General features: G+C 45.7%; 1 protein-coding gene and 1 pseudogene across 1 annotated transcript; both read right to left on the minus strand.

Annotated features, from left to right (window-relative positions):
• Positions 1 to 20,555: 20,555 nt before the first annotated feature.
• Positions 20,556 to 209,685, minus strand: LOC144762907 (uncharacterized). The gene is made up of 5 exons (XM_078648204.1): positions 209,551 to 209,685; positions 192,570 to 192,659; positions 100,891 to 100,968; positions 99,774 to 99,923; positions 20,556 to 20,901 (listed from the first exon to the last, which is right to left on the minus strand). Exons 1-5 carry the CDS (start codon positions 209,683 to 209,685, stop codon positions 20,710 to 20,712), a joined length of 645 nt encoding a protein of 214 aa, XP_078504330.1. The 3' UTR covers positions 20,556 to 20,709.
• Positions 209,686 to 230,844: 21,159 nt separating this feature from the next.
• On the minus strand, positions 230,845 to 231,860 carry LOC144765644 (28S ribosomal RNA; annotated as a pseudogene).
• Positions 231,861 to 288,358: the final 56,498 nt, after the last annotated feature.

Below are 288,358 nucleotides of genomic sequence, written 5' to 3' on the forward strand. Positions count from 1 at the left end.
TTAGAAAAACATACTGATCTCCCCTATTAGGTCTTTATACTTAGCTGCCAACACAGACCCCTGAAACTGGGGGGAAGTTTTGTTCACAGATGCCAGGGCAGATGAAGCAGCCAAAACTAAAACCCTGATATTCTCGAGTGTCCCTTCATTACACCTAACCACATTCCATTTAATCCTGCGATTACAGTTAGAGGGGACTAGTTCTTTGGTATCTGCTCATTTGGGACATCTTCACCAATATTATCTCCCCAGAACATACCCATGCAAAGGGGATTGTGGTCACTATCGATCCTTTGGCTGACCTCCATATCAACGAGTTTGACCCATGACCATACATCCAAAAGGATGTAGTCAATCCGTGACGGGCAGCCTATTCGATTGAAGGTCATAGCGCCCATGCGGTCAGATGTGGTACGGCCGTTTAGGGCCCATAGATCATGGGCAGACACCAGGGCATTTAACTGAATGGCTCTAGCCGACCACTTCGTAATTGGGGCCAGAGATAAGGATGGGATGAGCTGGTTCCCTGGTTTATTATGAGAGCCCAAAAATTCGTCCTCATCAAGAGGCTCAAATGTACAATTAAAATCACCTCCGACTAGTACTGAGGATTTAGAGGGGAGGGCTGAAAGCCTATTGTCTAGCAGCTCTAGTATTGGTGAAGATTGGCCCCCTGGGAGCCCCCTGGCATAAATACAGAAAAGTTCGAAAACATTTCTGGCGGACTGCCTTTTAACAGTTATGTGAAGAATGTCATTGGAGGGGATATAGTTAACAGTAACCTCACAATTCAAATCTATCCTGATCCAAATGAGTAGTCCACCCGATGGGCGCCCCCTCCCAAGCTGTGTTGCAGGAACAAAGAATGTAGAATAGCCATGCTTGTGTTCTGGCTCTACACACCAGGTTTCCTGGAACATGCAGATATGGAAATCTTCTAAGAATTTATTCCATTCCGGATCGGGCAGGTTTTTCTTTAAGCCCGCTATGTTCCAGGACAGGATTTTAACAAGGGAAGGGGACAGCGAGGGTGTTTCCGGGGGGGCCTGAATATCAATGTCCCCTGTCAGGGGGTCTGGAATAATGCTATCCTGATCGGGTATTTCCTCCCTAGTAACAACGGTAGAACCACTATCTGCGGGAGTAATATCCTTTGTCAGGGGGTCTGGAATAATGCTATCCTGAACGGGTATTTCCTCCCTAGTAACAACGATAGAACCACTATCTACGGGAGTAAGTACCCCACTACCATTGGGATCTTCAATACACTGAGGTGATGGTCAGTCCACCTCTTCCAGCCCACTAAAACGATTGTAACAAGGGAATAAGGGGTAGTTGAGCTGTGGGCCCCATCCTTCTCCATTATACTGGGAATCGCCCTTCCATTGATGCCCCCTCCTCCTATGGACTAGGTTCCATCCTTCTTCTGCAGCCATTCCCCACTGTTGGGGGTTCTGATAGGTGGATGAAGGGTTCCCATTGCTACCTCTCCCCAGACCTTTCTTAGCCGGCCTCAACCAACTCCATCTAACATCCTCGTGGCCCTCTTGTGCATAGAAAAAAGACAGGGGTTTGACTGATACCACCGACTTGTTATCACATGGAGGGGAGGAACAGATAAATTCTACCAGTCGTGGGTCCTCAAACGTGATAACGACACAATCGCCCTTTATACTTTTCTTCTTCCCACCTACCCAAGGGGCTCGTTCAACCATAAGTATGTTCTTGTTTAGGCCAGGTGGTGGAGGGTAATTTTTGTCAAGCCAGTGGCATATTTTATTTTTAATCGCCCAGAAGGGTTCGGAGGTGGACATAGGCAGCTCGGGAATCCCCGTCAGAACAACCACATACGGACATGCATCAGGTGGTAGATTGATGTTACGTCGCGTAGTGGTTTTTCTGGGCTGTGTCTGGGGAATAATAGAAGCTGGGTTATTAGGTGCCTTTCTAATCGCTGCGCTGGGTACATTTCTATTTGCTGCACTCGGGCATGTGGAGGTGGAGGGTTTGATGTTATTCACTATGTTAGTTGCCGGCTGGGAAGTGGTGGATGAGCTGATTGTGGGAGCCGGAATACTCCCCATAGGTGGGTTGTGTTGACCGTCCCAATATTAGTAACAGGCGGTAAAACCACCGAAGTACAGGGGCCGGGGGTAATCAACCTAGGGTCTTGCAACGCAAGAATAGTGGCAAGTTGATTTTCTATATTAGAGAGCCTAGTCTCCAAAGGCGAGAGCAATGATTTTAACAAGGTAGACATAGAGTCCATTAGAGAGTCAAGCCCATCCCCTGAATTAATTGATGAGTCATTGCTTCCGCTGATATCCAAAATGCTGGCCAGGCTGCTATCGTGTGTTATATCGTCCGGAACCCCTAAAGATAATAAATGAGGAGTAGAATCTAAAGGGTCAGACTCGGGATGATCAATGGGGGCCTGGGAGGTCCCAACATCAGCCATCGCCACACCCAGATTATCCCCCCCCAGAGTTAGAGCCCATGCTCCCTTGTGAAGTTATGGCGGGGTTATCAGTTGGAGGGTTTGTTGAGTTCGAGACATTTGGAGCTGTCATAATAGTGTCTAACCCGCCCGCCTGAGAAGAGTCAGTGTCGCCATGATTAACTATCAAGGGTAGGTGGGGGATGTTAGAGGGTAATGTGCTCATAGCGTGGGCATTGATGGGTATTGATGATGAACAGATGGCAGGAGTGGAATCATTAATAGGCATCCCAGCAGGAGGAACAAGGTTAATTAGACCTTGGGGCGGGGAATGTATCAATGCTATGTTGCCCAATGAAGACCTTTTCGCTTGAGCAAGATCCAGCGAAACCCTCCTTTCCATTAGGGAAATACCCTGGTCTATCAGAGAGTTTGTCCGAGAGATGAAATTATCTAGGGTGCCAATTACTTTTTTAGTTTTGTCATTGCCAGCTCTCTGGCTCCTAGTTTTACGGGTGGACATATCTGGCAGGACAAATAGCAGCAGAAGATAATAAAATAATACTAACAGATGACCCCAAATTGACAATAAGCACAAAACAAGTGAATAAAATTGCACAGAAGATAAAATACCCAACAAAAATTGTCCGGATGGCTTCAAGCATAGAGTCAATGGGCAATCAAAATACGAAGCTAGGATGCAGGAGAGAATAGAGGTATTCCCAGGCCAGGCACTGCAGGCCACGGAGGGCCACAGAGGGCCCGCCCTTTGCCCGGGCTTAGCCCCGGGCGCTCCCGCGCGCTCCCGCGCAGCGTAAGGCTTACCAAATTTATAATCCTGGGACCAATAGGGCGGGGTGGGGCGGGGCGGTCAGGGAGAGCAGGGCCAGGTGACTCGGCCAGAGACACCGGGACTCCTGGGAAAGCGAGTCCCGGGTCGCGCTCGCAGCCCTGCTGCCTCGCGCACCCCACAGGAGCAGCTGAAATACAGGAGCAACAGGAACGTCAGGCAGGTGGGCAGCGAAGCGGGACCCGCGGAGCGGGTACCGCGAGGCGTGGGTGGGAGAGCCTGGTAGGAGCAGCAACGCCGGATTCAAAGTCAGCCAAGGAGTGTCCCCAATCCAGTTTGCGGATGCAGGTTAATCCTGCTGATTATGACTCTACCCCTGTAGGAGCTACCACCCATCAATGCTTATGATAATATGATAAGAAAATAAGATGAAGCGCCATCGCAGTTTCGGGGAGGCATTGTCCTCAAGAACATATGAGGAAATGTGCCCCACCATAGATTAGATCGTGAGTAAATCAAATAGCCTAATCAATTAAATAAGCCTTCTTGAGACAAGGTATTAGATTACCATATATATGTTTTATCTTACAATCTAATTTGCCAAGCACTTCGAGCAGAGGGATCTTAGCCAGAGATACCACCAGTCTACGTCTATTAAAGAACCCTTTTATTTGAAGATATTTAAAGTAAGACATGTCGGGAATGTCATAGTCTCTCTGTAGTTCAGAAAAGGAGTACAAGTGGTCTATTGAGTAAATATCCCCAATTGTTATAAGGCCAAGCTGCTCCCATTGTTTCCCCATCATATCATAGAAAGCTGAAAGGGAAAAGTGCAGAGCACAAGAGTGGTGTGTATCTGGAATATTTTTCAATCTTCATGAACTTTCGGATTCTCCCCCAGGATTTTCAGACATTAATGACCATTTTGAAATGCGCCTTCTTGAAGTAATTGGGTTCTAGTTGGCGACGTAGCAGTGCCCTTGCCACCTCTCCAACTGCAAGTTCATAAATAGTTGGGAGATCCCTGGTCCCTTCAAAGCGCTCGCTGTAGCCCCTTTAAAAAAAAGGATATTCATTTGTTGTAGTAATGCCGCCCAACAGCAGAACGTAAGGTTAGTGGCAGCACACCCACCTCGCCTTTGAGGGAGAGTAAGACATTTCAGGGATCTTCCGATCTTGCCATACTGCCAGATAAAATGTCTTCAATATAGATCCCTCAATGTTCACGGGCAGAGACCTAAACAAATATGGTACCTTAGGTAGCCTTACCATCTTAAGGACATTAATCCTGCCAATGATAGTCAGGTGTAGTGCATTCATACGCCTCAGATTGGATGTCATTTTGCTAATCAGCAGGTTCAAATTAATCTGGGTGATCATCTCTACATGTTGGGTTAATTTTTTACCCCCAGATATGTGGCAGTGACAACTCGCCGAATGTCCTGAAGGAAAATATTGTCTATACATAGTGTCTTCATTTTATTCATTAAGTATCCTGACTCACGGGCAGATATTTCAGCAATAATTTCTAATTCTTTTATAGCCATCTTGGGGTTAGTTGTTATAATGGCAATATCATCAGCGTATGCGAATACTTTGGTTCCATAGCCTCTGGTGATAGCCGGAGTTATTACTTGATTATGAAATATCTGCTTCATAAAGGGATCAATATAAAGAGCAAATAATATGGGGGAGCATGGGCGCCCCTGCCTTGTTCCTCTAGCCACTATGATACTTTGCCCATTAACTGAAGTCTGGCACAAGAATGGCTCTGCATACATTGCCTTATAGGCTGTTATCGCCATGGGGCCAGACCCTTTAGCAGCCAGGGGCTCCCCATAAATACTCCTGTGTCACTCGATCAAATGCTTTTCCAGCATCAAGGAGGGTCATAGCCAGCTGGTCACCGGTTTCTCTAGCGATGTCAACACAGTGCCACAGCTCGTCTTATGTGGTCAGTTGTGCCCCTTCCGGGTATGAAACCGTGCTGGCATGGCGTGAACAAATGGGCTCTCCCCAGTCGAATTGACAAGACTTTAGAATACATTTTTGCATCAGTATTTATTAGGGAGATATGTCAACAAGAGGTAGGTTTATCCAGAGGCTTATCTTTTTTAGGAAAGCTGATAATATTAGTGCCCTTCCAGGACTCAGGCAGGCGGCCGGTGTATTGTACTCCTGCTCTATTAATGTATCTCTTCTTAAGTTGAACCCAAACCTCTACCTCCATTAGAAGAAAAAAAATAGCAAACAGGTAAAGAAAGATAGGAAGAGGAAAATGAAAAGAAAACAAAGAAAAAGATTAGCTAAAAATATCCATAGTCTCCTACCTTTACTTAACACACTGTGATTTTTATGGGTCTAGCCCAGTCAGAAATTAATTGGCTTTTATTTTTGAGATAAAGAATTATGTCTCGCCCCGCCAGTCCACCTTCAGACACGCAGGGTTGTTTAGAAAAGCTTGGGCCCCTTTATCCTGAAAGGGTTTCATTAATAGACGTAATTGCCACCGCCTTTCGACTGTGACATGACAGATGTCCGGTCTAACAAAGAACAAGACATCTCCAACATTTTGCTTAGCCTCAGGTCTAGCTTTTTCAAATATTAGCTGCATTAGAAGGAAGTTCCCAAAGAAAACCAAGGCAGCCCTTGGTTTGGAACCTTATCTGACCGGCTGTCTCAAGGGTTAAAGGTGTCCTAAGGATTCGCTGAGTCTCTTGCTCCCAATTCCACTCAGTACGTTCTGATAAAGCTTGACGGAAAATATCTAACATATATGCTCCTTCCTTTCCTTTGGGAATTCCCAGGACCCTCAAGTTATCACGCTGCTGGCGAATTTCCTGTTCCTCCAATTTCCATTGAACGTCAACAAGCTGCTTCTCTTGTGCTTTAGTCTGTGTGAGATTGACTCTTGTTTCGAGCTCAGTCAGGTGCTCCCCTATACCACTACAGGTCTTATTCAGCTTTCTGACCTCACCCTGCACCTTTCTTGCTACATTTTATGCTTTGCGTGCATCTTGTCTTGTTTCTTCGCAGTGCAACATTATAGATTGGAAGATGGTATCTAATGTAGGCGGATTCACACCAGAGGTACCTTGGGGGTGGTTGTTTGAACTTTGATTAGCGAGTCTGTTAAGGAATAATCCCATTTCTGGTTTCCAACCCGTTGCCTACAGGGTGGGATCTTCGGCTGTATCAGGGTTGCTATCATTCTCACTTGACCCTAGTGAGGATCCTGATCCCTCTACTGACCACTCCACCCCATCTGAGAGCAAAAAAAAGCAGTCATTGGGGTCCAATTCTGTCTCTTGATTTAGGTGCATAGCATCCTGAATCAGGGTGCCTGATTGCTGAGCAGTTTTAGAGGTCGGGGGTCTGCCGCATTTGATTGACTCATTAAATCCTGGGAGGTGACATCTTCCCCTTCTAACTGTTGAGGCCCCACTATCGTGCTGTCAGCCTGCAAGCCCATTATCTCACTCCCATAAACCTTCTCATTACCAGACCCAATTGGTTTTTTAGCCAACAGTTTTTGTGAGCCTCTTTCTGGAGGCATACTTACAGCTCCTGACGAAGTTGGTAGCTCCTCATCTGGCCCCAATAGCTGTGCTGCTGTAGCCGGCCCTTCACCCCCCGACTTGCACTGCCTCCGGTCTTCTTGCCTCTGCACGTTTCTCTGCTGGAACGTGGAGCAGCTCCAGCACAATACTGCCAGGAGGGTGTCGAACAATGGATGCCCCGCCTCTTCCTCCCTTCTCCGGCACCGTCTCAAGTCCGGCAGCAGCCTTTGACGGCTGCGGTTTATGCCTGGTTCCCTGTCATGGCTTCATTCTTCCCTGGTAAAGTCAGAAGAACCCAGTGGGGGTGCACCAGACTTCCCCTTCAATATAGCTCCAACTGTCTTGGGATCCATCTTTCCTGCCGCCAAGTAACCTTGACACAGATCACAGTGGGAGTGAACGAGAGCTACTGCGATCAGTCGCTCGAGAGTGAACCAGCACTCCCTTATCCACGTTGCTCCAGGACAGTCTCCGACCGCCAGCCGACCCCCGCCGACCGCACACAAAGCATTTAAGGACATGCCATGCCATAAGTAGTTTACAGACCTGTTCTTTAACCCTTTAAAAAAAAATCTGCATTCATGGTTCAGACCAGTGCTTCTACACTCACCTCAGGTGGCCACCATCTTGCTTCTCATAAAATTAGAGTTCTTTTATAGGAAAACACACAGCAAAAACTTTCACAGTCAGCATGAGGACAGCAGAATGCTACATAGGCTCGGCAAATCACAATACAGAATGCAATGCAGCATTGGCTAAGGCCATCCTTATACTCCCCCCTACATCAATAATAATTAGTTACCTTTTGACCTAATGTCATCTGGTGTGATGTGAGAGTGCAAATTTAGTTCTAAACAAAACAATGACACACTTATGAAATGACTCGGCCACTCTAAAGGCAGGAAAGACCTTGAACAGTTACAGTTTAGCTAGGTTTCCATTTTGATGGAAACCTAGCCAATAAAGCATTTTATGTGTGCACATTTTGTTGCATGCAAAGAGAGAGAAATAAAAAGACAGTCCTAGTTAAATTTCAAGATGGAGTAGGGCCTAGTTTAAGTCTTGTTTGGGTAATCTTGGAAAAACATTCTTCTGTAATTTGCAGTGTCCTCATTTTTACTGCAAAACATGCATGACACTAAACAAACTGTATTTGTAAATCAGAAACATCTCTTACAACTCCTTCCTTTACCCAATGCTCAGTTTCCATCTGGGTGCACTCATGGGTTTTGGTTTCCCAGCAGTCTCTAGCAGACAACACATATTAGGCTCTGGTGTAAACAAATGTTGCCATAGGCTTAAATGTGTAATCAGTCACTTTGATTTGATCCTGTAGTGGTTGTGGGAAACGTCAGTTCCAAGTCCTTTACATGTTGCAGTTCTATGTCTCAGCTGCAGGCGGCGCAGCTGCAGGTGAGGACTTGCAGTACTTGTTCGTTGTCTCCTTCATGGACGAGTATCGCAGCAGGATAGATGAAATACAGTTCAGTGGCCGCTCGCTGAGATCTTCTGCAGGTATGACCCTCATCTGGGCTGATACAGGTGATCTTATGGCAGGGCACTTGTGACCTTCTGGGTTGACGCAGGCGACTCTCACAGTGAGGGAGTTGTACACCTCTTTGGGGGGTCAATGCAAGCGAATCCAACAGCAGCGGTTGCAGCCCATGCCATACAACCAGCTCTGGTTCAGCAGCATTGCGGCTTCTCATGCCGTCTGCAGTTCCAACGCCGAAACACAGCACACAGATGGTTGATCCTGAGCAGTCTTTCAGATGTAGTCTGTGATGGGAACCATGGAGGGGATCAGGGGACCCACTTGCAGCACAGGTCTCTCCGGGGCAATCTCTCAGACCATTCATGTTGCCTGGGTGTCCCACACTCTAGGAACATAGTGGGCTTCCCTTCCTGGACAGGCTCTTCTCCTGCAGGAACAGGCGTAGTCCTTCCTTCACCTCCCAGCAGGCAGGGTGACTTCTAGGCAATAGAAAGACTCTAAGCTCCTCCAGCCCAGCAGAAAGTAGAGACATCAGGTGGTGTCCTTTCATCTCAGGGTGACTTCTGTCACTCCAATTCTAGCCCTGGTTACACAGCAGTCCTTTGAATACTCGCCGGAGCACTTCCTAACTTGGTCATGAAGAACTTTAAACTGGATGGTTTGGATCCCACCCTTATACACATTTTCATACAGGGAGTGTGGATCCACCTACTCAAACCTCTGAACTGTGTTGGGACTGTTTCCTTTCAAGTGTCCTCCTCAGGTTGATCTATAGACACAACCTATGTATAAAATATAAATTAGTGATTCTCACAGCAAGTAGCACTGGAGCTGTCTCCAAGCTCAAGAAGCAACAACATGGAAAGACTGAAGTGTAACATTACTGCACCTCACTGTCTTCAGCATTCCTGGTCAGTCATCAGAGGCAGAAAAAAGAGCAGGCCTGGCCTACAAACGTTCTCACCTTTGCCAGCAGAAAATGCAGCCCATTCCTCGCCCATGCCATTAACCAAATCGCTGTGCTCTGGAAGAACTAATCAGCAGCCTCTTGCTAACAAACTCTTCACGTAATTTCTAAAGGTAGCCCTGTCTTTATTTTCCTCACTTCATTGTCTGGATCTCCACATTACAACCACAGGAATGCAGGCAATACACTTCGACGGTCTGGGAAGCTGTCCACATACCCTATCATATGCCATGGCAAACCAGGGGCATTCAAAATGGATCCCACTGCCTTCAGTACTCGTATTAAAAGAACATTATACATGCAAACTCTCTCAACATACACAGCTACAATTACAGCAACCAGTTGCTTCTCAGTAGAGGTGAGCTGTGTGTCGGACATTGATCTGACATAGTCTGTCCAGAGTGTTGCCTAGAATATGTGTCTCTTCTCTTTCTCTGTCTACGGCGGTGTTTTACATACACCCTACTCCGCAAGGGATGTATGACGTTACAACGCATGCTTTTACCACGCATGCTGTTACAACGCGGTTTTTACATTGCATACCATTACAACGCATAGCACTTTTGGGTGCTGGATAGTGAATAGTTTAATTTACTATTCCAACTCCAGTCCCCGTGGACACTAGGGAAGGTTATTGGATAGTAAATTAACCTATTCCCTATCCTAGAGCGCCCCCCAGCGCAATGCGTTGTAATGGTTTGCGTTGTAATGACCGCGTTGTAATGGTAGTGCGTTGTAAAAGTTTCGTTTTAAGTGATGTTTCCCCTCCGCAAGACATATCTGTATATTACACTGAAGTAGGGTGACCAGAATTTTAAAGCTAAAAACCGGGACATTTCACAAAAATAGAAGGACTACAACAACTTTACTTCAAGTGAGCACGCAGAATGACAGCGCTCCTCAGCAGAGAATTACAGAACGGGCAGTAAGAACGTACATAAAATGCGATTTTTAAACCCAGTAGCTTGCCTGTTAATTAAATTGCTTTCTTGAAAGAACTGCTAACTACCCCTGCTTTGTAAAACATAAAAAAGCACCTGTCGCCGTTTTCAGTTGAACATCTTCAAAAACAGGAACATGAGCTAAATTTCATGAAATCTGCCAGGACAGCTGGTAAAAAAACAGGGACCGTCCTGGCAAATCCGGGAAGCCTGGTAACCCTACACTGAAGTCAAAAGAGCCTGGCGACTACTGGGTAATGTTACTGAACATCTGCAAGATGGCCTCCAATGTTAACTCTCGCCCGTGACAATGCCAGTGGTCTAAGGATCACGAGTTCGAGACCTGGAAGGCAAACTGATGTTTACGCAGTCAAACTGGGAGTCATTTAAGTGGGTAAAAGTAAAAGCTGTGGGTTATTGTTATGCAGCCTTAACTTTCCCAACCTGCAGGCCCCGTGCAGTCCAGAAACTTTAGCACTCTAGCACCCCGCGCGGGGCAGCTCCAGGGTGTCCACCCCCTGCCAGTGGGACTCGATCTCCGTGATGTGCACCGCGCCCCGCCATCCAGGATATCGAAGAGGGTCTGCAGGAAGGCGCGGGCAGCCCGTCTGTGCCCTCCGGCGGCACCAGGGTCACGGGCCGGAGGGGGTCCGAGCTCAGAGCAGCAGCCATGGAGCCCCGGGCCAGGGGACTCGCCCCCTTCCGACCCCAGAGACGCCGCCTGCGTCTGGAGCAGGCGAGGGAGAGGAGGCGCTGCTACACGAAGCTCCAAGGAAGATGCACAGCCTTCCACCTGGGGCAACTTTCTTCCCACATGAAACTCTGTTTATCGCTCTGGTGAGAGGCCCCCTCCTCCTTCCCTTTAAACTTTGTTTTTGACTTTGCTGCCTCCCGTTCTGCGAACAGCTGCCTTGGCGGCTGTGGTCTTAATTCCCTGAACCCTGGTCTCCGGATCGAACTCCTCTGCCCCAGCTCCTCATGGACGATGAGGATGTGACTTTACTGCGGACTGCCTTTCTCCCCCCCGGACTTGCTGGCTATGGCAGAACCTCATCCTGGACTTTCGGACTTGGACCTTTGCGCTCCCCGCCATTTTATTTTTATGACTCGCTTCTTCTTCTACCTCTCTCCTACGCCATTTTAGTGTTCTCAGTCCTCCCCCCTCTGTCCTACCGACCTTTCTATTGTCTCTCCTGTTGCCTCTGAGACACTCCTCGCTGTCTTACTCGTTACTATCTGCTTCCCCCTCTCGTTTGTCTCGCTTTCCTGCCCTTCTCTGTCCCTCCCTTTGTGCTGTGACTGCATCCCCCCTCCGACTGCATCCCCCCTCCGACCCCACTTAATGGAACTCTGCTTTTCTGTATATAGAGATAACTCTAATCACTAGTATATGCAGTAGACCTTTGTACTCTCTACAATTCCTAGGTGACTCTTAGAGTATATCCATTCGTATCCCTTCCCTATGTAGATAGAGATAACTCTAATCACTAGTATATGCAGTAGACCTATATACTCTCTACCATTCCTATGTGACTCTTAGAGTATATCCATCCGTAGCCCTTCCCTAAGTATATAGAGATAATTCCAATCACCAGTCTCTTCTTTGTGTGACTTTACATCTTGTACATTTGCAATTTTTTCTGTTTGTATCTTTTATGTAACGCATGTAATCCTTCGTCCTTATGTTTTGAAACTGGTTCTTATGTAAAGCGCTCTGACACCTTCGGGTAAAGTTCGCGGTCTATAAAATCGCATTAAATAAATAAATAAATAAATACTAGCAAACAGCAGAAGCACACAGTGAAGTCCTCCATTAACAGATGAGTTTATTGTTATTACCCCTACCAAGGCGGGCCCGTGAGACTCAGCAGGGTGCCTGGGTTTCGTTTTACACTCACCTGCACCTTATCCTTGCGAGCCAAAGGTGCAGTAACTATCTGTGTACATTGCAGGACGAATCATAAAGTGGTCCCTCTGTAACATAGTTGTCAGTATTCGAAGCAGAACAAAAGACACACACAAGTGTAGGGGGGCAAGGGTCTTCTTGAACGCATCTTGAAGTTGAATACACTTTCCTGTATCATTTTACTTCCCTATCAGGAAGGAGGGAGCCTTACAAACTATTCATTTAATGGTTCGGTAATTAACATTTTTACTAGAATGTTAAAAGGACATTTGCCTCCTGTGAATAACAGGCTAGACTGAAAGAGTGGAGCGCCATCTACTGGATAGAAATGGTAATGATGAATTAGAATAGTCTACAGTGTTGAATGTTCTTGTACTCCGCTGAGGACGTCAAACGAATTAGATTCGACCAGGAAACTGCTTACACATTCTGACCAATGGGAAGCGCACAGTGGAAATTGTGCTAATATTTGTCAAGATTTAACATCATGAAGTAGCTGGAAGAGTATTAGAACATCGACACGTGACGTATTTGGTTTGGAAAAAAAAACATAAAGACACGAAAAGTGATTGCAGGAATGCTTGCAATAAGTCTAACCGCTGACAATGGCTGGTCTTTACCCTGCTCCAATAGACCCAGTCCAGCCCGTACTGCCAGGCCAGATTCTCCCTGCACTGGAACACAAGAAACCCAGGACTGGTTCAAGGAGGACCTGATCTGGCAGTTCAGGCTGGACTGTTCTCACTGCAGCAGGGTCAAGACTGATTTGCATATGGCTGGATCCAAACTGAGCTGTCACGGTGTGCAAAATAACAAGGGAGTGGGATGCGGACAGGCCCGGACTGGCAGTTGCGGGCACCGGGCAATCCCCCGGTGCGCCGCAAGGGTGGGGGCCGGTTTTGGGCCCTGTAAAAAAATCGGGCGAAAACCGGCCCTGGCAAAGAGCGCGGTCGCACAACCCCGGCCGAGCACTTTGCCAGGGCCGGTTTTGGTTCCCAGTCCGGCCCTGCATGTGGACAGTGGAATTACCAGCTGCAGAGATTAATTCAATCATTTCCTCCATCACTTTTTGTACAGTTCAGTTTGCAAAAAACATTGGCACAATTCATACACCAGTATGCGTTATGACATTCTGCCAAAGGGCACCTTCCTGCACAAAAACAATCCCATGAGGTATTTTCCTCTTTCGACAGCACACATAGAAAGAGAAAAAAACCAGGAGAAATAAAAAAAACTTCCCCTCGTTATGCCTTACCTGGGAAGGAGTAGCGTTTTGGTGTATTCCCAGGTCTACCACTTTTGGTAAATCTCGGAATGCATCAAAATCCATGGATGTTGTGTGGTAATACCCATGCTACATCCATGGAGCACCTCCCTGGCGCAGAGTAATGCAACGCAGCAATTTGTTTTGTATAGCGTTTCTCTAGATTTATAAAAACCAAGCATAATAATGCTTCATAAATCCCATTTTGGGCTTGTGTCATGCATGCAAAACGTTGCACGGTGAAAGCGCGACACAACCCCACTCATAAATATGCCGCTGATAGCTTTGCAGAACTTGGAAAGCAAGATCTTTGCCAGTCTTCTTCCAGAAAAAATGGAGGCCTCACCGAAAGCAAATGAGCGGTTGTATTTTATGCAGATTGGCTTCCAACCTAGTTCTACTACACTCAACAATATTCTTAGTCTAGCCTCTGAAAGAATAACCAGCTTTAGACGTAAGGTCTTTGTATTTTTCTTGGTCTGGTGAGCTGCATATGACCTAGAATATCAAGTGAGCCTCTGGATTAAATTTGGTTCAGGGCTTCTACCAAAACATGGGTTCTGGTGAAAATATCAACTAATGGTAGTGTGCTGCCCAAAATCCCTATATTTATTGGATTGAAATAGGGGTACACTTTAGTACTCTTGGTGGCTTGTTTACTTCTGGATGGATTGTTTCTAGATCTCTGACTTTCCAAGATTCTTTAAAAAATAATCAATTTGCTCTCAAATCAGACCTACATCAATTCTCAACTGCAGCTTATGCAGATGACCTAGTTCTCTTATCAACTATGCCTACTAGTTTACAGACTACCCACATACCTGGGTGCCTATAACGAGTTGACATTTGACCAAACTAAGATTATAGTCTTCTCGAAATCAAAAGTAAACTTCACATAGAAATTCAATACATCCAAAATTAACCAGATTGAACAATTAACTAGCTAGGCCTGGCGATTAACCACAGACTAAAGGAACACCCTCACCTAAAAGCATAGACAGCTAAATGTCAAAGCATGACTGATGGTTGTAACAGTGTCTTCGTTTACATGGCGGTTGTCCAATTAATGGGACACATAGGGCCCGATTAGGAGTTTGGCGGTGTGGGAGGGGGCCATCATGCCACCGCCCGCTCCCACGCTGCCAAACAGGGCTGGTGCCCGCCCACCAACTTATGATTATTGTCATGGTCTGGCAGGCTGGAGGCGTGGCAGTCCTGTGGCGATGCAGTTCAAACAGCCGCGGTCAGCAGTAGGAGTTCCTGCAGGGCGGTGACGTGGGGAGGGGGAGGGGCGAATTTCGTTGTGTGCACTGCATCGCATTGGTGATGCAGTGCGCGCAACGAAATTCGTTTTATTTATTTATATGTTTACTTACCTGTTAAACGCCGTAATCCATACATTACTACCCCCCACCCTGCCCCTCCCCCTCCCCACATCACCGCCCTGCAGGAACTCCTACTGCCGACCGCAGCTGAGTTCAAAGGCCCATATGAGAGCTTTAAAATGCACCACTGCGGAACTGCCAGTGCACGTTCCTACACGGCATAGACTGTGCAATCCATGCCATACAGGAATGAGGTGCATGCACACAGAGGGGCACAACATGTTCCCCCTTGCAGGCACCCCCGTACACAGGGCCAAGAGACTTTCTTCACTGCTAGCAGTTTCATAAAGTAATAACCTAAATGAGACCGCAGGCAGTGAGGAAAGTTGAAACATGCTTGGCAAAGCATATTGCGGCCCTCAGACCGCCACGCCACCACTAGGGATCTTTCAGCCTGATTCATGTACGGGCCGTTTTGCGTGGCCCTAATAGCGAATCATAGCGACTCGCTATTGAGGACACGCAAAACGGTATTCATGTAGGAATTGCTAAATAAATAGCGATTCCTACATGTTCTCTATTTGCGAGTAGAAAATTGCTACTCGCAAAAAAAGGAATAACTCCCCATGCATTCCTATGGGCCAAAAGGCCCATAGGAATGAATGGGGAGTATCCCTTATTTGCGAGTAGCAATTTACTACTCGCAAATAAGATAGCGATTTTAAGGGTGCCAGGGGTGTCCAAAGGACACCCTGTAGCACCCCTAAAATGCACATTTGAACAGGTGTTGCGCACACACATGTCCAAAGGACATGTGTGTGTGCAACATGCAACTTAGAAAAATGCTTTTAAAAGCATTTTTCTAAGTTTTTGCTATTTACCGAGAGGTCTGACCTCTCGGTAAATAGCGGCCCAAATTTGCAAAATCGCAATTTTTGAAAGTGTCATGAATAGCATTTAAGGAATCTCTAATAGAGATTCCTTAAATGCTAATCCTCGCATATTAGCTAATTCTTCATTAGCGATTTTTGCATTTGGGATTGTGAATCCCAAATGCCAAAATTGCACTCGCAAAAGGCAAGATTCTGAGAATCTTGCCCTTTGCGAGTGCAATTTAGCTTCATGAATCAGGCTGTAAGATTCCTGGTAGTTACTGCGGTGCCATGGTGGTCTGATTGCCCAAGCTGCAATCCGGCGGATGGACCGCCGGTGCAGCAGTGTCCGGACTAGCAGCACTGCACCACCATGAGGTTGGAGGTCCTTGGACCGCCAAACTCATAATTAGGTCCAAAGAGTGTTCTCAACCAAAATTGATTCAATAATGGCACACGGGATGCTCAGTATGTCACATTGCTAAATAACAGACTAGATACTGTCCATACGAATTAATTGCGGAAATTACTAAACCTCTGACAGTCTACTGTCCACCACAAAATTCTATTAGAACAAGATCTGGCAGCCACATCCATAATCCTTGAGAACATTTATTTAAGTTCCTTTGGGTCATGCGCCAGATCTGCACCAGACACTCTTTAATCATTTCCATATGAGTTCAGGATGCAGCCTGGCACCAGTCCTTCTATTCCCTTCACAGATCTGAGCTTGCTTCACTGCTGAAGAAGTATAAGCCAGGCCCCTGGGAATTATAGTTACACCTGTCTAATGCTGAGTGGAAACAGTTGCTTAGGAAACCCACTCAGCAATGGTCTTCTGATTTAATGAGAGCATCACAGAAATAGCAGGCACAGTGCCTAATATTGGTAGTATGTCAAAGTATCATATACAGATTTTATTAGCTCTAATTCATATCGGTTTTCAATAACTCGTTCACTGACCGTGAATGACATACTTACATTTTTGATCATATAATGATTTTTTATCTTTGAACATTTTTTGAAGTGGCTTGTGAGCTGATGCCCTGTCCTTACTTCCCTGGTAGAAGAAGTACTTGTACTCGTGTCGTTGGCAATGGAACAATAAAACAGCCCTGACTTACATCCTAGGCAAACAAAATAAAGTAATTAATGGTGCCAGGATGTAATCAGCACCAGTGAAGCTTCTGACAACTGCGTAAGGCACCATTAATCTGTATGGGGGGGCACAGCCCAGACAGGCGAAACTGGGCAACAACCATGGGGGTCGAGGTCCTTTGTACGGTGTCCCGGGCCTGGGCCTGGTATCGCTCTGCACACTGGGCCAGGTACACTCTTGTTTCATGTGTCTCTCAGGGTAGCCTGGGCGAGCAGTCAAAGGCTCCTCAGGTAGTGAGTGTGGGATGCAACAGTTTTAGAGCCTACCAATAGGCACAATAATATAAAATCCAGCTCAGTGCTTATCTTTAAGATAAAAGAAAGTCATGTATTCATGTAACAAAATGAAGTACTATGAACTCCGAAGGTGGCTTCAGGTGCTGGGTATCAATGTCCCCATTATGACTAATAACATGTTGATGCTCTCTAGGGCAGAGTTCTTCAATCTGCACGACACCATCCCAGGGGGGGGGAGGGGGGGGGGGGGCGCGCACTCCACTCCAATCTTACCTTTGTTTAGAGAACTCTGGGATGGCTGGAGGGGGGTGCGAGAGGAAATCGATGGGGCACTACGTACCCGTTCTTTTGTCTGGGTAACTCTCCCAGGAGGGGGTTAATTCACAGAGCTGACAGCTTCAGCTGCAGTGCTGGCAAGGAGTCTCCTCTGCTAAAAATGAAAGCAAACAAACAGACATGCTTTCGGTTTTAGCAGAGGAGACCCCTTGCCTCCCACTGCAGCTGAAGCATTTCAGCTCTATGAATTAACCCCCTCCTGGGAGAGTTAGCTCTTCCCAGAAAGGAAACGTTTCCAGAGAAGTTTTAAGGCAGCCCAGGGCCACAGCCTTTCAAAGGGGGTGGTAGTGAAGGTGGAGGGGGGGGGGGGGTGTGTGAAAGAGCCAGCTCTGTTCTACAGAGTCTTGCCCTCATGACCTTGAGTAATTTTTAAACACAATGTTGTAAATAGCGTTTTTCTATCATTCGTATTTAATGTGTAACAGTCTATTACAGACATTTTGCAGACAAAATGTGTTATACAAGGAAGCTATAGTTGATGCGTTTTTTCATTTTATGCAACTAACATCCATTGACAAAGCCTATTTTCATGGATTATTGTAGGTCTAATGTTACTGGATGCAATGATAGAAACAGAAAAATAGCAGTTGCTGCACATTATGCTCAGTACATATTTTTAGCTTCAGTGTTTTAAGACACACCCTTAATTACATCAGACAGGCTCCTTGGAGAGACCCTCATTTTTTTCATCCCACTTAAAGCCTTGGAAATAACACCATGTCACAGTCACCCGAGGTTCTGGCACTGTGCATCATGCATGACTCATGACTTCCAAGTTTTCAGATTGCCTATGTGCAGGGGCATAGTGAACCCTCCCCTGCCCCCAGCAAGGGTTGAGTTCTTGATGGGCCTCTTCTATCTGCAACTCTGCAGACAAAGGCTTAGCTCATAATTAATGTGAAAAGGGGGTGAGTGAATAAGTGAAGGAATGGGTGAATGGCTGGATGGATTAGTGAAAATATGAATGGATGAGGGAAGGGGTGAATGGAAGGATGAGAGAAAGGATGAATAGATGAGTGAATGAGTGGAAGGATGGATGAGAGAAAGGGTAAATAAATAGATGTATGGGTGGAATGGTGGCTGTATGGGTGGAATGGTGGATGTATGGGTGGAATGATGGATGTATGGGTAGAAAGGTGGATGGATGAGTGAAAGGATGGATAGATGAGTGAAAGGGTGGATGGATAATGAGTGAAAGCGTGGATGGATAATGAGAGAAAGGATGGATGGATGCATGAGTGGAAGGATGGATGAGGGTAACTAGATGTATGTATGGGTGGAAGGGTAGATGGATGGGTAAAAGGGTGGATGGATCAGTGAAATGGTGGATGGATCAATGAAAGGGTGGATGATGGACGAGTCAATGGGTGGATGGATGAGAGAAATGATGGATGGATTGATGTATTGATAAGTGAAAGGGTGAATGAATGAATAGATAGATGGATGGATGAGTGAAAGGGTGAATGTAAGGAAGGATGAGTGAGTGAGAGGAGGGTAGATGGACAAAAGGATGGAAGAGTGAAACGGTGGATGAGTGGTCAATGGATGGATTCCTGTGTGGATGAGTAAATGGATGAGTGAGTGGATGGGTGAAGGGTGGATAGAAGGATGGGTGGCTAAGTGAAAGGGGAATGGAGAGAAAAAGGGAGGATGGATAGATGGATGAGTAAAAACATGGATGAATGATTGGCAGAATGGATGGGCAAATGTGTGCATAGATGAGTGAAAAGAAGAACATAAAGATGGATAAGTCAAAGAATGCATACATTAGTGAAAGGGAGGGTGGAGAGCAGGAAGAAAGGATGGATGGATGGATGGATGAGTGAAAGGTTGAATGGGTGTACGGATGAGGGACTGGGTGGGTGGATGAGTAAGTGAAAGGATGGCTGGATGGGTGAAAGGGTAAATGGTTGGATGGATGAGTGAATGGATGGGTGGAAGAGTGGATGGATGAGTGAAAGGATAGCTTGGGTGAAAGGGTAAATGGTTGGATGGATGAGTGAATGGATGCATGGATGGAAGAGTGGATGGATTAGTGAAAGGATTGATTGGGTGAAAGAATGGATGGATGGATGGATGATGGATGGATGAGTGAAAGGGTGGATAGAGGGATGGATGAGTGAAATGATGGATGGAAGGATAGATGATGGATAGGTTTGTATACGGTTGAAAAGTTTGGATATGGATGGGACACAGATGGAAGGACTGACGGAATGGTGAAAGACTGAATGATGGATGAAAGAATTAATAGATGACAGAATGTACATGATAAATGGGGAGGGTTGTGATGACTTACTTTGCTTTCTTGGTGCCATAAGAGCTGTAGTTCAGAGTGGGAGGTATTTAACTTGTCTGGCTACTCCCTTGCCTATGTGTTACTATTCTGTATTCTATGTGTGCTCATGTGTGGGATCTATACATCATGCATATGACATTTTGCGTGGCATCCAACTGCTACTTGAATGGAAAGCCCCCATAAGCAAAGTCAGGTTCCATATTTCAAGTTCCACTTAATGAAACACCCATAATGTGTTCCCTATAGTGGGTTCATCACAGCATTCCTCCCTTTAGTTCACTTATGCATGGTGCTTTTCATCTTACAACGTATTTATTTATTTATTAAGGAGTTTGTGAGATTGGGTTCTCAGCACTTGCGGTATTAAAGACTAAGTACAGTTCAAGACTGGATGTGGAGCACAACCTGAGGATGGCAGTAGCAAAAATCCACCCACAGATTGATAGTCTAAATGTGGCTAAACACCGGCACACCCGTCACATTCATGTTGGTGGTGTTATTATTATTCTGTGTCCTGTGTAAAACAAAGCATCCTAGTAAAAAGAATTTGCGCACATTTTATCTTGGAAAATTATGTTTTGAGCTGTGTAATATGCCTCTGTCATTTCACCACACCCACTCACAAACCTGCAGTTTACTAAACACTCTTATTTTGTTGAACATTATTTGCCGGATATGGCCTGTGATGTGCGCGTGGCAGTCGATCATGTAGTGTACCAGATTCCAGAAATTTTTGTCAGGTGGTGGGGGGGCCCAACATCTAAAAAAGTTCAGCTGGGGGGGCTCAGCCTAAAAATGTTTGAAGACCTCTACTCTAGGGTGACTGCTTCCTCCTTTTCTCTCTGAGAAGGTCCCCATTTGGGGCATGTTTAGCAAAGATATAAATGTAGAGTAAACCACAGGTGCAGAACACTAGCAATTACCCCAAATGTTAGCTCGTCGCTCAATTCAGTAGTCTGTAGACCCAAGAGACTTATTTGGGGAAGTTTATTGTTCTAGCAGCTAAAATACTCTTTACAAGTATTAGGCACAGTCTCGCAGTACGAGCATGCGTAAGTCCAAGTTACCTGCTCAACAGTGGTAGGAGTTAGTGGCACAGCCTGGCGTGGTTAGAGACCTCACACACTAGGGCCTCACCACCAGCATCAGGGGGGTGGTCTGGACAGTGGTTGCGCCTCTCAGGACCACTGGAGTTGAACAGCGCATGCTCATCAGATGTCGCGGCCATGCAGATGGGCATTCATCTTTGGCACGTGCTCGCTCTGGGGGAGGTCGATGCAAGTGGAGGCTCACCTTTGACAGTTGTATCCCTGGGGGCTGAATCAAGTCAAGTCAAATTAACTTTATTCGGTCATTAGCAAATAGATAATAAAAGTTTATAAAACAGTACATCATATAATAAATTGTAGCAATTTAAAACAATGCTCCCTAATAGAAAATCAAGTTACACAGGATGAAAAACCACACAGTCAGTTTCGAGTGCAATTGTACATAGTTAAAAAATGTCATAAAATAATGATAATAAATGTGATTAACGATAATTCTACCCCAAAAGTCTTTACAGTTGTGGCCAAGACTTCAAATTAAAAAGGGGTGAGAAAATTGATCACAGATGGCAAAACACTAAAATGTTGTTCTTATTAACCGGGCTGGCCAAACCATTTCCTTGTCTTGAACACTAGTCTCAGGATATAGTACACAATAAAAGCAATCTCCTCAGCTCCCACAGATTGTGAAAAGTGCACGGCTTGTGTGCAGTGACGCAGGAAGTGCCTAATTGAGAGGTTTCAGAAGCATAGCTATTTGAGCAGCATAAAAAGTACACAAAAACGTAATATGTAAAGTGCTTTGGACTGGCACCTGATCACACGGGCCGGGCACTAGGCTACGCGGCCAGTCATTGCACTTAGGAAAGGTGTCCAGTCTGTGAAATATGTTGAGGTGAAACCTGAGGAGAATAAGGTGCATATAGTTCTGGGTATTAAATGTTAAAAAGGATTGCATATGCATAGAGGGATCAAGGTGCAGGTGTTGAATAACAGAAGGGAGTGCAGACACCCTGATCAGGCTTTCTCCCTCCTAGATTGTGTAGCATGTGCCCCTCAGTGTCTTCTTGGGTGTGGTTGGCATGGACTAGAGGGGTTCTTCAAGTAGATCCCGCCTGCCCAAGGCCAAGGTGAGGTCCCTAACGCCTCTCAACCAGGGAATGTCTACAGGCCAAGAGAGAGAGACAAACTATCCTTAATCATTGATCGGTTTAGGTAAAGAGCCTCATTCCCCCAAATCCTATGCCACAATAGCAGTGGGCGAGACCTTAGAATATTTTCAAGGTGTATAAGACCTAGGGCCAGATGTAGGTATCCAAATACCGGTCGGTAACGGCCGAAAATACAGATTTTCGGCCGTTACCGACCGGTATTTGGATACTGAGATGTAGGGCATGAAAAAATACAGATTCGGTAATTTTACCGAATCAGTAATTTTACCGATTCGGTAAAATTACAGAATCTGTATTTTGAAATGTAGTTAGCACTGTAAACAGTGCTACAGGGCTTTAAGGATTCGTTATTTACCACCAACTATTAGTTGGTGGTAAATAACGAATTCCTATGTAAATGCAAATATGTGCATTTACATCTATATGTGTAATTTACACAAGCACTAATCAGGGGTGCTACAGGGTGTCAAAGTGACACCCTGCCACCCTTGACTATTTCACGATTTTACTGAATCGGTATTTACCGATTCGGTAATTGACATTCATTCCTATGGGCCTCCAGGCCCATAGGAATGAGTGGCAATTACCGAATTGATAAATACTGATTTGGTAAAAATACCGAATAATTACCTACATAGGTTTTACCGATTCTAAAATATATCGAATCGGTAAAATTCGGTATTTTAGAATCAGTAAAAACCTTTTTACCTACATCTAGCCCCTAGTTCCCTGTGTGAAATAAATAAGGAGGTGGACGGTGGTAAGCCCAGAAGACTTCGTATGAATTTGTTTTCAGTAGTCTGTAGTGGCATTCGCGCCTGAATGCCCCACATCCCTGCACCGTGGGGGGCCAAATCAACACATTTAGCTGAAGAAATGACAAAAATGTGGGAGAAAGATGCTTTGCCCAGTTTTGCTGCAAAGGAGAAAACTGCATTAATACTCCTTGTAGGTTGATTATGTCTACCTGCGGGGACCGGGATCCACTGTTGTTAAAAATTACCCCCAGGTAGTTAAAATTGGCTACCTCTTTGACACGGGCTTCCTGGAGCTTAAAAAGCGACCTCAGGCCCGACCTGTGTGCACAGGACATTACAAAAGACCTGTTGGTAATAATTTTCATATCCAGCCCCTCCATGAAACAGCGGTGGTGTCCAGGAGGCGCTGCAGAGCTACTGGTGTACAACCCATGTTGATAGCATCGTCTGAGTACAATAAGGCTGGTATAGGACTGGTGCCAATCTGGGGTAAGTCCCGACACCTTAAGTCCTCTATATATGGTTTATTTATATGGAAGATAAAAACGGTGCAAGGACACATCCCTGTCTAACCCCACAGCTCACCGTGAATGATTCAGAGCACTCCCCGCCCAGCCCGAAGCTAACAGCAGCACTAGAATCACACTAGATTACTGTGATGGTATTAATGGTTGTCCTCTCTATACCCAAGCCTTTCATGATGCCCCACAGTTTTGAATGGGATACACAATCTAACGCATTGGATAAGTTCATAAAACCCAGGAACAAAGCGCTACACTTGGTGATTGTATATTTCCCCAGGAAAAAACACAGGTTAAGACACTGGACTTCTATCCTCATCCCTCTCCTAAAACCATGCTGGATTTCCAACAAAACGCCCCTCTCTTCCACCCAATTTTCCAGACAGGACAACAGGATGCGGCACAGTACCTTAATAGTGAAGTCCAAGAGGGAAATAGGGTGATAGCAGCCAGGGTCCTCCCGATTACCCTTCCCGAAGATCGGGACAATAAGAAAGGTAGACCAGGAAAATAGGTTGGTGGATACGCTCACTGCTCTAAGAACATTGGCAATGCGAGGGGCCCATAATTCCAGATCCAAAGGAACCCCATCCGGGCCGGGAGCTTTATAGCCCGTGTAGAAGAGTAGGGTCTGCTTCCTATGGTCACCCCCACTTTTTGCTCTGATCCACTGGTTTTTCGACTCTAGTGTGGCTGTGGGCCTGCTAATCAGACCCACATCCCAGCTGTTCTCTCTCTAAATTCATACCATGTAGTTTAGGTACATATCCAATTGGGTATTGGGTCACCTTTGTGTGCCCCGGTATAGTGTACCATAGGTACCGAGAGCATAGGTGCATCCAAGGCCTACCAGGGGCTGCAACATGTATTATGCCACCCCTGGCTGGTCATCCAAACTGACACAACTGGCTGATCACTCAGCTGGCAAAGTCGTGTAATCACCCCTTGCTTAGGTATAGTATTCCTATACCTACCATTATGTATAGACACATATATACCTATAAGTCACTCTTATGGCAGGCCTTGACAATCCTGGAGGCAGAGTGCTTGGTTTTATGTGAGATGGTGCTCTAGCATGAGCTGAGCCTGTCTGCAGCTTTCGGAACCATGTCCTTATAGCTGTTCTATGATATAGCCATACCATATACTCCATTGTGCGGAAATACGGGTTCATACCGGTTTCCTACGCTGATGACACTCAGCTTCTCTACCCTTTCAGCTCCCTTGACTCGAAAACCAAGGGGAATTTTGCTGAGGGTATGAGAGCGGTGTCACACTGGATGGCAAGGAATTGCCTCCAGTGCAATGTAACAAAGACCGAGGTCCTGCTCTTTGGCAAAGCAAATATCCTCTGGACCCCTGACTGGTGGCCACTCGACCTTGGCCCAGTACCGGTACCCAAAACACACGTTAAAAATCTTGGAGTGAAGTTTGATCAAAAACTTACCATGAAAGAACACACCAATTACATCGCGGGTTTGTGTTTTTACACCATTGGTTTACTCAGGCGTGTCTTTCCTTTTCTTCCTGCCACATGCAGAAAGACACTTGTACAGGCTTTGGTAACCAGCCGTCTGGACTACTGTAACGGCCTGCTGACATTAGCCAGTACGGATGCAGTAGGTCGTTTGCAGGTGGTCCAGAACACGGCAGCCAGATTGGTCATGGGTGTACCGGCCAGGACTCCTTCCAAGCCCTTGCTGAAAGAACTGCACTGGCTTCCCATACGACAGTGCATCCACTTTAAGATCTGCTGTACGGTACACAAATGTCTGTATGGAGTAGGCCCCAAATACCTAGCCCAGTCTCTTGAACTGTATCAGCCTAGCAGATCCTTGCGCTCCTGCAACCAAGCCCTGTTAAAACCCCCTATTATAAAGAAGACTAGACAGGGTGACCGGGCCTTCTCCGCTGTTGGTCCTGCCCTTTGGAACAACCTTCCCACTAACCTAAGAACCACCATAAACCACCTGTCCTTTAGAAGGGCATTAAAAACCCTCCTTTTCCAAGAAGCATTCCCACCCACATAAGCCACATAAACCTCAGGTTGCTCTACTCAATAGCTCTCTTAGCTGGCAAAGCGCGGAGATACCCCTCCGGGATTGATTCCTGCGCTCTATAAGAAATTAAATAAATAAATAAATAAATTAAGTGCATTATAATCCTCGCGGTTATTGCTAATTTTGGTTTGGCTTTAGCAAAACATGTTGCGCAAGGTGTCATACGCTTTGGAATACTATCCCCGGTGGGGGTAGCATTCCACCCTTCTAGAGGGAGAAGACATGTAGTTGTGGCTTTACCCGGTTAAAGTTAAACAGAGCCTCAGCATCACAAAATGGATGCTGCTGCCACAGACACGAGTCTGACCTACTGCTACTGGATGAAACTCCGGCAGGGGAGGCCTGGACAATAGGTTTCCTGTCTTGGGAGGTGCTAGCACCTCCCCAGACAGCCTGTAGTGTATTTGGGCAAGGTGGGTTGAATGAAATGAGACATGGCCTGGGGCACACAAGGTGCCCCATGCATAGCCCGGTTCAAACGCGTTGCTGGGGCACTCCAGCCCTAGCTCTGGCACGAAACTGGAAAAAGGGAAAGGGGTGTAACCACCCCCTTCCCAAGTTCCACCCATAGGAGGGACCTAGCAGGTAATCCAGCCCCTTAGATTGGTATAAAGCTAGGAGTTGAGTCTAGAGACTTTAGATTATTCTGAACTGAAACTCTGAAATGAAACTCTGGACCTTCGAGATTCTACTGCAACTAGAAGACTGAAGAATCTCCCTTGTGGTCAAGGAGTGACCACCCTGTGCAAACAGGCACCACCAGTAACTTGCCAGTTTGCTTCATCGACGCTCCAGCCGGATCCTGACAACCTAGCGACGCAGCCTCTAGACTTCCAGACTTCTCAGACTCCGACCCAAATCCACAGCAAAGCTAAGACCCGTGGCGGACACGAGAGACGTGGGATCAGACATCCTGCAGTACCTGCTTTTTGCCAATTGTGCAACTTCTGAGGCGTCCTTGAAGTTGTGCATTGGGGTTTGAGAAGCCCCAACCCCGAGCGGTAAGTGCACCGAAGCTCAGCCCTCCACACTCCACGAGTGCCGCGTGGGGCCTGTGCCTGCATTTCTCCTTGATGCGTCTTCATGGTTGCTAGCCCGTTGAATAGTGGCCCTCCTGAAGACATCACCTTGAATCAACACTGCTTGCCTGATTGCTCCGGGCTTGCTCCTGGTTTCCTGTAAAGGGGAAGCTGGTCTGAACAGAAGCCGATCTTCCTTTCCTGCCTGGGTTGCCTTTGCCAAGGCTTGTTGACTCCAGTCCAGAAACCGACACCGCCAACAGCGAGATCCTTTGTGGGACAGTCCTTATCCAGCTCCTGGTTGTCTTCAACGCCTCCTGGTCCACGTGGCTGCAGAGACAAGCTTTGCATCCTCACCTGATTGCATCTCAACATCGCCTGGTTCCTTCCTGGTTCCTTCCCGGTCACTGGCTAGTGACCCAGACTCTGTCCCCTCTACTTTCAGGTTCTTCTCGACTCCGATCCACCCTTGGATCCACCCGGCCATCTTACTCCTGGTCGCCTGCAGCATCTTCTTGCAGCTCTCCACAGGATTCGACGACAAAACCCGACACAAAAGAACACCTATGCACCCGGCTTCCCTGGGTGAGGTAACTCGAGTACTCCGATGCTCCCGTGGGTAACAACTATCCAAGTGTCCTAGTTTAACTGGGTTTTCCCGTAGTCCATACGGAAGTGTCCGAAATCAACTACTTTATAAACGTTACGTTCCCATTGAAAGTCTATGGTAACTCTCGTGTGTGTTTAGACACTGCACACGCATCCTGTGGGTCTCCTACTTTCGGTCCTTTGGTTGATCAGTGTAGCCCCAGCGATTTCCTAGGCCCTTGGCCTATTCACCTTTCCTGAAGTGGTTCTTATACCGCTTCTTTAGTATATGGTTCGTGAGGCCCCTAGGGCAGAATTGTATTTGTGCAACTTATAGTATGCTTATTGAGTAACTTGTGCTGTATCTCGAACTCTGACCTCATAAAGAGTGCAGAGGGGTTGTGTTAGTAATAAATACATATATATTTGATATATACCTTCTATGGTGTCCTTTCATTTGGTATTCAAGGGGTTATTATTGGTAAAACAATTGGCTTCACATGCTCTCTGAAGTGTTAGCCTAAGACTGCTTTGTCCATGCTACCACTAGGATAGCTGGTCTATAAGGTTGACTTTACAACCATCACCATAAGGGTTGTTTGGACTGGTGCAAGGTGCTCACTAGAATAGTGAACATCATATACCAGGCCAACTTCTCACATTGGTGTGCAGCGGTTGGGATAAGAGCTTGCTGATTGTTTTACCATAATATCTTCAGATATCATTTGAAAGATCACATTAAAGTACCTAGAGGTACATATAAATCATGTGATGCCTCCATATCTACCTTCCTATCCACCTTGAGGTTCATTCAAGCATGGATGGACCAAAACCATTTGAAGTTGAATCCAGGTAAAACGGAGCTGGTCCTCACAGGAGACAGTGCTAAATATTGGGGCCCGCACTACTGGCCGTCAGAAATGGGCCAAGCACCAATCCCCTCTACCTCTGCAAAAACATTGGGAGTCATTGTGAACAGTGACCTTTCTCTCAAAGCACAAGTAGGTCAGGTAGTCTCTAAAGGCTTCTTCCAACTCAGGAAAATTCGGAAGGTCCGCCGTCTTTTCACCCGGGAGGCCTTGATACAGGTGGTGATCGCCACTGTGATCTCCCATTTAGACTATGCGAACTCGATCTATCTGGGCCTGCCTCTGTACCTTCTGAAACGCCTTCAGATGGTGCAGAACCATGCGGCCAGACTGATTTTAAATCAGCCGAGATGGCAACCTGCCACCCCACTCCTGACAAAACTCCACTGGCTCCCTGTGGCTCAGCGCAGTACCTTCAAAGCTGGCTGCATGATTTTTAAAGCCCTACACTGTAAATGTCCCAAATTCATCGAGAGACTTATCATAAAGTATGCCCCTGTTAGACATCTGCGCTCGGTCAATTAAGGCTTACTTCAGATACCATCTTTTAAGCGCAAACGCACAGGTGGATGCAGATTCGGATCACTGGCCCCACGGCTGTGGAACACCTTCCCCTTGGACATCTGGCACTGCCCTGACCTTCTGTCATTTAGGAAAGCCTTAAAGACCTGGCTTTTCCAGCAAGCATTTCAATAAATCTCGGTCGCCTGTTTCCCTGGTCATATCCTCTATCACTGACAGCGCCAAGAAACCAATCGGTGTTAGTGCGCTTAAGAAATTTCTTTTAACATAACATAACATAACATGTGTTAAATACTTAAGTTCTACTGAACTTAGTTGTTGTGGAGTAAAGGGCCTAGCACACCCTGACTACAACTCCTAGAGAGGTTTAGTAGATAACACTTAGTGTAGGTAGGTGCACACATCACACCTCACTAGATCATGTCTCTGAGAGCAGAACCAAGTGGATCTCTTCCAGTGGAGGTAGATCCTTTAAGGATACCTTCCAGATACGATACCCTAACCTTCCATGATTTCATGGACTTGTGCACAACTAGGAGGTTAAAACAGGGTTCCAACCCTACCCTCAAGCACCTGATAGAACTCATGGAAGAATATGATGCTAAGAAAGCAGCTAACTCAGGTCCTACAGGCAATGCACAAGAGGGTCAGCCCTCAGCAGAGGATTCCCCTGATCACAATCTAGTTGATGAGAGTGAAGTAGAGGAGGACTCTGAGGAGGATGACAATAGCCAGGTCCAAGTGGGAGTACTTAGCCAGGCTAACCTAAGCCTACATGGGGGTGGAGAGGGCCTAGTACCTTACAGACCCCCAAGCAGGCTTAACTCTGAGGCCAGAAGGAGGAGATCCCTATCCAGGGAATCCCATCACTCTAGTGTCTCAATAGGGTCAGATGCTATCAGGAGCATGTCTTCCCCTGAGAGAAGAGAACATCAGGCCAGAATGAAAGAAATCAATCTGAGGATTGAGAGGCAAGAACTTGCCCTAGCCAAAGAGAGACTTGCTCTTGCAAGACAACAAACGTTAAGTGGGTTAGAACCCACTGGTGGCAGCATTATCCCTAAGGATAAGGATAGGCCCTATGATACTAGAAACCTAAGTAAGATTGTCCCACCCTACAAGATAGGAGATGACATCCACAAGCGGATAACTGCTTTGGAGAGGGCTTGCAAAGTACAGCAGGTACCCCAAAGCCAGTGGGCAGCAATCGTATGGCTCTCCTTCTCAGAAAAAGGTAGAGACAAGCTCCTCACAGTTAGTGATGAGGATTCTAACAACTACACAGTCCTGAAGAGTGCTCTGATTGATGGGTTTGACCTAACCACTGGACAGTATAGGTTGCTGTTCAGGGATACCCAGAAGACACAGACTCAAGACTGGACTGATTTTGTAGATTGTGCCACTAAGGCTCTGGAAGGCTCTGGTTGCTGGGCAGTAAAGTTAAGGACTATACAGGATTGTATAATTTGATCATAAGAGAACAATTACTTAATAATTGTCAGAACCAGTTGTTGCATCAGCACCTGATTGACTCTGATCTGACCTCTCCCCAAGAATTGGGAAAGAAGGCAGACAAATGGGTCAGAACCGGGGTGAAGCAGAAAAACCAGAACCAAGGTGGTGATCAGAAGAAGCCACACCAAAAGAGTGGGGATCAGAAAGTAAAAGACCAGAAGTCTTCAACAGGTCCCCAAAAAGCTTCTACTGAGGGGGGTTCCAAGAAATCCAAGAAGAAAGAAGTTCCAAAGAAAACCCTGGGGCAATGTCTGTAAAAGTAATACTCACTGGACCAGTGAATACACCAAAAAGGAGGCAGCTCCAACCACAATTGCCCCTAAGGCAACTGTTCCCCCTAGTACAGCTAATAGTGGTGGTTCTCAACAAAAGGGTGTAGTACAGTTAACCCTGGGAACTGAGATGGACTCTGGCCTAGTCAGAGTACCAACTCAAGCTGTCCTTGTCTGTGATGTGGACATGGCTATGTCCTCTACTGTGAGGCCCAGTAACCTGGGCAAGTACAGACAGACACCTTTAATCAATGATAAAGTGGCTCAGGCCTACAGGGACACATGTGCCAGTGTCACCATGGTGACGCCTAACTTTGTGGACCCTGGACAGATCATACAAGGTGATAATTACCTAGTGGCCAATGCTAGCAATGTCACTACCACCCATAGTATGGTAGTTGTTAATTTCTCCTGGGGAGGGGTAACTGGCCTCAAGAAGGTTGTTGTAAGTTCAGACCTCCCTGTAGAATGTTTGTTGGGCAATGATCTAGAATCTTCAATCTGGTCTGAAGTGGAGTATAGGACTCATGCAGAGATGCTGAGCATATCAGCACATGTCCTTGCTGTGACCAGGTCACAGGCCAAAAAGTGCCAAACTGAACAGGCCCTGGATCCTAAAACGATGGACCAGTTGCCTACCAAGAGAAAGAGCGGTAGGGTTAAGGCAGTGCCTTCCCCCCTGCCTCAGAGTGAAGATCAGCCTTCTGAGCAAGCTGATAGTGAGACCCAAGAAGGAACTGTCCTAGAAGAGCTTGAGTCTGATCAGGTTGAGTTTCTTGGGACAGGGGGACCTTCCAGTACAGAACTGAGGCAGGCACAGCTGGACTGCCCCTCTCTTGAACCCCTCAGACAGCAAGCTGCTGCTGAGGCTGCTGGGAATGCTAAAGGTACCCATAGAGTGTATTGGGATAAAGGGCTCCTTTATTCAGAGGCTTGAGACCCCAAGCCTGGTGCTTCCAGGAGGTTGGTCATACCTTTGACATTTAGGGGCTTCCTCCCTACCTTAGCCCATGATATTCCCCTAGCAGAACATCTTGGCCAGAACAAGACTTGGGACAGGCTTGTCCCTCACTTTCACTGGCCACACATGTCAGAAGATACCAAGGAGTTTTGTCGCTCCTGTGTCACCTGCCAAGCCAGTGGCAAATCAGGTGGCACCACAAAGGCCCCCCTTATACCACTACCTGTGGTGGGGGTTCCCTTTGAAAGAGTTGGGATTGACATTGTTGGTCCAATGGATCCCAAAACAGCATCTGAACACAGATTTATTCTGGTGGTAGTGGATCATGCCACCAGATACCCAGAAGCTATTCCCTTAAGGACCACAACAGCTCCTGTTGTGGCAAGAGCCCTCTTGGGAGTTTTCTCAAGAGTGGGCTTTCCGAAAGAGGTTGTCTCAGATAGGGGTGCAAACTTCATGTCTGGATATTTGACTGCTATGTGGAAAGAGTGTGGTGTAAACTATAAGTTCAACACACCCTATCATCCACAGTGCAATGGTCTAGTTGAAAGATTCAACAAGACCTTAAAGGGCATGATCTAGGGACTCCCTGAAAAGCTTAGGCGAAGATGGGATATCTTGCTGCCCTGCCTTTTATTCGCTTATAGAGAGGTCCCACAAAAGGGGGTTGGCTACAGCCCTTTTGAACTTTTGTTTGGGCATCCTGTAAGAGGACCCCTGTGTCTTGTGAAGGAAGGATGGGAGTTACCTCTCAAAAAGCCTAAGCATGACATAGTGGACTATGTACTTGGTCTACGCTCCAGGATGGCCGAATACATGAAAAAGGCTTCTAAAAACCTTGAGGCTAGCCAGGAACTTCAAAAAGCCTGGCATGACCAAAAGGCGGTGCTGACTGTGTACCAGCCAGGACAGAAAGTGTGGGTGTTGGAGCCAGTGGCCCCAGCAGCACTCCAAGACAAATGGTCTGGACCCCACACTATTGTTGAGCAAAAGGGAGAGGTAACCTACTTGGTTGATCTTGGGACTCCCAGAAGCCCCCACAGGGTGCTTCATGTCAACAGACTGAAGGCATATGTTGAGAGGGCAGACATGGGCTTGCTCATGGCTACAGATGAGGGACAGGAGGAGGAGAGTGACCCTCTCCCAGACCTGCTTTCTCAGAACCCTGATGATGGTTCAGTTGATGGAGTGGCCTTGCCAGGCAGCCTCACTGACCAGCAGCAACAGGACTGCAGACAAGTTCTACAGGCCTATAGGCATATGTTTTCCCTAACCCCAAGTCAGACAAACTGGTGCACCCATGAGGTGGACACTGATGACAGTCTGCCTGTGAAGAGTAAAATCTACAGGCAACCTGACCATGTCTGGGACTGTATCAGGACAGAGGTCCAAAAGATGTTGGAACTGGGAGTTATTGAGCCCTCAGAGAGCCCCTGGGCAAGCCCAGTAGTCCTTGTGCCAAAGCCTCATCCCCAAGATGGTAAGAGAGAGATGAGGTCTTGTTTGGACTACAGAGGTCTCAATGCTGTCCCTAGGACAGATACCCATCCAATATCTAGGGCAGATGAGCTTATTGACAGATTGACCCCTGCCAAGTTTTTGAGCACATTTGACCTGACAGCAGGCTACTGGCAAATCAGGCTAGCTGATGATGCAAAAGCCAAAACAGCATTTTCAACCCCAGGAGGTCATTACCAATTTGTGGTGATGCCCTTTGGCTTGAAGAATGCACCTGCCACTTTCCAAAGGTTGGTGAACCAAGTCATCTCAGGTCTGGATGACTTTTGTGCAGCTTATCTAGATGATATTGCTGTCTTCAGCACCACCTGGGAAGATCACCTGATCCACCTGAAGAAGGTTTTGGAGGCCCTGCAGAAGGCAGGCCTAACTATCAAGGCTACTAAGTGCCAGATAGGGCAGAATAAGGTTGTGTACCTGGGCTACCTTGTAGGTGGAGGTCAGGTTCAACCACTGGAGAGTAAGATCCAGACCATAAAGGACTGGGCTCCTCCAACCACCCAGACACAGGTCAGAGCTTTCTTGGGCCTGTCTGGTTATTACAGAACATTTTTAAAGAATTATCGGTCCATTTTGACACCACTTAATTACTCAACCTCAAAGAAAATGCCAAAGAAAGTTCAGTGGACAGTCAGCTGTCAGAAGGCATTTGATGACCTGAAGCAGGCCATGTGCTCTGCACCTATTCTGAAAAGTACAGATTACTCCAAGGAATTCATTGTCCAAACAGATGCTTCTGAGTTGGGTGTGGGAGCTGTTCTTTCACAATTGAATAAAGATGGTCAAGACCAGCCCATTGCTTTTATTAGCAGAAGGCTGACCCCTAGAGAGAAACGTTGGTCAGCTATTGAGAGGGAGGCCTTTGCTGTGGTTTGGGCCCTGAAGAAGCTGAGGCCATACTTGTTTGGTACTCACTTCAAGATTCAAACAGACCATAAGCCCCTCTTGTGGCTAAATCAGATGAAGGGTGAAAATCCCAAACTACTCAGGTGGTCCATTTCCCTACAGGGTATGGACTTTACAGTGGAACATAGACCTGGAACTGACCATGGCAATGCAGATGGACTCTCCAGATATTTCCACTTAGAACATGAAGACTCAACTGGTCAAGGTTAGTTTAATGTCCCTGCATTTGGGGGGGGGGGGGGGGGTTGTGTAGGAGAGTAGGGTCTGCTTCCTATGGTCACCCCCACTTTTTGCTCTGATCACTATTTTTTCAACTCTAGTGTGGCTGTGGGCCTGCTAATCAGACCCACAGCCCAGCTGTTCTCTCTCTAAATTCATACCATGTACTTTAGGTACATATCCAATTGGGTATTGGGTCACCTTTGTGAGCCCCAGTATGGTGTACCATAGGTACCCAGGGCATAGTTGCATCCAAGGCCTACCAGGGGCTGCAGCATGTATTATGCCACCCCTGGCTGACCATCCAAACTGACACAACTGGCTGATCACTCAGCTGGGGCAAGGTCGTGTAATCACCCCTTGCTTAGGTATAGTATTCCTATACCTACCATTATATATAGACACATACATGCCTATAAGGCACTCCTATGGCAGGTCTTGACAATCCTGGAGGCAGAGTGCTTGGTTTTATGTGAGATGGTGCTCTAGCATGAGCTGAGCCTGTCTGCAGCTTTCGGAACCATGTCCCTATAGCTGTTCTATGATATAGCCATACCATATACTCCTAAATGCATTATAATCTTCGGGGTTATTGCTAACTTTGGTTTGGCTTCATCAAAACATGTCGTGTAAGGTGTCATACGCTTTGGAATACTACCCCTCCCCCCGCCAGTTCTGGTGGCCGGGGTAGCATTCCACCCTTTTAGAGGGAGAAGACATGTAGTTGTGGCTTTACCCGGTTAAAGTTAAACAGAACCTCAGCATCACAAAATGGATGCTGCTGCCACAGACACGAGTCTGACCTCCTGCTGCTGGACGAAACTCCGACAGGGGAGGCCTGGACAATAGGTTTCCTGTCTTGGGAGGTGCTAGCACCTCCCCAGACAGCCTGTAGTGTATTGGGGCAGGGTGGGTTGAATGAAATGAGACACTGCCTGGGGCACACAAGGTGCCCCATGCATAGCCCGGTTCAAACCAGTTGCTGGGGCATTCCAGCCCCAGCTCTGGTGCGAAATTGGACAAAGGGAAAGGGGTGTAACCACCCCCTTCCCAGGTTCCACCCATAGGAGGGACCTAGCAGGTAATCCAGCCCCTTAGATTGGTATAAAGCTAGGAGCCGAGTCTAGAGACTTTAGATTATCCTGAACTGAAACTCTGAAACAAATCTCTGGACCTTCGACATTCTACTGCAACTAGAAGACTGAAGAATCTCCCTTGTGGTCAAGGAGTGACCACCCTGTGCAAACAGGCACCACCAGTAACTTGCCGGTTTGCTTCGTCGACGCTCCAGCCAGATCCCGACAACCTAGCGATGCAGCCTCTAGACTTCCAGACTTCTCTGACTCCGACCCACATCCACAGCAAAGCTGAGACCCGTGGCGGACACGAGAGACGTGGTACCGGACATCCTACAGTACCTGCTTTTTGCTAATTGTGCAGCTTCTGAGGCGTCCTCGAAGTTGTGCATTAGGGTTTGAGAAGCCCCAACCCAGAGCAGTAAGTGCACTGAAGCTCAGCCCTCCACGCACTAAACGCACTGATTTATTTACTGCAGCCCGCCCTGTTCCATCGCGGCTGGTGCCGTTTGCGTGGAGGGTGAGGCGAGCCGCCATCTTGGGTAGGGCTGGACCGGATCTAGCGGTCTAGTCCCCCCGAGACAGAGGCTACAAAACAACCCCCGGCACAGAGCTCGCCGAGAACGCTAGGCTGGTGGCAGCTGCCTGGCTCTCTTTGGAACCCTGTGCTATACATTAATAACGCGCAGTAAAGGACAGCAATTGTTGGTGCTCTGGTGCGATTGTGGCGCCAGCGCTTTGAAAATTTTAAAAACTGAATTTTTTATTGTGACATTTATTGTTTAGAATTTCTTACCTAAACGCACTGATTTATTTACTGCAGCCCGCCCTGTTCCATCGCGGCTGGTGCCGTTTGCGTGGAGGGTTAGGCGAGCCGCCATCTTGGGTAGGGCTGGACCGGATCTAGCGGTCTAGTCCCCCCGAGACAGAGGCTACAAAACAACCCCCGGCACAGAGCTCGCCGAGAACGCTAGGCTGGTGGCAGCTGCCTGGCTCTCTTTGGAACCCTGTGCTATACTTTAATAACGCGCAGTAAAGGACAGCAATTGTTGGTGCTCTGGCGCGATTGTGGCGCCAGCGCTTTGAAAATTTTAAAAACTGAATTTTTTATTGTGACATTTATTGTTTAGAATTTCTTACCTAAACGCACTGATTTATTTACTGCAGCCCGCCCTGTTCCATCGCGGCTGGTGCCGTTTGCGTGGAGGGTGAGGCGAGCCGCCATCTTGGGTAGGGCTGGACCGGATCTAGCGGTCTAGTTCCCCCGAGACAGAGGCTACAAAACCAATGTGTCTTCCGGAGCGCAGCGGGCGCGACGAATGCGCGCCGAAGTCGCGCACAAGTCAAGCCCGTCTGCGCCCGTCCGCGGCAGACCGGGGCCCGGGCCCAGAACCACTGGTCAAATACTCTCCTATTCCTCCCCTGATTTGCTACAACTCCGACCTATAGACAACACGGGGCCCGCCTTACCCGCGCATGTTCTAATGCGCGCCGCTACCCATGGCATTTTGATTCCTAAGTTTATGGCCGAAATTCCCACGCGTCCCAACCCTTCTACTGCTTTTGTACCCCCGCCTGGGGCTGAGACAATTTTCAAATGCTATTACCTAAACACCAGGTCCATGGTGAAACACCATATGGACATATTTCTCTTACTTCAGGCCGAGCAACCGGATATTCTACTCCTTACGGAGACCTGGTTGAACGCCGATCCCTACCCGACATCTTGGCAGCAGTTCCTTCCAACTATTACATTTTGCATGAGGATAGACCTGCTAACAAAAGGGGCGGAGGAGTTGCTGCGATCATTCTCAAAACCCATATCTTCTCCCTTCTTCCGTCCTTCGATCTTACAGGATCGGATAGTATGATTTTCAGGATGGATACAAACAGTGGATCTTTACTCATGGTCCTCATTTACCGTCCTCCCCAAAGTATGCCCATATTCGCTGTATCCTTAGCAGAACATCTGGCCCCTTTGATAATTACTCATAAGAAAATTGTGTTGCTGGGCGACTTTAATCTTTGGATGAACTCTACTGAGTTGGTTGGGCAGGCAGCTGTACTGAAGGAAACTCTTTCAGATATGAATCTCATCCAACAGATACACCTCCCTACCCACGAAAAAGGACATAGCCTTGACCAAATTTGGTCACAGAATATCCCTCTCACTATTAACTCCATCACCCCTTGCATCTGGTCGGACCATTTTCTGATTGATTTCTCTATTACTATCACCGAGAGCAGGAAACAGCCATTTCAGCAAGGAGGGAAAGTCAGATTTTGGAAGCATGCTGACCTCCCTGCCTTTATTGACACCTTAACTTCATCCCTTCCCCTTTTAGATCAGGATATTGAAGGGATTGAAGAAGCCTTTTCTAGCTGGCTACTTCAGGCAGCTGATGTTCACGCCCCCTGCTCCAACTTTCCCCGCTCCCGCACCCATGACGCTCACAGGTGGTTTACACCTCATCTGAAAGCTCTAAAGCTGCAAGTTCGTCAAAAGGAGCGGAAGTGGCGAACAGCGTACTCAGAACCTGATAAGGCCGATTACTGTAGGGCGCGAAGGGAGTACCAGAAACTCATTCAGAAACACAAAACCGACTACTTTTCTGAAAAAATCCTCCAATCACGCAACAAATCTAGAGATTTATTCAATATTGTGGAGAGTCTTAGTGGCAGCGACAGAACCTCCTTAGCTGTGATTCCCACCCAGGACCTCTGCAACACACTAAATACTTTTTTCTTTAATAAGATCTGCGCCATAAAGCAAAGTATTCCCGCCATTTCGCCTCCCCCTCTTCTGGCTGATATCTATTATAATCCCTCTACCCTGGAATTTCTCCCCCCCATTGACGTTGCCTGTTTATTTAAACTCCTTCTTAAAGTCAAAACCGGTTCCCCTGAGGACATCTGCCCCCCATACATTTTGCGAGAAGTGGGAACCGCCATCCCTGAGAGCATGCTCTCCATGATGAACGGATCTCTTACACAGGGTCTAGTCCCTGATAACTTTAAAAAAGCTCTTCTCATTCCTTTGTTAAAAAAAGCTGGGGCTAACCCACTGGACCCACTTAACTACAGGCCCATATCCCTGCTGCCGTACTGTGCCAAACTATTGGAGGCCCATGTCTGTGACAGCATCTCCCAATTCTTGGAAGAATCACAGTATCTTGCGCCTAATCAGGCTGGCTTCCGCCCTTGTCATTCTACTGAAGCAGTCACCGTCTCAGTTCAGAACACTCTGAGGCGGAATGCCGGTGAGGGGATCCATCAGGCTCTGGTGCTATTAGACCTATCGGCTGCATTCGACACGGTTGACTATACCATCTTGGTCAACCGTGTCGAACAGGCTGGTCTCAGGGGCTCTGCGCTGAGCTGGATTCGCTCATTTATTACTGGCCGCACCCAATCTGTGAGACTGGGTTCCTTTACTGCCCCCACCATTCCTACCACCTGCGGAGTCCCCCAGGGTTCATCCCTGTCACCTTTGCTTTTTAATTTATACCTTCGCCCCCTGCTGTACTCTCTCAGGAATGCCAGAGTAACCATCTTCAACTATGCAGATGACTTGCAGCTCATCTTTCCTTTAAACACCGAGGACTCAGTGGTAGAGTTTCAAAACACCATGTCTCACATCCTGAGTTGGATGAGCTGCAGTCACCTGAAACTCAACCCAGGCAAGACTGAGCTGGTCTTGCCTGGGCAGAGTGCACTTAGTTGGAACCCTGGTTTCTGGCCAGCCAGCATGGGAGCTCCACCATCTAAGTCATCCTCAGTCAAGAGCCTAGGAATTTTTCTTAGTGAAGATCTCTCTCTGAAAAGGCAGGTCGGCGCAGTGGTGTCCTCCAGCTTATTTCAGTTGAAGAAAATCAAGAAAATTGCTCGTTTTTTCTCCCTGGAGGCGCTCACACAGATTGTCATCTCCCTGGTTCTGTCCAGACTGGATTTTTCTAATAGTCTCTACCTTGGGCTCCAGGTCGGAGAGCTAAAACGTCTCCAGCTGATTCAGAACCAGGCAGCCAGACTTATTCTCAACTTACCTAATAGGCAGTCTGTTAGATTAGGCCTCAAACAGCTACACTGGCTGCCTGTTGAGCAACGGGTAGCTTTTAAAACCGGGTGTATTTTATTTAAGTCCTTACATCACTCTGGCCCTCTATTCATCAGAGACCTGTTTAAAAAATACGATCCCCCCGGAATCTCCGCTCTATGCACAAATTCCTCCTGATCGTCCCCCCTTATAAGAGGAAACGTCTCGGAGGTTGCTGCTTTGACCACCTTGCAGCCACCTTCTGGAACTCTCTTCCCCTTCATCTCAAAACTTGTGATAACATTTTCAGTTTCAGACACTCCCTCAAAACATGGCTCTTTTCCCAAGCGTTCTGATGAGTTCCTCTATGCTTCTCCTGATTGACGCGTTGCGTTTCTGTCTATAGCGCCATGAAGCCCCCGGGCGTACGAGCGCTCTATAAATACATTTCAATATCAATATCAATATCCACACTCACGAGTGCCGTGTGGGGCCTGTGCCTGCATTTCTCCTTGATGCGTCTTCCCGGTTGCTAGCCCGTTGGCTAGTGGCCCTCTTGAAGACATCACCTTAAATCAACACCACTTGCCTGGTTGCTCCGGGCTTGCTCCTGCTTTCCTGTAAAGGGGAAGCTCCACAGACCTTGCTGGTCTAAACAGAAGCCGATCTTCCTTTCCTGCGTCGGTTGCCTTTGCCAAGGCTTGTTGTCTCCTATCCGGAAGCCGACACCGCCAACAGCGAGATCCTTTGTGGGACAGTCGGTATCCAGCTCCTGGTTGTCGTCGACGCCTCCTGGTCCACGTGGCTGCAGAGACAAGCTTTGCATCCTCACCTGATTGCATCTTGACATCGCCTGGTTCCTTCCTGGTTCCTTCCCAGTCACTGGCTAGTGTCCCAGACTCTGTCCCCTCTGCTTTCAGGTTCTTCTCGACTCCGATCCACCCTTGGATCCACCCGGCCATCTTCCTCCTGGTCCCCTGCAGCATCTTCTTGCAGCTCTCCATAGGATTCGACGACGAAACCCGACACAAAATAACACCTATGCACCCGGCTTCCCTGGGGTTCAGTGGTAACTCGAGTACTCGGGTGCTCCCGTGGGTAACAACTATCCAAGTGTCCTAGTTTAACCGGGTTTTCCCGTAGTCCACCCGGAAGTGTCCGAAATCAACTACTTTATAAACTTTACGTTCCCATTGAAAGTCTATGGTAACTCACGTGTGTGTTTAGACACTGCACACGCATCCTGTGGGTCTCCTACTTCCAATCCTTTGGTTGATCAGTGTAGCCCCAGCGATTTCCTAGGCCCTAGGCCTATTCACCTTTCCTGAAGTGGTTCTTATACCGTTTCTTTAGTATATGGTTCGTGAGGCCCCTAGGGCAGAATTGTATTTGTGCAACTTATAGTATGCTTATTGAGTAACTTGTGCTGTATCTCGAACTCTGACCTCATAAAGAGTGCAGAGGGGTTGTGTTAGTAATAAATACATATATATTTGATATATACCTTCTATGGTGTCCTTTCATTTGGTATTCAAGGGGTTATTATTGGTAAAACAATTGGCTTCACATGCTCTCTGAAGTGTTAGCCTAGGACTGCTTTGTCCATGCTACCACTAGGATAGCTGGTCTATAAGGTTGACTTTACAACCATCACCATAAGGTTTGTTTGGACTGGTGCAAGGTGCTCACTAGAATAGTGAATATCATATACCAGGCCAACTTCTCACAGCCCGGACTGGCCTTAATGGCCATGGTCACCTGCACGAATGAAAGGCAATACTTAGGGTGGAGCCTCCCTCTGGAGCAGCAGGTGAGGCACCAACATGGCCAAATTCACTGGAATAAACTTCCCCAAAGAAATCGGCTATAATCAGTTATAGGAGAGTCAATCAAGGGAGCATCGTTATCTTTAAGAAATGGCTTGTTAATAATAGACCAAAAGGCCTTGTGATCATTCCTAGACGATAGGTCCTGGAGTGGTTCCCAAGCTTGTAATCTGAGGGTTTCTTTCCGGGCAGTGATCGCTTTCTTATATACCTTCCTGCAGCGTGCGGCCTCGACAGCAGGTCTAGGCTGAGTATGGGGTGCGACCCTCAACTCTCTATGATACTTTGAGCATGATGCATCAAGCCAACCTTTTGCCTTCCCAGAGCCCACTTGAGATACCTTGAGTAGTGCTCAAGAGACTGCTTCTGAGAGGGTGCAAAATGCATTTTTAATGCTATTTGTGCCAGCCTCACCTAGGCAGGTCTCCAGCAGGCACAGTTGTCTTTCACTAGCTGGGATGTAAAAATTCCGGGATTAACAAACTCCCATTGGATACGAGTGCCCTTACTCCTATTAGCAGTGATGCCAGTGATTCTTCTGGAGATACCCACCGGGCCTGCCAGCCACTAATAACAATGGCAAGGCTTTGGGAAAGATGAACGCTCATGGTAAGGTTATGTATAGACTGTCCCCCAACCCTAGCAACTAGACTAAAGGACAGCCAAAGAAAATCAGTTCCAAAACCCAGCCCTTACCCACAAAGGTCAGGAGAAATGAACCCTGAATGGAGCTATATTCATTTGCAAAGCACAAGTTACATTTCTGCCAAGTGCACCATGAGAAAAGTGGAAAGAATAATCCCCTTCACAATCAACTATACCACAGGCATCATTATGATCAGGGGGGCAAAGATGAAAATCAAAATTGCCTCCCCAGATAATACCCAGCTCCTAGCCTAATTTAGTATTAAAATAGCCCAGATCACAGTCCAATTTCATCAGGATACTACCTCTGTCTGTTGATGGGATATTACTGTAGAAATTCACCATGCCCATTCATAAGCCTGTTGTGAATTCCAGTTCCACAATTTGAAATAATTGGGTCTCTGGAGTTTAGTGGAAGGGTTTTGCATTAACCATAGCTGAAACGTAGATGGCCAAACCCCCTTTTGAGTGCCCAGATGGGGATGGAGGAGCTGGTAGATGAAATGTGCTGAACCTATTAACATGGGCAGGAAAAACAGACCATGTTTCCTGAAAGCATAGAATCGAGTGAGAGCACACAAATTCAGTCCATAACTGGTCCTTGATTTTGCCTTTAATTCCAGCCACATTCCACGTTAGCAAAGAAAATTTTGGGGTAAGGGTACTTCCAGCACTGCTACCAGGCCATGACTCGCAGTCCTATGATGTTGTCTCCAAGGCTGGATGGACAGGAAGTTGAATAGGCATGATGAGAGCTTCCAAGTCTCGCTTCCTATCTTTGAGCCTAATATCCTGAGGTGAAGAGGAGGATGTTGAAAACACAGATATCCAGTGGCCATGTTTAAGACGTGGCCAGGGGGTGCACCTGGCCCATTATTCATCAAAAGGAGCCTGTTTCAAGTTCCATCATTGATTCACTGGCCACTATATATTGGAGGTAGGCAGCAGTTTTCTATAGAATTATCTATGAATGTCTCACACTGTGAGGTACCATTCAGGAGTTGGCCCTTTGCATTGACACATATAGCTCATAATGACACCAGCAGCGACTTACAGAAATCAGAGCCGATTGCACCTCGTATGATTCCACCCGTCACTTGAGTTTGGAAGCACTGGACTAGGGTAACGCGGTGGAGGCACAAGTGTGAGTCTGATTCCCCTTGAGGAAAAATTATCCTTAACCTGCCAGTCAGCCAAGTCCGGGGTATTCCTTGTGGTGATGGTAATATCACTACCCTTTTCGATGGGATTTTCTCTAAATTCAATAGACTTCAGATGTGAAGAATTAAAATAGACTGTGCCAGCGGCCTTCCAAGCAGCTTCAGGATTGCATTCCTGTTGAGTACATCGCAATTGCCCCTAGAGACATACCCCCAGATTCATCATTGTCCCGTTTTGCGAGTCCTTAATAGCGATTATTAAGGAATCGCTAATAAAGACTCGCAAAACGGGATTCATGTAGAAATCGCAATTTTATTTGCGATTCCTACATCTTCCTTATTTGCGACTAGCAAATTTCTAATCGCAAATAAGGAATGACTCCCCATTCATTCCTATGGGCCTAAAGGCCCATAGGAATGAATGGGGAGTCATTCCTTATTTGCGATTAGCAATTTGCTAATCGCAAATAAGGATGCCATTTCAAGGCTGCCAGGGGTGTCCAAAGGACACCCTGTAGCACCCCTGAAATGTAAATGTAGACTGATGTTGCGCACACACATGTCCAAAGGACATGTGTGTGTGTAACATACAACTTAGAACAATGCACTAAAGTGCATTTTTCTAAGTTTTCGCTATTTACCACGAAGTCAGACTTCGCAGTAAATAGCGGCCAAAAATAGCAATTTCACAATTTTTAAAAGGTTCATGAATAGCATTTAAGGAATCTCTAATTGAGATTCCTTAAATGCGATCGCAATTTGATAAATCGCAATTCTTTGCGATTTTTTAAATTGCGAGTTCATGAACCATTGATGAATCTCTAATGCCATTTTTGCGGGCACATACGGGCGAATTTTGCGATTCGCACCGTTTGCGCTCGCAAAAATGCTTGATGAATCTACCTGATAGGACCTAATTTATGGGTATTTTGCCGTAGGGCAGTTCAGCAGGCGTTGCTGCGCATTCCTGTCCTTTTCCCCTGTGCCGGTGCACAATGGGCTGCCTTGCGCCATTGCCGGCACCTCTGCACCATGGCGCGTTGCGGGGATGATTATTTTTGCACAGGAAGGGAAGCCTTCCTGCACAAAAACAATCACAAAAGGCTTTTTCCTCCTTCTATGTGTGCTGTAGAATGCAGCACACAAAGAAAGAGGTAAACGAGGAGAAATAAAGATATTTCTCCTCATTGTGCCTCCCTCTTGCCTCCCCTGGGGAGGCATACGTTTTTGGTGCTGCCTCAGATTTATGATTTCTCCTAAATCTGGGGCAGCGTCAAAAAGCCATGGGTGTTGCTGGGAACGCCCCCAGCAACACAACACCCATGGAACGCCCCTTTAACTTAGAAAACTGCGTTAATGGAAACGTTATTTACAAGGCAGCATTAAACTAAAAAAAGTGGCTTAGTGCTGCCTCGTAAATATGGAGCAGGCTCCTGCGCCACCGGAGCATCACAAAAAGTGACGCACCGGCAGCGCAAGGGGCTTATAAATAAGCCTCGCTGTTTCTAATGCATCCTCCACACTGACAACCACACACTCTGTTAAATCACCTTCCACCATATGGGCTTCATCGTACTCCCACCTCATCTTCATTCTTGACAAACAGCCCACTTGTATATATTCAGTTTTCTCTTCAAATTTCTATATAGATTTCTATTAATACTCAATCATCCCACAAATGACAGTGGCTGGTCTTTAGCTAGGGACAATGGTGCCAATCTAATTCATTTTACCAGCTCTTCCTTGGGTTTTACCCCTCCCTCAGAACTAGTACATCCCAAGTATTCAATTTCTTGCAAGAGAACTTACCATTTGTCTTTTTGCAATATTAAACCAGCATCTTCCACAATGTTCTATGCTTCTTCCAAAGCCTGATTGTTTTGCTTCAAAGATTAGAATATCGTCTTGGCGTTTTTACCTTAAACAAATGGTCAGGGTGCCCAGTTTTTGTTTTCAACAATTTCAAACCGAAAAAACCCTGACCAAAAGCTGCCTTTCCAGTGTAAACCGAAAAGTACTGAATTGTTGCCACGAGATGACAGCATTGTCCCAGCCTTCGAATGATTCATACGTCAATTATAAATCACTGGACTCCATGAGACTTACATCTCCTTATTGCCCAAAATAAAAGCATCACTTGATTAAGCAAACATCAGGCAGATATATATCTTCAGACATAGCAATCTGCTTATTACCAAAGTTTTGCTCAAACAAATCCCCAAACAATGAGTATGTCCTTTATGACAACCCACCACGCGCCAACGTTAAAGCACAGTTTACATTTAAGTTTGGCATTAAATATTTTTTTATCTTTCAGTACTATTTAATTACCTCGAATTGTCTAGGCCTTTGTTATAGGTGCCCATCCTGCTCTGAAAGCTACCTACCGGAGAAATGGCAGAATGACCGTCTGGACTTGTGGGACTCTACTGTTTTGTTTCATCATTATGGGTAAAGGGTGGCCAGTGGATTCTCCCATCCTTCCAAGAAAGCACAGCATGGGAAATTAACATGCAAAGGGTTGTGTGTGGTATGTTTAGTAATAGACATTATCATCCTCTCTTCTCTCCATAATTATGTGTCACAGCAGAGGCACAGGAGGTCTCAAGCAACAAAAGCATCGGAAAACAACTATCACTGGTAGCTGCAATATATTTCCATGGGCAGGTCTGAAGTCTGCATAGGGCAACCAGGCAAAGATGACTGAGTCGGCGTGACATACAGGAAAACACTTTGGTGTAGCGAACAGCATCATGGGATTTATCCTTAAAAGTGACCATTTTTAAGAAAACCCAAGTTTATGCAAGACAACTGTGAACTTTGACTTTAACAAATCAGCGGTTCAATGCAGGATATTGCAAATGATAATTAAAGAGCCTACTGAGTAGGTGACAGTGTTCTGTATAAAGATGCTTTAGACAATAAACTTTTATTTTTTATTTTTTTAATGCATTTTTATAAAGCGCGGACTTTACCCGAAGGTGTCAGAGCACTGTACAATAGAACCAGTTACGTTACATGAGAAACGTTGCAGTAATGGAACAAACAAAAATAGTGTGCCATAGAATCGAAGCGACGCAGGCAAAAGGCACACAATCTCAAGCATATAATGAACAGACTGTACAAGCAAAAATAAGAATAAATATGACAAATATTACAATGACTAAAGAACTTTCTGGCGAAAAATAGCAAGCCATAAAATCAATCAACGCAGGCAAAAGGAACACAATATCAAACGTAGCAAGCACTGGATGTACAAACAAAAATATAAATATATGTGACAAATATACAATGACTAAAGAACTTCCTGGCGGGGTCTGAGAAGGAGGGAATTAGTTCTGAACATGGGCAAGGCAGCGCGATAGTGCCACTAGTCACAAGCACCAGCCGATGTGAGGGGGTGGGGGCGGAGAAAGGACAAGGCGGGCTCCCGGCCCCTCCCCGCGCTCACCGGACACAGGCCATAGGGGGTGGGCTTACCTGTTGGGGGCGTCCCCTCCCCTATTTAACCCAGCTTGCCCTTTGGTCGGCCTCTTTTGCCAGCAGTCCGCCCGCGGCCCACGCGCTGTTCGTCGTGTACGTCGGTGACCTCTACGGTATCAGGTATGTGCTGCTTTCTCACCTCCCCCCCGGCCTCGTCCCTGGGCATGACCAGGTTGCACGGGGCCCCAGTGGTTCGTGACCACGGGGGGGGGGTGAGTTGTAGCTGCAATGTTGAGTGCGGGCGGATTAATGAGTAATTTCGGGTCGTGTGGTGGAGTGCATACGGGCATTATATTCTCCGACGTGGCCGTAAGGCGGAAGGGCCACCAGGTCCGGTCGATAGTTTGCGCGGGTGGAAGAGCTTGATCCATCTAGCCCGGGGTCTTGGCTGCGTAAGGGGCTGGATCGGCCTTGTTTTCAACTTAAAAGGGCGGTGAATGCTGCCTGCCCGCGCTTCGGGAATCCTGGTTGTTCAGAGGTGGGGCTTGATAAAGCACGCAAACTGCCCCCACCCCCGCTTCGGGAATCCTGGTTGTTCAGAGGTAGGACTCGATAAAACACGCGACCTGCTCCCCCTCCCCCAGCAGCTGGCTGGCATGCGGCTGGCCGAAGAAGCGATCGGGTATCGGTGTCGCGCAAGGGGTGTACGCCCGGGTCGTGCTTCGAAGGTACGCTTTCTTTGGGCGATTATGATTGTCAAAATATTGTATGCCCCGGCACGTTAGGTTTGTGGCATATACGTCGAGAACGAGGCCCAACGTAGACGTAATGGGGAATAGGGAACGACATCTGCATACGATGCCTCACGGAGCCAGATGTGTAGGTGGCCCGTCCTTCCAGGTCCCTCCTTCCGGTGGCCAATAGGGTGCCCTGGGGCGGATGCTACCCTACGGGTTCAAAGTCAGAAGTTACGTTAGAATATCTTGCTTCTAGGCTGGTAAGTCATAATTGACCTGCATTTGTTGAGTGCACTGTTTCACTTGATTTGGTGGAGCTCACTTCTAGTACTTGTACGAGGCACGGACACCACCTCGAGTTAATAACCTCCTTACACATGGCGGGCTGCATAGAGGGATTGCTCAGGTTACCGCGTGTTTCCGAAACCGGTGAGGAGTTGGCCTAGCGTCCGGGGCGCGCGGTTGCGTGTTCGAGTTTGGTAAGGACGCCAAATATCTGGTGTTTCTAGACAAACGAATTGTACGGAAAGTTTGCTAGTTACGCTGAAATATCTTGCTGCTAGCAGCGGGTAGAACAGAAGGTGTTTGCCGCACGTAATGTAACTGGTGCGTTCAGGATGGCGAGGCACTCGATCGCGGGCATGTGTGCGAGCCTGGGTAGGGACACAAAAATGCCTGCGCTCGGTATCGCACCGGGCCGGTTAGTCCAAGCTGCCTAAGGCGCGCAGCGTTTGTTTACTGGGCGTGCAATTTGGCGACCGGGGCCTGGGACATAAATGCGGGCATGCTACCGGGTGCATGGGAAACGAAGGATGGGCTCGTGGACGAAAAGCGCCCACCCTCTACACCCCCCCACCCCTTTTTTATGAATGAGCAGCCAGCTAAGGTGGGGCCACGGGGTTGCAGAGGGGCGCCAGCTACGTGCGCAGCGCTCGTTCTATGTGCCTTGAGGGGGTGAGTCATGAGCTGCTGACACAATACACCAGTCACAGTATTGCCGGTTTAAAGATTGTCCTGGCTGGGGTGCGTGTGCCTTGCAGCTATGGGGCTATTTTCTAACTCGGCATTGTTTTTTTTCAGGTCTCGCTCCAAAAGATTAGGAAGGACCGGTTGGCCCCGTAACAAGCAGTTAGTGCAAGGCAAAACAGGTAAATGCAAGATGTACGATGTATCACCACGGGAGTGTTGGTTGTACATGCCCTGTGGCCCAGCCACGGGGAGTTGTCCTTAGGTGCCCCTTAATTGGTAGCACCACCTTATGTAAATTTTGCAGGTTTCTTTCGTCATGTCATTCCATATACTGGTGTTTTATTTGGAGGGAATCATCACGTCAGCTCTAAAGCACGTCCTTGTTTCTAGAAAGACGCTCTGCCGTCACTGGTTGCTAATTAACCCGTTCAATGGTAGCACCACCTCACGTAATTTTTTCGCCCATAGGAACCCGAGAGGGTAGACGCCACCGCTATGGACGCTCACGGCACCGCACCACAGCAGGAGGGCCTGTGGGCAGAGTTTTTGGCCTTGGCTCAGGCAAAAGGGCCGACATGGGCTCAGGGCTTTATCGAGGCTCGTAGGCAGGAGGAGTCCGGAGTAGCAATCACCTCAACCCCCGAGGACGCGGCGAGTACCTCAGTGGGAGCAACGCGGAGGTCCAATCGCAAGCGGAAATACACACGCAAGGATTTCCCGGCCGAGGCACCGTGTCCGTATCATAGACCGGCACCGCCGCCCCCCGCAGCACGGGCTCCAGAACCGATAGAGACACCTACCGTTGTGCATGATTCAGCCAGTAGCCTAACAGACATGGCCCAAATGGGTAAGGCAATGGACCAAATGATGGGGCTGATGGTACTTTTTCAAAAACGTTTAGATGATGTGGTGGCGGTTCAACAAGTATTGCCACCTGTCCCTGCACAACAAGTATTGCCACCTGCGCCTGCACCTGCGGTCTCAGCATCAGTGCTGCAAGTGTGGGCCCAGCAGGGGGCTCTGACTGCTCCGGCCCAAGGGCCTGGGCTTACTACAGTCAGTTTGCCGGTCCCCACAGCTGCCGTCACAGCAGCACCAGCGACAGGGCCGCCTGCCCTCCCTAGCATCATGTTGGCCCCCACAGCAACAGCAGTTACAGGGTCGGCGGCCCCCCTAGCGTCATGTCGCCCCCCCATAATATTCCTTCTACTGGCCTTTCTGTGGCCACGGGGTCTGCACCCGCCCTGCCCAGTGCAGTAGTATGTGCGACAACACCATCCACGAGTGGGGAGGCAGTCGCGGGCAGTTCAGCGGAAGGGGTACGGCCCAGCCCAGCTGCAGCGGTCCCGGTTCAGGTTAAGTTGCTACAACCAGCAGAGGGAGGGTTACCTAGACCAGCAGTCACCCAGGCCCCATTGGCCTCAGGCCGCTGTTCACTGGCATGGCAGGTACCCCAAGCGGCCAAGGAAGGTATATGGAGAAGGGAGTATATTGACATTTTGACTTTATTGATGCATAGCACCGCAGGAGCAGACACCAGAAAGATGGGGGGGGAAGAGGATGAGAAGAAGGTCAGGTACCAGCGATGGCCCGAGAAAACGATAGAGAATTGGACTGAGGCTTTTAACATCCTAGCAGCGGTAATAGTGCAGAAGGACCCGGCCCAGAGCGAGGCGCTGATGGAGTACGCTAACACCATCCAGCAAGAGGCGAGAGAGTCAGGAGGGATGGGATGGTTTTTGTATGATCAGGATTTCAGGAAGACAATGGCTGTTTGCCCCGAGTTAGGTTGGGATCAGAAGGAAATCCAACTCTGGATCAAGCACATGTGCAGAACAGTCAGCGAAAAGAAAGACATACCATACAAGGCGCAGGGTGAGTCAGACAACAGGAGATGGGAGCAGTTCCCTAGGCGTCCTTTCAAGCAGTCCTTTCGGGGGGGCAGGGGTAGGGGCCATAAGTTTGGACCGAGACGATTCAATTCAGGGACCTGTAGATTGTTTAACGGGGGGCATGCACCTGGGGAAGAGCGTGCAAGTTCGCCCATAGTTGTAGCAAATGTGGTGCTCAACATGCAGCCATCACCTGCACCACCAGCCAAAGTTTGCCTCCCGCTCAAGCCCAGAGAACAGACGGGGCACGCCAGTAGGGGTTTTAGTGGAGGACGGACCGCAAGTACAACAGATTTCAGTGCCCCACCGATTCCGGCTAGGCAGAGCCTGCCTCAGGGAGCCAGCAAGGGCCCCTCACCTATTGTGCTGCAGAATTTTCTTCTATTAGTCAGGTTGTATCCGCACTTGAAGGAGAGAGCGCTCCTGTCTGAGGGTTTTGTAGATGGTTTCAAGATACCATACAGGGGACCTCTGGGTTGCAGGGATGCGTTGAACCTCAAATCAGCGAGAGAACTCCCGCTAGTGGTCAGTGAGAAAATCAAGAAGGAGGTGGCCTTGGGGAGGGTCGCGGGTCCCTTTGCAGCCCCACCCCTTGAACACTTCTTAGTTTCACCTTTGGGAGTAGTGCCTAAAAAGCAGCCAGGAGCATATCGCTTGATACACCATCTATCCTACCCGGAGGGCAACTCTGTTAATCATTGGCTGGACGAAGGGGCCTGTTCTGTGTCTTATTGTTCACTGGACATGGCTATAGACATGATAAGGAGGACCGGGAAGGGGGCGTGGTTGGCCAAGGCCGACATTGTATCAGCGATCCGCCTCCTACCTGTTCATCCAGCGAGTCAACACCTGCTAGGTTTTAAGTGGGATGGCGCATATTTCTTTGATCGCTGCATGCCAATGGGTTGTGCCTTCTCATGTGCCTATTTCGAGGCCTTCAGTTCCTTCCTTCAGTGGGTTCTGACCACCAAACATGGCGTCTCTCAAGTGACACATTACCTGGATGATTTCCTCTTTTTCGGCAGGGTAGGGACCCAGGAGTGCGCAGAAGGTTTGCGTGCATTCGAAAGAATGGCAGCTGATATGGGGGTGCCCCTTGCCCCTGACAAGACAGAAGGTCCGGCACAGATACTGACTTTTTTGGGCATAGAACTGGACACCATCAGAGATGAATCCAGGCTCCCGGCTGACAAAGTTAGCGATTTGAGGCAGGACATTAGGTCATTGATTGGCAAGGATAAGGATACCTTAGAGGTAGTACAGAGTCTGTTAGGCAAGCTGAACTTTGCAGCGCGAGTCATACCGGCCGGCAAGGTTTTTTCCCGAAGGTTAGCGAAGGCTACAGCAAACATAGGTAGGAAACACCACCTGGTGCGCCTCGGTCCTGGTTTGAGAGCGGATCTGAAAATGTGGGCTGAATTTTTAGAGAACTTCAATGGTACAGTCATTTGGAGGGCACCATGGGAAAGCAGCCAGGAATTTTGCTTGTTTTCAGATGCATCTGGTAGGGAAGGTTTTGGTGTTATCTTTGGTGAAGAGTGGTGTGCGATGAGCTGGCCCAATGCGTGGCGAAAGAAAGGTGTGACAGCAAATATAACAATCCTTGAACTTTTTCCCATAGTGGCGGCAGTGCATTTGTGGCCAGGCGGGCTTAGCAACAGAAAGGTAGTCTTTTGTTCAGATAACATGGCGGTAGTTCAGGCCATCAATGGGCTATCAGCCACTTGTCCCTTGGTTCTGAGTTTGCTCAGGGAATTAGTGAGGGCAGGTCTGCGGAATAACACTGAGTTTAGGGCAAGACATATTGAGGGTGTTAAGAATGTGGCAGCTGACGCTCTCTCTCGCTTTCAGTGGCTCCGTTTCCGAGAGGCCTGGCCGCGGGCGAGGGCGGCGATGACACCATTCCCGGCACCGCTGTGGCGACTCCTTCGGTGGGGGAACGATTGAAGAGGATGGGCCAGCGATCCCTGGCACAGGCCACCCGGAGAAGATACGCAGCACAACTCATGACTTTCAGAGCAGTGATAGTGTCCCTAGGAGCAACAGCTGAGGGTCTACAAGAGCAGGTCGAGACTTTTGTAGTATGGGCCAGGGAGAATGGCAGGACACATTCATGGGTGTGCGGCCACTTGGCAGCCTTAAAGCACGACACCAGACTTAACAGGGGGGACAACCCCACTTGTTCCTTCAGGGTAAGGGCGGCACTCAAGGGGTGGGCGTGGGAATAGACAAGGCCAGCCGACAAGAGAGCTGCGATTGAATTCCCTGCACTGCAGCGCATGATAGATGCCCTGCCAACGGTCACCAGTTCCCCATTTGAAGCCCAGCTTTTCTCAACAGCCTTCTGCCTGGCGTTCTTTGGTGCCTTTATGGTGAGCGAGTTAGTGGCTAAAGCCAAGACGGATAGATCTGGTGCAGCGTTGGATATGCTGGACGTCTGTGCCAGAGACACCCTGGTGCTCTACACCAGCAAATCCAAGACTGATCAGTCCGGGAGGGGCTCAACGATAGTGCTCCAAGCGCTGGGGGATCCCAGATACTGCCCGGTTGCTACGGTCAGGGAATATTTGAAGATCAGGCCACTCTTAGCTGGGCACTTCTTCATGCATGCTGATAGGTCACCACTAACCAGGTTCCAGCTGGAGCGCATTATGGGGGCAGCCCTGGCCAAAGCTGGGCTCTCAGGGGCGGGTCAGAAATTCTCAAGTCACTCCTTTAGGATTGGGGCGGCCACGGCAGCATTCAAGGCAGGAATGGGGGTTGATGGAGTCAAGAGAGTAGGACGCTGGTCATCCACACCTGTTTCCAGCGTTACATTCGTCCTTAGGAATGGCAGCAGTAGAGGGTGGGAGTTCTGGATGTTTCCCAAGATGTGCACGACTTGTAATTATGCCGGTTGAGCCCTGCCATGCCTTCCTTGAGCAGCAGTGCATATCATTCAGCCACGCTTTTTTGCAGTGAACTTTGTGTAGTGCAAACCAATTAACTGTGTGTTCGTTTACAAATTTTCAGTAAACGGTGTGTAGTGTGAACTATTAAACCACGTGTGATGACAGTACGGCGTTCTTCTTCCCTTTATTTGAACGTAATTTGTTCTCTATACAGCTGATTGTTGCGTGTGGGTGATGGGACATTCATATGTTGCCAGATTGGAGCGTTGGGCAGCACTCAAGAAGTGGACCCGGGCTTTCGTACAAACGCAGATCGTATGGTTGGGCCTTCCGGGAATGAAATGGGGTAACTTGAGGTCCAAGCTTGAGCAGCACATTGCACTTAGGGGCGGTCCCCCCAATGTCCTCATCATCCACTTGGGAGGGAATGACCTAGTCACTCTTGGGAGAAGGGCCCTGATTCAGGTCATGCAGAGGGACTTAGTAGCAGTGAGCAACAGTTTAGGAGCTGCTGAGCTGCTGTGGTCAGAAATTGTCTCCCGCAGAGAATGGAGGGAAGCTAGATCTCCAGCAGCGATAGAACATTCCCGCAGGAGGGTCAACAGATCCATGCAGAAGTTCATGGAAAGGAGAGGCCTGGGTTTCATTAGGCATGCCCTCATACAAGAAAGGACCGAAGGGTACTTCGAGAGAGATGGGGTGCACTTATCTGGTTTGAGGATGGACATGTTCCTCCTAGATATACAAGAGGCACTAACAGCAGCAGGTTGTAAGTAGCGGAGTGGGTGGGGGGCTCTGTCATCGACGGGGGCCTCCCCCAGAGCTGTGGCGGAGTACAGGGTGATCTGGAGGCAGATGGGTACAGTAAGGGTACCTCTGCGGCAGAATGGTACAGTAAGGGTACCTCTGTGTCACAATTTAGGCCCTTGTTATGGGAACTGCATCTCCCAGAGTGCCTGGTGATTAGTCTGTTGTTTGTGTTTGCTGTTTGTCCTATCTTTTGCTATATCCTTCTTTCACCCCTTGCTTCCGGTGCTTGTCACTTGTGAGCCTATCTGCCCTGAATCTGAGCGCTTGGTTAGCCTTACGGGGCTTATGGTATTTTCCTTGTGAATGTTTAATTGCTCGGAGTAAGCGTAGACCGAGCATCGCCGTGCTGAAGACTTTTCCGCTTTACGGCTCGTTTATGCCCTTTGACCCTGGGAGCCGTGCTGAAAGAAGGAGCCGCGCTGTTCGCGCTAAGGGTGAGAGAAGACGCCTGCTGCCTTCGCTATAAAGTGAGCACCGTTTGGCATAAAGTATACACAGTCAGAGTGAAGGGACAATGATATTACCCGTGCCTCCTCCAGCATAAGAAAGAGAGGTGGGCGCCTGTAATAGTTTTCTGTCCTGGAGCACCGTGACTTTACTTTCTCGATCCCCGCTCCTATGTTTTGTGCTAGATAAATGTTTGGCTCAGTTTGAGTTAGTCACGCGACCCCCAGCATTACTCTCCTGTGGATTGGGAAAGGCATGAACTTGCAAAAGCCTATTCGCCACGGAGAATCGGAACAGGTTTCTTGAAGGTGAAGAGACTTCATTGAGAGAGCACATAGAGACTTCATTGAGAGAGCACATTAGCTTCATAGATGTGCATTGAGACTTTGGCCCACATGCATCAAGCATTTTTGTATTCGCAAACGGTGCGATTCCTTAAAATCGGCCGTTTGCGAATGCAAAAGTGCTTTTTGGGATGCATGAAGCAATTTTAGAATTCGTAACATGTGTGCGAATTCTAAAATTGCGGGTGCTTTTAAGAAGTCGCAGATGTGCGATTTCTTAAAAGCAATGCATCATTTTTTTAAAAAGTGAAAATTCGCAAATAGGGTGCCAAATTTACCGAGTGGTTGAACCACTCGGTAAATTTGGAAAAAGTGTGTAAAATGTGTAAAATGTTTTTTTTTCAACATTCATGTTACGGACACACATGTCTTTAGGACATGTGTGTGTGCAACATGATGCGAAAAATACATTTCAGGGGTGCATGGGGGGGTCCTTTGGACCCCCCCCTGCACCCATGAAATTTTCTAAGTGCCACTCGCAATTTCCATTGACTCCTATGGGCCTTTTGGCCCATAGGAATCAATGGGAATTGCGAAAATTAAGTTAAGAAATCGGTATTTCTTTGGGATTCGGTAAAAATTGCGATTTTTACCGAATCCCAAAAGAATACCGAAAATATTGATGCATATCATTTTGCATTTCTTAATTTGCGATTCCTTATTTTTCGCAAATTAAGAAATGCAAAAAGACACAATGATGCATGTGGGCCTAAGATTATTGCTTTCTCTCTGGAGTTGTCGCTCTTTCGAACTTTGATTTCTTTTTTCTTATTTTTCTTGGATATTTGCTTCTTGGATGTTTGTGGCAGCCCAGATAAGTGAGTACTTATCTTCTCTTTATACCTCTACTGCTTATGGTTCTAAGAAGGGGGAGGGGGTTAATATTTACAAGTGTCTTCTTGTGTATTCATGCAGACTCAGCAAGCAGACTTAAAGAGGGACCTCTAACCTGCCTTCGCCTGCTGTAGATGATTTCTGGCTGCCATCCTGTTATATTTTATTTCTCCATTTTTTCCCCTTCCCTGGGGGAGGTCTTCCTAGAAGAGTGTTGTATTTACGACTCGCCTGGGGGGCCGCTCCTAGGGAGGAAGGAATTACGCTACGACATCGCTCCTGCTGCATCTGACTCTTAAGGTTAGTCATACTGCCTGGTTTGTGACACTCTGCATGGCACAGTAAGGGTGTCAGAGCCAAGGACCAGGAGCCGCAGGAAGTTCCTGGAAACCGCGACGGTGCCCCGTTAGTCCTTCGGGCGGGCGGGGGGCCTGAACCGACCGGGGGTGTGCTACATCGCTCCGCCCTGACAGGGGGGGCGGGAGTATAACGAAGATGGCATTGTGCTGCACCGTCAGAGCATCAACTCACCGTGCAAGACGGCTCTTTGGGCATGCGGGTCAGCGAGGGGCTGCCTGCTTTGGATCGCCTGTAAGATGACCCACCTAAACGTCATACTTTTTTGTGAAGAAGTACATCCCAAGAGCAAGGTAGATAAAAGGTTGAACTTTATTCAAATCTCAGGAAGAAAAGGATCTCATCCACAGGATACACAGGCTGGCAGCAACTGACTGTCCCAGCATCATTTAGAATCTTTTCATGACTACATCATACATTCTAAGAATAACATTCTTAACTACTAACAACACATCAAAGAAGGATACCACACATCTTCCCCTGAAACATAAACATTAGTTACTTTAAAACAAAGTCACAAAGAGCTGCAGGAACATGGGTTCGACGTGTGCTTCTCCTGACAGAAACGTCAGGTTCGACGTTTCCCTTTTTATTAACTGACTTGCTGTTTGATAAAGAGTTACCAGCAGGAACATCACCACTAACCTTTGAGGGAGTATCTGAACAAGAAGCAACCCGATTCAGATTCCAAACCCTCCCATCATTTAGCTTAACAGCATTGCGAAATACTTTAGAAACATAAAAGGGAAAAGAGTATTTCGGTCCCGAGGATCTAAGTGGAAGACGTATCCTCACCCGATCCTCTACACATACATTGGAACGAGCAACCGCATGTCTGCAATCAAAGTTCTCCTTCCTCAACTTGGATTTTTTCTCCTGTCTCAATGAACTTAAGCCCCTGTTGTGATTCACTGTTTCCACACCTAAATTCCTCATCCAAGTTTGAAATATCGGGGTGTTTGGAGTGCGACCACGAAAGAGTTCGAAAGGAATCTCCCCCGTGGTGGAATGCGGCGTAATTCTATATACCGCAACTCTATCCATCACATTGTCCTTCCAATCCGAACCCTGATCCTTAGAAATCTGAATAGACTCCTTAAGCACACGGTTGAACCTCTCCACCATACCGTTACTTTCTGGATGATAAAGAGAACAACGCTTATGTTTGATACCTTTGTTCATTAAGAAGGCTTCCATCTCTTTTGATACCAGCTGTACGCCATTGTCAGTAAGAATCGTCTCTGGGAAACCTTCCCTAGCAAAAATATCACTCAAAAACTTGACCACATCTTTGGTCTCAATATTTTTGGTGATTTTTATCTCAGGCCAACGTGAGAACATGTCAATCAGAACTAACACATACCTCTGACCAGCCACAGAAGAAATCGGACCTAGGATGTCCATAGCTACATCCTGCCAACACTGTACGGGTACCTCCCTGATGACCATTGGTTGCGTCCTCGTCTTGCAAACTTTATCAGAAGAACAACATTCAACGCAATCACGAATCAATCGTTCCACAAAAATATCTATACCTGGCCACCAGAAATGTAAACGTATTCTCTCTTTAGTTTTTGATATGCCTTGGTGACCCTGGTGAGCTAAAAGGAGAATTCTTTCCCTCATCAGAGAAGGTGGGACTAGTCTAGTGCCTCTCCATAACAAGCCATCCTTTAAAGATAACTCGTCCCTAACGTTCCAGTACCTTTTGGCAGCAACGCTCAAACTCTTAAGACAAATCCATCCTTTAGTCACCAAATCACCAACTTCTTGCAATTCAGAATCTGTACCCATGGCATCTCTCCAATCACTCTCCTGAACGATTCCTTCTATAATCTCACATACCTTAAATTCATCTTCCTCCCATGAATCCTCTAAGGATAAAGAAGTTTGATCATTCTGTTCCACAACTAATCTCGATAGGCAGTCAGCAACTTTATTATTCACCCCTGGTAAGTACCTCACGTCGAATTCAAAGTCTTGAAGTGCAATAACCCATTTGCAAATACGTGAAGAAACAGCATCCAGACCTTTTTTGTGAAAGATTTCCTTCAACAGTTTATGGTCAGTGTGAACCACGAACGAATTACCCCAGAGAAACTTCTTCAACTTCCTAATTGCCCAATAAATACAAAGAGCCTCTTTTTCAAGTACGATAACTCAGGGCCCACTAAAGATCTAGACAGAAACAAGATAGTGATCTCCTTCCCATCCTTCATCTGCTTGAGCACAGCTCCTAGGCCTCTAGAACTAGCATCAGTGACCAAAATTGAATCATTAGTTACATCAAAACTTTGCAAGGAAGGAGCTAGACTTAAATCACGCTTAACACTTTCATACTCCTTCTGGCACACCTGAGACCAGGAAAATTTTATTCCCTTTTTTAATAGCTCTCTCATGTTAGATGTCTTGTTAGCAAAATGGGGCACGAACTTGTTATAATATTCCGCCATACCCAAAAAGGTAACTAATTCCTCCCTAGACTTTGGCGTAGGTAAACTGTGTATGGTCTTCACTAATTTGTCCTTCGGTTTCACACCGTCAGGAGTCAAGCGGTGACCTAAATAGTCAATCTCAGTCAAGTTAAATCTGCACTTATTTCCCCGCAAAGTCAATCCTCTGTTCTCAAAACGTTCCAGAACAGATTTAACTCTAAAATCATGTTCACTTTGTGATGAACCAAAAACAAGTACGTCATCTTGATAAATTTTGACTCCAGTAATACCCCTCAAAACATCTTCCATCACTCTCTGAAAGACCGAGGCTGCAGAGACTAGGCCAAAAGGTAGACGAGTAAACTTATAAGTGCCAAAGGGCGTGATAAAGGTTGTGAGACCCATGGAAATGTCACTAATCTTGACTTGATGGTATGCAGCCCTAAGGTCCAGTGTGGAAAACAAGCAAGCATCCCCAAGTTGAGTTAACATAGTATTGATATTGGGAAGAGGGTATCTATCTGCTACTACCTCTCTATTGAGACCCCTCAGGTCCACACAGAACCGGATTTCACCTGAGGGTTTGTGTGCTAAAACAACAGGCAAAACCCACTCACTTGCTTCAGATTTGACAATAATCCCATCACTCAAGAGTTTCTCCAATTCCTGTCGCATAGGTTCTTGCATAGCTAATGGAACATTACGTACTTTACATGCTACAGGAACTGCATTTCCTTTTAAAATAATATCATGAACGTACTCAGAAAGACAACCTAACTTGTCACTAAAAACATTTTTAAATTGACATCGCCAGTCAGGATGAGAAACATCATTTGTATGCAAATCAGTGCCTTTTTCCACACTTACAACGTTACAGTTAGTTGGACAAAGGGACATATCATTCGAAGCACCATCAACCCCTCCGGAGTGCGGTACTATGTCCCTTAGAACAATACAGGGGTTCTCACCAGGAACCAAGGCTACATGTAAGTCTGCCTGATGGAACCAACTCAGAATGCTGTCGCCCCTGCAGGAGATGTAAATTTTTCCCGCAGCAAGTCGTCCCTTGTAATCAATTTGACAATTGAAATAACCAACAATCTTAATAGGTTTCCTCCCATAGGCTAGTGGTCTTATGTCGGGCTTAAACACTTTTACTTTTCCAAAAAGCTTTTCTTCAAAGAATGCTTCGGGTATTAGAGTGATTTTTGCCCCAGAATCAAATAACATTTTGACTTCGCAATCGTCAATGCGTACAATGTCAACAGCACCTTTACATTTTTTTTTTTTCAGATAAGGAAATTTCACAACAAAGGACATCATCTGAATCACAATTGGAGTCTTCATCAAACAAGGAAATTTCCCCACAATGTAAATCATCTGAATCAGAATTTGAGTCTTCTTCTATCATCACTTCTTTTACTTGTTTTCTTTTTTTATTGGTTTGGGACCTGCAAGGCTTCGAAAAGTGCCCAACCTTCCCGCAATTATTGCATTTGGAAGATAAAGCCGGGCAGGACCTATCATTGGCCAGATGATCAGAGGCATTACAACGGAAGCATTTTAGTTTGGAATTTGCAGGGGGCTTATAAGATTTAAGAGAAGAAGAAGTGGAGCTGGATATTTTCCTAATGTTTCTAGTCGTAGCTTTCTGATCCATCTTTCCCAGGGACTTACTTTTACTAATAATAAGAACTTTTTCTTCAGACTTCTCTTTCTCCTTCTTTAAAACCTTTACGCATGCATCAGAATGTTCTAGTCTTTTGGCTATCGCAATGACTTCATCCAAGTTAGGATCATCTTTTTGCCACAACTCATCCTTAATTTTTTCTAAACAACATCCTAACATAAATTGATCACGTATTCTTTCTTCTAAAGTACCTTCAAATTTACAAGTGGCAGCCAATTTGCGCAAGGCAGTGACATAAGTCTCTATAGACTCTTCATCTTTCTGTTTACGCCTGCCAAAGTGGTACCTTTCTAAAATTGTACTCACCTTTGGCAAGTAATGTTTATCAAGCTTTTTAATGTTAACTTCAAACTCATTCAAGTTATTTGCCTCCTCGGTAGTCAAGTCAGGCAAATGTTCGAATACTTCTTGCCCTTCGGAACCTAAGCAGTGCATTAGAAGTGCAGACTTCCTTTCTGCTGAAAGAGAAGTGCCACAAACCCTCGCATAATTCATAAAAACTTTTTTCCATTTTGACCAGCGAATGGGAGGATCTCCTGGTTTTGATAAGAAAAAGGGAGCAGCAGTAACGTTTTGCATGACTCACTGGTAAAATAGAAAAGAACTGAGTTGAAATATAATCAAGCAATTAAGAGGTATGAGGATAGTACTAATGAATCTGTAAGGAAAGAATTAAATGACATGGGCTATCAGCACATAAGAAAACTTGTCATGAAATTATGCTAAAAGAAAACAAAACCTTATCATCAATACCAGATCAGTGTAAAACCTGTGAAGAAAATGATTAGGGAAGAACAATATAAGTGTACAAGTGTATTGCAATATAGCTGAGAGTGACAGCATAGAAAAGTAAAATCAAGCACACTAGAAAGCTGAGTATGTCAGCGTAGGAAAGTATTTGAAATCATACACACTAGAAAGCTGAGTGTGTCAGCGTAGGAAAGTACCTGAAATTATACACACTACAGAAGCTGAGTGTGTCAGCGTAGGAAATCAGAAAAAAAAAATGTGTGCAGCCTGCGTTTAAATTTTCTTCTTCTCTGACGAACGAAGGGTAGCGCCGCGATGAATCACAGCTCCTCGTCGTGGCGTTGTAGAGGGAGAGAGAGAGAGAGACGCCGCCGTGAAGGACAGTTCCGTCGAGACGTTGTTAAGGAAGCTGATGGTCGTTAAGAAGTGCGGCCACGTCAGCGTAGGACGCGCATGAAGCGTCATTGTCAGGGAAGCTGAAGTTGTCAAGATGTCTGCTCACGCTGAAGGATGACGTGCGTGAAGCGCAGCGTCAGAGATAACGGGCTTAGAGCGCGGCTTGGAGCGCGCGGTTTGGAGACAGGTAAATATTGTTTACATCCAAATAACGAGGCGTTGTTTACATCCAAACCATGCGCATAGTAGCCACACGGTCCAATTCAACCATATAGTGCTCAAAGTAAACGAAGAATCACCTTGCCATTAAAAAGCCAATAACGTTGTAATCTCGGCAGGCAGTGACTAGAAATCAAAATGTTCCTTAAGGTGAAACTTTAGTCACAAAGGTTGTGAAAGCTTCCAAAGTTAGTAAAAGAGGTAGATTCTGTTATAAACACGTGAGAAAGGAAAGCAGGCAGATTTTCCTTTTTAAACACGTGAGAAATGAGCACATGAGAAAAGAGTAGAAGTCTTCAAGCCTCAAGAGGAAATGTAAAAGCAGGGAAAATGAATGAAATTAAATATTTCTCTTTAGGTTGTAGGAGCTCAACAAGAGGAGAAATTTATAGTAAAAGTACCTTGAGTTGTTGAGGTTTAACGTGGAAGGTGAGGCTTGGTGTTGAGATCCTTTGAGAGTTTCCTCTTTCCTTTTTAAAAAAAAATTAGTTCTTCTTTTTAAATGGATGTTAGATGTTGGAAGAAGTCTTCATCCCGTCCTCGTCGCCAATGTGAAGAAGTACATCCCAAGAGCAAGGTAGATAAAAGGTTGAACTTTATTCAAATCTCAGGAAGAAAAGGATTTCATCCACAGGATACACAGGCTGGCAGCAACTGACTGTCCCAGCATCATTTAGAATCTTTTCATGACTACATCATACATTCTAAGAATAACATTCTTAACTACTAACAACACATCAAAGAAGGATACCACAGTGTTGTATGAAAATAAACCTGCAACAATTCTTTCCCACAACCACGTGTCATGAGTATCATTTGGGGGGAAGTGGGCGGTGAGTGGTCAGGCGGGAGCGGATGACGGTGTGGGCACTATGGAATAAAAGCATTTACATTCCTGGGCCTTAACACCCGCTAGAGCTGTTGAGCCTGTTTCGACTGTGTTAGAGAAGCATTACCCTCAAGGGAATGCTGACACTTTCAGCACTTATCCAGAGATTCTTATGTGCTGGAAGAACTCAGCAGTTTCTGCCAGCTCTCGATATACACAATGTGTGCATTTAGCTACAGTAAGCCTGCTCTCCGCCTTGCATCAGCACTCGTGCACATGGTTCTGAGCACATGATCTTCTGTGGTGGAAGACAGATAACAGAAGTATATTAACAATAAAATGTTTAAGCCCTGTATACATTACATGACAAGAAAATAAGCAAATGAAAAGCTCTATTCACATTACTTCGTGGTAGAGATAGTCCGGCTACAAAAAACGTAATCTAGGAAGGGGACATGCAGCAGTAAGTATTCTTTACTGCTTGATTAAGTAAAATCATTAAAATATACATAATTAAAAAATGTATAAGCCAAAAAAACAACAAGGGCTAATGGGGGCTGACGAGTAGATTCCGAATATAAGAGCGGTTGAAGCTAAAAGACGGTAAACCATGAGAAAGAAAAAAATAGCAATCCAATCCAAAACGTACAGTGCTGGTGCATAAAGTGTAGGCAGTCTTGAAAATCGTGATATTCCCACGTTTTGGGTTTTTCTACCAAGCTAAAATGCTTCAAGGTGGACTCATTCTGTCAATGAAGTGCAGGCGCAATTAGAACAGGAAATGAGAGTCCATGATGGCTTAAGAGGGGCTCACGGGCAGGCTCCATCTATGCGGATAAATTCCACTGTTAAACAGTAACCCCTTAAGTTGGAAAAGTAGCCATCCCAGCAAACAAAAAGTGCAAATGCGAGTAATAGAGTCGTGATCATCCCATGTTATGGGGTTCCTAAACTAAAGTGCTTAGAATTGGGCTTAAAAGATATGCAAGGGCAATAGGTCTAGGTGGGCCAAACCCACCTATCAAGCACCCCGCTGAGCGTCTTCCAACTGCTTGCCTCTGATATAACGAGCCCATAGGAGCCCCCTGAGCCCATGAATAGTAAAAACTTCACAAAGTACGTGTGTGTGTGTGTGTATATATATATATATATATATATATATATATATATATATATATATATATTTTTTTTATATATCCAAAAAACATCTCCTCCAAGGAAAAGAATGATATATACACACATACACACACTTGTGCACAGTAGGATTTTACCAGTTGGTTTTAACACTTGTTTATATATATATATATATATATATAAGCAAGAAAGTCGACACTACCGTATTGTAAGGACGACAGCGGACCCAAATCTTCAGTGCTATTAATCTTTTATTGTGCAAATCCCCCGCACCGCCGCCATGACGCGTTTCGAGCCCTCTTGGCCCTTGATCACATATATATATATATTCAAGGAACTCCGTTTCTATATCCTGTATCCTCCAGAGAAACGAAAACGGACCCAAACAGGTAATTTGCGATCTTCTTTATTTTGCGTGCATCACAATGACCGCCATGACGCGTTTCGGGCCCTATGAGCCCTTGTTCACATAACGTTGTTATAGCAAGCCCCACCCATATAAAATGCAAGTGCAAGTCATCTGACCACCAGGCCTACGGACATGGAAAACAGACTTCCGCAGCATTTCAATATAATTCTTTAGACAGTTCTATGCAATTACTTTTTATACACTTGATTTCTAAATGGATGTAATTAAAAAAAAAACAAAGCCCCACAATTTATTAAAATTCATACATCTAGCAGCATCAATGATGGAGTACAAAATGTTAGCGTGTGCAACATATCGCAAATAAATGCACATCAATATAAATAATTGTTTAAAATGTGCAAATTCGCTTTAGAGTGTGCAAAATGACGCTATCTTTGTGCAAAACATGCTGAATCCTAGGTAATTTTAACATCAGGCTTACTCCCACAGAACCATTACGCCTGTGCAAGATTTTACCTAGTTGTGTCCTCCTTTCAATGAGGTGCTAATCGGTTCTTTTACTACTAATGTCGTTTGACCCCCAACAGTATACTTGTTCCATCTCAGCTGCTTACTATAGATTAGATGTATGCCCCTGTATTCATGGAGTCCTGGTTATATATTCACTGAAAAAACCATAGGTTTCACACCAGTTATAGTTAGGTGGAAATTTTACTCGCATAAAAGCATTGAAATTCCCACGTTATAGTTAGTTGGACTCACTATAACTTGCGCGTGCAACGCACTGCTGATGACGTCACATATTACATCACTCATTTTTTGTTTGAATATGTTTATTGTAGTTTGTCATAGTACAGAATACACATATGCAGTCATTGCGACTAAACGGTGCTGTTACATAAGACAGGAAGTCCCAGGCTTCGCGAATCACCACCCCCCCGTGGAGGTATGACAGCAAAGGGGCAACTTAACAGGAGTACGGGTAAACAGCATGACAGATTCATATAGCTCCAGCACATGCACGATATATTAACACCCAGTAGTGGCAGTGTCTAACGTTGATGCAAAGAACCCCTGTGCAGTAGCAGCATAGCCCAGTCTCATTCCATATAGCACCCAAGGCATACCATGACCGGAAAAGTAGGTCAGTTGTTTACATTACCAAGTAATTGCACATTCAAAATTGTAATCGAAAACTATCAACCATAAGGAACAATCCTAAACATATAGGAAACCATTAACCAGGCGGCGCTTAACTGTGATCGCGTGTGTGTGTGTGGAGCTTGGGATACTGAGAGGAGTGTGACTAAGTATGACGTAGTGACGGGAACATAGTGAGCTCGGTAGACGTCTTATGTATAGCAGGGCATGTGGGAAATGCCGCGGTGAGAGAGGGGGGGGAAGGGAGCAAGGGGGGAGGCAGCATAGGGGGAGGGGGGGGCGGGCGCGAGAGCAATGACAACAATGGTGCTGGAGAGCATGGGGAAGTCACTCACGCAATCCCATTCTGCAAACACACTTTCATATTACATCACTCATGACATAGTCAGTGACATCACTCATGACATCACTGATGACATCTTAAATGACATCACTGATGACAACATCCTTGTGACAAAGTGGCAGACCTCCTATCAGCATAAAATAACCTTTGGCACACACATTCAAAAATAGAAACTAACATTTTCTTAAAAAAGGAGAAACCAATACCAATTACAACAACTTATTAGGTAATTCCAACATCTACATACACATCCACTCATTCACCAACAGTTCTATATAGTCACTTATGCATGTACTTACTCATCATATGTACTCATACACCTATACATCCTGTTACACACTAATACTCATCCATATAGTTACTCACACACAAATTCACACATGCAAATAAACTATCAAAAAAACATTTACTTGATTATATTGCTATATACACACCACTACACATACTTCTACAGAAACGGAAACATATTTACTCTCTTAAACAATCAATTATAAAAACACATACTCACTAACCCACCCATACACACAATCATCCACCCATACAGTCTTGCACACATGCTGTCTTCAAAATACATACAAATAGTGAGTCACTCATTCATGCATCTGTGCTCTAAGTAATATCCCCCACCGAACCATACAGACACTGATACTGATACTCAAAAAAACAACTAATAATCCATATACACACTCATGTAGCTACTCACCAACCCATGCAGCCACTTATACACAAAGTGAGACACAGATATAGATATTTAAATATTTAAACATTACTCGCTAATATATGTATTCACTAAGATACATTTAATAAGTCAGTTAACCAATCAATTTTACACAAAAAAAATCCATTTAGACATTTATTTACCCATTTATTCTTCCATCAACCTTTAGATATACATATATAAAAAATATTTATTTTTCAGAAAGATACACATTAACTGGATGATGTCATCAGTGATGTCATTTGAGATGTCATCAGTGATGTCATGAGTGATGTCACTGACCATGTCATGAGTAATGTAATATGTGACGTCATCAGCAGTGCTTTGCACGCGCAAGTTATAGTGAGTCCAACTAACTATAACGTGGGAATTTCAATGGTTTTATGCGAGTAAAATTTCCACCTAACTATAACTGGTGTGAAACCTATGGTTTTTTCTGTGAATTTAATAGGTTTTTTAAATGCTAATTCCTAACTATAACGGGTGTGAAACCTATGGTTTTTTCAGTGAATATATATATATAACACGTTTTGGGACCCCCCTTTTATCTCGGCCCCCGCTTGACGGACCCCGCCGAAACTTTCAGGGAGGGAGCGAAGCGCGGCGAGGCAAAGTTAAGGAAAATTACAGGCAGATCCCTCATTCAGCGCCAAAGTTATTCCCAATAGAATGTTGCAGATTTCCTACGGAAAACGATCCTAACTGTAACTACCTACTGGCGATCGCCAGTAGGTAATGTATGTATATGTATATGTATGTATATATATATATATATATATATATATATATATATATATATATATATATATATATATATATATATATATATTATATTATATATATATATATTATTATATATTATTATATATATATATATATGTATGTGTATATATATATATATATATATATATATATATATATATTACCTACTGGCGATAGCCAGTAGGTATATATAGTTAGGATTGTTTTCCATAGGGAAATCGCAACATTCTATTGGGAATAACTTTGGCGCCGGTTGAGGAATCTTCCTGAAATTTTCCTTAACTTTGCCTCGCGGCGCTCTGGTCCTTCCCTGGAAGTTTGGGGGGGATCCGTCAAGCGGGGGCCGAGATAAAAGGGGGTCCCAAAACGTGTTTTCCCCATGTTAATTTCCATAGGGCGGTTGGACTCACTTTTAGCCCGAACGGCTGAATGGTTTTCCACCAAACTTGGCAAAATTGTAGGGACTGGTAGCCCGGTGTGCCTTTGCTATGTCTCAAGATATATGCTCCAGTGGTTTTTACGAAAATTAACTTTGAAAAAATATATATTGGGCTACATTGGGCTATATATATGTTAGAGCCCAAATGTAGCCCAATGTAGCCCAATGTAGCCCAAAGATGGCCACCAGAGACAAAAAAAAACAAATGTAGCCCAAATATCAGCCAGATGTAGCCCAACTATAGCCCAATGACAGAATGTCCCAGAGTGTTCTAAAGAACAACTAGAGCGCTAACAGTCTTACTTATGACAAAAGTATGGCACACCTAAATTCACTTAAAAAAACATAGGTTTCAGGCCTTATATAGTTAGGAATTAGGCACAAGAAAGCAGAAAAACAAACGTGTAGAACACAAAAAGGGGGCAGGGTAGAAACACCCTGACCCCTTAGGGCTGCTCAGGTGGTCCCACTAGGATATTAATATATTTAAACGTTATCCGCTAATAGAATTTCATTTAAAAAACCTTTGAAATTCACTGAAAAAACCATAGGTTTCAGGCCTTATATAGTTAGGAATTAGCATTTAAAAAACCTTTGCAATTCACTGAAAAAACCATAGGTTTCAGGCCTTATGTAGTTAGGAATTAGCATTTAAAAAACCTTGCGAATTCACTGAAAAAACCATAGGTTTCAGGCCTTATATAGTTAGGAATTAGCATTTAAAAAACCTTGCGAATTCACTGAAAAAACCATAGGTTTCAGGCCTTATATAGTTAGGAATTAGCATTTAAAAAAACCTTTGAAATTCACTGAAAAAACCATAGGTTTCAGGAGTTATATAGTTAGGAATTAGCTTTTAAAAAACCTTTGAAATTCACTCAAAAAACTATAAGTTTTAGTGGTGTTATAGTTAGCTGGACATTTTACTCATACAAAACCATTGAAATTGCTCCTATATAGTTAGTTGTACTAACTATATTTCGCGCACCCGCAATCCACTGCTGATGATGTCACATATTAGATCATTCATGACATGGTCAGTGACATCACTGATGACATCTCAAATGACATCACTGATGACATCACTGATGACATCATCCACGTGACAATCACATACACCTTTTCATACACTATTACAACTTTTCATCACTCTTTGTAAAATACAGAGTATCATATTTAAATCCATTGTCACAGCAATACAAGTATCTAAAAATCCATTCAGTGATTCATAGATGTATACACACATCTAATCACTTACCTATGGATTCACTCATACATGCTGTCAATGAACAATAGAACACTATCAAAAATACTTATAAATCTATATCGACATTAAACAACAGCACGTATCCTATTCACATATGAAGTCATCCTACTCACTTATGCAAACCATGGATCATACTTACATATTTACTTAGCAAAACACTTATACAAACACCACTTCTTCTATTCATTTAGATAGTAAGTCATACTTAGTGAATTATAAAATCATTATTACAAGTATACAGTTATCCATACAGTCACTCACACAATCATTGTGTCTTATGTATACTGATTTATATACAACTGACACATACACTGCCTTTTATTTTTCTATTTTGTTGGACATGTACCATTGAGAAATATATTTGCTCATCACCACACCCATAAAGAGATTCACTCACCCAAACAACTGTTAGAACATGTAGTTTTAACTTCATATATCTACTGAATCAACTATTCACACATCTTTGGACAGTCACACCCCCCCCCACCGAACCACACACACTTTCACACTCCCATACAAAAACTGAGTTAACTAATCAATAACTAATATAGACTTTCACATAGCTAGTAACCAACTGTAGAATCAGTTTACACAACAACTGACAAAGTGATACAGATATTCACACAGTTTAGTCACTATCCACTATATTTAGTGAGACAATATAAATTGGTCAAGTAAACAGTCAATTACACTGCTGCTAAATCCTCCATCCAAATATTTATTTATATATATCCACTTATTCTTCAATGCAAATTGCTATATATATATAATGCATATTTAAATAACGAAGCAAACCACATTCACTGGATGATGTCATCAGTGATGTCATCAGTGATGTCATTTGAGATGTCATCAGTGATTTCACTGACCATGTCATAAATGATCTAATATGTGACATCATCAGCAGTGGATTGCGGGTGCGCGAAATATAGTTAGTACAACTAACTATATAGGAGCAATTTCAATGGTTTTGTATGAGTAAAATGTCCAGCTAACTCTGATAAAATCCCACTGTGCACAAGTTGATGGCAAATAGACAGACCGAACTGAATCATAAACTGCTGATGCATGTTTGATGGACAACAAAGCTTCTGGCGCCAAGCTGCTTCCAGTGGAAGCCCTACCACCCCTACCTCCGGCTTAATGATATCAATGCTCTTCCAACTGTTTAGATACTTGGGTAATGAACCTCACTGACTTATAAGACTATTGTACTGGGTTCCCACTTAGAAGTGAAATCACTGCTCAGCGGCATGACCTGACTTGGAGGATTCTTAAAGCTGGCCACTAGGAAATTTTACCTTTGGGGCAGACACAAAGCAGATGAAGCAGACTTTCCTGTTTGTATCCGGATAGGTGAAAATCGATGTTGGACGAATTCTGCTTCCAGGAGGAGACCAAGGGGCATATTAGCAACAACTTGCGAAATTATTGCAAACTGTGCGAGCGCGATTTTTTTTAATCGCCTCCTGTCGCTGGATTTTATCACAGTGATAACGCAGTATTTCCAACGTTTATCTCCACAGCGATAAAAAAATCCAGCGATAGCAGCGAATCCCATCTTTAACGTGAGATTTACAGCGATAAAAATCCTATCGCTAAGGAAAATCTAGCTAATAGGCAGGTGGGGACTTAGCCGTAGAATCCACCTCCCATTGACTATTATGGCTAAGTCAGGTTTTTACCAGGTGTACAATCCTGGCGCTAATCGCGGTTAGCGCGCGGTTTTTTATAGCGTCACAGGTATTGCTAATAGGCGATAGCTGTGTTAGCGAATGCTTTCAGTCGCTACCAGTTTGGGTACGCCCACTTTGCATGTCATTAGCGATAAATATCGCTGACATGCAAAGCGGGCCCAAACCGGTCGCTATCGCCTGGAAGCTGTCGCTAACTGCTGTTAGCGACAGCTTGATAATTGGGCGAAAAATAAATTGCCGCCTTATCAGCAAAAAGTGCCGATAAAGCGGCGATCTGACCCTTGCTAACATGCCCCCAAGTCCTTTGATGGAAAGATGCCAAGACGAATGAGAAACAGGGCTTGTTTCATGGCTGCATAAAGATGAGTGGTCAGGAATGTTTGTGGGCCACAGATGGCAAAACTGCCCACGCATGATGTTTGTGGTAAATTCTGCCTTATGCTTGGCTGCCCTGTTGGCGACCCACTTAAAGGCTGCATATTCCATGGGTGAATCCCAGGCATCCTCTAGCATCAAAGCTGTTTTTAAATTTCCTGCCAACACGTGTGCCAGTGTATCGGGCTGGGCGGATCTCAGCCTCCAACATAATTGTACTAAGGTCCCATTCCTTACTGGACCATGGTGGAGGAGGCCAAGCTCTAGTCTGACTTGGACTTGCGAGACATACTGTGGTAACGTAAACAACTTTGGAAAAGTTTCGATTGAAGTATATTCAAAGTGGCCGCATCTTTATCCTTGAGCAGTCTAGAGCCGTAAGTGATTGATGGCATTAATTTTGCACTAATGACCTGAAGTAAGTGATGAGTTGAGGTGTTGCGTGTCTTTTTATGTAGTGTTTTAAATGCAAATAGTTTGTTCGCTGTTGCTCTTCAGGATGCAATGTTGTTTTTTAATGTTAGACGGGAGTCTATACAGACACTGAGGTATTTATAAGATTTAGCCAGTTCTAACAATCGGCCATTTGCCCACCAGGTGAAAGTGCACTTTGATTTAACACAGGAGCTCGAGAAACAAAGCACCTTGGTTTTACTATGGTCGAGTTCCAAACAAAGGTTTTGAATGTATGAACCCAATGGATCAATTAGGTGTTGAAGGCCTATCGGCGTTTGGCTGAGCAGGACTATGTCATCTGCATATTGGAGACATCCTAGATGTTTCTGGGCAAACCTCGTGAGGTTCACTCACCACTTGGGCCTGAAGCCTATTGAGGTCAGATGTTAAATAGACAGGGGACCAGAACACATCCCTGTTTCAAGCCTATTTGGATACTGATCTAACATGTAGTTCTCCAACCATCTACGTCCTTGATTTGTACCCAGGAGTTTATATATAAGTTGATGATTGCATCCAATAGTTTAGGTGGCACCCTCCAGTGGGCCATATTTTCCCACTGCAGTCCCCTCGGGACTTTGATGAAACATGCAAAGAGCTTGTTCGGTTTTGCTTTTTCGATGAGAAGCGTGACTGCTAGAAAATGTGTAGTTGTATGTATGTCTGCTATAAAGATGGCCTGTGTTTTCGGAATTATATTTGCCTGATTGACCCAGTGCTCGAGGTCTAAGACCAATTTTGAGGCATACGGCTTTGCCTCTACATCAATTGGGGGATTAATCTGTAATTTTCAGTATTTGAGTGAGTGCCTGATTTATAAATTGGGTGGAGTATGCTACCACGTCAATAATCTGGGTGGCGTTTGTTAAAAATGCATGATCGAACATTGGTGTTAGATGAGGACCACCATCTTCGAGACCCATCTTGGGGTGTAGCTTTGAGCGACACATTTGATGGGCAGAATTCACACTCCTGTTTGGACTTGTTCTACATCAGGAATATGTAGAAACTGCTGTCCTACCTCCAGAGCAAGAGGCTACACATGACATTGTGCACTGCAATGGTACCAATCTTCTGCATTTGCTCATGAATATTAATGGGTGTGGACACTGTGGACTGGGCGCTGAGTCACAGTGACTTACCTTTGCTCAGTTCTAGAGGGAGACAATAGATGCAAGGCAACAATGTTTCAATTCGCTTTGTGCAGAATCTTTTTCTGCACTGTACTACAATTAGAAACTTTGATAGACCCAACCTAAAGTTGTATTAGTTTTTCTCTTTGTGCAATCAGATGCTCCTCATAATTAGCATGCCTCCCACATCAACAGCAAACATGACAAAAACATGCAGGGCCTGATTCACGAAAGGCCTCTGCACCTGTGGCTGTCGCCTCGTACTCGTGGGTGGGGGGGCCTGAACGCGTGACAAAACTTCCGCAATGGGTAACTGCAGTACAGTGGTCCCGTCACAAGTGCGAGACCCCTACCAGGAGTACGGTGGCCACGGGAGTGGAGGCCCTTTGTGAATCGGGCCCACAGTTTGTTGCTACCAAACACAATTCTGAACTCTGCTGAGTTCTAGGAGTTCAACGTTTCCCACATTTCTAATGGAGGAGAAATGTCCTAAGGCTGTTGTCCTGTCCAGGAACACTTGCAGCTATTACTGGGGATTCAAAGAAAGGTACAGTACAAGCAGTTCTAGAAAAGAAAGGTCAAGCAAGGTACATCCGAGCTTGCACAAACAAGTAATTCTCAGAAAATAAGAATACATGTTTCATTTTTTGTGATAAAAGATAAAAACAAATGAATTAGTCTTGGCCATTGATGCAGCTTCCATTGTGTTCTTATGGCTTACATCCAAACTAGACAGCCTGCAATTCATAGCCAGAAGGCAGCTGATGTTGGGTGAGGCTCAGCAACAACCTAGCAAGACCCATAGTGATTTATTTGTTTAGATAAGTATAATAGGAACTTACAGAGCACTGGTGCAGTGGGTTAGTTTGCGCAAAGTGCTTTATTTAATTTACTTTCCAATGCAGAACTTGTTTTGTGCTAGAAAGTTGCCTGAAAGTAACACGAAACAGCTCTTTTCGATGCTTTGCATTAATTTGCATCAGAGTGGTGATCCACGGTGATGTCTGTTCCATGCAACCATCAATGGGTAAGGATGCAAAGACCTACTTACTAACAATAGTAGACAGGGTTTTGCAGCAAAGAATAATGCCTTTTTTCAAAGTGGTGCTAACCTGGAGGAATGGTTTTATTTCTTCAAACGTTTCCAACTTTGCATGTGTGCTGCACTGTACAGCACAAGTCCAAAGTGGACAAGGTTTGTCTAGGCATAGTATTTTGTACCCAACGTGTATCCTTGTTGCAGTTCAAACCTCTGCTAGATATCGCACACACACCCTTGCACAACAAAGGTGTGTGTGTGATGACTCTAGGCGGATCTGATTGTGCACCACTGCTACGAAGAGAGCAATCCAGTACTATATCTTAGCAGATATAGAGCTTCCATGCTATCTCCCTCTCAGTGCAGAACTGCATCTTTCTTTCCTGCACTTCGATGCTTGACGTCTTTGCAGATCTGCTCCAATGTGTTATTCTGGACTTACTCCTCTTATAAAAGAGGAATTATTGTCACACTTTTTTAGACTCTTCTGAATGAATACATATAAGTGTATTGTCCTTAACTTGAGAATCATTTAATCATGAAAATAGTATGATCTTTAAGCAAAATTAACTACCAGGTGTAAGATGGCCGTAGAGAACGTACCACACACACCAATGTGAAATTAACCTTAAAGCCCTGTAGGGGACCCATTAGAAACCTAGGGGTATATTTACAAGAATGACTGCTAAGCAGTTTTGACGTTGCTTAGCAGCAATTTTTACAATACATTGTTACATGGCGCTAGGATCAGCTAGCGGCAGCAAAAATTGCCGCTAACTCTAGCGTCACAGCAATAGAAATCCTGACACTAGAGTGAAAAAAGTGATGGATGGCCAATTGGCGGCAAAAAAATTCACGTTAGTCAGCCCATCGTCACTTTTCAGCCTCTAGAGGCAAAAGAGCCTACAAATACACCTCTAAGGAAATAAAGGAAAATAAAAACACCAGAATGCAAAATGGAGCAGCCAGGACCAAGTTCATTACAGGTCAACAACCCCCCAAAGCCCCCAAAAGACAGGATGACCAGCCAGAGTCCATGGGGAAGAGAAAATGCAGAATCAGGGCCTCATTAATGAAAAGTGGCGCATCGCTGGGGAAAAATAGCGATGCAGCACTTTTCATTGCGCCATCCTTACGACGCCATGGTGGCCGATGCCTGGAAGTGTGGACAGTCTCCGGGGCCTGGAGGCCTCACTGGGCCTGCATCTGAGATCCGGAGTGGGAGGCACTGGTGCTGTGGAGTTATTGCAGCCTGATAGTGAAGGAGGGACGGTCCAGCCTGAGCCTGTGGTACGCAGCTGTAGACATTGGCGAGGCGACGATCGCCCTTACCTGGTGGGGAAGTATGGCAGGTCTCATGGTGACATATTGCTGACCTGTGTGAGAAGACCTCTTGGTGCCCCTTGGAGCTGTGATCAGTAGAGGCGCTCTTGCGCTCCAACCTTGGTAAGTCTACATTGCATAGTGGGGCGTGGCTTCGCCATTGCACAGAATAGCAGCATTGTAGTTGAGCTCTGCCGGCTTAGCCCACAATCCGGCATGTTCCAACGACAGTGGTGGCCACCTGACCCTACCGCCTGGGCCGTGACACGATGAAAGCTCCGAAACTGATGCTGCATCGGGTGCAACCATTGGTGCGAGGTGGCTGGGAGGCAGCTGAGGCCTAAGCCAGCCCTACAGCTGCCGAAGAAGATACGCGGACTGCAAGGCCGGATATTGGGGCTGAGGTGGACGGAGGAGCCGGAGCTTCTGGCGTAATGCCGAACATACCTACATTTTCCCTGTAGGGAGCGCTTGCTGCAACGCTGCGGAGCAGAGCGGGGGTGACACCCATGCCTGGCCTGCTGCCGGGCACCTGCGGGAGTTGGAGCCGAGCACACCGCTCGCGGAGCGCACGAAGAGTCACTGGACGAGCCCGGGAACAGGCGGGCGGTGAGTGGGTATTGCCCAGGGGGCTCAATGGGGCGGGGGCCCAGGCATGCTCTTCTCTCTCCCCCCCCCCGGTGCTTTGGTTGACTTCGCGCTGCGGTGCTCCGGCTAGTTGGGCGGCGGGCTGCCGGCAGGCCTTCAATACTCATCAAGCCCGGCGGCCCCATCTCATTGCTACTGCTGCTACCCTGTGTCCTGGCCAGGTCTGTGGGCCTGGTGGATGGTGATCCCCGAACAACATCCAAACTGGGGCTTGCCGCCTGTGACCGCTGCTTGCCTTGCTTCCTCAATTTCTGGCTGGAGGACCCCACATCCATCAAGGAACCCTTCGCTACCACAGCTTGGGCCTGTGGAGGAAACAGGGGAGCTGGATACTGGGTGGCCCCCATCCACCCTTAGTGAACACGGGCCGCGGGATCTGCTCCGTCTGGGTGTTGCCGGCCCGCCTGGCCACTGGTCCCCCACCTCCTGCAGACATGGGGGAGCCATATGGCAAGCAGTCTAAGCTCTCTTTTGAAGAACAAAAACGCAGCACCAAGCAAACTGATCCAGAGGCAGAAAAAAGAGCTGCCTCCCAACACCCAGACGATGATATCACTGAAGATCAAGATCTGAACCTGAAAGGAATACTACTAGAGGTAAAATCCAGCATAAAAAACATTGATGCCAACCTGGACCTGCTTACCTCTCGCCTGGACAAGGTTAAGAATAGGGTCGATACACACGAGTCCCGGCTTGACCACTTTGAATCCAGAGTATCCGAAACAGACAACGACCAAGCTGCTACTTCTGAACATCTCCTAAAAATGGACAAAGTGCTAGACCTCTTCAAACAAAAAACGAAGTCCTCAAAGCCCGTTCGAGGCGCAACAACCTCCACATAGTGGGAGTGCCTGAGTCTACGGCGATTTCCAGGATGGAGGACTTAATTGAAACTCTGCTGCTGGATCTCTTTGACTCAGAACTGTCGCCGGTCTTCATTGTTGAGAGAGCGCACAGTTCACAGGATCCAAGACCTCCCCCTGCTCCCACTGGGGGCCGCCATGCGCCCGATTGTGGCACATTTGCTGAACTATAAAGACTGTGACACGATCCTTCGGCTGGCCAGAGAAAGGGGCCAAATTCAATATAAAGGAAACATTGTATCCTTCTTCCCGGATTTCACCATGGCAGTGCAGGCGGCCCGCTGTGATTTTCCGCCAGCCAAATGTCTCCTACAGCAAGTCCACATTAAATACGCCATGCTATACCTCACTAAACTCAAGGTTACTCTGGTCGGTAAAACACTCCATTTCACAGATCCGAAACTAGCCCTTAAATTCGCCAAGCAACAGGCCAGGAAAGACCACCCTCGGGTGGACCGCGCAGGTTCCTCCTCATTAGAGGCGCAGCTTAGTGACAAGGATTAGCTGCTGCCCGTTGACACCCGCAGTAGAGCACAAGAACTTACATACTGATCCTCTGAGCAGATGCCGCTTTCCCTCTTCACAAGACTGATCTAAAACAAAGTCATTCAAAGATGCCAGGTCAAATTAACTACGGTGTTATTGCAGAGTGGCCCTGGGTGGTGTCAGACATGACCCCTTCTCCACACTCATCCTCAGCTACCCAGCCTCACGGCGGTTAGATCCCACGGAGATTCCGCTGTCCCCTGAGATGATTCCTGGAAGTTGGAGTTACGGGGAGGGAATACCTCAACCTAATTGGGGGGTTGGAGTGGGTGGGGGGAACATTGGGAGGGAAGAGATCATTAAGGATTAGTTATTTAAGTTTTGCTTATTGTATAAAAATGTTGGCACATTGGCACACACATGCACATTCCCTGCAACGGTTGGCAAAGACATACGGACACCCCACGCACCTTGACGCAACATTACAATCTTTTCTAATATAGGTGGATAAGGTTGCCTCGATTAAACTTCTCACATGGAACGTGAGGGGGGCTAAATGATAGCAGGAAAATATGCTTAGTACACGGCTATTTGAACAGACATGCCATAGACATCTACCTACTCCGGGAAACCCACCTTGTTAGCAACAATCTTCCACCCCTGCTCACCAGGGGTTGGAGATTAACATATTCCTCTACTTACTCCAATTACGCAAGGGGGCTCTGTGTCCTTATGCAAAGAGGTCTAGCCTGGACAACTTATCACTGCATTCACGACAACGATGGATGATATATCATTTTGACTGGTAAACTCCACAACCACCCCATGACATTAGCCACCGTCTATGATCCAAACATAGACGACCCTATTTTCTTCACCAAAGTTTGGCACTTGATTGCCAGTTCCAACCCACAGATGGTACTTTGGTGCGACGACTTCAATGTCCCACTGGTAGATGCAGTAGACAGGAATGGTAGTTCCAGATGTCCCCACCCACAAGATGCCAATACACTCGCTTCAATTATTACAGACAACTACCTCTTAGATGTTAGGCATGACACACATCTCAGCATGCGCAAGGGCACATGCTTCTTCGTGCAGCATAGGCCATGGTCCAGAATTGATTACTGGTTGGCATCCAGAGATGTGCTACCCATGCGGCGCAAGGCTTCACACCTGCTGCATACTCTCTCGGACCACACCCCAGTTCAACTGGTCATCCGGCCTCCCCATGCAATTTCCAGCGTGTTTTCTTGGCAACTACCCCCAAATGCACTCAGAGACCAAGCCTTTAGAGAAGAGGTGCGCGCAGCAATTCAGGAATACTTCGAACGCAACACCGGCTTTGTTAGTTCCTCTTCTGTACTCTAGGACACCTTCAAAGTGATCATCTGAGACGTCTGTATAGCCAAACAGCATGGTGTCCTAAAATCTATCTGAGGGATTCTCTCAGCACTTGAAGCAGACATCTCCACACTCGAAGCCCAGTTCCACCAGTTTAATGATACCGCTAGTCTAGCCAACATATGTAGCAAGATGATGACATATCAAGAGGAGGCAACTAGAGAAACCCACTTCTTAGCAAAAGAAATCCAGGCGCGTAAGTATGGTGAAGGAGAACGCTGCGACAGAACACTAGCTAGGATGCTCCAGAAGGGTAAACAACCTTTACAACGCAACTTTTACATCGCAGAGCCTTTACAACGCAACCATTACAACGCAAACTATTACAACGCATTGCTCTGGGTGGTGCTCTAGGATAGGGAATAGGTTAATTTACTATCCAATAACCTTCCCTAGTGTCCACGGGGACTGGAGTTGGAATAGTAAATTAAACTATTCACTATCCAGCACCCCAAAGCACTATGCATTGTAATGGACTGCGTTGTAATACTTGCGTTGTAAAGGCATGCGATGTAAAAGCATGCGTTGTAATGTCACACATCCCTCCAGAAGCCACGTGCCACTTCATATATTTCCAGGCTTGTCAACTTGGGGGGCCGACGCTATTCCTCCACTCCATACCTGCTAAATATCATGGTCAACTTCTTTGTCCACCTCTATTCCACCACCCAGCCAGCTCCCCCCCGGATCTACAGGCCAATTTTGACACCATTGAGTTGGTGTGGCTCTCGGACTCACACTGGGAATTCCTAGAGTCCCCCATCACTGCCGAAGAGGTACGTCAGGCAATAGCCGGCCTCTCTCCGAATAAGGCCCCCTGCACAGACGAGCTGATGGCGCCCTTTTATTAAGAATACTCTGGCATTTAAATTCCCCAACTGCTGGAGGTATACCAGGACGGACTGGAGGTGGGCTCGCTCCCCCTTCATTGTGGGAGGCTGTACCTTATACGCTTCTTAAGCCTGATAAGCCAGCTGACCAATGCGACTCTTACAGGCACCATTCACTCATCAAAATAGATAATAAAATATTCGCAATGGTACTAGCAAACAGGCTGCAACTTCTGCTACCTGTAATGAGCAGGCCCGATCAATCCGGTTTCATACCGGCCGCCCTACAGCACACAACCTCCGGACTATGTTTGCAGTTATGCACTATCTAGATCCTCACACCACAGCACTGGCAGCCCTGCTCGATGTGACCAAGGCCTTCGATACATTGGAATGGGGATTTTTATTCCCACTACTGAACAGAATGGGCCTCGGGTCCATCTTTCTTGCACAGATACGCCTCCTCTATACCTCGCCCACTGCCTGGGTGCCTTAATGGGCAGATATCAGAACCCTACCCGGTCAGCAGGGGCACGCGGCAGGGATGTCCGCTCTCGCCTCTGTTCTTTGCCATTGCGATGGAACCCCTTGCTGCACAAATTCACAAACATCATGTGAACCGAGGAGTAGGTTTTACAACCCGCTGGCCTCACCATATCCTTATATGCGGACAACATCACTCTTTATGTGTGCCAGCCGGGACACAACCTCTGTCTGCTAATTCGCGAAATCATACGCTTCGGAGGTCTATCCGGAGTCCAAATTAACTGGGCCAAATCCCTCCCATTAACTGAAACCACGATTCCATTCCCTATTGAATATCCGCTCCAGTGGGCCACCGGTCCCGTTAAATACTTAGGGATCCACGTCAGCAGAGACATAACAGAGTTATGGAAGGCCAATTTTGGCAGAGCGATGGCATGTTTTGAGGACCACATTCCCCTATGGTCCAGGCTCCCACTGTCACTGGCAGGCCGGATCGCCATCGCGAAGATGGTTGTATTGCCAAAGTTCCTTTATATATTTATGAATATCCCCGTCCCGATCACACAGACCTTCTTTAAGCGACTTTGTTCCAATTTTATTACGTTGGTCTGGGCAGGCCAACAACCTCGGGTTAAATATGAACTATTGACCTTGCTGCAAACTCAAGGTGGACTGGGTGCACCAGATTTACAACTTTACGTGCTGTGTGCCCAGGCACTATTGGACACACGCCACACCTTTCCTACCACACGTTGCAGTAGAGATGGATGCGGTTTTGCCATGGCCACTCTCGACAGCCCTGTTTCTTCCATATAAGCGCCGCACTTCCAAAATAGACACTTTGCCGTGCATGTGGTGACGTGGGCGAGGCTAGCGTGCTGCGCAGATCTCCCTCTCCTTTATGCCCTATCGATTCCGGTGGCGAGAGACCCCCAATTACCACCCCTGCATGATGGGAGCATGTGCGATCAAGCTAGCAGACTTAGCATTCACACCTTTGCAGACCTCTTCCCAGATGAACAATTTCGCGGCCCTCCGGCCCCGCAGTCTACCTCCAGCGCAACCCTGGACGCCCTGCTGTATTATCAGTTATGGGCAACGTGCCGAGAACTATTCAGCACATTCCCGGCCCCTCCGGCGACACTCAGAGCCTTAGATTACATATACACCACTACCTCACCCCGAAAATTAATCATGTCACTATACATACATATGCAGTGTGCCGCGCCTGCAATGTCCACGCCAGCCTGGGAGTCGTGGGGGAGGGATTTCGCCCAGCCCCTCAGGGATGAACAATGGGCATTCTGCTGTGGCCAACTTCAAGTGCTATCTCCAAGTTAAAGGCTACGACTCATTCATTTCAATTTCATACACCGTACATACCGCACCCCAGCGTTAATACACCAAATGGACCTATCCTCAGACTCCCACTGCTCACGTTGTCACGCCACTTCAGCAGACTTTATTCATCTTGCCTGGCAGTGCCCAGCCATTGCTGCATATTGGGAGGAGGTCTTTGAGGTAATAGAGAAAGTCATAAACACACCATTGTCCCCTTCTCCCCTGATCAGGCTGCTGGGCTATGTAGCCGAGGTGGCTAGCAGCTCCCGCAAACTTTCAGCTTTAATTCTCTTACTTGCAAAACGCAGAGTCGCAATGTGCTGGGGCAGCACGTCAGCACCAAAGGCACAAGACTGGATCAAAGACATTTTGTATTGTCATGAACACTTATCTAACTTTTGGGACCTAATGCCCCCAAGGTCCCGTCCTCTGGATATTTTATCAACTACATTCTCTAACAGGAACCCCCCTCACCCACGAGACACCTTGATGATTAGATCAAGAGCAACAGTTTTTCATATACTCTTAGTGCTGTTCACTATGATACGAAATACAAGTATGTCACTGCTACAATTGCTATGCCATTTGAAATTCATGTGTATTAATTGCCAACAGTTATAAATAAAACAGTAAAAAAAAAAAGTCCGCATTGCATAACACATGCCACCACTATACTGGGGTGCACAGAGGAGATTGCCGATGGTGGGCCGCGCCTTTCTGCATCACAGGCCGTAGGAGGTGGTGCTGCTCGGTTGCTTTGGAGGGTGAGGCCCCTGAGCTGCTCCGAACTTGTGTGGCAGGAGTGCCGCAACTTCGCAGCTAAGAGGGCCGTGCGGCATCACCTGCATCCAGAGGTTCCCCAGCGGACTCAGAGGGGACTGCAGTACCCAGGTTTGTGAAATCCAGCCTGGCTGAGGATCCTACTGGCTAAGTCACAGATTCAGAGAGAGCATGGCGGATTGAGTCCTGTTTTTGATGTCCAGTTGAGGAGAATGTGGGACAGGGAGCGGAAGAGGCCCGGAGGCGAGTCGGGCCCAGGCCTAGTGCCTGTCGATGGTGCACATCGTACTATGAACAATCCCTGTGCTGTATCAGACACACATTGCTGAGGACACCGTACAAGACTTGTGGGGGACTCTATTAACTGGCTCAAGTCGCTGATATCATCCGTTGCTGACAGCGGGGGCCAGGGGCACGGGGTTGGTTCAGGGCCAGGCCCCTGGGCGCGCAGCTTGATCTTGATCTTGACAATTACTCGCTGGGGCATTGGGAAATACGTAATCTGGTCACCACTATTAGAGAGGCGACAGAGTGGTGCTTCCTTTCCTCGCACCCTGTTAGTGTGCTTTTTGGGTGTACCGGGGACTATCCCTTAGTGAACGTGCTCCTTCCCCAGCGTTGCGCCGTCTGGTAGCTGCTGCTGCTGTTACCATCTACTGCTGCTGGTTCCTCTGCCCCGGAGGTCAGGAGTTCAAGGCCCTCCTCCACCTGTGTGGCTTCCTGAAATGTCAACTTCTACTAGATGCCAATTTAATAAGGTGCACCAGAAATACCTTTTACCTGACAGGAAGGGATAAAAAGAAGCATAAAAAAGAAAAAACAAGGCAACAGAGATTTTGTATCTATGCACCTAATATCGGGAACAACAACCGTGTATCAGGATCACCCAACGCTCTTCCAATTTAGGAAGGTGTTGAAGACACACCTCACAATGCATTACCCATCCACAACCCATCTCCCTCTCCTGTCATTTGTTGACTCTTTGCTTGCCTTTTAATCCAAACAGTGCCCCACTGCCTTTTGGCTAGGTTTGTGCTATAGTAATAGAAATACAACACATTTACATACATACCATATATATACAAGAAGGGATGAAAAGAAGCAGGAGGGAGGCCTCCTTCCAATGGCCAGTGAGGTGGAAGAGATGAAAGTGTAAAGAACCTACCTTATAAACCACACCCTAAACCAGAGTCACTCAAGACTGCCTATTCCACCAGGAAAAAATAGTAGCCATAACTTATATCCCGAACTTAAATATCCTCTGAGGAACCGAAGATGGTAGTGACATAATCAATCTCAGGGAAGAACTGTATGGGCTGACAAACATCTGGTGCCCACCACTAAAAAAACATGCTGTCTACCTGATGCACAATTCAGACGTCTTTGAAGCAATCCTCAGCTCATAAGCGAGAGCTTTGCTTTGAGGACATCCAATAATTATGTGATCATGCAAAAGGCAGAACCTAATTGTAGTGTCCTAGAGGGTCCCTCCAAGGATTACACGCCACTCAGTATCTTCGTTCAGGTACCTTTATTCGTTATCGTCATACAGCCTATTGCATCTGCGTCCTTCCCCTGTCCCCGCTCCCTGTGCTCTGGGTCCTACCCCCTGACCGGATGTGGTGTCCGGTGTCCTTTCCCCAGTGTCCTTTACCCGTGGGTCCTAGTGCCCAGCTGTCTGGTCATGAAATCTCCCCCTTTGTTGCAAAACAAACATTTTCCATGACGTAGTCTGCGGTCACTGCTAGTAAGTGCTGATAGAGAGAGGTAGTGATAGATAGATAAATAGAGAGAGAGAGAGAGAGAGAGAGAGAGAGAGAGAGAGAGAGAGAGAGAGAGAGAGAGAGAGAGACCTGGTCACATTATATCTCTTCAATCAGTCTCTGCAGTTTCTTGCACGTTCTTCTCGGTCTTATTTCATTTTCGTTCCCTTGTCCATTGTCTTCTTCCTTCACTGCTGTTGTAGTTGGTGTCAACGGTTCTTCTTCTTCGGTCTTTAATTCTCTGAAATGCGAACTGTTCCTTGTGATGTTATATCGCCCCGCCGCCGCGGTTATCATCGGTCCTTTCACTTCCATCACAGTCAGCGGGTCTTTCGAGAATGTGCTGTCTGATTTCCTCTGCTGTCGTTGCCGCACTACCACTGTGTCGCCTTCCTTTATTTTTGGTTTGGAGGCATGCCTCCGTTGATCAGCGTAGGCCTTCATCTTTGCCTTCGCTTCTCCATCTTTGACAGCTATGTCGCTTCGGTCTGCATTCATCGTTGCTTCCATTTGTGGCAACCTGGTCTTGCTCGAACGCCCTAGAACTAGTTCGGCCGGGCATCGGCCTGTGGAACTGTGAGGGCTTTTCCTGTAGTCCCTCAGTATCTGGCATAGTGCCTGTCCTATCGATATTTGTGTTAATTTCGCTCTTTGGATTGCCTTCTTGATGGTCCCCATGAACCGTTCCGCCATTCCATTTACTTGTGGCCACAGGGTTCGTTATCTTCCGGTGTCTGATTCCTAGGTATTCCATGAACTTTCGGAATTCTTCTCCCGAAAATGGTGGGCCATTGTCAATTTTTAGTGTTTGGGGCGAGCCCCATGCGGTGAACACATCATCCATTACTGGTAGGGTTGCATTTGCTGACGTTGATGCTACTTGTCTTACTATTGGGAAACGGGAGAACTCATCTATGATGACCAGTAGATAGTTTCCTGTCTCTAGTGGTCCATAGAAATCGGCCGCCAATTCAGTCCACACTGCCTTTGGTAGTTCAGACATTTCAAGTGGCTCTGGTTTTGGTGGTGGCCCCGTCACCTGGCAGACGTGGCAACGCATGACAATCGCTTCAACGATGCTATCTAGCCCCGGGAACCACACTTTTTCTCTCAGAATTTTCTTAGTTGCCACTATTCCTCGGTGTGACTTGTGTGCCAATTCAATTGTTTGCTTTCTCCGCGCGCGGAGCATCACTATCCTTGTTCCTCTCATCAGGATGCCATTTTCGGTCTCTGAGAGCTCTTCATTAATCTTCTTGAATGCTAGCAGTTCCTCCTTTAGCACCCCTTCATCCAGAAAGCTATTGTTGTTTATGTGCCTCCACCTTTGTTGTCTGGTCACTTTCTGGATGGCTTGCATGGTGGGGTCTCGTTTTGTCTCTTGTTCCAACTCTGACATTGTTATTGAGGCTGGCGTGTTGTGCTTCAAGATGAAATTCAGATATTCCTCTGCCATTGTCGTGGCTTCAGCTTTGAGTGGCAATGGATGTCTGGACACATAGTCAGCTGGGTTGTGTTCTTTGCCAGGCTTGTGTATTATTTTGAAGTTATAGTCCATTAGCCTTATTCCCCACCTCTCTATGCTTGGTGCTATCTTAGCGTTTGAATTTCCATAGATTGTAATTAGAGCTTGGTGGTCCGTTACTATCGCTTTTTCCAACGTGTCTACCTTTCTGCGATCTGGCTGCATTCCTTTTTTTGAAAAAATGTTTCCAAAGAACACCAGTTCATCTCGTCCCAGTTCACACTTGTCTTCATTTAGTGTGAGGCCAGCCTGTTCTAGCTGGGAGCATACTTCTCGCAACGCTTTGTCGTGTTCTTCATCTGTCTTGCCGAACACCAGGATGTCATCGCTATAGTTCAAACTGTTTTTCACTGGCCTCATCACTTGTCTGATAGTCTCTTGGAATATTTCGGCTGCTGACGATATCCCAAAGCTCAGACGTTTATAGCGGAACAAACCTAGGTGTGTGGAGAATGTTGTTATGTATCTTGATTGCGGATCCAGCTCTACCTGGTGATATCCCTTGCACAAGTCCAGTTTCGATAATTGTCTCATCCCTGTCAGGCAGCTGAACATGTCGTCAAGGTGCGGTCCAGGGTGTCTTTCTCTTTCAATTGCCATGTTCGGTATCCTCATGTTGACACAGCTCCTGGTCTTTGATGTGTTTTTCTTTGGTACGGCCACTATTGGCGACCCCCAGGGCGTTGGTCCTTCTGCCGGCTCTATGATGTCCTGTTTCAGTAATGATTCTATTTCTTTCTCTACCTGTGGTTGCAGGTGTATTGGTACTCGCCGGTGGTGCTGAGCTAACGTTTTTTTTGTTTCGTCGATATGTATCGTAATTTGTCGCCCTTTTAGCTTCCCTAGTCCTTTCAGTAGTTTTGGGTATTCTTTTAGGATGCTTCCTTTTTCTGACATGTTGTATGTCATCTCGAGCAGGCCCATCACTTGTGCTGTGATATTGCTCAGCAGGCATGGTGCTGGAATGTCCCCTCTCAACACATGAATCTCCTCTTTTATCTTTTGGTTTTTGTATGTTACTCTTGATGGTTGTAGCGCTGGTTTTATTTCCATCTTCTCATATTCTGATGCACACATGATGTTGCATGTGGAGCCGCTGTCAAGCACGAACCATGCCTTGTGTGGTCCGACGTCTATTGTCACAGATTCCGTCTTTTTAATTGTTTTCTTATCCACCAGGCGAATGCTTTCCTCACTTTTGCCTTCATCTGTGGATATGAGGTAAAGTCGCTCCACTTTTTCTTCTTCTTCCTCGTCTCCTGACTCTAATGATGAGCTTCTGTTTGCTGTTTCGATGTGCCTGACATGCCTGCTTGTCGCCATCCGTGGTCTTCCTGGTCTTCCTCTTTCATTTCTAAACTGCAAAGTGGTTGCTTCGGTTGCATTTTCTGCAAGTTTGACCAAACACTGGGCATGCGCCTCTATGTGGAAATTCCAAACCGCATCTGTAACACTGTGACTCTTGTTGTTTCTTTGTTGTATGTTCGTTTTGTCCCTTCTTCCAGTTGCCGGCGTGGCAGTTGTCTGTTATGTGGTGGGCCTGTTCAATTCGCCTTTCCATTTGCTTTGATTGTAGTTTTGTCCTTGCTTCTGCTCTTGCTAGTGATAGGATGTTTTCTAGCGATGTTGGTTCCTTCAAGACTCGTGTGTGGAACTCTGTGTCATGACACCCTTCGATGATGTGTAGGCGAATTGCTTGTTCGTTGTCATATTTGTCGAACTCGCAGTGCGTTACTAGCTTCCTTAGTCGCGTCGCAAAGTCATCCAACGACTCATCTGTCTGTTCGAAAGCTATGGTGAAGGTGTATCTTTCGAAATCAATGTTTCTTTGAGGGTCAAATTTGTCTGTCAGGCATTTGATGAGCTTTTTGTATGTTGATATCTCACTTGCTGGTAAGGTCATTAATAGTTCATCCACTTCACCACCCACTAAGTTTAGAAACAGGCCCAGTTTCTTGGCCTCTACTACATCAGTAGCCTCCATGTATCTTTCAAATCTTGCGATCCATCGCTCCCATCTTATTCCCACTTGTGGCTCTGATGTGTTAAATGGGAGGGGTCTGCGATATTGGGCGCTCTGTCTTGGCTCTGCCATATCTCCTCTCTTTGTTCTTTGTTCTTAGGTATTTCTCTTTGTTGCTTCCTTTCTTTGTTTTCACCTTTTGGTGCTCTTTATGGCACTTGTTTCTTTTAGGGCTCTTTCAGGCCCTTTTTGGTTCTTTCTCGTCATCTGGAGCTCTTCCTTGCTCTTTATTTTGTTCTTGGCTTTCTTTGCCACCTTTTCCTTTTCTTTTGGGGCTCTTTTCTGCCTTTTTTCAACCTTTTTTGCTCTTGCCTGACTTTAAAATGGCTGCAGGCTCTTTCTGCCTTCTGAATGGCTACTTCGCCTGACCTCAAAATGGCCGCTGAGATTCCCGTGAGATTTCGCGACAAATCGGGCTTTGCCTGACTTCAAGATGGCCGCCCGTCTTTCCTGCGCGCTGATTCGTTCATTTCGCCTGACTTTAAAATGGCCGCCGGGACTCTCGCGCCAATTTCTTTGACTACGCACTCTTTCACACAGCGCTTACCGGGCACAGGCGATCTTGCTCTTGCAGCGGTCGGGGTGGGCTCCCGCGTTGCTGCCCTTCATCAGGGTGCCAAATCTTCACCTTCTTGACTTTTGCACACGACGGATGCGATCCAGGGTGGGCTCCTGGTTTAAATCGCGATGCGGGCGATCCGATGCAGACGACACGCGTGGCCTCTTCAAACCTTCGTCGCCAGTTTTAGTGTCCTAGAGGGTCCCCCCAAGAATTACACGCCACTCAGTATCTTCGTTCAGGTACCTTTATTCGTTATCGTCATACAGCCTCTTGCATCTGCGTCCTTCCCCTGTCCCCGCTTCCTGTGCTCTGGGTCCTGCCCCCCTGACCGGATGTGGTGTCCGGTGTCCTTTCCCCAGTGTCCTTGACCCGTGGGTCCTAGTGCCCCACCTGTCTGGTCACGACATCAATGACCCTAGTAAGGAGAAGCTATAGTAAACAATAATATACTGAATGTACAGAGGCTCGTGTCCAACCCTTGGAACAACATGATCCTCAAAAATCAAATGCTGACGTGAAGGGCAAGAAGACATGGAACCAAATGCAAGAAACAGAATATTATTAGCAACATCTTTTAAGCTGAAACACTTAAACACTATGAGTAGCTTTGAAATAAAATTGTTTCTCTAAAACATGCAGAGGAGCCCCTGTAATTACTCTATTGCCTTGTCCAGGCACTCTGTGCAAGCACAGCAAATAACTTCGATTTGATTTAATCTGGTAGTGTTTCAGCACTATAGGTCTATCAAGCTGTGTCCTTGTCTATTCTGAAGCAAAATCAATGGCGTGCGACAGAAAGATTTTTAAACCCAACATAATTGTTTTGCTCTCCAAGACACTATTAATATTCCTTGTTTTATGCATCTGTGTATTCTTATTTTATTTTGCACACACACCTAATTCTTTAATTTTTTGCAACTGTGGTGTTTTGCTGTATTTACATACTTTTTGTCATCAACAAAACCTGAGGATTGCTTTCTTTTAAATTTTTTGTTGCTTTGGCTCTTTGGCTTTAATTTGATATTGTAAGAATGAGATTATTAATTGTTGGAGATGTAAGCCCTCGCCCAGTAACAAAGTTACAGATCCGTATCAGATCCAGTTAGCTCTCAATAAATTAAGCCTGATGCCAACCCTTTGTAGCTGCAGCACAGAGCAGACATGCATAATTTAGGAGAAATGTGAAAAGCATTTACAAGTACAACAACAGTTAAAAAGTAAAAATAACAACACAACAAAAATCCCATTCCAATTTATAAAAATAGAGTACATTTTAATGAACAATTAGACACCAAAATGACAAAAACTGGATAAAGGGAAACAAAGATATTATTTTTAGAAGTTTTAAGTCAAAATAGTGCCCAAAAGAGCAAAGGGACATCCATGTTATCTGGTCACTCTAGATGGGACCCGAGTCAAAATGTAAGGCTGACTGTGAGCTACTGCCAGTTGGATACAGGGACCAGGTGTGTCCTGGTGGAAAGTTTACCTTCTAACTTAGAAGTTTTTCTGGAGAAAAGTCCTCATCAATGGGTCGTTGGGGGGGTCGGGCTATAGTCTGGATCCGAAGGAGGGTTTCATGACGGCGGTCTGGTGAAGCCTGGGTCCTCGGTGGGAGCCTCGACTCCCACAGAAATGAACCCACAGAAACGAACCGTGGTCAGCATCAATAGTGGGAGCACTCCAAGTGGTAGAAGTCCAGAATCTGTACCCAGGAAGGTCTCTGCGGCGGTCAGATGCTGTTCACGTCACCTCGGTGAAGTCCCTCTATGTTTGGAATTAGACACAGTTCTGGAATTGAAATCTTTCCAGTGTGTGAAACCAACGGATGGAATTTGACCGCCTATTTGACATTGTTGGCTGTGGCTGCAGAGTAAATACCATTATTTGCTGGTTCTCTGGAGAAAATGTTCTGAAAGTTTTTAAGTGTCCAGTTTTGCAGGTTTTAGGGTCAGAGGAGGACATCTAACACCAAGTTAAAACTAAATCAGACTACTGAAATTTTGTAGAAACAATTTTGGGATGCAGTAGATGTACGCTACGAAACACCGTGCATTGTAGCCCACAATAAAGAATGCCAACAACCATAGAAAGGGATGCTGTGTCACAATGCAGTCAAATGCATTTAGCAGCTGTCCTATCTGACACCTGTTGTTCTATCTTAGTGGATTTTCTCAGGGGGTTTTGTTTTTATTTAACTAGGGTTTTCCAACTGTCATATGTGGGTGCTGCGGGCGGCGAATGCGTCCACCAAATGTGCTACCGCACCCAGGCTTCGACGCTGCCCCTCTCAGCCCTGGTTTTCGCCTGAGTTGAGGGACTTAAAACTGGGTTGTAAAAAATTGGAGCGAGTCTGGAGGCGGGAGTATAGGTTGGACGCAAAGGCCGCTCTGCGCACAGCCCAAAAAAACTATTATGACATTATTAAAACTGCTAAAGGGCTCTATTATGCAGGGAGAATCGCCAAAGCGGAAAATAACAGTAGATACATTTTCTCTATTGTTAAAAGCTTCGTGTCCCCTGTGGCAGAAACCACCACTCTTCCATCCTCTGGGGAATGGTGCGAAGTTCTGTCTAATTTCTTTGTAAACAAAATAGCAAGGATTCAGCAGGACTTCACCTCTGTGTCACCGGCTGAGAGCCTAGGGATGGACCTTTCTATTAGGCCACAGCTCTCTGATATCCAACAGCTCACTGACTTCGCGCTGGTATCAGAGTGTGATGTCTTGCCTCTTCTTGAGTCTATTAAATCAGGCTCTCCCTCCGATCTGTGCCCTGCCCGGGTACTATCAGAGGTGGCCAGTACTGTTTGTAGGGATGTCACCCAGATCGTGAACCTCTCTCTTTCCTCGGCAGTGGTTCCTGCTGAATGGAAACAGGCTAAGCTTTTGCCGCTTCTGAAGAAACCAGGCCTTGATGCCACTGTTCCCGGAAACTACCGGCCTATTTCTCTTTTGCCTGCACTGACTAAAATCTGTGAGAAAATAGTCTTTCGACAACTAGAAAGTTTTGTTGAGACTTCTAATGTTTTGCATCCAGCTCAATCAGGCTTCAGGGCAGCATATAGTACGGAGACGACATTGGTTGAGGTGACGGAGTCGATTAGGGAGTGTTTGGACGGAGGCGGTAGAGCGGTCTTGATTCTATTGGATCTCTCTGCCGCCTTCGATACCGTTCCCCATACGCTCCTCACTGCCAGGCTCTCTGCTATTGGCGTGAGTGGCAATGCCCTGGCCTGGCTGTCCTCATTTCTCTCGGGTAGGACACAACAGGTCTGGATGTCACCTCATGCCTCAGAACCAAAACCACTCCTTACGGGGGTTCCACAGGGATCTACTCTTAGCCCCCTGCTGTTCAACATTTACATTACCCCCCTGGTGTGTCTTGCGGAACAGTATGGGGATAAGATTATAGGGTATGCTGATGACACGCAGCTGCTCTTTACTTGGCCTGATGATCATCTGGACACTGCAAAGGTCCACCTCTGCCTATCCTTAGTGTTTCAATGGCTAACCATGGCCCAGTTAAAATGTAATAAGGATAAATCGGAGGTCCTCTTCTATGGTTCCTTCCCTCCTAGTTTTAAAAGCTCACTGTGGCCCCCGGATATCCCATGTCCTAAGGAGATGGGTGGTCCGGCAAATAATCTTGGGATTTGGTTTGGGGAGGATTTAAGATTTGAGGACCATATAAAAAAACTAACCGGGACCTGTTTTGCCACCCTGAGAATGCTCAGGAAATTTTACCCATTGCTCCCTAGGGAGGCTAGGGAGACTGTTGCCCGAGCACTCATTTTAGCAAGGCTGGACTATGCGAAGTCTCTGTTCAGCGGCATTCCGGCCTATTTGATTAAACGTCTGCTGGTCATTCAGAATGCCGCTGTTCGTCTTCTTTTTAACGTTCCTAGATGGAAGAGCGTTCGGTCTCATATGTCCAGCCTTCATTGGCTCCCAGTACCTCAACGTATTCTCTTCAAGGCTCTAGTACTTGCGTTCAGAGCCACCCATGACCAAGCCCGGTCTACTTAAAGAAGAGATTTACTCGCTAATCCCCCACAAGAGCTCTTAGGTCATCCTCGCTATTCAAAATGACCCTTCCTAGGTTCAAGCGAACCAGATTGGGTGGACAGTCCATTGTAGTGATAGCGGCTCGAGCCTGGAACGCTCTTCCCTTCCATCTGCGTTCCAGCCAATCGGTAGCCCAATTTAAGAAAAATCTAAAAACCTACCTGTTCAGTAGCAGGACATAAGATGATCCTTGTTAGTTCAGCTTTGCCTTTCCATCGCGCCAGGATACTCCCAAGTAACAGTGCGCGTTACAAAACAATTTATACATACATACATATACATATACATACATATATAGAAAGCGGATGACATTGTAAAACATGTGTCGGTGGGCCAGTTGTTTTATAGAAACATGTGCTCTTTGTGAACTAAGAAAAATAGATATTTTCATTAAACAATTAAACAATTAAGAAAAGTGAATGTATTGGGTCACTACTGTTTCTGGATACGATACCAACCTGGAGGCATATTATCAAGAAACAGCATTAAAATTATCGCCGCTTTGGTGGCAGGAAACTGCTGCTAAAGCGGCGATAATGGGCTTGATAATATGCCCTTGTGAATTCCCACGGAAGCCCATGTTCTAGTGAGAACATGGGCTTCTATTGGAATTCTCAAGGGTGTATTATCAAGCCCATTATCACCTCTTAAGCGGCAGTTTCCTTCAGCTTAAGCGGCGATAATTTTAACGCCGATCTTGATAATATGCCCCCAAGTTCTTTAGTTTATAATTACTGGAGTTTTGTGTCCATTTGTGCAGGCCTCACATCCATAAGAGCAGAGACATGTTAGAGAGTGTTCAGAGAGAGTTTTCAAAATGGATCATTAATTAATAAGAGACTCAAGAAGGTAAATATATAGCTTCATAGGATAAAAACATTCACATTCCCAAAAAGGAATAAACAGTATAATAGACAAGAATTTTCCAGCAAACGTACTTTAGAATGGATGGTCATCATCTGGGACAGGAGAGCGGAGGTTCAAGTATAATACTTGAACATACGTTTTCACGGAAAGAGTAGTGAGTTAATGGAACAGCCTTTCTGCAAACTCAAAGTAGAATGTACCACACAAAGATGGCCATATTAATGTGAAAACAAGGCAGAGCTCTAGACGTTTTGTAAATGTGAAGGAATTTGAAATTGAAGGCTAAACATTTACTGGCAGATGCATCAACGAAGCCTTTTGCTATTCCTAAATAGCAATTTTTAAGGAATCACTATTTAGGAATAGCAAAAGCCTATGCATGTAGGAATCGCTATTAAAATAGGGATTCCTAAACATTCCTTAATTGCTACTCGCAAATTGCTAGTCGCAATTAAGGAATGCTAATAGGAATGAAGTGGAGATTGCATGAGCAATTTGCGAGTACCAGTAGGTACTCGCAATTTGCTCATACGATTTCAAGGGTGCAAGGGTGTCAAAATGACACCCTGTTGCACCCCTGAAATTGATCTGTGCACATATGTTGCACACACACATGCCCTAAGGGCATGTGTGTGCGCAACATGAAACTTTGAAAAATGCACAAAAGTGCTTTTTTCAACGTTTTAGCAAATTACCATGAAATTCAACTTCATGGTAATTTGCTACTCCTATTAGCGAATTCGCTATTTTTTTGACTTTCATGCATTGCATTTAAGGAATCTCAATTTGGCATTCCTTAAATGCAATCGCAATTTAAGGAATCTCAATTTAGAGATTACTTAATTTGCGATTTTTGCATTTGGATTGATGCATCCCAAATGCAAAAATTCTGGTCCCAAAGGGGCAGATTCTGAGAATCTGCCCATTTGCGACCGGTATTTACTTTGATGCATATGCCTGTTAGTTGGTATCCTCAAACTTATTTGTGGGAGGAGTGCAAGTGTGGAAACCAGAATGTAATAAGGATGATTGGTAGCCTCAATTAAATTTATAAAAGCTCCAACCTTCTCATTAACATTTAAAAAAAATGTTTTGTCTTTTTTGTGAATTAAATAAAATATTTCACCATTTTTGTATTTGTTTGATGAATGCTTGTTTCCCTACTTTTGGGTATTATTTTATGGTTCAATTCATCGAAATTGCTTAGGCCGGGATCCCATAAGGACTCTGTGGAGGGTCCCTGGATTCCAACTTAGTGGGGGTCCCCAGGTTTCAATAATGATTCAGTTAGGGTTCCCAGATTCCGTTAATGGTTAGGTGGGGGTCCACAGAAGTCAAAAGGTTAAGAATCACTTCTCTAGACCACGAATATCCTGCAACATATATGTTCAAAGAGCACCCACCACCACCGCACTCGATAGGAGCCTGCTCCTTACCTGCTTATGGCAAACATCTTGCGTCACCCAGGGCGACCAGGCAAGCACATCGATTTGCCCTACATGGCTCTCTGGCTAGGTTTGCACTATAGAAATACATTGCATACGTGTCGAGCTCTGTAATCGGCACTAAACATGTTTAGAATAGCCGTACCCCTAAAAAAAGCGAGTTTATTAATGCACTTAAAGTGGAATGCATTGTAGTACGCACATGTCCTGAAGCTATAGGAGAGAGGGGTTGCAAGTTCATGGATGTTTTCTTGCAATTTGCTCTGAGCGCAAAGAGAGTGCACGAACCTCCCTGTGCACTGAGGCCGCCATCTCAGCTGTTACAGAGGTGGCCTCTTTGGCATGCACATCAGGAGCCGGCGGGACCATCCCTAAGGGCCAGAGGGAAACGAAACTTCTTACTCGGCACAATGGCTCTTTTGAGGAACGCGCTTCACATGATGCCCTCCTGAAGCCGTCAGATGCTCCCGTCATGGAGCATAAGGCGACCACGAGTGCGCCTCCTCCGGCTCGAGGGCCCCATGCACCGCGGCCAACAATGCGTGCATTCTGCAGCCGCGCGCACAGGTGGCGGCCTCCCTTGAACTCGGGTCTCAGAGCTGGGCGAGGAGAGGTCAGGAGCCTGCTTCTGAACAGACACTCCTGTCTCTGGAGTAGAAACACCGCTTTTATGAGGTTCACTCTGATCCCTGTCAGGACAGGATTGGATTTTCAATTCATCCCTATGGAATCATGGGACATTGGGCATTTGCAGAGTTAACAGTGTTCCATTGCGGTGTTCCATTCCCCTTGGAAGGCACTGCACGTTGTATTTTACAAAAGTACAGTAGACTGCATTTTCATAGTGGCAAAAAAGTACCTACATGTCTGACACGTGTGAGAACCTACAAGCAACGAGGGGGCAGATTTACAAGCCCCTTGCCCGACTTTTGCGTCACTTTTCCCATGGGAAAAGTGACGCAAAAGTCGGGCAAGGGGCTTGTAAATCTGCCCGAGGTTTTTGGGGCACTCTGGGCCTCATTTACGAGAAGTGATGCATCGCTGCGTGAAAGCAGCGATGCGCCACTTCTCAGTGCACCTTCCTTGCGACACCAATGATGCATCATATTTACAATATGACACATCATGTCGCAAGGAAGGACAGATATTTCAGTATAACTGACGTATCTGTCAGCATAAAAAGTGGCGCATTGCCAGAGTTGTGTCGGAAGCCTGACGCAACTCCAGCAATGTTCCTTTCACATGGGGCTTCACCCTTATGCCAGCCATGAAGCAGGCGTAAGGTTTTGACGCATTGGCGTCATAGAAGTGGCGCAGCGAAATCTCATAGATTTTTGTACGTCACTCCTACAACCCTTCTTGCGGGGGTACGCCAACACGGCATACATTATACATGGCGCAGGTATAATGTAGCGCAGGGGTTTACGAAGTGACGCATCTACCTAGATGCGTCACTTTGTAAATATGGCGCAACATGGCCCATTTTTTACGCCACTGGTGCGTCACAAGTGGTGCAAAAGTGACGCAGGGGCTCATAGATAAGCCCCTCTGTTTCTTCTGCGTGGTTTCCCTATCAAGAACTGCTCCCCGCCTCACCCTATACCGTAAGATTACAATAGTGAAAAAGCAGCAACATTAAGCAGATTTTGTACGGTTGGAATTGCCTATCTCATCATGAAATTGCATCATACATTTCCACCAATCCCGAGCCATGTTTTTGCAGAAGCTGAACCTTCCACCATCATATTTGTAGGTGCTCGTGTAGGCCCTGGCAGGATGCAGCAGCCTGCTGGGCCAGTGGTACCCTGTGTCTCTACCCACTGTGTAATTCTGGCAGGGGCGCCTTTGCCTACAGTGAATCAGCCAGTGAGGAGGAAGCAATGTATACAAAGCTTATTACCAAGTAGGCCACCATGCTGTTTTTACCTGCTCAGAAATGATTCGTTTTAAAAAAAAAAAGTGACACGCACACCTGAACAGAGTGTTGATTTGGGATTTACTTTAAAACTGTAAACAAACTAGCCTTAAAGTAAGGTAAAGTAGGATTTTATAATACTTTCACTACTTTGCATGAAGAGGGCATGCCATGGATGGTATATGGGCATTCACATCCACCCGCCCATGTTTTTTGATAAAAAGGCACATCTAGTAACATTGGTAGAGAGGAGTTTGCACCAAAGATTTACGCTTCCCTGAAGAAGGAACAAAGTTCTCTTGTCAAAATATTTCGGACTTGATATGTATGTTGTACTGTACAGTACACATATAAAGTAGGAAAAGATTCACACTATGGCATAGATGCATCAAGCTAAACACCGCTCGCAAAGGGGCAGATTCTCAGAATCTGACCCTTTGCGACCAGTATTTTTGCATTTGGGATGCATTATCCCAAATGCAAAAATCGCAAATAAAGAAATCGCAAAATTGCGATTACTTACCCCCAGATGCATCAAGCATCCATTTTGCGATTCCTTATTAGCGAAAAATAAGGAATCGCCAATAAGGAATAGCAAAATGGTATGCAAGAAGAAATCACTTTAAAAATAGCGATTTCTTAAAATTCCTTAATTGCGATTCGCAAATTGCGAGTCGCAATTAAGGAACACCTCCCCATTCATTCCTATGGGCCTAGAGGCCCATAGGAATGAATGGGAAGAATTTTCAATTTGCGAATCGCAAAATGAGATTGCGATCTCAAGGGTGCAGGGGTGTCAAAGGACACCCTGTTGCACCCCTGAAATTGATCTGTGCACATATGTTGCGCATACTCATGCCCTTGGGGCATGTGTGTGCGCAACATGAAACTTTGAAAAATGCACTTTAGTGCATTTTTAAAAGTTTTTGCAAATTACCATAAAGTTGTACTTCATGGTAATTTGCGAGCCCTATTAGCGAAATCGCTATTTTTAAAACTTTAATGCAATGCATTTAAGGAATCTCAATTTGAGATTCCTTAAATGCAAGTAATCGCAATTTAGCGATTTCTCAATTTGCGATTTTTGCATTTGGGATGATGCATCCCAAATGCAAAAATACCGGTCGCAAAGGGGCAGATTCTGAGAATTTGCCCCTTTGCGAGCGGTTTTTAGCTTCATGCATCTGGGCCTTAAATTGCTATTGCATTTAAGGAATCTCAAATTGAGATTCCTTAAATGCAATGCATTAAAGTTAAAAAATTAGCGATTTCGCTAATAGGGGGAGCAAATTACCATGAAGTTGAACTTCATGGTAATTTGCAAAAACTTTGAAAAATGCACTAAAGTGCATTTTTCAAAGTTCCATTTTACACACAAACATGCCCATAGGGCATGTGTGTGTGCAAGATGTACCCATATGCGGATTTCAGGGGTGCAACAGGGTGTCCTTTTGACACCCTGGCACCCTTGAAATTGCAATCTCAATTTGCGATTCTCTAATTGAGAATCGCAAATTGAGATTGTCTTCCCATTCATTCCTATGGGCCTCTAGGCCCATAGGAAAGAATGGGGAGGTATTCCTTAATTGCGACTCGCAATTTCCGAGTCGCAATTAAGGAATTTTAAGAAATCGCTATTCTTTAAGCGAGTTCTTCATGCATAGCATTTGCTATTCCTTATTAGCGAATCCTTATTTTTCGCTAATAAGGAATCGCAAAATGGAGGCTTGATGAATCTATGGGTATGTCCAAATATAGTATTTTGTACTGGAAGGCTATCTTTCCAGTACAAATCCTATACTACATTAAAGCAGACACATTTGTACTATGGTGCAAAGATGTGTGTGTGGTGCTGAGCAGCAAGGAAGTGTGCTAGAGCAGGGAATGACATTATTTAGGCTGGAACCAGTGCTTTGTCTCGACTACAGATAGTAATCTATTCTACTAACAACACAATACTAAGGGGCAGATTAAAGATAAAGGTAGATCACAATGCTCATGTGATGAACGAATATATATTTTTTGCATGCGTTTACAATGCATGCCATAACAACATGGTCGTTACAGCGACTGCGTTGTTATTTCGTATACCGTTACAACGCAAGTCGGAACCACGAATTGCTGTAGGGGGTGCTGGATGTTGGAATGGTATAATTTACTATTCCAACTCCAGTCTATGTGGACACTAGGGAAGGTGTTTGATTTTAAATCCAACACCTCCTTCTCCCTTAACGCAAGTTGTGGTTCCGACTTGCGTTGTAACAGTATGCAAAATAACAACGCGGTTGTTACAACAACCGCGTTGTTATGGCATGCGTTGTTCTGCTTGCAAACTAAAACCTGTTTACCATGATGAATGTCCCATATACCTTATTTCAAATGCCACAGGATATAATGCACTTGTAATAAGACGCACAGGACATCTGTCACGTTTGTATTGTGTTCAATGACAAAGATTTAGGTATCTACGCAATTTGTCACTGAGCTGGTACAATGACGGTGAGCTTCTAGAACACAGGTGGTCTTAGCACAAGTTCACAGCAGCAATATCCCCTTTCAATTTTAGATGCACCGGGCATAAGGATCTGCACAACTTGATCTATGGGAATCTACCGCACCTCAGCTTGGCATGCAGGAAGGATTCTGCATCTGTTTCACCCTGGACCGTGTGCTAGTGTGAGTCTGCTAATGGCTGCGGTAGCCCTGAAGGGTGTCTGCTGGTGTAGGCTGCTCTGTGCATGGTTCAGGATGTCAGGTTGTGAGTTCAGAGGAAGGAGTATAGTGGTATGGAGGATCAGAGAGGCCAGATGGATCAAGGGCAGGATCTCGGGCATTCAATTTCTCTGTTTTGCCTGCCATGCAAGGACAACGCCATTTTTTTGTTGCAATGGGTGTAGTTAGAGTTATATTTATTCCTAACCAAGATTGTTGTCTTCCCAGTATGTGCTTTCAGAGCTTCCCTGTCCAAGATGGTGTTTGACTATTTTCAAGTAAAGTAATTTCTTGTTCTGCTTATACATAAGGGAGCTTGGATCTTAGAAGGATGCATTTAAAAGCTCCTGATTCCCATATTTTGTGTCACATTCAGAGCCCACCGTAGAAATCTTTTGCCCTTGATTGTTGCTCCTTTTTCTGCATTTGTTTTCTGGATTCTTCAGTCTAGAAGATAATGCTAGACTCTCTACTCTGTTTCATGCAAGTTTTTTGTGTCTTGATTCCAAATTTTTGTAAAGCTCTTCATCCACAATCAAGAACTATTGATATTGCCAAAGAGGTCTTTTGTATCCATTGCGACTTTTTCCTCTTATCTTTATTGGGATTGCCCTTTACTTCAGGCAGTCATGAAGGAAACAGGAGAGAGCTTCACTGCATCCGGTTGCTGCAGACACAGGTGCGACCCTGACCCGAGAGGAGTCTGACTGCTCTTAGACCCCTTGCCTGGAACTCCGCCGATCTTCTCTAGTCCCCTTCTATTGATCCCCTGGAGACCAGTCAGTGGAACATTCTGAAACACTAATTTGGGGATGCCACACCACATTTACCATGCTAGGTGGCTAGAAATGTATATTCCACCAGTCTGTTCTGTAATGATTGCCTGGTTTAAGACAAGGGGAGTGTGTTTCTTCTCACACCTAGCTACTCAGCCACAGGTCACTGGCCTATACATTTTGCAGACAGGAGGATGGACATAGGTGTTACCTGACAAGAGCTTGCAAGAAAAAAGGCACAAAAGAAACTGGATTTAAGTCATTTAGCTGAAACACAAAAAACTGTCTGTGCTCAGCTCTAGGGAAGATTGGATCAGCAACAGAACAAAGAGTGCCCATACATTTCACCTGGGCTTCTGTCTCCCTACTTTCTGTCACAGAAAGGTCCACAACAATGACCAACTGCAGCATTCTAGGCACAACCCCTGTCTGGCAGGCTCTCTCCATCCTCTGTTTTGTGAACCACTCTTACTCGGGAGGCCTGAGGTGCATTCCTGTGTCCCTGTAGCCACACACAGGCACACCCTGGCCTCATCCTGCCACACAACACAATGCAACAAGCATTTACAATGCAATGGTCTAGGCATTATTAAAGGTAGAGCTATTGGCATTGCTCATGACATTTTTTTTTTAATCCTAAATAAATGGCATTGTCATTTACATTGCCAATAGCTTAATCGTTAAATAAATGGCATTGTCATTTACAATGCCAATAGCTTAATAGCTCGCAAATGCATGACCTATTGCATTTACACCCACAGGGCCACACACACAAAGCCACCCACACACACATACAGAGCCATCCACACACCCACAGAGCCACACACACAGCCCCACACACACAGCCCCACACACACACACACACAGAGCCACACACACAGCCCCCCACACACACACAGCCCCACACACACACACAGCACCCCCCCACACACACAGCCCCACACACACACAGCCCCACACACACACAGAGCCCCACACACACACAGAGCCCCACACACACAGAGAGCCCCACACACACACACTGAGCCCCACACACACACACACACAGAGCCCCACACACACACAGAGCCCCCCACACACACACAGAGCCCCCCCCACACACACACAGAGCCCCCCCACACACACACAGAGCCCCACACACACAGAGCCCCACACACACAGACACACAGAGCCCCCCCACACACACACTACCGTAACGTTAACACGGCCACCATTTTGAAAGTAATAACATTGAGCAGAGCCTCACACACACACACACACACACACAGAGCCCCCCCACACACACTACCGTAACGTTAACACGGCTACCATTTTGAAAATAATAACATTGAGCAGAAGTACTGTTCGCTACTAAAAAGGTTGGAGACAGTCAGTAACTTACGTAAACGCAATAGGATATGCAGCCTAAATCTGAGCCTTAAAATCGGGAGCACAGCAGACCCAGTAACATGCTGCCTTCTTGAAACAGCACTATGAACATTGTATTGGAGGCCATGAGTATATACAATTCTGCGGTTTGAATTTTTGTCTTGCTGCTTTCTTGAAACAGCACTATTAACATAGTTTTGGAGGCCATGAGTATATACAATTCTGCGGTTTGAATTTTTGTCTTGTTGGGGCAGGGCAGGAGAATCTTTGGTAGCTGAGTTTTTCAGCCTTGTAATATATGTTCCACGGCTCTTTTCTAGGACTGACAGTCTCCCTCTGAAGGCCCGCCCAACATTGGTAGCAGCAGTCTCTAGCCAGGATTCGACATGGGGTTTCACTCACCTCCTCTGCCGTCCAAAACGAGGCTTCGGCTTTTTTGTACATCTGCCAAATGTCGTGATAATGGATGGGGAAGATGACAAAACGATGAGGGTTCTCTCTAAGCAGAGGCTCATCTTGCACCCCCGACAGCCGGCTCACTTTACTCTCCACCTAAATGAGTACAACAAGTAAAAAAAAAAAATCAATACATATCTACGAGTCGATAACTGCTAAACTACCCCCTGAAGAAGAAGTCCAGGTACAAGTGACAAGAACCGATGACATAAATTGACACTCCCCCCCTGTCGGTTATCTAAATACTCCCGAACCCCTACATTCACCCAACGGCACAAAACTATCACTTTTCGCTCATCAAGATGAAGCACCCTTTACACCAGGGAGGCCACTGCCGTCAAGTATACCATTTATACAACCCATCCTTTCAAGCCTATGTACCCAGCAACACGACACGCATAGCATGCGTAATTCCAATGCTCAAACAAGCCGTTAGATGGGCTGCGCCATTTAACTACACTCGCTTGGCTCACCGATCCACCGGGTCACCTCACATTACCCCACAGACCGGGATACGGAACCGTACGCTTGTCTTAACCCCCTCCAAAAAGGCAACCCACTCACCGTTTCCTTCTCAGCTTCATTGAAGATGTTCCGTGCAGTCTTGGTAGCCAGTACTTTATACAACCCATCCTTTCAAGTCTATGTACTTGAATTCAGACATACTGTAGGAACAAATTCATTCACTCGACCTCACCCCACCCCGTCCTATGTAGGTGTTCTATTGGCGAAGGGTGAGATCGCACAAGATGGCGTGGATATTCAGGTTGCGGTCTGTCGATGTTACTCGGCAATATGCACTCTGGGGCACTTGGTACAGACAGAAAGGATTTAGGTTCTGGCGGCAAATACATTTAGCGCCAAACAACTGTAGGCTAATGCTGTACCCAGCAACACGACACGCATAGCATGCGTAATTCCAATGCTCAAACAAGCCGTTAGACGGGCTGCCGCCATTTAACTACACTCTCTTGGCTCACCGGGTCACCTCACATTACCCCACAGACCGGGATACGGAACCGTACGCTTGTCTTAACCCCCTCCAAAAAGGCAACCCACTCACTGTTTCCTTCTCAGCTTCATTGAAGATGTTCCGTGCAGTCTTGGTAGCCAGTACCCGGGTGCTGCTAAGTGTCGGCGGCTGTATGGGGGAAAGGAAAAAAAGGGAATGAGCGAGCAGGAACATATTAAAACAAGAAAAAAATAAAAACTTACTTGGAGTGGCAACGGGGCTGTTCCTGACAAAAAAAAAATGGCTGCCGCAAAGGTCTGAAATTTTCGCGATTCGGGGGCGTGTTTTTTGCTGAGTGATGGATGGCGTCACAGGTAGAAAGAATGCAAAAAACGTGCCCCCGAATCCGAAAAAGACGGGGCTTGAACCGAGTGATGCCCCTCTCCTCCAATGGCTGGCCTCCGTTTAGGAAGCCAGCCAATGGAGAAGAGGGGCGGGTTCAAGACCCCTAATTAAAAAACATAAAATCTTCAGACTCCGCCCACTGCTACGCAGTGCGACAGTCCTCGACCTAAAAATGCAGGCATCGCCCATTCTACACAGAGAGGGAGCAATGTCGGCCCCCGGGGGATTAGGGTCGCAGACCAGTCTTCCCCTGGGGACTTCGCGCAACCAAAAGGTGGGGTGGGAGTTGTTTGGGGTAAGATTAGGGGCGTACAGGTGGTGCTATAAAGGGGCTGGGGTGAGAGGTTCTGGCCTCTTTCTCAGCACCTCGCACCTCCGGGGTAGGGCCAGGCAGGGAAAGTTTTTTGGTAAACTAATAGTATCCCTTTGGGACGGTTAGGCTAGATAGGAGCAGGCTCACTAGGATCTAATGCCGCTGAGCATTTTTTACGCGGCGGCCTCTTATTTTATTTTGGCATGGCCGGCGCCGATGTGGACGGGGTGTGGGAGGCACTGAGCGTCATCGGGCAAGCGGGCCGGGTGGATCTCTTCCGTCCCGGCATTTTGGCAGTAGCGTGGGTCGGCATGGTCCGGCCCACGTGGTCCACATCAGCGGGCATAGCTGTGGCAGTCGCAGCATCCACAGAAGAGCCATCGACCGCAAAGAAACCCCCTGGGCCCAGGGGGCAAGGCCCATCACACGCGAAGCGCAACAGCAGGAGTCAGAGCCTGTCCGCATGTTTGTCAGCAGCAAGCGGTGCAGGTGAGGGGAGGCTGGGGTGGGGGGCGGAGCATCAAAGCGGCCCGGCCGTATTAATTGATTTGAGTGCCGGTGCAGGGGAGAGGAGGGGTGCCCTCAGATGACGATGGTATGCCGTTGGACCTTTCCGCTAGGCCCAAAACAGCTCTGGGGGGAAAGGGTGGAGCCCAACATGTGGGGTCCTGCCTTAAAAACGGCAAAGAAGTCTGGGCATCAGGGTGTGGGCCTCATAGTGGCTTCATGCTCCAAGGACCAGGGCAATGGGGTCACTGCTGCAAGGTGGAGAGGGGACCCACATCCCCCGATTCTGCCACGATGGGCAGGACTATCCCGGGAGGATAAAAATAAGGAACCAACGCGCCTGATCCAGGAGACAGAAGACAGGTGGGCGGCCATGTGCGATGCCAGCGAAAGGGCGGGCCTGGGAGACACTGAGTGGGAGGATGAGGTAGTGAGGGAACCTGGGGAGGGTGCTCCATTTAAGGAGCAGGACCAGAGCACGTCAGGGGGTCAGTGGGTGTGGGTCCCTGCCAAACGGCAGGTAGGTGAGGGGCCAGGGACGGCCTGCACGGCAGTGTGGCTCAGTGGTGCGGGGCCCTCCAGGTTGGAGCAGCCTGGGGGGGACTTGCCCGGCAGCGAAAGCCGGGAGAGGTAGGGGAGTGCCGGTGGGGCGCAACACGGCTCCGTCACGTCGGCCAGAAGTAACGGGGGTCCGCGACTCCCAACCTGCCACCGAGGGAGTGCGCAAAGAAGGTGGCTGGAGGAAGGGTGCCAAGAAGACTGATGGTGTGGTGCAAGAGCAAAACAGAAGGTTGCAGGAGAGAGTGAGCGAACAATGGGTGAATGAAGGAGAGTTGGTGTTGGACTATCAGGAGGAGAGTGATGAGTGGGAAGAAGGGGAGTTGCGTGATGAGGATGAAGGGTATAGGGTCCTTCCAGAGGCCTCAGGGGGGGGGGGAACTAGAAACTTGATGTTTTTCAGGAAAAAAGCTTTGAACAGGGGGAAGACAGTGCAGCAACAGAAGACCAGCGGCCGAGTCAGCGACAAAGGGACACAAGGAGTACCCTCAGGTATGGGGGGGTGGTATTCGGCCTGGGGGATGGGAATGTGGGCAGGAAGGGGAAATCTTACCGGTCGGTAGGTGTGGGAGAAGGGAAGGTGCGAGATGTGGGCTTCATTGTGGAGGCTACGCTGATACAGAATCCCTGCAAAGCAGGTGGGGGACAGCCACGCTTGGTGGGGACAGGGGCCCAGTCGGACAAGCTAGTGGTGGCCGGACAGACAAACTGGGGGGGCGGACGACAAAGAAGACAAGACAGAGGACAAACATCAGAAAAATCTCCCATATATGGAGTTGGTGATGCCATTGGGTTCCCATTTGTCAGATAAGACCCTTACCGGGATATGGAATCAGGAATGTGTAGATGTTTTCAAACTACTACACCGGAGATACAGTCTAAAGAGGGCTCAATGGAAGAGGAATGGGAACTGATGAGATGTCCGAGGGTGCCCATTACCATGGAGACTGGACCTTGGCGTTTTTGATTTTCGCTCGTATATACTGCGTAAAATACCTGGACAGGGTGATAGCTTTGCTGAAGTACATGGACCTAATCAGAAATGCTCAGATGCACTTTGGGGGCTCAGCGTGGCTGAGCTATGATGAGGACAACAACAGGGGCCTGCAGGAATTTCAACAAGGGGTCCTGTACAAGGCACCCTTGTAAATTTAAGCACAAATGCGGTAAGTGCGGGGGCAGACACCCACTTGTCCAGTGTTTTACCCTGGCCACACTAGGCGAGCAATGGCGGGCAACTAAGGGAAAGGGGCAAGCTGGCCCAAAAGGTCTGCCCCTACTCCAATTAAGCCGGAAGCCATAGGCCCATGGCTCTCAGTTTACCCCGATAGAGAGGCAGCTCTGCATTTGCAATGGGGGTTTCAAGAAGGGTTTCAGGTGGGTTATCAAGGTCCTAGAGTCAGGTGCTGGGTGGAGTCTAGAAATTGAGAAAGAAAGTGGAGGAAGGGAGGATGGCGGAACCCTTTATGGAGTGGCCATGTGAGGACTTGATCGTGTCGTCATTGGGGGTGGAGCCCAAAAAAGACCCGGGGGAGTTTCTAATGAGTCATCACCTCTCCTGGCTGGAGGGGGAATCAGTTAATGATTTCATTATGGAGGATGGCTCTAGGGTACTGTATGCATCAGTGGACTACGGGATCCGTCTGGTGATGGTTTGCGGGGGGGAGCAGAAATGGCAAAGTGTGATGTCAAGTCTGCTTTCCGCCTGTTGCCTCTTCATCCAATGGATTCCCCGCTGCTGGGGATGCAGGTGAATGGGGCCATCTACGTGGACAAGGTCTGGCCCATGGGATGTGCCATATCCTGTGCGTTGTTTTGAGATATTCAGTAAATTTTTACAATGGGTGTTCATCAAGAAGAGCGGTCGCAAGGAGGTGTCACATTAGCTGGACGAATTCTTGTTCATGGGTAAAGGGGGCTCAAGGAACTGTGGATGAGCGATACAGCAGTTTGAGGAGTTGGCACAGACTTTCGGGGTACCTTTAGCACCTGAGAAACCAGCTGGGCCCAGTTGTCGGCTAACATTCTTGGGCATTGAACTGGACTCTGTGCAATGGGTGGCACGTCTGCCCCAAGACAAAGTGACTGACATGCAAGAGTTCCTGGCAACAGTGATGGGGGAGAAGAAGATCAAATTAAGGGCAGTGGAGAAGTTGCAGGGCTTCCTGAACTTTGTGTGCAGGGTTGTGAGAGCTGGGAGGACGTTTTGCAGGCGCTTGGCATGGCCATGTCAGGCTTGGTGTTACCGCATCAGAGGGTGTGGATTTAAATGGGGGTCAGGGCGGACCTGGGGGGGGGGGGGGGGGTGGCAAATGTTTTTGGAGAATTTCAATGGTGTCTCGTTGAATTTTGTGGATGAAAAACACGGCCTGGCAGGTGCAGATATTTTCAGATGCTGAGGGTGCGTCCGGCTTTGGTCTGTTTTTGGAATGGACGTTGGTGTGGGGAAAAGTGGCCAGCACACTGGTTAACCCAAGGTTGGAGCATTGCCTTTCTGGAGTTCATTCTATTACTGGTGGCACTGGTGGTGTGGGGCAGGGAGCTGCAGATCCGGACGGTTCTATTTCCCGTGGATAACACCACAGTCGTGGAGTTGGTCAATTGGCAGAAGGCGAGGGATCTGAGAGTTTTGAAACTGTTGCGTAGGTTCATGTTGAATTGTTTACAGGTGAATATGGTTTTTCATACCAAGCACATGCCTGGGGCAATCAATGATGTGGCAGACACTTGGTCTCGTTTCCAGTGGCAGTGATTTTCGGACTTTGGCACCGAGAACAGGGCAGTGCAAGACACAGTTGCCGGATGACATGGGAATGAGGCTGATAGGTCTGGTTGAACAGTCATTGGCAGACTCGACGCGGCGCAGTTACAAGCTGGCTTGGGCTGAGCTTGGAGAATCTCTGGGTCCCGAAATGGCGTTGCTGAACATCACCCATCCAGAGGCGGAGCACGGAGTCCTACATTTTGTGTTGACTTGTATTGACAAGGACATATCAAGCAGGATGGAAGGAAAGCAAAGAAAGAAAGCACGGAGGAAGTAAATTGTATGCAAAAAGTTATTTTATATTGTGTCAAAGCATCTAATGGGGAGATACACAAAAAGTCAAATAAAGCAAAATAGTTATGAACAGAGGTACAGATTACATCAACTCATCAGATCACAACTAAAACATCAACTCCTGGTAGGTATCACAGACAACCAAATTCTATAATCAACAATGGTCGTGTGTTGGTGCCACGCAATGCTTCTGGAGATGATGGAAGTGTCACTTGATGTTTTAGTTGTGATCTTTCTTTCTTTGCTTTCCTTCCATCCTGCTTGATATGTTCTAGCTTTCAAGTGTGATATCATATTTTGATTCACTGGAGTACGATATATCTGTACTACTCCCAATTGAAATCCATCTTTGTTTGAATTAAGTCCCTTGTAGCACACATTGACCTCAAACGTCTAATGCCCAAGCCTACAAGGGTATATTGGGTTCCCCTGTTTATATTTTGTATTGACAAGGGACTTTCACAGACCACCATTGCTGGGAAGTTGGCAGGGATATCCTTCTACAGTAAATTGTATCTGGGTTTTGATCCTGCAAAAGATGAAATATTGAGTACAGTGGTGAAGGGTTTGGGGAGGGAGTGAGGGGAGCTGTGAGGGGGCCATTATTTTTTAATTGTTGAGGGACTCGTTGGGGTTTTACCGGTTTGTTGTTATGATACTGTTGAGGCGCATTTATTCAGGCTGTGCATGATATGAATGTTCTTTGGTGCCTTCCGAGTGTAGGAGCTGTGGGGTACCTCATGGCAGTCTGGTTTGTTACACGGTGAGAAGAATTTGGCTCACGGCACCCTGGGAATTAGGTTGAGGCAATCGAAGATGGATCAGGCGGGGAGGGGTAAATGGGTATGGTTGAAAGAAAGTGGGTCCAATGACGTGTGCCCGGTGCGTGAATGGCAAGGGAGCGCATTGCGGGGTCAGCGGGAGAGTGGGGAAATATTCCGACATGCCTCTGGGGAGAGAGTCACGCCTTTTAAATTGTTGTCGGTGTTGCGTAAGACTGTCCGTAGGGTGGGGAGGGAGCCGGCAGATTATGGGACACACTCCTTCAGGATAGGTGCAGCTACCTCTGTGTCACAACTGGGATAGTCATCGGGACAGATTCACTGAATAGGACGTTGGCGCTCACGCAGTTGAGAGAGGTATGTGAGGAAGTAAGGGAACAGGGAATGAAGGGCTCTGCATGGATGGCAAAGGAAAAGGGGTTGTTTGACGCAAGGTTGTTTTCTAGAAGTTAATTCTGCTTTCTTTATGTCATAAGATGCGTGGAAGGACCAGGGACCAGGATGTTCACCTGGATCGTGGGACATTCGTTTGTTCTCTGGGCAGCCAAGTATTCAGACCAGCAACTCTATGGACGAAATCTGGACCTGAGAAGCAGCCATCATGAAGTTAGCTGGTGGGATAAAGGGGGAATGCGATGGGGTGCGCTGCTGCCATGGCTTACCAAGATGGTAGCTCAGAGGGGCTGCCCAGACATGCTAGTGATCCATTTGGGGGTGAACGACTTGGTGCGGCTGTCAGGCCTGGCATTGCTGCATGACATACAAAGGGATTTGGAGGTTCTGAAGAAAAACCTTGTGGGGACATGTCTAGTGTGATCTGAGCTAGTGCCAAGGAGGGTTTGGAGAGGAGCTGCCAATCATGCAGCGATCGATAAGGCAAGGAGGAAACAGAACCGAGCAATGAGAGTTTTTTTCCTAACCACGGAACATTAAGTGATTGCTCATGCGGGTTTGAGGCTTGAAGAGCCGGTTCTATTCAGGGACGATGGGGTGCACCTTTCGAGGATGGGTAATGCTTATTACATGATGAAGATGCAGGATACGATCAGCAAGCTTTGGAATGAGGCCATCTGGTGTCATAGGGAAGAGTGAACGAAAGGTGTGACAGGTAACCAACCAGGTAACCCTCTGCGGGGGTTACCTGGTTGGCGGATCTTTGGAGGGGTGGTGAGCCATGGACGGGCGAAGCCACCCCTGGGGGGGTGCGTACACAGGTGAAGGAGGGCGGAGCGCAGGATGCAAGGTACAGCAGAGGGAAGGAAAGAGAGGATGCTTAAGAGGGCTGTGAAGGTGAAGAAGGGATGTATGGGGAAGTTTACAGCAGCAATCTGGGGTGAAAGCGGTGAGGCGGATGGAGAATGGATGAATGAGGGGAAGGGGTTGTTTATTGGTGATTAAAGTTATGGAGTTGAATTGTTATGTTAATAAATGTTGAAAGTTATGATAACCTTGTCCTAATAAAATGGCCTTTTATGCTGAAAAGCCAGCTTGGAGTGGAGTTATTGCGCGATGTTGGCCCCCAGAGGAAGCAGGGTCGCAGACCAGTCTTCCCCCGGGGATCTTCACGCAACCGGAAGGACAAGGTGGGGTGGCAGTTCATTGGGGTGTGATTAGGGGTGGACCGGCGGTGCTATAAAGCGACTGGGTGAGAGGTTCCGGCCTCTTTCTCAGCACCTCGCACCACCAGGATAGGGACAGGCAGGAAACGTTTTTTGGTAAACTGATCCACCCACCCACCCTGCAGGTAATAGGGCAAGGGGGTGCGACTGATGTGTGCCAGTTTAGGACAGGTTATACAGCTCCATAGGTTGCGGATCTTTGGAGGGGTGGTGAGTCATGGATGGGCGGAGCGACCACTTGGGGGGGAGGTACACAGGTGAAGGAGGGCGGAGCGCAGGATGCAAAGTGCAGCAGAGGGAAGGAAAGAGAGAATGAATTTAGAGCTGAGCTGTCTGCTTTATGCAGATGATGCCATAATAATGGATTTAACCCCAATTGGACTACAAAGACGACTTGCCGAGTTGATCAAGTATACAGAAGAGTATTATTTAAAAATAAATATTTTAAAGAGCAAAGTCATGATTTTTTTATCAAGGATGTAAGGTCAGAAAAAAACTTGCATTGGTTTTTGGGAAAAGAGAAACTGGAAGTAGTAAAATGTTATCCTTATCTAGGAAAAATATTTACAAACAGGTCCTCAGCTAGCAATCATATGGATCACTGCAAAGGCAAAGCAATTTCACAAGCCTTTGCAATGAACCGTTTGTACACACACTGTGGGAAAAGAAACTTCTCACATATCATATCAGTCTATAAAATAAATATCCCACCCACACTGAGCTATGCCAGCGAAACAATAGATGCACAAGAGTGGAACAAACTCGAAAAACTGGAAGGGCAAATCTGGCGCCAAATTTGAATTGTGCTGCACCTATTGCAGCGCTTAGGCTCGAATTTGGTTTACTCTCCACTTTATGTGCTATTGATGGCTGCGTGCTTAAGTTAGAGTAATGCATTGTTAAATAGCTCAGAGAATCCGCTACGGGTAGCACTGTACAGAAATTTTTCTGAAAATATGAAAGAGAAGAGTGCTCTTTCTAGGAATTATCTAAAAGCTCTAACAATGTTCGGCTTAGATGAGGATGGGGTGGCAGTTCTCTGTAAAAGGGCTTTGAAAATAAGAATTAAGAAGAAATTTATGGGGTTTCTCGTGAAAGAGGTATTAAAATGTGCACAGAGAATAGTAATAAGACTGTATTGGACCAGGGTCAAAACGAACTCGATAATTCCCGCCTCGATGCCTACTCTAACCAGGGAACACACTCGGCAACTCTGGGTATTAAGCTTGCCTCATCTCTACAACGGCCCCCCCACAGACGCCGGGGATGCCTGGTTTCACCTTGGAGATACCCAGAAAGGGACCATCTCGCAGGGAAAACCAGGACGGGTTCCCCAGCGGTCTTCAGTGCCAGGATACTCCATGGAGTCGCAGTGCGCTTTACAAGTACACCCACATTTACATTTACATGTATTGTGGGGAGTAGTATTGGCAAAAAAAAACAACCTTATGTTTTATCAAATCTTAAACATGGAGTACCTAGGGTGATTCTGCTGCTTAGACTGAATTTACTTCCCCTAAGAATTGTAACAGGGGCATGGGAGGGTATTGCTAGAGATGTAAGATATTGTCATTTATGTAATTCCTGTATACAAGACCTAAATCATGTCCTATTCGTTTGTCCCGCATTACAATCAATACGTCGCAGATACCTAAGGAATTGTTTTTTCTTCTTAATTCAAGGACATTTTATTGATTTTACTTATAACACAAAATACATAAAAGAGCGGGCGGAGTAATGTGTGTACATTACGTCATTCATGTGACCAATACTAGAAGACAACAAGTGGTGGAATGGACAGAACATTACAATCGGTTTAATGCAAAGGGAGACAAGAAATAGATTCAGGGATCAGGCACGCAGAAGGCCTTAGTTACCAAGAACTTGATGAGATAGCATGTACACTTGATGAACTTGGTAGGACCGTGTCTGGTCCATAAACTGAGTTGTTCTTTCCTCGGTAATGCTTCGCTGGGGTACAAACTGAATGTGACCGGACGTCATGCACAGCCTATTGTCCATGAATTAGCTGATAGACCAAGCTCTAGCAAGGGTCGAATTCTGAACTGTGAAAGGCTCGCAGAATAAAGTTAGAAAAAAGAGAAGGAAAGCAGAGAGTGCAGAGGTACAGAAGGAGGAGAAATAGAGAGGGGAGAGTCTAGGGCTTGGTGCCAAAGAACAAGAGGTAGTGTATTAAAGTCAAATCTAAAAGGGGGAAGCCTTCAATTAGTTCAAGTGGGAGGTCTACAAGGGCAGTGGGGGGTGTGAGGTGATATGGAGTTTGATCATTTTGGTCTAGCAGCTCAAGGGGGTTTAAAAACCTTAGTGTTAGCGTCAAGCGCCTTCCATAGTTTCCTGTGTTTGGGCTTCCAGGGGGGGGGGGGGTATTTAAGACAATATTATCTGCTCCTCTTAAAAAAATTACCATTCTTGCCATTTCTTAAATGCGATTTTCCCAAAGCTCTTCCAATTACAAAGGACTATTTTATACGCAAGTGTTAACATTAAGTCAAGCAGAAAGCATTCATCCTCCCCTGTCAAATCAGGGTCTAAAAAGCCAGCCAAAATATAAGAAGGTTCTTTAACCGGGCGGATGTTAAAAGTCACTGAAATGTATTTGAAAATTTGATCCCAAAACTTTTCTAGCATTGGGCATAACAGAAGCATGTGAGATAAATCACCTGTGTGAGTATTACAATTCCAGCAGAGTGGGGATTGGATTAGATTGAATCTAAATAGACTTTCGGTGGTCCAGTATGACCTGTTCATGATCATAAATTTGTTTGTGAGAGAGTAGGGGAGATTTTGTGTTTGAAGGGCATTGTGTGTATTTGCTTCCAGTCCAGTATAATTGTTTTGCTGTTAGGTTCTGTTTCCCACTTTGCCACATTATTCAAGTGTTGTTTGCCTGGCTCTCGGAACAGAAGTTTGTAAATCCTTGAGACTGTGTGACCTGCTCCTAGTAATTGGGTGAGTTTTGAGGGGAGTGAGGGGGGGTTAAAATTAGAGGTAAGTTTCGTGATCTGGACTTTCAATTTCAGGAAGTCATAAAAATCTAACTCGGTTAAACCCTTATCTTGTTTAAGTGTGGAGAATGGGATAGGACCAGACTCGTTGTATAGGTCTTTAAGGAAGTTGATCCCTTTGTGTGACCAATCTTTCCAGAATACAGTCTCTCTATTTATTTTTATTGCAGGGTTATTCCAGATCGCCTGTAAATTTGAGGCATCCATTTTTGTTGTGAGGACAGTCTCCAGACGTTTTAGGGCTTTTTTTTGTATTTGCTATGATGTATTTAGAGTGTTCTATTTTATTTGTCTGCATAGTCATAATCGCTTAGAGGGGGATTCCTTTAGTGAGTTCTAATTTCACTTCTACCCATTGTGGTTTGTAGTTAGGATTATCTATAAACCATGCCGCTCCCTGTTTGCAGAGGAATGCTATTTGATCATTTCTGAAATTAGGACGGCCAACTCCTCCCATGGTCTTCTCGAGCCTTAATTTACTTGTGGAGATCCTTGCTTTTTTTCCTTGCCATAGGAAGTTACTAATGGCCTTATCCAGCTTTTAAAAAAAGGTTTCTGATAGCAGCATGGGGAGCATACTAACAAGATAGTTTATGAGAGGAGCGATCATCATCTTAACCGTTTCGGCCCTTCCCCACCACAATAAGAATTTTGGAGACCACCCTTCTATAAGATTTGTGATTTTTTTTAAGATGATGGATTCGTTAAACTCTAGAGTGGAGATGAGGTCGTTTGTGAATTCTAGACCTAGATACTTTATTGGTCCAGGTTGCCAAGACAGTCCAGATTCGCCCAAGATTTCCCTGGAGCCACATAGATTGAGTAATTTAACTTCGGTCTTATCTCTATTGAGGGTGTACCCTGAAACCTCCGCATAAGCTTGGATCAACTTCATGAGGGCCGGTATAGCGTATGCCGCATCCTTGGTCACAACTAGAATTGCCTTTTAAAGTATAATATTGCCACAGCAGAAGAGGCCCGGAATTGTCTGCTGTCACCCCCATCTGAACTTATGTGTTTTACATTTTTTTCAGCTTTTTTAAACAATTATTAAATATATATCAGAGCAGTATTGATTGATTTAATATGTATGTTCTAAGCACTTGCACTTTCTCGATATTTCAGTCTTAAGGTTAAGAAACAGAAGAGGCTGATTTACTATGTACGCAACCGAGCACGTGCACTTTTACAAACTTTTTTGCAGCTAGTTACGTATCCTGTTTGATCTGCTGCACCTTACTAAACCCTTGTTTTGCTGCTAATTATCATAAGCTTCACACTGAAAATTGCCCTTTAAAGTATTTAAATATTCTTGCACTGCTATTATGTTGCTGGTTATATTGTACTGTTTAGTGAATAGACAAATTAGCGTTTTCACTACATAGTTACTTTGCTAGTTAGCTAGTACTGTGTAGCGAATTGTCAAATTCTCACATTTTATAATAAGGTTTTAATTTCAAATGTTTTATGTTAGTATTAGATTATACATTTTGTATAAGCCCGTAAGTATTCATCCATGAATCTTTATGGTTCACTACTCTTGGCACTCAAAAATGTATAGAATGGCCGCTACTGATATGTTCATTTGTGCTTTTATATGTTATGATGGATTTAGTATAGACAATTTGTATGGAGTGTAATGTTGCTCTTAAGATGTATTTTTATGTGGAATTCTTCGGAATTACAAATCATAATAAATAAATCGAATTGAATTGAGAATGCTTAATGTTTACTGCAGGAAAGGGGTGGAGTGAAAGTGGTGAGACGGATGGAGAATGGATGGATGAGGGCTATGGGTTGTTTATTGGTGATTAAAGTTATGGAGTTTAATTGTTATGTTAATAAATGTTGAGAGTTATGATAACATTTGTCCTAATAAAATGACCGTTTATGCTTCAAGCTATGGTAGAGTGTAGTTATTGCGCGAAGGACTTGGGTGGAGGAACTGGAAGGTCCGTCTTTTAGCAGGAGTGGCTGGTAGTCTACCCTCCCTATGCAGGTAACAGGAGAAAGGTCTGCACCTATAATTAGAATTATCTGCTGCCACCACTGCTACTACTTCCCAGTCCCTCGAGAGGACAGTAGTAACTCTTGATTAACAAGGGAGTGCATGATGTTCCCTTCCTGGACCACAGAAGCCCCGGTCTCTGTGTCACATGATATTGAGAGAGCGCCATTTACAGTGAAATTTTTAGGGGTGCATCATATGTACAAGTAGTCAGCACCCGCATATATAGAGGACTTTAATCATGTTGAAATGCAATGTGGGATGGAGAATTAGAGAAACTGTTATTGGAAATCAGAAGAGCTAGGGTTAAGAATACATCCACACTTCTGTATAACCTAGAAATGTCGTTAAAATGAAATCTTTCACTTATAAGAAGTGCGTTTAAACGAGCACTATTGTGCAGTTAGATCCGCTTATTGAGGTTAGCTGTGTCTTTTATATTTGACAATTAGCTTAAAGTTGAAAATGTATTTGCTGTTAAGGTTGGAGGCCTAGTGATGAATGTAAATTGTTGGGCCTTTAGATCAAGCCGAGGCCTAGTTCATGGAATTGATGCAGGCCAGTTCGAAAGTTTTGCTTAGCATTTAGATGTGGAAATATTTTTATAAAAGATGCCTATGTATTCCTTTGCAGGTGCACCATCAAGCCGATAGTAGAGTAGAAGGGTCCATTGTGTATGAGAGTTAGAAATGCTAGATTCAGACATGGAGGAGTAGACCAGGAATTTGAAGATACAACTTGAAGCGACAGAGAGTCTGAGACCCAAGGACGTTTAACGGACAAAGATGGAAGAATGCCATAGCGGAAAACTTCGTGTAACCGACACCTTCGAGAGGGCGTACCTGAAGGCGTGTCGTTCGCATCTTGGGGTTTCGTATTAGGGACAGCACCCCGAGGGTGGAGGTAGAGCAGATGTGCTGAGGAGCTAGAGAGAGCGGTTGGATGGTCAAGGAGCTTAGCTGTGAGGAAGGAGTCTCTAGTTAAGAGAGAATGTGGGCGAACTTCTTTGGGAGATCACCACGGCTGACACCTTTTGCTAGGATGGACTGTTGTTAAGTAGGGATGTCACCTAGTATAGAGCAGGGACAGACTAATTTGAACTTATGTCTATTATCCCAATGAGTACCAGAACTCAGGTTATAGCGATTCTGTTCAGCTTGATGATTCTGGAATTGATCCTCGTACTATTCATCAGTCGCTTGAGACTTTTCCGTAGGATTATGTTTGTATTAGTGCCCGTTTACCTTTTGAACCTCTTGCTGAGGTGTTTGTATCTGCAGCTATTTTTGGTTATGTAATAAATCTTTCAAACTTAGTTTTGGTCAGTGGTTCTTGGGGGAAGTTATTGGGATTTCTTAAATTGTTGTTGATTCTATAGACAGGATTGCCTAATTCACTCTATGACAGGTAAAAAGGTCTAGTCGACCTGTGACGGGATTCTGGAGAATGGTAAGCAGACTCTAGAGGTAAAATCCCGCCTTTCCAGTTGGTAGCAGAGTAGGATGGTTTACCTTCTGGAGTGAGGGTAATCTAGAATTAGGTTGAGATTTCCTCGAGGCCCATAGAGAAGCAATGAAGAGTGTCCAGAAAGCGGCGGACGGGTGGAGTTCCGTGGAAACTGACGAAAAGTGACGGTGCGGCAGAAAGCAGCAGGTCGGAGGAGAGTGAGTATGAAAAGGGTCATGCGTTGTTAGATTGCGGTTATGTTGTGTTGTATGTTGTATTGTCTTGCGGAGTTGAGTGCCTGTAGTGTGAAAAAGAACAGGTTGTGAGCGCGCGCAACCAGTGAAAATCTTAAGCTCGAGGGGAGTTTAAGTGGTTCGGGTGTATCGAACACTGTTAAGGGGGTCATGAGGTACCATTGATCGCCCGCAGGACCGAGAGAGGGGGGATGAATGTGTGAGTGCGTGGGTAACGGACGCTGGTCGGAAGTTGCCGTGAGTTTGTAACCTATCAGTTGAGGCGATTGTCCGGTCGTTCGCGGACAGACATTTGCCGGTTTGGTGACAATTACAGTTAGACTGTGGCCGTACAGTCAAGGAAGTGGTTGCTTGGTCTGAAGTAATCATTTTCAGTGTATGATTGGGACGCATGCGTGATCGAGAGACGAGCGGAGAAAGGAGGGGAACTGCTGCGAAACGGAGGCGAGTGATGTCAGAAAGAGCCGCGCTGGGATTGGTCGGCTAGCGTGAAGCCGCGCTGGGATAGGGCGGTTAGTGAGAAGCCGCGCTGGGATTGGTAGATTGTCATCAGGAAGTAAACGAGTGTTGTAAACAAGGAAACGTTGTGTATTTTCATCATGAAATGTTTTAAATTGTTGCGGAAATGTTTCAAGGGCGACAAGATAGAACCTCGGGGTGGGGAGGAGGCTCCGCCCGAAGATACTCCAGCTTATTATATGGCAACGAATGTTGGGTTACACACCATATTGTGGCTTAGTACCTGGTGTAGGATGACAGATGGAAACGAAGAACTGACATTTCCTAAATATGGAACGTTTAGACTAGAGGTGTTGTATCAGCTGAAAGCGATTATGGCTGCGTTGCGACCCTTGCCCAGACCAACACAGTTCGAAGCACTAAATGCATGGATCAGGGCAGCCCATGAACGGAACAGAGATAGGAGACAAGAGAGGGTGAAACGATCAGTTAGGGCGGTTCAAGATGCGAGATGGGATGCATTGGCCAAGAGGTGGAGGGTACAGACCATTGAAGGAGATAGGTTGTACCCGTTGTTGGTAAATACGGGAGATGCACAGAGGAAAAGTACGGAGGATGAAGACAGTGAGACAGACGACAGCCTGATAGAGAGGCTGTTGTCAGAGAGACCACCTCCATACAACCCCGAGTTGGAAGGAACGCAAACACCAGCAAAGGACTGGGGAGTCCCGGACGGGGATGGAGGGGGTAAAATGGTGAATTAGGGGACCAGTTTTGCCCAGAAGAAGGAAAAAGGGTACCTCCACCTTCCCCAGTGGCGAGAGTAGTGGGAAGGTTTACAGTACAAAAAGTTCGGGTAGAAGAGGGCGTCAACTCTCAGAAACTGCCAGATGCTCTTACGGTACCAGTTACCATAGGTCCCATAGTATCCGTGTACAATCCAGAACAGAAACAATGCGAGAGTTCACCACAAAGAGACAAAGAGAGATGTTCTAGTGAGGACAGGAGTAGCGTGGCAGATGGGTGGAAACAATTGCCAAAGCCCGTGGAAAGAAGCACTCCTTTGGCAGCATCAGCAGACTCCTCAGAGGAGCACATGGGTTGGAGAGGACCAATGGATCTGAGGGGACCGAGGCCGAGGTCGATGAGGGAATTAAGGCCAGATTTGAGAACTTGGGAGACCATTGTGGACACTCAGAGGGATAGATCGAGGAATGTGTTTGGGTCTGAGAACCAGGAAAGTAGGAGGGTGTCCCACTGCGCACCTGGTACAAGCAGACAGGAATGGGAACGCGGAAGTGTGGAGAATAAGGGGGCATCCCACCACACCTCCGTAGATAGCCGACAAGAGTGGGACCGTGAAGGCTGGGAAAATAGAAGGGTTCCCCCTAACACACCTGAAGAGAACAGACGAGAGAGTCAGGACTGTGGCGGGAGGGACTCTAATGGGACGTCTAGTCAAGGTACATTGAGGGCCGCAATTAAGGCAAGAAGGCTAGATGTGCTGAGGCTGAAATCAGAAGTGGAGGAAATAGTGGAAGGTACATTGCCACTAGAGAGAATAGAACTCTATGAACCAGACAAGCTCTTGTTTGTGGCTAAAGATGTTACCCGAAGAGCTAGGACAGCCCATGAGAAACTCTCTGAACTAGCGAATAGGTATGCTGTGGATTTAACAAAGACAAAAGTGCTGCAGGGTGGCCATAGGTTGCAGTACTTGGACCAAGATCTAGAAGAAAAGAGGGTGATCGGGTTAAAAACCCACATCAGGGAACTGATTATGGGAATCCGAACGTGGTCAAATTTGGAGAAGTGGGAAGAAAGGTGGTCAAAGAAGAAGACGGTTAGAAGAAGTGTTATTGAGACATCCCCGGGAGGAGGATTGATGCATACAGAAGCGTACCCCTTGCGGGAGGTGGCTCATGGGGGTTATGTACATGTACCCTGGAGTAGGGGAGATCTGGCTGCCTTTACGAACACATTTCCCAAGTTGCGTGAGAGTCCAGTGGAATGGTACAAGCAGGTAGAGAGGTTCGTTAAAATCTCAAAGGTGCTGTGGATTGATTTGAACACGCTGTTTGATATTGTGGTTCCAGGTGATTTGTGGATAGCATGCAAGGTCAGTGTTGAATGGCCCACAGCGGAGCCAGAGCGAGATGCTGCCACAAATGGACCGTCACCTAGGGTGATGGCAAAGTACGAGCAAGCGATCACGTGGCTAAAGACCAAAGTACCCCCACAGGACATTGATTGGGTGAAAATAGATTGGACTAGGCAGGAACCAAAGGAAACAGTGCATGAATATTACGAGAGGCTATTGCAGATTTTTAAGCAGTACAGTGGGTTAGATGTGATGGACCCAAAGGACATGGGACAGTTCGTATCCAAATTTGTTCTGGGACTGAGGCCTGATATTTGCCTTATGATTCAGCAACATTTAATCTGTTGGCAAAACAAACCTCTGGATGAGATCTTGAGATATGCGAGGTATTGCAGTGACGAGATAGAATCGAAGACAAGGAAGCTGAAGGACAAACTGATGTTAGTACAGATGCAATCGGGAGGACAGGGTCAGTCAGGCAATGGCACATTGGGGAGGAAGTCGGGGGGACAGAAGAGGGACAACGAGGAAGGTCCGAGACCAAGGATAGATATAGCCACCCTGAAAAAGACGACCAAGTGTCATCAATGTCATGAGGTCGGACATTGGAAACGCTAGTGTCCCCATAACCCAGACAATCAGGTACAGGAAGAGGAGGAGGAGGAAGTACAAGCCCCTCCGGTACGGAAGGTGACAGTGACCAAGTTCCAGACGACGAAATGGGGGACTTCAGCCCCTAGGGCTCCGGTTCCCCAGCCACCGAAGATTTCAGCAGGGAACAAGGTTTACAAGCAGATGCCTTTCATAGTGGAAGGGGACGAATGTTACCAATTTGACCCAGTGACCGGACGGTATGTGGATGGGGAGGAGGGCTGTACTCTTGGAGCAGTACTGGAGGTAGATGAGAGAGGACCGTTTGTAGAGGCAGACGTAGATGGACATCCCACCACCTTTCTGGTTGACACTGGTGCCTCTCGCTCCACGGTGCGGTCTGCGGTAGTCCCCAACTTACCCCTTTCAGGACAGACCATACAAGTTGTAGGAGTAGCAAACAGAAGAATGACAAACCCCCTGACTGAGCCAGTCCCTGTGAAGATCGGAAGTTTCAGAGATAGGCACCAGTTCGTAGTGTGCGATTCTAGTCCTGTGTGTCTGTTAGGAAGGGATCTTTTGTGTAAACTCAATTGCACCATCTACTGTACCCCCAAGGGAGTTGAGTTGCAGACAAACGATGACGATGCGGATTTTAAGGTTGCAAATACGCATGTGTGCATTAAACTGTACCCTGCTCTGACGGTGGAAGAACTCCCTTGGGACCTGAGAGATTCAGTCTCGCCACAGGTGTGGGACTTTACAGGGGAGGAAATCGGATTGATTAAAGGAGTAGAGCCAGTTAGAATACAAGTGAAGCCAAATGCTGAATTCCCAAGGACACCCCAGTACAAGTTGACTCCGGAAACAATTGCAGGGATAAGACCCGTGATTGAGTCCATGATTAGACAGGGAATCCTAAAGGAGGTTATGGGCAGTCCCTGTAACTCTCCGATAATGGGGTTGCAGAAGCCAAGTGGGAAGTTCAGGATTGTGCGGGATTTGCGAAAGGTTAAAAAACATAGTTGTCCCATGCTGTCCAGTGGTACCGAATCCATCAGTGATACTGTTCCAGATACCGTTCCAAGCTGAATGGTTTTCTGTGATTGATTTGTGTCAGGCTTTCTTTTCCATCCCACTGCACGAGGAGAGCCAATTTCTTTTCGCGTTCAAAATAGAGAGTCGCGTCTTAACATGGTGTCGTATCCCACAAGGGTATACAGAGAGCCCATCGATCTTTAATCAGTTGCTGAAAAGGAATCTTGAGAGTCTGGTACTGCCGCAGAACTCGGTTCTTGTGCAGTATATAGACGACCTCCTTGTTGCGTCAGACACAGAAGATGCTTGCAGGATTGACACCATTGCCTTGTTGAACCACTTGGGAGAGAATGGACATAAGGTGTCCCCCAACAAGTTACAGTACTGCCTATCTGAAGTGCAGTATCTGGGTCACAGAATAGAGAAGGGAAAGAGAAAAGTGTCCCCTGACAGGATTGAGACGATCATGAGAATGACGGTGCCTTCGACCCAGAGGGAGGTCAGGATGTTCCTAGGCATGGTTGGCTACTGCCGACAGTGGATTGCTAACTTTTCCCTGAAGGCGAAACCATCGCAGAAACTGACGCACAAGGACGTGAGTGATCCGGTACCATGGGACACAGACTGTATGATGGCCTTTCTCGAACTGAGAGAGGACCTGTGTCGCGCTCCAGCTCTGGGAATGCCCGATTACACCAAATCATTTGCATTGTTCTGCTGCGAGAGAGAGGGGTGTGCATTGGCAGTCTTGGTGCAAGACCATGGAGGAGTCCGTAGACCAGTTGCATACTTCTCGGCTACCTTAGATCCAGTAGCCTCAGCGTTGCCCGGATGTCTCAAATCCGTTGCTGCAACGGGTGTCAGCATTGAAAGATGTGAAAGTATCGTGATGGGATATCCACTGACAGTGCATGTACCTCATTCTGTGGAATTGTTGATGACCAGGACCAAGACGCCGCACTTGACCAACAACAGGCTCACACGCAACGAGCAGGTTATACTTGCTGCGGAGAATGTGACTCTCAGGAGGTGCTCTGTCTTGAATCCTGCTACCTTGTTGCCATTACCAAATGATATAGAAGATGATTGGGAAGACCATGATTGTCTTGACGTGACTGAGCTATGCACCAAACCTAGACCGGATATTGTTGATGAGCCATTGACTGACCCTGATGAAATTTACTTTGTGGATGGCTCATGTGTAAGAGACAATACTGGTCAGTTGAGAGCAGCGTTTGCTGTCTGTACTATTTCTGGAATAATTGAAGCAGCCTGCCTGGAAGGAGTACACTCTGCGCAGGTGGCTGAGATAATTGCGTTGATGCATGCCTGTCTGGCAGCCCACGGGATTCGGATCACCATATTCACTGACAGCCAATACGGGTTTGGGGTGGTTCATGATTTCGGTCAATTGTGGTCTCAGAGGGGCTATATGACATCATCGGGCTCCCCAATCAGGAATGGCGAATTTATCAGATTATTGCTGGAGGCCTTGCAAGGTCCTGCATAGATAGCAGTGGTAAAATGCACAGCTCATACCAAAGGTACAGATTTTGTGACAATGGGGAATCGTTATGCTGATGAAGTTGCACGATATTGTGCGGAGCAGGGATACTCCTTTACCGAACAAAATATTGAGGGGCCAAGGGAAAGAACCGAACTAGGCATGATGCTTGAGGTGGCAGACACATGGGAGGAGTTGAGAGACATGCAGGGACAAGCGTCAGATTACGAAAGAAGGGTGTGGGAATCGGCTGGCTGTGTCAAGGGAGAATTGGAGATGTGGGTTTCGGCTGATGGACGAGCTGTGTTACCAAATGTGCTGGTGAGTGCAATGGCACGACAGATACATGGTCCTGTGCATCTAGGAAGGGATGCGATGGTGCGTGTGTTCAGACAAACGTGGTACAATCCAAAATTTAGACAGGCTGCGGAAGCAGTATGTCAGAGATGTGTAACCTGTCAACAGCTGAATGTTGGGAAAAGAACACCTGTCACATTGAGTCACATTGGGAGGTCCGGCGGACCTTTCCATAGGATGCAGATAGATTTCATTGAGATGCCGAGGTGCAATCGCCTCAGGTATGTCTTAGTGATTGTGTGTGTGTTCTCTAGATGGGTTGAGGCATATCCCACTCGTAGGTGCGATACACTCACAGTAGCGAAACTATTGTTGAGGGAATTGGTGCCACGATTCGGGGTTCCGACCTCTTTGGAATCAGACAGAGGAAAGCACTTTAATAGCGATGTCGTGAAGATGCTCTGCTCTGCCTTGAACATAGACCAGAGACTGCATTGTAGCTACCGTCCAGAGGCTTCTGGCATAGTGGAGCAAATAAACGGAACGATAAAGGCCCGAATGGCAAAAGTGTGCGCATCTACATCCCTGAAGTGGCCCGACGCATTGCCGTTGGTACTAATGAGTATGCGTAGTACCCCAGACAGGAGGACAGGGCTTTCACCTCATGAAGTGCTGATGGGGAGGGCTATGAGGCTGCCATCTATTCCTACAACTGCTTTGCTGAATATCACAGATGACCTGATCCTTGATTACTGCAGGGGACTTTCTGACGTCATACGTTCTGTGTCTCTTCAGGTGCAGGCTGCTGAAATCCCGGCTTCTAGCGACCTTTGTCACGACCTGTGCCCTGGTGACTGGGTCCTGGTGCGGAAGCACGTGCGGAAGAGCTGCCTGGATGTACGTTGGAGAGGCCCTTTTCAAGTGATTCTAGTCACTACTACTGCTGTGAAGTGTGGCGGATTGCCAAATTGGGTCCATGCTTCGCACACCCGACGAGTCCCAGCACCCGTGGAGGGAACAGCTCCTGTCATAGATGAAAATAATAACGAAGAAGAGGATTCATCAGAGGGGGCTAGTCAAGCTGTGGGGGTGCCTGTAGAAGTTGGGGACTCCCCTGATCAGGCAGGAAACGGCCAAGACGAAAATGACACGGAATCTGCCTCAGAAGGAGGAAGTGGCGGAGAAGGTGATCTGAGCGCAGAAGAGGTCGACAGTGGAGACGAACAGGGTGTGCAACCAAGAAATAGAAGGGCAAGAAGTGCAGAGGATCATTGGCCCGAGAGACGGAGGCGAATGAATGTGAGATTGGCTTCCGAAATAGATCTTGCCCCTGTGTCCGAAGAATCAGATCAGGAAGAGGGAGAACAAGGAGCTGAGCAAAGGGGTCCGAGAAGGTCAAGGAGGGTGAGAGTACCTTGCCGAAGATACGCCACTCCAGAGTGGACCTACCCTTTCACAAATGCCAGGGGTACTGAGGTCCGGGAGGGTGAGGTCAGTGGCGGTGACCAGTACGATCCCAAATGTTAAGCTGGAAGTGATACTGTTAGTACCCGGACTGGAAATTGAAGGCGTACTAACACTCACTATTCCCAATCCCCATTACCTAAGCAAGATAAGTGATTTACTTCTGGATAGACTGATTTTTCCTACATTTGGTCCAGATATACCAGCTTATGACGCAGTTGTGCTCCGCATGGAACTTTTAGACTATGTGTTGCAGGCAATTGGATCAAGTATCATCATTGATTATTAAAGACTTGAAAAGAAGTTAAAAAGACTTTGTAAATAGCTGTTGAATTTAACCTAGAGCCGAGTGGAAGAAGAACAAATTTAGGGACTTTCCACAGAGGACGGAGAAGGGTTAGGGCTGTCTATTGTTGAAGCAAAAGAAGAACTGAAAACGGGGATTTCTGCTTTCCGAGGTGGTTCAAGAGACTCAAATAGCAAAGAAAGAGACTTTTGGGTACTTTCCGAGAACGAACTATTTTGTGCTGAGACCATGGCGCCTGGAAACCCGAATCGTAGAGCCAAGTGCATAGTAGTCACTCTTTTAGGAGGAGTGATACTCCTTATAGCTATAGTAGTTTTAGTTTCCTATTTTGCACCACACGAACAGGTAGAGAAGGCTGGGGGTACACCGACACCTACCACCCCTAGTCAGAAAGAAGACAGAGAGCGAAGAGAGAAAGCCCTGCTGGCTGCAGAAAGTCGCAGGCTACATACAGATCTGTCAAAGGGAAATTTTGGGCAGAATGCATATGCAAAGCTATTGTATGAATACATTGATGCGATGGATGCGAAGGACTGTTATGTGTGTATGCAATTGCCAGCTTCAGTAGATGAGGGCATTAGATACCATCACCTTCCCTTGACATATGGAATTTCATGTAGTTTGCTGATTAGTATACTTTATGGGCGAAATCATTTTGAATATTTATTTTTGAATTATGATGCTGTGTTACCAGAAGTCCCGAATTACAAGCATTTGAACAAGTGGGATTATTATAAGTCAGAGGACAGACTTGGATATTTTTTCATTCCCACCCAGGAGCTAGACACTCCGTATGCACACCGACACAACCTGACCTGCTTATTGTCTGAAACGGAGAAGAAGTTCATTGAGCAAGTGGAAGATAGGTACACGAAGCAAAAACAGTTGCGAGATTCAGGGCAAGGCAAGGTAGATTGGACGGAAGAAGAGAAGCAGCATAAGTCTAGAGGGAGTTATGGTCCAATAGCTCTAGATGAAGTGCAGAAGGGGAAGTTGTGTCTTCACAGACCACAGACGTATTATGAAAATGTCTATGTGAGTCATACTACGTGTGAACACACCTTCACATTGGAATACTACACCAAAGATTTCCTGAAGAGCGTGGTGCAAGTGATTCCTACTGTGTATTTTGTTTGTGGAAAGAATGCGTATGTGAGGTTGCCAGAGAAGTGGCATGGAACTTGCTATCTAGCAATTATCTTTCCCTAGATTTATCATACAGAAGATTTTGCACTCTTAGAGGGAGGGCCTCAAAGGAGGGGAAAGCGAGGGGAAAGTGCTGGAGCAATTGTGGGAGATGTGTTTGGAGCAGCGATACCTATGTTGGGTGTCATTTTGAATGACATAAAGATACGGCGGTTGGCAACTGTAGTGGATGAATTGTCAATGAATACAGCCAAGTCATTAGTGCTGGTTGAGGGTAAGATGTTGTCGATTAGGACAATGGTTTTACAGAACCGTCTTGCCCTAGAATACATTCTGGCAAAAGAGGGCGGGGTCTGTAAACGATTGAAGGTCCAAGAATGTTGCACTTATATACCAGACAATTCTAAGGATCTGGAGAAATATATAAGCAACATTACTGCAATCCATTATGAAATTGAGGACTTGACACAAGAGAATGCGTGGGAGACGGTTGGCAAAGGATTTGGGAAGGTTGGAAACTGGTTTGCCAATTTGGGGAAGAGTTTCCTTGGGTTTGTACTGAAACCCCTTATCATAGCAGTGGCATGTGTGATTGGGTTGTGGGGTTTGGTAAGATTGTACAAGTGGTACAAGTCCAATAGACTGGCGAGATCAATGAGAGCGCAAGAGATGCGAATGGAGAGGCTGCAGGACAGTCAAGACCGCAGCTTGAGAGCGTTGGAAATGCTCAAGCGAGGGAAAATGGCCACACGCTCGGTTTAGTTGGTTCTTATCCTGAGGATGATGTAAGGTGGTGATGACACGGGTCATCAAAGGGGGGAACTGAGAGAGCGCCATTTACAGTGAAATTTGTAGGGGTGTATCATATGTACAAGTAGTCAGCACCCGCATATATAGAGGACTTTAATCATGTTGAAATGCAATGTGGGATGGAGAATTAGAGAAACTGTTATTGGAAATCAGAAGAGCTAGGGTTAAGAATACATCCACACTTCTGTATAACCTAGAAATGTCGTTAAAATGAAATCTTTCACTTATAAGAAGTGCGTTTAAACTAGCACTATTGTGCAGTTAGATCCGCTTATTGAGGTTAGCTGTGTCTTTTATATTTGACAATTAGCTTAAAGTAGAAAATGTATTTGCTGTTAAGGTTGGAGGCCTAGTGATGAATGTAAATTGTTGGGCCTTTAGATCAAGCCGAGGCCTAGTTCATGGAATTGATGCAGGCCAGTTCGAAAGTTTTGCTTAGCATTTAGATGTGGAAATATTTTTATAAAAGATGCCTTTAGAAAACTTTGCAACATTTAATGAATGTGAGCTGAAATATGTATTCCTTTGCAGGTGCACCATCAAGCCGATAGTAGAGTAGAAGGGTCCATTGTGTATGAGAGTTAGAAATGCTAGATTCAGACATGGAGGAGTAGACCAGGAATTTGAAGATACAACTTGAAGCGACAGAGAGTCTGAGACCCAAGGACGTTTAACGGACAAAGATGGAAGAATGCCATAGCGGAAAACTTCGTGTAACCGACACCTTCGAGAGGGCGTACCTGAAGGCGTGTCGTTCGCATCTTGGGGTTTCGTATTAGGGACAGAACCCCGAGGATGGAGGCAGAGCAGATGGGCTGAGGAGCTAGAGAGAGCGGTTGGATGGTCAAGGAGCTTAGCTGTGAGGAAGCAGTCTCTAGTTAAGAGAGAATGTGGGCGAACTTCTTTGGGAGGTCACCACGGCTGACACCTTTTGCTAGGATGGACTGTTGTTAAGTAGGGATGTCACCTAGTATAGAGCAGGGACAGACTAATTTGAACTTATGTCTATTATCCCAATGAGTACCAGAACTCAGGTTATAGCGATTCTGTTCAGCTTGATGATTCTGGAATTGATCCTCGTACTATTCATCAGTCGCTTGAGACTTTTCCGTAGGATTATGTTTGTATTAGTGCCCGTTTACCTTTTGAACCTCTTGCTGAGGTGTTTGTATCTGCAGCTATTTTTGGTTATGTAATAAATCTTTCAAACTTAGTTTTGGTCAGTGGTTCTTGGGGGAAGTTATTGGGATTTCTTAAATTGTTGTTGATTCTATAGACAGGATTGCCTAATTCACTCTATGACAGGTAAAAAGGTCTAGTCGACCTGTGACGGGATTCTGGAGAATGGTAAGCAGACTCTAGAGGTAAAATCCCGCCTTTCCAATATCACAGACCTTCAACATGGATACATGGTTCTTGTGTTCACTGAACCAATACTAAGAGTACAAGGGTCCCAGGGACTTGCTAATGGGAACCTAGTGAAGGTAGCAAGTTTCAAGGAGCCATGCCTGTCACAGCTGCTGGTGACTCTGTGGCGGACTGAAAGAATAGTTGAAACACTGTTTTAAGCACGCCTTTCTTCATCCCAAAAAACTATTTTAGTTTGTATTCTTTGTGTGAAGTTGGGAGCGGCATCAGCCACTGCCTCATATGGAAATTCAAGAGAAAACTCGATGCACTTCAAAGAAAGCTAAAGAGTGCACAGCCATATAGCACAAGGGGATTACAGCGAGTGTGAAGTGAACGAAGTATAAAGAAATTGTAGTTTCCTTATCTTATGCAGCTTTATTTATAAGAATTGATTTCCCATTCCTGCACAAAATCCTTCATTAAATCAAAGAAATGTACACAATTTCCAAAATGTGTACTAAAGTACTCATTAAACCCAAGCACTAGATATAGCTTGGCCCTAAAACTTATTAAGCTAATTTACCAGTCACCGCCCTTTTATTGAAATATGTTTTCTAAGTTTTTGTTAAATTGGATCCCGACTTGTGGATCTGATTCACAGAAAGTTGGGAGTCTATGGATTTCAATATAATTCAAATGGGGTCCCCGGATTCCAATAATGATTACGTGGGGGTTCTCGGATGTCAATGGTTAGGAATCCCTGCTCAATTGCAAATGCCACAGTGTTCATAGAGCCAGTAATTACGTGGTTTGCCTTTGAATCCTTATGGACTTAGTGAGGGGATTGTCATAGTTTATCAACGCTCATCGCTGATTCTATGAAGCCTTGAGTGTCAAAGGCTGCAATCTTGAAAGGTTCATTAGTTGTGTCTTCTTCTGAAGAAAATACTGTCCAACCACATTTTGTTTCGAGAATTATTAAATGCTTTGAATTAAGCAACACTATTTTTGCTTTCCGCTGTCAGCATTTTAGTTCTGTGGTTTCAAGCAAGTCAACATCATCTTAAACACACTGTAGAAAGGGAACTGCAACAAAACCACAATGTTTCGGCCGGCTAGAGAGTTGTGGCCGAGCTCTGAAGGTTTCTCAGAAATGTTTGAATACTTACTGGAAATCATCAATATGCTGAATCTTTTTTTCTTTGTCTCAGTCATAAAGTGTGAAGGTATCCCACCCCCAGAGACAGTCATATGGTGATCGACAACAACAAACTTAGGGGCCCCCTCCAGGGAAGGGATGAAAGAAACCCCCTTCCTGAATAGAACAAGCAACAATGACTTCAATGGCAGCCACTCCCGCAGTAACGTAGCCTGGGTCGGCTCTTCCACATGGGAGGAGGAGCGTCACCCCACTGCTTTCTCGCAGTGTGAGAAGCAGAAACAAAACGGTATTATGAATACCATTTTCCGTTTGTGTTCTCGCACAGCGTGCAAGCAGAAGGGATTGGTTGTGGGCGGTGGATGGGTTGTCCTGCTCCAGGCAGGGGAGGAGTGGCTTGCCCAATGTTGTGGGCGCTGACTGTTTTGTTGGCCCCAGGGCCGACCAAACCAATCATACGCACTCTTCTGTTTTCTCCATGTAGGCTGCATGAAGCCTGCATGGACAAAAGGGCCTCCCCATAGACACCTGGGTGGTCGGCGTCTCAGCCAATCACAACACTGCCATTGCAGCGTTGTGATTGGCTTAGGGGAGGCTTCCTGTTTCTGTTGAGGTGCAGAGAGAGGAGACGCAATGCAGGACCGGAAGCAAAGGTAAGTTTATAAAAAAAAAAAAATTGATTAACCCCCCTCCCTGCGCAACTTGTGCGACATGCCGGCTGCGACTGGACGTAGCATTAGCCCCTTTGGCCCCCGTGGGGGGGGGGGGAAGATCTACAGGGGCTTCTTCTGGCACTGTGATTGGATTGCAGGCCCTTGGCCTGAGAGCTCCTGACTGAGTTCGGAGCGTTGGGTGGTCCCCTTCCATGTATTTTACAAGGGGCCCCCATCAAGTATAATTACGCCACTGCATGCCCGTGGAGGAAGGGAAGTAGGACTGGTGTGAAGAATTGAAGACTTGGCATAAAAAAGATTACTAATAATTTATCTGAGCATTACCACTTCCCTTCTCTTCCTCAAGCAACTCACAATTTGATGTGAAAGTCCAGGTAACTCATCTGACATAAAAATTGCAGTGCGTACCTATTGGATGAGGGTAGGAACGGACGTTTGTGACACCCTTCGCAAATACCTATCGTCACAAAGAAGCAGTTCAGCCAAAGGATAAAAACTCGGATGTCATTGTAAATATACCCAAACTGCTCTTCTTGTGGAGAAACCTCAACAGCTGAAGAGGAAGAAAGTCACAAAGACAGAAGAACAATGGGGCATTTTTACATGGATTTAACGCCACCATAGTGTCATTTTCTTTACGCTACGCCATTTTTTTTATTGCCATATGTACAAAGTGCAGCTAGACCCCTCTAGCATCACTGTTTCACAACTAGTGCCTATTTTAAACAATGCCAGTTCGACTAGCGTGACTTACCGAAAATGATATGCAAGGTAGGCGTTCCCACAGTAAAACAGCTGCAAAACACACAATACCATAAGTACAAGGATTTCCTTAAATGTTGCTAAAAATGAAAAACTGCTGCTAGGTCTCGATAGTGACAGATTTTTACTGCTAGGAAATACCTGGTCTTAAAAATGGTGCTAAAACACACACTTGTATAAGAGTAGAACAGACCCAAAACATCCTTGGCAAACTCAACTATGCCATGGATCTACTGCTATTGCAGCTAGGAGCACCAAGAAGCCCACTACCAGCACCACCACAGAGGCAACTCCGGAGAAGGGAGTACACATACCTTTAGAGGATTACCCTCATTGAACTCAGGCAAAAGCAGGTCATAGTTCATTATAGGCTCAAAAGGGGTCCATTGTACGCTTCCTGACCCAGATTGCGCCAAGGCTGCAGCCTATATCCCAGCACATCGCTTCGCAGGCCAAGCTACTTTCTGTCCTCCACATGCTGGTGTCGGGAACTTTCCAATCCACCACCACCAGAGTGGCAGGAGTATTCCAGGCATCCTTCTCTATGTTCCTCCCCACCGTCCTGGATGCCATCATAAGCCTCACGCCACAGTACCTCTACTTCCCCAACACTGCACAAGAACAACAGGACAACAAGCAAGGTTTTAATGCCATTGATGGATTCCTGCATGTGTTGGGGGCGTTGGACTGCACACATGTACAACTTGTGCCTCCTGCGGAAACCACACACATATACCGCAACAGGAAGCACACCTATTCAGTGAATATGCAGGCAATCGTGAACCATCTATGCTTATTCATAAATGTACTTGCAAAGTATCCTGGCAGTGTGCGCGACTCCTACATCTTCCGGCAATCTGCCATCAATCACCGTTTCAAAGATGGGACCTATGGGAATGGGCTGCTTGTTGGTAAATATGTCTCAAACACACCGCAGACCACAATGCACTCAATCATGTAGGAAACCATTGTCAAATTGCCCCTGTGCATAGATTGCTACTGTGGCCCCATTACTTTTCACACAGTAAATGTCAGCCCACCCTGCATTTGCGCCGCGTTGCAGAGAGTGGCCGCCACGCTGCCCTGGGCGCCTCGGTAGTCAGGCGGTGCCTTTCCTGATGTGGGGCGGGACTTCTGCCGTCCCGGAGGAAGCCCCGCGCCCACGAGAGCCCGAGAGAAGGATCCAGAAGGCGAAGGGAGCCCACCCCGCGCTCCGGTGCTGAGGAGGAGTGAGGCGGTACCGCGACCCAAGAGATCTGCCGGCGGGACCTCCGTACTACCCCATCTTACGCCCAAGCATTAGAGGAGCCAGTGTGCTCCAGGGGGACCTGATCTCTAGAGCCTAGAGAGCTCCAACGTTTGGCGCCATTTGTTTAAAGGGCGACTGAGAGCACTTGCCGCATTTTTGTCTTCCCTCCCCTCGGTTTGGGTTTTGGGGTACAGGGGTATTTTAGGGTTCAGGGGTAGGTTTGGGTTTTGGGGTACAGGGGTATTTTTAGGGTTCAGGGCTAGGTTTGGGTTTTGGGGTACAGGGGTATTTTTAGGGTTCTGGGGTAGGTTTGGGTTTTGAGGTACAGGGGTATCTATAGGGTTCAGGGCTAGGTTTGGGTTTTGGGGTACAGGGGTATTTTTAGGGTTTAGGGATAGGTTTGGGTTTTGGGGTACAGGGTATATTTATAGGGTTAAGATGGGTTAGTGCTTAAGGGTGTTGGGGTATTTTAAGGAGTAAGGGTGAGTTATGATTATGGGGTGCAAGGGTATTTAAAGGGAGCAGGGTGGACACCTGGAGCTGGAATGTACAGAACCTGGGAAGAAAAAACAATGAAATATTGGGCTCAACGCTCGCTTTTTTTTCCTCCGTAATTCCGCACACGCCCACGCCCCCAGCACACGCCCACAGCACACAATATGAGAAATGGCATGAAGGGCGGAACGTACCACACGCCCCCAGCGTTTGTCACGCCCCCAGCACACGCCCACAGCACAACGCAGACACGCCCACAAGGGACTACTTTGCTGGCACGGTTCTTTTACCTTTTAAATGTATATGGTGGGCGTCTGCATAGCCTATGTATTTCTGCTGCAACTGCCCTTTCCAACGCTGTATTGGGTGTTGTGATTGGTGCTGTGGTTCCTGAGATTACCTGCCTCAAAGGTTTGGGCTCTCTCTTTATTATATTAGTACTAGCAGCCCGTCCCGACCTTGTCCGGGAGCTTTCAGGCTTCCCCTACCCCCGCCTGCCCCGACATTGCCCAGCAGCCCGTGCCCCCGCCCGCCCCGTCCCCCGCCTGCCGCCTGGCCCGACCCTCGCGTGGCCTGAGTCAATGGAGGTGTTAGTCCCCGTCCCCTGCCTTCCCCGACCCCCGCCTGCCCCGACATTGCCTTTTGTAACTCCCCGTCCCCCGCCTGGCCCGACACCCGCCTGCTTACCTCAGCCGCCGCTCCTGAGTTGACAGTTCCTTGCCGCTCTGCTCCTCACCGCTTGTTCGCCGACGCTCCTCCCCCGCGCCATGTCCGCCTCTCCGCTGGTCGCACTGCCGCTGGCCTGTCCGCTGCTTCTCATGTGACCGCTCCTCCCCCGCGCCATGTCCGCCGCTTCTCTGATGCCGCTCTGACGCCGCTCCTCGACGTGAGCACGCACGTCGCGGCCGGCGCTACTTTAGGGGGGACTACTTTTTTTTTAATATACATTTTTTAAATAAGGTTTATTTTTAAACTTTATATAGCCTATAACCATCTACACACCCTGACGATTTCTACGGTGTATCGGGTGTGTAGATTGGCGCAGTGGTTCCGGAGTTTACCCGCCTCAAAGCCTGAAAGTTTCTCCTTTATTATAGTAGTATAGATAGATATATGGTGTTTTATTAATCATTTCAGATTGCATATTGATGCGAACTGACGGTCCGGCAAAATGGGGTATCTTTTAAATTTGGGACTGAACGATCCCTGCAGAGGACTCCGTTTACACACACCCAAGAGGGGTCCAAGGATGGTGTTTCATACATAGGTAACACCACCTTTCTGTCAGGAGATAAATAGAGATTTGGGATCTGCAAATGGGGAATATAACTCAAGCCCATTATTTTACAGATGGTTGCCGTTACAAGAGATCGGATCTTGAGGAATCGGGTAGAGTGACCTTTATTTGGCGTTCTTTGATATTTATGGTATGTTATGAAGATTTTATGACTGTGTGTAGGTATGCATGTGGCGGATGTGTGAAGGAGATCATCGGATATATGTAGATGCTGAAATTGTAGAGTTTCCAGTGGTTATTAAAACAACTACCTGAATACCAATGTTGCAACATGACAAATAAGGGAGGGTTTGCTATGTAGACTATAAGATATGGGGCATCTGGTTTTGATATAGGACCCCCTGTATTATTGTTATAATTGTATTACAATGATATTAGAATATAGTGTTTGCATTTAAAAAGATAGTGTCATGAAGAAAATAAGTGGAAAATTGTTCTAAATACAATGTGTAACATGGTTTTTATTGTTTTTATTGTTGTAGGTTTTTATTTAAATTCATAAGACAATATATTTGACTGTGAAAGAGACACATATTGAAAATAGTCGTGATAAAGGTGGTGCCTCCAGAGCAATTCACCGGAACGCGTCGACGCAATCACTCAAAGTTAAATTCAAGGAACTACTTTGTCAGCACGTGTTGATTTGACTCTGACCTAGTTGCAATGATTCTAATGAATTAACATCCTGATGAGTCAGGTTAACATCACGGGGTTTGGTCTCTTGTTATGTTTATTGTGTATATCCTGCATATGTTTTCATTAAATAGGATATGATTTAATGTATGAATTGTATTAATTATTGTTACTGTGTTTATTATATAGGAATAATACATTTATACTTTGAGCTAATTATGTTTTGAGATGACTTCATGACTAAGAGGTATTTGCATTTATAACCATTGGATTTTCTCTGTGATGCCTGTGAGTAGAACAATGTTGTAAAGTGTGAATGAGTGAACCTATTGGTGTGTTTTTGAGTTATTCCAAGGGATTTATACATTTTCACTATTTTTATATATAACCATGTGTGGAGTTTCTTTTTGTGGTGTGCCTAGTGTGTTTCTGCTGTGGGTGTGTGTTGCGCAAACGCTTTACACATTGCCTCCGGGATAAGCCTGTCTGTTCGTGTGAAGCTACCAAGGGGGTGAGCAGAGTTTATCTTTGCCGTGTAACTACCTTGCCCTGACTAGAGTGGTGGTTTCTGCCTGGCTTTGGCGCAAGCCTTAGCCAACCATAAATCCCATTTTTAACACGGTGTAAGAATTTTTATCCTATTTGCACATAACACTTGTGGCATACAATTTTTTATCCACTTATGTCTGTCACACAGACAAGTCATCTAGCAGAGTACATGACACAAAGTATAACATCATTCGGTACCATAACATATTATGTGCATGCTAAATACAAGACGAAGATGGGGCACCATTGGGACGAACTATTAACTTGTTGTCGTCACATAAATGGTGGGCCCCAACTGTGTGTGTGCCACTCCTGATGCTTGTCATGTCTTTGGTCTCATATTTGAGCTTACCACTTGATTCAACCTAATCCTAAGTATATTGCAGTATTCCACGTAGGATGTGCACAGAAATACATTCACACAGCTACAGTCAACATGTGCAAACCATAAACATTTTTCTACATTTCACAATCCAGATATTCAAGCAGTTATTAAGCTTCATGTACATTGACGAACTCTAACTATATAACGTAGCCTACGCCACAGTGTTGCATCTGTACTCCTAATGCAACGCACAAGGTCAACTGTCTTGTTGCATACTGTAGATACAGAGACATGTAAGTAGACAAACTGTCATCGAAAAGCACAAAAACTTACCAAGCCATGCATGGTGTCAAGCCATATCACAATCACCAATTACAATGGTCTTTCGGCCACATGCATCAACCTATTTAGGAAGTGCAAACGGTGCGAATCGGTAAATTCGGCCGTTTGCGCTTCCTAAATAAGTTTTTGGGATGCATGAAACAATTTTTGAAAATCCGCATTTTTTTGCAATTCCTAAAAATGCGAATGCATTTAAGGAATTGCATTTGTGCGATTCCATGCAATGCATGAATTTATAAAAAAATTTGAATTTTGAAATAGGAAGTGCAAATTAACACGAGGTTGACCCTCGTGGTAATTTGCGAAATTCTTTAAAAAAGCACAAAAATGCATTTTGGAAAGTGTCATGTTACACACACACATGTCCTTTGGACATGTGTGTGTGAAACTTGCACTAAAACAAACATTTCAAGGGTGCAGGGGGTGTCCTTTGGACCCCCCTCAGCACCCTTGCAATGCATCAACAAAATGTCATTGGCAAAAAAAAAATTCGCAAAAAGGCATTGATTCCTATGGGCCTCTAGGCCCATAGGAATCAATGTAATGCCATTCCTTAATTGCGATTCGCAATTAAGGAATCGCAATTTCCGAAAATTAAGAAATCCTAAAAACCTTTTGGATTTCTTGATGCATAGGATTTTGCAATTCCTAAATTGCGATTCCTTAATTTTCGCAATTTAGGAATTGCAAAATCCTACAATGATGCATGTGGCCGTTTGTGCCCACAAATGTCCACACTGTCACTGTTGTGTAGGATATGGGCTTTAGATACATATGGTACTCATGCAATAACTCACATAGGCCCATCCATACATCCCCTTGCATGTGTGTGCAGGCAAAAGCTCTGCACATACACCTCTGGACTACTACCTAGGGACTTCAATCTGCTACATGGGCCATTTTGCCCTTGCACAGAGCTTTTGTTCATGTATTACTGTAGGAGAGTAGGGTCTGCAATCCTATGATCACCCAGATTTTTGCTTTTTGCTGCACTGGTTTACGACTTTCCCTGGCTGTGGGCCTGCTAATCAGACCCACAGCCTAGCTGTTCTCTCTATCCAAATTGTACTTAGGTACTGAATTGGCACTGGGCCCTCTCCAAGTCCCTGTACCCAGGGCTGAGGTGCACCCAGAAGTCTCCCAGGGGCTGAAGCATGTATTATGCCACCCCTGGGCTGACTAACTAAACTGACACAACTGGCTGCACGACAGCTGGGGCAAGGTGGTGTACTCACCCTTTGCTTTAGATATAGTATACCTATATCTAACCCTAAAATGGACACACAGATCTCCTATCAGTCACTCCTATGGCAGGCCTTAACAATCCTGAAGGCAGAGTGCTTGGAATCGTGTGAGATGGTGCTCTGGCATGAGCTGAGCCTGTCTGCGGCTTTCGGGACCCATCCCTTAGCCGTTTCCATGATATCGCATACCATATACTCTTAAGTGCATTATAATCCTCGCGGTTATATGCCAACTCTGGTATCGCTTTATCAAAACATGTCGAGTAAGGTGTCATACGAATTGGAATACTAACCCCTCGCCAATTCTGGCGACGGGGTTAGCATTCCACCCTTCTAGAGGGACACGACATGCATGTAACCTATAACCCGGTTAAAAGTCAGACAGAGCCTTAGCATCCACAAAATGGATGCTGCCACCGAGACACAAGTCTGCCCTCCTGCTGCTGGGAGTCCTCCCAGAGCAGGAGATAAGGACAAAGGGTTTCCTGCCAGGGGCGGTGCCAGCACCGTCCCAGACAGGGTTTTGTGTATTGTAGGTAGGCAGGGCTTTAGAGGAAGGTGACTGCCAGTGGCACCCCGGTGCTCACTGTGCATAGGCCGGCTGAAACCAGTTCCAGGGGCACTCCAGCCCATGGCCTGGGGAAAGCCCGCCAAGGAAGTGGGTGTAACCACCCCCCTCCTGGTCCCACCCATAGGGCAGGACCTAGTCGCGTGCCAGCCCCCTTTTACAGGATAAAGGTAGGAACTGGCCCCCTTCCAAATGAGATCATCTTTGAATCCTGAAACTACTTTCCACGAAAGGAACTCAAGACTTCTTCCTAAGATTTCTCCCTTGTGACTAAGGAGTAGTCACCCTGCATCCGCAGGCACCATCTTAAGAACACTGCGGTCTGCTGCAAGTCTCTCCTCCGGATCAAGACTGCCCAGCTCGACGAGAACCGGCTTCCCTGGCACCTCTGACCTCTACCTGCATCATCAGTCACGCTGAGATTCGTGGGTGTGACGAGACCTCGAGGGACCGGCCATCTTCAAGACTGCACGACTTCTTTCCAGCAAGCCCGCCGAGTGAATTCCTGGTGAGTGCTTTGGGGTCCGAGAAGCCCCGACCCTGAGCAGCTCCAGCACCGAAGTGCAGCCCCCCAGCATCTCCACGATCTGCGTGGGGCCCTTCTGCTTTTGGCTGCTCACCGCGTTGTTTGGCTACTAGCCCGCTGGCTTGTGGCCTTCCCGACGACGCCCGACGACGTTTCTGCTGCTGGTCTGGTTGCTCCAGACTGGCCCTTGCTTCCCTCCATCGGAGAAGTACCCTGGACCCTCCTGGTCCACCCAAGACGCCATTTTAGGTCCACCGCGTGGGCCTTGCATTTGCCAAGACTTGTTGCCCAATCCTGGGTCCAGCGACGTCGACAGCAAGAACCTTCGTGGGACAGCTCGCACCTCCATCCTGGTCGCCGACAACGCCTCCTGGTCCGAGAGACTGCAGAGCCCAGCAGCGCCCACTCACCTGACTGCGGTGACTTCGCCCGGTGCCATCCTGGTGCCCACTTAATCACTGGCTAGTGATTCAAGAACTTGGTCCCCTCTGCTTTCAGGTTTTCTTCTTCCTTGATCCAGGCTTGGATCCATCGAACTTTTCTTCACTGGTCGCCTGCCAGCAACTTCCTTCTTCCAGGCTCCTGGTCCGGCAACGAGATCCCCGACGTCTTTTCAGACCTATGCAGCTGCAGTCCCTGGGCTAGGTAACTTCGGCACTTCGGTGTCCCAGCATAGCCTCACTATCCTAGGGTCAGGATCCACTGTCGTTTTCTTCCTACCAGGTCGGGTTCGCCCGTGAACACTAACTTTGCCTTTACTAGCTTCCATAGACTTTGTCCCGCATCCCGCGTGAGAGTGCACACTCTGCACCCGAGTCCCCTAGGTCTCCTAGAAGTAATCTAACGATTCCCTAGTCAAGTCCTAGCGATTCCAAAGCCTATTAGAGCTGTTACTTACCTGCTAGTAATTCGCATTCCACTTTTAAAGTATATGGTTTTTCGTGCCCCTCGGGCATTTGTGTATAACGTGCTAACTTAAGTATTTTCGTAAGAGTTTTGTTGTGTGCCTAGCACCCTGTCCTCATAAAGAGTACAGGGTTGTTGTGATTCTAATAAATACACTGTTTATTTTCATAACACTTGTGTGGTGTCCTTTCACTGGGTGTTCAAGGGGTAATGTGATGGTAAAACAGCTGGCTTAACACGCCCTCTAGAGTCTTAGCCTTAGACTGCTCGTATCCATGCTACTAGGATAGCTGGTCTATAAGGTTGACTTACAACCAATCATCAATAAGGGTTGTTTGGACTGATATATAGTGATCACTAGAATAGTGAACACTGCACATCAGGCCAACTTCTCACATTGGTGAGCAGCGGTTGGGATTTGAGCTTGCTGTTGTTTTACCACACATGCCCTAAGAATATCTTGTGAAAGATCACATAAGTACTAAAGGTACATATAACTTAGCTTAGAATACTCTGAGTTCTACTGAACCAGCTGTTGTAGCTCCTAGGGCTTAGCACACCCTAAACTACAACTCTAGCAAGGGATCAGTAGGCAAACATATAGTGTAGGTAAGTGCACCACTTACACCTCACTAGAAAAGCATGTCTACCCAGGGAGATTCTACTGAGACTCCCCTGGTCAGTGTTGACCCTCCACAGGTCACTTCAAGATATGCAGCTCTCAGTTTCCAGGAGATGAGACAAATCTGTGTCTCCAGAAAACTGAAGCAGGGGTCTAACCCCACCATTCCCTTTCTGATAGGTCTCTTAGAGACCTATGATGCCAGAAAGCTTTCTCAGTTACATGAGAACATGCCAGCCTTAGAGGGAACCTCTGGGGATCCAGATCTCCCCAACATTGCTACTGCAGTTGAGGAGGAGGATCAAGAGGAACTCTCTGGGGATGAGGTAGACAAAGGTCTTGAGGTAGTCAGAAGGCTAACCAGGGCCAACTTAGACTTACTTGGGCTAGGATCTGGGGGACCCCCAGTACTAACCCGAAGTGGGCCTAACCTTGGAGTTAGGAGAGATAGATCTCTTTCTAGGGACTCTAATAGATCTCTGCACTCTAATGCCTCTTCTCAGGGGAGAAGGAATCCTCCACAGAGGAGATTTACTTCCCCTCAGAGAAGGGAGCATGAAGCTAGGATGAGACAAGCTGAACTGAGGATTGAAAGGGAAGAAATTGCCCTGGCCAAAGAGAAGCTTGCCCTGGCAAGAGAGCAGCAGATGAGTGGGCTAGCTCCCACTGGTGGCAGCAATCTCCCAAGAGATAGAGAGAAGGGTTTAGACACTAAACACCTGACTAAAATAGTGCCCCCCTTTAAGCAAGGGGATGATATCCAGAAATGGATGGCTGCTCTGGAGAGGGCCTGCACTGTGCAGGGCATTCCCCAGAGTCAGTGGGCAGCTATACTGTGGCTCTCCTTTGATGGTAAAGGTAGAGATAAGCTCCTCACTACAAGAGTGGAGGATGCTAACAATTACCAGGTCCTGAAGAATACACTGGTTGATGGGTTTGGTTTAACCACTGAGCAGTACAGGTTGCTGTTCAGAGACACCCAGAAAACTCAGTCTCAGGACTGGTCTGATTTTGTGGATTGTGCCACTAAGGCTTTGGAGGGCTGGTTACTGGGTAGCAAGGTTACAGATTACACAGGATTGTATAATCTAATGATGAGAGAACAAATTTTGAACAATTGTCAGAACCAGTTGCTGCACCAGCACCTTGTTGATTCAGATCTGACCTCTCCCCAAGAATTGGGAAAGAAGGCAGACAAATGGGTCAGGACAAGGATCAAGCAGAACCAGAACCAGAACCAGGGTGGTCAGAAGAAAGCAGACCAGAAGGGTAATGTTAAGAATGAGCAAAATGACCAGAAGTCTTCACCAGGTCACCAACAAACCAAAGAGGGTGGGGGTCAGGCTTCCCAGAAGAAGAAGACTCAAGAAGGCCAGTCAAAAAGGTGGTGCCAGTACTGCAAAAGTAAATCTCACTGGTTTAGTGAGTGCACCAAAAGAGGAGGACAAACTCCTGCCACTACAGCTCCTAAAGCAACTGCACCCCCTAGTACAGTCAGTAGTGGTAGTGTACCTCCCAAGGCATTAGTTGGGTTAACCTTGGGTACTGAGGGGTCTGACAACTTAGTTGGCACACTCACTCAGGCTGTCCTTGTCTGTACAGGGGATATGGATATGTCCCCTGAAATAAGTCCCAATACTTTGGGCAAATACAGGCAGACACCTTTGATAAATGGCAAAATGGCTCAGGCCTATAGGGACACTTGTGCCAGTGTCACCATGGTGACACCTAACTTTGTGGACCCTGGACAGATCATGCCAGGTACTGATTTCCTGGTGACCAATGCCAGCAATGTCACTACTAGTCATAGTGTGGCAATTGTGGCTTTCTCCTGGGGTGGAGTGAAGGGACAAAAGAAAGTTGTAGTCAGTTCAGACCTCCCAGTTGATTGTTTGTTGGGAAATGATTTGGAGTCATCACAGTGGTCAGAAGTGGAGCAGAGGACTCACATGGAGATGTTAGGCTTGCCAGCACATGTGCTTGCTGTGACTAGGTCACAGGCCAGAAAATGCCCCACTGAACAGGTGCTGGATCCTGAAATTATGGACCAGACACCTTCCAAGAAGAAGAGCAGTAAGGGTAAGGCTTTGCCTTCCCCCTTGCCCCAGGTTGAGGATCAAGTCTCTGAGGAGGCTGATCTGGAAGAGCTGAGGGAAACTGAGCCTAAAGAGCTTGAACTTGATCAAGTTGAGTTTCTGGGCTCAGGGGGACCCTCCAGAGCAGACCTGGGGAAGGAACAGTTGAGCTGCCCTTCCCTTGAACCCCTCAGACAGCAGGCTGCTGCTGAGGCTGCAGGGAATGCCACAGGTGCCCACAGGGTATACTGGGAAGATGGACTCCTGTACTCTGAGTCAAGAGACCCCAAGCCTGGTGCAACCAGGAGGCTGGTCATCCCCTTGTCTCTGAGAGGTTTCCTTCTCACCTTGGCCCATGAGATTCCCCTTGCAGGTCATTTAGGTCAGACAAAGACTTGGGACAGGCTTGTCTCACACTTTCACTGGCCCCATATGAATGAGAATACCAAGGAGTTTTGTCGCTCCTGTGTCACTTGCCAAGCCAGTGGTAAGTCAGGTGGCACAACAAAGGCCCCCCTCATACCACTACCTGTGGTGGGGGTTCCCTTTGAAAGAGTGGGGATTGACATTGTTGGTCCAATGGAACCCCAGACAGCATCAGGGCACAAGTTTATACTGGTGGTGGTGGACCATGCCACCAGGTACCCTGAAGCTATTCCCCTTAGGACCACTACAGCCCCTGTAGTGGCAAGAGCCCTAGTTGGAGTGTTCTCCAGAGTGGGTTTTCCAAAGGAGGTCGTCTCTGACAGAGGTACAAACTTCATGTCAGGATATCTGACTGCCATGTGGAAAGAGTGTGGTGTGAACTACAAGTTCACCACACCCTATCATCCACAATGCAATGGGCTTGTTGAGAGATTCAACAGGACCCTCAAAGGGATGATTCATGGACTACCTGAACCTCTTAGGAGAAGATGGGATGTCCTGATCCCCTGCCTCTTGTTTGCTTACAGAGAGGTCCCACAGAAGGGGGTTGGCTACAGCCCTTTTGAGCTTCTGTATGGGCATCCTGTAAGGGGACCCCTGTGTTTGGTGAAGGAAGGATGGGAGAGACCTCTCAAAAAGCCTGCAACCAACATAGTGGACTATGTACTTGGTCTCCGCTCCAGGATGGCTGAGTATATGGAAAAGGCATCCAAAAACCTTGAGGCCAGCCAAGAACTTCAAAAAGCTTGGCATGACCAAAAGGCTGTTCTGACTGTGTACCAGCCAGGACAGAAGGTGTGGGTGCTGGAGCCAGTGGCCCCAGCAGCTCTGAAAGACAAATGGTCTGGGCCCCACACCATCATTGAGCAAAAGGGAGAGGTTACCTACTTGGTGGACCTTGGAACTCCCAGGAGCCCTCTCAGAGTGCTCCATGTTAACAGGCTCAAGGCATATGTTGACAGGAAGGACATGAGCTTGCTCATGGCCACAGATGAGGGACAGGAGGAAGAGAGTGACCCTCTCCCAGACCTGCTCACTCAGAATCCTGATGATGGATCAGTTGATGGTGTTGTCTTTTGTGGCAGCCTCACTGAACATCAGCAACAGGATTGCAGGCAGGTTCTGCAATCCTACAGACATATGTTCTCTCTGACACCCAGCCAAACTGATTGGTGTACCCATGATGTTGACACTGGAGACAGTCTGCCTGTCAAGAGTAAAATCTACAGACAGCCTGATCATGTTAGAGACTGCATCAAAACTGAAGTGCAGAAAATGTTGGAGCTGGGAGTCATTGAGCCCTCAGATAGCCCTTGGGCTAGCCCAGTAGTTCTAGTGCCAAAGCCTCACACCCAGGGTGGTAAGAGAGAGATGAGGTTTTGCGTAGACTACAGAGGCCTCAATGCAGTCACTAAGACTGATGCCCACCCAATTCCAAGAGCAGATGAACTTATAGATAAATTGGCTTCTGCCAAATTCTTAAGTACATTTGATTTGACAGCTGGGTATTGGCAAATCAGGTTAGCTGAGGAGGCCAAACCCAAGACAGCATTTTCTACCCCTGGTGGGCATTATCAGTTTGTGGTAATGCCCTTTGGTTTGAAAAATGCACCTGCCACCTTCCAAAGGTTGGTGAATCAAGTCCTCACTGGGCTGGATGACTTCTGTGCAGCATATCTTGATGATATTGCTGTCTTTAGCTCCACCTGGGAGGATCACCTGGTCCACCTGAGGAAAGTGTTAGAGGCTCTGCAAAAGGCAGGCCTCACTATCAAGGCCACTAAGTGCCAGATAGGGCAGACACAGGTTGTATACCTGGGCCACCTTGTAGGTGGAGGCCAGGTTCAGCCACTGGAGAGTAAGATACAGGCCATCAAGGACTGGACTCCTCCAATCACCCAGACTCAAGTTCGAGCTTTCTTGGGCCTGACTGGGTACTATAGGAAGTTTGTCAGAAATTATGGGTCCATAGTGACCCCTCTTAATGACCTGACAAGCAAAAAGATGCCAAAGAAAGTTCAGTGGACAGCAAGCTGTCAGAAAGCATTCAATGACCTAAAGCAGGCCATGTGCACAGCACCTATCCTAAAGAGTCCAGATTACTCCAAGCCATTCATTGTCCAAACAGATGCTTCTGAGTTGGGTGTGGGGGCTGTTCTGTCTCAACTGAATTTTGATGGTAATGATCAGCCTATTGCTTTCATTAGTAGAAGGTTGACACCCAGAGAGAAAAATTGGTCAGCTATTGAGAGGGAGGCCTTTGCTGTGGTCTGGGCCCTGAAGAAGCTGAGGGCCTACTTGTTTGGCACTCACTTCACCATTCAGACAGACCATAAGCCCCTCTTGTGGCTAAATCAGATGAAGGGTGAAAACCCCAAACTGCTTAGGTGGTCCATTTCCCTACAGGGGATGGATTTTACAGTGGAGCATAGACCTGGGACTGATCACAGCAATGCTGATGGGCTCTCCAGGTATTTCCACTTAGAGCAAGAAGACTCACCTGGTCAAGGTTAGTTTATTGTCCCAAAGTTTGGGGGGGGTCATGTAGGAGAGTAGGGTCTGCAATCCTATGATCACCCAGATTTTTGCTTTTTGCTGCACTGGTTTCCGACTTTCCCTGGCTGTGGGCCTGCTAATCAGACCCACAGCCTAGCTGTTCTCTCTATCCAAATTGTACTTAGGTACTGAATTGGCACTGGGCCCTCTCCAAGTCCCTGTACCCAGGGCTGAGGTGCACCCAGAAGTCTCCCAGGGGCTGAAGCATGTATTATGCCACCCCTGGGCTGACTAACTAAACTGACACAACTGGCTGCACGACAGCTGGGGCAAGGTGGTGTACTCACCCTTTGCTTTAGATATAGTATACCTATATCTAACCCTAAAATGGACACACAGATCTCCTATCAGTCACTCCTATGGCAGGCCTTAACAATCCTGAAGGCAGAGTGCTTGGAATCGTGTGAGATGGTGCTCTGGCATGAGCTGAGCCTGTCTGCGGCTTTCGGGACCCATCCCTTAGCCGTTTCCATGATATCGCATACCATATACTCTTAAGTGCATTATAATCCTCGCGGTTATATGCCAACTCTGGTATCGCTTTATCAAAACATGTCGAGTAAGGTGTCATACGAATTGGAATACTAACCCCTCGCCAATTCTGGCGACGGGGTTAGCATTCCACCCTTCTAGAGGGACACGACATGCATGTAACCTATAACCCGGTTAAAAGTCAGACAGAGCCTTAGCATCCACAAAATGGATGCTGCCACCGAGACACAAGTCTGCCCTCCTGCTGCTGGGAGTCCTCCCAGAGCAGGAGATAAGGACAAAGGGTTTCCTGCCAGGGGCGGTGCCAGCACCGTCCCAGACAGGGTTTTGTGTATTGTAGGTAGGCAGGGCTTTAGAGGAAGGTGACTGCCAGTGGCACCCCGGTGCTCACTGTGCATAGGCCGGCTGAAACCAGTTCCAGGGGCACTCCAGCCCCTGGCCTGGGGAAAGCCCGCCAAGGAAGTGGGTGTAACCACCCCCCTCCTGGTCCCACCCATAGGGCAGGACCTAGTCGCGTGCCAGCCCCCTTTTACAGGATAAAGGTAGGAACTGGCCCCCTTCCAAATGAGATCATCTTTGAATCCTGAAACTACTTTCCACGAAAGGAACTCAAGACTTCTTCCTAAGATTTCTCCCTTGTGACTAAGGAGTAGTCACCCTGCATCCGCAGGCACCATCTTAAGAACACTGCGGTCTGCTGCAAGTCTCTCCTCCGGATCAAGACTGCCCAGCTCGACGAGAACCGGCTTCCCTGGCACCTCTGACCTCTACCTGCATCATCAGTCACGCTGAGATTCGTGGGTGTGACGAGACCTCGAGGGACCGGCCATCTTCAAGACTGCACGACTTCTTTCCAGCAAGCCCGCCGAGTGAATTCCTGGTGAGTGCTTTGGGGTCCGAGAAGCCCCGACCCTGAGCAGCTCCAGCACCGAAGTGCAGCCCCCCAGCATCTCCACGATCTGCGTGGGGCCCTTCTGCTTTTGGCTGCTCACCGCGTTGTTTGGCTACTAGCCCGCTGGCTTGTGGCCTTCCCGACGACGCCCGACGACGTTTCTGCTGCTGGTCTGGTTGCTCCAGACTGGCCCTTGCTTCCCTCCATCGGAGAAGTACCCTGGACCCTCCTGGTCCACCCAAGACGCCATTTTAGGTCCACCGCGTGGGCCTTGCATTTGCCAAGACTTGTTGCCCAATCCTGGGTCCAGCGACGTCGACAGCAAGAACCTTCGTGGGACAGCTCGCACCTCCATCCTGGTCGCCGACAACGCCTCCTGGTCCGAGAGACTGCAGAGCCCAGCAGCGCCCACTCACCTGACTGCGGTGACTTCGCCCGGTGCCATCCTGGTGCCCACTTAATCACTGGCTAGTGATTCAAGAACTTGGTCCCCTCTGCTTTCAGGTTTTCTTCTTCCTTGATCCAGGCTTGGATCCATCGAACTTTTCTTCACTGGTCGCCTGCCAGCAACTTCCTTCTTCCAGGCTCCTGGTCCGGCAACGAGATCCCCGACGTCTTTTCAGACCTATGCAGCTGCAGCCCCTGGGCTAGGTAACTTCGGCACTTCGGTGTCCCAGCATAGCCTCACTATCCTAGGGTCAGGATCCACTGTCGTTTTCTTCCTACCAGGTCGGGTTCGCCCGTGAACACTAACTTTGCCTTTACTAGCCTCCATAGACTTTGTCCTGCATCCCGCGTGAGAGTGCACACTCTGCACCCGAGTCCCCTAGGTCTCCTAGAAGTAATCTAACGATTCCCTAGTCAAGTCCTAGCGATTCCAAAGCCTATTAGAGCTGTTACTTACCTGCTAGTAATTCGCATTCCACTTTTAAAGTATATGGTTTTTCGTGCCCCTCGGGCATTTGTGTATAACGTGCTAACTTAAGTATTTTCGTAAGAGTTTTGTTGTGTGCCTAGCACCCTGTCCTCATAAAGAGTACAGGGTTGTTGTGATTCTAATAAATACACTGTTTATTTTCATAACACTTGTGTGGTGTCCTTTCACTGGGTGTTCAAGGGGTAATGTGATGGTAAAACAGCTGGCTTAACACGCCCTCTAGAGTCTTAGCCTTAGACTGCTCGTATCCATGCTACTAGGATAGCTGGTCTATAAGGTTGACTTACAACCAATCATCAATAAGGGTTGTTTGGACTGATATATAGTGATCACTAGAATAGTGAACACTGCACATCAGGCCAACTTCTCACAATTACTTAGTGGCCATTACATAGGTTGACAGTTGCTTCATAGGTGGACCCACATACAAAGTCATAGGTAGGCGTGAGATAAAAGCCACACATACCATCCATGGAAAAGTGTGCAAAAGTTTTAGCATTGTGTTTGCTCATGTATCACTGTTGGAACCATTACACGGATGATCACACAAGTGTATGATTATTCACACACATTACACACATGAGCTAACAGTGGTAACAGTACAACACACATCACACAGAACACAACATACACTGTCATTACGAAAAATGAATGACACATCAGACTGAAACTTTACTATAACATTTTGCCCTAGCGTTGAAAAAAATCACACTAGACACATCTGCAGGAACTTGTATACCTGCTGTATACACACAAACAATCTGATGTGTCGCACAGGCGGATTTTCTACTGTGAAAATCATAGCGAGACCTCAAGTGCAAAAGAGGAAAAGTTCTCTAGTGAGGAAACAATTCACACACAGCCTGAAAACATCCTGCATCCAAACAGGAAATTATGTAATGGTGTAAAAAGGAAGTGATGTTATGGATATTTCCATGATATCAGAAACTACAAGGTTACTTTCACTTTCACATTTACTCACAGTTTATCTATCTGTGCTTGGGAGTGGTGGTGTGTGTGGAGCAGGAGAATGTAGATTGGAGTTTGTGAAGTTGCTGTCTTGTGTCTGCTGTCCTAGTTGTGTGTATTGTGTGTGTAATTTGTGTAGTTTTTTGTCAAGTGTACTGTTACGTCGTGGGTGTCTGTCTTTTGAGGTAGTTTGTATTTGGGGTTTTAGGGGTTTAGTTAGAGTTAATTAGTTATAAGTGGGTGTGATAATACGCACCAGGCCCATGAACTCCAAGGAGGTGGGCACTTTCCTGTGCCTGGTAATGCATTGAATGCCCAAAATGATAGAAGCTGGTGGTAGAGTTATCCAGGGGTACTCTATGAAGGTGCAGAAAAGCCGGTGGGAGAATACTCGGCAGCAGATCTTGCGGATACATGGCGTGGACCGGGAGAACCAAAAACTAAAGCATCGCTGGCAAGATCTTGTGGGCAGGGAGACCGACCTGCTGGAATATGTTGGGATTACCGTTAGTGGAACTACATGTAACTACATAAATAAATGTAAAACAAAAATACATATTTGTCACTGCAATGTGGTGTATCATGTTACATTTTAACTGCTATGGGCCATGAAGTAAGGGTCACAATGATGTTTTACATTCAATTATCTTATGCAAAAGAAATAATCTAGACATACCATGGCTATAGTCCATTAACACATTTGTGAATCAGTGGTTTCTGTGTTACAGTGTGACCATCATTGTTCCCGTAGGTGAGTGAAATGTGTTGATGGTAAGCATGGAGTTGACATGCACTGCCATGCATGCACTGAAACTTAGAAGCCAATTTACACGGAGTCACCGTCATCAGTACATACCGTATTCAGACGTTCTGGTGGAGTTCGGTACTTTACCTCCTTTACAATGGGACATTACACCACTTACGTGGCTTAAAGCCAGGTTGTAAATATGGACCTACTCATACAGGACTTTGTGTGGACTAGGCGTGTAAAGTGTGTTGCAGTGGGTGTTCACAACAACACCCAATGCTGTACGATGCTGCCCCATCCACACATGGTATGGGGCTGTGCAAAAAGTTTTCAGCAGGAAAAACCTGATCTGAAGCAGGCGATACCATGATAAATGTAACATTACTCCACGTATTATGATATTTCCACGTGTACTGCTTTCTGCAGCACACATACATATATATCGAGAGCATAAATAGATTATGTGCAGGAAAGTGTCCCTTATTGAACAGTAACAATTTCTCTCAGCTGCACAGGCACTCTAGCAAAATAACACTAGGGTACCTTCTCTGGCACTACACTGCTTCTATTGCACCTGCACCATGGGTAATGTAGTGGTGTGACATTCGTGTACATAAGGCACATCCCTGGATTTTTTAACTGCAGGACCACCGCTTTACCAAACAAGGCTTTACACAGCGCACCACAAAAGTCTGGCACTGCGCATGTGCTCCAAAGGAGGTAGTCCTGCTACAGGCATGTGTCATTTCCAGGTTGAAATGTACATTACAGTAACAATCCCTTAAATGGGAGTGTTGCGAAAGGCTCTTGACAGCTGCCATTTATCATTTTACAATGTGCAAAAACCTCCTGTGGCTGAGTGTGTGTCTTGTGAAGGGGCAACATTGTGATTTACTATTGATGATCCTTGGCATGCCACCTCTTATTTGACTAGCATATTTGATGTCTGCCATGGCTTACTCTGTTTTACTTATCCCTAAGGGTTAACTTTGTACAAGCCGTAGGGATGTATTGAAATTGTGTTGTACAATCCCATACCCTCAGCTGCACTGACATGTAGGCTGCACAAGTTAATATGGAGACCAGTAAGTATGATCACAAATATGTGTAGGATGATGATTTAATGGTGTGTGTAAACTGAGGGACTCCAGAAACCATTACCTGTGTGTGTATGTGAATTCTGTAGGTGCACAGCATCATCCAAGTCAGCTACATGGGTGTAGCTTGTTTGAAATGCTTATCTGCACAAGGGTGTGCTACATGGCCAACCGGTGCATGTGCAATAGATTCACATATATGTATGACTGAGCCATCCTAAGAAATGTGTGTCATCCAGGTCTGTAAACATGTTATCTGGCCACTTACAACCTGAAAGGCCACATGGCCAATAGTGCGGCATATGTAGTGTGTTGTTCTTGCATTCCATGTATTTGTGAAACATTCTTTGGATGTCTTGCAGATGGACCTCCCCTTATACTGCGGCAGAGATGGCCAACTACGGCAACTTCAACTTTACCAGTGAGTGTCTTTATCTGTGTAATAAGTGTGTTGCAAGGACTCAGGATCATACAAAAATACGGAAGAGGGACCCTGTAAACCTAAACAAAGGATAGGTAAGGGGAACAACCCACCAGGGAAGATAAATGTTACAAAAACATGAAAAGGGGTATTCCCAATGAATAAAGCACCATATAAATGAGATAAACCAAAGTCACCCACAGAACAGCTAATGTAATTTTAGAAAAATTTATTTTTAAATAATCATTTTTTTGATAAGATTCTCAGGACCAAAATAAATTTGGGTCAACTTCTAGTGCATGAAAATTCATAAAGTTATACAATCATGGAAAAACATCAGCCCAAAGACTAATAAAACATTAAAAACATATCACACCGTTCAGTCATTCTAATCATTCATCCACTAAACTCTCTATCACACAAACCAAATAGTCATACTCAATCAGAACATCAGAACGTCACACAGTAGAGGGGAAGCACCGACGCGCGTTTCGGAAGTAGAGAATAATTTAGGAAGGTCCTTCATCAGGGCGCATATGTTCTATCCAGGGATCTGCGCGGTCTTTAAGATCCAATTTGGTAAATCAAAGTTAGTGTGGGTTTTTATTCACATTCTTTATTTAGGGCTGACGAAGCATATCTGTAAATGATGTGAAAACAGCTATGAAGAAACCTGCTTGGTGTTCGGCGTAATGGAGATAAATATGCAGCATGAAGAGATTCAGAGCGTGTCCTCCTGTTTATAAGTGGAGAAACAGATATAGAGAATTCAGTTTAAGGATGCATCGCAGTCATAGAGTGTTCATGGAACGTAAATCAAAAATATGGCACGGAAGAATTCCACAGTTATCCTCCTGAAAGCGTATGAGGATACGCATGCAGTAGTTCTATTTAAAATTTGAGCCTAGGTGATCAAGAGGTCATGGATCCTAGAGGCGCTCTGACCTGTTCAGTCGGAAAGGCGCATGGAGTACGTCGATTCGGTGGCGGGCAGCCTCCGCGTGCGTCCACACCCAGGAACGCAATTGACTCAGGATCATGTCAGATGTGTATGGAATTACCTGAATCATTGTGCAACCTGCTCACCAATTGACTTCTTGAAGCTGTGGACAGGGTAATGGATAGATGAGGCCAAGTGTTGTACGTGTATCACCTTCTGATTAGTATTGATGATGAAAAGTTGACTGTCTTGAACTTACAAGATGAAAGTTGTGTATGAAGTGTGCAATTTCAAACTGTCTGACAATGCTAATGTATGTGGTTATTGTAGAACAAGCCTGCCTAAATAGGGTGTGATTGCTTCAGTATGTATGTCATATACAAATGTAGAAAACGTGTCTTCATGCATACAGGGTTGGTACCGTCCGCCGTAGAGTGCCATAATGTCAAAATATGGAGTTGTTTACATGCCACTGTCTGATATGGTGTATATTTCATGCATCCATTTTTACATTTCATACTTACCAGGTTGTCTGTATAGGAAGGAATGTATCCTCAAAAGGCTCTTTGTCCCATCTGTCTCAAAATATTGTGGCACAAGTAACGTGCTGTCAAGACATGGCACATCTGATAGTGTAATAAGCCTATGGCATGACAGCCTTGAATGATGACCAAGGTATTCCACTTTACAGACATGGTAAACTTGGTCACAATCCATGGGTACAGACACAATTATGTACCTATATATAAACTGTATGGAGATGATCATCATAACTTCTGCCTATGCTGTGGGTATAGCAGTTTCTACAATCTTACTTTCTCCAATAGATACATATACATCTGATAAGCTGGATGTAGGTATGTGCGTTGTCAATCAAAGCTGATAGATGTATGTTGGCTGTTGGGCCAACTGACATATCTGCGATTGTTGTTGTAACTAATCCTTATCTGTACCGAGTCAGTCTATGACTGAGATTTGTTGTTAAAGTTTTCAACAGACAAAAGGACAACAGTTGAGCTGCAAAATTTCAGCAAGAGGAAGGTGCATTACCATCAGTTGAGAAGGGTTGCCAGCTCTTACAGGGCCATGGGACGTCGGTTCTTGACTGAAAACGTCAAGGGGGAGTGGCCATGTTCCCCAGGGGACTCCCAATGATCAGCCACGCAAGTGTGACCAGCCACAGCAATGTCGCAGCTGGACCATCCCATGCACCAACACCAGGGGCCTCTCGGAGTGGACCATCAGTCACCGTGCCACCCACACAACACAACAGTAGCCCAAAGCTCTTTTGAACAGGAGATGAGGAGGGAGCATTCAGACATTAAATTAAGATTGGCAGCCCTGGAAAACAAAATGGACCAAACCCTGTCCCTGCTTCAGGACATTAAACAAGCCGCGGGGCAGGGCAAACAATAGAGGACACCGGGTCCCATACACCAATTTCGAGCTGGTGAAGAGGCACTGTTGTTTTTAACGTAGTGTGTAGGTTAGGTTAGTTTAGGATAGATTTAGGATAGAGTTTAGTTAGTGTATATAGGGGGTTCATAAGGGTGAGTTTTATTTCTTTTCAATTTATATTTATTTGGGAGGGGGGCTAATGTGTATTTCATGAATAAATGTTTTAAAAAAAACATAAAATGCAAATATATATATATTTGTTTTGGCGTACATGTTTAGGTAGTAGTTGTTTAGTTATAGTCATATTAATCCTGTTTTCTGATGTGCTTTAAGGGAAGTGGGGGGTTGATGTTTGCATGTCATGTCAAGTGTGTAGATTAAGTCAAGTTAAGGAAGGGTAGTGGTAAGTTTTGATAGGATAAGGAGGTGTAGAATAGGTGAGGATAGTTCCTTAGAATAGTTTAGATAGGTACAGGTTTAGTTTTTCTACATTTTTCTGTAAAACTTCTATGTTTGTACATTGTGGTGTAAATATTAATGTAGCTGTATTAGTGATCTACTATGCTCAGCATGTGGTGTTGCACAACATGTGTGAGTAGTTTCCTGATCTAGGGACAGGGTTTTGTCATACTGCCCATTGATTCACATGTTCTGACATCCATACAATGTAGACCAGGATGTGTTGATTTTCTCTTTGCATGAAAAACTGCTAAACATGGTGTCCAATAAGGGCTTTATGTGTGTTAATAATGCAATATGCTTTGATGGCATGTTGCGCCCTATGACTTCTGCACAAATTGTTAGTATGCTGACTGATACACTAATTGCTGCCTCATTTCTTCTTGCACTTACTACATACTTGACACTCCATTAAGGTATGTTTTACTGGTTGACATGGATGTACATCACACTTGCAGTATGAATGATTTCACCCTTTAATTGTCCACATGTTACCAGTTGAACATTGTCGAAGCCACATTGACGTTGCACTCAATACAAATCACACCATAGATGCTTCATAGATTAATTTAACTCCTACTGCCTATCATAGTCCCAGTATCTGCAGACACAATGTTATAACTTTTTGCAGTATGTAAATAAAGTGGCTACACAGATTATTCATTGGTCACACTTGTCCAGATTCATGGTGACAGACAACACACAGCTGGCAATTAAAGGTGCATTTATTTACAAGTGGAAATCGAATTGGGTCACACAGGGACAGTTCACAGGATAATAACCCCAAGGAATGTTTCAAGCCAGTGCATTTCCAGACAGAGTCCTTGTGGGGAACATGTCACAGGACATGTTTAGGATTAGGAAGTTATCAGTCAGGAGGATGGTCGAAGTGTCATTGGGGATGATGGGACACATTGGCAGTCCACATATGTCCAGGGTGAACATGACAAAGTCAAGATGAGGACAGTGATAGCTAATGTTCCCAGGCATGTTGGTGAGCACAGGGCTAAGCAGAAAATGGACATTTGACACAGATGAAAGCTACTGCATACGCTTCCTTTGGAAAGATGTGCCATCCACATCTTACTCCTCTAAAGTATGTGGTGTTCCCAGTGAAGTTGTTTTTGTTATTGTGGCAGGCATGTGTGTCATAGACACATCAGGGGCGGAAGATGGGGATGCTGTTCCTGCAGCTGCATTTATCTGTGCCAACCCATGAGGTATCACTGAAGCGAGGAGGATCTGCTGGTTTTAGTAACACAACAGCAACATCGCGGTGATAGGCAGCCATGGCAGCCATGTGGGAGTCCTGCTTCCACTCCATGGTCTCCAAGATATTTCAAATTGCCCCCTGCTCTTTGGCCACGTCGCTGGTACCACTTTGGCAGGGCAGTTGATGATGCCTCTGCCTCATGACACCAGCAATGTCAGACCGGGACTTCTGGAGGCCAAAGAGCAGAGAGTAGGTGCCTCTGATGGGTTGAGGCACTCCCTCTAGGGTACCTGCCAGTATCTCCATCCCCACCCGCACCTGATCTGCCATCTCCCGCTGGACTCCTATCCCAGTCCATTGGAAGGTGATCTGTGGGTCCTCAGAGTCCAGGGGTGTGGCTGTGGTAGTAGGTGGTGCCTGTTGGTTGTTTGGCGGGGTATGTGGAAAGGCCACAATACTGATGACCCTTCCCAGGTCCAGAGATGGTGTTCCAGTGGAGTCCAGGAGCTCTTAGAGTGTGGCGTTGTTGATGGTTGGTAGGTTTTCATCATCATCATCACTCTCATCAGTGATGTCTGGGACAGGGTGCTGAACAGAAGGTAAGGTTGCATCCCCTGCAATGGAAAGGGCAAATACTATTGTTGCTGTCGGTTACATGTTGACATGTTTTAAGCATTTGACATTCAAAGTGCATGACACTTTCCATTCTCCTGTGATACATGGTACACATGTACCACCATGCTGTGGACGGCAGTTCCGAAAAATCACTCAGAAGGGGGTCCCTGAGCAAATACGTAGGCAGGGGAAACTGGGGAAGTAGCAAGTAATCAACATGAAAAACCAACTGCCTGAAAGGATTTTTTGGAAAAAAAGCTGTACGTCAAGGATAAGAGTACAAAAACAACAATGTCACATCCCCCCAGGGAGGAAGTACATTGTGCAGAAGTAATGGATGGCAGGGCGAAAGAAAGGGGGCTACTGGGAAACCTGAATTTACATCAATTCAGTCTAAAATAACAAAAAATCCAGGGATGTCCAGATATAATGTAGGGTAAAGGGTGTCCCGGGGTACGATAGAGACGGAAACCAGGCCAGGCTATTGCAATAGAGGGACGATCTGCAGATGAAAGCCACCAAGGCTAATAGTATCCCGGGGGTGATGAAGATGGCCAAACCGGTAGGGTCCAGTAAGGGGGGGGGAATACCCTCTGATAGAACCGGTTCACAGTATCCGGAGGTTCCCGTGCAGATACGCTGGATGCTTAAACGGGGAGCGCAAGAGCTCTTCCCTAGCCTGACAGACAGGGGAAGAGCTCTCGTACTCCCCCTTTAAGCATCCCGCAAATCTGTATGGGAACCTGAAGAAGGTAATACCCACCAGTTTGGGTCAGACCCCGAAACGCGCGTCGGCGCTGGGGTCCTCTGGTCTTCATGTCTCCCCCAACATTATTTAGTCGTAACATCTATTGAAGTTTCAAGACAAATCTTGTTAATAACTCCTTTTCACCCAATGAAAAGATACAGTAAAGAGTGATTGTATGTTACCATATTTAAACCACATAGCATACTGTGGGGGAGATCAATGGATGCTTTGAGACAGTGGACCACTTATGATTTCTGTGTATGTATGAATTTGGTTGAGAGTACGAATGGGTTCTAGTAATGAGTGTTGTGCCTTGGTTTTCTTGATCGCGTTGAATATTATAGAATATTTATTAAATGTATATGCAATTATGTCTTTTGTACCTTGAGAACTGTTATAATACGTTTGATATAATTGTTTCAATAAACTTGGTCTCAGGTCATTATTGCCCTTCAGTATGTTTTGGCTTCTGGGCCTCAAGCACACTGTGCTTCCTCCCTGGGGGGATGTGGCATTGTTGTTTTTGTACTCTATCCTTGATGTACAGCTTTTTTTTCTTCAAAAAATACTTTCAGGCAGTGGGTTTTTCATGTTGATTACGTGTGGACGGCAGTTAACACTGCACATAAATGGTATATGTCAGGGGTTCAGGATTATGACATTAACACTGTGTGCCAACACCAAGTGGATAAGGCCTATCCTAGTAGTGATACAGGAATCACTGACGTCCATTCTATTTCATCATGTGCAGAGTTGGTCATCTGCAGGGTGTGAGACAACTTATAGATTTCTTCAACACAGTTGTATGTGTGCATTGATCCCTTTGTGCATTTAGGAAAAAGTTCAAGGCAACCAAATTATTGCCACACAGTGATGGGACCATGATCATGAGTGGCTTATCCTGAACCTACTACACTTGCGTCATGTGTGGCTATTCCTAACAGACTGATATTGCAAGCTGTTACAAGGTGACATGTGTCATGCAGCACCTCAGATACATTTTTTGGGGGATGGTGAGATGTATCTAAGGAGGTTCATTTTGACAAGATTTTGACAAGCCATGGCGCTGCAGGCACTTTATCCATGCAACCAGCATATTCCACATACACATGACAGCACCATACTCAGAATGAGTGTGCCCTCCCTTTTTGGCAGCAGCACAAGGGTGTGTGCAAGGATGACACCCACTCCGGTGTATATGGCCTTTCATGCATTTGTGAAAGGATGCATGTTAGCACAAAACAATCTGAATGCATTTGCATCCTGCTACTTTTGACTTTACATATGACCCATGTTCCACGTATGTACATAGGTTGCATTCATCCCCAAACCCAAGGGCATAATCGCAAGGTGATATCGCCTCTAGAACATCACTTTTAGCGGCATTCTGGTGGCGAAATCCCCTTCTCCTTATTTGCAAAACAGCGTGAAGCCACTTAACGTTGGTTAACGCCACCTTGTAAATAAGGCCCCTTTCCACGCTTAACTTATCCTGAAAAGAGCGTGCAATGGGTGTTGCAGTGTGTGTTCCACCACAACACCCATTGCTTTTTTGTAGCTGCCCCCAATGCTGGGGCAGCACCAATAACTAAGGCCAGGCAAAATCTGGGGCCTTATTTACAAGCCCCTTGCACCGCCGGTATGTCACTTTTTTACATATTAAAAGTGCTGCATCGTCAGCGCAAGGGGATTGTAAATAAGGACTATGGTCTTAGAATGGCGATATGCAAATAAATTATTGATTTCTCATTGTATTTTGCTCTTTCTATGTGTGCTGTATATTGCTGCACACATGGAAACAGCAAATTGCCTGTAAGGATTTGTTTTGTGCAGGAAGGTGTCCATTCCTGCACACCAACAGTTGCCCCAGCAGCACAGGCACTATAGCAATATGGCACAAGGTTGGCTGTGCTGGTGCAAGGCAGTTTTTTAGCACTAGGGGACATGCAGGGGTGCATTGTATCTTTGTTCCTACGACTAACACATGCATTAAAAACTGTTGGAGCGCGGGTTACCAATTTTGGAGTAAAACTGTGCTCTGCCAGTTTATTGTAAATATGCCCCATAGTTACTACAGGAAAGTGCAGTATCTTGATAACAGTGTACATGGCTGATCTTACAATGTGTGTTAATATAGCCCAACTGTGAGACTTTGCAACGTTGCACTATGCTAAATTTTTTGCTAAAGACACATGACTGTTCAATTGTTATTGTTTCTATGCATAGAGTACCTAGGTGAGTACCGTTTGACCAGCACACAGTGTAGGAGAGCGCTGAGGTATAGGTGCCTGGACTGGACAACATGACCTATTTCCCCAACAAGTCCCTTGTTGGTATTTACCCAGTTGTTGATGTAGTTGGTCATAGTCAGCACTGTCCTGTCCCTCTACTTCAACCACTGACTCCTCACAGATGGCTGCAGACACCTGCTCCTCCAAGGAATCGAGCTCCACCTGGGGTGCTGGACTCCCACCTCCAGTCTGCAATGCTGCCTATTGATTGCTTGCCAGTTTCTGCTTAGTTTTGCCCTCGGCATCATGCCAGCGCTTCTTGCAATCCATCACTATCTTCTTGACTTCTGCGATGGAGTTCACCTTGTTGACTATGGACTGCTATATGGCGTTTTTGGTCCCCAATGTCACCTTGGAGCTGGTGTTGATGCTCCATCACCTCTGCAATCAGTATGTCATTCTACTCCTGACTGAATCTGTATTTTCTCTTCCTCTTCCCCTTTGGACTATGACTGGTCATCCGAGCTATTAGTGGGGTTGGAGGGGTTGTTGTCCTGTGCTGGGCTTGTTCCTGGCTGCTCTGTTCATGGTGTTTTTCTCCTTAGCAGTGTGTTGTACTTTTTTTTCAAGCTATATGCTAAAATGTGATGTTTGGCCAAATAGCAGAATGTTTCATGCAGCTAATTGCTCGTCCATCATTTTTTACACGCTAACTTATATTTTTCTTCGGACTTGACACTAGCGTCATTTTCTATAGCTGCTAGCTGTTCCTAACAACAAGTAGCATGGTAATGTAAATACGGTGCTAGCATGGCGTTAGGAATTGGGGTACGGCAGCGGTAAAAGCAATTACACTAAGTACCATCAAAACAGCAGAGCAATAATTCTTGTACATATGCCCTAATATCTCGAGGAAGGTGAGAATCCAAGAGCAGTTTTTATATGTAAGCAGGGAGAAGACATCAACCCATTATTATCATTGTTATTATTATTAGTAAAGAATGTGTAAAGCAAAGAAAGGGGCCAGAACAAAGAAGAGCTCCAATTTACCACAGTGTGGTACCAAAGTGATGACTACCAAACTCACCACTCCAGCTTGGCATAACCACTGGCCAAACAGAAAACATATCAATGGTTATGTACCCACCCCATGTTCACTAACCAGTAATAATTAAACTGTGTTTCAGCAGGGTCAAGCTTGTGTTTAACTTTTCAAGTTTTACAAACAGGCTATTGTTTTTTCCAATCAGAACGTTTTGCAAAGAAAAAAATATATATTAATAGCGATGTCAAATGCAGTAAACCCGGTAGTGTCCTGCGGGACACGTCACTCTATCCAGCCTCTCCCTGAGGACTGGTCTCCCACTCAACCCACACCTATCAAACACAGGCATCACAAGTGACGTGGCGCCTGCCAATAAAAGGGGTCGGGTGCACGTTGTGCCAGATTAGTACCCTACATCGCAGTGTCCGCGTCATCCTTACTGTAGAATGAAGGGCTAGGGCCGACATCTCCACAATGGTGCCAAGGGTATCTGAACCCATGCATGCAATGTAAGGAGCTCCACGTTTCCACGTGGGGAATACATAGATTGAGTCTGGGGCACCTGCGAAGTGGCTGCTAGCAGGGCGGCCACTGAGGCACCAAATACTTGGCACAGCAGGACAGGGCAAGAAAAAGGCTTCTCAGCGAGCGGGACAATGACGCCCTTGAAGAGACTGCCCTGCAACGCCAACCAAGAAAGTGTGAGACCCCTTCGGTGTTGAGGAGGGAAAGCCACAGCGAGAGACGAGTGCGCCCCCTGATGCCTCCCTGCTGACACCACTGCCCATGCAAGGAGACCAGTTTACCTCCTTCACCTCTTCCACAATGCCAGCGGCTCCCCTGAGGAGAACCACGCTAATGTGTGCACTGACTGCCATACGGTGTCACGCCTGCAGTTGAGAGGTACATAGCCAGGGCCCGAGACCACCCACTGCTTAGGGTGACCAACTGGCATAGGTGAACATTCAGGACAGTGAGTGTAAAACTCCAGGACAAAGGTTCATTCAGGACAAAAATTCAGGACGGTAGTTCAAAATTCAGGACAGAAATTTGGGACACATAGACTCCTTCAAACCACCATAGACAAAGCATAACCCAACCTCAAACTCGAGCGTGATTTTCTGTCACAAACAACCACCACCACTCTATGTTTTATGTTCTAACTAGACACCCGCCAAGGGCGACAATATGTGTTACATGTTACTTGTTAGCCAATCCATCTGGGTGAACAAAATCGAACCACAGAACTCATCACAAATGCCCGACGCCATGATCCCCCAAAGAACGACAAGTGTATATGTATTTTATTAAGTGTATATGTCTTTTATTATATGTAATCTGTAAATACCAATAAAAACATTAAAACATTTTTTTTAAAAGGTACGTTTTCAGAATTATCAGAGGAGGCCCTACAATAGTGTATAAGTCAATAGACAACCAACATAAGTACATATCAAAATAAATTTATATTAAGTTGAGACAATCGTGCAACTCACCGTTTTGGTATGTGCACAGCTTTGAGCAGCTGTGCAGGTCTTTTTGTGGTATTACATATGATATTTTGTTTACAGTTTGAGGTTCCTTTGAAGTGTTGTTGCACTGCAGGGGATGCAGAGACCTTCATCCTTCATTACACCCCTTCACCAAAGACCTCCCTCTGCCACAGATTCCCTCACTATCAACCTCCCATTGTACCCCTCATCTCTATATAGACCCTTGCTCATGGGTATGTCATTTATTTTATAGTGCTGTTCAGCCAAATGTAGCTCACACACTTATCTGTCGGAAATTTCAAAATGTAGCTTAGTCCTCCAACACGGCCACTCCACAAAAGCAGCATGCTGTGCCCTAGGCCTATGCAGAGGACGGCACGCCACATGCTGTAACTACACAAGGGCCCATTGCAAGGGAGTAGCCAGAAAAAGAAAATACCCCCGCTTTATATGGCACTTAATTAATGAGCAAAGTGAGCTATCCTGGTCTTTCCTTTTGAAGTCTGTGAAAATTGTTCCCCTCATGAAAATTTGCAGAAATAATGCAAAATTATGCTTTCCACAGCAGGAAAGAAACGTGGTCAAAAACTGCATTTACCTATATTGACATTTGTCTTTTATTCTTTCCATTTTTTCATTTTCTTTCTTTCTTCTTTACATCCTCCATTTATTTTTCTTTCCATCTTTCTGTCTGTGCATCCTTTCATTTCATCTTTCATTCTCTCTATTCTTTAAATTCATATTTCATTTTCTTTTCATATTTTCATATTCAACATTTACATTCATTTTATGTTCCTTTTTTCCATTTGATCATCCTCTTGTCCTTCCTTCCATTGTTAAATCTTTCTCTATCTTTTTCAGCTTTCTTTCATTATGTGCATTCTATTCTTCCTTCGCTTTCTCACTACATTTGCCTTGTGCTTCTTTTCGATTAACCATTATCATATTTCCTCTTTCTGTTGCAGCTTTTGGCTACTTCGGCACCCTCTGCCCCTCTGCACCCCCCACCCCCACCCCCACACACACACACACAGCTGCATCACAGTGATTATTCTTGCTTTATTTATTTGTTTGATATTCTGTCCTGTGCTGATCTTCAAGTCAAAGATCAAAGTTAGGAAGGGCAATGAAACACTTATCTGACCAAAATCCCCCCCCCCTGCTTCCCTACACCTTAGGCCCATTGTCATTCTTTAGGTGATAATCAGCCACATCAGAATGACAATGGACCTGTACAAAGACTGAGCGAGGTCGGAGAGGGGCTGCTGCAGCCTCAGAGAAGTGCGGCCTGGCTCCAATTGTCACAGGGGAACAGCACAGCTTTCTGCCATCCCCAAAATTACGGACAAAAGGTGTCCGTGAAAGAAATGCTCACGGACAACGGACAAGGGGCCCACATAACCGGCAGTCAGTGAAATTTACGGACGGTTCGTCACCCTACCACTGCATGGACTGCCCCATGCCTGTTTCTGCAGCGTTCACAAGGAAAAGCACAGACTGCAGCACTAGAAGACTGATCCAGCCGAAATTTGAAGTAACGGTACAACCACTTACCGAGTGACTCTTATGTATGCGGAGGCCCGACCAGGGCTAACTTTGTGAAAAGACGAGCCGCCCTGATGCACCTGTATTGTGTGGCCTCCCAAACATGTATCTTCAGCCCCGCGTGGCCCACAGTTTCAAGGAAGACTGCCGCGGCCTGTGAGGAGAGGGGGTTTGCAGCACCACACCCGGCCCTGATAAAGGTGTCCAGTAACAAGGCAAGACCCAATGGATTAAATGTGAATATATAAGAAAAGGAAAAAATGGTCCTGCAGTGCCCCGCGACTTCGCCCTAGGCACAAACGAAAGTGACTGTGAGTGAGGCCCCGCTGTGCTGTAACTCCCTGCCCACAGCGGCTGAGTCACAGGAAAAGAGAGGTCCGAGTGGGAGGCTGCAGCACCTGCCTCTGCCCAGAACTATTGACACCAGCAGAAGGCGTGACGCACGAGTACGAACCCGATTTGCAGCCACGTTTCCCCCCTACACGAATTGCACAGCTCCCCCTCTCCAATGCTGTAATGGAGATCGGGGCTAGAGAAGAGCGCAGAGTGCACAGAGCGCCACATCAAGAGCAGCCAAGCCGCCTGAAAGCAATGGAGTCAGCATTCACATCTTAAATAAAGCAATGCAACACCAGCCAATGCCACTAGAGGGCGCCAGGGCCACAACCACCACAGCACTACACCAGCACATCGAAATGAAACATAGAGGGGCATATTCTCAAGGACTTATCGCCGAGTTATCAGCACTTTATCGCAGCCAAAGTGGCAATAAACGTATTGCCCTATTCACAAGCTGGTGCTAACAGCCGATATCACCAGTTTTCCTGCGATAGAAGCAGCAAAAAACATCGCCACAGATGACCCCGGCCACTAACCCTAATGATATGCAGCGTAGGCATTCCCGTGCAAAAAGCCGCGACAACACCACTCCGCAACATCCTCAACGACCAGCCAGATGGGCGATAAGACCGCAAAACAGGCGATAAGGCATGTTAGCAGCAGGGATTTAACACCTGCTCTTACCTTCGCAGGACCTATGTGATAGGATTGCCTCTTTTTTCCACACGAAGATAGAGGACATCCATCTAGCTCTTGAGAAACAAAGAGCCTGCATTAGTGTACCCACTGTCGTGGCTGAGATAAACATGCTAACCACCGACTCCTCTTCATTGGGCTCCTTGGACTCCTTTCCACCTCTTACTCTTGAGGATCTTGAAATCTTGACTAATAAGATCAAATCTGGTTCCCCCATGGATACTTGCCCACTGAAAATCATCAAGCAGTGTAGGGAGACCCTTTTACCACCGCTGCTGGAGATAATGAATCTAGCTATAAGAAATGGTGTCTTCCCGTTGGAGTGGAAGAAGGCAGTGGTAAAACCTCTGCTAAAAAAGGCCTCCCTTGACCCCGCCCTATCTCGTTGCTTCCCGCTCCGGCTAAGATGCTTGAAGTACACCTGAACAAGCATCTTGCGGCCTTTGTGGAATGCTCGGGCTGCTTGGACTCCTCCCAGCATGGATTCAGGAGGGAACATAGTACCGAGTCGGCCCTCACCATTGTGCTCGATAACATCCGTAGGACAGTGGATGGGGGCCAGACCACCCTCCTGGTCCTTTTGGATCTGACTGCTGCCTTCGACACCCTCTCCCCCTCAGTACTTACATCTCGTCTGAGGGACGTGGAGGTGGGGGGGGCAGCTTTGGATCTACTGACCTCTTTCCTTGCTGGGAGGGAGCAAAGAGTCAAACTGGGTGAGTTTCTATCTCCATCCCGACCTGTGCTTTGTGGGGTCCCTCAAGGGTCGGCTCTTAGTCCGACCCTGTTTAACATCTATGTGACCCCACTGGCCAGACTTATAAGATCTTTCGGGATGGAGGTAGTTTCCTATGCTGATGACACCCAAATCCTCGTCTCTCTCTCCCATTCAGACGTGCAGACCGCCTCCAAGTTTAGATCCTGTATGGAGGCGGTTGGTCACTGGATGATTCAGAACTCTCTTAAACTGAATGGGGAGAAGACTGAGGTGATGGTGTTTGGAGGGAACAACAACATCTGGTCAGATAGCTGGTGGCCCAATTCGCTTGGAGCTTGCCCTTCCCCCACTACTTCTGCCAAGAACCTGGGGGTGATGATAGACCCAGTCCTGGACATGAATGGACAGGTGAGCAGAACCATCTCCACCTGTTGGGGCCTAATCCACACCCTGCGGAGGATTAGGAAATATGTGATGCAAGATGGCCGCTGACCAGGAGTCCTAGGCAAGGGCTCCGGGATTTGGGATCGCCAATCCTGGCATAAATCCCTGAATATCCTGTCCCTACAGCCCAAGACCTGCCAAGACCGTCGACCTAGGACACGGAAACAATACGAATAAGAAGTGATTGTGATTACCTCCGTAAACAGAGGTAGCAGCCTGCATCATCCGGACCGAGAGGGGACTCGGAGGCGCCCAGGTGGGGACGGCATCGGCTGTCTCCTTGTAGACTGTTGAGGAGCGGGCGGAGAGCGGAGGACTCTCGAGGCGGTGCGGGCGAGGTCCGATCTGCGAGAGGGACGAGGCGGCTTCACCGGGACCCAGGACGAGGATCGGGGACCGAGTGCAGCGACGAGGAGGTGAGGGCACTCGCGCTGCTGCGGCGCAGCCCCACGGCGCCCAGTCATCGCCCCCCTGCCCCCCCGCCACACTTCAAGATAGACCGGGAAAGCGAGGAAAGTCTGTAGTCCGCCCCGCCTGACCCTAAAATGGCGGCCAAGGCGGACAATAAACAATTAAACATTTAAAAATATGATGCAGAGGTGCTGAGGTGCTGTATGAAAAGCGGAACTCGGCTAGACTAGGTGCAACAACTGGAAAGCTGAATAGCTGCAAGTTGATATGCAACAGCAATCAATATAAGTAACTAAAAGAAAGCCTGGGAAATTGGACCAATCAACGAAGGAGCTGGACCAGAGAAAGAAGTTGAAAGGGAGAAAGGACTCCCTGCCTGTATAAAAACAAACACAACGGCAGCCATCTTACAAGGATGGTTTTTACACCAAGATTGTTTTGCACCCAGCATTGAGCAGAACAAATGTCAGCTGGCAAATAATTAATAAGCTCTCTGAAAGTACAACTATTAGAGGTAAATAAGGAATAACTATGGAAAAGAGAAGCCATATCCAGTACTACTCAGGAAAACTATAAATACACAACTCTAGATCTGGGATTAAAAACAGCAATAAATAGCATCAGCAGTGGGGCTACCAGGAATAAAACGGAAAAAGAAACACCATAATACATGCAGAACGGAGCAAAAATGAGCGAAAGATACCCTGAATCTACTGGCTTGAGTGCCCAGAGTATAAAATACCCCAATAATTTAACTAAAAAGGCAGCTAAGAAGTTTAAACACGACTACCTGAGGAAAAACCCGGACATACTATTCGCAGACCTATACTTTAATGCAACTAATGGTACGAAAATGAATGACCTCATATTCTATACATTCAGAGCAGCTAAATGGCGCAATGCCTTCACTAGGATGCTTACCATAAAAACTATGAAAAACATTCCTCACGGCTTAAAAATGTCAACCACACCATCACAAAGATGCAGAGCCGAACTTAACATCACGATATATAAATCTGGAATAGTGCTGATACAAGCAGCAAATCGAGATCTAGAGAGATTTGCCAAGACTTTCCGATCGATAAAAGACTCAATGGACGACCCGAGTCATCAACTTCTCCTAACCCCACCTTTAGACACTCTAGACAGTCACGATGTCACCATCAGAGGCACAATTAGAACCAGGAGCCATCATGCGCCGGCGTCAACATCAGCGACTACTCAGGTAAAGTTAACTGGTCCAGTAAGGCCTATACTAGAGAACACGACTAGAAGAACTGAGAAGTCTACCTATCAAACAAACAAAGAACATTGTCAGCGCCTAAGAGAAGAATCGTCCCTACTCCCGAACCATGAGACCCCTCAAGTAGATCTTACACTGGCAGCGAGGGTAGCGCCACCTAACAATCATGAATTAGATGAGACAGAAGACAACAACCTTCCTTCAACCCAAACGCTCGCCAGCACTATACCAACGTATACACCTCCATCAACAAACGAACTCTCAACAACACAGGACCTATCTAACTCCACCAACCTCCCTACACCTCACGCCAACACAACACCAGCGGCTTACAGACCCTCAACCTCTAACAAGATCCTACCAACTCAGAACATACCCAGCACCAACGACACGCCTAATGGTGAGGGAATAGACAATCAAAAAGAGAAGATAAAGAAAATGGCAGCGCAACTAAGAACCATTCCAAAAAGGAGAAGAGTTGAGCGGATGTACAGATCGGCCGGACCAAAGAAATCTCACCAGAACAAGAAGGACTTTAATAAGCTTCAGAAACTAGTGAGCAAGCTAGCACAAGCCACTATGAATACCATACAGGCGATAGAAAAAATCGAAGAGAGGACAGCGAACATTCACGCAAAAGTCACGGATATCCAAAATCTTGTACATTCCTCACATAGAAAGAGCAACGAGGCGGACATGCGTTTAAAACAGAGAGACAACCGACCAGACAGGACTGAACCACTATCTAACGAGGAAACGCTGGCCTTAATCCAAACATATGACCTATCGGACCACAAGGAAGAAGAGAGAATCCAAACAGTCCCGCTAGACATTAACAGGACAGCGAGAAAAAACGATAGAACATCCAACCCCCACAATTTACAGCACATTCAGCTAACACCAAACGAAGCCGAAAACGCGAACGCTATTAAAAGAGAAAAACATCTATCCTGTCTACTACTCAACTGCCGATCAGCAACCAAACATGCATCGGACATAGCGGACCTCATCCTCAACAAGGACATTGACCTGGCAATCCTTACAGAAATTTGGCTTACGGAATCCTCATCACCAACCATGGATCTGCTGATACCACCGCAATTCAACGTTTTGAGACTGGACAGACACGGAAAACTAGGGGGAGGGATAGCCTGTATTCATCGATCTGACATAGAGGTTAAACAAATTCAGGCCGACCCACTCGAATCCTGTGAGTATCTTGGTCTTAACATAAGATCATCTAACACTCAATGGTGAAACCTGCATACTTTCTACCACCCACCAGGAGATAACACAAAGTTTACAGCAGAGTTAATGGAGATCATAACAGCCAACTCTAACGACGATGCCAATAACATATTCCTAGGCGACTTCAACCTGCACTGGGAGAACAGCAATGACAAACTGGTCAACATGCTTAAAGGTTTCCTCACTGAACTAAACCTCACTCAAGCGTGCACACTGCCCACACATTCTAAAGGAGGGACGTTAGACTGGATAATCTCAAGAAACAAAGCTGCAACAATCCACTCCATAACACCATGTGACTGGTCTGATCATCACGCCATAACATTCATGATACCCACAACGAGGAAAGGTAGGACCAGGCAACCCTTCAAGACCAAAAAATGGACTCGAGACACAAAAGAAGCAAATATGGAACTACTGGTCGAAAGCTGTGAAAGAGACTTAAAGCCACCCAACAACCTGGAAAAAGTTAACGAACTGACGGAACACTACATAGCAACTGTCGAAAATATCGTTAATAACACCATGCCATTAAAAATGAAACGAATCTCAGAAAAGACTAAAAACCCGTGGTTCAACGAAGCACTAAATGAAGATAGACGCAAATTGAGAATGGCCGAAAGAAAATGGAGGCAACACCCATCATCTCCTGAACTGGAAGCCCTCAGAAAAACAAGGAAACAATATAATAAAAAGATCATCAACTCAAAAAAGGAATTTATAAGAGCAGAACTGGATAATGCCAAAAACAGACCACGAAAACTATTTGAAATCCTTAAGGAGCAATCAAACAAACTGGCCAAAACAGTGCAAGAAAATTCAAAAACACCTCTAAGCTGTGATGATTTCTCCACATTTTTCACGGAAAAAGCCAAAGCTCTCGAAATAGAGCTTAAAAACTCGGCGTTGAACGTTCCCAACGAACCTCAGTCTACTAACGATGCCAACTCTACAACGGTCTGCACTATGGCAAAAAACAAGGCGAGCTGGGAAACATTTGATCTGTACGACCAACACACGATTGCCAAGACGCTCTCAGGAATCAAACCTAACAACCACTACCAAGACCCTCTGCCTGCAAAATGCGTAAAAGAAATCAATCACATCCTGATTCCAATATGGACCGAAATAATAAATGGGTCACTGTCAGAAGGGATCCTTCCCGACTGCCTAAAAACAGGCCAAGTCATTCCCATAATCAAAAAACCCACAGCAGATTCATCAGATCCAAATAACTTTCGCCCAGTGACCAACATCCCTTTACTGGCCAAGTTGACCGAGAAATGTGTGCAGAACCAACTGAGTCAACACATCACTAAATTTTCCTTGCTAGATGAATGCCAATCGGGATTCAGAGCAGGGCACAGCACTGAAACAGCGATTCTCCACATTACTGATGACGCATTACAGGCCCTTGACCAAAATAAAGCATGCTTACTGATTCTCCTAGACTTGTCATCGGCATTTGATACGGTAAATCATGAAGCATTACTGACCAGGCTACGGGACAGGATGGGAATATCGGGAATAGTGCTGAAATGGTTCGAGTCCTTTTTACAGAACAGAACACAGCGCTTCATGGTCAACCAATCAATCTCTCTTCCTTGCCCTAACACAATTGGAGTCCCTCAAGGATCGACACTATCCCCAGATCTGTTTAACCTATACGTCGAGCCACTCACAGAAATCCTCCAAAAATCTCAAATATCCTATCACATGTATGCTGACGACACGCAAATGTACGTAAAGATCGGATCCATAAAAGAATTGGAATTAATGAATGAGACACTAAAAATGGCACTTCAATGGTTAACGGCAAACCACCTGAAGCTGAATGCTCATAAAACAGAGTTCCTACTAATCTCTCCACCAAAGAGGAATACAGAAATAAAGGAATGGATGAAAGTCGTGACTGCGCTAAACTGCACCCCAACTCTTGTCAACTCAGCCAAATCTCTAGGAATCATCTTAGATGAGAACCTAGACATGAAAGCCCACATTAACTCAATGGCGAAAAGTGCCCGCTTTCACTTGAACTACCTAAGAAAATTGAAACCATTCATCACAGAGTCAGACCTCAAATTGGCAATCCAATCCTTAGTTATCTCGAGGATCGAATATGGGTGCACCACCTTGGCGGGATTACCAAAAATGTCCACAGCACCATTGAAAGCCTGTCTTAACGCTGCAGCAAGACTTATCACCGGAACTAGGAAATATGACCATATATCCCCGCACCTAAAAGCATTAAACTGGCTACCATATGAAGCAAGAATCCAAATGAAGATAGCATGTATCACACATAAAGCATTACACGACAACACCCCAAGATATCTAGCAAAGAAAATTCAGTTGTCCGGTGGCAACCGACCTTCTAGGAGTGCTGGGGAGCTGCTACTACGACCAGCCTTCTTCCGAAAGAAGAAAACCTATGACAGAGCGTTCTCGGGAGCGGCCCCCAGAGTATGGAACTCACTCCCTCCAAACATCAGGAAGATCCAGAATCTGGTCACATTCAAACGGGAAGTGAAGAGCCTGCTGATGAACAGATACATTACTTAGCGAAGATCACTGATCATAGATCTGCTATAATACTGCCTTAGTACAGATCTTGTACGCCACTAGATTGGGAGGCACAGGCAATACTATAATGGAACACATATCCTATGATACTAGAACAACCCAAAGGCTAATAGGAATGGAGATTTGACTGAACAGGAGAACAGCATCTTCATGAACTTATACCATGCTACCTCATACATGAACCTATACCGTGCTACCTCACTTTTGTAATATATACATGTTTTGTTATTATTTAATCATAGCATATTTACTTACGCTAACGTCACATGTGTCACGAATATATATGTCATCTACCTCAATGCGGTTGCTTGTTAACTGCTTATACATATGCTAACCTTGTTTCCTTTTCTTACTTCATGTTAAGCGCTCTGATACCCACGGGTCTTGTTCGCGCTATACAAAACTTTTTAATAAATAAATAAATAAATCTCTCGTTACAATCCAGAAAGCAGGTAGCTGTGGCTTTAATAGGCTCGCGGCTAGACTATTGTAATGCGCTGTATGCGGGGCTGAATAAGAGCCTCCTGCAGCGCTTACAGGTGGTCCAAAACGCCACGGCAAGATTTGTCTTGGACGCTCCCAGACGTACTTCGGCTACGTTAGCCAGGAAAACATTGCACTGGCTTCCTGTAGAATACCGAGTACGGTTCAAGGTCCTGTGCATGACATATAGAGTCATTACAAAAAACAGTGACTCAGGAGTAAGCTCCATCATTTCCAACTACATCCCTGGAAGGAACTTGCGTTCCTCCGGGAAAATGCTTTTGTCAGCCCCTCGCATAAGAAAAGCTAAATGGGGTGGCAGGGCCTTTTCCACCCTTGCCCCTAAATGGTGGAACGAACTTCCTTTTGATCTCAGGTCCCTACCCACATTACAGGCATTTCGTGGTGCACTTAAAACTCGCCTCTTCCGGCAAGCCTATGTGTAGTGGATGAATGGTTCTATTTTCTGATTTTATTGTTAGGCGCCTTGATACCTCCGGGTTATTGTTTTGCGCGTTATAAATTATTTTCAATCAATCAATCAACCTGGTGTAAAGTTGGATGACAACCTGCACCATAAATGGGAGCCCAGCCCAGAGTCAGACCTGAAGAACAATAGATGCCATGGAGCTACTGATCATGCAGCTCGGAGCCCCAAGAGGGCCACAACACCTACCGCCACCACCCCAAGGCCTGCCGCTTCCTTACCCTCCTGCCCCCCAGACTACCAAAGAGGCAGCACAGACAAAGACAGCAGACCTTCAGAAAATGCACCAGTCTCACAGACCTAACACCAGAGAATGTCATTGCTCACTACAGGCTTAAAAGGACAACCATCCTGACCATCATTGCCCACAGGCTGACGGTACCAACACAGTGGACAACCAACATCCCTCCGCAGACAAAGCTGCTGGTTGTGCTGCACCTGTTAGCCTCTGGGACCTTCCAACCAACAACTGCCAGAGTCGGAGGAGTCTCACAGCTAGCCCCATCAAAGTTCATCACAACTGTCTGGAATGCCATCATCAGCTTGGTACCCCAGCACCTTCACTTCCCCCAAACTGAGCAGGAACAGCTGGAGACCAAGCAAGGCTTCTACGTCATAGCTGGCTTCCCGCATGTTTTGGGGGCAATTGACTACACACGTCCTACTGGTGCCCCCTGCTGACACTGCACACAATTACCGCCACAGAATGCACACGCAATAGTGGACCACCGGGGACTCTTCACCAATGTCGTCGCCAACTACCCAGGCAGTGTGCATGATCCCTACATCTTCCGACAGTCCATCATCAACCAGCGCTTCCAGGATGGCACCTACAGAAATGCATTGCTCGTTGGTAAGTACCAAATGACACACCACACACCATACTCCACAATCATGCAACTCACAACTGTGGGAAGGCACACGTTACAACAACACATACAACATGCCAAACAACATGCCCACCTACCAGACACGACAGCACAACTTAATGTGGTAACATGGGCTAGCCATGTACACTAGCCATCACCGGCATGGCACCTCAGCCCCACAATAGCAGAATGTGTGGAGAGGTGGGAACCATGCATGTGCGAAGGAGGCAAGTGACCCATGGATAAGAATGTACACAATGCCAAGTGTGGCGTGGATGTGCTGGCCAGACTGCAGTATACAGACCACAGACATGTCCATGTCGATATATATTTCTGGTGTTTGGAGTGCAGCAGACAGTAGACGCAACCATGTTACCTCAGCCAGTGGGGAAGATCGCGGAAATGTAGCTTGTTTTGCCTCCCCTGTAAGCGTGAGCGTAGTGGGCTGGCCTGGCGTACGCCAGGCTATCGTAGGGGTGTGAATAAAACGCACGTAGCTCTGGGCATGGTTCTCTTCTGGAATGGCAAACGTGTCTGCCAGGGCGGGGCCTCTCACCTCGCCACATGGCCGACGCTATGAGTGGTGTGGCCTGCGATCCTGTGCACCTGCTGCTCCTCGGGCGGCTGGTCCCCAGACTCCTCTTGCCCGCCCCATGCACCCAGGCCTCACTGCTAACCTGCTGACACCGGCGTGTGTCAAAGAGTGCCCACCACGTACCGGTTCAAGCTCCAAGCCCGAGGCCCGCGGCCTTGACAGGCTCCTCAGACCATCGCTGGCCTCCGCGACATGATATCATGATGGCTGAGTTCATATGTTAATGGGATGTTTGATATCACTGTACTCCCTTCGATATGGTGCCACCAACTCTGTGCATAGCATTCCAACGACACATGTCTGTGGTCCCTTGCTGACTACTGCCTTCGGCCTACACTGAGGTCAAGTGGGTTACACATTTGGAACTGAGTCTTGATTTCTCAATGGCAGAGTTCATATTATTGTACACGAGAGGAGTAAGAGGAAGACGCGGTTCAGTCCGGAGGAAAATAGGATCATTGTTATGGAGGTGATCGAACACTACCAACAACCGCTCTGGTGTCACTAACTCTGTGCATCGCAAGCCAACAGCACGTGGCTGTGGACCCCTGCTGATCGCTGCCACCGGCCTACACTGCGGTCGACTAGGTTACACATTTGGAACTGAGTCTTGATTTAGTTATGGCAGAGTTTATGCCATTGTACAGGCCTCATCGCAGACTGCATCCCCTTTCAGCTCCGGTGCCACTAGCTCTGTGCCCCGACATCCATGGACACTCACTGGCTGAACTTTAATAGCATCTGAGTATATGGCCTGGGGGTTGTCTTCATCATCATGTAGCTGATACTGACTTGGTGTTAAGAATGAGTCTGTAGCATTCATCTCCTCCATATTGCCTAATTCTGCGTGGTTCTGCCCTCTGCATCATTTCCTGGAAGAACACCTTCCACTGTCCCCCGAAACACTCTGTGACATTCACCTTGGACATCGATGAGGACCCACTCAGCTCTAGTGGCCCTACCTCAGTGCACCGCAAGTCACCGTCCCGTGGCGGTGTGCCTGTGCCGGGCGCAGTGCATCCGAGGCCACTAACTCTGTGCAGCTCAAGTCATGGACCCTTGCTGTTGAACTTTGAACTTCTGATTGTCTGATCACAGTTGTAGTTGTTGCCAGCACCAACCTCACCCTGATGGGTGGCTTACACTCACCCCACACTCATCCAGCACAGGCGTCACTGGACATGTGACCCTGGCAATAAAGGGGCCATGCGCACTTGCCCGTAGCTAGTTTCACAAACTACCTAAGTGTTTCTGTTTAGTCATTACGTATGCAGGAGGGCCCCCGGACCTACCACATTACATTGTGCTGTGTACAGCTGACGCAACCATGTCACCTCAGGCAGTGGGGTAGACCTGGGTCATGTAGCTGTGTAGTACCCCCCTGCAAGTGTAAGCGGAGTAGACTGGCGTACAACAGTTTAGCGTAGGGGTGTAGTTCATCAACCCGGGGCTCTGGGCATGGTTAGGTTTTGGCCTTTCCAAGGAAGTAACTAATGCGTGTGTCTCTGTTGTAGTGTCAATATAGCATGCCCCCGGAGTGCGGGCTCGGCCGAAGGGGTAAATGAGGGAACGCAAGCCAGCTCGGTGTCCGGGATCATACATGCCAACTGTTGTGTGTCGTTATTACTGCAGCATAAGCCAAAGTTCTACCCTCAACGGCATCGCGAGTTCAGCCAGCCATGGACTCTAGATCTGTGTCCGCCCTATTATTACCATAGGCCTACACACACGCGGCCGCCCACATTCAACGTACATTATCACAGTGTCGTTGTCAAGCTGGTGGACATGAGCAGACAGGCAGGACAATGGGGTGCCGTAGGAGTGCAAGTGATGCAACAGTGCTGCGCACACTAGTAAATAGGCTTGGGGAGGGAGGAGCAGCAGTGAGGCTACGTAATACACATTGATGCCGCTAATTTGCTACAAGCAGTACAAGTCAAACAGGAATCACTAACTCACACATGTCACACACCAATGAACCAGTGAGCCTGCCAACACATCATGCAGAACCAACTATTAACTCATGTCTCTCTGCACTGTCACAGGTGATCAAGGATATGCACTCTGCCCTTTGATGATGACACCCCTCCGAGCCCCGAGCACACAGGCCCAAAGGCAGTACAATGCGGCCCACAAACACACCAGGGGCATCGTGGAACGCACTCTTGGTGTGTTGAAGTCACGTTTCAGGTGCCTGGACATCACAGGTGGAAGGCTCCTGTACAGCCTAGACATCGAGTGCAAGATGATCGTTGCATGTTGTGTGTTGCACAACATATGTGTACGCACCAATGTCCCATGGATATAAGTGACGGATGCACCGGACGATGATGAGGAAGATGAGGCAGGTGGACCACACCCCACTGTAGCCGCAGCAGAAATAGCCCGTAGGAACACTATCATTGACAATTTCTTCACATGAGCACGTCACATTGTGACAGTCCTTAGCAATCATGGGACAATACAAAATGACCACAGGCACATCATGTGCACATACATGTTTTACAACACACATTCCCTGAGTGCATGTCACTCCTCTGTACAAGCACATCACTCTGACAAGTATAAGTGCAACATGTAGTGCTAACAATCTCATAATTTGAAAAAAGATGGTGGTGTGTCACCTCTGTACAGAGAGGCTGTTTAGGGTGTCACATATTCGAAATGCCATTTCTGTGTGTAACAGATAGTACGGAATCCCACTCAGCAATGTTTCACATGTCCCAAATCATTGCATATAGGCTGTCATTTGGACCTACAAGTGACAACAGGGCTTCTTTTGGGGTCAAATATGTCCCACCATGATGCAGGGATGCACCCTGTGACTAAAGTCCCACAACATGAGCAACATGGACGTAAGAGGGAATCACTGCCCCTATATTCGTCCATGATTTCATACTAGATTAATCATAGACATGACACGTCTGTGTGTATTAGTATGTATTGTTCACGTTCAGTGGAGTGTTGAAGCTGTCTTAGTACTGGGCCATGCAGACAACACTTTACAATGTTGCCCCGTGGAGGCCTAGCCAGAGTCCTTTAGGGATTGACAAGTTACTCGGAAGGGGAAGAGTCCAGTCCGCAGGCTGATTGCTGTGTCATTGTTAGGCAAACAAAATATGGCAGTCCATGTCGAGGTCCAAGGTTAGTCTCACAGAGTGTATCGGGGCGGTGGAAGGTGTTATTCCAGGGCATGATGCAGAGGGCAGAACCAAGCAGAGACAAGCCATATGGCGTAGATGAGTGCTACTACTTTCTTCTTACCACTAAGGCAGAATCATCCTCATCTTCGTCCTCTGACGTTTCATGTGCCTCACATGTGGGTGGTGGTGTTTGGTCTGCAACACTGTGTCACACTGACACATCAGGGGCCGGAGATGTGGATGTAGAAGTAGCAGCAGCATTCATCTGCGCAATTCTGTGGCATCACTCCCATGATGAGGATCTGCAGGGCATGGAAGATCCCATCTACAGCTTTCTCGTGTGCAGCCGTGGTAGCTATTCTTTGCGCATGCATCCACTCCATGACCCTCCTTATGCTTCCCAAAACACGGATGACATCACTGTGGCCACTCTGACTAGAAAGGTGTTGTGGTCCCTGATGGGACTTAGACACCCACGTATGGCATCTAGTTTGGCTGCCATGAGGTCGAACCCCACCTGTTCAGCCAGCTCCTTCTGGCGGTCTAACACACGGCGTTGGAACACCATGTGTTCTTCGGTGAGGTGCTGGGAGCTAGATGTGGTGGTGGGTGCTTCCTGCTGTGTGGTCTGTGCAGGGAGTGGGCTCACCTCGATGGTGCTGGGCTGCCCTGCTACTGGAGGTGGGGTGTGGAGGTTGTCCATGAACCGTTGGAGTTCGTCGTAGTCATTGTCCTGGGGTCATCCCCATCATCACTGACGTGATGTAGGGTCTGCTATGAAGGAGGTATTGATTGTCCCTCTGCAATGTAAAGGGGAGATGCAGTTTCACAGTGTGTTCCACGCATTTTTACGCATTGGTGAAGTTTACATTCAGACGGCATGACAATATACATTGTGACTGTTTGTGAGGAGATGCCTATCTGATGTGGGACAGTGGACATTTGTACTACATCACAGATGTGAGGTTGTACTCGTACATTGTCATCTCACAATTTTTTTTCTCTGCTTTTATGGTGCATTTTCCCACATGATGTGTGGGAATTGCAGACCTGTCGCTGGTTATCGCTGATTTTTGTATCACGGTTTGGGACTTTCCCGCTTTTTTCGCATTCGTGTTTTGCATTTTTTAGGGGTTGCGTCAATTTTAACGCGGTCATTTGACGCATTATCGTGAGACTATCGCAGGGTACCGCCATGTTGAGAATACAATGTTAACCCTGCGTTATTTTCCCGCAATAGACTGCGATGCGGAAGGTTGTGTTAACCTAATTTTGTGATGATTAGCACACGTTCTTGAGAATATCCCCCAGACTGTATTCCACCAGCACATGGGAATATTGGTGGGACAAATAATGAGAGCAATCATAGTCCCCAGCACAAACTCACCAAGAAGTGGTACCAACGGGAACAGACCCTCACTCGCATCCCCGCTATAGCAGAGACTGCAACCATGAAGGAGAGCCAAGACTAGCAGAAAAAGCACTGCGGGCCCCAGTGGATGTCTGCCACCACTGCATCAGGACTAGAGGAGACTGTTAACCCCTGTAAGGGCTCGCTCTATCAGCCACCAGCAGAGAAGAGAGGCGAGGCTCTGTAGCTGGAGAGGTGTTGCAGTGGAAATCACCTGCTCCGCCCCTCAGAAACAGTGATGGGGGCAGAGTACCAAGCACTAGAAGCTGCCAACTGAAATAAACAGCAGGAACTGGAAAAAAAAACGCTGGGCAACCACTACTGGTTGCCAGCCCACAGCTGCCAGAGCAGAGACAATGCCAATAGAAAATGTAAGGCTGCATGAAAGAAGCAGTAACAGCTGGCCGCCCCAGCACCGAACAGCCACCGTTGGCCCCTCAATGAGAATGTCACACGGAGTGACCAACCCTGCCAATCATGCATGACCGTAGGCAGGACCAAGCAAAGTGAGAGTGCAGTCTTGAGATGCAAGCACTGCGTCCTCGATTGAAGAGGAGGAGGAAAGAAGGTTACCCAGTGCCAAAAAGATCCCTGAGGTAGGGACATGAGACGCATGGGTGGATGCCTCACCCACCTTAAGAGAATTATCAAGTCCTACCGACAGGACCAGACCTGCAAGAGGTCCACGATAGTAGAAGTTAACGCACAGTTCTACCAACAGGCAGGGCCTGCGAGAGTTCCACGATGGAAGACGACGCAGAGACCTACGAACAAGACAGGCCCTGTGAGAGGTCAAGGATCGGCAAAGACTCACAATCCTATGAACAGGACTGGACAGGTGAGAGGTCCATGAGAAGAGGACATGTAACACGTGGCTGGTGCCACTTTGCACCCGTGGAAGAAGAAAGGAATATATGCAATGTGTGGCCTGATGCCACATTGCAATGAGAGAACTGAAAAAGGAGAGGAGAGAAAGGGGGAGAGTGTGTGACCAGATATGTCACATTGAAGAGCATGACGCCACCTAACACCAGAAAAAAGAGCATGCCACGGCGCCACAGTGAAAAGGAGAACGGGGAAAAAAGATGAGAGAAAGGTGTGTAACCAGACCTGTCACACTGAAGAACATGGTAACCATTGATATGCAGGAGAAAATGACCAAGACTGAACACCGATGCGCAGGAGAGGATGATCAAGTGTGACAAGACCAATGCGCAGAAGAATGAGGATCAAGGATGACAAGGCAGATGAATCGTGCCACACCAGAGTGCACCTACAGACACAAGCAAGCTACCGATGTGGAGCGACATCACTGGTGACAGCCCTGCAGGGGTACCGAATGTTAGCCACATGTATGTGTGAACGGAGTATCTGTGCCAAACTTCCTGTGCGGCTGTCTGACCACAGTAACTGGGTGCTTGACAAAGATGGCATCTCTGCTAAGAACCACATAAGCTGTAGGAGAAGAACATAACTAGCAACACACCAAGCCTCGGGATCCAACGTCTATCCAGTCACCCTACCCCTGCAAGTCCTTGTCATATGTTGTACAGATTGTCCACTAGCAACAACATCATCATGACATGTGCAACACCCTAACCACCGAAGAAGCATCTCATCATCAGAGTGGAGCCTTTCACCCGCGAACCACAAAGAGGGACTCCTGGCACCGTAAGGGATCAACTGTCCAGAAGCTATCTGCTAACCACTCCTGCGCCTGGGTCCTGTTGGAGAGACAGTGGTTCCTATGGCCTAGTGTCTATATATTAATTTAATATACTAGTGCGCAATTGCAATAATAGGGGGTTTGTGTGGATGTCATAGAAAGAGGGACCGAGTACAGAATACACTGAAGGTTTCGTTATAAACATATGTGTTATTCACACAATATATCAACTATTATATACAAATACTATACAAAAAAATTTGTGAAGAAGTGTCCCAAGTGTAGCATGAACCTAACAATTGAATGACAATTTGTGACAATATTTACAAGGTTTCACGTATATTTCCACTAAAAACGACCATGAGAGTGATTTCCTCAGAATAAGCAGCAATTTTCTACAATAATAAGCTGTAACAATGGTTCATTTTCATCAAAAGTTGTCAAAGGCGTTTCGACCCTCTTATAGGGTGTGGGGTCTCATCAGGACCTATGATGCTTGGATACTCTGGGGAGACAGTGAGACTGGTATAAGAACCTTACTGAGACCTAGTAACAGCGCACTAGTGCTGAATAAGGGTAATGAATATACCTGAATTGTCAACCGGGTAGTTCAAGTGAGGAAAAAGTGCCAACCATGTGTGAAGGTAAGGGGAAAAAAAAATACTCACAGGGAGACCCAGCCGGGTTCTGTGGTGTAAAGGAAAGAATTAGTTAAGGGTTAAGGGGCGTAGGCCCTCTCTGATACTAGCTACCCCTTGCAATTAAGGGGCACTTACCCCTGTGAAGGGTGAACTTGTGATTTCGATGAATGAGCAATTAGTAGATCAAGGTCTAGTGCGGAACTCTGTGGGTAAAAAGAAACATGTGGTGTAGCTCGACAGCAACAGGGAGACTCAAGGTCAAGGAGTTTCATAGCTGAAAGTCTTACCCGAATGCAAGCCACAGAATCGTGACTAATGTGGGCCAGTCACGGCAGGATGTCCGATTGGAAGTTGGTAAAAGGGATTTCTGTAATAGAGGGAAAAGGGAGTTCCGCACTAGACCTTGATCTACTAATTGCTCATTCATCGAAATCGCAAGTTCACCCTTTCACAGGGGTACGTGCCCCTTAATTGCAAGGGATAGCTAGTATCAGAGAGGGCATATGCCCCTTAACCCTTGACTACAGAACCCGGCTGGGTCTCCCTGTGAGTATTTTTTTATTCCCTTACCTTCACACATGGTTGGCACTTTTTTCTCACTTGAACCACACGGTTGACAATTCAGGTATATTCATTACCCTTAGTCAGCACTAGTGCGCTGTTACTAGGTCCCAGTAAGGTTCTTATACCAGTCTCACTGTCTCCCCAGAGTCTCCAAGCATCATAGGTCCTGATGAGACCCAACATCCTATAAGAGGGTCGAAACGCCGTCAACAACTTTTGATGAAAACGAACCATTGTTACAGCTCTTATTATTGTTGAAAATTGCTGCTTATTCTGAGGAAATCACCCTCATGGTCGTTTTTAGTGGAAATATACGTGAAACCTTGTAAATATTGTTAGGTTCATGCTACACTTGGGACACTTCTTCACAAATATTTTTTGTATATTTTTTGTATATAATAGTTGATATATTGTGTGAATAATACATATGTTTATAACAAAACCTTCAGTGTACTTGGTCCCTTTTTCTATGACATCCACACACACCCCCTTTTGTGGTGATTGCGCACTAGTATATTACATTCATATATAGATACTAGCCCACAGAAACCACTGTCTCTTGTCATAATTAGCTACCCTGGTTCCGCTGTGAGTAGCGTTCCCTTGTTCTTCCTTCTCGACCTGGGTCCTGTTGGAGAGCACACCCGACCATGTATCATCTACCCTTGTGGCTGCATGAATGACTCTGCCATGGCTCTGCTGGTGGTCTGTCAGTGACCCCCAAATCCGGTGTGGCCTATTCACAGCTGGACACTTGTAAATAGCACCTCAGTTTACCATTGTGCCTAACTTTTGTGGTTTCTATTTCTGGTTAAACTCGCTGCATAATATAATACATGCGAGTGACCACAGCTCAAAGTTTTTGCCTGTATTTATGTTTATTTGTTTTGTTTGATCAATCTTTATTGTTCTCCACACTTCTTGTCCAATATAGGGTACAGGCTTGTGCCCTATCATAGAAACCGCTGTTTCAGAAATTGTTGACTATATTCTTTACTATTGTTGAATAAAACTCCAAGTCCGGCTGGACAGTGGATTCATATAGTAACCTATTGTGGCCTATATTGTATTTTCGTTTTTCATTCTTCAGTCTGCTAAGGACCATTGTTCCTCTTAATACTATTCACAGCCCAGCATGGTCCACGCAGTCCCTTGGTGACCTAGCAAAAAGGACCTCAACGGAATCCCATACGAGAAAGATGGGCCTGAAGCTGCTCCACCCACAGGTACCGGAATGCACCAGGACATCAGCGGAAGGCATCCCAACATTGCAGATGCTGTCCCAGTCCTGCCAGGTTGTCCTTCACAGAGTCAAGACAGCCCAAGAGAAATATCTGCAGCGGACTCCACTGACACTCCCTTTGCCCCCCCGTTTGAATAGATGCTACCAACCACACCACCGTGAGGGCAGGCCGGACCAACCAATATTGTATGGGTGAACTTCAAGCCAACCAACAGGCTGTCGAAAGGGTCTGGACGTAATCTGTCGAAAGGGTCCGGACGTAATCAACACCTGTGTTCATGCCCAGAATCATTTAGTTAAATTATGGATGTGAGCAGCTATGCCCAGGTGCTCCAAGCTGCACCAGTCCACTTGTCCAGTGCTGTCCTGTGGACTGCCTGGACAGACTGAGGGACTCAGTGGGGTTTTGTTTTACTTATTCCCACAGGTTGGGCTCGTTTTTGTTTTTCAATAAAGTTTGGGAGGGATGCAATTCCTCCGGGTTATGTCACTGTATCCAGCCACTCCCTGAGGGTGGTCTCCCACTCACCGCGCACCCATCCAAAACAGGCGTCACGACTCACGAGTGACGTGGCATCTGCCAATAAAAGGGGCCAGGAGCACGGGCCCTGGGCCAGTTTAGTACCCTACATTGCAGTGTCCCTGTCGTCCTCACTGCAGCATGAGGGCCGAGGGACCAGAACTCCAGAAACCCATGTTACAGGTATAAGTATAAGCTTTCAAGGTGCCAGAGGGCTCTTCTTCAGCTGTGAACATACTCTGAAATCCAGTGAAAGCACATTTGAACGGCTAAAACACCTGGAGCCTCATTTATGACGCCTTGCGTGAGTTTTGCGCTTCCGATGCGTCACTTTTTGTGACGCATCGGCGGCGTAAAACATGCCTCCTGATGCGCACTATTTACAAAGTGACGCATCTAAGCAGATGCGTCACTTTGTAAACCCCTGCGCTACATTATAGCTGCGTCAGGTATAATGTATGCAGAGGGGGCGTTCACCCGCAAAAAGCCTCGTAATAGTGACGCAGTGAAATCTTATAGATTTCACTGCGTCACTATTACGAGGCTTTTTGCGTCACTTTTAGGATGCTGTTGCGTCAAAATCTTGCGCCTGCCTCACAGCAGGCGTAAGACTGACGCAAGCCCTTTCACATGGGGCTTTCCCCATGTGAAAGGAAGCATTGTTGGAGTTGCGTCACTTTTGTGACACACTCCAGCAATGCGTCACTTTTGCGCCTACAGATACGTCAGAAATACTGACGTATCTGTAACTCCTTGCGACATGATGCGTCATATTATAAATATGATGCATCAATCATGTCGCAGGGAGAGCGCAGTGAAAAGTGACGCATCGCTGTTTTCACGCAGCGATGCGTCACTTTTCATAAATGAGGCCCCTGGATTAATATTAGTCTAAAAAATACTTGTGACTTAAATGATAATAGATTCGAAGGGATCTGTTGCAAGTGAGGAGGAAATACATATTTGGATGGCAGCTCCCGTTTACCTCAGAGGGCATCTCAGAATACTGCGGTCCTCCTGCATCACAGAATTCCTGAGACCCGCCCGATTGGTACCGCTGGGTTCAGAAATGCAGATTCGGCGTCCCCGAGCTCTTAGAATAAGTGTTCAAGTGTCTCTATTCTGTCTGTACTTCCCTTCATAACACAGGAATCAGGTTTTAGAATGTTAATCACGAGATTCGAGAGTTTTTTTTCAGCTTTGTCACATGAAAGACCACCCCGTCTGACGATGATGATCAGTGCATGCTCCACAGAGATTCATTTTATACGAAAATGAATGACATTATGCTGATTTGGACCCAGATATTGCGGTGTTCTGGAGCACCTACATACTTATCCTGTGAGGAAGTGCTTCACTTTCCAACCGCAACATTACGTGTTTGGAATTAGAAATTAATTCATGTCTTCAAACTCTTTTACATAACTGCTCTGGTGATACATCTCTGCATTTAAGCTATACAAATATGATATTATTTCCTCAATTTACAGTTACTTGTTCAGCTATGTCACTATTTAAGATCTTAAACTTGCCTAAATTGAAAAGAATCGTCCTCGGTTTCAAACAGATATAGGGGCATATTATCAAGGGGCTTTATCTCCGCTTTTTTGGCTTTAAAAGCCAAGAAAGCGGAGATAAAATTATCTCCCTATTACCTAGCTGTCGCTAACACCAGTTAGCGACAGCTAGTAGGAGATAGCGACCATCTTGGGCCCTACTTTGCATGTCAGTGATATTTATCACTAATGACATGCAAAGTGGGCGTGCCAAGATGTTAGCGACTGGAAACAGTCGCTAACATCGCTATCTCCTATTACCAACTTTTGGAGATATTCGCGCTAAGCGCGAATATCTCCAAAAGCTAACACCTGCCCAGAGCAGTTCTTAGCCATGTTATCCAATGGGAGGTGGATAACATGGCTAAGAGCATTAGCTCGGTGATGCCTGAATATCGCTGACTTTTCAGCGATATTCATGCATTGCGGCCGTTTTTTATCGCATTTGCGATAAACCTTGCTAATAGCAAGGTTTATCTGCGGTAAAAATCGCCGATGTGCGGCGATAATTTTTGTCTCTAAACAAGTTAGAGACAAAAATTATCTCTATTGGTTGGTAATATACCCCTAAGTGTTACAACAGATATAGTTACACGCATTGTGGGGTATATTACCAACCAATAGAGATAATTTTTGTCTCTAACTTGTTTAGAGACAAAAATTATCGCCGCACATCGGCGATTTTTACCGCAGATAAACCTTGCTATTAGCAAGGTTTATCGCAAATGCGATAAAAAAACGGCCGCAATGCATGAATATCGCTGAAAAGTCAGCGATATTCAGGCATCACCGAGCTAATGCTCTTAGCCATGTTATCCACCTCCCATTGGATAACATGGCTAAGAACTGCTCTGGGCAGGTGTTAGCTTTTGGAGATATTCGCGCTTAGCGCGAATATCTCCAAAAGTTGGTAATAGGAGATAGCGATGTTAGCGACTGTTTCCAGTCGCTAACATCTTGGCACGCCCACTTTGCATGTCATTAGTGATAAATATCACTGACATGCAAAGTAGGGCCCAAGATGGTCGCTATCTCCTACTAGCTGTCGCTAACTGGTGTTAGCGACAGCTAGGTAATAGGGAGATAATTTTATCTCCGCTTTCTTGGCTTTTAAAGCCAAAAAAGCGGAGATAAAGCCCCTTGATAATATGCCCCTGTGTGCCATAAATGTGTCTGTACTTTGTCACAACCCACGAGAAAATACATCTAAGCACCTTACGCCAGGCAGTGATTTCTGTTTTTCGGCTATGCCCATAGCGTCTGCGGATACACAGCAATTTGAGAAGGTTCAGTGCATTCTTTTCAGTGGTGACCCTCGTGCATTGCATCGTTATCAGTAGACAGCGGCCTCTAGCAGTAAATATATACGCACTGAACGTGTGAACACTCCAAAGGTGCTCTAAAATCAAAGGCACTAGAACAAACACATTTTAGGAAAATGTCGTAAGAAAGGACATAAAAAACATCTACAAATATATACTATAATTCGCAATTACACACAGGGAAACAAGAGAATATGCGATTGTGCAACCTGTGGGGGAAATTAAAATATAATTGTGCCTATACCTGTCCCTAGATAATGTACCGACCGCTCCTTCAAATGTAAAATGTAAATGTCATGGTACTTATAGAGCGCACTGTCACCAGACGGTCACCTTGCGGTGTCGCCTATTCGGCTTCCTGGCGCTGATACTCATACCGCTGTGGAACCCCTCCTGGCTTTCCCTGTGAAGTGTCCACTCCTGGGCACCCCCAGAGTGAAGCCAGGCATCCTTAGCGCTGTTGGGGCCGGTGTGGAGGCTAAGCAAGCTATTGCCCAGAGTTGCAGCGTGGGGCCCGTGATTAGAATAGGCACCGAGGCAAGAATTAACAGGTCAGCGGAAATTGAGCGCAAGATCCCGCCGAGGTGGGAATCGAACCCTGGTCCCTGGCCAGAACTCTGCATCAGGGTCTGCCACTCTAACCATTGAGCCACACTCCTCCACCTTCAAAGTATGCTACTCTGGCTGGCTTTCGTGAGTTCACCAGTGTGCATGCCCAAAGTCTGCTACGGAAAATTCAAGTTTAGATATTGCTGCTAAAATACCTGCATAGGGCCTGAGTACGAGCTATGGCGTTATTTGTTGCTCCTGATCAATAACAATACCATGGAGTACGTTAGTTATCGGGTGCTATAAATAACACCCATTACGTGTTCACAAGTTTAATGCACCAAAATCCACATGATACAGTAATTACCGTATGCTTTCTTCTGTTAAATTTCGACAGATTTGACCTCTTGAAGTGTATTAAAGTTTGAGTTAGTTAATGGATTCAATAATTATTGGATGCGTTAAATACCTTCAAACTCGTAATTCCGACCCTTGATTAAACAGGAATTAATACATGAATCAGAATATGATGAAGAACTCAGTCTAATTTTAGTAAATAGGGCTTTACCTCAAAAACTATGGGTGGGAGCGTCGGAACAAATGGGGCGTTCTCACTTGACGCAAAGTAATGGAAAGCAGCGCAAAGCGCTATTCGGATTTCTTGTAGGGCAATTTTCTAGCACAAACATATTTTATTAAGAATTTAAACCTTTTGCATTACATTGTGTGACTCGGAACTGGTGAATATTCTTGATATATACACTTTGAAGCCAAAATAAAACACAACACATAAGAATATGAATTGAACAGACATCTGGACAACTTCCACATTCTGGTGCATCTTATGGGAATAAACCATAAGAAAATCTCTCTCACCGTCAGCACTAACTCTATCTAACATGCAAGCTGTACCCGGACACTTTCTTGAGCTATGGCAACTGCCCATCCAATTAGAGCATGTCTAGGAATAGGAGGATGAAAAGGCTGCAAAGATTTCAAGTGCAACAGTACTCTGCCACATGAGGGCCAAGATGGAGCCCCTCATTATGAGTAATGCCCAGGGAATTACCATATGCTGCCAGCACATGGACACCATCAATGCCATCACGAGTGCTATTAGGGAGGTCCTACACCCCAACCTAAATATCTAGGCCGTCATCCAACCTCTGGTGAATTTGATGATGGTACCATCTTTGTGTGCAAATAGGGTGGTGATGGTTTAGTTGAAAGCACCATTTCCCCAAGCATGATTCTGGTCTGGAATGCACCACAGCATCAGCTCCTGGATTACTTACTGGTCATTTTCTTCCTGCCCTGTCATGAATACTCCTTAAGGTCACCTGTTCCTTACCCGATAACCCATTATTCTCCCTGTCATCACCTCCTCCAGGATCCTCACCAGTAGTGGCCGACAAAATTTAAATATGGTGATGCGCGATGCCAAAAAACCTCCCTGTATACATGTTACGCTTGCTGAGGGTCCAGTTGCTGTCTCTCTCTTCTCTCCTCAGCGCTGACTTGGGCGGAAAGGGAAGCACGTCAACCCTTGTACAACCTGAAACTAACCAATAGATTGGTTGGAGCAGGCTAACCCAGTGCTTATTTTGAGGCTGGGGGCTTGCGGCTACAATCCCTCGGCTGTTTCTCAGCTCTGGGATTTCAGGCTCTGAAATGCGCAGGTCAGATTGGCCGGCTGTAGGCAGCCGGCCAATCTGACATGCGCCCTGGCAAGGGGCTGAAGTAATAGTGCAGTTGCAGGAATCAGCCCCGCCCCTGCCCTCGCGCTGTAACAGCACGAGCCTGTGACATAGATTCAAATTACATTTATTACCATTTGATTAATGTGTGTGCCTGCTGCGCTCGCAGCAGGCGGGGCGACGCTCCTCCACCACAACCGAGGAGCCGCTCCTGAGCTCACTTCCTTCTAGATTACTGTTTGATTACTGGATTACTCTATTTGAGTATTCCTCTGTCATGGCCCTCTCCCTTGCATTATTTTTGGAGATTTCACGGTACCTTCACATGTGTTGTCCAATGCTTGGTGGTGCCCAATACCCTTCTCTTCGAGGTTCCCTCGTTCAAATCTCACTCCTCAGGCGCCACTCTTGGGTGTTCTACCACTATGTTGAATTTTTTTATTGATATGCAATAATATCATGCCGAGAATATAGGCCGAAATGGTACAAAAGGGGGTGGTGATGGACGGAGCATCTGAACCAAACACTCACACCCAGTCAACAGATCTGGGTTTAATCCATCACCGTTCTTTAGCCCACTCTGCCACCCCAGTTCAGACATGGCCATATGCAAATCAGTCTTACCCTGTGCCTCATGGGAACAGTCCAGCCCGAACTGCCAAGCCATGCCTTCCCTGGACCGGAAACAAGCTTCCGAGGACCGGTTTCTGGCATTTCAGCCGTCTTCAGCCCGGCTTGCTTGAATCCAGTGGCAAAGTGAGCAAGGGACTCACGTCTGAGCATACCCTGCCAACTTATGGCAAACAAAATGGTACAAAAGGGGGTGGTGATGGACGGGGGTGAATGTTTTTCCATTGTGCAACATTCCGTCCATCATCAAGTGTGTTTTGCTGTTCACCCTATGTGGGAAGGGTATGCCCAGACGTGGGTCCCGTGCTCACTAAGCCACTGGAGTCAAGCTATCCTGGCTGAAGACGGCTGATAGCCAGAAACCGGTCCTAGGATGCTTGATTCTGATCCAGGAAAGACATGGCTTGGCAGTACGATCTGGACTGTTCCCATGAGGCACAGGGTCAAGACTGAATTGCATATGGCCATGTCTGAACTGGGGTGGATTGGTGAGCAAAATAACGATGGATTAAATCCAGATCTGTGACTTGGGGTGAATGTTTTGCCATTGTGCAACATTCCGTCCATCATCTTGTGTGTTTTGCTGAGAATATAGGCCACCAACATCTGGTCAAGGTAAGCACGAGTAGGAAAGTGTAGATGTCCCTCTTCTTACTTTGATGATGTATTTTGTCATTGGAAGTGGTTGTGGCGCTAAGAATAGTTTAGGACGACGAAAGACTGCGCTGGCCTTGCAAGGGCCATTCCTCATGTGAGCAGCAAGGGCTTAACTTGCTCTGTCATATCACCATTGTTGTGGTAACTTGAAAGCTGGTTTGTTAAAGTATAGCGATCAGTGCCTCCTGCTACTGAACTGAAATGACTTCCATTAACAACATTAAAACCTATGAGTGACAGAGAAAAAGTGAGACATTTTTTTTAGACAAGCACTCCCCTGCTGTGGGCTTCTTCAGTTCTGATTCTTTCCGGCAGAAAGACACCACCGTGCAGGATTAGCCACGTGCCTCGATAAACGCCTCTCATTCCCAGAGCATTAACTGAGGTGCTACAGGGGGTCTCTACCATGTGCCCCTCGAAGGCTTAGTAAAGGCTTCGACTCCTTCTGTAGACGAAAGGCAGGCTGCCCCTTGAATGCCTGGGATTCTTGCACATTCTGCGACACCTCGTGGGGTCTTTACCGCCAGCAGGATTATTCTAATCCCCTGACCCCGCGCGCCCTTTGCTTTATTCCTTTCCACTCTGTCTCGACGCCGCAAACTCGGGCCGCATATATGGTTGAGGTTCACAAGTGTGCTTGGTGTGAGGCGGTCGGGCTACATTTCCACTACTTTTCCGGTAAACAGACGGGACTCCACGGCCGGCCTCGCTCCCCTCTCCCCACCTTCCCACCTTCCCTCCCCGTCTCTAGCAGCAAAGTGGCTTCGCTGCCTATATTTTCTAGCGCCCATCGCCCTCACTTGTGTGATCCAGTCACCGCAAACAGAAGGTCGTAAGCGATTGGGGCCGTGCTCCCCCGAGAGAGGGGCTAGAGGTCACACTGTCAAAGGCCACGTGTCTCGAGGGTGATGTTCAGCAATGCTGTTTCTTCAGGCAATAAACACAACATGAAAAAGTGTAAAACATTTTTTTTTTAATAAATTTTTTTAACTAGCGCTTTTTTATCCACTCAGTTCCCATTTTGTATCGGGTACCTAGCTCCTAGATGCCTTCTGGTGAATGTGCGCTGCACACATACATACATACATACATACATAAATAAATAAATAAATAAAAGAAAAATCACTTATGTCAAGAATGAAGTACAAAGCAGGGCTGACGTTTCGCCGCATCACTCAATGATGTGCAAATATTAAAACGTGGCATGAAAAAAAAACTTAAAAATGAAGGCACGAACATAGGGGCATATTATCAAGGGATTTATCTCCGCTTTTTTGACTTTAAAAGCCAAGAAAGCGGAGATAAAATTATCTCCCTATTACCTAGCTGTGGCTAACACCAGTTAACGACAGCTAGTAGGAGATAGCGACCATCTTGGGCCCCGCTTTGCATGTCAGAGATATTTATCACTAATGACATGCAAAGTGGGCGTGCCAAGATGTTAGCGACTGGAAACAGTCGCTAACATCGCTATCTCCTATTACCAACTTTTGGAGATATTCGCGCTAAGCGCGAATATCTCCAAAAGCTAACACCTGCCCCTGAGCAGTTTTTAGCCATGTTATCCAATGGGAGGTGGATAACATGGCTAAGAGCATTAGCTCGGTAATGCATGAATATCGCTGACTTTTCAGCGATATTCATGCATTTCGGCCGATTTTTATCGCTTAGGAGATAAACCTTGATAATAGCAAGGCTCCTAAGCGATAAAAATCGCCGCAACACGGCGATAAAATTATTGCCGCTAAGCCAACATAGCGATAATTATCGCTAGTTGTTGGTAATATGCCCCATAACTTTTTACCCATCAAAAACTACTACGAGCACATTCGGGCCCTATAAAGCCATTAGGTTTGGAAAAGCCCTGCAGCTAAACAAGTGGCCATGTACTTTGCAGGTACAGGGAAGATGTCCTAAGATAAAAAACATAAGGGGACATATTTACAAAAAAATTTCATAGCTGCGCCAAATTCAGCAGTGCCGCGCTCTGACATTTTTAAAATGCTGGGGCATATTTACAAATAAATGGAGCCATTTTGCAAGGCTGCCTGCGCTGCACGGCCGATTGTTTATGTGCAGAAAGGAATACCTTCCTGCACATAAACAATAATTCATTACAATATGCTATTGCAATATGTGCTGCAGAACGCAGCACCCTTGGAAAGAGCAAAAAACAAGGCAAAATTAATCATTTCCCCTCGTATCACCATTTGAACGCCTTGTGATCCATGGCGTTATAATGGTGCTGTTTTTGCGCTGCCTCAGCCTTGTAAATCTGGGGCAGCGTCAAAAAGCAATGGGTGTTGCGGTGGAATGCCCACAGCAACACCCATTGCATGCGCCTTTGCCACAGAGGACTGCGGCAGAAAGGGGCATATTTACAAGGTGGCTTTGAGGCCACATTAAGTGGCTGAACGCCACTTTGTAAATATGGGAAATGGCGCTAGGCCACCAGCGTGTCAAAAAAGTGATGCTCGGGTGGCGATAGGGGCTTGTACATATGCCCGAGGTGTTTCCAATTCTTCGTTATTTATACCATGATGTTCGGAAGGTCGTAAAAGTTGGTTGCTTTCAGTCTAGGTATTGGATTGCATCTTTATCCATCAGAGATCATGAGCTAATGGGGCAGGTGTTTAGCAGTCACATGGCTTGGGGATGATTTTCAGCCAACTGCTCAAAGCTTGCATGGACTTGTAGATCCATATTTCGAAAAGTGAATCTAGAAGTCCCAAAAAGTGTAGGTGTGTTGGCTGAGAAATAAGGCAAGGCTGAAAATCTATCAAGACTCTTTGGTCCAAGGTATAGAAGCAATCGCTTTGGTTGACAATGGCTAGCACAGCCTTAGATGTTGTATTTGTGTAACTTGGCAGGGTAGGCCCACCGCCTTTGGGAGCTCCCTGCGTTTAGATGAGTACATTAGGAGGACACTGATTCACAGTCTAGGTTAAAAATACCCGAGACAATATTTTTGCTATGATAGCTATTTTACAAATAAATAATTTCAGTAGAAACATTGATGGGTTTCTGGCAGACAGCGCCAGATGGTTAAGTACTCAGGGGGGCAGATTTACAAGCCCCTTGCGACACTTTTACGCCGCCGTTGCTTCTCTTTTGTGATGCAGCGGTGGCGTAAACAATGCGGCCAATTTACAACGTGACGCATCTAGGGAGATGCGCCTCGTTGTAAAGCTCTGCATTCCATTAAACCTGCAGCAGAAGCTGGGGTTACTGCGAAGAGCACTAGCACCCCTTGCAATGAAGTAGTACCCGCGGAGGGGCAGCGAAGAGACCACCGCCCCTCGCAATGAAGCAGCAGCAGTGGAGGGGCTGCAAGGAGAACACCGCCCCTTACAGTGAGCAACACCAGCGGGGGCTGCGAGGAGACCACCTTCCCTTGCAAGGAGGAGCATCAGCGGGGGGGCTGCGAGGAGACCACCAGCCCTTACAATGAGGAGCACCAGCGGGGGCACTGCGAGGAGACCACCGCCTCTTACAATGAGGAGCACCAGCAGGGGCGCTTACGAGGAGACCACCACCCCTTACAATGAGGAGCCCCAGCGGGGGCGCGCCGAGGAGACCACCACTCCTTACAATGAGGAGCACCAGCAGGGGGCTGCAAGGAGACCACCGCTCCTTACAATGAGGAGCACCAGGGGGGCTGTGAGGGGACCACCGCCCCTTACAATGAGGAGCACCAGCAGGGGGGCTGCGAGGAAAACAAATCCCCTTGCAACGAAACAGCACAAGCGAGGGGGGCTGCAAATAGACCACCGCCCCTTGCAATGAAGTAGCACCAGCAGAGGGGCAATGAGACCATCGCTCTTTGCAAAGAAGCGGCTCCAGCACAGGGGTAATGACGAACCTACATGCCGATACAGGACGCGACCTTTTGAGACCGTCTCTAAAACAAGTGAACAACGCTGCTCCATTAGAGTGCTTTTTGGGATTTGGCCAACTGAAGTGGTCCGTTTCTCCAAATACAAGTTTTCATTCCAATATCGTGCCCTACTGTTATTCAACTAAAGTGGTCACAGTTTCTTCTTTTCTAAGGGAGTTTTTTCTGCAACGAAAATTTCTTGTCCTGATGATGGTCTACATGACGATTGCCCTCTAGACCGAAACGTCGACACCTCACCCATCATCTCCAATCAAGTTGCCTTGGCACCAACATACGACCACGCTTTATTAATTAATCTTGGTTGTCTGTTCAATCCACCAGGAGTTGATGTTTTTCTGTTATGAATTGAAGTGATATTCTTGTCTACCTTTGTTCATAACTTTTGCTTTGCTTGATTCCATATTTTTGTCTTCCCGATTATTTGAGTAAATATATATCGTTTTGAAACTTCCATCTCTGTGTGTTCTATCTTCATCCTTCCACTGATTTCCTTCAGAAGCATAATCAAGTTTGATATCCTGTGGATTCTTTTGAGTTTGTTACTTTTGTACAACTCACGACTAAGTTTAATTTCTGCTGAAACAAAGTCCCTTGTAGCACACTTTGACCTTAACCTTACAATGAGCAGCACCAGCGGGGAGCTGTGTGGAGACCACCGCCCCTTACAATGAGCAGCACCAGCGGGGAGCTGTGTGGAGACCACCGCCCCTTACAATGAGGAGCACCAGCAGGGGGCTGCAAGGAGACCACCGCCCCTTACAATGAGGAGCACCAGCAGGGGGGCTGCGAGGAAAACAAAGCCCCTTGCAACGAAACAGCACAAGCGAGGGGGGCTGCAAATAGACCACCGCCCCTTGCAATGAAGTAGCACCAGCAGAGGGGCAGTGAAGAGACCATCGCTCTTTGCAAAGATGCGGCTCCAGCACGGGGTTAATGAGGCAACCACCGCCCCTTACAATGAGCGGTACAAAAGGGGGTGGTGATGGACGGAGCATATGAACTAATCAAACACTCACACCCAGTCAACAAATCTGGGTTTAATCCATCACCGCTCTTTAGCCCACTCTGCCACCCCAGTTCAGGCATGGCCATATGCAAATCAGTCTCACCCTGTGCCAAGAATTGGCTTTTGTAGTCTGGTCTGCCCTGTTCCCATGATGCACTGGGCCAGGGACAGACTAATTTGCATACAGCCAGGTTCTGAAACTGGGATGGTGCAATGAGCTAAAAAACGGTGTTGGATCTAGCCCTGATCTCTTGACTGGGTGAGAGTATTCTGCTTAATTCAGAGACTCTGTCCATCACCACCCCTTGTTGTAAATATTGTTGCATGAAAACCAGCATTGGCTGAAGGCGTCCCACATGACCTGAGACCGCTCCATTTCCGCAGGTCTGGTTCTTAATGATAGTAACGCTATGTCGGGAAATCAAGAAATATAGATGTAGAAACTTGAAAAATGTGCTGTAAAGCAGAGTAAAAATATATATACCCCCAAAAAAGTGTGCCAAATTCTCAAAAAACAGTTTCCATTTCAAGCACTGCAAAAACACATCATTCAACTCTACCCCAAAACAGCTATAAACTTGATTCAAACTTTTGGTATGTTTGTTGCAAACATATATATCAACATGCAGCAGGTGTGGTGCAGGTGACAATAATACTTTCCCTAGGATCTCATTTGCTGGAAAACCCGTAGAAACATCTTTACAACACTCACCTACACAACACTTCCTCGTAGTGCTAAGGCATGCCCACGGGACATTTCCTGGCCAAAATGCTCCATTCCCCCCACCCCACCCCCGAACACACACACACAAATTGGTTAAACCCACACCCCTGGTAAACTCTACACCAAAGAGTCAAGAAGGCAAGTACTCGATGAAAAAATGCTAGACAAAAAATGCATACCATAGACACAAATGTTACAAATTCATGGGCTGACTTGACGTTGAAGAGAAGGTGTGCCCGTGGCTGTACAAGGCAGCTTCAGCGTTAAAGTTCAAGTGAACTCCCCAGGCATAACAGGCCTTGCATCACTTCACATCATATCAATTATACTATAGACGTTTTGGACTCAATGAACGTGGTCTCATGTAGTTTTCACACCCTCGCCTGTTTCACTCTTTAAACGGTTCTCACGTCGCAGGTTGGGATGTCACATGGCTTCATGTCACGTGTCATCAGGACAGCTTGTGTCCAGGGGTTCAATTTGGCAATTTAATGTGCTCTGGGATTTGTAGTCCAGGTTGGGTACAAGCGACCCATTGGATTGCACATGAAATAACCGCGATTTGCAATTTAGCTTTCTCTATAGGAGCTCACATTTGAATAGTTATTTCAATTATTATTATTATTATAATAGTGGTTTGTGCTTTTAAAGTCCCAAATTGTAATGCCTATTAAGAGACTACAAGTACGTCAGTGTCTGTGAAAATATTTTCTGGTTAGTGTGGAAAAAGAAGGCACAATCTGCTGTAATGCGGGTGAAAGATTATGCCATTTTCTTAGACTTTTTTTGTAAACAGAAAGATGCATAAAGTACATCAGTGTACTCTGTATTTATGTCCAATGTTCCTGAATATTAAGACGAGAAGCTAATGAAAGAAGCGCGGTTACTGTCTCCCTCATACACACTTAGCTGCCATCTGTGAGTGCTGGTTCCCACCTCTATTGTCTCTCACACAGCACCCTCTCACCATCTCTCAGCTGCACATCTATCTCCTGATTACGTAATAGGAGTGACCAGGGTAACTGAGTGACTTGGGCTCGGTGCACTCCCTGTATACACTAACTCACAGGTTCACTCCCTACATAGACTTACTCCGGACTTTAAGTGAGATGAAAAAAATGAGCACCAGTGCAGCACCACCACCTCAGCATAACTCAGCATCACCTCCGCACCAGCACACAACCATCTCAGTCTGTCCTCGGATCTGGCATGTGTTGAGTCTCCCCTAGTATCCATCCACTTCTCGTTTTGTAATTCAGATACTATTTCCCAACCTCCGCCCTCAAGTTGTTTATGCCCCCCTTGACAAAAAAAACCTATAACAAGCATTACAACAAGTAGTAGGAAATTGCCAGCATTGCAAGGGCGAAAAAATTAGAAGACATTTTGTTTATGTTAATTCTTTTTTTAATAGGCTCGTTCAGTTGTACACAATGTCTTCTTGGTTATTTATAAGGTAACAAAAATGCTTATTACACTTTCTTATTATAATTTTTCAGCATGCTACACAGAAGCCACACTGTTCTACAACATAGCTCAAAGACATTGATAAAGTCAATAGCTGTGGCTAAACACTTATAAGGTCCCAAAGGTGAGACCTATTGGCTATGCAAATGCTTGTTACGCTTGACATTAAACTTTGGGCTACACATTCACTCACAACAAACTTGCGAGTAACTTGAGGGATTAAAATTCGCCTGCCTAACAGGCTCACATCTTACTGTTGCAGGTTACAAAGGAGTGAAAAAGCCACCTCTTGAAAGAACTCATTGTTGGTCACTGATAAGGACTGTCCCCGCGCCTCTGGCCTCTCACACAGGAACAGGAATCTCCAGCACACCATCTGCAGGGGAGATAGTGCATGTGAACACCCCCACGCGTATTGCTTATATGGAATGGTCCACTCCTTTCCCTGACATGGTTCCTATGCCCCGCCTTTTTATGTCCTGCACGCGATTGCTCCTCAACTCGGGTCGTGTTATACAAATGCCACGGTTATAGCAATCCTCTCAGACCGTGTGATACAACTTGCAATTCACCCTGTATTTCACTCCCAGTCCCTCAAACTGATAATTTGTAAACATAACAATCCCATTGTATTAAAGGAAAGTTGTAAAAAATAAAAACATGCTATGCTTGATGCTTCTTTGTTTCTATGTGGCTAGGTTAACAAAATCATTTCAGAAACATTTCTGACCAAAAAGCACTATGCTAAAGAAATTACACAAACGTTTACTAAATGATTGACTCAAATCTTTTTACACAGTTGCAGACAGCTGCCCTGTAGAGGAAAACATTGGCTAAATTGCTCTCAGGCAATGGCACATGGCACGCTGTTGTTGAATTGATCTGCTTGGCACAGTCTGTGTTTTTCTTGTGGCTGGTGGTCACCACAGAGAGTGAAAAGAAGAATACAGGGGTGGAAAGCAGCCGAGCAGTCAGCTGTAAATATGCTCAATCTTAGCCTCTCTATTCATGTTACTACACATAGGAGCAGCTGCTGGAGTTCTTACAGCATCTGAAGGCCTTTCTCACTCTGTCAGTGACAGAGAGAAACTCCCAATGTTTGTGAATGGCTCTGCTGGTAGTTTATTTTGTGTAAAGTAAAACCTTTATGTCTCACTCAGAACCATACCTAATCAATTTCTTGCTTTGAAGAACTTCATATTTACCATTATACAGCCGTCGACCATTAATTATGTAGTTTATGTTCTCGTTGGTTCCATTTTGGTGCCGGCAGAGCATTGCTTCCATTGTAACGCATGTGCAACATTTTTTAATTTTTTTTATTTATTTAATGCGACTTTCTATAGCGCGAACATTACCCGAAGCTGTCATAGCACATTACATAAGAACCAGTTGAGATACATAGGCACTTAGGATTACATGCGTTACATAAAAGATACAAACAGAAAAAATTGCAAATGTACAAGTTGTAGAGTCACACAAGGAAGAGATACAAACAGAAAAAAAAATTGCAAATGTACAAGTTGCAAAGTCACTCAAGGAAGAGATAAAAAATAGATGTACAAAGTCTACTACATATATTAGTGGTTAGAGTTATCTCTATATACATAGGGAAGGGATACGGATGGATATACTCTAAGAGTCACAAAGGCATGGTAGAGAGTACAAAGTCTACTACATATATTAGTGGTTAGAGTTATCTCTATATACATAGGGAAGGGATACGGATGGATATACTCTAAGAGTCACATAGGAATGGTAGAGAGTACAAAGTCTACTACATATATTAGTGGTTAGAGTTATCTCTATATACATAGGGAAGGGATACGGATGGATATACTTTAAGAGTCACATAGGAATGGTAGAGAGTACAAAGTCTACTACATATACTAGTGATTAGAGTTATCTCTATATACATATATATACAAATAGTAGATTTTCTCAGGTCAAGACCCAAAAAACCAGGAGAGCAGAGTTCCATTAAGTGCGGTCGGAGGGGCAAATAATATGCTTATGGCTGCAAGAAAGAATTGCTCTGCTGTTGTCTTGATGCTTGTGCCCGAGTGCGAAGCTCCTGGTGGTTCTGGCTGTGCTTCACTCTGTGGGTCTCCTCAGCTTCTTTCATTGCCACCCGGACGTCATTGTCTACACTACTGCCCCTCTAGCCTACTCATCAACCAACTAAAACTCCTGCAGCCTGCATTACCCTTTGTTAACCAGCCCTGTGGGAAACCTTTCGTGCAGCCCAGGGCACAAACCTCTTGTGGAACCCCTCTTTGTCTTCTCAGCAGCACGAGCACCTGGTTCAAAATACAAACAATGTGAGCTTTAGAGGCGGCTCCAGTATATTGTGCCACCTAGTGGCAGCAGCTGTTACCTGTCTCATCATGAATAATTCTGATTTTGTGATGTATGCATTCATTTTGCAGGGCAAGACCTAAAATGTGCGCGACATGGGGCAAACAGCCCTAGTTACCTCACCGCCTGCAATGCCCCGCTGTGAAGTGATCTCTAAGAAATCTCTTTCAATAAACTGGGTGTGTACACTCCCCATACATCATACAGCACCAAGCACATACATGACTACGTGTGGGAGCGTGTACCTTTGGCAACCAGCCTCCAGCACCAACCAGACACACAGAACTTTCAAAACCAACTGCCTTCCAGTTCGATACGCGGGTGTGAAGGGGCTTTCGTGAATGGACCCCTAGAATCCTCCACCAATGAGCGTTTGGTAGATTTAGCTTGACAGCGCAGCAGTCGCCGGATCTTATGTGATTAAACTAAAAAATGGTTTTTAGTAGTACCACAGAGAGGGGCTATGGCTCCACCTGTATATTGGTGGGCAGTAGCGGCCGGCATTGCTCGTGGGTGGGGGGCGGGTGCAAGGGGGGGGGGATTCACGGGGGTGTTGCGGGGGGAGATCGAGGGGAAATTAAAGATAAATACATTAATTAAATTAAACTTACCTTTCCGCCGGGTCCCACGTCTTCTCGCCTCCTACTCTTCTTCCTCCAATAGGAAAAGGAAGCAGGCAGCCAGGCTTCCTCTCCTAAGTCAATCACAAGCAGCGTTGTGATTGGTCGGGACGCCGCCCAGTCAGGGGCTAATGGGGTGGGCATGTTCTCCATGTAGGCTGCAATGCAGCCTGCATAGAGAAGGGCAGAGCGCACATGACTGGTTTGGGTGGCATGAGAGGGCTGTCCAAGTGGTCTTTGCGCTTGCGGGAGTGGGCAAACCACTCCTCCCCTGCCCTGCTCAAAAGAGCAGAGCAGCCCCGCCCATCCACAAGCCTGCAATGCGCAAAGCAAACATAAAATGGTAATAACTTTTAGTTATTACCATTTTATTTTTTTACTTTCTCGCACTGCGAGAAGCAGTGGGGTGAAGATCCTCCGCTCTAGTGTTGGTGGGTATAAATTGCGTGCTTCCACTGTAAACGTGCTTACCCTCCAAGAGATGTAATCATTTGTTTATTAAGTTGCTTGAGTTAGAGCTCTCTATCTAGTTTAGCTATTCTGTTACAACATAGGTTGACCTTTAGGTTAAATACATGCCACTCTAATGCTATATGCCTCATAGATAATTAGATAATTGTGGTGTACTTTTTCTTCTCTGGCAGTAGCAGCAATGAGCGGAGGGCAGTCAGGAGGAATGTATTGTTGTCCAAGCCACTTCCCCCTTCCCTATCCATCATTAACGTCAGAGATACTGTAAGATGGCACTCCTTGAGAGAACTGTATGTTTTTCTTTCTAATTCCTAGATTTAAGATTTATGGGCCGGAGAGATTTTTTAAGGTCCTCAGCTCCCAAAAGTTACTTTCACCATTATTTTAATTTATTATTATAGTTTTTTAAATACCATACTAATATTATATTACTTCAAGTTTAATATTTATATGTGTATTAAATGAATATTACTTTCATTGTTTAATATGCTGTTATTTTAAAATACCCCTCCCTGATTCCTAAAAAAACCCTTACTGCACCATAACACTATCATTGCCTTAACTCTACAAACTCCTTGCTGCTGCTTAATGTCATCCTTTCCCTGAGCCCTAAAAACCCTTAATAAACATTAAAGCTGCCCTTCTCTGAACCCTAAAAACCACTTACTACCCATAAAGCTACCCATCCCTGAACCCTAATGCCCCTTACATCCTCTTAGTGATACCCTTCCCTTAAGGCTACCCTTCCTTGAACTCTAAAAAAAATCTTACTACCCCTTAATGAGACCCATCCCTGAACACCCTTACTAACCATTAATGCTACTGCTCCCTAAACACTCAAAACCTTTTGCTATCCCTTAATGCTACTTTTCCCTCAACCCTCAAAGCCTTACTTTTCCTGAATGCTACCCATCCTTGAACCCTAAACACTCCTTACTACCTTTTAATGATAACCTTTCCTGAACCCTGCAAACACCTTAACACTACCTTTCCAGGAACACTACAGACCGCTTACAATACGCTAATGCTAGCTATCTGTGAAGCCTGAAAACTGTAACTATCACTGAACTCTACCCGTCCTTGAACCCTAGAAATCCCATACTACCCCTTAATAGTACTCATTCCTGAACCCTGAAAACCCTTACTACCCCTTAATGCTTCCCCCCTAAAAAAAACCTTGCTACCCTTCACACTACTCTTCCCTCAACCCTAAAAACCTTACTTTGCCTTACCACCACCCATCCCTGAATTATAAAACATTACCACTTTTTACAGCTACCCATCCCTGAACCATAAAAGCCCCTTATCAGCCCTTACTGCTACCCTTCTCTAAACCACACAAACACCTAATACCCCTTAATGCTGCAATCACGGAACCCTAAAGGTCTTTACTACCCCTTAATGCCACCCTTTCTTAAAACCTCTCAAATCCTTGCTACCCTATAACACTACCCTTCCATGAATTCTGAAAACTCCTTAGTACCGCCAATGTTACCCAACCTAAACACTTACAAATCCCCTAACACTACCATTCCCAGAAACCCTACAAACCATTTACTACCACTTAATACTACCCATCTCTTAACCCTAAAAATCTCTTACTACCCCATAATGCTCCCCGTACTTGAACCCTAAAAACTCCTCAATACTCATTAATGCTACCCTACTCTGAAGACAAAACACCCCTTACTATTCCTTAGTGCTAGCCTCAGTATGTTATGAATGTATGTGTACTTCTATAGCTTGAACCAAAGCAAAAGGCATTGGAGCCCTGTAAAAGGTCAAAGACAAGCAAAAATGCAGTGAGTGATTGGAAAAGTGCCCATTCCTGAACCCTTCGAACTCCTTACCACCCCTTAACGCTAATCTTCCCTGAAATCTAAAAAGCCCTTTGTACTAGCCCAGTAATGCTGCCCTTCCACGAACCCTAAAAATCCCTTATTATCCCTGACATCTACCATTCCCTAAACTCTAAAATCCATACTATCCCTTAACGCTACCTATCCCTTAAATATAAAGACCTTTACTACCCATTAACATTACGTATCCCTGAACCCTAAACAGCTCTTCCAACTTCTTAATGCTATGCTTCCCTGAAGCCTAAAAACTTCTTACTATCCCTTAACACTACCCTTTGTTAACATTAAAACCCTTTACTACCCCTGGATTCTACCCCTCTGTAACCCTAAAAATCTCTTACTATCGTTACGTTTCCCTGAACCCAAAGTACCCTTTTCTACTGCCTAATGATACTTTTCTCTGAACCCTAAAAACCTAGTAATGCTACCCTTTCCTGAACCATATAAACATGGGAAGCTCGTTTCCGGTCCAGGGAAGACATGGCTTGGCAGTTCGGGCTGGACTGTTCCCATGTGGCACAGGGTCAGACTGATTTGCATATGGCCATGTCTGAACTGGGGTGGCGGAGTGAGCTAAAGAACGGTGATGGATTAAACCCAGATCAGTTGACTGGGGGTGAGTGTTTGTATTGTCAACGCTCCGTCCATAATCACCTTTGGTTTTTCTCTGAACCCTATAAACCCCGTACAATGCCTTAATGCTAAAATTCCTGAACCCAAAACATCTTTACTACCCCTTAATGCTACCCTTCCTTGAACACTAAAAACGACTTGCTACCCCTTAATAGTACAAATCCCTAACACCTAATAGCCCATACTACCCCTTAATCCCTTAATAATACCTCCCCTGAACCCTAAACATCCTTACTACTTCTTAATGCTACGCTTTCCTAAACCCTAAAAACGACTTACTACCCCTTAGCACTACCCTTCTGTTAACCTTAAAACCCTTTACCATCCCTTGACGCTACCATTTTCGGAACCCCGAAAACCTCTTGCTACTGCTTAACATTACTCTTCTCTGAACCCTAACCCCCCTTACTGTTTCTTAATGATACCCTTCCTTAAATACCACAACATTCTTAATGGTGCCCTTCCCTGAACTCTACTAACCGCTTACTATGCTTTAATACGGCCCATCCTAGAAGCCTAATAACCTATTACTACCCCTTAATGGTACAGATCCCTGAAGCCTAAGAGCCCTTACTACCCCTTAATGATACCTTTCCTTGAACCCTAAAAAACTCTTACTATTCTTTAACGTTACCCTTGCCTCACCCCTAAAAACTCCTTACTACCATGTAACGTTAGTCTTCCCTAATCTCTAAATGATCTTTCAATCCCTTAATGCTACCTTTTTCGAAACTCTACAAAATCCTAGCTCCCCTTATCATTCACACGGGAACTCTGCCTGCTGAAAGCAGGGCGAGTCTAAGGATGAAATACTAGGAAGAATCAAATTGCTAATTCTCCTGGTAATTCCTAATTTTTAAGGTGACCCTTTGGGTCCGCTTTGATCCCTGTTACCCCCCCCTCACTGGCCTCCTGTATCAGGAACTCTAGGGAGGAGGTACCGGGTGATATAAGGGAGATCATTATTAGTCCCTTAATGGTAATGGAAAAGCTTACCTATTTAAAGAGTTAGAAGATTGTTTTAGGGCATCAGTGGAAGCACTTTCAGGACTATATTCTGATGTTTGTGTACAGTGGAGGTATGCTGCATTGCCATTTGGAAGAAATGAGCACCACCTCACTAATACATTCATTTCCAGAATGTTGGATGTTTGCTGTTATGACACAACTGGGTAAGACTGTTACCAACACCAGCTATCATGACATTACTATAAAACTAGAGATAAAGGTGCAAGCATTGTTTCTGTCTCTTATTCCGAAATTATTTGTGTAAAATTAGAACCAACTGTTTGCTCATGCTAATGCTATATTTTAGTGCAAACGTGTCCTTGCATCAATTTTTGATGTGAGGAAGCATTTTCCGGTAACATAATAACATGAAAACCACAAGTGGCTTGAGCAATAGACGCTCACTTTTTGGCTGTTCTCGTTCTTCCCACCCACTTGCGATAAACTTTTACTGCGAATGGCGTGCAATTACATGGCGTGGTGTAATTTAAAATTCGCCCAGGCCCAGCTTTAATGTGATAAACAATATGTGTGCATACAATGTATGGAAATAGCATTTGGGAATGTCTGTGTTTATATTTGCTAGTACTCTAAAGCCAGAACTAGTGGTTTTGTCAATGCTTGTTTTTGTTACATATTCACAACCTTTTAACTCTGTGAAGGGGGAGATTTGCTCCTGCTTTCAACCACAAACACGTTCCCCATCAGTGGTAGGGTGAGGTGAATTTTGTGGCCAGCACTTTCTGGTCATTCATATCCTCAAATACAGGTGGAAGGAAAACAGAGAAAGATTCACTTTGGTCAGATACAATTTTAAACTATTTGAGGTTTCACCTTGTTGGGACAGAAAAGTGTTTCGTATGTTGACGGATGAGTACCCTGCCCTGAGTGCTCCAGCTGCAATGATGTATGCATCCCTGATATTGATTTTTGTTGTCATGTGCCAGCATGAATCATACATGTGCACCATGACATAGGCCTATCTCACGGATTGTGGTTTTGTTGAACCGAGAGGGGCACCCAAAGTGAATCACTGACAGAATATCAAGAAGCAAAATATCGACCTGACAAAATATCGAGGAAAAAATATAGAATGCCACAATATCAAATTCCTATCTACAAACGGGTAAGTACAAAAATATCGAATCCAAAATATCCTTATAAATAATATAGGGGCATATTATCAAGGACCGGTGTTAAGATTAACGCAGTTTTATCGGCAGGAAACTGCGGATAAAACAGCGATAATGGGCTTGATAATACGCCCTTGTTAATTCCCATAGAAGCCCATGTTCTTGTGTTAATATGGGAATTAACAAGGGCGTATTATCAAGCCCATTATCGCCGTTTTATCAGCAGTTTCTTGCCGATAAAACGGCAATAATTTTAACACCGGTCCTTGATAATATGCCCCTCAGTTTGTTGAAAAAAATGCGAATTTTTTTAAATGTCTTAAAAGTAATGTAAAATTAATGAAATAATAGATATAATTAACTACAACATACTTAAAAATACGTAAATAACCTTAACATTAATAAATAATTAATGTAGGTTAGAAAAAAATAAACATGCACTTTTATTTTTTAATACATATATATTAACTTAATATAAATAAAAAATATTCAATATTTTTAGTGTAGGATAGTGGGAGGGTAAAATTTACTATTTCCACTCCAGTGAGTGCAACAGTAAGGAAAGTGATGGATAGAGTGAGGGTAAAAATTACTATTCCCACTCCAGTGAGTGCAACAGCTGGGAAAGCGCTGGATAGCGGAAGAGTAAAAATTACTATTCCCACTCGTGTGAGTGCAATAGTAGGGAAAGCATTGGATAGCGGGAGGGTAAAAATGACTATTCCCACTCCAGTGAGTGCAACAGTAGGGAAAGCGTTGGATAGCAGAAGGGTAAAAATGACTATTCCCTACCAGTGAGTGCAACAGTTGGGAAACTGTTGGATAGCAGAAGAGTAAAAATTACTATTCCCACTCAAGTGAGTGCAATAGTATGGAATGCGTTGGATAGCGGGAGGGTAAAAATTACTATTCCCACTCCAGTGAGTGCAACAGTGGGGAAGTGTTGGATAGCGGGAGGGTAAAAATTACTATTCCCACTCCATGGACTGCAACAGTAGGGAAAGTGTTGGATAGCTTAGGGGTAAAAATTACTATTCCGACTCCAGGGATTGCAAGAGTAGGGAAAGTGTTGTATAGCGTAGAGGTAAACATTACTATTCCCACTCCAGTGAGTGCAACAGTAGGGAAAGTGTTGGACAGCGTAGGGGTAAAAATTACTATTCCCACTCCAGTGAATGCAACAGTAGGGAAAGTGTTGGATAGTGTAGGGGTAAAAATTACTATTCCCACTCCAGAGAGTGCAACAGTAGGGAAAGGGTTGGATAGTATAGGGGTAAAAATTACTATTCCCACTCCAGTGAGTGCAACAGTAGGGAAAGTAATGATTTAATATTTAAATAAAAATAAATTAATCCAATACCAATATAAATGTAACTAAAAATAATTACCAATTACGAAATATGTAATCATTAATTAATTATAAATACCAATAAATATTATGTATTAAAAATTAATGACCTATTAATAATTAATTAACAACCAATTAATTTTCAATGCCAAAAATTAATAAGTAATACAAAAATACCAATTAATAATTACTTCACAGTAAATTATTTATCAATACACAAAAATAATTTCAATAATTACTTAATTACAATTAAATTACTTCCCGCCCTATTCCCCTATAAACCCACAACCCGCTCCAGATAATAAATTAATACAATTAATATAATGATCAATTAATCAAATAATAAAAATGAATTACCAATTAATAAAAAATAATGACCAATTAATAAAATGTTTTTACCAATTAATAATTAATTAACAATAAATTAACTATCAATACCAATGAATAAACATAAATAATTACTTAATAACAATTAAATTACTTCCCACCCTATTCCCCTATAAACCCACAACCCGCTACAGAATTAAAATACTTCGCGCTATTAACAACTATGTCCCATATCCGCGTTGCAACTATGAAATTCACTCTAAGACCCCATTAACGCTGGCTTCTAACGTCAGGTACATTTCTGACTTAGCCATATTGCCCTATGGAAGGTGGATTGTCAAGCTAAGTCCACCATGGCCTATTAGCAAGTTATTCAGGTTTCAGGTTTTAAAGTCTTTATTTCGATTCATAAAAAATCATAAAAGACAGACATTGACAAACATTGCTTAATTAAAAATACATAATCTTTAAATTCATAAAACTAGTATTAAATAACAAAAAAGACAACCTGAAGAGAAAATTACTAAGATTAAGCTCATGAATAAAAAAACGGAAGAATTTAGTTAGATTCCAAACAGTTTTCGATAGCATGAGCAGAAATGAACAGCCTGTTTTGGTAGAGCTCGGTACATCATGGAGGGGCATTTGCATGGTCAGTACAGTAGTTATACTATGGTTTCGACCTTAATGTCCAAGCCCATCCCAGGTATTTAGCCAGGCACACTGAAATGAACTCAGAGGTGTTAGTTGTTAATACACGAATAGCCTCTTCGGATTTTCTTATGGGCATGCGCTTGAACAGTGGCTTTAACCATTTGGCTCTAGGTACTAGATATCTAGGGCAAGCAAACAAGAAGTGTCCTATTGTTTCCTTGTGGCCAGGGCACCATCTACAATGGTCCATAGTACTCGTTTTCCAACCTTTAGTGAATACATTCACCGGCAATGCACCCACCCGAAACTGATGGTAGAGTTTCCTGTCCAGTGTTTTGGAAATTAAATCCCAATAGAGTTCACGGGACAGGTCCAACTTAAATGACAGGAACCTACCCGTGAGATTGGTGGAGCTTGAGGCATTGACTCTAGTCTGGCGAATCGTGGCCCAGTACAGTTCCTTGAAAGCTCATTTAGATGGAAAGGTGCTGGTGGAGGGGGATATCCAAAGTTGCTCTAGCCCCATATCCGTCAGGATAGATTTTACCATTTTAAACCATTTAATTTTTCCTGAACCCCCAAGTGACCTAACTTCAGCTACCTCATTGGCAAATAGGGTAAGTTCAGGGGTTGTCCACAAACGCCTCCAAAAAGCAACCAATCTAAATCTGGCCATTTCGTTAATCGGAGGGCAACCCATGTCCAAGCAGAGAGGGGTGGAAGGGGTCAATTGTGGCAAACCCACTAGGTTGCGCAGGAATTTGCATTGTATTTTAAACAAACCCATCAGATCCATATAACCCCACAAATCTGCACCATATAAAATTGCTGGGTTGATTTTGGCATCATAGATCTTGAGAACCGGACAAACCCGCTTGGTGATAGATCTTTTTTGTTCACTTAATAGACAGCCGGTAAGGCGGGCAAGCTTTAGATGTTGTGCTTCGACTTGTGCTTTCCATCCCAGACGGCTGTCTAGGGTGACCCCTAGATATACCATATTCTCCACTTGATCCAGTTTAACACCACCCATATTAACTGTGCACCGGACAGGGCGATTCTTTGTTAGTACCATAAGCTTGGTTTTCCCGACGTTCACCTTGAGGTCGCTGATGACACAAAACTCCCCAAACCGGTCCAACGCCCGCTGTAAGCCAGAGCGTGTCCGGGAAAGGAGAAGGGTGTCATCAGCGAAGATGAGCATCGGGAATCGCTGTCCTGCTAGCATCGGGGCGTCAGTTGGGGTATCCTTAAAAAATTTGACCACTTGGTCAATAAACAATAAAAAAAGGGTTGGTGCCAGAACACACCCCTGGCGGACGCCTCGGGTTACTGGGAAGTGTTCCGTCACTTGCCCCTGGCCACCCCATCTCACCCTCGCAAAATTATCTTCATGCAATTTAATTATTAAAACTAATAACTCCTCGGGCATTCCCAAACTCCTCAAGACTCCCCACAATTTATCCCTCGGGACTAGATCGAACGCGGACTTCAGATCGAGAAACGCTGCGTAGATTGTGCCACCGCCAAGCTGGACCACCTTCCAGTAGATCAGACAGAATCTGAACACCTGGTCAATGGTACTCGTTCCCGATCTGAAGCCCGCCTGCATTGGAGATAGTATGTCCTCTAGTTCGATCCATCCTTGGACCCTACCTAAAATCATACGTGCAATGAGTTTCTGGGTTGTATCAATGAGGCTAATCGGGCGATAGTTGCCAGGAATTGACCTACTGCCCTTTTTGTAGATGGGTAATATCTCAGCCCCCTTCCAGGATTTTGGTATACTTGCACCAGCGGCTATTGAATTAGCCACTTTAGTAAGGTAGGGTATCCATAGGGCGGGGTTGGTTTTAAACAGGTCGGCTGGTATAAGATCCATGCCCGGTGCTTTCCCTCGCATTGTAAGGCCTATAGCCAGCTCGACCTCTTTTTCCGAAAAGGTAATAATCCTAGTTTGCGGGGGTGGCTGGGATACCGTCGCCGTGATGCTGGGGGGGTTGAGGTTCTCGGCACAAAACTGGGTCGAATAAAATGTTACCCATTCCACAGGGGACACATGGTTCACAGGGATGCGTGCATCCGGATCTTTCCCCCACTTAACTATTTCCCAAAACTTAATGGGGTTATTTGAAGTGGTGGCCTCCAATAAATCCGACCAATGCTTATCCTCCCACACCCGCTTAGCTTCCCACTGCGTTTTCTTATAATTTACTCTAGCTTCTTTCACTGAGATCATAACTCTGGACTTAACCTGCCTGATAAGTTTGGTATGGGCTTCCCTACATTTATTGTTATACCATTTCTTGGGACAGATCGGTATTTTGGGGTTTGCCTGGGGCCGTGGTTTTGAAAGCAGGGATTTGAGGTCGGCAAAGCAATGATTGTGGAGGTTTATAATATTGTTGGCCATTTCGGGATTGTCCCCCTGAAGATCATATGCCAGCATCTCACTATATGTGTTGCTGATTTTTATGTTTACCTTATCCCTTAAAGTAATATCCTCCACAATTTTGGACCATTTTAGTCTCTTCCTATCATTGGTTAGGAAGGCATCCCCAGTCTGTGAAGTGCCAGGGTTCTCAGATCTCACTAAGCCTGGTAACTTTCATTTTAAGGACAAGGGGTTGTGGTCACTTTCTGGGCGGGGGAGAACTACCATGTCCATCATCAGGGGCCAGTCTCCTAATTTTAATAGGATATAATCGATACGGCTTTTTCTTAACCCGTTATCGAATGTAAAATGTAATTCCTGGTCTGATTTAGCGCGGCCATTGACAGCCCGAAAGCCCCTATTGAGGCAAAGAGCCGTCCAATTTACTGCTGCCTCAGTGGCAGTTACTGGTTTACAGGGCAACAGTTCAGGAATACCCCATACTGCATCCTCCGCGTAGCCCCAACTGTCCCCTGAGTCAAGCAATGGCTCGAAGGAGCAGTTTAGGTCTCCAGCTAGGAGGGTTACAAGATCACTATCAAGATCGTCTAAAATGGGATCCAATGTTTCCAACAGGAGAGGGGAGCGGCCTCCTGGCAAGCCTCGGGCATATACGTTAATCAAGATCATATCCCGACAACCAGTCTTACTCAACTTAATAATAAGGAGGTCAGGGTTGTGTACTGTTATTTCTGTGGAGTGAAATCCCAGGGATTGTTTCACCCAGATCAGTAAACCCCCTGAAGCTCTCCCTTTCGGACCTCTAATTGCAGGTTTAAAAAAGTTGATATATCCCTGCCTAAATGTTGGTTCAGTTGCCCAGGTTTCCTGGAGTAGGATAAAATCATATCTATCTATAAACTCCAGCCAGTCATCTGAATGAATACGACTTTTAACCCCCGCAACATTCCAGGAGACAATGGTGAGTAGTTCTGGGGCATGGGCCACGAGGGGTACCACCGAGTCCAGGGCTACTAAAGCATCCGGACTATTCTCAGCATCCCACCCATTTGTGGTACACCCAGGGGTGCTCCGAATTTTCCCTGTCTTCCGGGAGACTACTACATCCCTTAAAGGTAATATGGTAGTACTTGCTGTTATTGGAGCCCCCATTCGCTCTTCCTCTACAATTACAAACTGCGAAGGCTTGTTACACGGCCTAGCTGGGAGAGACCCAGGATTTACTATGTGGTCAATTATGCAAGACCGAGAGTAGAGTCAATCATTGGCCTCAAGATCAGATAATGGGCCGAATTGATTGAAGAGAAATGGGAAGAGCGTGGGCTGGGGAGTCCTCGTAATGGGGTAACTCCTGATGTTGGGTTGGCCATGTCTGAAACCCGTCAGGGTACTACTCTGCCTATGCGGGTAGAAATATGATAGGCTCAGTGTTTGAACATCCCCCTGTCTGGCAAACCTCGCTTTTCTACTAATCATTTCCACCACCCAGGGATCCTTAAACGAGATCAAAATACAATCGCCCTCCAGATCTTTTATGCCATGGCCCACCCAGTCCACCCTTCTCACAAACAAGATTTCAGTTGGCAGAGTGGGGGGTAACGGTCGGTTTTTATTTAACCAAAAGGTCACCTTATTGCGTAAATCATCAAAAGTCTCCCTCTTACCGGGTAGAAGAGGGGCTACACCAGTCAAAACTATTGTGTATAGTGCAGCCTCGGTAGGGAGATCGGCCCGTGGCTTGGTATGTCTATGATGTTTTTCAACCAGGGGTTTTATAGTGTTACATTTTTGATTGGCTAAGGGCCCTTGGGAGAGAGGCCGAGAAGTATTCAAACTGGGTTGAGCCAGGGAAGGTGATCTAATTGAGTGGGGTCTGGCGGGGTTTAAGCTATCAGGTTTGGCCACAGGCTGCTTCTTATGCATAGGTTGGGATGGGGCCACATATGTGTTGTTAGGTGCAACCTTAAGATCTCCTCCCCTCATTGATCTATTAGTTACTACCCCAAGGGGTTTATGATTAAGAGATGAGGAAGTATTTGTTTGAGCATTGTTTGATAGATGTATTGGGTTAGCCCCCCCTTGGCTCATGCCGGTTAAGGATACTAGTAGGGCTGAGTTAGTATTTACTACTGCCTCCAGGGATTCGATTTTTTGGGTCAATAACCTGGTCCGCTCTAGAACAGGCAATAAAAGGTTTTTCATCAAGGCCTCAATTTTAACCAACAGTGATTCATCGCTATTTTGACAGGTAGGGCAAGGGTCAGAGGATCCAAGCGAGGTAAGGGAAGGGCAAGGAATATTGGCAAAAGTACTGGGACATTGTTTTTTATCGCCAAGTTTACCCATAGCTAGTGATGTAGAATTGCCATGGGAATTATCGGCGATTTCTTTTACTTTTAATTTGAGCATTTTACGTTCTCTCCCCCCTAGATAACTCGTGTCATGCTTTCTCTTCCTTGTTACCGTATCGGCGCCAACTGAGTTCATTTGTATCACCCTTTTGGAGACTGTTTTAGAGGACTCGGGGGATGAATGGGGCGTATCTGAGGTGTAGTCTGATTCAAAGCTAACCTGAGATGCGGTTTCTCCACTTGCCTCAAGATCATCTAAGTTATGTTCAGTATGGGCTGGTGTATGTGCAGGCAAATCAACCCCTTCACTATCTATATGTACTAGAGCCTCAGTAGTTGCTGAATGAATACAGTTAAAAGCTGCATGGGGTTGTGTCACAGGGCTAGGGATCGTAGCCAGCCTACCCAATGAAGAGCGTTTTCCACTTAGTAGGTCAAGTGAAAGACGTTTTTCTACCATGGTAATTTCTTTTTCAAGTATACCTGTGGCACGAGAAATAAAAGCATCCAATGGCCCCGAGACCACGCCTTTAGGAGTCTGAACTTGGACAATGCGTGATTTGCCAGAACGTAGTGACATATTTTCTAGGTGGAACAGATATGGGAGATGGCAACTAACCACGCTATTGACACAAATAAAATATGCAAATATAAAAGTCCTGTCGGGCAATAAAATGTTTCTTATGTCCAAGCGCTTGAGGATTAATAGTTTTTATTAGAAAGTCAATAGCGGTTAAATGTTCCGCCTACCTTGAATGTGGAAAAAAACCAATATAGGGATTAAGGGCCGGGGCCGTCCACTGCCGTCCTCGAACGGCCTCAAACGGCCCAGTCTTTGCCCTGTCTTCGCCCGGGCTGCGTCCCGCGCTGCGGGAGGTGGAGGTTGTGATATAGGGGGCGTGGGGGGCGGGCCAGCAGGGAGAGCGGACCGGAAGCTCTCCGTCGGTCTTGCAGGGACTTCTGGGAAATGAAGTCCCCGCACGCTCGCAGCCCCGCTGACGCCTCGCGCCCACAGCCGCCTTACCTCCACAAGGAATGCCCCGCTGTGTTGGTGTCCGCTGCTCGAAGCGGCACCCGCGGAGCGGGTGCGGCGAGATGTGGGCTTAGTGCGCTGATGTGCTATTTAAAAATGCCGCTGCCTCTGGAGTTGGACAGGAACTGCCGCTGAATGCCAAGTGAGTCAAAAGGTTATTCACTATTTCTGACATTTTATCTCTGGATTACCAGCGATATTCCAGCATTTCACCGCTATCGCTGGAATTTTTATCGCTTTGGAGATTGCCGTTGATAATAACGCGCTATCGCAGCGATAAAATCCAGTGATAGCCAGCAATAACCTTTAGCGATATTTATTGCTGTCAGTTGCTAATATGCCCCATATTATTTACAACAATATTTTGGATTCAATATTTTTGTACTTACCTATTTGTAGATAGGAATTCGATATTCTGGCATTCTATAGTTTTTCATCGATATTTTGGCAGGTCGATATTTTGCTCCTCGATATTCTGTCAGTGATCCATGCATTCCTGTGACCTGGGTGGGACACACCCTGGAAGAGGAAGATCCCGGCTTTTCATGACACTTCAAAGGGTCATCTTTGATTTAGAGAGTGGTCACTGAAAAAAGACCTGGGCACATCTCAGGAAGGTGAGGTGACTGAATAGAAAACCATAAAGTGTAGGGCTGGGGCCCCTGGGGTAACCTTTTGATTCACATATCACTGAGGCTGACATCCAGGTGTGAACCTCTACTCACTCCAATGGCCTGTATTGTGGGGTTATTAGATTTAGAGATTTGGCATCGCTGCTGCTGTGACAGACTGCTTTCTGAAGAAAGGGCAAAGGAGTGAGCACTTTAAAAGGAAGTTGATCCCCAACATAAACTCCGACCCTAAATCATATTTTGTGTCTTGAAATGGACTATAAGGAGGGGAGTTCGAGGCCCAGCAAAATTGTCAACTGCCACAGAGCCAGTCGGGCTGTGCGAGGAGTAGGAAAGACTTCTGCCTGTGACCAAGGCGGAGGTTAAAGCCTGCCAGTCTCTCAGCTGGGCTCCCCAAGCATATTCAAGACCACCTACCCCTGGAGCCAGGAGCACCTGTGCTTACCTGCTTTGCAAAACCAGTGTGCCCTGTGAGGAAGAGAAGAACGTTGAAGAGAGCGGGTCCAGGCAATCCTTGCAAGTGGATCCCTGTAGCTAGGTGTGAGGAGGCAGCTGCTGCACTGATCAGGCCATAGCCCATGTGCAGGTTCAAGTCAGCCACCACGTATGATTAGGGTCAATGCTGTGCCGGTCAGGCAATAATCTGTGTGTGGAGTGAAGTCGGTGACCCCATATGCCAGGTGGGACTGCAATGAAGTTTATTGATGAGCCGACCGGGCTGAAGCCTGTTTGCAGAGGAAAGGCGCCATCCCCAAAGGCCAGGTGGGGCCGTCATGAAGATTATTTCTGAAACCGATCAGGCTGTAGCCTACGTGCGGAGGAAATTTTCAGACCCCCCCCTATGCCAGGTGGGGCTGCCGTGAAGAGTACTGCTGTGACGATCGGGCCATCACCTGTGTGTGGAGTATGATCGGTGCCCTTGCATTACAGGTGGGGTCACAGGAAAGGATCAGGATTATTTCCTGGTTCAAACCATCATCATGAGGAGAGGCCGTCATGGTAACTTGAGGCCCGAGCCCCGACAGAGGATTGGAGCCGGAGCAACCTACCCCTCACCCGTGGGAATGATCGGAGGAACTTATTGTCTCGCTAGAGGAAGCGCCTTGGTCACCCAGGTGCTGTCCCGACAGAGCAGCAAGTGCTACTCACCAACAGCACCTGCAGCCTCTCCCAATGGACACTCCAGTCGAGCCATCCTTGATGGTGTGGGTAAGACTGGTCACAGGGTCAGAAGGGTCTAGGAGAACTTGTTCAACTGCAAAGCACTACGTACGCTGGAACACTATTAACTTTTATCAAAGTTGGAATGGGACTCCTGAGATGGGGACTACCAGTGGGGCCTAACTGGAATGTCGCCCATATTGAATGGGGAATAACCAGTACTGCTAGTGAAAGGGAAGTGGGACTCCGAGACCTGCCTTTTGAGCCCTAGAGCCCTGACATCGGGGAGCTGTATGTATTATTTTTGTATGCAGCATTTCCCATTGTGTTAATATATAAATGCTCCTTTTATCATAAAATTAAGTATTTGACAGGAAAATCATTTATTGCTGCTCTTGAATGTTTTTAGAGTTATGAGCCTGTGTTCACCCCCGGGTATTTACACCCCCCCACAAGAAGCCTTGGACTGCTTGACCCCCGCTACCACTGAGAGTCAAGTGCAGAAGGGGTACTTGGCCCAGTTGCTCAGGACCCATAGTAGATCAGACCCCAGGACATGAGGAGAAAAAGACCTCAAAACCCATGGTTGGGCCCAGTAGCTCCTGCTTGCCCGGTGGCCCTCTGAAAGGGGTTATGACACACCCTATCAGCGACAGCTACAGAGCCTTTTCACAGAAGCATTACATTATCATCTTCCCCCACTGCGTAATGCTGAGCAGGATTTTAGGTGAAAGCAAAAGCTTTGAGTAAGGGACACTGGAACGAATTTCCAAGTAAAACTGGAGTCTATTTGAAACGTCATTAATACTTAGGTATTGATGTAGCTGCAAGGTATTTATTTGCATTTGCTGATTGTTAAACTCTGGTATCCTATGCACTGTTTATCTTAGTTTACCGTAATGTGATGCCCATAATCCCAGCATCATTTCATACCATCCACAACCAGTACCATCGTCATTTTGAAATCACCAGCTAGCACAGCGGCCACAAACTGATATCAAGTTCTGCTCCGCCTTTTAGCTAAATGCCTCACTAGTGTATTATTTTTCATAACACCATGAATACTGTCAGACCAGGTGCCCATCACTAGCCAGACCACCCAGGCCGATTTCAGCGCCGCTCAAGTATTGGGACATGCATTACAAAATTTCGAGACATAATAAAGCATGCCTTTTTAACAGCACTTTTGTCATTAAGGTTTATATTTACAACCAAAAACAAAGAAAATGTATAGCACATCGAAACTTATGTTGGAGCTAAATGGACTGTAGCTAGAACTCTGGGTTAGGATTAGCTATGCCCCAGGCCAGGTGTCCTGTCTCCTGTCCTTCTCCTCTGCATCCCACACCTGATGTCTTGCCCAAGCTCTGAAACATACTCCATACCTTGCTCCACATCTAATGGAATGTGGCTGACGGAAGCCTGCGTGTTGAGAATTCCATCTGATCTATCTCCTCACCTAGTTGAAACACAGGAAACCCCTTAACAGAACTATCATATGATAATCATGTGAGCTCTCAGACTGGATGGACTATGACATCCTGCTGCCTAAATTAAAAAACAGGTATCATATATCCAAATTAAAAATTCTGGAAGCTACAGTAAAACCTGAAATCAACAACTCCTTTGTTTTATTTGGTCACCTTTATTGCCCGTCATTATTATATAACACAAGCTGTCGTGATTGCAAACAGCAGTGGTTGTCAAATGCATGTCTAATTCATGTTCTATCATTGATCAAGATACAAGGTCACTTGTCCCCGGGCTCTTTAAGATACATCGCTCCCCTCTTTCGAGGATGATCAGGCGCCGAGCTCTTTGGTTCAGGCTTTGGGAAACCTTATTTAAAACAATTTTTTGGATCACTGGTGGCTGAAAGATGGGTCAGTCATCCCTGTCAATCAAAGACGTGGTCTGGAGGATCCCTCAATCCTGTTTCCTGTTTAGTTTGTAAGTCTATCCCCACTCTTTCCAGGACATCAATCATAGGATATACATTTTAATCCCTATCTCTCAGCGTTTTCCCCATCTGTAAGCCTGTTTCGGCACTGAGACAGCTTGTCTTGGATTTTGATATGAATCAATCTGATGGCTTGATGAAGGCCATGGTGTTGTTAGTTTTGAATGAACTGATTGCCACTTCTGACACCATACATTCCAAGATCATTCTGGACTGATTGTTCACAGCATCAACTGCAACACTCAATAGTTGATGGATTTTTCCCCAATAAGGCAACTGGGTCCTTTATTTTCTCACATCATTTCTCTGAACATTTTGCTCCAGCACGGATCTCCTTTACTACCAGTAGATGTTAATGTTTACTTGGTTCCGCTGCTTGCCCAACTGGATTCTGAAGCTGGCATGCATCTGTTTAGTTTACCAATGACACTAGAAATCTGTAAATATTTTCTTCCCACCTGCCAAGGCATGGATCTTGCCCCGTAGAGATCTACAAAAGTCCTCTTGAGTCTCACCCTTCAATCTGGATTTCAAGGTCATTCTCTTCTAAACCAGAGGTTACACATGCCCAGCGCTTATCCTACCCCCCTTTATTCTTGCCATCCGACAGGCACACATGCCCACCACTTCCATTAACGAGTTACATTTTCCCTCAGCTAACCCACCACTAATCCACATTGGATTCCAGACGACCAGGCTACTCACCGATCAGTGCTACAACGCCTCGTCAGAGGTAGTAAGCGCCGTGACGCATCTATAAAGATGTGTCACTTTTCCTGCGCCACCATGCAAAACCCTTGCGTCACTATGGATGCACCGTATTTACAATACGGCACACCATGGCGCAAGGATTGACAGATGCGGCAGAAATTTTGACGCATCTGTTGACAGAAAAGTCATGCATTGCTGGAGTCGTGTCGCAAGCATGACACAACTCCAGCAATGCGTGTTGCAGCCTATTCCCAATACACTGCCTCACTCCTTGTGCCTGCTTCAAGCAGGCGTAAGGTTTTGACACAGTGGCGTCCTAAAAGTCACGCAGTGAAATCTTGTAGATTTTACTGCGTCACTTCTAAGAGGCTTTCCTGCGTGGGAATGCCTACCCTGCATTCATTATACCTGACGCAGGTATAATGTCACGCAGGGCATTACAACGTGACGTATCTCCCTAGATGTGTCACGTTGTAAATGGGCCGCAACTTTTACGCCACCACTGCGTCACAAAAGTGACGCAACAACAGCACAAAAGTGACGCAAGGGGCTTGTAAATCTGTCTTTTTTTAGTTCAACACCCTTTACATACTGGGACTTGCAGTTTGGGGTTTTCCATTAATGTTTTGGGTCTACAATTCCAAAAATGCACAGTCCTGTTCTCTGAAGAGTGTAGACTGATTAAACGTCACACGAAACATGAGATAATGTGTCGCCTTTACATGCCATGAATTACAAAGGACAAAATAAGTCAGTGTACCTTTCATTTATATTTCAATTCACTTCAGAGTACTGTGTACTTTAATAATATTTCAGGTCGCCTCAGTGAACAGGACCGTATAAAGGCACGTGGGCTGCAGGCTCATGCCTATATATGGTCATGGCGAACACTTGGTGGACTTAAACTCAAACAAATACATTTGGGTGGATTTGAAAGAATGCATAACTTTTGTCTTACTTATCACTACATATAACTTTGAAAAATCTAAATTAGGCAGCATACTAAGAGAGATATTTTAAGGACAAAGCAGGCTCAGTGCTGCATTATAATTTCACAAATTCAGAATCAACCAGGTTCCTTTCTCTCGGATCCGATAACCACTCTACCTGACCGCCCCAAAGAAAGGCCGCAACCACTGACATCATTTGCTCTCAAATTGTATGTTTGAGTAAGATGAACAAATGCGTTCTCCAATCCTTCACACCATGATTACTACCTTGCAAAACTTGAGGATGGATTGTGGTTCTTTCTCTGCAAAAGCGACCAGGTGTTAAGGTGTAATTACAGCCGCCACATATCCGTAAGGAAGCACATTATTGGAAAGAAAGTCACATATGTGCTACCTCGTCAGGGGTAGTAAACGCTATATAAATGCAATTACAGTACAATACAATATGGCATGACACAATTCTTTGCTTCTTAAGGAGATATTGTGATGACAGGCACATGCACAGACACATTTATATATGTAAGTGTTTGAATAAATGCACTTTACATAAATTTTCATACTAACCCATGTGATGAAAGAGGAGTCCTTTGGACTGTTGTACAGCATTATTCTTATTTCTTATTTCTGTTTGCAAATTGCTCCATCGTGAGTGGTAGTGGCAAGGGCATCCTTCAAGGAGCTCTGTGTTGGGAGTCTCTCTATAGTGCTATAGTGTATATTTAGTAATGATGCTCAAGCATGTTATTTTATTAATTGATAGAGGCGTTTTTTACAGCATGCTCCTTCCATTCACAACATATATCATATTTAACAAAATAAGTCAGTTCTAGGCTATTTGTGAAATCTTACTTTCAGTCAAAACTCTTTTAGGGACCCATAGCCATCTCAGCTACATCCTAGGTCTGCAATATACACACATGGGTGTGTTACCTTTTACCCTACAGTCTTTACCCTGGAAATGCCTTACCCCACATGCTTTGCTCCACAGGTAAGAACAATTCAGCAGGTAAGTACAGATAATGGATTTTAACCTTTCCTATGCATCCATTACCCTGCACTACTTTACCACGCAGGTAAAATTAATATATATATATTAAAAAAAATGCACTCCTGCAGACTCGGCCATACTGGGGTGAAGCACTTCACCAATGAAGCAGATCAGTATAATAATAATCACAAAAAAAAAGTATACTGTGTAGTGACCGGCTGGTCATTGTGCCAGCCACTCCCAGAGGGCTGGCTTACACTCCAACCCACACCCATCCAACACAGGCGACACAGGACATGTGACCCTGCTAATAAATAGGGCTGGGCGCATGTGCCCTGGGCCAGTTCCAGTAACCATATTCCGGTGTCTGTGTCAGTCTTATTAGTACATGGGGGCCTCAGGCTTCACCACTTTACATACTGCTCAGTCAGCTCACCATGAAAACCGCAGTTTATTGCAATAAACACATGACGTGTTTCGGCCTCAGGGGGCCTTGATCACATGACCACTATGATGGAGATATCGTTTTTAACAAGGTAGTAATAACATAGATAAAAGGCTTAATATTATGTGACAGCAACACACAAAGACAGTGCCATTTTGTAATGTGTTAGCACCATGACACATGAATAGAAGGATATCAACAGGGTATTGCAGTGTGATGTAAACCAATACCACATTTAACAAACATAATAAGAAATACTCATAATTATAAGGGGTAACATAATGGAATACTCAAAAAGCGAACAAAGTAATTGCAAATTGCATGTTATCTCAACTCGTTGAGTACATATTAGTTAATAACACAGTCTAAATTTCCATAGAGGAAAATGTACACAATTATCCCCAAATAAACATGGCATAAGGAAAACATGGTAGCACAAAGGCACAACAAAATCCAAAAGCAAATACATATATAGTGCAAAATATTATATTAGTAGTAATGGATCCGGTCTTTAGGAGGCTAATTGCCTGGACTACGGAAACTCCCTCTACTTGGGAGCTCCCAAAGCCGTGATTGGCAAACTTCAGGAGGTACAGAACGCGACGGTAAGGAAACTGCTAAATAGCCCCAGACATATTTCGCCACATCAGGCTCTGGCAGACGTTCATTGACTTCCGGCCACCAGAGAATCAAATTCAAGGTATTGTGCATGGCACTAAGGGGCACATGCATCATTGGTTTTTGCATTCGCAAACGGTGCGAATCAGTAAAATCGGCCGTTTGCGAATGCAAAAAACATTTTTGGGATGCATCAAACTTTGTTGCACAATTTGCTTTTTTTTGCACTTCCAAAAAAAGCGAATGCATTTAAGGAATCGCATTTGTGCGATTCCTTAAATGCAATGCATCATTTTTTCTACAATTGCGAATTTGGAATTTGGAAGTGCAAATTAACACGAGGTTGAACCTCGTGTTAATTTGCGAAAATGTTTACAAAAACTAAAAAATGCATTTTTTAAAGTGTCATGTTACAGACACACATGTCCTTAGGACATGTGTGTGTGGTACATGCACTTTCAAATACATTTCAGGGGTGCAGGGGGGGGGTCCTTTGGACCCCCCCCCTGCACCCGTGGAATGCATCAACAAATTGCGAATTCTTAACTGCCTTCCCATTGACTCCTATGGGCCTTTCGGCCCATAGGAATCAATTGGAATTGCGAAAATGCACTTTGGAATTCGCTATTTATTTGAGAATCGGTAAAAATTGCGATTTTTACCGATTCGCAAATAAATAGTGAAAAAAATGATGCATAGCATTTTGCGATTCTTAATTTGCGATTCGGTAATTTTCGCAAATTAAGAATCGCAAAAGCTATCAATGATGCATGTGCCCCATAGAACCTTTAAAGATCCAGGTCCCTCTATTACCAGACAGCTAATTACACTTACAAACGATCTTTTAGGTACAATGTGGCTAAACTCTGCAACACTTTACCTCTCTCCCTCTGAACAATTGATAAAGAACTGGCTTTCAGAAAACAAGTTTTGCCTACAGTCTGTGTTCCTCAATGAGTGCTGGGATGCCTTTGGGTCGCCACACGCTATACAAATTTCTTTAACATTACATATTATAAAAATACAAATTGATAGTCACCGATAGCATGTTATCTCAGCTCATTGAGTGCATTGTAGTTAAGCAAAGTGTAAATTTCCATAGTGGAAAATGTACATAAACATACACGGCATAAGGCAAAAACATGATAGTACAATGCCATAGCAACATCTAAAAGTGAACAAATCCATAAGGTAAAAGTCTATGTTGATACTAGTAATGTAATATAGAGGATGTTGTCAAAATGCAAGCAAATATATATATATATATATATATATATATATATATATATATATATATATATATATATATATATATATATATATATATATATATATATATATATATATATATATATATATATATATACCTATATAAATATATACATATATACATAGATAGATAGATAGATAGATAGATAGATAGATAGATAGATAGATTCATTTTAAATGACATATATTTTTATATTATTAAAAAAGGGGTTTAGGTGGGGGTAGATAAAAAGAGGGGTAAATGTCATTTTAGAGATAAAGGATGGGTACAGATAAGTGGACATGGGTGACCAAGTCCCTGAAGCCTGTAATGCTTATGCAAAAATGCTGTTCATGTTGCAGCTAGCCAAACAAAGAGCTTGGTCCAAAAATGCCCGCTAAATTTACGCAAAATTTAGTTTACTTCTGTTCAGCGATTTTTAGGTGTTGCCTGAGACAGCGTGCATGCGCTGACAGCAAAATCTATTATGAACAAAAAAACCTTTAAAAAATGGGCATAGTGCCCATGCATTATTTACCATTGGTTGGCTTCCAAGTCACTCTTGTCTCCTTGCCTCTGATTGAACAGTGCCTCCTGCCCCTTCCTGCTTCTCACTGGCGCTTCCAGTGTCGGTCCCTGCCATGGAGTATTGACATAATACAGCTTCCTATCTGCGGCCAGTGTCCTTCCATTGGCCGCATGCTCCTGCAGGTACTTTTTTTTAGTTTTGGATATGCACTCTTGAAGAGTACATATCCACAGTGCATCTCCCAGCCCTCCCTCATGTTGCTTGTTCACCTCACCCTCATCGCGCTCTAGCATTTGTTGCTGCTCCCCGCCTTCTCCCCCGCACCTGCCTTATTTCGCTTCCTCCTCCATTCCACTATCCACTGATGCTGGTCCCACCCTCCTCCCCTTGCATCTCTTGTATTGCTTTGGTTTTGTTTTGTTTGCTTTTTTTGCAAATTTATGTAGTGCAAACTCGAATAGAAGCTATTGGAGTGCTTACATGAGCACCAGTTACATTACACACTTAAATTTTTAGAGAAAGTAAGCTGCCCCCTTCGGTTGTTGCTGCTTCCACCCTTCACCACCGCACCTCCCTCATGTTGCTACCTCCTGCTGTCCATTGTTGTTCCTAATTCCCGCTTCCCACCCACCACCCTTCCGTGACTTGACCTCCCTCGAGCTTGGATTAGCAAAAAATTGGTGTGACGCGGTCAAAGTTGGCCCTGTCACAGCACTTTTTTCCTTTACTTCAAGCCATTTTGCCCATTGAGGTGGACTAATTATTTTTTGGAAAGCTTTGTGAAGATTCATCAAATACCACCAAAGTTATTAGCAAATCAGGATATGATCTTCCAGTGGAAGCTCTGACATAACATAACTATAACCTCACACTGCCACTGTGTAAGATATATATATATATATGGATCACTGACATAACCTCGACAGACCGAATATCGACTGGACAAAATATCGATGACTAATTATCGACAACAAAATTATCGATTTACTATACTTACACAACAAACATCAAAAATATCGATTACACAATATCGACTACTAAAAACAACGACTACAACAATATCGACTCACAACATTATCGATTTCTAAAACATCGATTATTAAATATTTATATAACAACAGTCAAAATATCGATTACAAAAACATAGATAGCAAATTTATCGATTGTAAAAAAATCGCCATTAATACATCCTAGAATAAATGACTTTATTATTTAATAATTAAGTCATACTAATCATAAAAATTCAGATTTAGTTAATATAAATAGATGACATATATTATATATTTTCATAACATTTACAGCACACAATAAATACTAACATACATTTTATAATACATAAACAATGTTTCGACCTTCTACACATTTCTTACAACTAATTATATATATTCCTCCACTTTACAAATATCAAAATAACATTACCTAGAACATTACCTATACAAAATAAAGCCTTACACATTCAATAAACGTTAATTGGCGTCACCCATATAAGGAAAGCAATTAGCATAACAGAGAAAAAAATTCAAATCCACAAATAAAAACAGACTATCCATTTAAACAACCAATCCTATTTCTGAAACAATTAACCTAATACTATATAAACGAAATAATAACTAACTAAAAACGCAGTATACATCTCCTAACTAAAGGAAGACGAAACTCTGCTGGATTTCTGGAAGAAAACTGATGGACTTCAACAGAAAGAGAGCTACACATATCTAAAGTAAGTACTACTACATTATTAGTCAGCGAAAATGTAACTCTCAAAGCTCACACCTATATTTAAAAGCAAAATACATCAAATATATCTTTTTTTTTTTAGCACTCATCCTACAGACGAAAAAAAAACCAGAAGACCTACACAACACCTGGACATCAAAAGTTACATATTAAAAAGTAAGTATATATTAGAAATGTAAAATCGAGAATTAATAGATAGGTAACTAAATCTAAACTAGCTAAAAACGTCGAACAAAATATCATAAATAGTAATAAAATATTTCTACACATTTTCTCAACTTCCACAGGTACAAAAAGATATACACAGAAAATAACATTTTGAAGAACATCAACAGCTGAAAATAACGACTTGAAAGCATCAAAACATTTACAGGTAAAATAAAAATGTATGAAACTGTATAATGTGATTAGAACATTATTTTTTCTTTAAAAATATTTACATTCTCTTTTAATTACCTCCTAGCACTACAATACTATCATGACTGAAGGAGCTAAATTCATTTATTCACAAAAAGGGAAAATGCTTCTTTGTTACATGGGATATGTCTACACTCAAGAGAAACAAAAGATTTGAAAGTGTTTTGGAAGTGTACGAAATATTATGCCAACAAATGTTATGGTAGAGCTATAACTCAGGAAACTACTGTTACTTATACTAAAGAACATAATCACCCACCCAATGTAACAGAAATAGAGATTAGACAAATGCTAGATTCCCTTAAAGAAGCTAGTACTAGCACTGATCAACCAACAACTGCTATTCTGAAACACCATTTAAGTGTACTTCCCCAACATGCTTCTAGCCAATTACCATCTATTGAATCCCTTAAAAGAACAGTAGCTAGACAAAAAAGAGCAACATGCACTACTCCTCCCACACCAAAAACTTTAGAAGAAGTCCAAATTCCCCCTGAACTCTCTGTAACTCACAATAAAGAAAATGTTATACTCTATGACAACAAATCTAAAGATAAAAGAATTATAGTGTTTGCCACAGCAAACAACATGACAAAACTTACCCAATGCCAAACTTGGATGATGGACGGTACTTTTTCTGTATGCCCCAAACCTTTTTATCAATTATACACCATCCATGGTCATTTCCAAAATGCAAATATTCCATTCCTTTATGCCCTTCTACCAAACAAACAGCAAACTACCTATCAAGAAATACTAACTGAAGTCAAGCAACATACTAACAACTATTTTCCACAAAAAATTATCATTGACTTTGAAAAAGCTATGATAAACAGCATCCTTAAAACATACCCACACACAGCAATACAAGGTTGCTATTACCACTTTAATCAATGTATCTGGCGACATCTACAAAAATCAACCTTGAGTATCCAATACGCCACTGATAGCACATTTGCTTATCAAATTAAAAAACTCATCGCCCTAGCCTATGTTCCACTAACAGATGTAACTGAGCACTATAACTTATTAATAGACAGCCCCTACTATAAAAGAAACGAAGATAAACTAAGCCCTATGCTTGACTACTTCGAAGACACATGGGTAGGAAGGCTACACAGATCAGGCCATAGAAGACAACCCAAATACCAAATAGCTTGGTGGAATGTCTACCTTAGCACACTAAATAAGGAAGCAAAAACAAACAATGCAGTTGAAGGATGGCACAATGCCTTCCAAGCAACTACAGGCCGAGGAACGCCTACCCTTCACAAATTAATACAATCCTTACAAAAAGAACAAAGTTACCAGGAGCTCCGAATGGAGCAATCAGTAACTTTGATCGGACCTAAACTCACCAAAGAAACAAAAAAAATGTATAACACACTCCAAAGTCAAGTCACCCTCTATCCAACTAGCAAAGGACTAGAATATCTATCAATGATTGCCAAAACTATTCTTTAAAACATTACATAACTATACACGTAAAACTAAACATATTTTTCCTAAAATCCTTCATTATAAGATGTAACAAATTGCAATTAAATTATCAAATACATAATATTAACATATATAAAATGTATTTAGATAATGTATTTACAAAATGTTACATACAACGTAAGTAAAGCAAAATTTAAAACAGTTTGCCCACCCATTAAAATTCCAGAAAATACTTACATTTCTGATGCAGCTTCAAACGTAATCCAATTCCAAGCAATCCATAGGACACCATTCCAAAAACCCATACAATCCATGGAAGCCCAAAAAAAAATGCAAAAATACAAGCAAATCCATATCAACTCCTTTCCACTTCAGTAGACACCAGATACCATAGAAAACCCGAAAATCCGTAATGCCGAAAAATAAACGCTCCAAGAAAACGTAAAAACCCAAAAAATAGTGTGCAAAAATAAGAGTATATAATACTCGTTACACAGCTCTCATCAAAAAAGAAGGGAGTCCTCCAAAACAGCGAAACGCGACGATAACCTAGAAAAAATAAAAGACATACCCACCCACATAAAAACACCCATACATATATAAAAACACATATTTATACATCAAACATATTAACTTAGTAACATTTAAACATATTACCTCACCTCACACACCTACAACAAAAACGCGGTAAAAATCCAATATCGTACACTCTACCTAACACCGAACACACAATCTTCTCTAATTAACTCTACCTACATAAACATAAACACAGCACACATACACTAACAATAGGTTCAGAAACTTATAAAACACAATTAAAACAAACTTACCCTCTCTAACGCGAAGCAGCACCCAACCGCGATCTGTTGAAGCACCAAATACGCCTAAGTAACATTACGCGGTTAAAAAGTAGTCCCTGTATACAGCTAAATGCTATTTAATTTCTATATTCCAACACTTAAAAAAATACACAGAGTATTATATTAAGTGTAAATATTTATTTAAAGTGTATAAAATTATTTCATAAATATTCATAAGTTTGAAATAATTATTCAACTGTTATGTTATAGTTAAAAAATATTTTATGATTTATAAATACATTTAGTAAATAATGTATATGTAAAAATAAATTGCATATATAAGTTTGTTACAAGAAATGTTTTTTTTAAATTTGCAAATGTTGTAAAACATTATGTATGTATATAATAAATGTTTTTGTTGTTTATGTATTTAAAAATGAATATTATAAATATGTTCAATATTCATAATAATTATTTCCAAAAATATAACATGACTTGGTAAAAAACAAAAATGTTACTGTTACAAAAAAAATGTACATATTTTTCAATGACAATATATTCAATGTGTATCTGAATAAATATTTTGTTATTAAATAAAAAGTACATATTACCAATTTGTTTCTGAAACTATTTAAATGTTAATATATGTAAAATATAATAAAATTATTTTAATATAATTTATGTGTTAAAAACATATATATGTACTTCATATTTTTGTTATGTTCATAAAAACATTGAATGAAAAAATTTGAATATAAATAAAAAATTAATGTCTACTTACAAATAAATTTTTATATGTGAATAAACAATTTTTCATTTATTGCATTTAACCCTGTGTATGTTTCCTTCTTTATTATTGTATATAAATATTATTTGCATATTAAATAATCTATTTAAAAATGCCTTATAAATTTAAATATTTTTAAAAATGTATTAATATTTAAAGTACTACAATAACAATAATTGTGTTTAATGTATATTAATAGAAATATTTTATATAAAATATATTAAAAAGTAACTAATTTAATAGACATTTAAATTTACCGTATTTTTACCCTGTATCCCTCTAACCTAAAACCCCAAACTGACCCAGAGCCCTAAAAACACCCCTTTACCCACAAACTGAAAACTGACCCAGAACCCACAAAATACCCCTTTAGCCACAAACTGAAAACTGACCCTGACCCCTAACAATACCCCTTTACCCAAAAACTGAAAACTGACCCTAACCCCTAAAAATACCCCTTTATCCACAAACTGAAAACTGACCCTGCAACCAAAAAAAAGCCCTTTACCCAAATACTGAAAACTGACCCTGACCCCTAAAAATACCCCTTTACCCACTAACTGAAAACTGACCCTGACCCCTAAAAATACCCCTTTACCCACTAACTGAAAACTGACCCTGACCCCTAAAAATACCCCTTTACCCAAAAACTGAAAACTGACCCTGACCTCTAAAAATACCCCTTTACCCACAAACTGAAAACTGACCCTGCAACCAAAAAAAACCCTTTACCCAAATACTGAAAACTGACCCTTAACCCTAAAAATACCCCTTTACCCACTAACTGAAAACTGACCCTGACCCCTAAAAATACCCCTTTACCCACTAACTGAAAACTGACCCTGACCCCTACAAATACCCCTTTACCCACTAACTGAAAACTGACCCTGACCCCACAAAATACCCCTTTACCCACTAACTGAAAACTGACCCTGACCCCTAAAAATACCCCTTTACCCAAAAACTGAAAACTGACCCTGACCTCTAAAAATACCCCTTTACCCACAAACTGAAAACTGACCCTGCAACCAAAAAAAACCCTTTACCCAAATACTGAAAACTGACCCTTAACCCTAAAAATACCCCTTTACCCACTAACTGAAAACTGACCCTGACCCCTAAAAATACCCCTTTACCCACTAACTGAAAACTGACCCTGACCCCTACAAATACCCCTTTACCCATTAACTGAAAACTGACCCTGATCCCTAAAAATACCCCTTTACCCAAAAACTGAAAACTGACCCTGACCCCTAAAAAACACCTTTATCCACAAACTGAAAACTGACTCTGAAAGAAAAAAATTACCCTTTACCCAAATACTGAAAACTGACCCTGAACCCTACAAATACCCCTTTACCCACTAACTGAAAACTGACCCTGACCCCTAAAAATACCCCTTTACCCACTAACTGAAAACTGACCCTGACCCCTACAAATACCCCTTTACCCACTAACTGAAAACTGACCCTGACCCCTAAAAATACCCCTTTACCCAAAAACTGAAAACTGACCCTGACCCCTAAAAAACACCTTTATCCACAAACTGAAAACTGACCCTGAAAGAAAAAAATTACCCTTTACCCAAATACTGAAAACTGACCCTGAACCCTACAAATACCCCTTTACCCACTAACTGAAAACTGACCCTAACCCCTAAAAATACTCCTTTACCCAGAAACACAAAACTGACCCTGAAACCTACAAATACCCCTTTACCACTAACTGAAAAGTGACCCTGACCCCTAAAAATACACCATAACCACAAACAGAAAACTGACCAGGAAACTTAAAAATACCCCTTTTCCCACAAACTTAAAACTAACCCTGAACACTAAAATTACCCCTTTACCAAAAAACTGAAAACTGACTCTGCACACAACATATACCCCTTAATACCCAAACAGAAAACTAACCCAGAACACTAAACCGACCTCTTTCCCCAAATAAAAAATTATATATATATGAGAATATCTATAATTATATATATATGTTATATATCTCTTTATATATCTAATTATATATATATTATATATATGTAATTATATTTAATTATATAAGTATATTTCATATATATATTTTTTATATTTAATTATTATAATATTAGTTATATCTATTTATATCTATATAATTAACATATTTTATTTATTTAACAATTATTTCATTATTAATACCAACTAATTAATTAACATATGTCATTACGTATAATTAAATTACTTCCCACCCTATACCCATATTAACACACAACCCACTACATAACATAAAAAAGTGAGATTTTACATAATTAACAATAATTCCATTAATTTAAATAAATTTACAATTACATAATATATAATTAACATATTTAATTTAATTTACAATTATTTAATTATTCATACCAATTAATTAATTAACATATTTAATTACTTACAATTAAATTACTTCCCACCCTATTCCCCTATAATCCCACAACCCACTACATATCCTAAAAAAGTTAGATTTAACATATTCAACAATAATTCCATTTATTTAAATAAATTAACAATTAAATTATATATAATTAACATATTTAATATAATTAACAATTATTTACTTATTCTTACCAATTAATTAATTAACAGATTTAATTACTTACAATTAAATTACTTCCCACCCTAATCCCCTATAATCCCACAACCCGCTACATGACAAAAATTATTTAAATAAGCATAATTATCAAATAAGCTATTAAAATTACATATTTACCATTTACATATTATATATTTAATTAAATAGTAATTTAACAATTAATTACATATTAATACCAATAATTATATTTACATATTTAATTAATTAATACCAATTAATATATTTACATATTTAATTAATTAATACCAATTAATATATTTACATAATTAATTAATTATATTTAAAATACTTCCCACCCTATTCCCCTAAAAACCCACTACCCGCTCCTAGAAATTATTATAGTAATATAATTTTTTTTTATTTATTAATTATTTTTAACATTAATTCTATATAAATAAATAAATAAAATTAATACATTTTAACACAAAATGCTATTATTAAACATTAAAACAGTGTACATTGAACTATTACATATTATATATATCCATATTAAAATTCGATATCATGAGAGTCGATATTGTGACAGTCGATAACACAACTTTCGATATTTTTAAACTAATAAACATATCGATATTTTTTACTAACGATATTACTTACTCGATATTTTTTATGTCGATATTTTTAACATACATAACAATCGATAAAAAATAAATCGATATTACTTACCTCGATATTAATGCCATCTCGATATTCTCTAGTCGATATTATGTCCAGTCGAAATAAATGACTCGATATTAAGACTGTACACCATATATATATATATTAATGAAGAAGCGGGAGTGGAGGTGAATGTTTGGCGGAGGTCGGCTCCGCATTTCTGGCACGCCTCTCGTTCAGGAGCTCCGTAGCTGCCGACAATCGGTGGTGAGAGGCAGGGATGCATATCGCGGTGCCCCCCCACCCCCCCGCGGCCTGAATCGTATTTCGGCGATGGGGAGAGAGCAGCGGTTTACTGATGAATTGGTTGATGAGCAGCAGGCTAATCCGCCATTCAATCCTGCATGACGGGGAGGAGCTTGCAGCCCATGGACGATGGAGTCGGAGCATATCAGGTGCTGGGGCAAGTTACCTAACAAAGCCTACCAATGTGGACTGTTGGTGGATCTCTGTGGGCAGGGTTGGCACACTGGGGTGTAACGAGGAGAGAAAGTGGAAAGTACTTACTTGCAGGAACTTTCCATGTCCTCTTTCTGTGACGATGTTGCTGCTCCAATGAGAAGCCTCCGTTCAGTATTGTAATAAACCCCGCGAATATCCAGTTAATTGACAGTCGTGTACAGCACTGGCATGGATAAAGGCATTCTCCGAAACGCGTCTGCCAGGTGCAGGATGGAAGACAAAATGCTTTATTTGTGTGTTTTTGGTGGTAATTAAAAGCCTGATGCAACACAACCTTAGCTGTGCCAGACCCGTTTTTAAGGAAGAAGCGGGAGTGGAGGTGAATAGACATATATATATATATATATATATATATATATATATATATATATATATATATATATATATATATATATATATATATATATCACTTTTACTCCGTCCGACGCCACAGCATCCCAGTCACAGTATCGAGCTGGTTCAAAAGACGAACAAGTGAGACCCAATTTTTTGTGCAACAGCGCAATTTTATTTTTCGAGTTACACCCAAGCAAGCCGCATGACGCGTTTCGCCTCTAGCCAGAGGCTTGATCACATGATACGTTGCTAAACATAGTGAAAGGGTTAAGTAGCAATGACAAGCAAAAATGGGAGGCATCCTATAGTTGGTGCTCCACCCCTTTTAAAGACACACAGGGTTGTTTTCTGCAGGTATCTTATCAACAGCAATATTATGCATTGAAGGACATATATTGTAGGACAAGTGTCCATATTCTGTGCAACAGAGGCATTAGATTGGAGAAACACTGTTAGGTATAGACACTATATGTGAAAAAATATATATGATACAAATCTTTATAATATTCATTTCATAATATATACAAAGTATCTACACTATTTACAGAATAAAAGACATAGTGTCTAACTTCCAAAATTCGTCTAACTGATTTCCCAATCATAGATTCACAACATGGTGTAAATGAAGATGATTCATTATCAAAAGGCCTCTTATGTTCACTAAATAAACCTGCAAAATCATACCTACTTAATTCTGCAAAAGTTTTGTATTACTAAGTATCAAAATTCCCAAAGAAGCAAGCATTTATTGTGTGTCTCTAGGATTACCTTTTGCTCACCATATTGCACATGACCCTTATAAACAATCTTGAAAACCCTTAAGAAAAAAGTACATAACCGTGTAATTTATCCATTTGATCGTTACTGTCATCATTCTTTTTTTTCCCCCATATATTTTCTACATTTTCTTATGGATCATTTCATTTTTTTCCTATAAGTGGAAAGAAGGCAGCATATCTATTCATTTTGTGAAGCCACAACGCATTTATCCTCGTTGTAAAGGAGAATCCAACCCAACCTCTACTTCAAAATGTTAATAAAGTTACAGAAAAACATATTGGAAAACATACATTATCACAGAAATAATAAATATCAGGCCGTGATGATGATTGAAAAAAACCCCCACTAGATGTTGCTATATTGGTTTTTCACAAACAAGTGTATAAATCCTCGCTCGCATTAAGGCCTCGTGGGGCCTTACTGTCAAGCTCGATTATATATCTTGTTTCTAATAATCGTAGTGCGGCATCTCTATCGCCTCCTCTTTTCATTGGGAGTACACAATCAATAGAGAAATACTGCAAGCCTGCAGGGTCACTGTTGTGCACTTTCTCAAAATGGCGAGCCACAGGGTAAGTTTGGTCTTTGCCAGAAATTGCCCTTAAATGTTGCAGCACACGCTTGTGTACTTGCAAACGTGTGCTACCCACATATTGTAGGTCACATGGGCATTGCAACACGTAGATCGCAAAATCAGTTTTGCATGACATGCGCTTTTTGATCTTAACCGGTTCAACCCTGAAAGGTACATTATATATATTACCAAACGGAGTCCAGCCTTGCTTCCGATCTCATCCGCCAGATGGGGTTGATGCAGACTGGCGAGCGCTAGACCCGCTGTTGTATTTAAATCGCCTCGTGCTGCCAGAGCGCAAGAATAGTCGCACTCAGAATTCACAATTTATGGAATTCAGTATTTATTGACTTGGCACGTTTCGACAGCACAGTCTTTGTCAAAAAGTCATACAATCACCCGGAAGTGGCAGTGAGCTTTTGAGCATTTCCTGTATGGTAGTAAACATAGAAACACTGTGCATGTTAATAGAACGTCTTGACAATTAGAAGACAGACTAATTGTAACATAATAATCAGACAATTCGTGAAAATGAAATTTAAATGCAGTGAAACAATAAATAAACAATTCAAGTGTGAATTGGGAATAAAAGGAAGCGCAATCCAAAATGCAAAGAGGCAGATATAGTTAGTGTTGCAACTTGCTAGGCTACTCTAGAGTGCCTCGTGTCGCGCGCTAAGGGCTTCGATTTCAACCAAAACTAATGAGTGACATGAGGTTGACTCTCATTTAAATACTGAATTCCATGAATTGTAAATCCTGAGTGTGACTATTCTTGCTCTCTGGCAGCATGAGGCGATTTATATCTATATATATATATATATATATATATATATATATATATATATATATATATATATATATATATATATATATTTATATAGATATAAATATATATTCACTGAAAATACCATAGGTTTTAGGAATGTTGTATTTAGTATGACATTTCACTCGTACAATACCAGAGAAATTCATACGTTGTAGTTAGTTGAGCTAACTATAACTCACCCCCCCGCAATGCACTGCTGAGGATGTCACATATTACATCACTGATGACATGGTCAATGAAATCACTGATGACATCTCAAATGACATCACTGATGACATCATCCAGTGACTGTGAGTGTTTCTAAAAAGTTTGAGAAAGTGATATGTATATATGATAATTCAGTCAGTGTGTGACTGACTGTATAAGTGAGTGATTATACGTGTCTGGGTGAATGTATGGGTGAGTGACTAATCTGTGTGAATGTCTGTATCAGTCTGTCAGTTGGGGCGTAAGTGGCTGCATGGGTTGGTGAGTAGCTACATGAGTATCTATATGTGTTAATTATTGGTTGTCTGAGTACCTGTATGGGTGCCTGAGTGTCTGTGTGGGTGGGTGTAACTCCCTGCATGGATGTGTGAGTGGGTGATTCAGTGGATGTATGGTTCATGAGTGCATCTGCAAGGGGCTGTATGGGTGAGTAAGTGTGCGTAAGGCTGTGTTGGTGAGTGAATGGATGTCTCAATGGTTATGTGTGAGTAACTACATATGTGAAAGGCAGTATATGTGAGTGTTGGAGTATATAACTGACTATATTGATAAATGTGTTCTTGGTCTTGTGTTAGTGATTGTAGCAGAGAGTAAGTATGTGTTAGTATCTGCATGAATAAGTGAGGCGGCGTGTGTATAACTGTATAGGTGAGTAAAATGCAGTGTTATTCATTCTTTGGGTGACTGACTAGGTGTGTGAGTAACTCTATGGGTGAGTGGTGGTGTGTGAGTGTCTGTATGGTATATGAGAGCATATATCAGTGGCTGTATTTATTGAATGACTGCGTGTATGAGTGACTGTATGGGTTAGTGAGTGGAAGTGTGTGTAGACCTATGAATCAGTGAGTGGGTATGTACTAACTGGTATTGGTGTGTCTATGGTTTTGAGAATGGTAGTCTGTATTTTAGAGTGGGTGTATGAAATGTTATATTAGGGTGTGAGGAGGTGCATCACATATTAAGTGGATGATGTAATCAGTGATGTCATTTGATGAGGGCTACCTGGCCCCCCAAAGTCCCTCAGGAGTTAAGTGGACTTCATCCCCAGCCCATTGGTCGCCCAGCCCGCAGGGCCATCTGGTAGCGCAGCACAGCCAGGCGACCATATGGCCCGGGAGGGTACTATCCAGTCGTCCTTGCAGTCCGATGACGGCAAGGGTTGCCAGGCACTCCGAGGTTGCCCCTCAGGAGGCTCCTTCCTCGGGGCTGCTCACCTCCCTGCTCGACTTGCACAGGAGCAGCAGGAAGGGGAGGCCCGGCCGTCCCAGGTCATCTGGTCACCCTGCTGACCCACAAGGGATGGTGGCCCAGTCCCCACCGCGGTGGGGCAGGGACGGGATGGGGAGGCCACCGTGCTGGAGGGCACGTGGTGGAGGCAACCTCCCATGGGCCAACGTTACCCCCTCCATGTCCCTCCCTTCAGCCTGGCGGCAGAGGGACCCACCCTTGGGTATGGTGGATGAGGGCATCCGCAGGCACCCACGCCTGGAGAGACAAAAGCTTGGCTCAGAGGATGACTTTCAATAGATCACAGCGAGGTAGCTGCTCTGCTACTTACAAAACCCTGACCCAGAATCAGGTTGTCTACAAATGATTTAGTACCGGGTACCACAGGAACATTCGATGCACTAAGGGTGATGGAGGCGGCCCCCTTCCGTCTGCACTTCGGTCCCCGAGTGAGCAGCTCCACGCACCCCTAGAGAGAGGTCGGCTATCCCAGGCCAACCGAGGCTCCATGACACTGGGGTATCGCTACGGTTTGGGGGGATTCTGACTTAGAGACGTTCAGTCATAATCACACAGATGGTAGCTTTGCCCCATTGGCTCCTCAGCCAAGCACATACACCAAATGTCTGAACCTGCGGTTCCTCTCGTACTGAGCAGGATTACTATTGCAACAACACATCATCAGTAGGGTAAAACTAACCTGTCTCACGATGGTGTAAACCCAGCTCACATTCCCTATTAGTGGGTGAACAATCCAACGCTTGGTGAATTCTGCTTCACAATGATAGGAAGAGCCAACATCGAAGGATCAAAAAGCGACGTCGCTATGAATGCTTGGCCCCCACAAGCCAGTTATCCCTGTGGTAACTTTTCTGACACCTCCTGCTTGAAACCCAAAAAGTCAGAAGGATCGTGAAGCCCTGCTTTCACGGTCTGTAGTCATACTGAAATTTGAGATCAAGCGAGCTTTTGCCCTTCTGATCCTCACTGAGCTCGCCTTAGGACACTTGTGTTATCATTGGCCAGGTGTACCGCCCCAGTCAAACTCCCCACCTGTCACTTTCCCCGGAGGGGGTTGCGCCCGGCATGCTCCGGGTGCTTGGAGCCAGAAGCGAGAGCCCCAGGGGACTCGCCTCCCACCTCACCGGGTAAGTGAAAAAACAATAAAAGTAGTGGTATTTCACCGTCAGCCAGCGGGCCTCCCACTTATCCTACACCTCTCATGTCTCTTCACAGTGCCAGACTAGAGTCAAGCTCAATAGGGTCTTCTTTCCCTGTTCCCTTGGCTGTGGTTTCGCTAGGTAGTAGGTAGGGACAGTGGGAATCTCGTTCATCCACTCATGCGCATCTAATCAGCTGACGAGGCATTTGGCTATTTCTGTACCACCTCGCGGTGGCTCATTCTGGGTTATTATGCTGCCCATCAGCGTCAAATCGGTTTTGCTTCCAACAATACAACATTCTTTCGCTCCGGAGTACAGCCACACTGAACACTGTCCTCACTGGAAATGGGATCACGTATAGGCCAGAGATAGTACAACCTGCAGTACTATTCCAACAATTTAAAATTGTCTACGAACAGACCTGAGAAATTAAAGTATGATTAGCAGGACATCAATAATCAATGTGTGGTAATTATGTGTATGAAATGATTTGAGACCTATTCATCATTCAAGACATTTCAATAAGTATGATGTACACAGTTATATCTAAATTAATATAAGCACACATCTATAAAAATACACATCTACAAATTGCACATCTAACTAGAAAATGCACATCGATAAAATTCTAAAAATTCACATCTATAAAATTCACATCATAAGTGTGACATGTGTGCTGCAAGAAAGTGTACATCTCAGTATAAACTTGATACTCAATTGTCCACGAATACTTGCCACATTTTAAGAGTGTCAATTAAAGTAGTCAGGCAAACATTTATCTTGAATGGGAATGACATTTGCAGACCCAGATCAGCCAGAACAATATCATTACATTGAGGCCAAATACCACGACATCCAACGATAAAGCCATGAAATCTTACAGTGTTACATTTGGTGAGATCTTTGATTTGATGTGAAAGATCGTGATAGTATTTCACTTTACTCTCAAATGCTAATTCAATGGAATTCTGTGAGTTTTCATAACAAATTGAAACATCAATCACTGCAGCTGTACCATTTTTGGTAAACACTACATCTGGTTTTCGTAGTTCACCTTGATTATTCTTAACATGAGGTTCCCTATATGCCATCCAACCACACCTTTTAGCTCTATCAATGAGCAATTCCAGAATTTTATTATGTCTTTTTCAGCCTAATGTCCTTGGTTTTAGGACATGCGCCTTAAATATGTGAAATTGTTTCGCAAACATCATTATAATACCTACATGTAGCAAATGTACGATTTCTTCCCCTAGTGATGATTTCTCTAGTATATAAAACATTTGCTCTTAACATCAGCGAGGTTGGATTACTTGCCAAGTATTTTATACCATCATCTTGGACAGGGATATTTGCCCATTTCTCAAATTCTTCTTTTCTCCAATCATATGTTGCTAACAAATTCAAATCATAACTCAGAAACGTACTGTCTAAAATGTTGAGTTTGTGCGTTTTGATGATGCTATCAATTTTTTCATTTATTACTTCTCCTGCATACATGAATGAATGAGCTATGTACAGATATGGAGCAGCCCTGAGATACAATAAACTATTGACTTTATTGAGACCAATTGTTGTACATAGTTTTGGTATACTGAGGCCCCCAAATGATCTTTTCGAATATAGGAGATCATCACATGTGTATGCAGGAAGGTGTAGAAAATGTTTGACATACTTTTTTATTGTTTGATCCAGAACATTTAAAGTTTTAGCTCCTGTTCCTGTCATTTCCAATTTAAATGACAGTCTAGGGACAAAGTACTGACGCAAAATTTCTATTTTCTGCGTGGGCCTAAGTGGTAGATTATCAAGTTTTTGAGCCCAATTAACAAGAACCTCATTAATTGTGTTTCTTGTATGGCCAGTGTGTGGATCAAAGTTCAATCCGAGGTATCTCTCACTTTCTCCTGGATGAATGTTTTCAATATTTTCTTTTTCAAACTGCCATGGTTTACAGTTGTTAATCAGGATTTTATCTTTATGGTGACTGATATAAAATCCATGTATCTTTTTCACATTAAGTTTTAATCCTGTTGTTTTACTGAACTTTTCAATGATTTTCAGATTTGTACTCATTCCTTCCCAGGTGCTGCTGAGTACTGCGATGTCATCGGCAAAGGCGAGAGCGGTGATTTGCTCAATAAGACCATCTGATCCGAATGTGACGCCTTTGCCGTTTTTCTGAAGATCACAGATCAGAGGATCCATGGCAATGTTAAATAGTTGTGGGGATTAAGAATCACCTTGTTTAACCCCAGATTTCATTCTTATTTCAGGAGTTGCTTAGTTGTTCTTTCCCTTGAAAAATATTTTTGAGTCAGTGTACAAGTCTTTTATTATGTCTCTGATTTATGATGGAACTCTGTGCCTTGCGAGACTCTGTATAATGTGACCATGGCTGACAGAGTCGAAGGTTTTGGAGATATCTTTGAACACTACTGCTAATGAGTGTTTTTTCGTGCCACTTTTATGTTATTTAGCAGGAGAGTCAGATTCTCGAGACAACCTCTCACCTTCATGAAGCCTTTTAATCTCGTATTCAAGTCAACAAAAAATGAGATTCTTTTAGTTAGTATTTTTGTGAATAACTTCATGAATGCAGTACCGATGGTAATTGGACGCAAATTACTGATTTTTTTAAGTTCACTAATTGGTACATTCTTGGGTATCAATATTGACCGGTTCTCTTTGATATTTTCTGGTACTCTTCTCATCGATAACCAATACGATAACATTCTGGGCAGCAGTCTTGGTTGCCTGCTGTGCACTTTATACAAGTCATTCAGACCAATCTTTATCAGGCCCCACTGCTTTCTTTAAATCGGAGTCCTCGAAGGCATTAGTTATTTCGAGCAGTGTTATTTCTTTACATAAATATCTAATTTCCCATTCATCCGGTATCCGATCAATCGGCATGAATTTAGGGGGTTTTCTTGTTTTCTTTTTCAATTATGCTTTTGTAGTATTGAAAAATGTCATGAGCACTGATTTGACAAGTGGCATCTTCTGCCCCATCAGTGATAATCCTGGCAAAATTCTTTTTGTCTTTTGTAAACATTGCCTGGTATTCTTTATAGCTTCCCTTTGCTTTTGCATAGTTTTTCTTGTGTGTCTGATTAAGCCTTCCGTTTTTCTCGTCTTTTTTTGTTATCTTGTTTTCCACTGAGGCATTCTGGTGTTCATCTTGAGCAGAGTTCATAGGCTCATTATTGAGTTCACTTGCTGGTTCACTTGCTGGTACAGGACTTATGTCAGTGGTGTTTTCTGAGATATAAGTCACTATCTCATCCATCAGATCCATAGCAGCATCGTGTTGCTCTACGTTTTGGGTGTACTTCTCGATTTCTGTGATTCTATCTTCCAGCTCATCAAAGTTCTTGATTTTTTGCGCATGTTTGTGATTGATAAAGTCTCTGCGCTTTTCTGTTGTTACTTCCACTGTAACCTCTGGTTCATCGCAAGAGTCATTTTCAGAAACATTTGAAGCTTGCAGTACATCTTTTGCCGATTTTTTTGCTCTTATCTCTTCTATCTCTTCTATCTCTCCTTTTTTCTGCAATTTGTTTCCTGTTTTTATTATCAAAATGTGGAACCATCAGCACAATATTTATTTCTCTTGTTTTCATACACTTTTTCCAATTCTGCTAATAGCAGTATTTCTTCCTGTGACCATAATTTTTATGGTTTGCTGCTTGCTAGAGCTGCTAGTCTAGCCTCATTTTGCGCTCCTGGATGCGCATGCCGAGCATGTTGTGAAACACCAATCTTTGTTCCAAATCTGAGGTCACTGAAGCTGCACAGGAATGGCAGCTCTCCTTTTTGAGGTCTTCCTTTACATTTGGCATAATGGCATGCAATATTGTGGTATTCGGCTTTTTTGTCACATTTTGAGCAATACGTTTTAAGATAGAAGCCTTTGTGCTTGTTGGAGACATGTTTTCTCAATTCTTTAAAAGTTCCCAATGGGTCTCCACACAAGTCCCATTTATACTTTTCGTTTGGGTATTTCCAATAAGTGACTTTTTTTTGTAGTCACTTTTCTTTGTTATTACATCTTTGCTGACCTCGTTCACATCGGGAAAATTTTCAAAGTTTGTTGTCCCAATGTCAATCTTGGCTGAGGAGGCCACAAACTCGATGGATTCGCTGAGGTTTACTGTTGTGTCTTCTTCTGCCTCATCCAGCCGGGGAGCATGCCCAGCCCCGCTCCGCACCCCAGCCCGACCGACCCAGCACTTAGAGCCAATCCTTATCCCGAAGTTATGGATCTGATTTGCCAACTTCCCTTACCTGCATTGTTCCAACATGCCAGAGGCTGTTCACCTTGGAGACCTGCTGCGGATATGGGAACTGCCCGATGCGAGATTTACACAATCTCCGCCGGATTTTCAAGGACCACGAGAGCTCACAGGACGCTGCCGGAACTGCAACGCTTTCCAAGGCTCGGGCCCCTCTCTTGGGGCGAACCCATTCCAGGTTGCCTTGCCCTTCACAAAGAAAAGAGAACTCTCTCTGGGGCTCCCATCGGCTTCTCCGGGATCGTTTGCGTTACCGCACTGGACGCAGCGAGGTCGTCCGTCTCTGCCACTCCGGGTTTGGGGATCTGAACCCCACTCCCTTTCGATCGGCCGAGGGCAACGGAGGCCATCGCCCGTCCCTTCCGAACGGCGCTCACCCATCTCTTAGGACCGAATGACCCATGTTTTTTTTTCAAAACCGTATTTATTAAAAGTTCAAGCAGATCAAGTGTACAGCACCCCAAGAGCAGGGGAACACGACAAGATGCAAAGTACAGTAGAAAATACGTATGGCTCAAACTTTCGATTAACCCCTACCCGCCCCTGTAACCCCCCCCACAATCCCAACAGTACCAACTACCCACCCCTTATCCCACCCTAACCCGATGCACGTGATCACAATTAGCTGCAGAAGACAAGAGAAAACACGCCAGGTGTCTTGGAGCTATCTTGGCCCCGAGGCATTCAGTCATCAGGCAGACCATCATCCGTTACAGTGGGAGGATCTAATGTCAGGTCTCTGTAGTCTGCCCACCGCTTCCAGATCTTGTAATGTTTCCGAGGGCAGCCCCTGGCCTCAAATACCGGCTTTTCCAGCCCCATGAGGAAGTCTAAGCCCGCCTTCCAGGTGCCAAGTGGGGGGGCACGGTCACTCTTCCAGGCCCTCGCCAGGTCTCTCTTGGCCACAACAAGGCCCAACAGAAGGAGATGGCGCTTATAGACGTTACCACCCACTTGTTCGAGGACATGAAGAAGACCCAACCTAGGTGTACGAGGTAGCTCCCACCCCAGCACCTCCGACAGGCAGTCCCACACCCCACCCCAGAACCGGACCAGGCCCACACACGACCACACAGTATGCACCAATGTGCCCCTCTCGGCCCCACAGCGCAGGCAATCCGGGGAAGCAATAAGGCCCGCCCTCCACAGTCTCTCCCTGGTGTAATAGGCCCGATGTAGGTATTTAAATTGTATGAATCTCAACCGCACTGCAATAGCCGCACCCCGGGGGGATTCCAGCGCCTCTCTCCAATCATCCTCATCCAGCGGTCCAACATCCACCTCCCAGGCGGCCTTCAACGACACCAGAGAAGAGGAGCAGTGGGTGACCAGCGATTGGTAGATTTTCGAGACTTTTTTATCCCCAAGGTCACCCATGAACAGCTTAGCCTCGACGGGGCTGAAGTCTGGAAGCTGGTCCAGCTCCACTAGGCTCGGCGCCAGCGCATGACGAAGCTGTAGGTACTTAAAAAACTGGGTCTTGGGCATCGCAAACTCACCGCTGAGCACTTCAAAGGACTTAAGGGTAGTTCCGGTAAGTACGTGACCAAGCGACGAGATCCCTATGGAGTCCCAGCCACCAAACCCTTGCAAAGAAGCCAGCGCCGGGAGCCGCCCGTTATGCCACAGCGGAGTTTCGGCCGTCAGCCGTCCCCACCAACCCATTCGACGTAGTGCCTGCCTCCAAATCAGGAAGACCACTTGTGTCGCATGCGGCAGCGACTTCCGCCGCCCCGCTGAATACAAGAGGGTATGGAGCGTGGCATCACCCATCAGAAAATGTTCCAGGGCATACGCTGGGTCATCGCGGCCACCGTACCACCACTCATTCAAGACCAGCAAATGAGAGGCTTGATAATAGGACAATATGTCAGACGTCGCGAGGCCTCCACAGTACGTGGACAAAAAGCAGGTCCGCAGTGCCACCCTAGAAGCACCCCCAGCCCACAAAAACCGGCCTAATAGGGAGTTCACACGCCGGAACCACTGTGGGTCCACTCTGTATGGATGGTTCTGTAATTGGTACAGTAGTCTAGGGAGGGCCACCATCTTAAAAATAGCAGATCTGCCATAGATATTCAGAGGCATGCGTGACCATGTCTTAACGTCGGATTGAACCCTGTCCCACACCGGTTGTATGTTACGCTCCCAGGCAACAGCGGCAGACTCCGACAGGAAGACTCCGAGATACTTCAGGCCACCAACCGCCACCTGCAGTTCCACCGCCCAAGGAGACACTTCGCGTCGGCCCCCCAGCATCCAGAGGGTCGATTTGCGAGGGTTAAGGTACAGTCCCGAGACCTCCCCAAACACACGCATTATCTCCAAGATACGCGGACCCGAACGATCCAGGTCTGTCAAAAAGAAAAGAACATCATCCGCATACAGTGCGATCCTGTCCGTGAGGCTCGCACTCCACACAAAGCCACGAAGCTGTGCATCAATGCGCACCCAGGCCGCCAGCGGCTCCATGACTAGCGCAAAGAGATATGGGGACAGGGGGCACCCCTGCCGGGTCCCCCTAGCAATCGGGAATTTCTCCGAAATGGCGCCCGAGACACGCACCGAGGCTGTGATGTCGGTGTACAGCAGTCGGACATACGAGACAAAGACTGGGCCTAAGTTGAGACGCGGCAACAGAGCAAAGAGGTATGCCCAACTGACAGAATCAAACGCTCTGTCGATGTCCGCCAGTAAGAGCGCCGCCCGCTCCCCAGTCGCCCCTATCGCACCAATCGCCACCTGCGCCCGTCTGATGTTGTGCCTTGTCGCCCTGCCCGGCATAAAGCCCGCTTGATCCGGGTGGACCAGATCCGTCACATACGGGAGAAGGCGAGTCGCCAACGCCTTAGCCAATAATTTGGCCTCAAAATTAATAAGAGAAATCGGGCGATACGACTCGTGTCTGTCAGGGGGCCTGCCCGGTTTCAGGAACACCACTATTTCAGCCTGACGCCAGTCGGCCGGCAAGCAACCAACCTCTCGCGCCGCCTCCAAAGCCCTCCGATAGTGTGGTCCCAGCTGCAAATGAAATTTCTTGAAAAATTCACTAGGGAAGCCACTCGGTCCCGGCGCCTTGCCCGTGTTAAGCTGTCCCAGCGCGTCGCCCAGTTCCTCCGCCGACAGGGGAAGGTCAAGGGCTGTCCTAGCCTCCTCCGACAACGCCCGGGGGGGCAGGTCAGCTATGAATTTGTCAATCGCCTCCGGTGGGAGACAATCACGCGAAGCGTACTGTACCCTATAATAGTCGGCAAAACTCGCCGCAAGCGCAGCAGGGTCCGTCATAGCAATCCCCTCCCTGTCCGTAAGTCCCGGCAGAGAGATCGGCTGTAGAGTTCGCTGACACAGGCGGTGGAGCATAGTGCACGATTTGTCACCCCACTGGTACACCCGACTGCGCGTGGCCAGCCAGGCCTGACGAGCCTCGTCCAGCAGGATCGAAGCATAGGAACGCTGCGCCTGAAGAAGTAGCCGAAGCGCCACATCCTCTGCATTGTCACCACACTGTCCTTCCAAAGTTCTCACCGCCGCCGCAGCCGCCACAGTGGCCTCCCGACGCCCCCGACGGGCAGCAGCACACCAGGCGATGTCCACACCCCGCAGCGTGGGTTTCATGGCCTCCCAGACCGTCACACTGTCCATGCCGTCGGTCAAATTCTCCCGAATGACCCATGTTTAACTGCTGTTCACATGGAACCCTTCTCCACTTTGGCCTTCAAAGTTCTTGTTAGAATATTTGCTACTACCACCAAAATGAACCCATGAAGCAAGGCTTAAATTTTGCTTATTTAAAATACCCCATGATTGGCCTTGGTCGCCAGTCAATTTGCATAACGCCCGCCTACTCTCACATACTAATTGTTGGAGATGCTCCTATGCTGGCTGTGGCACAACTCACATTATCTGTGAATGCCCAAGTATACAACCTTTTTGGAACTATGTTGGTAAAATGTTGCACTCCACAATGCCCTTACATCTACCACTCACACCTGCCAATATTCTTTTACATGATTTACGTCATCCCCCAAAGCTCTCTAAACCACAACACAGTCTTTTCCGCACTGCATTGGCTACAGCTAAAATATGTATTTTACGTCATTGGAAATTATCCTCTCCACCCTCACAGGAAGAATGGTTGGTAGCCATGATACAAACGGCTTCACATGAACACACAATCTATAACATTCAGGATCAAACTGACATATTTCTCCAGACCTGGTCACCTTTTCTAAAAACGAAAGCTGATGATACAACTAATTCTCCCGTTACTCTCACTGCACCCACATAAGGAGACTAACTCATTGTTCTACATCTTTGTTAATTATGTCTTTCCTATTTTTACTTGTTCTGTCTCTTCCACTTTTCCCATATTCTTTTGATTATTACCTTCCCTCTCCTATTCTTCTCCCCCACCTCTCTGTACCCTGGCTCTACCCCTCCACATTATCCTACCTATTTTATTTTGTCCTCCTTTTCTATTTTATATTCACTATTTTACTATTTTCTTGCAAATCTACTTAGTCTTAAACTTTTTGCAATGTGAATAATTTCCCATGATAACACATTTCTCTTTGATTAATATGATGATCTCATGTTAAGCTATTGACTCACTTATATTTGATCTATTTATATGTAATCAATTAATAATATCTACTGTATCAGTTTCTTATTTATACCATTTACATATCTATTAATTCTTACCCTCCTTGCATTCTTCCCGTTCTCCTCCCCTTACTTCACTCTTCTTCTTTTCTGCTTTTTCACTATTTATCTAATTATTGTTTTAATTATGTAATTATTTATTCATAATGTCTATTTATATATTCCATATTTATATTCTTTTATTCATCAACAAATGTCATATATTTATTGTCACTTTTTATCATTATAGAATCCCTGATTTAATTATTAACCATTTATTAATGCATCTATACCCTTATTCTCTTGATGTATTTTTATTGCAAAATTCAATAAAAAATTTCAACACAAAAAAGAAGTGCAGTTTGTGTAAAACAATGATCTTACTGTTTTGTGGGTGGGTGTTTGTATTAGAATGTCTCTCGCTAAAATCCTCCTTACCTCTCCCTAAACATATCCTTATCCCTTCTTAAAGCCCTGTCATTTAGGAATAGATATCCCCCAATCCCCCATTTCCCCACCAGTCCCTGAGCTTTTCCTTTATTTACTAAGTAGTAAATGACATGTGAAAACAAGATAATTACCTTTGTTTGTGAAAGATTGTGAAAGATGTGTGGAGATTGCCCCATAGAAAATATAAGAGGTGGAGATGGGGATTTCCACCCATAGGTTTGATAAGTGCATTTTAAAGTAAATAGTGGTACTGTAGTAATAATTTACATACTGCAAAGTGCAGTTTATGGGTCAGGCCCAAGGTTGGCAATGGGAAAAAGTTAACATTTTCTGAGAGGGAATCAAAAGACCCCAGAGTGGGTCAACAGCGATCATTATACTTACACTAGAGCTGTGCCTTTGATGTCCAGCACTCATTGCAGAGATAAAGGAGTCGGGCCACTCTCATTCAGAGTACCCTGGAATGCCATGCCAGGACACGTTTTACAACTACACAAGCAATTGGACATTTTGGGCCATATGTAACAAAATACAGTTTTGAGAATCTCAAATTGTGAATTTCTGCAAATCGTAATTTGAGAATCGCAAAATGAAATGCAATTTATGTGGGATTTGTAAATAATTTTGCAAATCCAACATATTCCTTATTTGCGAATCACAAATTGAGATTCGCAAATAAGGAATACCTTCCCATTCATTCCTATGGACCTCCTGAATGGGAAGACATTCTCAATTTGCGATTCTCAATTAGAGAATCGCAAATTGAGAATGCAATTTCAAGGGTGCTAGGGTGTCAAAAGGACACCCTGTTGCACCCCTGAAAAGTGCATGTGTTCACATGTGACACACATACATGCCCTAAGGGCATGTATGTGTGGAGGTACGTCAATACAACGCGATAATTTTTATCGCTGTACTTTACAACATGGTTTTCACAACGCAAGTCGTTACAACGACTTGCGTTGGAGGGCGCTGGATTGTGGATTAATTTAATTTTCTATTCCATATCCATCCCACGTAACAGTAGGGAAGGTGTTGGAATAGAAAATCAATCTATTCCTTGAGCAAGAGCGCCATCCAGCGCAAGTCGTAGTAATGACTTGCGTTGTAATGGCTGCGTGGTGAAGGTCGCGCGGTGTAAACACCGCGTTGTAAAGCATGGTTCCTGTATGTGTGCCCCATAACACTTTGAAAAATGCAAAAAAGTGCATTTTTCAAAGAAATCGCAAATTACTACCAACTAAGGAGAAATCGCACAACTTGGGTGCTTTTTACATCGCATTTAAGGAATCGCATGATACATCCCAAAAGGCTTTTTCCTGTTCGCAAACGGGCTGATTCTGAGAATCGGCCCGTTTGCGAACGGGAAATAGGCTTCATTCATATGGCCCAATACTCCTTAAATGTGTAAAGTACCCCAGCACTAACCCTGGAAGAGAAATTACAACAGAAGAGGTTTGAAGTAAACCCTTCCCTTAAATTAAGTGAAGATTGGAGATCACTCAAAGGTGCCATAAAGGTCAAGGCAAAAGGTGCTGAGGGTTAATGAGACATAGGTGCAGGCTGTACTCAGTCAGTATGGAGGCAGGATGGTGACTCTAGCGCACACCATTTGTCGAAGGGAACAGAAACAGGAAGAACCAGGAAATAAAAATGGCAAAATGCAGTTGCCAAGGGCTGCAACTAAGAGCTAGGTCATGCCGGGACACTGACACAAGTGCCAAATGTATTGCTAATTATAGGATTCTCGTTTAATAAAGAGGGCATTCCCCTGTGATTACTTTCCGCATTAAGAAAGGATGCATGCAAGTAGGCCAGGAGAAGGGATGGGTGAAAAAATGCTATTGGTTTCTCCCGCCCAAAGGTGCAAAGCATATTTATAACATGGCACAATACTTAATGCAAAACACAAGTCATCGTAGGACAGGGAGGAATGTATCTGAAGCAATGACTCTTTGATGACTAAGCCAATAGCCGGGACATCACAGAAGGTTTGAATCATGTAGAAGTATTTTGTCCTAGGCTAAAATGTGACATTATGAAACTTATGGCAAGTAGCTACAGGTCTCTGAGCCTAGAGAACGTGGGGCCACATGGAATAACCTATTTATAGTCAAATATACCATGGTTTGCAAAACCCTAGAGTGTTTGCGACCGCAAAGTAGGTATTGCTTACCTATGAAAGCCATTTTGGGCGTAAGTAATCGTTTACGGACTCCTAAAATGGATTTCCGAATGGTTACCGATTCGCAATTTGGAAGATGTGTGTTGTGCACTTACCTTCCAAATCGAGACTCCGTACCATGTTTATCAAGGGTTTGCGAAACTAACAGACTGCCCCTGGGACCCCTTCCCCTTTGCAAGAAAGGGAAACAGTTGAAGGGGGTGTCGGCAGTGTCCAAGGGCACCAGTGTCTGTCAACCCTGACAAAAACGTTTTCGAAAAAAAAATGTAAAAGCAGCCCTGTATTTTTTAAGGTAATTGGGCTGTTTTTTTTATTTAAACAAAGATTTTACAGGTAGATTCATGAAAGAAAAATCGGCTTGCAAAGGGCCAGATTTTGCTAATCTGGCCCTTTGCGAGCGCAATTTTTGAATTTGGGATTCCTAATCCCAAATGCAAAAATCGCTAAATGCGAAATCGCATATTTGCGAGGAATTGCTTTTAAGGAATCTCTATTTGAGATTCCTTAAATGCAATTCATGAAACATTTAAAAATAGCGAATTCGCAAATTTGGGCCTCTATTTACCGCGAAGTCAAACCTCGTGGTAAATAGCGGAAACTTAGAAAAATGCACTTAAGTGCATTTTTCTAAGTTGTATGTTACACACACACATGTCCCAAGGACATATGTGTGCGTAACACCAGCATCCAATGTCATTTCAGGGGTGCAACAGGGTGTCCTTTGGACACCCCTGCACCCTTGAAATCGCAAAATCAAAATGCGAATCGCTAATAGCGATTCGCACATTGCTGTCTTCCCATTCATTCCATAGGCATGAATGGTGAGTTATTCCTTATTTGCGATTAGCAATTAGCTATTCGCAAATAAGGAAGCTGTAGGAATCGCAATAAATATTGCGATTCCTACATGAATCCCGTTTTGCGAGTCTGTAATAGCGATTCTTTATTATTCGATATTACAGACTCGCAAAACATGCCGATGATGAATCTGGCTGATAGTGAATCGAAATTTGCGAACCTTAGGTGATTCTGGTTACAAAAGACTGGTCCCAACTTGTAACCGCTTTTTGCGTCCAGAATACTAGTAGATCATCTTGATGATGCAAAGAATCTGGTAAGAGAGGCAAGAATGGACTGACATCTTCTGGCATGATCGATGTGAAACAAAGGCATTTTCTTTATCGTTTCTGCTGGTTTCTTGTATGTTAGATTGATTTTTATAAACAAAGGTAATTATCTTATTTCCACATAGACACTATCTACTGCATATTGAGACACGTTGGCGTCACAATATCTGCAAAATAAATGTATAAAGATCCCCTTTTATTCACCAATCCTCTACTGGCTGCCCAGGGGATATGAGCACATCTGTAATTAGCTCATTAATTAAGTACTTGTGCAGAATGACTAATGGAGCTTTGAGTAGCATAACATTAAAGATGGGTGGCTCGTGTATGGAATTAAGGTTAACACCGTGGTTGTCATGCTTAAGGTGTGTGCAAAAGTACTTAAGAGTGGGGTCAGATTAGGAACTTCTCATGTGCCTTTGTGACAAGTTTCATCTCTGGAATAGAACATTTCTGTCATAACAATGAATAACAAGCAAATACCCAAAGTGCAATGTGTTAAAATACACTGTCATGACTAGAATCATATCACATATTAAAAACATCTACAGGTAGGATTGAAACAGACAAACAACGTTACCAAGCACACACACATGTCACACATTTTTCCAGTGCCTGTTGAGGATGAAAGTCCCCTGCTCGCTGGACCAGTTGGCATGCCCCATCAATTTTGCCTTTATCTTCCCTGTCACTTTGGCTTAAAGCTGAGGTACCCCTACTCTAAGGGAGCCTCTAGTCTAAAGGACCCCTCAAACCTTAAACCTAGTTCTCCTGAGAGCCAACATTGGTGGTGCTGGGAACAGCGGAGACCCCCAACTGGTCTTTGGGCCGTCTAGTCTCGAGAATGTACCCTCCTCAAATCATTTCCAAGGGGGTGGCTGGTAGCTGCATAATCATATTTTAAGATATAACTGAGCCAAGGGGCAATTCCTATGAGCCTATCGGAAATTAAGTTCACTGACCCCTGGGAACAAGGATATGGTTGTTTATATGTATATATATATATATTTAATAAATAGCAATCTTTGCAGTCATATTATGTCTGTAAATGGTCACAAATTGTGGCTAAGGGTAGCTAAAGGTGATTGCAAACATCTTTTTCTACAAATGTAGAATGCAAGATGAGATGGGGGATAGGCCTGGCCCTTAGACACAACCAACTCATCTCATCATCCATGTCTTCTTCCCCAGCAAGTGTATGGTGGTAAAATAAGCTGCTTTATGCCAGAGTAGGAAGCCTGGGCCATTCCTAAGCTTGGTGGCACACAGTCAACAGTGCTGACAGTGGCCAAAAGTGTGAAAAACGGGTTCAACCTGAATGGTTGGGTCTCAAAGTGCAAGGATGCATTGCTGGTTGATAGTGGCTGATGCACAACTGCTCAGAACAGGACAGAAAAAACGACCTGCCTAGTAGCTCAATGAAGACTCTCACTTTGAATAAACTAAAGTATGCCTTGCCCGGGTGCCTTCATGAATGTGGGGCTGGCACTGTCCATGAGGCATAGGGGTAAGGTCTGCCCTGCTCCTGACCTCACCTGTGCATGAGCTCCTAGAAAGACACTGACCAGGAGCACCAAGAGGCCCTCTCGCCCCTTCACCAGAGAGTGAGGCAAAGATGCCTAAGATCAACCCTTCAGGTGCAGGTAAGCTGACTAATAATTCTGCACTTTGGGCACACTTTGTCTTAGTTAGCGTATGTGTGTGTTTTATATTGAAGGGACCTTCTGTACTATCCACTACCACATGGGCCTTGGTTCTGGAAGAAGTGTGCTGAAGCTTTACTTGAAGGTCCCTTCAGGGCCATACCGTGGTCCAGCATCAATCACCTTGCTGCCTTGCATGCATCTAGACCCATCTCTCAGAGGACGTCCAGAGCAGTGCATGTGTGCACTTTGTCTCTGTGGGTTCATACTCCCAGTTTTCCCCCAACATTCAGAACCTTTTTCTGATCCCCATCTTTGGCAAGAGCAGACCTCCCTAGAAACAGATCAATTCACCCTAGCACATTTGGGTCAAGAAATATTCAAATATTTAACTATGTACTGTGAATCCCAAACCCTGAACCAGAAGACAGAACCAGATTTCCAGGGCAAAACACTTGACAGTGAACAATAAATATTGATATTAACGTCTTAATGTGCATTGAATTTCTGCACTAAACGCGTTGAATGCATTGATTGCATTGCGTTTTATAGTAATTTCAATATTGACTGCGATCAGTTAGTGATCACGAACCTCATAGTACGAGTCAGAGGAGTTTCAGATCTTTTTGCATAAGTTAAGGCTAAATCTGTTTCCCCGGAGAGAAGACAGAGGTCCATGCATTGTGAGCGGTGTTTCACAATCATGATGCTCTGCGAAGATCACAAATAGTACACTGGGAGTCTTACATATTGGTAGACAATCAGTCCTCTGGCCCCATGCCATAAGGTAACATTAGTCTTTGGGCCTCATTGCGAGTTTTCCAGACGGATGCCCATGGTAAAAATACTAGAAACACACCAGAGCTGTTTCTACCAGTTGTGGATCCACACTTGCAGATGTGGAGCAGTAGGGGCAGTGGAGGCCACGGGCACAGGCACAGGCACAGCTCGGCTCCCACTTGCCTCCACCAGCACCATGGGGGAAGCAGACAACCCTCCCCAACAGGGCCGCAGCCTCCCCTCACCCAGGCGCCCTCCTACCTTCCCTTGGTCCAACACCCCCTCACCTGCACAGGTAACCCACTGATATTTACCACGTCCTCAGAGCTAGTGGGAAACAGACTCAACCAGGAGGATTTAGGTGCTGGGATACTGCCTAGCATCAGAGAGTTTGACCCCCAATATCCTGCAGCTAAATCGGATGAAATCATGAGGACTTTTGTATCCTATGACCCATCCTGTTCTGAAAATCCACTGGTTTGGTTGCAAACAGTATATTCATGGAAATTAGGGTAAACCTTGTTGTTATTTCGTATTTAATGTTACTACCTTGTATGCTAATGCTTTGAGTGATTGCTACTGTTTAGTTGTAATGTTCACTGTGTAGTCATCTAGCTAAGATGTTATGAACGTGTTGTCCTTTAAACTAACAGTTCTGGTTGGACATGTTTTCTATATTGAGAGTGTAATACTTGTGTCACCTTGTATCTAGTCTCCACCTCACCCAATCTACAGTCAGCTACACCTTCACTTCTCGACCAGGCTACCCTTGATAACATACTACAGTCTCATAAAATAATTAGTACTTTAACAATTTTGCATTCTCTGTGTGACTGTGATCCCATTTGTTCGATTGAAGACTTCATTTTCAGATGTGTGTATGGCTATTTAAATGCGTCGTTTCCCAGTGTATTTGGTGACCAGTTGCTAATCAACTACTACTCGCATATATTGTTTTTTTTCCCTGTGTGGTCCATTTAGTAATTCCATAGTTCCCTCTTCTCCCTTTGCTTAGCCATGACCCATTTGTTGGCTGTCCTCGCCATATTTTCTTACTTCAGACAACACTGTGGGCCCTATTCTCAAATTTTCTCCAAAAGTAAATTAGGCTTACCCCTGAAAATTAAGGATTAAATTGCTTCTAACTCTGGTTTAAGACACAACTACGCACAGAAAGGGTTTGTGAATCCAAAGCTGAGTGACCTTGCTGCATCAATGTTCAGACACACCTCGCTCCATTCTAACACACCCTCTTATCTACCATCAATCATTGGCAAACAATACTCGTTTTATCCAGCTCATATTCCAAACTGACATTTCACACTAAAATAAACTAACAAACAGACTCGACCACAGTGAACATTCTTGCAGTCCTTCCTTAGTTTATATGCCGTAGGCCCATAAAGGGTTAAGCAGATCGAATCCATACCCATGGACATGCAAATTATAATAAATACCAAACTATGGGGCATATTTACGTGGGGATTGTTCCACCAGAACGTGACTTTTTGGGACTTTCTGGTGGCGCAATGCCCTACACTATATTTACAAAGCGGCGTTAAGCCACTATGCGTAACTTAACGCCGCTTTGTAAATATGGTACCCTATCGCGCAGTTTTCTGCATGAAAGGGGAGTGCAATGGGTGTTGCTGTGTGCGTTCAACTGCAACATCCATTGTTTTTTTTACGCTGCCCCAGATTTACAAGGACCTGTAATCCTGAGGCAGCGTCAAAAACTAACGCCATGCAAAATTAGGCGATTGTCGCAACGAGGAGAAACATTTTTTCTCTTCATTTTTGTTCTTTCTCTGTTTGTACTGCATCTATGTGTGCTACATTCTGCAGCAGACCAAATTGCCTTTAAAGATTGTTTGTGTGTAGGAAGGTGTTCCTTCCTGCACATAAATAATTATTCCATGCAACAAAGACACCCTTGCGCCATAGTGCAAGGGAGCCTAGGTTGCAGGGATGATTCTCTGCAACGTAGGCACCCTTGCACCATGATGCAAGGACATCTGTGTTAGTGCCAGGCAGCTATTTTTAGGAAAAACACAGGGGTGCGCTGTATTCTTGAGAATACGATGAATACGGTGCATCCATGCATTTTTGAAATCACACCGCGGCACTGCAAAATTTCACCCAGCGCGGTGCCATTTTCTTGTGAATACACCCCTTTGTTTATCTCAGTTATATTCTCCAACTAAGGGGCCCATTACGATGTCGGGCGGATCGCCACTGCCATGGTGGTAGTGGCGGTGGCGATCCGCCCAACATTAATTCCCACCCGCCACCCATTTCCCCCCCGCCATATTACTATGGCGGGGGGACCGCGGTGGACGTAAACACCGTCCGCCGTTTTTCCGCCTTGCAGCCGGGGCGTAAAATGTTTAATATGGTGGCGGTGTCTATGAGACACCGCCAGCCATATTATGATGGTCTTCCTGACATGCTTCCTTACATGCTTTCGGAAAGGCATGTGGAGACTCCCTGCGGGGGCCCGTTGCGGGCCCCCTGGGAGTCCGGGGGGTGCACATGGGGGGTACCTATGGTACCCCCCCCGCATTTCAAAGTGCAACATGGCAGGCACCGCGCGGTGCCTGTCATGTTGTGCTTTTAAATGCACAACGAGCATTTTTACCATTGCGGCGCTTCCTGCACCGCCCGCCGCAATGGTAAAAATATATGATGCGCCCGCCGCATCCTAATGCCCAAGGCCGGACCGCCGCTCCTATGGCGGGCGGTCCCGTTTTGCACGAGGATGGATGGGGGCCTAAGTGTTCATGTAAAAAACATATTACACAAAAAAAGTTACCATGTCACAGTATAGAAATAAAATGCATTACATTCAAGATTCTTTCACCTCTCTGATATTAAAACGAGATACAGGTTGAGAGCCTCTGATAGCAAACTAATGCAGATGGAAGCATGTAGTTCACCCAACCCATATGCTCTAATGGTTCTTGGTAGCATGATGCCAGAGCTCCACTAAGTTACCTGCACATATATACCATATGTGTTGCAATAGTGAATATGAGAGTATCTTTTCTCCTCACAGAGACTGCTGTTGCCTATGGTGTCTCTCGGTCAAACAAATTTACGTAGACTTGACATGCCCAAGATACCTAGATTGATAGCTTGCTTGAGTTTGGACTGCGCTGGTCTTATGCAGCACCAGGCAGAACCCTAAACTTCACTTGATACACTACCAGCCTGCACACATCACCACAGCGGGATGAAGGGCAAATGAAGGGTGACAAACAGGGCACATCACCAACAATGAAGGAAGTCGCTGACACCATTTAAGCATGTAAAGAGTTTGACGTCAATAACAAGGATGCCCCTAGAATCCTTCAGCCAAAGTCTCATCTGTGTTGGGATACGACAAGCCAGAGGTGGGCACCTGTCTTCAAGGGACCTGCAATGGTTGAGACTTGAGCTGGGCCATTTTAGAGGCTTCCTTGATATCCTTGGTTGCCTGAGAGGTTGGAAATGTAACCTAAACTGTGTCGAATTATATTATTTTCTGATTGTACATTCCCTATTGAAATCAAGAGCAATATCAATAACACATTTGCAGGAGCCTGTCACTCTTAATATCATTAGGGGGAGGTTTCTGACTGAATTGGAGAAGATAGATTCAAACCCACAAATTTGTCCTGCGGGTGGTCGTGTGCTCGATTGGGGTGGAAATTACCTACACGTTAACATTCTGTGCTGGACATGTTTTCTATATTGAGATTGTAATACCTGTGTCACCTTGTATCTAGTCTCAACCTCACACCAGTGGTCCATGTGTATTTTGATATAGATGTAAGAGTTGCTAATATGTATAACTGAGCGCTTCAAAGACTGAAAAATGTGTTGTATTCTTTTATTATGAAGAATTGTAGCCTTCACGGGTTTTAGTCGTTATAATGTCTCCATAAACCATCCTATACTGTGGCTGAGTGTTCTAAATGATTAATAAAACAAATTTCAAAATAATTGAAATACAATTTGGGCTAATGACTATAGAAATGACTGACCAAGATTGGATTAATACAATGTGCTGGAAGTATATTCCTCTGGGAGCCACGATGTTTGATGCAATTTTATTGGTTTGCATTTTGAAGATAAGCGCATTGAAACTACCATTGTCTGTCTTGGTATTTCACTAAAAGATGCATTTTGTAAATATCTAGCCACGTTTTCACAGATCGCAACGTTTTCATAATTTGTTCTTCCATTAACACTGAAATAATGAGAGGCTTATATTTGGTCTAAATATCTAATTCCCTTAAAGACATCATCGGAGAAACATATCCTATGAGAATGGTTGTATTTTCTTTCAATTGCACTCTTTCTGTCAAACGATAGTAAAGGATCATCCCAATGTTAGCTGGAGTGGCGAATGATCAAAGATGGCGGATGTATTTTCACATATATCCTAGAACAGCTGTTTGGCTGCTGGAAATGTTGGCAGAAGGAATGAAACTATTGCTGGGAGTGGCTCAGGAGAGAACTACGCTTCCATACCGTGGATGACTAGGCATTTCCCTAATTGCTGCTGCATTGCAAAATCAACAAAAACACATAGCAAGGTTGCGAAATATGAGAGCTAAATTCCGGAAATTGCTGGCACACGTTCATGAGCATCCACTAATAATTATGTTTTTCAGGTCATGAATCACTTTCCTGCCTTGGCACACCAGGCCAGCCTGTCAACAAGTCAATGGTGCTGATGAAAGGTATCTAAGAGAAAGAGCTGGGTGCCCGCCAGGATTTCACAAGTGGCCGTGAATAAGGTTACTGGCAGAGAAGGAATAAGGGTACTGGAAGAGCCATGATTGGAAGAAATTCTGATGAAGCAGATGGACTGCAAAACCCATAACTAAAAGTAAATGGGAGACCATCGATAGAGTAGTGACTAATAATGGGCCTGATTTAGAGTTTGGCGACCAAGTTACTCCATCACAAACGTGTCGTATATCCTGTCTGCCGTGTTACAAGTCCATTATATCCTATGCACTTGTAATTCGGCAGACAGGCTATCCGGCATGTTTGTGACACCGTAATCCATCCGCCAAACTCTAAATCTATGAATATTTAACTTGAATTGCGGCATCATGGGGTTTGATGGCTTTTTACCAATATAAGAGGTTTCCTTGAAGAAAGGTTGCTAGAGGATAGGTATTAAGGCATGATGCTCTGAAAATGTATTTGCTTTTCAAGTGGCCTTGATACACTTCTCAGATAAGCTCCAAATGCAGTAACATCTGTATCAGGAGTTGATATGAAGTAACATATGAGGAGACATTAACAGATGAATACCCACAAAAACCATAGTGCTCTAGAACTTGATAATTTGGGCTGTTAAGCCCATGGCTAGATGCACTTGTGATGTACAATGAATGGAATAGCAAAGATATATATGCATAGGTGTACTTACATGTCGCTTACCAGTCTCATGTGCAGGGATGCTGTCACGAACCCCAGACTGGCTAGTCGCCTGGTCTAAAGCCTAGACCAGCAGTCACTTCAGCAATGCCACAGAACCATAGCCTTCAGAGAGGAGGTAAAGAATTATTAAAGGGGAAAATGAAGCCAAGAGCTAAAGGGTAATAAAAGCCCTAACCTCGGGGAACCAGATAGGGAAAACAAAAGAAAGATGAGGCACTGCAAAGCCCTGTGCAAGGTTCAGTTTGTAGGACTGCCGAAACAACTCATAACACATTGCCAGACATTTGCTACATACCCTCTTGCTAATACACCCCTGTCTAAGTTAACCCGGAAGTGATTCAGCTAACCTGGAAGTGAATGTCTAAGGCAAGATTGGTGTGTGGTCTAGTCATTTGTGGATCCCTACTCTCCACTGTCCTGTCTTTCACAGTTTCCACTATCTTCCCAATTTGTTAGAGATCCTGTCAGCTCTGTCTAATGTCATATTTAATGAGAAATGTGAATTGGATTAGGCTATGACTGTGTTGCTGATCATGACAGTGCTTAAACTGATTAACAAGTGCAAACTCTGGTTCAAAATTTGAATTTGCACTCATGAGTCAATTAGAACTTAAACTCGCAAATGGCTTTGTAAATTGGCCCCTCTGTGCTTTAGACAATAACTTGAAAGCAGGGAAACCTGAAAATTCATTCTAAAAAAAAATATATGGGAATGGTGAATGAAATGCCACATATGTGAAGTAAGTTTGATAGAGAAAACCATAGCAGCATTTTTATTGCTCACCCCTGAGTGACCAGCTGTGTTTAGCAATGAACCTGTGTTTTTCTTTCCTTATAAAATGTTATTTCTCTTTCATCAACTCTTTCTGTCTAAAATGCAACCTACCAGTTACACATTTTAAAGCCGCCAAGCACTAAAATGCTCCTTTCCCATTGGTCACTCTGATGTGATATACTAAAGCACGTGATATGTACAAGTAACTCATGTAACAAAGAATCCTATGTGAGAAACATATTACCTCCCAAAGGTAGATCAGACGGTTTTCCTGTACATTTGCATTAAATCCTTTGTTGTCTTCAAGATGGAAGCCATGGTTATGGCAGAAATAATTCTGTTAATTTTTTTGGTCCTCTCTAAAACTGGCCATGCACTACCTGTTGCAAGACCTTTTGTTAGTCATCCATTGCTTACCATTGGTTGGCTTCACAGTCACTCGCATTTGTTTGGGTCTTATCCATCAGCTTCTGTAGGATTTCCTTCCTCTTCTTGTGGATGTCCCTCGCATGGAGCATGGGCCTATTACTTGGTTCCTTTCACTGGTCATTTTTCAGGTAGTACTTTTTTCTTTTTGTTTAAGTACTCTGTGTTTTCCAGCTGTTCTCCCTCATTCACTTTGTGTTGTTTTTTATGTTTCTTCCCTCACCCTCCCTCCCTCAGTTGCAGTTCTTGCTTCCTCCCCACCCACATTCCTTTGCTGTTCTTGTTTCCCCATCAACCCTTAGCTGTTGGCTCCCCAGCCCTGCCCACCCATACTCCGTTCTTCGTTTGCTTCCCCAGATCCTCCCACCAACCCTCAGTTGTCTGTGTGTTTCCCCGGTCTCTCCCACCCGTCGTTGTCAGCTTACAGCCTCAGCCCCTCCTGCCACCTTGCATTGTAAGCTTGATGCCCCATCATTTCACGTCCACCCTCTGTTGTCAGCTTGCTTTCCCAGCCCCTCACAGCCGCCTTCTATTGTCAGCATGCTTCCCCATCCCCTTCCACCCATCTCTTGTTATGAGGTGCCTTCTTTATTTGCACCACAGCCTCCTCTGTCAGCTTGCTGCCCTCTCCTGCCCACCTTCTGTTATCCGCTTGCAACCCCATGCCCTCCCGCTTACCTTCCATTGTCAGCTTGCTTCCCCATCCTCTTCCGCCCTCCCTTGTCAGCTTGCTGCCTTCAACTCCTGCCTGACCTCCTCAAACAGGAGGAGGGTGGGGCACACTGCCTCACATCCCAGTACTCAGTTTGCCCCGATGCATCATATTAAATGCAGTGCCTGATAACACTTACTTCAATGCTGTGTATCTCTAGACACGTGTATCAGGCTAGTCGTCCTTCTTCAGTAGAAAGCAACCCATTCTTTTTGAGGGTGCTGGAAATGCTGGCCAAAGTCTTCTCATGTCCCCGTACCCCTCCCTGGGTGCAGGTGCATCAACCAGAGCTCGTTAGCTCATTAGCTCAAGGGAGCCTTTTCAAACAGGAGGGGGGCGCACACTGCCTCACATCCAAGCCCTCAGTTTGCCCCAATGCATCATATTAAATGCAGTGCCTGATAACATTACTTCAGCGTCAGGCTTTACTTATTCACCCTTGTTGGTGCAGCCAGTGCTGTGTATCTCTAGACATGTGTTTCAGAATAGCTGTCCTTCTTCAGTAGAGAGCAACACATTCTTTGGGGGTGCTGGAAATGCTTCTCAGGTCTTTGTACTACTCACTGGGCACAGGTGCACCAACAAGAGCTCGTCAGCTCATTAGCTCAAGGGAGCCTTTTCAAACAGGAGGAGGGTGGGCATACACTGCCTCACATCCCAGCCCTCCGTTTGCCCTGATGTATCATAGTAAATGCAGTGCATGATAACACTTAATTCGGTATTAGGCTTATCCCCAACCCACTCCCTTGTTTTTTTGGGTTTTTTAAACGCACATTAGTGCTCACCTCTTTATAACACTTTTGTGAATTATTATTATTTTGAGCCATGCTGCATTGCATCCACACTGATGTACAGTATGGCTGAAAATCATTGTCAAAGCCATTAGGTGGGATAGGCGCGGTCTATTGGTTTTGCCTATGCTTGTTTAATGAATGCTCCTCTCAGAGGCAGGCAATACTTGTAGATGAGGAGCAGTAGTGGGACAAACAGTTCTATGAATGGCTTTCAGAAGCATGTGCTGCACCGTGAAACTTTACGAAAGTAGTGCAAAGTTCCTCCTCCCTCAGTGCACAAATGTCGCAATGAGAGGGAATATCATGGAATATAACCGACACGGGAAGTACTATTCGCAGAAACGGAAATGCGTGCAGGCTTTTATGATGTAATATGATAAAACTGTATCCATTTCTGGCTATATGATAATTGGAGAGCTCTTGGTTAGTTCAATCCCAATTTCAACAGCTTTAAAAAAATATCTTTATTGGTTTTATAAAAATTGAAAAGGACGACCTGGCTGTACAATCAAAGCTCTGCATCGGCGACAGCATGCTGTTCCATCTAGCCTGAGAGCAGAGGGGTGATGGGCCAGGTGTACTAACGGGTCCCCGAGTGCAAGTGTGCTGCTTCTTTGGAAATAAACAAACCACCTTTAATAGCAAAGTACGCGTGATGAGTTGGGGACGCTGTTTGCTCGTTGGACCTGACCTGGCTGGAGCTGTTTGCTGCTAAGGGCTGCCTTAACCCACGACTTGCGGAACCCGCTCCGCGGGTCCCGCTGCGGATTTCACCTCACCGTTTGCTGTTGGTTCGTGGTTTCCTGCCTGGCTGCTCTGAGGGGGCGTGTGAGGCTTCAGGGCTGCGAGCGTGAGGCTGAGTCACCTGGCCCCGCTCTCCCTGAACGCCCCGCCCACACCTTCCTGCAATCAAAAAGGCACCTGGACTTTCCCCTTGTGGGACGCTGTTTGCTCGTTGGACCTGACCTGGCTGGAGCTGTTTGCTGCTAAGGGCTGCCTTAACCCACGACTTGCGGAACCCGCTCCGCGGGTCCCGCTGCGGATTTCACCTCACCGTTTGCTGTTGGTTCGTGGTTTCCTGCCTGGCTGCTCTGAGGGGGCGTGTGAGGCTTCAGGGCTGCGAGCGTGAGGCTGAGTCACCTGGCCCCGCTCTCCCTGAACGCCCCGCCCACACCTTCCTGCAATCAAAAAGGCACCTGGACTTTCCCCATGTGGGACGCTGTTTGCTCGTTGGACCTGACCTGGCTGGAGCTGTTTGCTGCTAAGGGCTGCCTTAACCTACGACTTGCGGAACCCGCTCCGCGGGTCCCGCTGCGGATTTCACCTCACCGTTTGCTGTTGGTTCGTGGTTTCCTGCCTGGCTGCTCTGAGGGGGCGTGTGAGGCTTCAGGGCTGCGAGCGTGAGGCTGAGTCACCTGGCCCCGCTCTCCCTGAACGCCCCGCCCACACCTTCCTGCAATCAAAAAGGCACCTGGACTTTCCCCTTGTGGGACGCTGTTTGCTCGTTGGACCTGACCTGGCTGGAGCTGTTTGCTGCTAAGGGCTGCTTTAACCCACGACTTGCGGAACCCGCTCCGCGGGTCCCGCTGCGGATTTCACCTCACCGTTTGCTGTTGGTTCGTGGTTTCCTGCCTGGCTGCTCTGAGGGGGCGTGTGAGGCTTCAGGGCTGCGAGCGTGAGGCTGAGTCACCTGGCCCCGCTCTCCCTGAACGCCCTGCCCACACCTTCCTGCAATCAAAAAGGCACCTGGACTTTCCCCTTGTGGGACGCTGTTTGCTCGTTGGACCTGACCTGGCTGGAGCTGTTTGCTGCTAAGGGCTGCCTTAACCCACGACTTGCGGAACCCGCTCCGCGGGTCCCGCTGCGGATTTCACCTCACCGTTTGCTGTTTGTTCGTGGTTTCCTGCCTGGCTGCTCTGAGGGGGCGTGTGAGGCTTCAGGGCTGCGAGCGTGAGGCTGAGTCACCTGGCCCCGCTCTCCCTGAACGCCCCGCCCACACCTTCCTGCAATCAAAAAGGCACCTGGACTTTCCACTTGTGGGACGCTGTTTGCTCGTTGGACCTGACCTGGCTGGAGCTGTTTGCTGCTAAGGGCTGCCTTAACCCACGACTTGCGGAACCCGCTCCACGGGTCCCGCTGCGGATTTCACCTCACCGTTTGCTGTTGGTTCGTGGTTTCCTGCCTGGCTGCTCTGAGGGGGCGTGTGAGGCTTCAGGGCTGCGAGCGTGAGGCTGAGTCACCTGGCCCCGCTCTCCCTGAACGCCCCGCCCACACCTTCCTGCAATCAAAAAGGCACCTGGACTTTCCCCTTGTGGGACGCTGTTTGCTCGTTGGACCTGACCTGGCTGGAGCTGTTTGCTGCTAAGGGCTGCCTTAACCCACGACTTGCGGAACCCGCTCCGCGGGTCCCGCTGCGGATTTCACCTCACCGTTTGCTGTTGGTTCGTGGTTTCCTGCCTGGCTGCTCTGAGGGGGCGTGTGAGGCTTCAGGGCTGCGAGCGTGAGGCTGAGTCACCTGGCCCCGCTCTCCCTGAACGCCCCGCCCACACCTTCCTGCAATCAAAAAGGCACCTGGACTTTCCCCTTGTGGGACGCTGTTTGCTCGTTGGACCTGACCTGGCTGGAGCTGTTTGCTGCTAAGGGCTGCCTTAACCCACGACTTGCGGAACCCGCTCCGCGGGTCCCGCTGCGGATTTCACCTCACCGTTTGCTGTTTGTTCGTGGTTTCCTGCCTGGCTGCTCTGAGGGGGCGTGTGAGGCTTCAGGGCTGCGAGCGTGAGGCTGAGTCACCTGGCCCCGCTCTCCCTGAACGCCCCGCCCACACCTTCCTGCAATCAAAAAGGCACCTGGACTTTCCCCTTGTGGGACGCTGTTTGCTCGTTGGACCTGACCTGGCTGGAGCTGTTTGCTGCTAAGGGCTGCCTTAACCCACGACTTGCGGAACCCGCTCCGCGGGTCCCGCTGCGGATTTCACCTCACCGTTTGCTGTTGGTTCGTGGTTTCCTGCCTGGCTGCTCTGAGGGGGCGTGTGAGGCTTCAGGGCTGCGAGCGTGAGGCTGAGTCACCTGGCCCCGCTCTCCCTGAACGCCCCGCCCACACCTTCCTGCAATCAAAAAGGCACCTGGACTTTCCCCTTGTGGGACGCTGTTTGCTCGTTGGACCTGACCTGGCTGGAGCTGTTTGCTGCTAAGGGCTGCCTTAACCCACGACTTGCGGAACCCGCTCCGCGGGTCCCGCTGCGGATTTCACCTCACCGCTTGCTGTTGGTTCGTGGTTTCCTGCCTGGCTGCTCTGAGGGGGCGTGTGAGGCTTCAGGGCTGCGAGCGTGAGGCTGAGTCACCTGGCCCCGCTCTCCCTGAACGCCCCGCCCACACCTTCCTGCAATCAAAAAGGCACCTGGACTTTCCCCTTGTGGGACGCTGTTTGCTCGTTGGACCTGACCTGGCTGGAGCTGTTTGCTGCTAAGGGCTGCCTTAACCCACGACTTGCGGAACCCGCTCCGCGGGTCCCGCTGCGGATTTCACCTCACCGTTTGCTGTTGGTTCGTGGTTTCCTGCCTGGCTGCTCTGAGGGGGCGTGTGAGGCTTCAGGGCTGCGAGCGTGAGGCTGAGTCACCTGGCCCCGCTCTCCCTGAACGCCCCGCCCACACCTTCCTGCAATCAAAAAGGCACCTGGACTTTCCCCTTGTGGGACGCTGTTTGCTCGTTGGACCTGACCTGGCTGGAGCTGTTTGCTGCTAAGGGCTGCCTTAACCCACGACTTGCGGAACCCGCTCCGTGGGTCCCGCTGCGGATTTCACCTCACCGTTTGCTGTTGGTTCGTGGTTTCCTGCCTGGCTGCTCTGAGGGGGCGTGTGAGGCTTCAGGGCTGCGAGCGTGAGGCTGAGTCACCTGGCCCCGCTCTCCCTGAACGCCCCGCCCACACCTTCCTGCAATCAAAAAGGCACCTGGACTTTCCCCTTGTGGGACGCTGTTTGCTCGTTGGACCTGACCTGGCTGGAGCTGTTTGCTGCTAAGGGCTGCCTTAACCCACGACTTGCGGAACCCGCTCCGCGGGTCCCGCTGCGGATTTCACCTCACCGTTTGCTGTTGGTTCGTGGTTTCCTGCCTGGCTGCTCTGAGGGGGCGTGTGAGGCTTCAGGGCTGCGAGCGTGAGGCTGAGTCACCTGGCCCCGCTCTCCCTGAACGCCCCGCCCACACCTTCCTGCAATCAAAAAGGCACCTGGACTTTCCCCTTGTGGGACGCTGTTTGCTCGTTGGACCTGACCTGGCTGGAGCTGTTTGCTGCTAAGGGCTGCCTTAACCCACGACTTGCGGAACCCGCTCCGCGGGTCCCGCTGCGGATTTCACCTCACCGTTTGCTGTTGGTTCGTGGTTTCCTGCCTGGCTGCTCTGAGGGGGCGTGTGAGGCTTCAGGGCTGCGAGCGTGAGGCTGAGTCACCTGGCCCCGCTCTCCCTGAACGCCCCGCCCACACCTTCCTGCAATCAAAAAGGCACCTGGACTTTCCCCTTGTGGGACGCTGTTTGCTCGTTGGACCTGACCTGGCTGGAGCTGTTTGCTGCTAAGGGCTGCCTTAACCCACGACTTGCGGAACCCGCTCCGCGGGTCCCGCTGCGGATTTCACCTCACCGTTTGCTGTTGGTTCGTGGTTTCCTGCCTGGCTGCTCTGAGGGGGCGTGTGAGGCTTCAGGGCTGCGAGCGTGAGGCTGAGTCACCTGGCCCCGCTCTCCCTGAACGCCCCGCCCACACCTTCCTGCAATCAAAAAGGCACCTGGACTTTCCCCTTGTGGGACGCTGTTTGCTCGTTGGACCTGACCTGGCTGGAGCTGTTTGCTGCTAAGGGCTGCCTTAACCCACGACTTGCGGAACCCGCTCCGCGGGTCCCGCTGCGGATTTCACCTCACCGTTTGCTGTTGGTTCGTGGTTTCCTGCCTGGCTGCTCTGAGGGGGCGTGTGAGGCTTCAGGGCTGCGAGCGTGAGGCTGAGTCACCTGGCCCCGCTCTCCCTGAACGCCCCGCCCACACCTTCCTGCAATCAAAAAGGCACCTGGACTTTCCCCTTGTGGGACGCTGTTTGCTCGTTGGACCTGACCTGGCTGGAGCTGTTTGCTGCTAAGGGCTGCCTTAACCCACGACTTGCGGAACCCGCTCCGCGGGTCCCGCTGCGGATTTCACCTCACCGTTTGCTGTTGGTTCGTGGTTTCCTGCCTGGCTGCTCTGAGGGGGCGTGTGAGGCTTCAGGGCTGCGAGCGTGAGGCTGAGTCACCTGGCCCCGCTCTCCCTGAACGCCCCGCCCACACCTTCCTGCAATCAAAAAGGCACCTGGACTTTCCCCTTGTGGGACGCTGTTTGCTCGTTGGACCTGACCTGGCTGGAGCTGTTTGCTGCTAAGGGCTGCCTTAACCCACGACTTGCGGAACCCGCTCCGCGGGTCCCGCTGCGGATTTCACCTCACCGTTTGCTGTTTGTTCGTGGTTTCCTGCCTGGCTGCTCTGAGGGGGCGTGTGAGGCTTCAGGGCTGCGAGCGTGAGGCTGAGTCACCTGGCCCCGCTCTCCCTGAACGCCCCGCCCACACCTTCCTGCAATCAAAAAGGCACCTGGACTTTCCCCTTGTGGGACGCTGTTTGCTCGTTGGACCTGACCTGGCTGGAGCTGTTTGCTGCTAAGGGCTGCCTTAACCCACGACTTGCGGAACCCGCTCCGCGGGTCCCGCTGCGGATTTCACCTCACCGTTTGCTGTTGGTTCGTGGTTTCCTGCCTGGCTGCTCTGAGGGGGCGTGTGAGGCTTCAGGGCTGCGAGCGTGAGGCTGAGTCACCTGGCCCCGCTCTCCCTGAACGCCCCGCCCACACCTTCCTGCAATCAAAAAGGCACCTGGACTTTCCCCTTGTGGGACGCTGTTTGCTCGTTGGACCTGACCTGGCTGGAGCTGTTTGCTGCTAAGGGCTGCCTTAACCCACGACTTGCGGAACCCGCTCCGCGGGTCCCGCTGCGGATTTCACCTCACCGTTTGCTGTTGGTTCGTGGTTTCCTGCCTGGCTGCTCTGAGGGGGCGTGTGAGGCTTCAGGGCTGCGAGCGTGAGGCTGAGTCACCTGGCCCCGCTCTCCCTGAACGCCCCGCCCACACCTTCCTGCAATCAAAAAGGCACCTGGACTTTCCCCTTGTGGGACGCTGTTTGCTCGTTGGACCTGACCTGGCTGGAGCTGTTTGCTGCTAAGGGCTGCCTTAACCCACGACTTGCGGAACCCGCTCCGCGGGTCCCGCTGCGGATTTCACCTCACCGTTTGCTGTTGGTTCGTGGTTTCCTGCCTGGCTGCTCTGAGGGGGCGTGTGAGGCTTCAGGGCTGCGAGCGTGAGGCTGAGTCACCTGGCCCCGCTCTCCCTGAACGCCCCGCCCACACCTTCCTGCAATCAAAAAGGCACCTGGACTTTCCCCTTGTGGGACGCTGTTTGCTCGTTGGACCTGACCTGGCTGGAGCTGTTTGCTGCTAAGGGCTGCCTTAACCCACGACTTGCGGAACCCGCTCCGCGGGTCCCGCTGCGGATTTCACCTCACCGTTTGCTGTTGGTTCGTGGTTTCCTGCCTGGCTGCTCTGAGGGGGCGTGTGAGGCTTCAGGGCTGCGAGCGTGAGGCTGAGTCACCTGGCCCCGCTCTCCCTGAACGCCCCGCCCACACCTTCCTGCAATCAAAAAGGCACCTGGACTTTCCCCTTGTGGGACGCTGTTTGCTCGTTGGACCTGACCTGGCTGGAGCTGTTTGCTGCTAAGGGCTGCCTTAACCCACGACTTGCGGAACCCGCTCCGCGGGTCCCGCTGCGGATTTCACCTCACCGTTTGCTGTTGGTTCGTGGTTTCCTGCCTGGCTGCTCTGAGGGGGCGTGTGAGGCTTCAGGGCTGCGAGCGTGAGGCTGAGTCACCTGGCCCCGCTCTCCCTGAACGCCCCGCCCACACCTTCCTGCAATCAAAAAGGCACCTGGACTTTCCCCTTGTGGGACGCTGTTTGCTCGTTGGACCTGACCTGGCTGGAGCTGTTTGCTGCTAAGGGCTGCCTTAACCCACGACTTGCGGAACCCGCTCCGCGGGTCCCGCTGCGGATTTCACCTCACCGTTTGCTGTTTGTTCGTGGTTTCCTGCCTGGCTGCTCTGAGGGGGCGTGTGAGGCTTCAGGGCTGCGAGCGTGAGGCTGAGTCACCTGGCCCCGCTCTCCCTGAACGCCCCGCCCACACCTTCCTGCAATCAAAAAGGCACCTGGACTTTCCCCTTGTGGGACGCTGTTTGCTCGTTGGACCTGACCTGGCTGGAGCTGTTTGCTGCTAAGGGCTGCCTTAACCCACGACTTGCGGAACCCGCTCCGCGGGTCCCGCTGCGGATTTCACCTCACCGTTTGCTGTTGGTTCGTGGTTTCCTGCCTGGCTGCTCTGAGGGGGCGTGTGAGGCTTCAGGGCTGCGAGCGTGAGGCTGAGTCACCTGGCCCCGCTCTCCCTGAACGCCCCGCCCACACCTTCCTGCAATCAAAAAGGCACCTGGACTTTCCCCTTGTGGGACGCTGTTTGCTCGTTGGACCTGACCTGGCTGGAGCTGTTTGCTGCTAAGGGCTGCCTTAACCCACGACTTGCGGAACCCGCTCCGCGGGTCCCGCTGCGGATTTCACCTCACCGTTTGCTGTTGGTTCGTGGTTTCCTGCCTGGCTGCTCTGAGGGGGCGTGTGAGGCTTCAGGGCTGCGAGCGTGAGGCTGAGTCACCTGGCCCCGCTCTCCCTGAACGCCCCGCCCACACCTTCCTGCAATCAAAAAGGCACCTGGACTTTCCCCTTGTGGGACGCTGTTTGCTCGTTGGACCTGACCTGGCTGGAGCTGTTTGCTGCTAAGGGCTGCCTTAACCCACGACTTGCGGAACCCGCTCCGCGGGTCCCGCTGCGGATTTCACCTCACCGTTTGCTGTTGGTTCGTGGTTTCCTGCCTGGCTGCTCTGAGGGGGCGTGTGAGGCTTCAGGGCTGCGAGCGTGAGGCTGAGTCACCTGGCCCCGCTCTCCCTGAACGCCCCGCCCACACCTTCCTGCAATCAAAAAGGCACCTGGACTTTCCCCTTGTGGGACGCTGTTTGCTCGTTGGACCTGACCTGGCTGGAGCTGTTTGCTGCTAAGGGCTGCCTTAACCCACGACTTGCGGAACCCGCTCCGCGGGTCCCGCTGCGGATTTCACCTCACCGTTTGCTGTTGGTTCGTGGTTTCCTGCCTGGCTGCTCTGAGGGGGCGTGTGAGGCTTCAGGGCTGCGAGCGTGAGGCTGAGTCACCTGGCCCCGCTCTCCCTGAACGCCCCGCCCACACCTTCCTGCAATCAAAAAGGCACCTGGACTTTCCCCTTGTGGGACGCTGTTTGCTCGTTGGACCTGACCTGGCTGGAGCTGTTTGCTGCTAAGGGCTGCCTTAACCCACGACTTGCGGAACCCGCTCCGCGGGTCCCGCTGCGGATTTCACCTCACCGTTTGCTGTTGGTTCGTGGTTTCCTGCCTGGCTGCTCTGAGGGGGCGTGTGAGGCTTCAGGGCTGCGAGCGTGAGGCTGAGTCACCTGGCCCCGCTCTCCCTGAACGCCCCGCCCACACCTTCCTGCAAACAAAAAGGCACCTGGACTTTCCCCTTGTGGGACGCTGTTTGCTCGTTGGACCTGACCTGGCTGGAGCTGTTTGCTGCTAAGGGCTGCCTTAACCCACGACCAGCGGAACCGGCTCCGCGGGTCCCGCTGCGGATTTCACCTCACCGTTTGCTGTTTGTTCGTGGTTTCCTGCCTGGCTGCTCTGAGGGGGCGTGTGAGGCTTCAGGGCTGCGAGCGTGAGGCTGAGTCACCTGGCCCCGCTCTCCCTGAACGCCCCGCCCACACCTTCCTGCAATCAAAAAGGCACCTGGACTTTCCCCTTGTGGGACGCTGTTTGCTCGTTGGACCTGACCTGGCTGGAGCTGTTTGCTGCTAAGGGCTGCCTTAACCCACGACTTGCGGAACCCGCTCCGCGGGTCCCGCTGCGGATTTCACCTCACCGTTTGCTGTTGGTTCTTGGTTTCCTGCCTGGCTGCTCTGAGGGGGCGTGTGAGGCTTCAGGGCTGCGAGCGTGAGGCTGAGTCACCTGGCCCCGCTCTCCCTGAACGCCCCGCCCACACCTTCCTGCAATCAAAAAGGCACCTGGACTTTCCCCTTGTGGGACGCTGTTTGCTCGTTGGACCTGACCTGGCTGGAGCTGTTTGCTGCTAAGGGCTGCCTTAACCCACGACTTGCGGAACCCGCTCCGCGGGTCCCGCTGCGGATTTCACCTCACCGTTTGCTGTTGGTTCGTGGTTTCCTGCCTGGCTGCTCTGAGGGGGCGTGTGAGGCTTCAGGGCTGCGAGCGTGAGGCTGAGTCACCTGGCCCCGCTCTCCCTGAACGCCCCGCCCACACCTTCCTGCAATCAAAAAGGCACCTGGACTTTCCCCTTGTGGGACGCTGTTTGCTCGTTGGACCTGACCTGGCTGGAGCTGTTTGCTGCTAAGGGCTGCCTTAACCCACGACTTGCGGAACCCGCTCCGCGGGTCCCGCTGCGGATTTCACCTCACCGTTTGCTGTTTGTTCGTGGTTTCCTGCCTGGCTGCTCTGAGGGGGCGTGTGAGGCTTCAGGGCTGCGAGCGTGAGGCTGAGTCACCTGGCCCCGCTCTCCCTGAACGCCCCGCCCACACCTTCCTGCAATCAAAAAGGCACCTGGACTTTCCCCTTGTGGGACGCTGTTTGCTCGTTGGACCTGACCTGGCTGGAGCTGTTTGCTGCTAAGGGCTGCCTTAACCCACGACTTGCGGAACCCGCTCCGCGGGTCCCGCTGCGGATTTCACCTCACCGTTTGCTGTTGGTTCGTGGTTTCCTGCCTGGCTGCTCTGAGGGGGCGTGTGAGGCTTCAGGGCTGCGAGCGTGAGGCTGAGTCACCTGGCCCCGCTCTCCCTGAACGCCCCGCCCACACCTTCCTGCAATCAAAAAGGCACCTGGACTTTCCCCTTGTGGGACGCTGTTTGCTCGTTGGACCTGACCTGGCTGGAGCTGTTTGCTGCTAAGGGCTGCCTTAACCCACGACTTGCGGAACCCGCTCCGCGGGTCCCGCTGCGGATTTCACCTCACCGTTTGCTGTTGGTTCGTGGTTTCCTGCCTGGCTGCTCTGAGGGGGCGTGTGAGGCTTCAGGGCTGCGAGCGTGAGGCTGAGTCACTTGGCCCCGCTCTCCCTGAACGCCCCGCCCACACCTTCCTACAACACGCCCCATTGCTCTTGGCCCATAAAAACTAGTGAGAGACGCTGCGCGGGAGCGCGCGGGAGCGCCCGGGGATAAGCCCGGGACAAGGGCGGGACCGTTTGAGGCCGTTCGAGGTCTAAGAGGACTGGCCTGGCCCACCCCCCTTGGTTCGTGCCATTGACTTCGTGCCTGGACTTCGATATTAGTGAGTACGCTACAGGAATTTTATCTGTCACACATCATGTGTACTAGGGGGAGTCGTAGTAAGACTGCACTGGGCCTGACCAAGTCAAATGGCACCTTGGACGATTTTCTTGTAAAGACAAATTTGGCAATAGACGCCGAAATCACTAAAATGCAGAATAGGGTTTCTATCGAGCTTGACGCTGCCCGAAGGCTCTCCCAAACATTTGCTAACTCCAAAAAATCATCCCTGGGAAATATTGCGTCCGCTGTATCCCCCCAACAGGCTTTACGCCCCCTCCCTCTGTTAATTCATGCCGACATTCATCATTCTCCCTCTTCTTCCTCTTCACCCCCATTAGACTCCTCCTTTATCTTTACACCCATGACCTCCAAACTTACTGAGAGTCATGTCCCTATTGTACAGGAAAAGTCTATCACTCTGCTGGACATCCCTGCTCCTTCCTTTTCTGTAGTAAAAAGTAAAAATCTAGATCGTCAAGTCCTGAAAAGGAAGAACATTGCAAAACTTGCCTACGCTCGCAAGAAAGCAAAAATTGCAAGGCAGCAGTTTTTCAATTCTAGAAGAACTCTGCCTAACATAGGGGAGTTCAAACAAACATCACATTCAGCCACCCAGCTAACAGGGGGTGATAGCGATTTTACCCATTCTAACATCACTACTGTTCCTGTCTTAGAGAATCTTGCTGTCCCTGGTGACAACTTAACAGGGGGAGGGCAAAATGACCTAGGGAGGGATATGGACAAGGCAGGTGATGATGAAGACTTTCTTAAAACAGTCTGGGTCACTTTAAAACAACTATTGTCACCTTTTGAACTCAGACTGTCACGCATTGAGAATCACCTGCTTGAAATGGATAAAACTTTAGTATCCCTGGCCACGCTTAGCCTAAAACAGCTGGAAGCTACATATCCCCACATTACTGAGGGTGCCCCACAGGTTAGTAATGATGGTACCCAACCTGTACCAGCTTCCAATGCTGGCATCCAACCGGCTTTAGCCCCTAACGAGGCCTCCCTTGCTCCTATAATTCTGCCCTCTCCTTTGCCCTCCCTATTACCCAAACCTACTCCAATTCCCAAACCCCGGACAATTGCAAATGTCCCTGTCCCCTCCCTATCTAATTCATCAAAACCAGATATAAAATCTGCCATAAAACAGGTGCAGCCCAAAAAAAAAAACAAAAAAAAAAAAACAATTTTTTCTAGAACTGGACAGAAGGCGACCAACCCCATCACCCCTCTTTTACAGCGCACATTTAACCAACACCAAAATCAACAGAACTTTCGCGGGGGCTATATTGACCTCCCTCCTGATGCCGGGCCCTATGTTGCCATCTTGGCTGGTGTATCTTCGCTTGACCCTGACACCGTGGAAACCCAGTGGTCCTTAAAGAACAAAGTGATCCACTGGCTAAATGTCAACAGGCAGCTCCCTTATACCACCAGGAGCAGGGTCTTAATGGTCAGGCGAGTTCCATGGGTGGGTCGCACTTATAAATCCATATCGGGAGACTGTATTGTGGTGTCATTCGCAGACCCCCACACAGCCCAACTCATCACCACGTGGGATCCACATGCGATTGACCAATCTATCGTCACTAAACCCCTTACCTTTTTTTACCCTCCAAAACAGATAGTAGAGCCTCCTGGGGTCTGGTCCATAGCCCACAATCACAGATAAGGGGCACGGGCAGGGATGGCAACCCGCTAATAACTGGCGGGAAGGTGCACCCACTATGAATAGGTTTGAATGCCTAGATCAGGTGGATTGACTGGGAACTCTTGATCTCTCACTTCGGTCGAGCGCTCTAAATCTTTCAACCAATGCCAGTAACAATGACAATTCTGCATCTATTAACAAAAATCAAACCTTTCCGGATGCAGAACAACCCTGCCCTGCCCAGCGTCCCCTTGCTGTGCGGGCCACACAACATCTAGAGATGGTACATTCCCTAGTTCCGTTAGACGCAACGGGAAATGTGGGCCAACCAGCCCAGAAAAATAGCGACTTAAAACATTCACTCCTATCTTGGAATGTAGCAGGCCTGGGTAATAAGATCACCCACAAACCTTGGTTGGAGATTGTACAGAAGCATGGCGTTCTTTGCCTGCAAGAAACTTGGCTTGTAGAGGAAAGTCACATTATGGGGTATCGAACATTCCATTCACCCGCTGTTCCCTCTCCCCAGGGTCGAAATAAAGGGGGCCTGTGCATATATACATCGAATGTAGGGGATATAAAGGTATATGATTTCCATTCTGATCAATACTTCCAAATTCTTTCATTTAAATGGGGCACCACACAAAAGGTGATACTGGTGAATTTTTATAATAACATGCCAGCTAATGAAATGGAATTGATTTTGAATAAAATGTCACACCATATTCATAAAGTGAGAGATCAAAACACGGGGGACCATACAGTTCTATGGGTGGGAGATTTTAATTGTGCCATCTGCCCATCTTCTGAGTTAGGTTTGTGCGGCCTTGCAGATCACGAGGAGGATGGCCCTTTCCACTTCTCACACACCTATTTGGGGTCTCTCCTCAACAGTATTATATTCTCTTTTGATCTTACTTTCATTAATCAGGCATGTTCCCCCCCAGTTCCCTTTGCCCCAACATACAATGGTAGAGGCTGTGAAACCACAATTGACTTTGCACTAACGTCACCCACTAAACCCAACTTTATAACTTTTTGGGAGATTGGGGACGACCCAATGAGCGATCATTATCCTATTATTTTTGGGGTAATGATCGCAGAGGAGAAAGCAAAGGAATCTAGCGGGCCTCTATATTCACTTGAGGTCACTTTAACAAAGATAAACGGCTATGTGATAAAGTGGGAGAAATTGAATCCCTTAATCTTCTTTCACAACCTCATATCATCTTGCTTTACAGACATATTTGTCTGTCTAGAAGAAGATATTGATCCAAAGGCGATCATGGCAGCCTTTGCTAATATTCAGCTTTACATTAAAGACATGCTAACTAGGAGCCACAAAAAGAATGGGAAACACACACGTGGGTGGTTCGACTCCAGGTGTACAGCTGCCCTAAAGAATTTGAAGAAAGTTTTAAATGCTATTCCCAAAGATAGGGTGCAAATTTCCAAGGCCAGACGAGAGTATAAGAGGGAAATTAACCATCGGAAGGCAATAATGAAAAGGGAGGCCTGGGAAGCTTTGGGGGAAGCTGCCAGGAATAAGGACACTAACCTCTTTTGGAAAGTTATAAGATCGGTATATAACACAAAAGTTAGTGACAATTGCATAGACGTAGCAATTACGGCAGAGCTCTGGGTAGAACACTACGGCAAACTTTATACCAATAGCCAGGGGGACACCCAGAACCAACAAAAGGAAGCCTCATCCTTGAATAATTTAATTCAGGATTACCAGTCAAGTGACCCCCCAGTATCCCCCTATCCAATTGATCTGGTTTTTACCTCTCTAGAAGTGGAAAATGCCATCAGGGAAAGCCCATCAGGGAAAGCTCCTGGCCCCGACCACACCCCTGTGGACGTTTACAAAACAAACCTCGAATTCTGGGCTCCCCTCTTAACTAATGTTTTAAATATGGGAAACAAATGTGGCTTAATTAACACCTGGTCAGATGCAATTGTAGTGCCCATCTTTAAAAAGGGGAATAGGGACGATCCTGCTTGCTACCGTCCTATATCTCTATTGGACGGCCTCATGAAAATTGCAGGAAGGATCGTCCTTAAGAGAATCCAACATTGGGAGACAGAGAAAAAGGTCATCTCCGAACTCCAATACGGGTTCCGAAAGGGAATGGGTACCCAGGAACAATGTTTAAACCTGTCCCTATTGATCTCCAAATACACCGAGGCCAAAAAAGGGGACCTGTTTGTTACCTTTGTTGACCTCAGCTCAGCATTTGATTGTGTGGACCATCTCCAGCTCTGGTCAACATTGGAACATATCGGGGTGGATCCCACCATCATCATATTCATAAAAGAACTATATAGAGATGCCGGGGCTAGAGTGAGGTTCGGGTCCCAGGGTCAATGCACACAGAAATTTGCCATAAATAGAGGGGTTAGGCAAGGCTGCATACTTGTGCCCCTCTTATTTAGTTTTTATATAAATTCTATCGTAGAGCATTTAATAAATCCGCCAAGTGACTACCCAGCTGTCAATGGTAGGCCTGTACCCATTCTTTTATATGCCGATGACGCGGCAATCATGTCTAGGACTAAGGTAGGGCTGCAGAGAGCAGTAACTGAATTCTCATCCTACATGGGGAAACGAAATCTGAAAGTGAACATCTCCAAAACTTTCTCCATGTCATGCACCCAAAAGAACAAAAGGCCACAATGTTCGATATATCTTGACGAGCAAAGAATTGAGTGCACGGACACCTTTTGCTATCTGGGTGTTGTTTTTGAGAGGAAAGGAGGTTGGAAACACGCAGTATCTGCTAGGAAACTTGCCTTTAGTCGTGCCATTGGGGCTCTGCGAACTTTCGCAGCAAAAATCGGGGGCAAACCGACTGCTGAAATGTTACAGATCTATCAAGCCAAGTGTATAGCGACAGTCACTTATGGAGCAGGCCTATGGGGCTTTGAAAATGTGTCCTCGCTACAAACCTGTGAGAACCTTTTTAGCCGTTATTTACTAGGTGTGAGTAAATCTACTTCGACTTTTATTACCCACATTGAGACTGGCCTCAAATACCTTAGCGACACTATAAAGTTATCACCGTGTTTGCTGTGGCACAAAATCTGGACCACTATGGAATGACAATTTAACAGAGAACTCATCATGGACTGTAAGAACTTGGATGGTGCATCCAAAATCAAATGGCTACGATACGTCCAGCTGATGTTCTCTAAAATTGGACACCCCGAATTTTATGATGCTCCAGAGTCCCTAGAAAACTTGTCTAGGCCAGTTCTCAAAAAACTCTTAATCACACAATTGGAAAGCGCCAGATGGAACATTGAGAAACTTAAGAGTTCTACCCTGAGTTATCAAAAAATTACCCTTATTGAAGGTTTACAAATGTATCTCAGGATCGAAACTGCACCTTACCCTCGTATGCTTCTTACAAGGCTGCGTTTAGGTACCTTTTTCCGTATGGTCACCCTCCCAAAACACAATGATTGGACTTCGGCGAATTTAATTTGCCCATGCGATGACCATTCTTCGCAAAGTAACATTCATATTATGTTCTTCTGTAATCTCTACTCTGCCCCGAGGAAATTATTCCTCTTACCTCTTCTTAAATCCTGGGGCATAAGAACATGTAAAACTGCTTATCTGAAGTTACTTTTGTTAGATGAGGTGTATGTTATCTTTGTTGTTTCTCGTTTTTTAATGTCAGCGATGAAATACAGAAACTCTATGGTGTAAGCCTTACATGTTTAAATTCTCTAGAAGTTCTAACATGAGACTTTTCGGTTATATGTTTATCGCTGACTTTTTATATATGGAAAAATGTTTTACAGATTCCTTATAAATTTTTTCAATGTGGAAATCTTTTTAAATTCATGGTATAAACTGTACCTGTATGCTTTTATGATTTCTCAGATAAATCGAATAAAGCCAAATTTGAATTTGAATTTGAATTTGAATTTGAGTTGGAGAAACTGAGCGATGGAGGAAATTCAGCACTTGCTAAAAAATGGGATCTGACAGAGCATAAGACAAAGGGTCGTTATGTTCACTCTATTTTTCTCTCCACATCTCCTCAATCTGCATATCTTACAGCTCATATCTTTCCTCTTCAGCACCCTCATTTCACTCTCTCCTGAATGCACTCCTCACATCTTCTTCACGTCACCACCACCAAATACACAAGTACCCAATCACCTGTAAGGACTAAGTTTTATTTTACTTATGCCTTGTCAATATTTTGACCACTGTTTATCTCCTTCACACACATTTGTACAGAATCACAGCTGCAACTGGAATACGCAACCATTTCTCTGTAGACTCTGCAACAAGATCCGGGCCGGCGTATGGTGAGGTAGGTGCTGAGAAGCGTAATTGTCCGTCACCATCAGCGGATAGTTGCCTTGACGGAAAATAAAACATAGAGGAAGGAAAGAATCTACAAGCAGAGATTATCACTCATCCACATGGAGATACTGGTAGCTGGATTCTCTTCTGACTGCTGCATTACATGAATGGGTTGTGGGACAAGGTTTTCTGCCATTTCTTGTGTTTGGATTTCCACCAAAATACATTGCATCCTTTTACAGAGTTTTGCGATTTTTGTTAAGGATGTGCATGACGCTCTCTCAACAATCTATCAAAAACACAAAAAAACCTCTCCTAGAGCATTTCTAAATCTGTAGGAAATATATCCATTACTTTATATACAACTTCAAAGTCCCACACAACCAAATTTCTTTAGAAAAACATGATTTTATTCTTCGCAGTCCATCAATGAACGTTATTTCATCAAAAATATATACATGAATATAAACAGTAGGTCAATTAAATAAACATCATACAGCCCCCAATCATACTCATACTTCCAGGCATCCTCTCAAACAACCACAACGCCGTACACAAACACAAGAGAACAAAGCAATAATGACAAACCAAACTACAAATAAAGACACAAAAAAAGAATTATACAAGCAAAAAGAGCACCGACGCGCGTTTCGGAAAGGACAATATTCCACAGTTCCTTCGTCAGGGCGCAAAGATCACCATGTCATATATACGATTTCTTCAGGGCGTGGAATTCTTCAATTTTCGAATATTCAATCTACATACAACCAGCCAGATTCACTCTGGGTTCTACAGAATCAGAAAAAGGGGCTGGTGGTGATTCCACCATGTCTCCTGTCCAAGTCACAGTGCATACTCCTAGCCCGGTTCCCTTAGCAATGCCCGAGAGATTCACAGGGGATAGTACCAAATATGATGTGTTTATGAACCAATGCCAGCTCCAGTTCTTATGCAAAGTTGCAGCGTTCCCAGATGACTCTGCTAAAGTGGCCTTCATCATTGCCTATCTTGCTGGGAATGCAGCTGAATGGGCTGTACCAATGGTACAGAATAATGATCCTCTATTATACGATCTCTCCCTGTTTCAAGAGAAGATGAGAAGCCTCTTCGCTAAGCATACTTATATGCAAGCCAGCAATACAGCTCTACTAAATCTTAAACAGGGATCCAAAGACCTCCTTACTTACATCACTAATTTTAATCGTCTGGTTTCTGAAACACATTGGCCAGAGGATAAGAGGACCTCCTTGTTTTACCGTGGGTTATGTGATGAGTTAAAAGACTTACTCTCACAAATAGTTAACCCACCGGAAGACTGTGCCTCATTTATTGATCTAGTCGTCAAGTTGGATCATCGACTGCATGAGAGGAAAGGGGAAAAGAATCGAAGTAGTGTACCCAGATTTGTATTGACCAGACCAGAGAAACCCCTACTAAAAGACACCCCACAACCCATGCAAATAGGGGGAATAAGAGGTCCTTTATCCACAGAAGAAAAGGATAAGAGAAGAAAGCTGAACCTATGCTTGTATTGTGGCAAAGGGGGCCATTATGCAAAAGATTGCCCAGTTCGCCCCAAAACACCAAGACTATCAGCCAGCAGCCTTTCTAGTTCGGAAAACTAGAACGCTTGAGGAACAGAGAGATCAAATCCTCAAGCTACAAACCCCAGCAGATCTCTACCAACAAACTGTTAACACACCAAGTGGTAAAACACTTTACGTTACCCGTCACCCTCACTTACATGAATCAAAAACAGTACAACATGTCTATTCTTTTAGATTCCGGAGCTACTGGAAACTTTTTTGACCTAAAACTCACTAAACAACTGGGTCTGTCTTTTGTTGCTAAACAACAACCTGAATCCATATGGGCTGTAGACGGGTCCGAGTTGTCTTCTGGGTTGATAAGTTATCAAACCTCGCCTATGGTCATAGTTTTTAACAATGGACATTCTGAGAGTATTGTTTTTGATTTAATAGATGCTCCAAATTTCGGTGCTATTTTGGGAGTTCCATGGTTACAGGTACACAACCCGTTAATAGACTGGGTAAAAAGAACTGTCACCTTGATATCCCCATACTGTAAAGCTCACAGTTACCACGAAGCCATAGAACAAGAGCTCCCGTTATATTGTGCTGTTCAAACAGGGGCTGACCTGAGACTACCTGACCATTATCTGGATTATAAAGGCGTATTTAGTGAACAAGAAGCTACTAAGTTGCCTCCGCACAGGAGCTATGATTGTCGCATCGACTTAATACCCGGTGCAGACTTGCCCTGTAGTCGCATTTACACCCTGACTCCCTCAGAAACAGATTATCTGAAGGATTATTTAAATGACATGCTTGAAAAGGGATTTGAACAAAATGGGGCTGGCTCTAATCAGCAAGGCTGAGCCTATATCACAAATAACAGAAGAAGGTTGCCAGTACTGATAAACATAACTTAGGACTGTGATTAATCCTCCACAAACAGAAGATCAAATTCCAGAAAGGGATTGCTTATTAATCGCAATTTTATTTATGGAAAATCAACAATATTTTATAAAATTCATTTTTACATTTAAGGAGAAAACAATAGGAAAAATCAAGATGAGAACGGACACAAAAGAATACAGTCACTTAAAACGATCCACCATTCAAAACTACAATCATATCACATTCACCACACATTCGACACATGCAAACTTGGCTCAAACATACCATATGTTCATTATCTACAAGGGAAAAGAATAAAACTGGAACTGCCTTAGTTAAACAAAACGTTCAGAGTAATTGGTTGAAAAATAGTACAAAACCAAGAGATTATACAATTTCAAACAATGATTGCAAATAAATGTAAATCGGTAATGCACAACAGATGGCAAAAAGTCTGTAGATGGACGTGACTCTTAAACACAGGGGCAGACCAGTAAGAAGATAGGCCTACGTGTTTCGAATCCCCTTTAATTCTTCGGAGATTCTCATCAGGGCCTCAGGCAACTGAGTAAAGAAAGAAAAAACATATATTTTTCTTAAAGACGAATAGTGACATGTGAGAGAGACATAAGTGCAAAAAAAGATGGTTCACGTTTCTAATTAACACTAGCTAGAGCATATACTACAGGGAGAATAGCCCTTATCAGAGTCTCTACACTTAGTGAATCCCCAGCACGAAGAAACCTGGTCCAGGGAAGTCAAAGATGGAATAGCGGGAAGCGGTTGGTCTCAGAATGGCACTCTGAACCCTGTACTTCAATCAAGATGGTTGGCTACATCAAAAGTTATCCAGTAAGGGAGGGAACTTACCACCGAGGTTGCTCCAACGGAAGCTTGTGGTGGTCGGGAACGGGGGAATGTTGGAAGGAAACAAATCTGTAAATAAATATCAGCGTCTAATGAGTCAGTAGGCAGCTGAGATTGAAAAATGAAGCTTTAAGCCCTGTGGGGGTATCTTACCGTTCTTAAATGATCAACGTGCCCGAACGGCAAGAAGAAGGGTCCACAGATGGAATCTGGGGTGGATTGGGCCACAGCCGGAAGGACCACGGGGGCCGGAGACTTTACATGTCGGCGTGTCTTTTTTATATAAAAATGCAGGCTCAGGGTCCTGTTTGAACCAAGAAAAGGCATTTAGTGGGGGGCACGACGGGGAAAGAACTTAATAACAACTGAAGGAATTGGCATCACCTGTATGAAGCGGTTCGATATTAACACTTCAGCCCGTTTCAATCAGGCAGCTCCGAGAGTGGTGGCGTCAGCACAAGCAGGCACGAATCGCGTGTGCTGTGTAAACAGAAATACGAAGCGAAAAGGTTAAATGAAGGAAGGCTTGAAGGAACGGTCATACAAAAAGCTCTATCCAACTTGGCCAAAAGACAGAGGGACACGACGAGGATCAAAACTTGCTCTTACCGGGTATAAGAATTCTTCTTCGGAGCAATCTAACCGGTCGGCGTCGCGATGAGCACTGGTCACTCGCGCATGCGCGTTACCCTGCCACGGGGGACTTCACGTTTTATAGTTGAATACGCGCTGCGTCATCAGTAGGTGGGCGATTAAGTGGACATCTACGGGCTTCAACAACAACGCTCAACGGGGCATGCAAATAATGAAAAGTCGAATGCATGCATGCATTCAGAACTAAAAAGATAAGATGATATATGTATAATTTATAATAACGTGGATCTCTGGTGATGGAGATTGAATGAGGCTATATACAAGGTAGCCAAGAGGTTACAGACAGGAGTTCATAGCTTGAAGATTTCTGAGAGTTCATTTAAACCTGACACTGCCGTGTCAAATTTAACAATTAACATTGCTTCCCTTTTGGATAATAGGAGGCTCATATCGCCTCCTCGGGAGTTCTTTTCTATCCTGGAGATGACCGTCCATTTAAAATCATTGAGTCCATGTTGCATTCTGTTCCAATGATTTACTAGCGGAGCATTTTCGACATTTCTCTTCAGCCTCGATTTGTGTTGAGATATGCGTTGTCGCACTTCTTGCTCCGTTTTTCCAATGTATAGGCAATCGCATGGGCATTTGATGCCATAGACTACAAATTTTGATTTGCAGTTACTAAATACCTCATGCTTCCAGGATATGCCCTTATGTTGAAAAACGGAGCCCTGTATGGTGGTTTCACAGCAGAGGCAAGTCCCGCATTTATGATGACCTAGCATGGGTGCCAGACCCATCATTTGGCGGAGAGATGGTTGATTTTGGGTTGGCATGGAGGCTCTTACCACATGGTTTGCGACACTATTCTCACGTTTAAATGCGAACAGCGGTGGATCTTTCAAGCTTTCGTCTAGATTTTGCACCAGGTGCCAGTTTTGACCAATGACGCGTTTCAGCTGGTTAGCATTCGGGCAGAAGGTGGTCACACAGACCTGGCGCTTCTGTTCTGATTTCTTTTTACGTTCCAGTAGTGTTTCGCGCGGGGTCCACCTAGATCGTTTCATGCAATCCTTCACCAATTTTTTGGGGTACCCCCTGTCACAGAGTTTGGAGACGAGTTTATTTGCATGGTTCGAGAAGTCATCATCATATGTGCAGTTTCTGCGCACGCGCAAAAACTGCCCATAGGGCAGGTTTTCCTTCAGGCTTCTCGGATGATTGCTTTGGAACAGTAACGCCTTATTGCGATCTGTGGATTTAATGAACAAGGTCGTAGCCAACTTGCCAGCCCTTGGGAACACTTCCACGTCTAAAAAAGGGATTTTAGTTTCAGAGGGGGAAAGGCTGAATTGGATGTCAGGTGTTCTGTTATTGAGCCATTGGTGGAACTGGATCAGGTTGTCGATTCCTCCAGTCCATACCATAAAAACGTCGTCGATAAAACGATACCATTTACAGATGTAAGCTCCATACGGGTTGTTGTTATGTATGTACGTGTCCTCGTACATCGACATAAACAACACTGCCAACTCTGGGGAAAAAGGACACCCCATCGCCACCCCCTTTATTTGGTAGAAAAATTCTTTGTTGAAACAAAAATAGTTTTTCTTCAAGGCGAATGAGGCCAAGTCTACCAAGAATTTCGTCGGGACTTGCATAGGTCTGGGACGTGAATCTAAAAAGAAGGAGAGGACTGCCACTGCCTCATCCTGGGGGATTTGCGTATATAGTGATGTCACGTCAAGAGTGACAAGCAAATCTATCCCTTCACGGAAGGTTACAGTTTCCAGCTTGTTTATGAAATCAGTTGTATCCTGCAGGTATGATTCAACTTGAATCATAAATTGTTTGAGGAAACAGTCCACGTACTTCGCAATAGGTTCCAGAAGAGAACCGCATCCTGCCACGATGGGTCTCCCTGGGGGTTTACTCTGATTCTTATGTACTTTTGGTAGTACATAAAATAAGGGTACCTTAGGGTGTTTAATTTGTAGGTACTCACATTCTTTTTTGCCAACAAAGCCTTGATCGAAGCCTTCCTGAATAATCTTAAAGAGTTGGTTTTTTAACTCAGTGGTAGGATCTTTATCAATTTTGCGGTAGCAAACGGGGTCGTCAAGCTGCCTTTTTATCTCGTTGGTATATTCTACAGTATCCCATAATACTATGGAGCCGCCTTTATCGGCTTGTTTTATTACAATCGTTGGATCGCTTTTTAGGGCTGCTAAGGCTGACATTTCTTCTCTCGTGGTGTTGTATTTAACAAACTTTTTTTCTTTTTCCATATTCGAGATGGCAGAGAGTACACTCTTTTCAAAGATTATTAGTTCTTTGGGAACAGTGTTGCCAGAGGGGCAGAATGTAGATTTATTACGTAAGCCTGTAACCTCAGTAGCGCGTGGTATAGGATTTTCCAGAAAAAACATTGTGAGTCTTAGTTTTCTACAGAATTCTATGAATTCTGTTTTCATACGCACAAAGTCCGTTCTTTTCGATGGGACAAAAGATAGTCCCTTGGACAGAATACCCTCCTCAGCTTTAGTTAATGTTTTCTGAGAGAGGTTGAAGATGGGGGATATTTTCAGTTCTTGTAGTGCTGTCGCCGGGTCTTCATTTCCCATGGTGTCGTGTATCTCACTCGGGCTCTGGGTCTCGTTTGGCCTCTGCCTAAAAAAGAATTCTGTCCCTGACCTCGATTTTGTTGATTGGGGTTCCAGTTTCTATTTTTATTTGGCTGATTGGTATTACCACTGGTGTCACTATCGTTACCTGAGGACGAAGAGGTCTCACCAAAAGAAATAAACTGTTTTATGGATCTACCCTGGTTGTCTGATAGGTATCTTCTAGATTCCTGTTTGGTGTAAAAGTCAGGCTGCAGATAGGGATATATATTATCCAGTGAGAAATTCTTCTTGTCCTTCTCGAATTGGTAGGTTTTTTGTGAAACGGTGTAATCCTTAAACTCTTGGATTTCCTTTTCTACTTTATCCAAGAGTAATTTAGCATCCGATATTGTAGGATTAGTGCTAATTTCTGCTTCTAGCTTAGCTATTGCTTCCAATTCAAGTTTGGAGAGTCTAGCAGCTGTTTCAATAGTAAGGACCATAAGGTCCCTACTACATTTTGTTTCAATAAAGGAAAAGCCTTTTTTGAAAATAGGATCCTCCGTAAAGATTACGGGGATATTTTTTATTTGGAGGCCACTCGGAATAGTCCATTCTCTCAGATGTTGTAGAAGGAAGTGGCCGTGCAAATCGGTCCTAATCTGCTTTTTTTTGAGGCGCAAAAGTCTTTCAGATTCGTTCTGCGAAGTGGCAGACACACTTAGGGAGACTGAAGAGAAAACTGGGGGGTCACTAAGGAGACTCCTGATGTGATCTTCGCTATATGCAAACGTGTCCTTCTCTGCCATTCCAGGGGAGGAGTGTGCAAAAAATAATTTAGTGAGACAAGAGACAGAGGGAGGAATAACTAAAAAAGTTTACAAGACTAGAAGAAGAATCAAGGAGGATCTAGAAGCCGTCACATAGATCAGCCTTAGATCTTAAAAAGAAGAGATAGTGGTATTCAATACACACAATATCCAAAATGAATGGAGTCACACAAAAAATACCTCGCGGACAGCCGTCCGCTATCTAGAAGTGAGAACAAAATGGGGCTGGCTCTAACCAGCAAGGCTGAGCCTATATCACAAATAACAGAAGAAGGTTGCCAGTACTGATAAACATAACTTAGGACTGTGATTAATCCTCCACAAACAGAAGATCAAATTCCAGAAAGGGATTGCTTATTAATCGCAATTTTATTTATGGAAAATCAACAATATTTTATAAAATTCATTTTTACATTTAAGGAGAAAACAATAGGAAAAATCAAGATGAGAACGGACACAAAAGAATACAGTCACTTAAAACGATCCACCATTCAAAACTACAATCATATCACATTCACCACACATTCAACACATGCAAACTTGGCTCAAACATACCATATGTTCATTATCTACAAGGGAAAAGAATAAAACTGGAACTGCCTTAGTTAAACAAAACGTTCAGAGTAATTGGTTGAAAAATAGTACAAAACCAAGAGATTATACAATTTCAAACAATGATTGCAAATAAATGTAAATCGGTAATGCACAACAGATGGCAAAAAGTCTGTAGATGGACGTGACTCTTAAACACAGGGGCAGACCAGTAAGAAGATAGGCCTACGCGTTTCGAATCCCCTTTAATTCTTCGGAGATTCTCATCAGGGCCTCAGGCAACTGAGTAAAGAAAGAAAAAACATATATTTTTCTTAAAGACAAATAGTGACATGTGAGAGAGACATAAGTGCAAAAAGAGAGGGTTCACGTTTCTAATTAACACTAGCTAGAGCATATACTACAGGGAGAATAGCCCTTATCAGAGTCTCTACACTTAGTGAATCCCCAGCACGAAGAAACCTGGTCCAGGGAACTCAAAGATGGAATACCGGGAAGCGGTTGGTCTCAGAATGGCACTCTGAACCCTGTACTTCAATCAAGATGGTTGGCTACATCAAAAGTTATCCAGTAAGGGAGGGAACTTACCACCGAGGTTGCTCCAACGGAAGCTTGTGGTGGTCGGGAACGGGGGAATGTTGGAAGGAAACAAATCTGTAAATAAATATCAGCGTCTAATGAGTCAGTAGGCAGCTGAGATTGAAAAATGAAGCTTTAAGCCCTGTGGGGGTATCTTACCGTTCTTAAATGATCAACGTGCCCGAACGGCAAGAAGAAGGGTCCACAGATGGAATCTGGGGTGGATTGGGCCACAGCCGGAAGGACCACGGGGGCCGGAGACTTTACATGTCGGCGTGTCTTTTTTATATAAAAATGCAGGCTCAGGGTCCTGTTTGAACCAAGAAAAGGCATTTAGTGGGGGGCACGACGGGGAAAGAACTTAATAACAACTGAAGGAATTGGCATCACCTGTATGAAGCGGTTCGATATTAACACTTCAGCCCGTTTCAATCAGGCAGCTCCGAGAGTGGTGGCGTCAGCACAAGCAGGCACGAATCGCGTGTGCTGTGTAAACAGAAATACGAATGAAAAGGTTAAATGAAGGAAGGCTTGAAGGAACGGTCATACAAAAAGCTCTATCCAACTTGGCCAAAAGACAGAGGGACACGACGAGGATCAAAACTTGCTCTTACCGGGTATAAGAATTCTTCTTCGGAGCAATCTAACCGGTCGGCGTCGCGATGAGCACTGGTCACTCGCGCATGCGCGTTACCCTGCCACGGGGGACTTCACGTTTTATAGTTGAATAAGCGCTGCGTCATCAGTAGGTGGGCGATTAAGTGGACATCTACGGGCTTCAACAACAACCCTCAACGGGGCATGCAAATAATGAAAAGTCGAATGCATGCATGCATTCAGAACTAAAAAGATAAGATGATATATGTATAATTTATAATAATGTTAAATACAACACCACGAGAGAAGAAATGTCAGCCTTAGCAGCCCTAAAAAGCGATCCAACGATTGTAATAAAACAAGCCGATAAAGGCGGCTCCATAGTATTATGGGATACTGTAGAATATACCAACGAGATAAAAAGGCAGCTTGACGACCCCGTTTGCTACCGCAAAATTGATAAAGATCCTACCACTGAGTTAAAAAACCAACTCTTTAAGATTATTCAGGAAGGCTTCGATCAAGGCTTTGTTGGCAAAAAAGAATGTGAGTACCTACAAATTAAACACCCTAAGGTACCCTTATTTTATGTACTACCAAAAGTACATAAGAATCAGAGTAAACCCCCAGGGAGACCCATCGTGGCAGGATGCGGTTCTCTTCTGGAACCTATTGCGAAGTACGTGGACTGTTTCCTCAAACAATTTATGATTCAAGTTGTATCATACCTGCAGGATACAACTGATTTCATAAACAAGCTGGAAACTGTAACCTTCCGTGAAGGGATAGATTTGCTTGTCACTCTTGACGTGACATCACTATATACGCAAATCCCCCAGGATGAGGCAGTGGCAGTCCTCTCCTTCTTTTTAGATTCACGTCCCAGACCTATGCAAGTCCCGACGAAATTCTTGGTAGACTTGGCCTCATTCGCCTTGAAGAAAAACTATTTTTGTTTCAGCAAAGAATTTTTCTACCAAATAAAGGGGGTGGCGATGGGGTGTCCTTTTGCCCCAGAGTTGGCAGTGTTGTTTATGTCGATGTACGAGGACACGTACATACATAACAACAACCCGTATGGAGCTTACATCTGTAAATGGTATCGTTTTATCGACGACGTTTTTATGGTATGGACTGGAGGAATCGACAACCTGATCCAGTTCCACCAATGGCTCAATAACAGAACACCTGACATCCAATTCAGCCTTTCCCACTCTGAAACTAAAATCCCTTTTTTAGATGTGGAAGTGTTCCCAAGGGCTGGCAAGTTGGCTACGACCTTGTTCATTAAATCCACAGATCGCAATAAGGCGTTACTGTTCCAAAGCAATCATCCGAGAAGCCTGAAGGAAAACCTGCCCTATGGGCAGTTTTTGCGCGTGCGCAGAAACTGCACATATGATGATGACTTCTCGAACCATGCAAATAAACTCGTCTCCAAACTCTGTGACAGGGGGTACCCCAAAAAATTGGTGAAGGATTGCATGAAACGAGCTAGGTGGACCCCGCGCGAAACACTACTGGAACGTAAAAAGAAATCAGAACAGAAGCACCAGGTCTGTGTGACCACCTTCTGCCCGAATGCTAACCAGCTGAAACGCGTCATTGGTCAAAACTGGCACCTGGTGCAAAATCTAGACGAAAGCTTGAAAGATCCACCGCTGTTCGCATTTAAACGTGAGAATAGTGTCGCAAACCATGTGGTAAGAGCCTCCATGCCAACCCAAAATCAACCATCTCTCCGCCAAATGATGGGTCTGGCACCCGTGCTAGGTCATCATAAATGCGGGACTTGCCTCTGCTGTGAAACCACGATACAGGGCTCCGTTTTTCAACATAAGGGCATATCCTGGAAGCATGAGGTATTTAGTAACTGCAAATCAAAATTTGTAGTCTATGGCATCAAATGCCCATGCGATTGCCTATACATTGGAAAAACGGAGCAAGAAGTGCGACAACGCATATCTCAACACAAATCGAGGCTGAAGAGAAATGTCGAAAATGCTCCGCTAGTAAATCATTGGAACAGAATGCAACATGGACTTAATGATTTTAAATGGACGGTCATCTCCAGGATAGAAAAGAACTCCCGAGGAGGCGATATGAGCCTCCTATTATCCAAAAGGGAAGCAATGTTAATTGTTAAATTTGACACGGCAGTGTCAGGTTTAAATGAACTCTCAGAAATCTTCAAGCTATGAACTCCTGTCTATAACCTCTTGGCTACCTTGTATATAGCCTCATTCAATCTCCATCACCAGAGATCCCCGTTATTATAAATTATACATATATCATCTTATCTTTTTAGTTCTGAATGCATGCATGCATTCGACTTTTCATTATTTGCATGCCCCGTTGAGCGTTGTTGTTGAAGCCCGTAGATGTCCACTTAATCGCCCACCTACTGATGACGCAGCGCTTATTCAACTATAAAACGTGAAGTCCCCCGTGGCAGGGTAACGCGCATGCGCGAGTGACCAGTGCTCATCGCGACGCCGACCGGTTAGATTGCTCCGAAGAAGAATCCTTATACCCGGTAAGAGCAAGTTTTGATCCTCGTCGTGTCCCTCTGTCTTTTGGCCAAGTTCGATAGAGCTTTTTGTATGACCGTTCCTTCAAGCCTTCCTTCATTTAACCTTTTCATTCGTATTTCTGTTTACACAGCACACGCGATTCGTGCCTGCTTGTGCTGACGCCACCACTCTCGGAGCTGCCTGATTGAAACGGGCTGAAGTGTTAATATCGAACCGCTTCATACAGGTGATGCCAATTCCTTCAGTTGTTATTAAGTTCTTTCCCCGTCGTGCCCCCCACTAAATGCCTTTTCTTGGTTCAAACAGGACCCTGAGCCTGCATTTTTATATAAAAAAGACACGCCGACATGTAAAGTCTCCGGCCCCCGTGGTCCTTCCGGCTGTGGCCCAATCCACCCCAGATTCCATCTGTGGACCCTTCTTCTTGCCGTTCGGGCACGTTGATCATTTAAGAACGGTAAGATACCCCCACAGGGCTTAAAGCTTCATTTTTCAATCTCAGCTGCCTACTGACTCATTAGACGCTGATATTTATTTACAGATTTGTTTCCTTCCAACATTCCCCCGTTCCCGACCACCACAAGCTTCCGTTGGAGCAACCTCGGTGGTAAGTTCCCTCCCTTACTGGATAACTTTTGATGTAGCCAACCATCTTGATTGAAGTACAGGGTTCAGAGTGCCATTCTGAGACCAACCGCTTCCCGCTATTCCATCTTTGAGTTCCCTGGACCAGGTTTCTTCGTGCTGGGGATTCACTAAGTGTAGAGACTCTGATAAGGGCTATTCTCTCTGTAGTATATGCTCTAGCTAGTGTTAATTAGAAACGTGAACCCTCTTTTTTTGCACTTATGTCTCTCTCACATGTCACTATTTGTCTTTAAGAAAAATATATGTTTTTTCTTTCTTTACTCAGTTGCCTGAGGCCCTGATGAGAATCTCCGAAGAATTAAAGGGGATTCGAAACGCGTAGGCCTATCTTCTTACTGGTCTGCCCCTGTGTTTAAGAGTCACGTCCATCTACAGACTTTTTGCCATCTGTTGTGCATTACCGATTTACATTTATTTGCAATCATTGTTTGAAATTGTATAATCTCTTGGTTTTGTACTATTTTTCAACCAATTACTCTGAACGTTTTGTTTAACTAAGGCAGTTCCAGTTTTATTCTTTTCCCTTGTAGATAATGAACATATGGTATGTTTGAGCCAAGTTTGCATGTGTCTAATGTGTGGTGAATGTGATATGATTGTAGTTTTGAATGGTGGATCGTTTTAAGTGACTGTATTCTTTTGTGTCCGTTCTCATCTTGATTTTTCCTATTGTTTTCTCCTTAAATGTAAAAATGAATTTTATAAAATATTGTTGATTTTCCATAAATAAAATTGCGATTAATAAGCAATCCCTTTCTGGAATTTGATCTTCTGTTTGTGGAGGATTAATCACAGTCCTAAGTTATGTTTATCAGTACTGGCAACCTTCTTCTGTTATTTGTGATATAGGCTCAGCCTTGCTGATTAGAGCCAGCCCCATTTTGTTCTCACTTCTAGATAGCGGACGGCTGTCCGCGAGGTATTTTTTTGTGACTCCATTCATTTTGGATATTGTGTGTATTGAATACCACTATCTCTTCTTTTTAAGATCTAAGGCTGATCTATGTGACGGCTTCTAGATCCTCCTTGATTCTTCTTCTAGTCTTGTAAACTTTTTTAGTTATTCCTCCCTCTGTCTCTTGTCTCACTAAATTATTTTTTGCACACTCCTCCCCTGGAATGGCAGAGAAGGACACGTTTGCATATAGCGAAGATCACATCAGGAGTCTCCTTAGTGACCCCCCAGTTTTCTCTTCAGTCTCCCTAAGTGTGTCTGCCACTTCGCAGAACGAATCTGAAAGACTTTTGCGCCTCAAAAAAAAGCAGATTAGGACCGATTTGCACGGCCACTTCCTTTCTACAACATTCTGAGAGAATGGACTATTCCGAGTGGCCTCCAAATAAAAAATATCCCCGTAATCTTTAAGGAGGATCCTATTTTCAAAAAAGGCTTTTCCTTTATTGAAACAAAATGTAGTAGGGACCTTATGGTCCTTACTATTGAAACAGCTGCTAGACTCTCCAAACTTGAATTGGAAGAAATAGCTAAGCTAGAAGCAGAAATTAGCACTAATCCTACAATATCGGATGCTAAATTACTCTTGGATAAAGTAGAAAAGGAAATCCAAGAGTTTAAGGATTACACCGTTTCACAAAAAACCTACCAATTCGAGAAGGACAAGAAGAATTTCTCACTGGATAATATATATCCCTATCTGCAGCCTGACTTTTACACCAAACAGGAATCTAGAAGATACCTATCAGACAACCAGGGTAGATCCATAAAACAGTTTATTTCTTTTGGTGAGACCTCTTCGTCCTCAGGTAACGATAGTGACACCAGTGGTAATACCAATCAGCCAAATAAAAATAGAAACTGGAACCCCAATCAACAAAATCGAGGTCAGGGCCAGAATTCTTTTTTAGGCAGAGGCCAAACGAGACCCAGAGCCCGAGTGAGATACCCGACACCATGGGAAATGAAGACCCGGCGACAGCACTACAAGAACTGAAAATATCCCCCATCTTCAACCTCTCTCAGAAAACATTAACTAAAGCTGAGGAGGGTATTCTGTCCAAGGGACTATCTTTTGTCCCATCGAAAAGAACGGACTTTGTGCGTATGAAAACAGAATTCATAGAATTCTGTAGAAAACTAAGACTCACAATGTTTTTTCAGGAAAATCCTATACCACGCGCTAATGAGGTTACAGGCTTACGTAATAAATCTACATTCTGCCCCTCTGGCAACACTGTTCCCAAAGAACTAATAATCTTTGAAAAGAGTGTACTCTCTGCCATCTCGAATATGGAAAAAGAAAAAAAGTTTGTTAAATACAACACCACGAGAGAAGAAATGTCAGCCTTAGCAGCCCTAAAAAGCGATCCAACGATTGTAATAAAACAAGCCGATAAAGGCGGCTCCATAGTATTATGGGATACTGTAGAATATACCAACGAGATAAAAAGGCAGCTTGACGACCCCGTTTGCTACCGCAAAATTGATAAAGATCCTACCACTGAGTTAAAAAACCAACTCTTTAAGATTATTCAGGAAGGCTTCGATCAAGGCTTTGTTGGCAAAAAAGAATGTGAGTACCTACAAATTAAACACCCTAAGGTACCCTTATTTTATGTACTACCAAAAGTACATAAGAATCAGAGTAAACCCCCAGGGAGACCCATCGTGGCAGGATGCGGTTCTCTTCTGGAACCTATTGCGAAGTACGTGGACTGTTTCCTCAAACAATTTATGATTTAAGTTGTATCATACCTGCAGGATACAACTGATTTCATAAACAAGCTGGAAACTGTAACCTTCCGTGAAGGAATAGATTTGCTTGTCACTCTTGACGTGACATCACTATATACGCAAATCCCCCAGGATGAGGCAGTGGCAGTCCTCTCCTTCTTTTTAGATTCACGTCCCAGACCTATGCAAGTCCCGACGAAATTCTTGGTAGACTTGGCCTCATTCGCCTTGAAGAAAAACTATTTTTGTTTCAACAAATAATTTTTCTACCAAATAAAGGGGGTGGCGATGGGGTGTCCTTTTGCCCCAGAGTTGGCAGTGTTGTTTATGTCGATGTACGAGGACACGTACATACATAACAACAACCCGTATGGAGCTTACATCTGTAAATGGTATCGTTTTATCGACGATGTTTTTATGGTATGGACTGGAGGAATCGACAACCTGATCCAGTTCCACCAATGGCTCAATAACAGAACACCTGACATCCAATTCAGCCTTTCCCACTCTGAAACTAAAATCCCTTTTTTAGATGTGGAAGTGTTCCCAAGGGCTGGCAAGTTGGCTACGACCTTGTTCATTAAATCCACAGATCGCAATAAGGCGTTACTGTTCCAAAGCAATCATCCGAGAAGCCTGAAGGAAAACCTGCCCTATGGGCAGTTTTTGCGCGTGCGCAGAAACTGCACATATGATGATGACTTCTCGAACCATGCAAATAAACTCGTCTCCAAACTCTGTGACAGGGGGTACCCCAAAAAATTGGTGAAGGATTGCATGAAACGAGCTAGGTGGACCCCGCGCGAAACACTACTGGAACGTAAAAAGAAATCAGAACAGAAGCACCAGGTCTGTGTGACCACCTTCTGCCCGAATGCTAACCAGCTGAAACGCATCATTGGTCAAAACTGGCACCTGGTGCAAAATCTAGACGAAAGCTTGAAAGATCCACCGCTGTTCGCATTTAAACGTGAGAATAGTGTCGCAAACCATGTGGTAAGAGCCTCCATGCCAACCCAAAATCGACCATCTCTCCGCCAAATGATGGGTCTGGCACCCGTGCTAGGTCATCATAAATGCGGGACTTGCCTCTGCTGTGAAACCACCATACAGGGCTCCGTTTTTCAACACAAGGGCATATCCTGGAAGCATGAGGTATTTAGTAACTGCAAATCAAAATTTGTAGTCTATGGCATCAAATGCCCATGCGATTGCCTATACATTGGAAAAACGGAGCAAGAAGTGCGACAACGCATATCTCAACACAAATCGAGGCTGAAGAGAAATGTCGAAAATGCTCCGCTAGTAAATCATTGGAACAGAATGCAACATGGACTCAATGATTTTAAATGGACGGTCATCTCCAGGATAGAAAAGAACTCCCGAGGAGGCGATATGAGCCTCCTATTATCCAAAAGGGAAGCAATGTTAATTGTTAAATTTGACACGGCAGTGTCAGGTTTAAATGAACTCTCAGAAATCTTCAAGCTATGAACTCCTGTCTGTAACCTCTTGGCTACCTTGTATATAGCCTCATTCAATCTCCATCACCAGAGATCCCAGTTATTATAAATTATACATATATCATCTTATCTTTTTAGTTCTGAATGCATGCATGCATTCGACTTTTCATTATTTGCATGCCCCGTTGAGCGTTGTTGTTGAAGCCCGTAGATGTCCACTTAATCGCCCACCTACTGATGACGCAGCGCGTATTCAACTATAAAACGTGAAGTCCCCCGTGGCAGGGTAACGCGCATGCGCGAGTGACCAGTGCTCATCGCGACGCCGACCGGTTAGATTGCTCCGAAGAAAAATTCTTATACCGGGTAAGAGCAAGTTTTGATCCTCGTCGTGTCCCTCTGTCTTTTGGCCAAGTTGGATAGAGCTTTTTGTATGACCGTTCCTTCAAGCCTTCCTTCATTTAACCTTTTCGCTTCGTATTTCTGTTTACACAGCACACGCGATTCGTGCCTGCTTGTGCTGACGCCACCACT

Source organism: Lissotriton helveticus, chromosome 6, assembly GCF_964261635.1.
Source record: "Lissotriton helveticus chromosome 6, aLisHel1.1, whole genome shotgun sequence".
NCBI classification, from domain to species: Eukaryota; Metazoa; Chordata; class Amphibia; order Caudata; family Salamandridae; genus Lissotriton; species Lissotriton helveticus.

Coding starts and splice junctions, on each gene's coding strand:
- LOC144762907 (XM_078648204.1), bottom strand. CDS start 209,685: ATGGGCTATGGCCTGATCAGTGCAGCAGCTGCCTCCTCACACCTAGCT. Junction 192,660..209,550: donor ACACTGGTTTTGCAAAGCAG/GTAAGCACAGGT, acceptor TCTCCCCTGCAG/ATGGTGTGCTGGAGATTCCT. Junction 20,902..99,773: donor CGTTTTGGACGGCAGAGGAG/GTGAGTGAAACC, acceptor GACTTGATTCAG/CCCCCAGGGATACAACTGTC.